This window comes from Gopherus evgoodei, chromosome 11 (assembly GCF_007399415.2).
Source record: "Gopherus evgoodei ecotype Sinaloan lineage chromosome 11, rGopEvg1_v1.p, whole genome shotgun sequence".
In the NCBI taxonomy this organism is placed as follows: domain Eukaryota; kingdom Metazoa; phylum Chordata; order Testudines; family Testudinidae; genus Gopherus; species Gopherus evgoodei.
This window is the reverse complement of record NC_044332.1, coordinates 17,759,927-17,999,368: the sequence shown is the minus strand read 5'-3', so window position 1 is coordinate 17,999,368 and position 239,442 is coordinate 17,759,927. Positions and strand designations below refer to the sequence as shown.

Genomic DNA, 239,442 nt, shown 5'->3' with positions numbered 1-239,442 from the left:
TAAGTCTGATTATCAAGAATTATTTTAACATTTCATCTGTTTAACACTCTCTCAAGTTTAGACTTCATTATTCAATGTGCATCACTTATGAAATGCCACAGCAAAAATCCTACTCTCATGTACTGCACATCTTTACAAGTGCAGCACATTATTTATCTTGGAGATTCCAAAAGGACAGTATCATGAAGCTCAAAGTTTTTTAATATATTTGTTTGTTTATTTTTGTAGTCTCCATTTTTAAAGCCTTCTTAAAAGCTTGAAAAAGATCTCCATTCTTCTTTTTCTAATTAACATATTCTGTCTTCTGATTTCCCCCTAGTACCTCTCCATTTTTAAATAGAAATTAGCTCCTGATGCAAAGGTCAGATCCAAAATTTCCCAAAGTTCAGGATGAAGGGGTGTCATTCGGATTTACAATTTTGATTCAGCCCCAGGAGGTATGTAATTTTATATAACTATAAGACTGTTCTCTATCAATGTCACCTTTAAGAATAAGGGCCCCACTATCATGTTTGCAAGGGGCACTCCCTGTCATTCTAAGATAATTGCTGTGTTACAGAGAGAGCATGCATGCTCTACTCTCTTGTGAAGGTTACTGTGACCAGGGTTCCAGGGGACCACACTGGAGTTACTCTGGGTGAACTGCAAAGAATAGGGAGACAATCTCCAAAGCTGGTGGATATTCCAATACTTAGATTTACCAGCCAGCACAAAACAGCTTCTATAATACCTTACTGGTCACCCAGAAGCCAACAACACAGTTCCCTTAAAGCAACCCAGCCTTAGGCCTCCACCCAGAGACCCAAGTTAAATATGATGAGGATTAATGAAAATCTTATTCATCGTATAAGAAAGTTCTACCAATCCCAAAGGATCGGACACATTACCTCTCAGATTAATGAATATTCCAGATCTTACCCAAATACATGCTTACAGCCAATTCTTAACTAAACTGAAATTTATTAAAAAAGGAAAAAAGAGCATTGGTTAAAAGATCAATATACATACAGACATGAGTACAGTTCTTGAGATTCAGATTCCTACTAGAGATGGTGAGCTTTGTAGTTGCAAAGAGTTATTTCAGAATTAGTTCATAGGTTATAGTCCAATGTTTATATTCAGGGTGATTCAAGGTTAGGATTGGAGATCTCAGCGTTATGATTTATGCTTCCCCTGCATGAAGCATCAAGCAGGTCTTAGATGAAAAGGATCAGGACCCCAGACATTCTTATACAGTTTCAGGTCTTCTTTGACAGCTTGGAGTCCTCAGTGAACAACAGGCAATTATAGGGACTTTGAAATAGACCTATTTCCTAAGCATCACCGGCTGTATGGATTAACATAAGTCAATTGCCCATTTTCTGCCATTCTCAAGTGATTTGCTATACATTTCAAAGAGAGATGACTACAGTGGTATTACTTTGTTTACAGTTCATTTTAATGTTAGTATTTCCTTTTGATCTCTGAATCAATAGCTATAGCGACAGACAGGAACCGTCTGTTTACATGGCTAACATCTAACATGATACAATTAGTATCACCTCCAATTCTCTACAGGTTTGCATTTCAAAGTTCTTGCCTATCTAGCATGGAGTGGTCCTAATTACCATTCACATACTTTTTCTAATATGTCTCTAATGATTGACTCTGGGTCATTTATCCTGCAGGATGCTTAACTATTTCTGGCCATGCATCACACTTTGCTCTCTCATGAAGGTTTCAGAGGATGGCCAAGCTTCCCTACCATCATGTGTGTTGCTGTAATCCCAGGATGTCTTCTTGATAGCTGCCCAGCCCCTTTGCAACTCCACAATGTGGGCAGTGGCTCAAAGCCACTGTCTTCCTTTGTCAAACTGTTTATCCATTTGTTTAAATTTAGAGCTGGTTGGGAAATAGGTTTTTTTTTTTTTAATCCATGGAAAATTTTGATGGAAAAACAAAACACAAGTTTTGTCAAAATTTTCCATGGAAAAGTTTGATTTTTTTTTTCTTTTGTGAAAAAAAATGAAATATTTTGGCTGAAAACTGAAATATTTTGTTTTGGAAATGCTGCTGTAGTTCTTCATGGGAACCCTTCCATAGGCCAGGCTTCATGGCCAGCCTATATTTCCCATGATGCACCACGACTTCCCCTCAGGGTAAGGGGAGGGGATATCATTATGGGAAGTCCTTGGCCTTGATATACCATGGGAGATGTAGTCCAGTTGGGGAGCTTGGCCCACAGGCGAATGGGAACATGACAAACTACAGCTGACATGAGCTACCATTGCAGGATAGCCAAACTGAGATACTTGGTTTTCAGGCATTTGGCTTTTGATGAAAAATCAACATTTTCCGTATAAAGCAAACACTTGTAAAAAACACCAAGTTAGTAAAAAACCCAATTTTCTGTCAAAAAAACAGTTTTGACAAAACATTTTCAAACAGACTTAAATATTTCACGTTACATCTATGTTTGCTGGGATGTAAATTTGTACTGCATACTTACTGTTGTTTACAGCTTGGGTGGTACAATTTTACACAGTCCACATTCCTTCCATTGCTTGTATCCTGTCTCTTCTCTTAGTTCTATTACATTTTTTAATTATTTGTTTTTGAAGTCAGTATTTTGTTCTAACTGACCTAGTCCTAATTGGACATGGTAGACATTTTACAACAAATGTAACAGTCTGATCAGTTCACCAGGGTCTCATAAATCACTTCTTTTGATTTTGAATATATATCCCTTTTTGCCAGTTTGAACTAGAGTGTGCCTGTGGGGCGGCCCCTTCCTCCACAAATTGGGTTGCAGGTGGCTGTGATTAGAAAGAGGCTCAGGGAATAGAAATTGAATCAAAGGTTCTTTTGAGTGCTTGCTCATATCAATTCCAATTAGGTGTGTGCGCACCGCATGCATGATCATTGGGAGATTTTTACCCTAGTAACACACAGTGGGTCGGCTGAGGTGCCCCCTGGAGTGGCGCCTTAATGGCACCGACCCAGTGCCCTCTCAGTTCCTTCTTACTGCCTGTGACGGTTGTTGGAACTGTGGAGCGCAGCTTAGCTGATCTCCACTCTCCCTAGAATTCGCTTTAGTACCTGTTAATAGTTTCTGATTAGTTGTTAATAGTTCTTTATAGTTACTTAGTATAGTTAGATTTAGTTTACTTAGTGGGGGGAATGGGGTCTTCTCCCCTGTTCTGGTACCCAGGCCCCAAACCCTGCTTGGTTTGCCTGAAGCCGATGGCAACGGGAGACCCCCACAACTTTTGCCTAAGGTCTCTGGGGGAATCCTACCAACCAGACAAGTGCCGCATTTGCAGAGCCTTCAAGCCAAGGACCAGAAAGGAGTGGGAGATTTGAATCGCACTACGGCCAGTACCGATCAGACTCCCGGCACTGCTCCCAGTACCGGTCAGAGCGGCACTCGACCCGGAGCCAATCCCAGTGCCAGTCTCGCCAGAGGTGACCAATGAGATCCAGATCAGGCTTCCAGTACCGATACGACCGCAGGCCCCGCTCGATGTTTCTGTACCGTTCTGCCTCAGGCCCTCAGGCCCTGGCACCGTACAGCACCAGGGTACTTGGCGCTGACATGTACAGCACTGCCTTGGCCGTCTCGCTTGCAAGGTGGCTACCATGCCCAGGATTAGGGCGAGGGCGGTGCAGGCCAGTGGCTGGAAGAAGGCAAGGACCCAGGCCAGGAAGCCCCACAGTGGTCCTTTTGGACCCCCTGGGCTTACCATCAGGCCCAGGGAGTTCCTTCAGGGGCATCCTGTTCCACCCCATCAGAGCCCCTAGTACCGATGGCCAATGTATCTCTCCCTCCTGCCCCCGGGGGGGTTCTGAGACGATGGCTCCAGCACCAATACAGGCTCATGCTCCTAGCGTGGTGGACCTTAAGCAACAAGATCTTCCACAAGAGGACCTCATGCAAGATCCCTTAGTCCCGGGGGTATCTTCCTTGTCCTTCCCTGCTGAGGCAGTGGCGGGGACTATGGTTTTGCGCCCTCCTCCTATGGTCCTCTGCGCCCACCAGGAACTGCTCCACAGGTAGAGGAGGTGGTGGAGGTAGAGGATCCTGTGGTGGACATTCTGTCCGCGGAGGCACTGTCCAGAGTGGCCCTCCTCGTCCTGTGAATATAGAGGCCAATGCCAAGACAATCTGGCAATCGCCAGCCTCTATTCCCCCTATGGCCAAGGGGGTAGAAAGGAAGTACTTTGTCCCTTCAAAGGAATATGAGTACCTCTGTACACACCCCCAACTGTGCTCCCTTGTCATGGCTTCGGTCAACGAGAAGGAGCGGCATGGTCAGCAGGCCCCGGCACCTAAATCAAAGGATGCTAGATGCCTAGACTTGTTTGGGCACAAGGTGTACTTGGCCGGAGGCTTGCAGCTCAGGGTAGCGAACCAGCAGGCACTCCTGAGCTGATCTGACTATAATTCGTGGCACTATATGGAAAAATTCAAAGAGTTGGTTCCACAGGAGTCCAGAGAGGAATTTAGGGCTCTAGTAGAGGAAGGCAAGAAGGTGGCCAGAACCTCTCTACAAGCCTCTCTGGATGCGGTGGACTTGGCAGCTAGGACCTTAGCCTCAGGCATAGCCATGTACTGCATTTTGCTGCTGCAGGCCCCTGGCTTACCACCAGAGTTACAGCAGACCCTCCAGGACCTGCCCTTTCATGGCCAGGGCCTATTCTCCGAAAAGACAGACTCAAAGTTGCAGAGTCTGAAGGACTCAAGAATTGCCATGCACTCTCTGGGAATGCATGCCCCAGTAACACAGAGAAGGCCCTTCAGACTGCAGCCTCAGAGATCCTACCCTCCCCCTTGGCCAAGACAGGACTTCTTTAGAAGATGCGGCCAAAATGGTAAAAGAAACAAACTGGACACCAAGCCAGCCAAGGTCAGGGCCCTCCCAAGCCATCGCTAGGGCTTAAGCGGAACTTTTGAACGTGCACCCGAGGACAGAGCACCAGTCTCCATTCAGGATCCTTCCCCATCTTTCCAAAATCATCTCTCCCATCTCCTCCATGCGGGGTCCTACATAACATCAGACCATTGGGTCCTACGCACGGTGGAAAGGGGATGCTTCCTCCGATTTGCTCACCCTCCTTCCCCATCCCTCTTCAGGGACCCCTCTCACGAGCACCTCCTACAGGAGGTCCCAATCACTCCTAGCTTTGGGAGTGATAGAGGAGGTTCCAGGAAAGTCAAGGGGCAGGTGTTTTTACTCCCGCTACTTCCTAATCCCCAAGGCCAAGGGCGGGCTTCGGCCCATCCTGGACCTATGCGGACTCAACAAATTCATGGTAAAGTTGAAGTTCCGCATGGTCTCACTAGGGACCATTATTCCTTCCCTAGATCCTGGAGACTGGTATGCCGCCCTCGACATAAGGAACCCTCTAAATTTTCTGGAACAGAATCTAAAACAGATGTAGCTGGACATTAGAATACCTACTGCAGGGTTAGCTAATTTTACTAAATACTGCAGGTGCCACCAACCATCAGCTCACCAGTCCGACATCAGTTCCTTCCCCACCCCCCCAAGTTACAAAATACTGGAACAATACATACAACGGTCAGTCCATATTTCTGATTGTAACTATCTGCCTTTCTCCAAAAGTCTGTATCCTGGAATTAGTGCAGAAATTACATCTTGCAGCAAGCACCAAGAAATGGGTATGGATGCATCTATGTGAAAATCTATCATACCTCCAGTGTATTCAGGATGAGTGATTAAGTGGTAAAATACAGTTCTGATGGAGGAAATAACTCTGTGTCACCTCCAGAATCGCAAAAAATTACATTAAAATGTGGTGTCCCATGGATGCATTGATGCTATTGTGACAGTAAAGCAACATCTTTTTTAAATTATGGCCCCAATCTTGCAATTCATTGTGTGCAGGTGGACTGTTGTTTTTGCATGGAGACCCACTGAACAGGGCCAGCTCCAGGGTTTTTGCCGCCCCAAGCAGGAAAAAAAGAAAAAGAAAAAGCCATGATCGCGATCTGCAGCTCTACCGCTGCTGCTTCAGTCTTCGGCGGCAATCCGGCAGCTGGTCCTTTGCTCCAAGAGGGAGTGAGGGACCCGCCGCCGAATTGCCGCCAAAGACCCGGACATGCTACCCCTCACCATTGGCCGCCCCAAGCAGCTGCTTGCTGGGCTGGTGCCTGCAGCTAGCCCTGGCACTGAAGTCAGTGGGGCTGTCCAAGGACTCAGCAGTCTGTTCACATGGAATGCATTGCAGGATTAGAGTCTGCATTTGTAACTAGTACACTCAGAATTAATGGCCATGCACAAGACCTTTCCTGTGTCCAGATTAAAGAAAAAGAGGGTGTGTGTAGAGGGGGCAGAAGGGAAATCCCAGAAACAAAAGTGATAAAGCAAAGGACTTGTATTCTTGCAGTCCTTCATCCTCAGATCAGTAATATGTTCATTACATTAATTTAAAGATTTTGCTTTCTGCATTGGTTTTATTTGTTCTTTGCATTCTCTTGAAAAATGAGTAACAAATATAAAAATAGAGAAGAGGAAAAATTTTAGATGGGACATGAAAGGCTGAAAAATGGTGAAAGGAGGGCTTCTAGTAATCTTACAGCAACATGCATTGGACCTAATACAAAGCTCATTGGAATCAATGGAAAGATGATTTCAATGGGCTTTGCATCAGACTCAATGATTTTGCAAACCCATACATCCAGACACCATGGTCTTTGCTGGGGTGAAGATAAGCTGGTTTGCAATAGCTTATTAAGCCGGTACCTTATTTGAAACTGCCATCTTGTGCCCCAGAATCCAAGATTTAATTTAAAAAGTTGTCTCTAAGCTTTTATGAATGCATAGAGTTAACATTGTGAATGTTATAGGCCCTTGTTTTTAGATGGGCTGAGCATCTAGGACTCCACTGAAAGTCAATGGGTGCTCCAAGTGGTTAGCACCTCTGAAAATCAGGCTGTCGGGGCTCCAATGTCAGTACCCAAAAGCATTATTAGTGGACATGTTTGAAAATTTGGTCAACAGTGACTTGCCAAGGGCAACAGAGCGAGTCAGTGTTAGAGTGTCAGGGAGCATCAGTGATAGAGCTCAGGCATCATGACTCATGCCTGTGTTCAGACCACTAGCTAATGGCAGTGACCCCTGACTTCTCTCCTGCCTCCAGCCAGACTTGCACCTGTGTAACTAAATGCAGTTTGGGCCCTAATTACGTAGGTCCAGATTCCACCCCCCTTGCTCACGAGTAAAAATTCTGTGAGTAGCCCCATTGAAATCAATGGGACTATTCTGCAAGTAAGGAACTACTCAGCATGAACAAGGTGTGGCATGGGGCTTATGTATGCACTGTGCTAATGATTTTGAAAATGTTTTTTTTTTTAGTAAGTAAAAGTCCTGTCTCATGAATTCTCTCTAAGCGATCTCTTTAAATATAAATTACTCTGTACCACATTTAGTACTATCAGATTATTTTGTTAAATTATTTACCCCTTTTTATCATCAGTCAGAGAACTTTTATAGAAGTGGGAACAGGATCTTACTCCTGGTTATTTTTAACAGATGCCAGCGTAAAGTCTTATCCCTGTGATGAGGCTCGTGAAGCCTTGCAAAGCTGTTGCGCTGTGGATTTTAATAGAATCACAGAAATTGGAAATGAGGAAAAAAGTTCTGTGAAGCCTCTAGCTCCACCTCATCTTGGTCCCTGCAGTGTATTTTTGCACTTTACTACTGAAGTCAGTGAAAGTTGAGGGCACTCAGCACCTCTTGATAGGTCCTAATCATATTGCTGGATCCAGTCCTTCGTCTGTGAACTTTAAACAAGGGGAAAGCTGACGTTTAGGAAGGTTTAATTTAGCCTCATGCATTTTTTGCTTTGAAGTAAGACATGAACTGGCAAACAGTCAACATGTCTTATTATTTGTATTAGGAGCCCCAGTCCACGATCAGGGCCCCACTTAGTTAGGCACTACATGCAGATGAAGAATAAGGATGACTGTTCTTAGCCTGGAGAGCTCATAATTAGAGATGGTTAGAATTCCTCCAATGGAACATTTTTCTGTTGAACATGCCAATTTGTCTAAATCAAGAAGTTCCGTGGAGATGTTTTGATTTTGATGAAAATCTAATGGAAAGCAGGCAGGGTAATGGTGGAAGCCTGCCCGCCTAGCAGGTTTGTGCTGGAAACCTATCTGATTTCCTGCCAGCTCACCTGCCTAACTCCTTAGCAGCCCACCTGGTGGGGTGAGGGAGAGGCAGGAGCCTGTAAACCATGGGAAGGTCAAGCTGCCAGCCTCACAGTTCCTTGGCACCCCAGGCTTCCAGGGTCCTGAGGGAGCCAGCCAGGTGCACTGCCTCAGTGTTGGGTACCTCAAGTCTTCCAGCGTTCACAGCTCTGGGGCAGTGTCACAACGTTCACTCACTGTTGGGGCATCTCCCTTTGGCCACTCTAGGAATTAGCTCTTTCCAGGTCTGCTACCCCATTCTTCCACTCATTCGCACTCCCTGCTGTCTCTCTCTCTCTCTCTTTCTCTCTCTCTCTCTCTGACTCAAGGTGTTCTCTCTTTGTGACGTAGCCCTCTGGCCAGGTCACTGTACAGTCCTCCCCTTCCAGAGTACCAGAGTCCCACTGGATCAGGTGTTTCAGGCAGTCTTCTCTTCTCCCCAGTGTGTGCCACTTCCCCAGTGGCTGATATGGGAAGCTGGGCCCATCCACTTCTCCGGGTTCATAAGGGTTCCTTGTGTCCATCAGTGGTCTGATTGCTCCCAGACTCTGTTGCTGTTTCCCTAGACTTCTTCCTGCTTCTCTGCTCTTATCTCCTGACTTCCCTCCTCTCTGGGTTTATCAGCCCAAATTCCATCCTCCCAGGGAGTGCCTGCAGACTACCTAACTGTAGCCCCTTTCTGCTGCCACCTTCCTGGCTTTATACCAGTCCCACCTATTCCTTATCAGCTGGGTTCCATCTTCAGTCAGCCTTTCCATCCCAGTCTCTTCCTCAGTAGCAGCCTATCAGGTTAATTGATCTCAATTAACCTGCTCTGCCTCGTGTGGGATGGATGCCTTATCACAGGCAACTAGCAGGCTGACTGCCTCCAAATCTATGGCTTGGGGGTAGCCAGCCAGTGTGACTGTCCGGAAGTCCCGGGGACCCCATAGGCTTCCATGGTCTGCAGCTTTAGGGAAGCTCAGGGGCTGCCCCAAAGTCAGAGCTCCATCCTCTTTTATGGAGAATTTTGAAATTTTTGTTTTTTGTTGCAAATCGGAATGAAACTAAATTTTGAAACATCAATCTTCCATGAAACTGAATTTTCTCTGTGCAACTCTAATCACAATCTTCGTGACAGATAGGACACAACAAAGAGACAAAACAGACAAATAATGTGGGGAAGGCTTTGATAACAAAAGGAAGTGAGTTGAGAGGACATGAGCACTTCTTTCTCTCTTGGTGCCCATCTGTTTTCTCTATCCCATTCTGAAATAGCTATCTGAATGTATTGTACAATCCAGTTCCTCTTGTCAAACCAGGCAGGGACTGGATGATTAAGTACATAATTATTCAATCAGCATACAGGGCTGTCATTAAGGTGACATATGGGATCTTTCATAACTTAAATAACAGTATAATTTTTGTTCCCCTTCTAGGCTCGGTATGGCTGAAATTAAAAATTATGATGTAGTGAAAAATCCCTTTCTCTCTGTATCTCATTCTGCTGTTGTATATTTCAACTTCTCCATTTGGTGCTAATCAGAACTGATATTTTTTTTCCTATGGAAGACTAAGATTCACTGGAATGTATCTCTGGATTAAATTAACAATTTTATGTTGAAAATGCCCATTTTGTAGTTGATACAGTAGAGTGACTTCAACCACTCTTCTAACTTTTTCAAGTTTTACAGGTATATATAGTGTGTCCAGAGGATGGCAGAGGAGGGATTAACTTCTTGCCCTAGCTAGAGGAAGAATTACAGCTGCCTGCCTTGAGTGCAGGGATTTGTAGGGCAGAGCCATCTTGGAGAACTATGCCCCACCATGCAATGGATCTGACACAACTGCTATTGAAGTCACTGGAAAGACTCCCATTAATTTCAGTGGGAGCTGGATCAGGCCCTAAAGGCAGGCAGAGTCAGAGAAGAAAGATCTCTGGGGAGAGGTCTGTGGAGGATGGAGGGCTAGACTGGAGTGAATGTGATTTTTCCCTCTTCTCTGGTACATGGCTGAAATGACCCACATATTACTGATTGTTTGGACTTGGCTGAAGCAAGCCAGTTCATATAACTTTGAATTTTGGCCAATGGCAAGTCCTATTATATTTCTGCTTGGCTGTTCAAGGAAAAGGACATCCTTTACATTCATTTTTCAGTTTTATGCTAAAGCACACCACAGAGGTGTGTACATTCTACATAGGCACGTTGTCCATAGAACATGTTCTATTAGTTTTTGGACCTGCTGCTTCTGAAATTAAACAGCAGTAAAGCCCAGCCACTGTAGTGAGGTTATTCCCAAGGTTTGGGGTAAAAACACAAGAGATTGTAGTTTTATACAGGCGATAAAACTTAACTTCTGCAGCTTACAAGCCATAGAAAAATGTTTTATCACAGATTGGGGTAGTCAATTACTTTTTGTCAAGGTACAAATTTCTTAGTCAAGGTATAGTCAAGGTCCGGACCCCAGAGAAAATGGTAATAAAAAAAAATAAATAAATGAAAAGATTTTGGGATCCATACCAAAGCATCCGGCCCTCCGGATTTTGCCTGCAGTCCATCTACTGACTACCCCTGCCATAGAACATAGTTATATACCCTCACAGCCAGCCTTCATTATAAATGTTTCTAGAAGGCAAGGTAATGGATGGTATGTATGAGGGATTATAAAACACTGATGGGATTAAATTGGTTGTTTACTGATACTGGAAGACAGAGCGCACTAGCTTATATAATGGCCCAGAGGCTTAGCGCTCTATAATACTGAAGAGTATTTGTAATAAAGCTGACAGTAGAACTCTAGAAATGTATCCACCTCTCTCCAAACAGTTTTTCTGAGAGCTCCTAAAAGGCTCAGGAACCTAAGTAGCTCTAGTGATCTGAGGTTGTCCAAACGCATAACTTGTCCAGAGACAGGAGGCAGAGCTCAGGTGATTCATCCATGGTTGTGGTCCAAAAGGCAAAGCAATCCGCTGACTCAACAGTGGAAATGTTTTAAAGCCTAAACAGCAGTTTAATATAGTGGTCCTGAATCTCTGTTCATTCAGGAGCTGAGATGGTCCAGGAACCAGACATTTCAATGGCGGAAGGTGGAGCTGGAGTCCAAGAGGTTATCAGGAAGCTTCTTCCATCAAGATCAGGAATACAAATGTAGACAGCATTTTTGGAATGTGAACGATGATTTGTCTCGTCCTGTTTTTATGCTGCAAAGGAGAATGGCAAGAGGTTAAGTGAATCAGCATTCTAACATTGGTGTTGCCACATTCTATTGGAATTCCACTGAAATCAAAATGGAATGTAATGAAATAATTGGCATGGCACCTATAGAACTGCTTCTTGCCTGATAAATGTGACCACACTATATGACTGAGTCAGGTGAAAGTAATCAAGAGAATTCAAGTCCTTCCAGAGCTGTTACAAAGAGGAGGGGAACTACGGTTAAGAAGAACCACCTCACTCTGGAAATACGGTATTTAAACCACCTTACCCAGAACTGCCTTCAATGTTGCGGAAACATAATTTGAAAGAGAAAAAGGGAACTATGTAATTTAAGACACTCCAATGGAGAGACGAGACACTCTCCGGAATAAAGTGACAAACCATCCCAACATTTAGGGTAATCTGGCTACAATAAATATTGTTACTTGGCTTATCCAGATTATATATAATGATCTGGATGCTTAGATGATGTCCCTATGATCTGTCACTCTGTAGCTCACTGAAAAATCTAATCTGGATCTTGGAGGAACACCCTGAAAGCTGTGCTGTATTCCCTAATAGAGGAATACAGTTCTTGGGGTATTGTTATGGATGTGCACCTCTCAAAAACCGTTGACTTTTCCGAAGGGAGGAGTATCGTTCACGAGACTATTGTTAAGATATTGACTGTGAGCTCATGTTTGTCATCTTCAAACAGACATAAACTCTCTATGGGCACGGTCATATCATTACATAGTCTAATTTAGGAATTAATTGAACCTCAAATACCTCTATAAAAGATAATGTTCCATATCCCATTATTATAGTATAGAACTGTGGCTCTCAACCTATTTACCATTGTGGGTCACGTCCAATACTACCTGTATGGCCCTGAGGATGTCACATGGGTCTCAACTCTGTGCTGATCGGGCTGCAAGTGGCCCGCGGGCCAGAAGTTGAGAACCACTGGTATAGAAAGATGGCCACATCATTTTTGATACTAAAATGAATGTAAATATGTGAGGGTGATTTTGCTGTGACACAAATCAATACTTCAGTTACTGGAGTTGTATTAACTGATCCAGCAGTTTAGATTGTTCCCTATACACGTGCATCACACTGAAAGCTGTGAACTGGATCTTGGAGAACAACATTTCCCAAAAGAGGAGTACTGTACTTAGCATATTCTTCTGGTTGCATTCCCCTGCAGGAACCATGGACCTTCCCAGAAATAGTAGTATCATCCATGAAACTAGTAGTTTCATTTATGGGAGAGCAATGATTTAATCTACATCTCACTTCCCATGAATATGGTCACTTCTTTACACAGTCTAAATGAGATCAATTGAACGGCATATATACGTACAATCGCAATACTTCATATGTCTCTATCACATAAAATGCATCTTAGCATTTTAAATTCCAACTGACCATTCTTTGGAGATGTTCTTCTGATAAGGCACTCTTCATGGAGAAGAATATTGGATCAGGAAATGGAGTGCTTTTGAAAACCCCGGGTCCAGTAATGCACCTAACTTATTGTATGATTTTTATACGTTATTTCAGTGTGTGATTGAGTTGCAAGGACTGTTGCCTTCCAGGACTATACTGGCTGATCTGGCTGGCTTAATGATGTCCTTGTAACCTTTCCATGTGCATCAATTATAGAGCTGCAGGCTAAATAATACAGGATGACACTCCCTGACAGAGATGTACGGTTCTTGTGGTACTATTATGGATCTGCTCCCCTGCTACAACTATAGACTTTCCCTGAAACAAGAGTATTATCCAGTAGATTAATGTTAGGTTATTGACTCTGATCACGTTTTTCTAATGTTCAAACAAACCCAAACTCTCTGTGGACATGGTCATTTTGTTACATAGTCCCAATTAAGAAATAATTAGACTTCAAATACCTGTGCAAACACAAATTTCTACATCTCAGAACTGCACTACAAAAATGCAGTCTTATATTTCAGAATGATGTGAAAATGAATTTTAAAATGTGTGGGAGATCTGGCTGTGACACATCACTGCTTGTGTCACCAGTGCTAAGCTGACTGATCTGTCAGGTGGCCCCCTCACCTTTCATCTCTTCAAATGAGAGTTACCCCACTCAGTACGCAGTATATAATGAGTCTCCTCTGTCTGCCTAACAAACTATTCAGAGAATGAACAGAAAGAGCCTTCTGTGCTTATCACTAACTGTATGTACTATTATATCCACTAGTCATTGAAATTCATAGGAATTGTAAAACCAGCAAAATGACATACCAGCTAGAAAAAAATCTATCAAGAAGAGAAGAGAAACATTCATCCAAACTTCTGAACTGTTGAAATTACTTTGTCACCTGTGATCCATCACATCTGTGATATTATGTTCCCATGTGTTAAATCCACTTCACTTATGCTTCTCCCACACATCATCCAAACTCAGCTAACAGGAAATTAACAGAGAGGCTCTCAAGACATCCCCTGTTCCTGTGGTTCACTGAGTTTGGGATGTTTTGCTGCTGCTAGACAGCAGCGAATAGCAAAAGCCAATGATATCAGCAGAACTGTTGCATCATCAGGATGGTGATAAACACCATAGCAAACCTCACAAACAATACAGTTACGGTTGCCTTTCCATTTGGCTGATATTTTACTTGTGCATCCAAACAGAATCACCCCTTGTGTTAGCTCAGCTTTGAAATACTCCACTTGTGCAAAGCTGCCCTACATCTGCTTTACCCACCCAAAAAAAGGTAAGGGAGATCCTTGGGTAGCACCAAGCTCATGTGGCTGGCCCCCTTCCTCCCTGCTGTCAGGGCAGAGGCTGTGGCTGAGGATTTTTTATTTTTATTTTTGCACATTTTTCTGCAGAGCACCCTATTTTCTGACCAGTTCTAATAAAAATGCATGGCTTGTGTCTAAGTGATAAATACCCTTCACCTCTTCCTCTCTTATGTTCTAACCTAAAACCTATTGCAGTCAATGGAAATCTTTCTGACTTCAGTTACTTTAGGATTAGGCCTTTCACCTCTATTCAAACACCAGTCAAGTCAAAGGGATGGCTCACAGCTAACTTCCCAAAGTGTAACCTGCTCCTCTGATTTCCCAGGTCTGCAATATTGTATTGCTGCTAGGCGGTCTCAATTGGCTGAAGCCAATGGCATCAGCGAGTCTGTGACATCAGCAACAGCAGCAGTGTGCTCACTACCTAGCTGACATTTAATTGGTGTATGAAGACCTTCTATCTGAAGAATCCCTGCCCATCAGGGAGGAGTGCCTTTCCGGGCCCCAGAGGTCTGAGGGAAGAGACCCCACCAGAGGGGAGAGACTGAACCTGGTGGCTGGTCTGTTGCCACCACGCCTGGGTGGGCTACCAGAGACTGAGAAGCTCTCCTACCCCTTCCCCCATCAGGGAGGCTTGGAGGAATCCTGCTCCAACAGGGTGTAGACAGTAAACCCAAGGGTGTGGGGAAAATCCTGAAGGAATAGAAGAATATCCCAGCACATCACTAAATGGAAGTGCGGGACCCACAGAGGTGGAGAGGAAGCTCTGTCACACATGGATGAGCTATTGTACTTCTATTTTAATACTTCTAGTTTGTTCTGACTGAAAAATATCCTGCTTCATATTCAGATCTTGGCGTGTCTAGTTTTGAGGGATTCAAGCCAAAGGAATATCAATTGATACATTTATTTAAAGAAGTTTTTTCTCCCTCTGTCTTTTTACATTTTAACTCACATAGATGCAAGACATAAACTGTCAAATAGCAGGCTTGATTCCCCAGCTACAGTTAGAAGGATTTGCTTACTAGAAGGACAGCACATTTTCTGCAGCCAGCCTGTGTTTACTTGCTAAGTATAGCCATGATAGACAAAGTGACAAAAGTGTTCCAGATAGCCCAGCTGAGCAGCCTGTTCCTGCTTCTGTTGTACATCTTGTTAGCAAATGACAATCTGGCGAATAATTGGAGTATTTGGAGTCAGTAATATGGTATTTCTGCTCTTCAAGGCATAAATACTTCACTGCCTGGCTGTATTTTTTGTTTTACACAATGAGCAACGTGCAGTAATTTAAAATATTGCTAAGGAATTTTAAAAGCCAATTTATAAAATCCTCTGGATGTGAATGCTCCATTACTCGACCATGCCTAATAGAATGCTTTATTCATTACACACGAGTAGGCAGTGAGTTTATTCTGAAATTACAGCCTACCGTGATTTATTTAAAATATCACTTTCTTGTTATCAGAGATGTTGTAGTGATGCTATTTCACCTGGATAGTAGTTTCAGTGCAATTAAAAAAAGCCTCTGACCTGTTTTCTGTTAGTATCAGAGATGATTTCTCTCCCTGCTGAATATTGGTGAGCTCTGCTCTTTTTCTCAGCCTGCTTAATTCACCCACTCTCCCCCACCAAGATTTCACTGAGTCAAGAAACTTTATATGACTCCTAATTAGTCCACATATTCTGAGCCATAACTTCAGAGTATATGACACTCATGAACGGGTTAATTTGTATAAGGCTACCATTTCCACTGGCAGCTAGCAATAATGTCATGCCCTTGGTGTGTGGTTAGAGCTTCTGTTTTTCTGGGTTTATTTAATTCCATTTTCTGGAGCTTATTTTTAGCAATTTTTGAGGTTTATGTAGATGTCCAAAATCTTGAGTTTGGGGGGGCTTTCTCTTTGTATATTCAGTAATGAGTAATGTATACCATATACAATAAAAAATCTAGGAGTAGGCATCATGGTGCTGGTGTATTTTGCAAAGATGTGTTTAAGTTTAAATTATTCATGCTAATACTTCATAGAATACTATAAATGTTCCATAATATATTTTATGAAAGTAATTAAATTTCAGTAATGTGAAATCTCAGTACTGCCCTATATCTGCTGTTAAATCTTTGCGGAGAACAGGGAAAGGCTACAGTTTTTGGATACAAATTATGGTTTGTGTGGGTTAGGTAAATGTCAACTAGTGAGGTTCTACTGTAGTTTGACATCCTTCCAGGAATTACTGCAGAAGGATCTCACAAAACTGGGTGACTGGGCAACAAAATGGCAGATGCAATTCTATGCTGACAAATGCAAAGTAATGCACATTGGAAAACATAATCCCAACTATACATATAAAATGATGGGGTCTAAACTGGTTGTTACCACTCAAGAGATCTTGGAATCAATGAGGATAGTTCTCTGAAAACATCCACTCAATGTGCAGCGGCAGTCAAAAAAGTGAACAGAATGTTGGAAATCATTAAGAAAGGGATAGATAATAAGACAGAAAATATCATATTGTCTCTATATAAATCCATCGTATGCCCACATCTTGAATACTGGTGCAGATGTGATGACTCCATCTCGAAAAAGATATATTGGAATTGGAAAAGATTCAGAAAAGGGTTAGGGGTATGGAATGGCTTCCTTATGAGGAGAGATTAATAAGACTGGGACTTTTCAGGTTGGAAAAGAGATGACTAATTGGGGGATGTGGTTGAGGTTTATAAAATCATGATTGGTGTGGAGAAAGTAAATAAGGAAGTGTTATTTACTCCTTCTCATAACACAAGAACTATGGGTCACCAAATGAAATTAATAGGCAGCAGGTTTAAAACAAACAAAAGGAAGTATTTTTTTACACAACACATAGTCAACCTGTGGAACTCTTTGCCAGAGGATGTTGTGAAGGCCAAGACTACAACAGGGTTCAAAAAAAAACTAGATAAATTCATGGAGGATAGTCCATCAATGCCTATTAGCCAGGGTGGGCAGGGATGGTGTCCCTAGCCTCTGTTTGCCAGAAGCTGGGAATGGGCAACAGGGGATGATGGATCACTTGATGATTACCTGTTCCGTTCATTCCCTCTGGGGCACCTATAATTTGTGAGTATTGGAAGACAGGATACTGGGATAGATGGACCTTTGGTTTGATTCAGTATGGTTGTTCTTATATAGTCTAGAATCTTCCAGGTCAAGTCAGGTAATACATTTACAACATTTTCTTCATCAGATGTTGAAAAAGAATGTGATTGTGTTGAATGATTGAATCTTTTCTTTACCATTGAATTTATAGAATAGATCTACCATTTCCTGACTGGGTAAGGTTGGCACCCATAGCCAAGATTCTTATCAATAGTTTTGAATCTATATGCTTTGATTTCAACCATAGAATGAAGCCATGTCTAGAGCTATCTCTCACTATGGAGACTTTGTCTGATCCTCAATCTAGATAAGACAAGCAATGGTGATAGGTTGGAGGAAACAACTGGAAGAAAAGGTGAGGATTATATATATCACCCTTATTGAAGATGGGTGTCTGCCTTTTGTAAATTGAGTTTGATTTCTGAGGTCCAAGAATGTTCTTAGCTAGTGCTAGAGAATCAGATATTTGTAGCATCCAGGGCTGCTTCTGTTCATTTGCAACTACTTGGGAGGCTGCCGATACTTCTGTTGGATGCAGATGTTGCTACCATGATCCATGACTTTGTTAGCCCAAGATTAGACTATTTCAATGGGTTCTAGATGGAGCTACACCTTAAAACTGTTCAGAGACTGAAGTTGGTACAGAATGCAGCTGCCATCTTTTTAATTGGGGCATCTCACCTCAAGCTCATTATAGAGGCTTGCCAACTATCTACTCACATGAAACCGAACACCCCTGCCCTCCTCTGTGGCCCTGTCTCTTCTCTCAATTCCCCCTCCTTCTGTCACTCACTCTCCCCACCCTTGCTCATTTTCACCAGGCTGGTTCGGGGGTTGGGATGCGGGAGGGGGTGAGGGCTCCAGCTGGGGGTGTGGGCTCTGTGGTGGGGCTGGGGATGAGGGGTTGGGGGTGCAGGAGGGGGATCCTGGCTGGGACCGAGGGGTTTGGAGGGCAGAAGGGGGATCAAGGCTGGGGCAGGGGGTTGGGGTATGGGAGGAGGTCGGGTGCAGGTGCTGGGCAGCGTTTACCTCAGGCAGCTCCCGGAAGCAGCGACATGTTCCCACTCTGCCTCCTACCTGTTCACCGACACTGCCCCTGCAGCTCCCATTGGCTGCGGTTCCTAGCCAATGGGAGCTACAGAGCTGGCACTTTGAGTGGGGACAGTGTGTGGAGCCCCTTGGATGCCCCTATGCCTAAGAGCTGGAGGGGGGAACATGATGCTGCTTGTGGGAGCTGCACAGAGCTACGGCAGGCAAAGAGCCTGCCTTAGCCTTGCTGGGCCATTGACTGGACTTTTAACGGCTCAGTCAGAGATGCTGACCAGAGCTACTAGGGTCCCTTTTTGACTGGGTGTTCCCATCAAAAACAGCTTTTTGAAGTGTAGGTTTTGAGCTATACAGTGATAAGTGGCTTAGGACCTGCCTGCTTGAGAATCTAATTAGTTTAAAATCTTACTCTGCCTGAGACATTGGAGTGGGTGGGAAAGAAATTAGAATATGATAAAGAACAGAAGCAAACTTCAGAGGAGGGGGAAACAGAAGAAGAGGGAAGGAAGTGGGCAAGGAAGAGGCAGAGGCAAGGGCAGGCCCCTACATTTAATCGGATCATTCAGATGCTTCCCGGAAAGCATACTGTGGCAAGGCACCTTCTTAGTCTTCCCAGCCTCCACTGCTTTTAGCCCTGGTGAGACAGGCTTGGGTAATGCGGTCCCCCTTGGGACACAGGGGAAGGCTGTTCCCACTATCTCCACCAGTCCTTTTTAGAGTATTTTTCTCCCTTGTGGGAGAGAATACTGCTTCTCCTCCTGGTGAGGCTCGCTGTCTTGCTGCTCCTAACCTCCTGGCAGTAAGGCTCCTTCTCTCTCTCCTCTCCCCTCCTCCTTCCTTCCAGGGGAGGGTTTATAAAGGTCTCAGGCAGCCCTTAGTTGAAATCAGCTGATCCTAACTAACCTCAGGTAGCTCCCTCTCAGCTGATTCTAACTGATACCTTGGTAACCCCTTCTCAGCTGAACCTGATTGACCTGTAGTTACCCCCCAGTTGATAGGGAGGAGGGCCTTTTAACCCTCTGAGACTGATTTCTACCCCTCCCTTGCAGCTGTCGGTCCTGAGTTTATCACAATACCATATCTCTGAGAATTTTTCTTGGGTATTTCTGATATGGGATATAAATCTTTCTATGGTGGCCAAGCTTATGATGTCTATTCTCCATTCTCTAATTGTTGGTTGCTTTTGGATTTCCATATTTATAGCACTAGTTTTTCAGCAATTATTAGTGCTCTGCTGAGCCAGTTTTTCATATTTATCCAGGTTCCAATTAGCATCCATTGGGTTTAAAATTACATATTTATCTTACCAATTTTTTCCTATAAAATAAAATTGTAACTCTGTAATCAAGTTCTGCCCAAAACATATGCATGTAGGAGCATTTTTAAAGTAGTGCCTACCAAATCACAGCGCCAACATTTGTCTGACTTAATGCACCTGTTTTGAAAAATCAGCAGGGGAGTCTAATGCATCCTCCATATGATTTTTTGGATGGATTAACCTTAACTGGTGGTCCAAGAAGCAGTTCAGAACACTGGCCAAAATTTGTTTCCTTTGGTTAGCAGAGAATAATTGGCTCAGTTCCTCCTCCATTTCTTTATTAAGAAATCCATGTTTAATTCAAATTTGCTGGCCCTGGGTGCATATAATGTTGCTGTAGGTCTTGATAATCTAGGTAATATTTGAATAAATGAAATATGGATTGGGTTGGATGTATCAGGCCTAAACTCATGAGAGATGGCATGTCTAAATTGGATATAGTGCCATTCTTTCTTAGTTTCCAGAATGAACCTTTCTTTTAATACTGTAAAAAGGAAGAAGATACCATTTTCAGTAAATTGGCTGATGGTCAAAATCTCTTTCTTAATCCAGTCCAGCCAAAGGATGGTGTTGCCTTCTGTACAGCATATGAGTTACTGCGGATAGAGGCCTTGGTATGTAGAAGGGGGTGATTTTTAAATTTACTAGACATAGTACGCCAAGTATTTCTGGCTGCCACACTAATTGGTAATTGCTCTTCAGGGAATTGGTAGTAATCCGGATGCAGCACATTGGGAAGGAGTAAAGGAGCAACTCACTCTGCTTCCATCTGGAGCCAATCCAGGGCTCTATAGCATAAGGAAATGAGCCACTGTGCAGCTTGGCTAAGAATTATTGCTTGATGTTAAAGTTTACAGTTGGTAAATCTGAAACCACCTGCTTTGACAGGAAGCTGTAATCTGTGTGAGGAGATTCTGGGCTTGTTATTGAAAATGCCTATCTTTATCCTCCTGGCTTTTTTGGAGGATGGGATGTAGGGCCGTCCAGAGGATTCAGGGGGCCTGGGGTGCAAAGTGGGGGAGCTGCGGCGCTTGTACTCACCTGACGGCGGTCCGGGTCTTCAGTGGCATTTCGGCAGCAGGGGTCCCTTTAGTCGCTCCACGTCTTTGGGCCCCCTGCCACCAAAGACCTGGACCACTGCCGGGCCAGGGCTCGCGGGACCCTTGCGGGGCCTGGGGCAAATTGCCCCACTTTCCCCCCCCCGGGAGGCCCTGATGGGATGTATAAGAATTGACAGTTGTATAGGGTGAGGTATTTCCAGCGTTCACTATTGCTTGGCGGGTATATTTTCATGATATATGATGGAAATTAGATTTTAGACTTTTTTTTTAATGTATCTGCATTGACATAAACACATTGGAGGACCAGATAATAGGACTAATGTGAGCTGAGAATCTGGCATAAGGATTCTGGGAGTGCTTGATGGTAAGGAACTGCTTGGCCAAGTGGATTTTGGGGGAAATATTTTGGTAAAATGAATGTCAAGGAAGACCCAATTTATACAGAAAAATATTATAGATTTTACTGTAGACCTAGATAAGGGAGAAATCCCAAGAGTGGGACATTACCTCTGATGCTTTCAGATTTCCTGTCATCCCACCTGTTTTTTTTTTTTCTTTTCCATCCATTGTGTATCATCGTATGCTTAGATTGTGAGCTTTTTAGAGCAGGGACCTTCTGCTTAGCATGATGTGGCACTTTTTGGGCATTCCATGTGCTAAAGCAAGTAAATAATAACACTACTGCTACTACTCAACAATTTGTGTGGTAATGATTTGTAAAATTGCTTATCTCTTCTAAATAAACAGTTATAAGAAAATAATCCCTCAGACAGGGAAAGACTATTAAGGAAGGTGAGAACAAAGGTGAGAAAATCCATATGTTCCTGGAATTGCATGCAACACACAGACTCAGGCTAGGAGGAGGGAACTACCAGAAATAAAGAAAGAAGACCAAAAAGAAAAGCAAAAACATCTTTATTATTACCAAAGGAGCAAGTCATGCACCAAAATAAAATATGCCTATTTTGAGATGTTAAAGACTTTTGGATGAAATATGTGCTGAGAGCTTGAAAGCAAAACTTCTCTCTGATATAAACTTAGTTTGAAGGTTTTCTGACTCCTGGAGTCATAGAACAAGTACAAGGAAACAGGTTAATTTTGTGCTACCCCTTGGAAGCTATATGTATCTTAGCAAATGTTCATCATTTCGGTGCTTTATTCTGGGAATGCTGGATAGCAGTAGGAGAGGTGAGAGGCACTTAAAAGGAACTGTATGGAACCTACAGTTTATGGTCGAAATACTCAGCTGCTGTCTTCAGTGAAGCTATGCTAATTTACAGCCGTTGAAATCTGGCTCTGTGTCTTCTTAATATATTAAATGTATCCTATAGATTTATTGCACAATATATTATCCTTTTCTTCCTTTTATACATACTGTTTTTATATCCTTTGTTGCCCCCTCTCCCGCCACAAACAAACAATCTGTAAAGGGAATGAAATTATGATTTATAGAAGGGTGGAGATAGACATACCTCTTACTTTCAGTGTAGTCAAACACTGTGGGATTTGGATAAATGGCGCCATCTGCTATTGTGTATGACACAGTTTACTGCATCATGAGTATTATTTAATTGTCAATCCATTCAAGAAATAGGTTTATGTGACTTTTTTTTCATGAACTGTTTGCTCTCAATTTGGCTTTTCTGAAAAATGCAACGCAATCCAGCTATCTGGTTGGAAGGAGGGAAATGGCACTTGTGACTTTTTGGGAATCACCCAGACCAGTAAGATTCTGTCTTGTAACGCTGGCGTCTTAATTCTATGATGCTATAGCTCAGAGCTCTGACACCAGTAGTCAGCCTACAAACACAGAGGTCTCAATCCCAACTTCCACCAGCCTAGTTACTCTTTTTAGGGTGACCTCAACAACCTCCTCTGATCCCAAGTTCCCCCAAAACCATCTCCCCAAGTTCTTAACTACCAGACACTTGGACTGTCCCCCTCTGGTTTGTCACCCTTTAAAAAAGGGAAAGGATTTGAAGTGAAAGCTATCCAGAAAATGAGGACCAGCATCATAGGGTATGTCTACACAACAATTAAACAGTCCTGCAGCCCAAGTCAGTTAGCATGGGCCAGCTGCATGTTTTTAATTGCAGTGTAGACCTATCCTGTGATGCTGGCCCTCAGTTTCTGGATAGCCTTCACGTCAAACCTTCTTCCTTTTTAAACAATGCTTACAAGTCTCTCCCCCGCCCCTTAAACTATGGTAATTCATGGTTACACTAGTGCAGGGGTAGGCAACCTATGGCATGCGTGCTGAAGGCGGCACATGAGCTGATTTTTCAGTGGCACTCACACTGCCCGTGTCCTGGCCACTAGTCTGGGGGGCTCTGCATTTTAATTTAATTTTAAATTAAGCTTCTTAAACATTAAAAAACCTTATTTACTTTACATACAACAATAGTTTAGTTATATATTATAGACTTGTAGAAAGAGACCTTCTAAAAATGTTAAAATGTATTACTGGCACACGAAACCTTAAATTAGAGTGAATAAATGAAGACTCGGCACACCGCTTCTGAAAGGTTGCCGACCCCTGCACTAGGGCAAACTCCCTTCTTCCTTAGTTTTCCGCTGGGCTTTTCTTTTCAGTTCTAATGTCTTTCTATTAATTTAATGGTCCACCATTGTCTTTCCCTAGGTTGTACAATGCTAGTTGCTTGCAGTTAGTTTCATGTAAAATGGGAGATGACTTTAAAACTACCTACCCAATGTGACTGTTTGCCCTTTCAGCAGCAGTGTGCGGTCCTCTTTTACTCTCCATTTAATTTTTAGAACAGAAAGTGAGAGATGAATTGAATGTTACCAGTGGGCCACAACTGCTGCTGGGGACAGCTGGGCACCGAGGGAACAGAACAGGGGAAGAGAGCTGTGAAGAATCCAGGAAATCTAAGAAAAAGTTGAACCCACAAAGTATACTGGCAGGTCCAATAGCAGTATGCTAAATGAAACATACTATATAGTATGATATACAGTCATCCCAGGTAACGTTGTTTCGTTGCTGATCAATTAGAGAACTTGCTCATTTAAAGTTGCTCAATGCCCCCCCTGTAATGTTGTTTGGCAGCCGCCTGCTTTGTCCACTGCTTGCAGGAAGAGCAGCCCATTGCAGCTAGCTGGTGGGGGCTTGGAACCAGGGTGGACTGACAGCCCCCCTGTCAGCTCCCCATTCCCCTAAGTTCCCTGTGCGGCAGCCGCCCAGCAGGCTATCAACTTCCGGCAGTTCAGCTGTCCCTCCCCCCACTGCCATGTGCTCCTCCTGCCCTTTGCCTTGGAGCTGCTCCTGGGAGCCTTCTGCTTGCTGTGCAGGGGTGGGGTTAATGTCAGGGTGTCCCCCCTGCTCCTGCCCCCCTTCTCCATACAAGGAGGAGGGGGAGACACACGACAGGGCTCAGGACTGAGGGAGCTTGCTGGCCGCATCTTCTGTCTCAACTTCCTGATCTACTTAAAAAGGCAATGTACTTAGAGTGGTGTCAGTGTACTTAAATGGGAAATGTGCATCTTTCTCTCTCCCCCACACACAAGGGTCTATGTCTCTGTCTGCCATGCTGTCTCCCCTCCCTCCATTCGTGCTGCCTTTTAGAGTATGAGGCTACATTAACAACGTGTTAACCCTTTAGGGCTCAGCCAAATGCTAGTTCATCATTTAGCAGAAAGGCATTCCCTGGGAAATATCCCACCCTCTTCCACCCTCTAACTTCACCACCTCAACCAAGCTTCACAATCATCATTGCTGTGTACAATATTAAATTGTTTGTTTAAAACTTTGTGTGTGTGTGTGTGTGTGTGTGTGTGTGTGTGTGTGTGTGTATATATATAAATAAATTTTTTTGTCTGGTGAAAAAAATTTCCCTGGGACCTAACCCCCTCATTTACATCAATTCTTATAGGGAAATTGGATTCGCTTAACATTGTTTTGCTTAAAGTCGCATTTTTCAGAACTTCACTGAACATAACTACAACGTTCAGTGAAGAATTACTGTGAAACAGTTAAGAAGTTAAGTACTAGAACAAATTACCTAGGGAGGTTGTGGAATCTCTGTCACTGAAGGTTTTAAAGAACAGGTTATATAAACACCTATCCGAGATGATCTAGATAATACTTAGTCCTGTCTCAGTGAAGAGAATTGGACTAGATGACCTATCAAGGTCCCTTCCTGTCCTCTAGGATTTCTATGACATCAGACCTGCCAAGAACACTGTTATGTAGACTACAGATACTAAGGCAGCATCTGAATATTTCCTTTATAAACTTGGCCTCTTTGGTGTAGAAATGATTCTCGGGCAGGCTGGGGAGGTGTCAGAGAAGAAGGCACAAAGGACAGAGCACAATTTACTCCAGAAATCCAGGCCAGCAGAATACTTGTTGGGGAGCTATTACCCACCAGTGCAAGTTAGAGCAGCCTCAGAGCTGTTCTATCTTGCACTAAAACCAGCTCAGAATCTAGCAGTCTCCAAGGTTGGAAGACAGAAAAGTGGTGGGAAAAACTCCCAGCATTCTCAGTTGCACCACGTGTTCCTCTGGTGCATCCTGGGGCCTTGCTCAATAATTATAAAAGATCTCCACTCTACATGGTCAAATACCTTCTACATAATGAATAAACGCCTAGCGTCAGGGATCTCACATATGCCAAAAAATGAATGTTACAAATATGATATTGTCAGTAATATATCATCTCAATAGAAACTTGATCTGATCTAAATACATTAATTCAGTTCCCAAAAACTTACTTCAGATTGACCAGTAGTGCCATGTCTGCTTCCAGAAAGTTGAATGCACTTATATTTAAACCTCTGAAAAACTGGAAGTACAGTGAAGGTACTCACTAGTCCTTCCCTGCAACATTAACTCTGCTCCCTGGAGCTGGCAAGAGAGCTGGGTACCTCACAAGAAGTGCAAGAAGTTTGCTTTAGGACACCTCATTGTCACCAGCTCTGCCCTCTTTCTGGCCCCTCCATATTCCCTGTAGGGCTGGAGGGGAAGGAAGGTGATAATCCATGTGCTGTAAGGAACACATTCTACCATTTGGAGGCAGCAAGGGGGAATGGAGGGAAGCCCTAAACTCCACATTCCACTTGGGCAGTAATGAAAGAGGGAACAGGCTTTGCTCAGCCCTCTGCAGCACAGAGGGATTTCAGAGGTGTGAAGTGGCTGGCTTGTTCATTTTAATGAGATGTTCTCAGATGAGTCAGAACATCCCTGGAGATGAATACATTCTGACACAACAGCTCTGAGAGGGTGAACTTACTCATTCATCTCAATGGGCATTCTCTTCCTCCCTTTCCCTAAATCCATCCCAGCTTCTGTTGTGGAATACCAATTTTAAGACAATCTTGCTATGCACATGGGTTTTAGAGCAACTTGAATACAGACGCTCCCCGGGTTACGCAAACCCAACTTTTTTTTTTTTTTGGCATAATTGTCGGGTATGCATTCCTGACTTACACAAAATTCGACTTATGCAAGGTGTTCCGGAACAGAATGCTTGCGTACGTCGGGAAGCGTCTGTACTAAAATCAGCTTCTTATTCAGGGGGCCATATCTGAGGAACTCATTGTCCAAGTTACTCCAAATTGGCAGCATGAAGTGTACCCCACTACTGTTGTGGCATATACTACCAAAGATATTCTCACTATGTATGCAGATGTTAGAGCGATTTTAAAGTTTTTAAAAATCATAATGTGGGGGTGGCTGTATATCAGGAACCCCTTCACCAATTGTCCCAAAATTTGTATTACAAACACTATTCCATCCCCTGTCATGACATGCCAATTTTCAAGACAATCTCTTTTGTGGATATGGATTTTAGATAATTTTTTAAGTTAAAAGAAGCTTATAACGGGGGTGGAGGAGTTGTACATCAGTAAGCCCTTGACCAAACAACCTCAGATGTTCACTGAAGACTCTACCCTAGACCCTTTTGTGGCATACCAGTTTTCAAGATATATGCATGTAGTTGTCTGAGCACTTTGATTATTCACATCAGCTCCTTATTGGAGGACTGTACCTGTGGAAGCCCTTGAGCAAATTATCCCAATTTTCACCTCTAACTCTACCCAGGACCCTAATGTGACACAGCAATATTATGGTGAGGTGGTAGTGCCACCACAGTTAAGCTTGAATCAGGATTTCCATTTTAATAGGTGAAGAAGGTGTACAGAACGTCTGTCTTTTCAGCTGTTATATCATTTTTGTTTTTTGTAGTTCACTTTTTCATTTTTTTATAACAGCTTGTGTGGGAGAGGGGGACAATATCATCTGAGGTTTGCTATGACTGTTCTAAAAAGGGCTGTATGACTAAAAGTTTCTAATAATAATAACAATAATACTTAGCTTGTATATAGATCTGAACGCGGTTTATAGAGGATGAGGAAGTAAAATTGATTTGGATTGGTGATGTGAAAAGTCATGACAGAAAGACACTATGTAAAAATAGCTAAACTTGTATAAATTTTAATTTTGTAAATGATTTATTTTCTTTCTGTCTGGGAAATAAATCCGTCAGGATTTCATCATTTTAAGCTCCATTGAATGATGGGCAGAGCTGAGGTTTTTTTTGCGGGGGAGGGGTGTTGGTATGCTGCAAGATGTTAATGGCTGCCATCAAGAGGGTCTTTGCTTTATAGATCATATCAGACCTGGTTAAAACTGATGGTTGTGCTAAACACTCTTTTTCAGACTAAATGGAAACAGCAATTAAGGCCATGTCTACATCTAAAATTTTGCAGCGCTGGTTGTTACAGCTGTATTAGTACAGCTGTATAGGGCCAGCGCTGCAGAGTGGCCACACTTACAGCAACCTGCGCTGCAAGTGGTGTTAGATGTGGCCACACTGCACCGCTGTTGGGCGGCTTCAAGGGGGGTTCCGGGAACGCGAGAGCAAACCGGGAAAGGAGACCAGCTTCGCCGCGGTTTGCTCTCGCGTTCCCTGAACCCCCCTGCAAACCGCAGGGAAGGAGACCTGCTTGCTCGGGGTTCCGGGAACGAGAGAGCAAACCGGGAAAGGAGACCAGCTTCGCCGCGGTTTGCTCTCGCGTTCCCCGAACCCCCCTGCAAACCGCAGGGAAGGAGACCTGCTTGCTCGGGGTTCCGGGAACGCGAGAGCAAACCGGGAAAGGAGACCAGCTTCGCCGCGGTTTGCTCTCGCGTTCCCCGAACCACCCTGCAAACCGCAGGGAAGGAGACCTGCTTGCTCGGGGTTCCGGGAACGCGAGAACAAACCGGGAAAGGAGACCAGCTTCGCTGCGGTTTGCTCTCGCGTTCCCCGAACCCCCCTACAAACCGCAGGGAAGGAGACCTGCTTGCTCGGGGTTCCGGGAACGCGAGAGCAAACCGGGAAAGGAGACCAGCTTCGCCGCGGTTTGCTCTCGCGTTCCCCGAACCACCCAGCAAACCGCAGGGAAGGAGACCTGCTTGCTCGGGGTTCCGGGAACGTGAGAGCAAGCCAGGGAAGGAGACCAGCTTGATTACCAGAGGCTTCCTCCTTCCACGGAGGTCAAGAAAAGCGCTGGTAAGTGTCTACATTGGATTACCAGTGCTGGATCACCAGCGCTGGATCCTCTACACCCGAGACAAAACGGGAGTACGGCCAGCGCTGCAAACAGGGAGTTGCAGCGCTGGTGATGCTCTGCAGATGTGTACTCCTTCAAAGTTGCAGCGCTGTAACTCCCTCACCAGCGCTGCAACTTTCTGATGTAGACAAGCCCTAAGTCCCTTTTGCATAGTTGTGGCTGGAAACAATAGAAGCCACTGATCAGAAGCTAAACTGTGTGGTTTGAGGGATTCCATCATTGTACATGCAGGGGCTAGCAGATTGTGTGTGTGTGTGTGTGTGTGATATCATTTATTTAGCTGTGACACTCTGAGCAAGTTTCCCAGACCTGAAGAAAAGCCTGTAAGCTCAAAAGCTCATCCTCTCTCACCAACAGAAGTTGGTCTAATAAAAGGTATTACCTCACTCACCTTGTCTCTGAGCGTGGAAGAGGCAGAAAGCCAAAAGAGCAAGCAGTGAGTGAGAGAAGCAGTTATTGAGTGTGGCCTTGAGAGAAAGCAGTGCGACAGAGCTCTTTGGGGGCATGGAACTTGCATGAGGCTTGGGAACACTGAACAAAGCAGCCTGCTGTTGGTTGTTTCTGCTGTGTTCAGGGAAACAGGACTTTGTGTATATTCTTTGTAAATAAACAGGATTGCACCAAAAAGTATACCTGACTTGTATTATTAATGTCTCCTCTTAAGAGAAACAAGGCCATAAGTTTTGGCCAACTGGTTGAGCCAAAGGGGCAACAGCAATCACTTGATTTTTGGGTGTCTGATGACTCGTTCAGACCCCTTTTTCCACAAAACTACAATACTTTGTGGGGTGAACTTGGATTGGTGTGAACTCTTGGTTTATGTAGATTGGATGAATGATTGTAAAAAGTTGAAATTGGTTTTCAGTGTTTATTTTTCATGATAAACATAAGTTACTGTTTTGACTGGTGACAATATCCTGGAACTACTTTATTCCACCTTATGCCATTTCTTAAAATAGGGCTATCATGGATGCATTTCCTGATGCTCAAAGGAAACAGAATCATTCATAAATACCACGCAGGCAATCCAGAAATTTCAGCCCACATACAAGAAACCATTTCTCAATAAACCATTCTGTCCTAATAATTACCTTAAAATATAAAGCATAGAGCAAACTCTCTGCTATTTGCCACAGCGTCTAAGGACCACCACAAAACAAAACAAAAAAGAAAACATTTCTTCAAAAACTGAAAACTTACTTGCACATTTAGAAAAAGAACTTGTAAGAATTATAACCATACCAATAATAGTTGTTATATAATGTTTTCACAAAATACCTCTCAAAGTGCTTTACAAAGGAAGGCAAGTGTCATTAGCCCCTTTATACATATGGGGAAACTGAGGCAGAGAGGTAAAGTTGCTTGCTCAAGGTCACATAGCAGGTCAGTGGCAGAACCAGGAACAGAGCGTAGATCTCCTGATCTCAGTCCAGTGCATTATCCACTGAACAAAAGTGCCTCCCTTAAATTTTTGAAGCTATTATATTTTGGAGAAAAACCACTGTCCTATACTGATTTCACCACTATAATAAACTATTTTAGTTAGCTGAATTTAAAAAAAATATTCCCAATTAATCAGTCATGACAAGCTTCATTTTTTCCTCCTAATGCAACTAAAATTTTCATTAGTCAGTATCAGGATTAATCTGTATCTTCTCTGTTGATCTCAACTTTGGGAATATGATCTGTCTTTTTAAAAACAAACCAAACAACCAACCTCTACCCATTTCTGCTTGATCAGGTGGAGGTTGTGAAATATAAAGGGATTTATAAAAAATTCTTAAAGCATGCTTTTAAAAAAAAATAGATCATGTTAAGCTCCCCTCCAAAGATATTTTGTCCCCCCTTTCTGAGTGTCATGTTATGTCCATTAATTTCAGTGTACTGTATAATGATGAACACTTGACTATTGATCAAATAATGTTCCATCTTCAGTGATTTAATTTAACTAATCATTGGCCGCATATATATACAGACTATTTGCTATACTTTGGGTCTAGTCCTGCAGTCCTTTCTCAGACATAATCCCAATTGACGTTCATGAATATTTTGCCTGGATAAGGACTGCAGTACTGGGGCCTTTATCTATATTCCAGGACACTGGATGCTTTTCATCCCAAACCAGTTGCTGCATAAGGGGCTTTCTTGTCTTCAATCAGTATATAATTTTCAAAAAAAGATTGATATATTTCTGCCATGTTCATCCACTGCCAGCTGAAGATATTTTATGCTCTTCTTCTTCTTCCATCCTTCCAGTGTCTGAGTATTTTTAAGGGAAATATTAAACATTCTGGTTCTCTCCCTGACTAGCTATGTAGTCCTATGCAAATTACTTAACTGTCCTGTGCCTCGGTTTCCCCTTCTATAAAATGGAGATGATGATGCTTGCTCACTTTTGGAAAGTGCTTTCAGATCGTTGGAGAAAAAGTGCAATTATATATATTATTATTCTTCATTAAATTATCCAACTTTTTTAAAGTACATTGCACAAAGCACTGCAGTCATTGCTCAGACTGTACTTCCATAGAAGTATCTTTCTTTGGCTCTGAACTTTCAAGTTGTACTGCATGTACCTTTGCAATGGCCCAGAAATCCATTGAAGTCAATTAGCTGGGTACATGGGTGCAGTAAACAATTTGATTTGAGGCCTTTCCTGGTATATTTTTTGTGACTGAGGACTAGAGCTGGTCTGAGATGCCAATTCACAGAAGTGATATATTTTGCTATCTCTAGTCAACAGGGCCGGCTTTAGGAGGTTCGGGCAGGGCTGGCGCTATCATTTAGGCAGCCTAGGCAATTGCCTAGGGCGCCAGGATTATTCGGGGGGTGGCATTTTGCCGGGGGGCAGCAGGTGGCTCCGGTTGAGTTGCCGCCCGCTGGTCCGCGGCTCTGGTGGAGCTGCCACAGTCATGCCTGTGGACTGTTGGCTGCTCGCGCGGCTCCAGTAGACCTCCCGCAGGCATGCCTGCAGCAGCTCCACCAGAGCCACGGACCAAAGGACCCTCCGCAGGAACGGCTGCAGCAGCTCCACCGGAGCCGCGGGATCAGCGCAGGGGGCAGTGAAATGGCCGTGCACCTAGGGCGCGAGAAACCCTAGCGCCGGTCCTCGGTGTGGGGCCCAGTTCGAACAGTTTCGATGGGGCCCCATCAGCGCCGCCAGGTGAGAAATTAAAAAGGCGACTCCAGCCAGGGAAGGGATTCTCACTGGGCGCGTGGCCCTCTTCGGTGCGAGGCCCAATTCGGGGGAATTGGTGGAATAGGCCTAAAACTGGCCCTGCTAGTCAACACCCACAGCTCTGCATCAGGACTTGGGGAGCCGAGAGAGACGGGAAGCCCTAGGCTCCCTGGTCCCAGGGTAAGCCCCATAGCGGTCATACCCTGAAACTGCAGATCCTGGGAACCCTGCAGTAGCTCAGTGAAACAGACAAGAATGTCAATTTCATATTTTGTTTTTGGAAACGCAGTGATCCATTGTTTCAGCAAATGTTGACTTCTCCAAGAATATTTAGCAAATTTGGTTTCATTGCAACGAAGAAAGAACCCAGGTCATGCAAATCTGAAATTCTGAAACATGAGTTGGCTTGGCTCCTGGATTCCCAGGGCAGAAGGGACCATCGTGATCCTCCAGCCTGACCACCTGCATAGCATAAGCCATACAACTTCTCCCTAACAATTCCTAAGTGGTAAGAATGAACATTTCTGGTTACACCGCAGGATAAGAAGATGGCCCACTGCATTTCTTTTAATAAGCAGAAGTTGGAGTCCAATTTGATGCTTAGTCCAGCGTTCAGCCTTTCGCAAAGCAACCAGTAAATCCGTGCTGTGAGCCACTGGCAAGAGACAGGCAGGCAGAGCTCTGCGGAGCCGAGGCAGAGGTGCCGTTCCGGTGTGTGTGTGGGGGGGAGCTACCCCTCTGCCCGCTCGTGCAGCAGGGACCGGGGCAGGGGCTCGGCGCTCTGTGCGGCCGGGCTGCTGCTGCATTTGCACGGAAGAAGCACGCGCCCCGCCCGTCTTGTCAGCCAGCGCCAGGAGCCACTGTCTCTCGCGCGCGCTCTTCCCCACCTCTGCGCCCGAGACCCTCTCGCCTCTTCCCGCTGCGTGCGCGCGCAGCGACAGTTGCAAGCCTGTGGGGAGGGGAGCGGGGCTGGGGCGCGCGCGCCTCAGAACAGTCAGAGGCGAACGAGCGATGGAGGAGGAGGTGCGGGCGCGCGCCGGGGATGGGGAAGAGCGGGGAGGAGGAGGCGCCGTGCGCGCGCTAGCGATAGATGACTGGGTGGGTAGGTAGGCAGAGGGGGACGAAGCGGCGCGCGCGCCCAGTCAGCAGCGAGAGCCCTTAGCAGCCGAGCGGCGAGGCGGGAGCCAGACGAGCTGGTGCCGCGGCGCTGGGACCTGTGGGGAGGAGAAGGGAAGGGCTGGGGTGCCGCGCCGCGCCGCGCCCCCTGCGGACAGCGCCAGAGACACTCCCCGCGGGGCAGCATGAGGGCGGCGGTGCGGCTGTGATCCGCGCCGCAGAGGGGCAGCCCAGTCCCCGGCTCCTTGGCTGCGGCCGCCCCCAGTCCCCGTCAGAGCGGTGCCCCGGGAGCGATGAGCCATGAAGCCTCCTGGCAGCAGCGCCCTGCGGCAGCCCCTTGCCGGCCGCAGCCTCCGCGAAGCCGCCTCCTGCCTGAGGCTCCGGCCGCCGTGCCGCCTCCAGCTGCTGCTGGGGCTGCTGCTCCTCTCCGGCCCCGCCTGGCTCCAGTCCTGGGGGGCTGCTGCAGCCACCGGTGGGTAGAAAGCTGCCCTTGGCGCCGGCAGCCGGCACAGGGGACACAGGGTGTGTGTGTGAGATCTGTCCATCTGTGTGTGTGAGAGACAGGTGTGTGGGTGTGCAAGAGAGATCTGTCCATCTATCCATTTCACCCACCCCAGTAATCTTCTATGCCAGCCTGTTTTCTGCATTTAATAGTAATTGTCATATCTCCCCATATGATATTGTCATATCTCCAGATATGGGGTGTATATCTATATTTGTGCATTTTAAAAATACCAAGCAGTAATGGGTTAAAATCCTCTTTAAATCCTGTATTCAATGGGGGGGGGGAGGACATGTATAAAATGCTTTGATGAAGCTGAAACAAAAAATGTTTGGGAGGGTATTTTGTGATGTTTGTGGGAAGAACATATCTGAAAATACAATATGTTTTTGAAGGTCTGGTTTCCTTTCAGCTGCATTTAAATGAAATGCAGAATGCTGGATACAATTGTTTCCAATATGCCATTATTATTATTACTGTTATTCTATTGCTTGCCAGATTGATTGATACCAGATACCTTGAAAATGAACAGAAAGGAAATGGGGGCTTGAGCAGGAAAACCCTGGAATGCTGCCTGCTAGAAGTGCTCTTGGCATTCTCAAAGTTACAAGAATAGGGAAAATTGCCCTTATGTAAAGGGAATTGATTAACATTCAGTGCACATAAACTCGGGACTCAAGTTGTCTTAGGAAAGTGGGGAGTGTTCCCACCAGTTTCACAGATGTATGCATGGTTCACTACAGCACAGTGTGCCCGTCTGCAGCCAGCACAGAGAAGTATAAGGGAGGACTGCATGTCTATTAAGAGATTTCCCCCTCCCTTCCCCCCAAGATGAAAGGCTTTAAAATACTCAACATCCGAGATTGCATGTGGAAAATATACATGAATTTAAATAATACATGATAGCAGAAAAACGTTTGAAGTGTAAAAATAAATCAAACATACTGCATTAATGAGCAGCCTATTATTTCTCTTTAAGCGAATAATACACTGGAATACAGCAAAACATATCTCTAGCTTCATTTTATGGAAAGAGACACATTCTGCACTTTAGTTTATGGCAGGCTATTTTTCTTCCTCAGCTCTGCATTGGAATGAAACTGCAGGAGGAATAGCAGGAGCATTGTCAGATAAAGAGAATACATTTCTACAGAGTAACAGCAGTAGCAGTAAGAATAACAACCAGAGCAATGAAATCCAGAAAGAAATCACACTGCCTTCAAGACTGGTCTATTATATCAACAGAGACTCTGAAAGCCCTTACCGTATCCTGGACACTAGGGCAAGACACCAGCAGAAACACAACAAGGTAGAGACAAAAGAGATGATGTACAGTAGCTTAAAAGTAATAGTATCTGTTGTGGAACTGTATTACTTTAGAATATTTATTTAGCAGGACACCAAGACTTGGAGGTCATTGCACCACTTTTAGAAGTGAAAGAAAAAAAACCTCACAATTAATCTAGAATACTTTTCCACTAAGAAATAAATAATTATGGAAATTTAAAGATAGGCCTGATTTGAAATTCTAGATTCATATCCCTAATCCTGGTATTTCAGGGAAGTTGTGGAATTGGATCACAATTCAGCAATTTTTTGGTCTATAATCCCAATATAGATCACATTGGTTTGACGTAATCTGAATTGTAATACTGTACCCAGCAAAATACTCTTTAAAATTGTGCTAGACTACTCAAGTATTTGTGGCCTTTGCCTTGTTTTTAAACATGAGACCATTTAACTCAAAGTGTTGCTAAATGAACTAAATTCTGGTTTCCTGCTAATGCATGCACGTTAACAATAATTATAAAAGTTGCCAGTTTTCAAAATCTTTAGTCAGAAACTGAACACTTCTATAATTACAAACTGAAAAAAATTGTTACTTTAATATTAATCTTATGCTGATACAGATTTATAAACCTGAGCTGGTCAGTAGAAGTGTGCCTGAACTGGTGTGTGATTTAGGAATATGGTATTGGTTTTGTGTAATGATCTGGTCTAGAAGTAAATATACCTCAAAATATCTCTTTCAAGCCATTTTATATTACTTGAAAAATGCTTTTCCATTGAAAAAGGATGAAGGAATTTTACTCCTGCCCATGGATTCTGCATTAAAAAGATAACATTTTGGGAAGTGAAGAGGATTTGTGCCCAATGGTCTGTAATGGGATATTAGATGGGGTAGGATCTGAGAATTCTTTCCTGGGTGCTGGCTGGTGAGTCTTGCCCACATACTCGGGGTTTAACTGATCGCCATGCTTGTGGTCGGGAAGGAATTTTCCTCCAGGGCAGATTGGCAGAGGCCCTGGAGGTTTTTTGCGTTCCTCTGCAGCATGGGGCACGGTCACTTGCTGGAGGATTCTCTGCACCTTGAGGTCTTTAACCACAATTTGAGGCCTTCAGTAACTCAGACATAGGTTAGGAGTTTGTTCCAGGAGTGGGTGGATGACATTTTGTGGCCTGCATTGTGCAAAAGGTCAGACTAGATGACCGTAATGGTCCCTTCTGACCTTAAGTCTATGAATTTATGAAAGAAGAGATCAATGTCTCTGTTCTTATCATGAAAAGTTGGATCTGTGTCTAGAATACTGCTATGAGACTCTGATGCATTGGTGTTCCTATTGAATTAGATTAGATTTCTACGAAGATCAAACAAATTCCCTATGCTTGATGTTATTTAAATAAATGATTGTGAATTTATTAATATTTTGACTTGCATTGTATAACATTTTATAGCTTATGGTAATTTTGAGCTAATTATAAATAATATCATTTGGGCCTTCTCATTTAAAATTATTCTGAGTCTCTAATTATGGTTTAATAAGGAGGGAGGTGCTTACTAGGTAATTCAGCACAGAATACAAGATCCTGGCAGGTGCTGATGGTTACTCATGCCATTTCTAGCAATATTCTAGAGTACTATAGAAAAGTGAGTCCATTGCTGGAATTCTGTTTAGTTAGCCTCATTTTCCTACTAGGCTACTTGCAGAAATGACATCACAGTATCTCACAGGACTGAAATGTCATTTTCCAAAGTGTGGACTCATGGGGTTGTGGTGTGTGTGTGGGAGGTTAGGGAGGGTGGAGGTAGAGGGAGAGGAAGTTTGAAGTATTTTACAAAATGATAAATGGTAGGGAATAATATGGCATGTTTCCCAAAAGGAGTGGTAGCACTAGCACATAGAAAAAATATTTCATCTACACATTTCTTTGATGCTGGATTCTGAACAATTTCCAGAGGTATCTACATTTATCCATTTGTCCAGCTCCTCTTTAAGAAAATTATTATATAAACAAAATTTGGTAAAGCTCTTTGTATTATAATCGTTGCCTATCTTTGACTTCATGTATTGCTTTTCTAGATTTCTATGGAAATAGATTTCCTTTATGTAGTTGCTCATTAGAAATTCTTTATTCTCTTTCCTTAGTATCTTCCAAATTTACTTGCTCTTTTCTCTTCTGACTTCTTACAGAAAGGGAAAACCCAAGGTGGAAATTCAGGGTGGTGGAGTATGCGGAATAAAGTGTTTGCAGGCTTCCAGAAAGATTTGAGGATGTAGGTCTGGGAATAATGTAGTTGATCTGAGATTTGTGGGGAAATTTTGCAGGTCTTGGAGTACCCACACATCCAGTCACTTTACCAGTCTCTCCTTGTGTTGCTTTTCCATATATATTATTTCTTAAGGAATTTTGATGCCATTCCTTACCTCCCTGTGCCCTAGTCTCCACCTCAGGTTTGTATAGAACAGTGATTCTCAAACTGTGGGTCGGGACCCCAAAGTGGGTTGTGACCCCATTTTAATGAGGTTGCCAGGGCTGGCATTAGACTTGCTGGGGCAGAAGCTGAAGTCCAAGCCTCACTATCCTGGGTCGAAGCCAAAGCCCGAGGGCTTCAGCCCTGGGCAGCTGGGCTCAGGCTTTGGCTTCAGCTCTGAGTGGTGGGGCTCAAGTTACAGGCACCTCACCTAGCGCTAAAGCCCTTGGGCTTTGCCCAACCACCTCGGGTGGTGGGGCTTGGGTGGGCTCAGGCTTCAGTCCCCTCTCCTGGGGTCATGTAAGTTTTGTTGTCAGAAGATGCTTGCGATGCAATGAAGTTTGAGAATCCCCGGTGTAGAAACAGTTGATGGAGCAGAACTCTACAGGAGTTAATGCTGATCTTGGTAGCATTAATTTCAATGGGTATGCTCAGGGCGGAGTACTGTGTAGAGTGGCTCTCGTTTCCACTCAGCTGTGCCCCTTTGACATGACTAGCTCCACTATGCAATATTCTTACAGGGGAGTTTCTGTAAGCTTGAAGGTCAAGCAGAACGTATCTTGTTGGCTCTCTTCCTTGATGAGTTTTTGCCCTTTTGGAGCTGAACTTCCACTACTTTGATCCCTTTCACATAGCAATGGGATTGACTGTGCTTTTACTGGATTCTCCCTTGTGCATTGCATTAGGTTTAAATTGCTCAACTGTACTTCCAAAGTGCTGACAGTTCCAGTCGAGCTTATATTTTGTAGCTTGTCCCATACCTATCCTCTTCTTTTCATTTACTCCGCCCACTCCACCAACAATTCCTCCCTCAACATTTTGTTTGTTTCCTCCTCCTGTGTGTTTGTATCATGGAGGACAGCACAAAAATTCACTAAAAATGCATAATCTCCCAATCACAGTTTGCCAAAGTGCTGCCCTTACCACATGAAATGAGTGGGTTTTTAAAATCCTTTTCCAGATATTATAATGACAAATAAGCAAGTTATATGCACCTTTGGATTTCCCACTGCATTCTGTTTTTCATATGTCTGTTTTATTTTGGAAGGCCTTCTGGTCAGGAATTGCCTTTCATTAATTATTGTAAAGAGGTGATCACATTGTAAGTGATAAATTAGTAATTTTTAAAATCAGAAACAAGAGGTCTATTTTTAGGATTGAAAATTTAGGTGTAAATAGCGAGGGGGCAAACATGGCAGCCTTTTTAAAATGTGCTAATTAGTTAAGGAAAGAAATGTTTGATATTTTTATGCATTTTAATGAGATGAATGACCCCAAATCTTGTTTTGTGAGCATTGTTTTATTGCATCTTTTATATGTAATTGATACTGAAGTGCCTAGAATGGAATGGCCTAATTCTGTAAGCCCTCTGCGTAGCTGCCATTGACGTTAATGGGAATGAGAGCTCCCCATATGGTTGGCTGTGGGATTGGGCCTGAATACCTTCTAAATGCTGAATCACTATGCAAAGCTTATGGATACATTAGCGTGTAAAATGAGAGGTGTATGTCGGAGGAGAAATAGAGCAATGCAGAAGGGTTTTTAAAATAGCATTTTTTTTCTTTTAAAAATCTCTTCCTGATGGTAAAGTGTTTACAAGATGACTATTTTGGAAGATATATATGAATTAAAGAGATATTGTCAAGATAAAAATAATGGGTTGTGTTCTCTTCCCAGTTATACTGGTATAACCCAGTTGCAATAATTAGGATCACGCTGGTGTAACTAAGAGGAGAATTTGATCCTATATATATTTTTTTAAGTCCTTACTTTAAAGTCCTACACTTGTGACAGTACTGATTATTTAAAAACTCTTTCTGCTGTTTTAACTTATTTGTCTAGTCAATTTTCATTTTCTGGTTCTTTTCTGTAGTGCTTGGGTTGCGAATGCTGGGGGGGATATCTAACAAACAAGAAAGCTATATAACTGAAATTTGAAGTATTTCATTAAAACATTTCCTATAGATATTAAATTGTGGGGACTTAAATCATCTTTGGGGTCTAAATCATTTGTCAACATCCGTTTATATGAAAAACTGTATTTCATAAATACAAATGTCTTATGAACAACAAAATATACTACAGTATACTAAACATTGATGATGAATAATTACATAAAACATAGTGAGAGACTGAGTGGATCATGAAGATTAGTAATGGGATATAGTACAGAGCTTTTAATCTATATTTCATCAGTACAAATAAGGCCTAGGACATCAGTGACTGGCAGAAGGTAATGACACCTGTGCAGTTGGTTTATGTGTAATGCGCTGGTGGTTTCTTTTAATTCTTGTATTTTTGTGTGGTGGATGCATGACCACTGTTATCATGTCATCTGTTATCATTGTAACTTAGTCCATGACCCAAGAGTTTACACTCTATTTTAAATGTTTTTACAGTAAATGCATAATCAAGACCTGATCCTGCCTGGGGCCCTTACTTGCTACTGTAATACAAGTACTGGTAATTAAACAGACAAACAGAAGAAACAACCTGATACATCAGGTCATGACTGAGGCACAGCCACAGTGCAGCGTGGGGAATCATGCACTCCTACTGGGTATGCTGTACATATTCTGTGGCTAGAGGACTTTAGTCTCCACTGCTGCAAGCCTGGTTGTGTACAGAAGTGCTATAACCATTTAAAAATATTTTTAAAAATTGAAAACTTACCACACTTATTTTTTTTAAAAGTAGTCTTTAGCAGAGCTGATTGTCTCGTTAGGTAAACAAACTATTTGTGTATCTTTTAAATGTATTTGCAATCTACTGTATATGCTTGCACAAGCATCTTACGCTACTTAGGCCAGTGGTCCCCAACCTTTTCCGGGTGGCGGGCGCCGGACGACAAGCTACCGAGGACCATGGCCGGCGGACAAGCATCTGCCAAAATGCTGCTGAGAAGTGGTAACGTCAAGAGGCGTCGCCACTGAAAAGCTGCTGAAAATCAGTGGCATTTCGGCGGAGATGCCTCTTTGTGACGCCACTTTTCGGCAGCTATTTTGGTGGTGACACCTCTTGATGACGCTGCTTTTCGGCGGCATTTTGGTGGATATTTGTCCGCCAGCCAGTACGCGGGCGCACATAGATGCCCTAGCGGGCGACATGGCAAACGCGAGCAGTAGGTTGGGGACCCCTTACTTAGGCTTTGTACCCCCCAGTGATTTTTCTGTTTATCATCTCTTCATTGAAAGGCCACCATAATTAGGTCTAAATAGTGTAAATTATCAGTAAGGCCTCCCAATCTTTTTTGTCTTCTCATCTTCCACATTTTTCTCTGATCCTAGACAGAAATCCACTGTCATTATCTTTTTGGTGAGATGAAAGCTTGAATTTCTAAGTTAGAGACAGTGCAGCGCTGAATGTTGAATGTATTTCTCCTTCAGCATCAAGCAGAATATTTTGAAACATTTTGGTACCTGAATGCTTTTTTGGCTCCATGGCTGAGAAGCTCATCAGGCTAGCAACCTATTTTATTTCTGAAAAATTACCAAATATATAATAGAACATGTTCTTGGTTGGGATAATAGCACACCTGTACTGCATTATAATGTATTTAGATTCACCTTCACCTTTTGGTATTATCCCAGAAAGATGCATGCAAGTGTAATATTTTATAGACATTAAAATATTCCTATTTTGTTTGTAAGAAAATCAAATTTTCCTGGAGAGAGAGTATTTAGAATAGGAGTTTGAGTCAGTACTTTGGCTTCTATTCCTCCCATGCTACTGACTGACCTTGGGAAGCTACATCCTTCAATTTCTTTATATATAAGTTGAGCATAATTCCTTCATTACAGGGGTATTATGAAGTTTATTAATGTGGAGTACTTTGAGATCATAGGGTGAAAGGCAGCATATAAGTTGTTATTTTTGCCCATATCCTCCTCCCTCCCCCCGCTATTATTTATTAATTTATTTGTTGCATCATTAAGTTAGGGCAATACAGAGAACCCATCACTCATTATAGTGAGAAGTCACTCATATGAGTAGTTCAGTTGAAGTCAGTAGGACTACTTCTGTATAAGGAGGCGTTTACCATCTGGGTCTTAAATTTATAAATCATTGGGCAGGGATTCTATGTTTGTATAGAATGTGACATCCTGGGGGCCCTGACTCTAATTAAGTCTTTGGGCACCTTGTCAATACAGATGAACAGTAATTTCCCAGGCATCACTATTTAAAAATTACAGTTAGTAAAAAGATAAACTTTTATGTGAAAAGTAAGCAGGAGCAGATGAAACCCTAAGGAAGCAAGTCTTCATGCAAATAAAATGAGTTCCAGTTGAAATAATCCTTTGGAAGACTGTGTTCCTCAGAAGAGACTGTGTAGTATCTTATGATGAGATGATACTATGTCTCTGTTTTCTACTTATGTAGTCAGGCCTGCTGCTCTTCACTCCTGATATGTCAATTAAATCTTTCCCTAATTTATCTGCCGTTGGATTGAAAATGGTCTCATACATTATAAACACTATTCAAAGCAGTGGCTTTCAAGAATACGAGGTATATGTTTTTAAAAAAATATTTCCCAAACAAACCAATATCTTCAAATATTAGAGTTAAGGTTGCCCTTCTCAAACACAGCACCTATCCTGAGTTTTAAAACAGAGTTTTATAACTTGTTTCATGTGTACGTTACTGCACTAATGAAGGCACTTCAGAATTTTTTTTTAATATAAGTGCTCTAATTAATTTCATGATCTATCATGTAAAGTTTGTTTGTACATATGTAAGTTTGTAATTTTTACATGTATGGCACTTGGCCTGGTTTACATTACAAACTTGTGTTCTTATAACTATGTTGTTCAGGGTTGTGGAAAATCCGCACCCCTGAGCGATGCAGCTATACTGACCGAACTCCTGGTGTACACTGTGCTATATTGATGAGAGAGCTTCTCCTGTCGACACAGCTACCATCCCTCAGGAAGGTGGAGTACTTAATGCTGACGGGAAGAGCTCCCTTGTTGACATAGGTAGCACCTTCGCTAAGCGCTACAGCAGCGCAGCTGTACTGTTGCAGCACTAAGTGTAGAAAAGCCCTTGGAGACTTGGCTGGCATATGGTAAGGCTGATTATGAGAAATACTGAGAACCATCTGCAAAGTACTGAGCACTCTCAGCGCTTTGCATGATTGGGACCTTAATGATCCTGTGACGTTATACCCCATATTCTTCATAGAAATATAGTTATGATATGTATATGGCATTACCAAGATATATTTTATGCAAGATGGCTCATGTAAGGTATCGTTGGAAAGGTTATGATTTACTGAATGTGATTATCCAGTTTGTATGCATGTATCATTTCTGTGTCTAAAGTTAGGAATATTGACTGTGTAACAACAACTGTGTGTGTATTTGCAAGACACCCACCAGACAATCGGTCATCACAGCTTTGATGGGCTGTTAGGAAGAAACAGTAAGACTGAAGATACTAATCTCTCTCCTTCCTGAGAGGCATCCTGGGATGTAGATGTGACACTACCAGGTCTTATCACCTGATACAAAATACCACCTTGAACACTGCTTGTACTTTTCCTCTGTAGATGGTTGCGGATCAGACAAAGGTTTCCTGCCTTAGGAAAATAATTTTTAAGTCTGAGGGGAGAAAGGGGAGGTTTAATCTATACCAAGGGTCGACAACTTTTGGCACACGGCCCATCAGGGTAATTCGCTAGCGGGCTGCGAGACAATTTGTTATTTTGACCATCAGCAGGTATGACACCCGCACCTCCGAGTGGCCATGGTTTGCTGTTCCCAGTCAATGGGAGCCACAAGAAGCGGCGGCCAGCACATCCCAGCAGCCCATGCCGCTGCCTGCAGCTCCCATTGGCTGAGAACAGCGAACCACAGCCACTGGGAGGTGTGAGGGGCCGTGCCTGCAGACGGTCAACGTAAACAAAATGTCTCGCAGCCCGCCAGCAGTTTACCCTGATGGACTTTGTGCTGAAGGTTGCTGGCCCCTGATCTAGACTCTCCTACATTGCCTACCCAAGAAGAAGGACTGCTGAAAGTACCTGAGGGGGAAAAAAGGAACTAACCTGAAGGGAAAGGTAGGGGTGAGTCCAGACTGAGACAAGGGTCCCGACTGTAAGAGGAAATAACTGGAACTCTGAGCTACAGAAACTCTGCTTCCTGCCTAATTCAACATTTAGCATGAGAAATTACATTTTGTAACCTGTTTCTTTAGTGAATCAAGTTTAGTTTTGAGTGTTTTGTTTTATTTGCTTAGTAATCTGCTTTGTTCTATTTTCTATCCTTTATAGTCACTTGAAATCTGCCTTTTATAGTTAATAAATTTGTTTTGTTTATTATTAAACCCAGTTTATGCAATTTCTAAGGGAGATGAGGAGGAGAAGTTGTGCATATCTCTCCTCACATTGAAGGAGGGGGAAAAATTTTTATGAATTTGTGCCGTGCAGATCTTTCTGTACATCATAAGACAGATTATTTTGAGTTTATTCCCCAAAAGGGGTGTGCATGTGAGTGCTGGGTGAATCCTCTCACACAGAGCTGACTTCAGTCTGTGTCTGCAGTTGGGTGTGGGCCCCTGACCTCACTGTGTGTGCTGCAAAGGGCTGGAGAGCCTAATTCAGCAAAACGGGGTGTCAAGGTTCCTTCCCCACTCTGAACTTTAGGGTACAAATGTGGGACCTGCATGGACACTTCTAAGCTTAATTACTAGCTTAGATCTGGTACACTCCCACCATCCAGAAGTCAGTGTCTGGAGCACTTCCTGTCCCCCCAAAACTCTCCCCTCCCTGGGTGGCCTTGAGGGACTTCACCAATTCCCTGGTGAACACAGATCCAGTCCCCTTGGATCTTAAAACAAGGAAAAATCAATCAGGTTCTTAAAAAGAAAGCTTTTAATTAAAGAAGAAAGATAAAAATCATCTCTGTAAAATCAGGATGGAAAATACTTTACAGGGTAATCAAATTCGTATAGCCCAGAGGAACCCCCTCTAGCCTTAAGTTCAAAGTTACAGCAAACAGAGGTAAAATCCTCTCAGCAAAAAAGGACATTTACAAGTTGAGAAAACAGAAATAAAACTAATCCCCCTTGCCTGGCTGTTACTTACAATTTTGAAACATGAGAGACTGGTTTAGAAAGATTTGGAGAGCCTGGATTGACGTCTGGTCCCTCTTAGTCCCAAGAGCGAACAACCCCCAAAACAAAGAGCACAAACAAAGACTTCCCTCCACCAAGATTTGAAAGTATCTTGTCCTCCTATTGGTCCTCTGGTCAGGAGTCAGCCAGGTTTACTGAGCTTCTTAACCCTTTACAGGTAAAAGAGACATTAACCCTTAACTATCTGTTTATGACACAGGGAGAGAGAATTCAGGCTGGTGGAGCAAGAGGAGGAGCACAGTGAAACCACAGTACATCAGGCGGCATCCCAAAGGGGGTCTAACCCGTCACAGATCTCCTATTTACTTTGTATCTAAACACAATTTGTAACATTATTTTATGTGTATGTTGACTTCAGTGGGACTTAAGCATGTGTTTAAAGTTAAGCGGGTGTGTAAGTACTTTGCTGAATTGGGACCTAGGTGCAACTTGTGAATTCTTACAAGTTCTTTGTGCTGAACTTGCAACCATGATGATACTCAGAAAATAAGGCTTTTGTGGCTTCTTTTTGGTGTCACAAGTGCCCAAGAAATCTTCCAAAGGAAAATAAAAGAAATTCTGCAAGGGCTGAAGGGAGTGGAAGTGTATGTAGGTGACATTTTAGTTTAGTCTAAGTTAGAGGAAAATCATACTGTAAGGTTGGAATAAGTTCTGAAGGCAGTTGAGGTTACTTACTGGATTAAAATTAAATAGAGGAAAATGTACTAAACAGAAAATTGAGCTACAGTTCTTGGACCATGTGATTTATTTTATCTGGATCTGCCCTCCGATCCCCCTTTATCAAAGTATAGTTGAAATGCTACCACCTAAAAGAATTCAGAACCTATGCAGTTTCTTGGAATGTTAAAGCTATTGAGCAAATTCATATCTAGCTTACTCTCAAAAGGCCAAGCTTCTTATGAACTGCTCTGCGAATCTGGTTTAAAGCACAGGAACGTGCTTTTAAGGATCTAAAAAATTTATTGACCATATCCCTATACATTTTGTGCTGTTTCTAAATCTAGAGCCATTGTGGAAGATGTTGGCAGCTATGATCTGGATGTGCTGATAGTTCATTTACGTGCAAATGATTAGAAACCTCTAGCATATTGTTCTAGATGACTTTTAGACTCTTGGACCAATATACAAAAATAGGGAGAGAACATTTGATCATAGGCTCACAAAATATTTGCAGGGACTTGATATTTTTAAGCCTCAGACAACCGCAGTCCACTGTCTCCAGTAACAAATAGTAAAAATACAGATAGGGGGCCTCTTACATGCTAGAGATTGCTCGTGCCTTTACATCTATTGTAAAATATGCTCCAGGGAAGTTTGTGATGGTGGCTAAACCTTATCAGGGAGTCTTGTTGGTTACCCAGATTCTGCAGAAGCTTGCGATTATATAGAATCACTTATTGGTACCATTTTGAGTGTCCTGATAGCTTCCCAATAAAAATTAGAACTGATTAAAATAGACAGTTGTGCTAATTCATAACTACCCACTGTATCCAGGATTGTAAGATATAGTTCACACTGTTTTTTGTTTGTTTGTTTTTAATATCGGTCCCACATCTAGCCTTCCATGCAATGACAGAAGAATTCACCAAAGTTGACAGCTTATGGCAATTTTGTTATCCTGTAGTTCTTGAAAGATGATTCATGGTGAAGAATACATGAGACATCAGTGTTTCACAAAATGCCAGGAGCAAGCCAAAATATCAGTTGTGGTGTCCCAGCATAGGACAGATCTTAACTGTCCTAGACTTAGAGTAGCCAGAAAAACACAATCCAAAGAGCCTCTAATACTCAGTGTTAATTGGTAGTCCTTGGAAAAGAATTAGCACTAAACTTATGTGAAGAAAAGGGACATACCTATTGGATAGCCGTTGACTTTTTTCTGGGTTCATAAACATTCTTCTTATTATTAGACCCATAAGTCAGTAGCTCACAGAGAAATTTAAAGGCTCTCATTCTTGAATTCCAGAAGAAATAGTTGCTGATGGGAACAGTTTGCCATGAATTCCAAGCTGGTGGGATAAAGTATGACTTTGGAATACAGTATTTCTCAGCACTTAGCAACTACAAGAGAATTCCTTGGGAATTTTGAAAGTCTCCTTCCTATTTGCTCAGTGATGCGTGCAGTGGTCTCAGTGCATCTTTCCAGGTGACCATGCCTGCTCCACGCACCAGGCAATCCCTGACTTTGAGCAGTGCCAAGCTGTTGGACCTCATCAACATTTGGGGAAAGGAGGCTGTCCAGTCCCAGCTGCGCTCCAGCCATAGGAATTGATACCTGAATTGGCGGTCAATGCAGGGTCAAAGTGAAGGAGCTGCAGAATGCCTACCACAAGGCATGGGAGGAAAACTGCCACTCTGGTGCTGCACCCATGAGCTGCTGGCTCTACAAAGAGCTGGATGTGCTACTCGGTAGCGACCCCACCTCCACTGCAAAGGTCATTGTGGACACTTCGGTGGCTCATGTGCCAGTCGGGAGTGTACCGAGCCAGGTGGAAGAAATCTTGCACGAGGATGTGGAGGGGGACCCAGAGGCAGAGGACAACTTCGAGGTCAGAGATGCATGCAGCCAGGACTGTTCTCTAACCCGGAGGAGGCTTGCCAGTAGGAGCTTGGCGAAGCACAAACAGGAGAGGAGGCCCCTCGTAAGTGGCTTTGATTTTGGGAATCACTGAAGCAAGTTGTTGGGGGCAGGAGGGTTACAGAAAGCAGGCTTGTGTCTGTAAGAATCAGATACCACCACATGCCTAGTCTGAGTGGCGGAACAGGGTGTTGATTGACTCCCTCACTTCATGTGAATCTGCCTCAGAGATCTCCACAAAATTCTCATGGAGATACTAGGCAATCCGCTGTCACAAGTTCTTTGGCAGAGCTGCTTTGTTTCTTGCCCCATTAAGGGTAACTTTCCTGCGCCACTCTGCCATCACTGGGGGGTGGGGTGGAGGACCATTGCTGCACACAGGCGAGCCGCATAAGGGCCAGAGCTTGGAAGAGACCCTCCCTTGATTCACTGCTCACCCTTAGCAGCGAGATATCTTCCATAATGAACGCAGCATGTGGAAAATATGGGGACAGAAATGATTAAAAGGCCCCCTCTCAGAGCTGGCTCTCCCCGAAGGGCCACATGCCCAGTGTACAGTATGGTCCTGGAACACTGATTTCCCCTGCCCCTGAGGTTACTCACCATTTTGGGGATCTTGTGGCTCATGTGTGCTTGCCTGGGATCAGCCAGTTAGCAACAGGTATGTGAATAGTGGCTGTGTTCTAAATCACTGAATCAGTGGCCTGTGTGTTTCAACTGACACTGCTTATGTAAAATGTTGCATTTTGGCTTCACAGGTACAATCTTGGGAGCTCACTCTCCCTCTTTGTTATCACCAGTTGAACGGCTGCGCAGAATTAGAAAGCGGCCACAAAGAACTAAAGAGGACTTTCTGCGTGATGTCATGATGCACTCACCGGCCGAAAAACAAGAATTGAAGGAGTGGTGGAACAGCGAAAAGAGGGACCGAAAGGAGACTGCATCACGCTGGAACAAAGCCATAGAGCAGCTCTTACAGGTTATGGAGCACCAGGCGGAATCCCTCCAGGCTCTACTAGCACTGCAAACCGAGCAGCTCTGTGCCTGCTGTCGCAAAACGCTTTCCCATGCACCTTCCAAACACTGCCAAGACACTCTTACCAACCTCCTGGCTTCAGTCTGTATCCACTGCATTTCACTCCTGCCCTGTCCAGTCCCGCTCTGCGGACTCCCAGGACTCACTGCACTCAACACCCGTCCCTCCGCAGTTTAGGTATGCGGAAGTACAGTACCCACTGCACTGTACTCCAGAGGACAAGGTTGCATATGATACCTGGACATACACAAATCTTTAGCTGCCTTGGGACCCTCCCTTCCTCCATCCCCCACACTGCTGAGGTGGGTTTTTTTTTGTCTCTCTCCTCCAGTTGTTGTTTGTTTTGGTTTTAAAACAATCTTTATTCCATTAATTGAAAGCAAACAGAGCCCTGCAAAGCAACAGGCAATTTTCTTAAACCTTCACAGTACATCATCTGCACCAATCACAATCACCTCCTAGCACTACAAGCGCTGCACTCCTGATTATAGCACCAAATATTAGTAGCTTTCAGCTTCAAATTGCTACCTCACTGCATCCCTGATCCTTATTGCCCCACGCTGCGCCCTTCTAATAGCCCTGGTCTCTGGCTGTTCAAATTCAGCCTCCAGGCGCTGAGCCTCAGTGGTCCAGCCCTGAGTGAAGCTTTCACCCTTCCCTTCACAAATTATTATGGACTGTATAGCACGTGGCTATAAGCACAGGAATATTGTCATTGGCCAGGGCAAGCCTCCCATATAGGCAGTGCCAGCGGGCCTTTAAACGGCCAAAAGCACACTCAGCAGTCATTCTGCAATTGCTCAGCCTGTTGTTGAACTGCTCGTTGCTGCTGTGAAGCTTCATAAGCCACGGCATTAAGGGGTAGGCAAGGTCTCCCAGGATCACAGTCGGCATTTTGACTTTCCCTACAGTGATCTTCTGGTCTGGGAAGAAAGTCCCTGCTTGCAGCTTCCTGAATAGGCCAGTGTTCTGAAAGGTGCATGCATCATGCACCTTTCTGGACCAGCCTGCGTTAATGTCTGTGAAATGTGAAAAGTCACCACATGCTTTTCCAACGGCAGGGTAGCTGTCATTCTCGTTTCCTTGTGCCACAGGGTTGGGGCAAGCTCATGACACAGTCTCATGAATGTGGCTTTCCTCACCTGAAAGTTCTGCAGCCACTGCTCATCATCCTCGACGTGCATAGGTGATGTGATCCCAGGGCCGGCGCTACCATTTAGGCAGCCTAGGCAATCGCCTAGGGTGCCAGAATAATTGGTGGGCGCCGTTTTGCCGGAGGGGGCGGCAGGCGGCTCAGGTGGAGCTGCCGTAGTGGTGCCTGCGGAGGGTCCGGTGCTCCGCGGCTCCAGTGGAGCTGCCGCAGTCCTGCCTGCGGATGGACGGCTTCTCACGTGGCTCCGGTGGACCGCCCGTAGGCATGACTGCAGCAGCTTCACCGGAGCTGCGGACCAAAGGACCCTCAGCAGGCACCACTGCGGCAGCTCCACCGGAGCCGCGGGACCAGCACGCGGGGCAGCGAAATTGCCGTCCGCGTAGGGCGCTCAAACCCCTAGCACCGGTCCTGTGTGATCCCACCATTCAGTACTTGTTTCCTGAGTCCAAAAGTGGCTTTCCACTGTCGTCAGCACCTCTGTGAATGCCACAAGCAATCTTGTGTCATAAGTACTACCCGTGGTGAGATCAATGTGAAACTCCTCTTGCCTTTGTAGTCAAAGGAATAACTCTACTGCTCCTCGTGAAGTGTTAGTGAGAGTGAGCAGAATATTGGTCAAGAGTGCAGAATCCATTCCTGCAGCCCGAAGAGGCAGAGTGTGCAGTACACAAACAGTTGAAAGATGGCACCAAATGCAGACGGGGATTGCTGGGATGCAAAGCAATGCATCATGGGGCATTGGGAGAGGACTTAGATTGCCCCGTGACCCCCTCTGCCTTCCCTCAACTCTTAGCGGCAGAAGAGGAAGAGATGCTCTGTGGGATAGCTGCCCAGAGTGCACCGCTCCGAATACCGCTGCAAGTGCCGCAAGTGTGAATATGCTATTGTGCAGGCAGCTAACAGTGTGAACACACAACAGCAGTTTCCCTTCTGTGCTCTCTGACTGGCATTGTAACTCTGCCAGCGTAGACATACCCTGAATGCAGCCTAAAGTTTACCCAAGCTTAAACCAGGAGACACAATCTTGATAAAACGGTCCTGAGGAAAACTATGGGACATTAGCTGTTGTCATGGGATGCATCTTAACTTCAGTTTCTACGTGGTTGAGATTGATCAACGTATTCAGTACAGAAGAACACAGGGGCATCTTCATTTGGGTGCAACCTTTGTAGCAGTGGTATTCACTCTACAGTCTATTTGTTCATTGACGTGGGTGGTGGATTGCACTTAAAAACCCCAGACGGGCACCTTTTGTTTTTTTTAAATATATATAAATATATATTACATTATATTTTATTGAAGACTAAAATAAGACAAAGTTCAGGAGAAATGACCAGTTGAAAAGGCTCTGTTTTTTGTAGCCTCTGGCTAATAGATATTTGATTTTTCTTCCTAACCCCCTCTTTTTTCTGGAAAGGAGAAGAAACATTTTTCCTGCCCCTTAGTGCAATATATATCTCATTGCTCTGGCTGAAGCAGAGGTGATGGTGTGTTTCTGTTCATCATTTCCTCCTCCCAGTTTTTATTCTTGGGTCCTCCTCTCCAGTGAATAGTTTAGTGCCTGCTTCTGCTGCTTGCAGCCTTCCTGTGCTACAGCAGAGTAAAACGGGCCTGATTCCTTTCACTGTCACTACTGCCCACACATAGGGTTTTGCATGTTTTCAGTGAAAACTGGCAAGACTCAGCAGCAGAAGAGGCATTGGAGCTGTGTGTAGAACAAGGAAGAAAGCAACTGTCCTTAATTCACACTTGTAAGGTTTTTTTCCAAACATAAGAGCTAGAAATTTAATATTTTTTAAATGAAAAGCTTAGATTCTACAAACACTGACATTTGTGTGAGAATTTCCTACATGCCTCACAAGTGGACTATTTTTAAGCTTTGTATGTTTCTCTGTTATCGCTGCAGTCTTTACTTTCTTATTGAGACTCTGAACCACTTCTGTGATCTACCTTAAAAAACTAAGGGGTGTTTTTTACTATAGTATATCAGGTACCCTTTCCTTCTCTGTGAATTGGGGTTTTGAAAATGCTCCTGAATCAAGTTATACTACACCTCCTACCTCGATATAACGCTGTCCTCGGGAGCCAAAATATCTTACCACATTATAGGTGAAACCGCGTTATATTGAACTTGCTTTGATCTGCTGGAGTGCGCAGCCCTGTCCCCCTGGAGCACTGCTTTTCCGCGTTATATCTGTATTCGTGTTATATCGGGTCGTATTATATCGGGGTAGAGGTGTACATGGAAATAATGACTCTTGTCTAGTTGTCTGCATTTTTTTTAAAGTACTGCGGAGCAATATAAAGAGTAAGCAGGACATGTGCCTGTGTAAGATAATAGTGTCTGCTTTCTTTGCTCTGTGGAACTAACATTCATCAACATGACAATATGGTCTGCTAATAAGTGATTTTCCAACTCGTGACTAAAGCAGATAATTAGGGTTGTTCCTTCATTGACGGCCTGTATGTTGTAAGCATGCATGCTTGAGCCGGCTGTGACAGCAATATTGTGTACACTGTTTAGTTATGAAATGCATTAATTGTTAAGAATGGGGAAAAATTATATGTCAACTCAATACTTATAGGACCCTTGTGAATATTAACTCCATCTGGAGATACCAATTAGTATATAGTACATTTAGAATACCAGTTGATGAACATACATACAAAGTCAGAGACAAGGAAGTGGTGCAACAAACGGCCTAGATTTCCTGGAGCACATGGAGTTGATAAAAATGTACACCAGCACTATAAAGGAAACTAAGAAAACTTTACTCCTTCTATAGTGGCCAGCAAGTCCTGGTTGGCAAAGTTGGTCCAAAAAAAGATATTATCTTACCCACCTTGTCTCTCATATCCTGAGATCAACATGGCTACAAGAACAAGAAAACAGCTATTCATATAAGTTAATACACCTCTACCCAGATATAACGTGACCCGATATAAAATGAATTCGGATATAACGCGGTAAAGCAGCGCTCCAGGGTGTGTGTATGTGGGAGGGGAATGCGCGCTCTGGCGGATCAAAGCAAGTTCAATATAGCGCGTTTTCACCTATAACACTGTAAGATTTTTTGGCTCCCGAGGACAGCATTATATCGAGGTAGATGTGTACTTAGCGTTTTATGCTTTTATTAGCATATGGTTTTAGTGCTAATTTATAAAATAAACCTGCTCTGTGTTTTTTGGTTTTTCTCTACTTTCTATGGACATGTGTATCAAGGAAGGATCTCTTCAGATGTTACAGTATAAATCTTTTGAGTGTTGTGTGAATCAATGGAGAAATGCATTGGTGCCTTGACCTGATTTCTTGGTAGAGAGATGCTGATTCATTTGCACTCAGTTGAGAAGTGTATTATGCTTGTGCTGGTGGCTTAATCCCACTCATTTGAGATGATTCCCCTGCTAGGGCCTACAAATTCCAGTTCGACCATAGATAATTTAATTAGAAGGTTTCAGTAGATTTCACTAGTCCACTAACATTGCTCTGAGGTCTTTTACCACTTACACTGTTTCTCAATAAACAGTGTGTGTGTGTTAATTATAACTTATTTTAACTGCCGTTTAATAGTCCAGATATTTTCAGATTATAATCAAGATACTTTTAAAGTAATGGAGGATTTGTTTCTGAAATACCATTTAGCTTCTATATTGTCAAATTAGAAAACATACTTATTGTAGTTGTTTTGGATAAATAACACTTCTAAGGACAAGGTTTAATTCCCATATGTCCTTCATAAAAGCACGTTTTGGCAAGATGTTCAACAAATTAGTTTATTTTGTTGAAGTTTAATTAATTAAGTTTTATTTTGTAGTATATTATGCATTGTTTATTATTATAAAGCACATTGTAGAAATAATTAGCCAAAATTGATTTGAACATTTGGAGAGCACTGCTAAATTGTTTAAAATCTACAACTTTTGAACTCTTGTTTCTTATTGAGGTGATATTTGTTTGAACCAAATTTTTCAGTTTTTCCTGTGACAAACTGGGCACCATGTTTGATATCACCTAGTTTAGTGACTCTTGTGAAGGGCTTATTAGTACCACTACACCTTTGATATTTTAATGGCAGTTTCATACCCTGTTAATGAGTAGAAGAGCAAAAGATCCTGTGCAGAGTTGTGAATTGGGAATATATAACATATTCTACTGTCTGAAGACCAGATACTCCCTCCTTCATCTCCGTGCAAAGCCTGAGTAAGTAAGCTGTGAGCAGAGATTTACAGCACATCTGGAAGTGGCTTTGCAGCTTGCGTAGATAGATACTTACTAGCTCTGCTTGAGTTAGCTCACTAAGTAATCTTGTCTATGCAACAGAGTTTTGTTGGCAAAAGGCAGCTTTTGCTGACAAAACAGTGGATGGGTACACACCACAAAGCTACTCTTGCTGGCAAAACTCTCCTGTTTTGCTGACAAAATGAAGTCACGGTGACGAGAGGCATAAAGCTTTTTGCGGCAAAGTGAAGGCAACAAGCTCCAGTATAGACGCTGCTGTTTATGTCATGTCACTATAACTGGCCTCCCTCAGGGGTCCCCAACATGGTGCCTGCGGGTGCCATGGTGCCTGCGAGGGCATCTAAATGTGCCCACATCCTGGCTGGAATTCGGCGGCATTTCGGCGGATGCTTGACCGCCGCCATGGTCCTTCGTCTGGCGCCTTCAACACACAATTTTAGGTAGTCCTTTAGATATCTTGGATCCACGCCATGGAGTGTTTTAAAGTTAAAGACCAAGACATTGACCTTGATTCAAAATCCTATGGGAAGGCAGTGTAGAGAGCAGAAGACAGGTTTAATGTGCTCACAGTAGCCTGTGTTGCAGAGAAGTACTGCAATTTTCTGTGCTAGTTGGAGTTTCCTAAGTACTGAAAGCTTCAAGCCCAGCTATTTCCATCATATTGTTGCAGTCTGACCAGGAGGAGACACAGGTGTGAATAACTGAGGCCAGGTCATCGTCCACCAACCGGAGATGATAGAATGTGATACTTGTGGATGCTGCTATGTGAGAGCTTAGTTTCATCAAGGAATCCAAGAGTTCTCCTAAACTATGGACTTCATTGATCAATTGTGCATGCTTACCTTCAACCAAGGCTGCAAATGATTGAAAATACCTTCCACTGCCCCCCAGCATCAGCTCTTGCTTGGCTTCAGTTTCAAGCAGCTGTTCTTCATGGCATCATGGGGTTCCATTTATTATATCTCACTGAGATGCCAGGTGGAGTCTGCAAGCCTGGCATCTGTGAAAAAGGCTGAGTTCTTTCAGATACGTACTTCACCACTGTCATGAAGACTCTGCAAGCCAAATTTTGACTACTGTTTGACCCGTTTGCTGTAATCACAGATTTTTATGCAGTCTGCCGTCAGGGTGTGTTCAGAGTCCTGTCTATTGACTATAGCATCGAAAATAAGTTTTTACTCCTGTTAGCCTGGTAAAGCCAACACAGCTGAGGGCAAGAGAGTTAGATTCTGTTTCTTCTTGTTCAACATCAGAGCTGTTTGCTAAGGTCTAATCAGTTTACATCTGTGCAGATCCACTAAAGGCAACATAAACAAACAAGAGAAATACAATCTAGATGGAGCTACTATAAGGTGGGTGCATAACTGGTTGGAAGGCTGTTCCCAGAGAGTAGTTAAGTGGTTCACAGTCAAGCTGGAAGGGCATGTCAAGTGGGGTCCTACAGGAATCAGTTCTGGATCCAGTTCTGTTCAATATATTCATCAGTGGTTTAGATAATGACATAGAGCATACACTTATAAAGTTTGCAGATGATACCAAGCTGGGAAGGGTTGCAAGTGCTTTGGAGGATAGGGTTAAAATTCAAAAAGATCTGGACAAACTGAAGAAATCATTTGAAGTAAATGGGATGAAATTCAATAAGGACAAATGTGAAGTACTCCACTTAGGAAGGAACAATCACTTGCACACATACAAAATGGGAAATAACTAACTAGGGACTCATAGTGGATCACAGGCTAACTATGAGTCAACAATGTAACACTATGACATCATTCTGGAGTGTATTAGCAGGAGTGTTGTAAGCAAGACACGAAAACTAATTCTTCCACTCTACTCCATGCTGATTAGGCCTCAACTGGAGTATTTTTCAGTTCTGGATGCCACATTTCAGGAATGATGTCAACAAATTGGAGAAATTCCAGAGAAGAGCAACAAAAATGATTAAAGATCTAGAAAACATGACCTATGAGGAAAGATTGAAAAAATTGGGTTTGTTTGGTCTGGAGAAGAGAAGACTGAGAGGGGACATAACATTTTAAAGTACATAAAAGGTTGTTAGAAGGAGGAGGGAAAAAAGTTGTTCTCCTTAACGTCAGAGGATAGGACAAGAAGCAATGGGCTTAAATTGCAGCAAGTGAACACTAGAAGAGAACATTAGCATATTTTAGAGATGAATTATTTCCTTGGTTACACTAACTTCCACTGGCTTTAGTTAAAATCAATGAGAGTTAAACTGAAGTCAGAGCAGCTATTCACAGTGCATAAAGTTGAACATGTTCATAAGTCTTTGAAGCATCTAGGGCCTTAGTTACTAAAGTCGGCAGAAATGAAACTGAATACATTCAGGGAGTAAATCTTTGGAGCAAATTTTAGTCAGTTTTCTTTGTAGAGTCACGCTATAAGATATTTCTCCAATATAGGCAGGAAAATATTCTCCAATTCAAAGTGAGCAGTCAAATTGTCAGCATGTAAGAACTATTTCCCATACCAACTAAAAAATCCAGTTTTGTCCATGTAGTATTGCGAGGACTCGCTGGCTTTTTAAAAATTAAAATTACAACAATTCTATGAAATTTATACAGCTGAATTACAGTTAAATAATCCTAAAATACTATGATGGAGAGAGAGCACGGTAAAATAAGTAAATGAACGTATACTGCTGAGGTGTGGCAGAACCCAGCAAAAGTCCACTCACAAAATGTCCTTAACTCATACTGTTTTTTTTCAGAACACTGGAAAAACTCATAGCCCTTTTTTTCAACGAGTGAACTGAATTTCAGTGAAACCATAATATTGTTTTTATATAATAATTATGGCTAAAAATCTGTGATTTTTACGAGACCTCTGTGACTTTTTGTAAATTCCAATAATTCAGCCCGGGGCGGTGGGGGCTCGGGTTTCAGATTCAGCCCCGGACAGCAGAGGCTCGGGCTTAGGCTTCAATAAATCCGAGATTTATAATAATTTATTTACTTAGTTTAGTGTGTGAATTTAGGGCATGTAGAGGGAGGAGAGAGAAACTTGGAGATTCTGCTGCATACAAGAGACTGCAACATTATTCCCAGAACCACTCCTGGTGCAGTGAATCTCTATCATGATGATTAACAGTATTCTGTCCTACCAGAGCAAGGAGGGAGGTCTCTTCTCTTCATATAATTTTATTTTGGTAGCAGCAAAAATGGAAAAGAGAATCTGACCCTTCCCTCTTGAGCTAGCTCCACTGCATTTGATTGGTAGCACTATGTGGCAGGAAAGCTTAATGTAATTTTGCAGCTAGAGAGTAGCCTTTGTCGTCATAACAAGCAAACAGTTTCCTTTTATATCTTTTAAACTATATATAACTAGATGGGAACAACAAGAATATAGGTTTCACATACTCACATACGTACGCATGAAGTCACATATATCCCATATGTGTATCAAGTGTGTGCATGTATACAAACTGCACAGGCAATATGTGTAATTTTTCTTATGCATAGAAAGCTAAACATCGAAAGGGTGTGCATATAAACAAAGTGTTATATACATTCCAGGAATATCATTTCTTATTTTGACGTATACTGTCTATGACTTGTTTGTATAAGAGGAAACGAATTTCAAATCACACTTTAGCACTATAAATCACTGGAACGTCAGCGTCCCACAATATCGGGATTAATGCATTTCTTTAAAAGAGAATGTTATTAATAATGTGTAACATTCTTCAGAAATATTTCGCCTCCCATGAATGAAGCACATTGCGTAAAGTCGTAATGGCTGAAACACAAAGTAATAAAACACTTTTTATGCTAACTTGTTATAAATAATATAAATCAGTTGCCAGGGTGAAATACTATTTTAGTCTTCACTAATTAGGGTGACCTACTCGCTGACTCATTGCTGACACACGGGAATGATAAGATTAGACTAACACATAAAAGTAATGTTTATTTCATCCCATGGTTGTTCATTATGGTGGCTCCATCGTTATGACTGAGCTAGAATTTTTGCTTTTGACAGGAACATAAAACCTCTCTGATGCTGAAGCTGTGAATAGCTGTATATAGAGCGGACCTGCCTCGGCCGGGGCAGAGGAGGCGCTTCCCCAGCCCCACTCCAGAGCCCGCACACTCAGCCAGAGCCCTCATCCCCCAACATCTCAGCTCTCTGCCCCAGCCCTGAGCCCTCTCCCACACTCCAAACCCCTTGGCCCTGGCCCCACCCTCATCACATGAATTTTGTTATGTGCACCAATATGAAGGTGACATGTCACACATCATCTCCGTTTGGTGCACATAACAAAATTAATTCCGCACATGGACGTAAAAAATTAGAACACTGGACAAGTATCTCTGATAATCTTTTATTAAATAAAATTTTGGACAGTCTGTTGTGACCCTGTTTTTCCAGCTAATGTATGAATATGCTGCAGATATTGTTAGTCCCACTTAGAACAATATTGAGAATTGACTTGATAATTCAGGTTAGAGAATTGAGGCCATTCTGTTTTTGGCAGCTAGATCTAATTTAAAGTTAAAGCTGAAATTTAAAACTCCAGATATGGGACTAGCTATTGAATGAATGTGTTGAGAATTGTTGATCTAGTAACCGCTAGCATGGATACATCCACAGATGCGAAGCCTTGGATCTTAAAGGGAATTATTTTGAACGAGTCCTGCATACTGTATAATGTGAGCTTTTCCATGATTTTGTATTTACATGCTTGCATCACAATGGCCTTAATTATAATTATTCATACTTTTTTAGAATAAGTGAGTGCTATGAGGTGATTACAATTAAAACACTGTATATACTTTAGTAGGTACTTGTTATGCCTTCACTATACCGATCCAAATAATGGCATACAAAAATATGCAGATATTCCTATGGGAATTCTAAATAAGATATTTTGTACTGTACAATTTACTATAATAAAAAATACAAACCTTGATGACTGATTTGACTTGTTTTAAACATATAGGAAAAGTAAAGGTTCTTCTTTTTTCATGTCTACAGGCTGTGCATCTGGCCCAGGCAAGTTTCCAGATTGAGGCCTTCGGGTCCAAATTCATCCTTGACCTCACATTGAATAAGTAAGTGTACCATTGTGGGTTTCTTTGTTTCCTGCTCTTTGTGGCTGTCTCTTTGGAAACAAATGAAGTGATTTTTCTGAAGAGGAAGGCAGTAGGGTAGGGCAGGTGGAATCCTGTGAGCTTTGGGAAACTACTACACCACCCAAATGCATTGATATACTAAAACAGGGGTCGGCAACCTTTCAGAAGTGCTGTGCCAAGTCTTAATTTATTCACTCTCATTTAAGGTTTTGCGTGCCAGTAATACATTTTAATGTTTTTAGAAGGTCTCTTTCTATAAGTCTATAATATATAACTAAACTATTGTTGTATGTAAAGTAAATAAGGTTTTTAAAATGTTTAAGAAGCTTCATTTAAAATTAAATTAAAATGCAGAGCCCCCCGGACCAATGGCCAGGACCTGGGCAGTGTGAGTGCCACTGAAAATCAGCTCACGTGTCGCCTTCGGCACCCATGCCATAGGTTGCCTACCCCTGTACTAAAACATTCATGAAAGTTGGAAAGTTTGCCTAAGCTAGGTATTATAAATATATCTTTCTCTAAGAAAGAAAGAATATGTTCCTGTTCATCAGTGCTGGAATATATTTGCATGTAAAGAGAAAAAATATAAATATAAATTTAGTTTGGTTCCTCAGGAACATAGACGCTGACTTCCTCTGTTCCCCGGGGGTGCTTGACCCCCACTCCGCCCCTTCCACAAAGTCCAAACCCCGCCTCTTCCTGTCACTGCTCTTCCCCAGGCCCTTCCCCCACTCCACCCCTTGTACCCAAGCCCCCATCTTTACCCTTCCCCTTCCTGCCCTCATTGTGCCCCAGGCCCTGCCCCCACTCCACTCCTTCCCCCAAGCTCGCACCATCACCCTGCCTCTTCTCACCTCTGCTCTGCCCCTGCCCTGCCTCTTCCCACTCCCTTCCCCCACCTCTTCCTGCTACTGGCTTCTCGCCCTTTTCCCCTCCCCCAGCACCTCCTGCATGCTGCTGAACAGCTGATCCATGGCAGATGGGAGGGCTGGGAGAGAGGAGGAGGAGCTAATTGGTGGATCCACTGATGGTTGGGAGGTAGGGGGAAGGGGAGATGCTGATCCACGGGGCTGCCGGTGGATGCTGAGCACCCACTATTTTTTTCCATGGGTACTCCAGGGCTGTAGCACCCACAGAGTTGGCACCTATGCTCAGGAGCCAAAACATAATATTTGCTGAGGGCCCCAAAACATCTTCGATATGAATTATGAAAAGTGTCTCAGTACATATACATTATGGTTGTTATCCTTTTCGTTCTTAAGTGCTTTATATACAGTACAAGATTCAGTCCACCACTCAAAAAAAGTCATCTGTTTTGCAGAAGATGGCAATCAGGAAGAAAACTGGCAAGCCATGTGCTCCATAACAGTAGTGGAAGAAATTTCCTGTATCTTTGGTTCCCACTTTGATCTTCCTGTCCTAGATGCATGTTGTCAGGCTACATTTTCTTTAGGAATTACCATTAAAATGGCAGTTCCTGATTATTACACAGATGCCTGATTCACATCACTGTACTTTATTCTGTTCATCCACAACACTAGCTAAAGCTTAGGATTGGCTTAGATTGTGAACAGGAACATTTCCTTCTGGTCTGTTTGGAATCCTGGATAAACCAGATATAAATAGCAGTAATTGATAAACGTTGCAGTTTTCAATTAAGGAATGTAAATTCTGAGCCTTAACCAGGTTAATAGTGTTCCATATATCTTCATAAAGGGCCAATTTGAGACAAATGTACTTAAAGTAAGGGATGATACAGGACTTAAAATATAAGTAGCACTAACTAATATTAAATTATGTGGTTTATCAGGATATTTGTAAGTTACTGAATTAAGTTGTTTAAAGATTATTCTTAATCTTAATGAAGGTGCCTTTCATCTTGGTACATAAGTGGCTGAAAAATTATGACATATATAAAAAGAACCAGATTTATTTCCTGCACCGCTACACTGTGTGAGGAGAGAAATGAGCAGGAGGAAGTTGTAACTGACTCCATGATTCTCAAGCTGCTTTGTCCCTATCTGTGCAATAAGGCTGCTTGAAGGTCCCTAAGGGTATGTCTACACTGCAGCTGGGAGTGTGCCTACCAGCCAGGTTGCATGCTAGCTCTGCTGGAGCTTGTGTGATTAACAAATAACGTTGTGGATGTTGTGGCCTGGGCTAGCTGCCTGAGTACAAGCCTGCTGACCCCCAGGCTCCCCAGTTGGTGGCTGGACCATGCTGTCCCCTATGCTGCAGTGTTTTACAATTATATTTTTAGTGTGCTAGAAGGAGCAGAGTCAGTGTGTGTCTGTTTACACTGGCTGGGAGGCATGCTCCCATCTACAGTGTAGAAGTACTGTAAGGGTAAGAGTATTGCTGTGGAGGAGAAAGTGAAGCAGAGCTCCCCTGTACATTCTCTACTCAGTCATGTTCCTTCTCTTAATATCTATACTGAGGTTGGGGGGATAGTGGGCTTTACTCCAACTGTGAATTCCTCTTTTCTGAGGGAATTCTCTGTTGGCCAGCTGTGGCTGGATTTTATGTGTTTTTTTTTTTTGCAAGGCTCAGGTATTCAAAAGGGGACGGAATTGGAATGTAATTCTGGCCCAAATGCTGCTATTTCTCTGCATTCCCCTACAACTCGGGGCAATTCTCACAATAATATTCATACTTTCTCAAGGTGTTTTGATGTATACATTAGCTAATATTTACTAATTTTTGTATCATTAATAACAAATTGTCAAATTGTTTTCATATGAACATTTGAAAAATATGTAGACTTTCCAAAGGGCCTAAATATTTTTAGTACACATTAATTGAAAAGTAACTAAATATAATTATGAATGTATAATAAATATAGTAAATGATCTGTCTAATTAAAGTTTAATGAAGTATCAATTATTGACAGTTTCTTTAAACTGCTACCAATTTTAATACAATTTTCATTTGTCTCACCATAGAGAACATGCAATCAAATGGTATGAATGACTACTACTGTTTCTGTCTCTTCACTGTGCTTTGCTATTTCTTTGGGCCCCAAATTTGTATCAGAAAAGTATTGTATTGTGGCAAAAGATCGTAGAGATATTTTTTGAATTTAGATTCGGAACAGGAATTTTAAATCTGCTTACTGCACTTTAAATATGATTTAAAAATTCCACACAGGTGCCACGTATAGTAGGACAATGAATGACCTGTTGTCAGCAGTAGTTGTCTTCAGCTTGCCTTTCACATGCTGAATGCATTAGCTGCTCTTTTAGTTAACGGAAGATTGTTTTAAATACTGTTACAGAAAGACAGATACAGTGTTCTACCTCATCTCCATTTAAGGGAGGATATGTGGTTCAATGTAGAGAGGTGCTAGAGTAATTGTAGAAAGATCTGGTTCTATCCTAGCTTTGCCACTGACTGATTGTATATTTGCATTAAACTGAAACGCTTATATAGTTCTTCATCCAGACGTAGGTCTCAAGTTGTTCTTGTATCCAGAAGGGACAGCAGATTAGACGCATTTTAGCTCCAATCTCCACGTGTCCAGGTCTCTCTGTGCCTTAGTTTTCCTGTCGTAAAATGGGGATAATAATAGTCACCACCATTGTGAAGGTGTCTTTTTTTTTTTTTTGAAATATCTAGGTGAAATGTACTGTATAAATGCATATTATTTTTATTTATTTATTTAGACTTTCTGTGATAGTGTTGTAAACAGTCTTGTCTCATCTGTATTAGCAACCAAGCCTTTTAAACCCTGCTGGATTGAGGGCTATGGCAGTAGCAGGTCACTTTCCTAGCGTACAAGGGATCATATTGTTTGAGTTATATGTGAAAATGGCAATATAGGAGCCTATTGACAATTGGTGTTTTATTTCATTGGTAGGTAAGACTAGAGATGTAAAGCAACTTTCATTAGAGACACAGTTTTTGTCTCATTCTGTTTGCTACTTGCACTACCTCTAACATACCTCCCCGAATGTGTCAATATGTTCACATAAACTTGCCACTGTGAGACTCCTGTAGTGCCAGTGTTTGCCACTGTGTGTACTGATACAGAAGGTGATATCTGAGCAAAAAGAATAGTGATATATAAAAAAAACTATTAAATCTGTGATGTGCCAAATTCTGTAAGCTCTGCATAAAAAATGCATACTCAGCTTGTGCTGTCCTTGAGCATTTCAGCACATTTTAAAACAAAAATGAATCAGCTAAAATTAGTATTTTTCAATATTAAAGTATTGCTCTCTTCTTGATGTCCAGTTGAGGTCTTACTTTGATCACTTTGTCAGCAATATTGACAGTTTCTTGAGGGGTAAAGATGCAAGTGTATCAAATATTGGGTTTACAGAGCAACAAATTGTGGCTTTTTAAAATTTGCTAGGTTACTATATTTCCATATCTATTTCTTATTGCTACTCAGGTCTTCTGCATGAGATGTTTTGTTTTCAAAGGTGAACTGGAAGGCTTTTTATCTGCTCACAGCTGAATTAAGAGTTAAGTGTTTTCCCCGCAACTAAAGCATTACATGGAATTACATTTTGTTAACATACTTTTCAACCTTTACACCTTCACCTTTAAAATGTGAAACAATGGCTGAAAAGCATATGAGGATGTCAGGAGGTGGGGCTGTGAGGGGCAGGCAAGGAGAGGAAAGAGAGCCTGGAGACATCTAAAGCCTTATGGGAGTTGATTAAGTACTGCAGTGTTTCAGCCACAGGAAGAGGTCCCAGTGCATTATGGAATATAGAGAGTCTGGGCGGGGGAGTAGGAGCTTATACAGGAGGATAGTTGGAGGAAGGACAGTGAACTACAACTCACATGAGGCACCACACTGGCTCAGGTGACTAGAGAGATTCATGTTGACCTAAAATAAAACGTTTTGATTTAGGGCTGTCAAAACAAAAAGTTTTGGTAGTTTGACTTTTTGTCCTGAATTAGGACAAAAGCTAATGTCAAAATATCAGTATTCTCTGCAGGCCAGAAATTCCAGTTTTAGATTAGCTCAATGTACCATTTTGCCATTGTATCCAGAATACAAGTAAATGCTCTGGGACTAGATCATCAGCTGGTGTAAATCAACAATATTAGTAGCAAGCTCCCTTTCTTTTGACTGGGCACTAGAAACTAGTAATATATTGGTGTCCCAACTGCACTGGAGCAATATTGATTTATATTAGCTAAGGCTTTGTACCCTAATAGAAAGTAACTAGCAGCTGAGATAAAATAAACTAGGTAACCACAAAATTTAGACTAACTAGCAACCAAAACCAAATAAACTGGTAACTGGAGTATCATGGGTATATAAATAACGCTATCTGTATTGCCACATTAGCAATTATATCTAAGCATTTAACTATACACAGACACTACTGCATGCTGCACAAGTTTGTTTTAAATTGACGGGGGCAGGCTAAGGAGGAGGTAATTGCTTTTTTGTTATGATTTACAGTGAATTCATTTTTGTATTGTTAAGTGAGAATAAAGAAAGCAAATTCTCAGTTGGGAGGAAAGAGTCTTTGTTAAAATAGGTGTCTATCAGCATTGGGTAATATGGTAGAATTTAATCTCAATTTAATTATAATTTAATAAATAATTTAGAACACGTGTAGAAAGAACACTGAATGTTGTTTGAATAAATCTTAACTAGGGTGAAGCATAATATAGGAAAAGTATTGGCCAAGAAATTGCTGCTTCTCTAAAGTGCGTAGAACTCTATCACAAACCAAATGAGAATAGTGGTAAAGATGTGTTAATATTAATGCAAGGACTAGTAAACCATATGGACTAATCTCTCTTCAAGCTGACAGCCTGGATATTGATGGATGAGAGTGTGGCAGACCTAAGATCCAAGAGTTGTTGCCACAATCACAGCAAGTAATAGATACTATTTTATTATCAAGAAAGGTTTCAGAGTGGTAGCCGTGTTAGTCTTTATTAGCAAAAAGAACGAGGAGTACTTTTGGCACTTTAGAGACTAACAAATTTATTTGAGCATAATGCATGTATTTTCCACTGCATGCATCCGATGAAGTGGGTTTTAGCTCACGAAAGCTTATGCTCAAATAAATTTGTTAGTCTCTAAGGTGCCATAAGTAGTCCTCGTTCTTTTTATTATCAAGAAAAAAATTGATTCCAGGATATGGAAAAATTCTTACAGTAAGGCAGAGAGAAATACTTTAATCCCACCAAGGAAAGGAATTCCAGAAATATTAGATTTTCTTCAGATAGGTATATTCTTGGGGATAAACCATAAAGGTGCAATTAATAGCAATAAGCCTTGTGATGGAGTCTGTTAGATCTTGTCTTTCTTCACTGGGGATATCGTTAGAACTAAGCCTGAGCACCCGAAGTATCATTAGAAGTGTACTAGGGTCTGTCAGATGACTTTATCTCATCTTCCTATCAGAAAGTTCCTGAAGGTTGTAAAGATATTCCGTGTACAGAAACTCATTCTAGTTTATAAGCCTTCAGTGTACCACTGTTTGAACATGCCTGCTTTCCCTTTTATTAAAATTATCCTGTTTCATAGTAGCAAAATCGTCCAAAAGCTTATCAAAATAGGGAGCTCAATCATTGGGTCTATAGATTGAACTGTGCTTTATAAGTGATGTAAATTCCACACGAACAAGTCATAGTCTGAACATCCCTGGAATTCACATTTAAAGTAAACTCAGCTTTCCATGAGTCCAAGAAGAGAGAGCCATTTTTCCATCCCACTCTAGTGCATGAGGAGACTGATGATGGATGATGGATGATGGAAGGGCTATTAAATCGGTTTGAAGGAAACCAAGCACATCAGACAATTGATGATCTTTTCCATCCAAGGTGTAGAGACAATTAAAGTTTCAGACTTGACCAGAGCATAATTGCTTCTGTGAATTGCACAAGAACAGTGGCAAGCCCCTTTCTAAAGGAATTAAAAATCAGTTCACTGTGGTGGGGCAGCTCCTGTTGATGTATATGCTTTCCACAGCATCATCTAGTCTTTACATCTTTACAAGGCACATAAGTTGGACCTGACTTCATTTTCATATGCAGCATTTAAGAGGAGGGTCCTACATGTTTGTGGAAGGTTGACAAGAAAATAAAGAAAAAGAGATAGTGTTCCTTATTATTATACTGCTTGTTTATTTATTCGTGTCCATGTTACAAGGATTGGTGAAAGATTTAGGCTAAAATTGTGCTAAAATGGTGACAATTTCCCCCCCACAAAATTTCACTTGAAAATGGTGGTGACTTTATTTTGCTTAACCTATGCCCCTCAAAATTTGCTTTTTTTGTGAAATTAGACAAAATGACTAGTTTAAAATGTAAAACATGAAAATTTCACTTTTTCTTAAAATGGATCCATAATTTCCCCCTTGGAAATGGTTGTTTCTTGGAATAGGTCTGTCATAAACAGATAGCTAAGGGTTAATGTCTCTTTCACCTGTAAAAGGGTTAACGAACAGTGACCTGAAACACTTGACCAGAGGACCAATCAGGAGACAAAATACTTTCAAAACTGGGTGGAGGGAAGTTTGGGTGTAGGTTCTTTGTTCTTTATCTTGGTTTGGTAGCCCTCTCGGCTCTGAGAGTGATCTCTCTATCTCCAGGCTTTCTAATTTTCTGTTTCCAAGTTGTAAGTACAAGGATAGTAAGAGAATAGGTTTATATATTTTTTTGTATTTACGTGCGTGTAGTTGCTGGAATGTTTTAAATTGTATTCTTTTTGGATAAGGCAGTTTATTCATTTTTTCTTTTAAGCAATTGACCCTGTATATTGTCACCTTGATACAGAGACCATTTTTATGTCTTTTTCTTTCTTTTTATATAAAGCTTTCTTTTTAAGACCTGTTTGAGTTTTTTCGCAGGTTAATGCTAAGAAATGAAGGGAGGGGGAAAATCTCTTTGTGTTAGATTTACTAAGCCTGACTTTGCATACTCTCTGTGTGAGAGGAGAGAGAGATTTGATCTCTCGGTACTTGTGTTTCAAGGACTTGAAGCAGGAAATATCCTAGAGTACCCAGGGCGGGGAAATCTGGGAGGAGGTAAAGAGGGGGAAGGGAAGTGGGTTATTCCCCTTTGTGGTGAGACTCAAGGCATCTGAGTCTTGGGGTCCCCCAGGGAAGGTTTTGGGGAGACCAGAGTGAGCCAGACACTGGAATTTTCTGGCTGGTGGCAGCGATATCAGATTCAAGCTGGTAATTAAGTTTGGAGGTTTCATGCTAGCTTCTTAGGTTCTGAACTCTAAGGTTCAGATCTGAGTAGGAAAGTTAGGACAAGGTCCATTTCTGAATGATACATTTGCAAAGTGGGTTCAATTTTATGCTCATAATGAAATATAAAAACTTATTTCAAGAAGTCTTCCTTGTCTTGGAGAATATTTTGTCCATGTGTACTTCACATGGGAAGGCAACATTTGCTGGTGCTTCAAGGAGTGTCCTTGTGGGTGCTCCACTTGAGGTGTCTTGGCACCCTGCGCTGGTAATTGGAGATTTATAGTAGCAGTGCCCCGATTGGCCGTGCACGTGTGGCAGCTGTTTCGCGCCACTCCGGGCGGCTACTTAGCGTGCACAGCCAACAGTGCCTCGTTCCTTCTCTACTGTCTTTGGCTTGAGTCAGAGCAACAGCAGCGTCCCTGTCTGTTTCGTAAATTGCTTATATTCACACTTTTTTTTATTGATCCCTTTTGTTTCCGTCCTTATTTACCCACTAATCCCCCCTTCCCAAAACCCCCCACTTAATTTTGTTAGCTTCCCCCGCTACTGGTGGCTATCTGCAACGATGACTGAACTACGTCCGTTTTATATAGACCTGAACTGCCACAGGCATGCTTGGTTCCCCTGGCTTTAAACGTTGCCTCACCTGCAGGCTATCAGTTCCTGTATTGGCTGGTCACACTCAGTGCATCCACTGTCTCAAGGAAACCCATGTACCACAGAAGTGTCCACACTGCAAGAAATTATCTGCCAGGACACTGAAAGCCAGGGACCTCCAACTAAAACGATGGAGAAATCCCTCAGCCAGCCTCTGACGCAGAGTCCAGAACTCCTCCTGGCTAACAGTTTACAGCAACAGCCTCAGACAAGGGGTCCACCCAAACCGTGTCTAAGGACCCTACACCTAAGAAGGTGACCACACATCGGTCACAGTTATCACCTCAGAGATCCCCATAAAAAGAAGCGGTCTCCTGGGAAAAAATGTGCCCCAGTACCGATGGCACCGAGAACCTCGGCCCAAGAGGCACTGGGAATATCTGGTACGGAGACGTCCTGAGGAGCCAAGACACCGACATGGCCAGGCTCTCACTCAGGTACACGAACTAAAGCTAAGCTCCCTAGCTTGGCACCAACAGTGCCGAAGAATGCCTCAGCACCAGCTAGTGTAATGACGCCACCTGCTGCATATACACAGCCTAACAAGACCTTGGCACCGTCAGAGCATGCTACGCTGTCATCCACGGCACTGAGCTTCCCAGTACTGCAACCCTTCACCAGACAGGAGGACCTGACAATCTCCTCCATGCCGGGAACCCCTCTGTTCAGCACCGACAGCACCCCAGTCAGGCAAGGACCGAGCCGAATAGGCACTCCTGTGGGATCAGCACCCCCACTATCCAGTGATGAGGACAGATAGGGTGACTTGAGTCTTTACACTCCTCATCATCCCTCTCCGAAACCTGAACCCTTTCACCAACAACTACCTATGCAAGGGGAAAGCTGGGAAGCACAACCATGGATGGCATTGCCCATTGTTATGCCACCCAGTTGGTCATACTGAGACCTATGGGCGATCTATAGAGCCCAGAATCTTAAACCCCCCAACCTACCAGCGTCATGGGCTACCCGGTCCCCTTCACCTACAAACCCACCACCACCAGAGGCTCAGGAGAAAGAGGGAGAGGAGCAGGAAGAGGCTCCTGAAAGTGATACACTGCCTGACACCCACCCATTGTGGTAAACAAAGTCACTGATATGATGAGGACCAGATGGTCCTCTTAGGTCTGAACATTTGCTGCTGTGAGGAGGTTATTGTCTTGGTCCTAATGGACATTACTTCCCAGATGGTTCCAAAGCTGTGCTGGGGGTGTTTTCTACCGGCATGAATATGCAAAGGTAGCACTCTAGAAAAATTTCAGTTAGTGATTAAATAGCCTTTCTTTCTGTAGCATTTGCAATATTCCTTCAAAATGTTCTTAAAATTTGTGACATCAAAACAACATATTCCGGTAGAACAGTTTTTGACTTGCTTTCACCTGTTTGTTCAACATATTTGCTAAGCAGTGTTATGAGAAGTATAAAATAGATTGATGACAGTTATTTGGGGGCACTGGTCATATCATCACAGACAAGTGACAGAAATTGCTTTAGAAAATGTCTTTCTTACCCTGGCAACATATTATTAGAATACCTTAAGAAGAGATTCTCTTCACAAACTTAGAGGTGTTGGTATGATCTCAGTAGATTTTGAGTTTGCTTTCAGATAAGAATGTGCAACTGGGTTATCCAGAGCATTGAGGTACACATGAGCAGATGCCAATACTTCTGTCATATTGGAAACATTTTCTACCACTTTTTTGATGCATTGTTTATTTGCCAAATTCTTGACCAGAGGGTACGTGGGTTATCACCTCAGAAAAGACTACTGTTTTCTTTGGGAGACTTGAGCCCTCTTTTTTTTTCCCCCCCTAAGCGCCTGTTTCCCCCCCTTCCCTTCCCTCATCTGTTCCCCTCCCACCTTCCACTGCTCTTAGTAGTCCTTTCTGTAAGCTTAGATGGAGAGAGTCTAAGAGCTGTCTCCCAGGGCCCTACCAGCTGCTTGCATTATCACCCTTGCCTTGCTGAGATTGATTGCTTGATCATCACATTCATATATCTTTTCTCGGCACAGTAAATGGAAAAAATGGTGCAAAGTGTGCCTTTCACATTTTTCACTGAGATTTTATTTTTTGTAGCAAATTCTGAAACCGGTGATGAATGTGAAAACAATATACCGTTAGCTCTGTGGTCTGAATCAGTGTGTAATGCATCAGCTCAGGTGGCACGTTCTTTGAGTCATGCTGTGGAAAATTTAAAGGGTTACTGTTGACCTTGCATACGCTTAAAACATTAACGATTCAGTTTTCCCTCTAATTTTAATAAGTTCCTTTGTTGAGCATATCAGTAAGTTATTTCAGATGCTGTGTCTGTATATGTGACTGCTAAGCAGCAAGAACTTTTTCATATTTTGAAAGACTAGAAGACCTTTCTGCAAGGTGAACTTTCTCAGATTTCACTTTGGCAGAGCTTCTTTGCCTTAGTCAGTTTTATGAGGAGTTTGAACTGAACAAAATGTACTGTAAAGAGGATAGCTAGTAAACAAGTGCCCTCATGTTATATGATACAAGGTAAAGAAGTCTGAGTTAGATACATTATTATTAATATTATTATTTTTTGAATTATTATTAATATTTGAAATAAAATATTAGAAATGTGGTGTGGCTTAAAGTGTGACTGAAATTCAGATCCACTCAGAAATATGGTGCTCTGTAGCTGATTATCTTTTTTTAAATTGATTTGCACGTTTTTACCCATAATTCATTTTTGTGGCTGGCATTGTACTTGGTCTCCGCTAGAAGGTTGGGTTTCAGAGGTTTGAGTTTGGTGAAGATGGAAAAAATACCCTAATGTTTTAGAAACTATAACCATGCTTCTTGGAACAAGGCTACAGCAAAAACAGCTTGAAATTTGGATGGACACAATTCTCATTGGTTTGAAGAAAATTAATTTCAATTTAACAAAGTTATAATCATTAGAAAATTGGATACTGAACATCTGCAGTACAAACCTTCTATATGTGCATAAATTCACAACACATTTTTACAGATACAGGCCTTGATCCTGCAAAGACTTTATGCCTTGTGTCTTGTCCCAGTGACGTCATTGTGCCCAAGTCTTTGCAGGATTGGAGCTATAGTCAGCTGTACATCTGTAGGTACAAAGACTTATAAGATTTGCTAGTTTTTCACAAGTGTGAAAGGGAGTGGATGTTTTTCTAAAAAATGTGCTCTAGTTCAACCACAGCTATTGGACATGAAGCAGGAGTTAATTCAGAATGTCCTGTGTTATACAGGAGATCAGACAAGTGATCACAGTGGTTTCTTCTGGCCTTAAAAATCTATGAAACTATGAAATGCATTCCTGTGCTGAGGGTTTGCACGAGACCTGTGCATTAAGTTCTGCTTAAGTTTGCATAGTCTTTTTATGCTAGACTTCCTCACAGGGTGAATTTAACTCAAGGTGAATAGTAGTAGAGAAAACAGCTTTCAAATTCTGCTGACAAAGCCAGCAAACAGTAATCCAATTACCTCCAGATTTTATAATTTATTCCTTTTTCTACCTCCCCCTCTGAAAAAACATGGGAAATCTGAATGGAAAAATAAATAGAAACCTACTAAAGTCTAATAAATAGAAACCTACTAAAAACAGCAAAGAATCCTGTGGCACCTTATGCATCTGAAGAAGTGGGTATTCACCCACGAAAGCTCATGCTCCAAAACGTCAGTTAGTCTATAAGATGCCACAGGATTCTTTGCTGTTTTTACAGATCCAGACTAACACGGCTACCCCTCTGATACTAGAAACCTACTAGTAATTCTGCAAGATTAAGCATTCAAAAGTCAGGAAGTGTCAAAATTTGTCTTTTTTCAAATATACACGTAATGTATTACCCCTTTGTTGTTAATGTATCCTGTAAAATATATAGGACATGCAAACTGGCTATATTAATACTGTTGTAGCAAGATTAATTTTGTAACGTTTTACTTTTGAGTTTTTAATATAACTAATGCTGGGGCTTGGGTTTTTTTACACATTTAATAAGTACATGTTCAGAGTGTGGTGTGTGCACTTGCCTATGTATGTATGGCACTTCAGGGAGTCTCAGCTTTAGATAATAGAATTCCATATCTCATGTAGCTCATGAGTCCAGTTCTACAAGCCCTCTGCAAAACTTTCATTTACTTCAGTGGAAGTTCCACATGCAAAGGGCTAAATGCTCCCTATATTTACCCAGACTAATTAGACTGGACAATTATTTTCCTTTGCCTTTGGTAGGGTTTATAACTGTGATGTGGCGGTGTAAAGAAGCTTGCTTCTCAGTTACTGAATTGAGCCAATAATTAACCAAAAAAAAAAAAAGAAGAAAGGAAAACAACAGTCTTATTTAAGAGATTGTATGAATTTGTAATAGAATTTGAGTATTAATCTACCTTCCCTTAATGATTCATTTCCATAATTGCTTTGGTATCTTTGTTTTAGTTTTAACAGTAATGTTTGATGTTGTTATAGATACTTTATAACCCTAATGCTAAGTATGGGAGCAAACTTAATTTATGCCCTGATTATGCAAATATTTATGCATGTATTTAACTTTTATGCTCTGTGAATAGCCCTCAAAGACTTTAATAAGAACCAATTTTCTTTGAAAATGGTGCAGCCAATGAGTACTTTTTAAGGAGATTTACCCATATGAAGAATTTGAGAAAGAATCCAAAGATGAGCAAGATTCTAATAAAAAAAAAATTCCAATAGGAGTTATTTTGTATGACTTCTAATGTAAACATTGTATGACCAATTTTTGTTCAGCTGTACATAAAAACTGACAGTTTTCAGGCCAAATTAATTTTCCTGATCAAAATTAGAGGAGTTAAAAATAGGGCTTATAATAGAACTTTTAACTAAACTTTGGAGCTGTGACCATGGTGCCAACTATAGGTATGTCTGAGTGTATATATAAAATACCATATTTACAGATAACCTGTTGGTAAACTGAGGATTGTTATGATATAATTTTGTAGGCTGTTGAAAATCTATTGCCTAGGCTGCCTGTATCTTTCAAGGCCTAATTTACTTGGGCTGGGAGGACTTATTTTTCAGACTGGAGAAAATTGTGTGTCAGAGAACTTGTGCCCCACCCACACAAATCTTACCTTCCTCACAATTTATAGGAGTGGCTCTGAATTCATCTTTCTAAATCTGACACATTTTGGATTTAGAGTCAGAGCATCAGAAAGAGACTGGACACCTCGGAGATACTACAAAAATGATACCAGAGTCAGCCTCATAAGTAGGCTTTGGTGTTGCTAGGGCATCTGAGGAAAATGTGAATATGTTTCCAGTACAGCAAGGGTCCTAAGACATTCTCGTAAGTAAAATTTCTCTAAATATTCCATCTGGGGTTACTAATGGAGGGAATTTGATGGTATTGATTTCCTCCAGAGTTGTTAAGATGACTTCTTATCATATTGGCAAGGAAAGTGGGCATTATTTTTCGGGAATAGGAAATCAGCCGAGGGCCACTACCAAAGTAAATTATGGGAACGGTCTCAGAATCTGGTGTGGTCATTGACAACAGGGTCAAGTCCATTTTTTTTTCTCTCACAAACATAAATACTCTATTAACCTTAATGAAATAAAGATAATAGAAAAAGAAAATTAAGAGTAGACACAGCATCCATTTCTATTGTTGATTTGACTCTTCTTCCACTAGTGAAGAGATGTAACTGTGTTTAAATCTGGAAGAATGAGTCTAATCTGCAAAACCAGGGAAGACTATAGGGAGTGTGACTTAGTGGTTAGAGCACTGGACTGGGAATCAAGATTCTATTCCTGACATTGCCACTGGACTTCTGAGTGGTCTTGGGCAAATCACTTCACCTGTCTGTGTCTCAGTTTCCGCATCTATAAAATGGGGAAAGTTTTATACTTACCTCTTTTGTAAAGTGCTCTCAAATCTACTACTGAAAACTGCTATAGAAGAGCTTAGTATTATTCAACATATCTAATAAATAGGGCTGTCAAGTGATTAAAAAAATTAATCGCGATTAATCACGTGATTTAAAAAAAAGAATACCATTTATTTAAATATTTTTGGGTGTGTTCTACATTTTCAAATAGATTGATTTCAATTACAACACAGAATACAAAGTGTACAGTGCTAAGTTTATATTTATTTTTATTACCAATATTTTCACTGTAAAAAACAAAATAAATAGTATTTTTCAATTCCCTCATTGCAAGGATTGTAGTGCAAGCTCTTTATCATGAAAGTTGAATTTACAAATGTAGAATTATGTTAAAAACACCTGCATTCAAAAATAAAACAATGTAAAACTTTAGCACCTACAAGTTCACGGAGTCTTACTTGTTCAACCAATCGCTCAGATAGACAAGTTTGTTTATATTTGCAGGAGATAATGCTGCCCGCTTCTTGTTTATGGTGTCATCTAAAAGTGAGAACAGGCGTTCACATGGCACTATTGTAGCCAGCGTCACAAGATATTTATATGGCAGATGCTCTAAAGATTCATATGTCCCTTTATGCTTCGGTGACCATTCCAGAGGACATGCATCCATGCTGATGACAAGTTCTACTCAACAACGATCCAGTGCAGTGAGGACCAACACATGTTCATTTTCATCATCTGAGTCAGATGACACCAGCAGAAGGTTGCTTTTCTTTTTTGGTGGTTTGAGTTCTGCAGTTACCCCATTGGAGTATTGCTCTTTTAAGACATCTGAAAACATGCTTTGCATCTTGTCCCTCTCAGATTTTGGAAGGCACTTCAGATTCATAAACCTTGGGTTGAGTGCCATAGTTATCTTTAGAAATCTCACAGTGGTACCTTCTTTGCATTTTGTCAGTGTTCTTAAAACAAACGTGTGCTGGGTCATTATCCGAGACTGATATAACATGAAATATATGGCAGAATGTGGGTAAAACAGAGCTGGAGGCATATAATTCTTCCCCAAAGAGTTCAGTCACAAATTTAATTAATGCATTATTTTTTAACGAGCGTCATCAGTAGGGAAGCAGGTCCTCTGGAATGGTGGCTGAAGCATGAAAGGGCATATGAATGTTTAGCATGTCTGGAACATAAATACCTTGCAATAGTGGCTACAAAAGTGCCATGTGAATGCCTGTTCTCACTTTCGGAGGACCTGGAACAAGACTTTACATTACCGGAAGTAGAGGCCAGACTTACAAAGACCAAAAACACAGCCCCAGGAAAAGATGGCATTCGCTACAACTTCCTGAAAAAATGAGACCCTGGTTGCCTAGTACTAATTGTCATTTTCAACTAATGCAAACAGTTCCCCTGTACTCTCAGCTCCTGGAAGAAGTCAGTGATGGTGCTTGTCTACAAGAAAGGCGAGCGAGATGACCCCAACAACTGGAGACTCATCTCTCTTTGTTCCACCCTGTGCAAACTGTATGCCAGCTGCCTCATGGCTAGGATCACAGATTGGTCAGTAAACGGAGGAGTTGTCAGCTCCATCCAGAAAGGCTTCATGTCATGCGAAGGCTGCTACAAACACAACTTAGTCCTTCAGACTGCCATCCACACAGCCAGGCGGGCACGGAGGCAACGTGCCATAGCATGGCTTGACCTGGCTAATGCTTTTGGATCGATGCCCCACCAGCACATTTTTGCTATGCTGCAAGAGTTTGGGATACCTGAAAACTTTCTCCAACTGGTCTGGGAACCATGTGAAGGCTGCACCACCACCTTCTGCTCCATGGAAAGAGAGACGCCTGGAATTCCTATCCATAGCGGCGTGAAGCAAGGCTGCCCTCTGAGCCCCATCATTTTCAACTTAGCCATGGAGCTGCTCATTCGAGTGATCTCCAGCAGTCTAGGCCGTTTCAATCTATACGACAACAGAATAAATATCCTGGCCTACGCAGACGATCTGATCCTGATTGCAGACAACCCCGAGAGTCTCCAACAACTGCTTGACATCACCAGACAGGCTGCTAACTGGATGGGACTCTGCTGCAATGCCAGGAAGTGTGCATCCCTTTATATCGATGGCAGTAGAAGGGACTCAGTCCAGGAGATGCCGTTTCAGATCCAGGGTGAACCCATTATCTTCCTTGAGATCTCGGGGGCAGTCAGGGGATGGGGAATGGGGGCATTGGATAGGGTGTGGAAGGCCCAGGAGACCTGTCAGGGGGTGGGGGTGTGGCTAGGGTTCAGGGCAGTCGGGGACAGGGGGCTTGGATAGTTGGTGGGGTCCTGAGGGGTGACTTGGGGGCAGGAGGGTCTCTGGAGGGGGTGCTTAGGGGACAAGGAGCAGGGGGGGTTGGATGAGTCGGGAGTTCTGGGGATCCTGTCGGGACAGGGAGTGATTGGATAGGCGTGGGAGTCCTGGGGGTCTGTCTGGGGGTGAGGGTGTGGCTAAGGATTGGGACAGTCAAGGGACAGGTCAGGGGGTAAAGTCCCAGGGAGGGAGTTATGGGGTGGGGTGTGTCTCGGGAGGGGCAGTGAGGAGACAAGGAGCACAGAGGCTTAGATGGGGGTGGGGTCCTGGGGAGCAGTTAGGGGCAGGGTTCCAGGAGGTGGTAGTCAGGGGACAAGAAGCAGCGGGGTTGGGAGTTCTGAGGGGGGCAAGAAGTGGGAGGGAGTGGATCAGGGCAGGGCTCCCTGGGTGCACACCCTAATGAAATGTGCTGCGCACGCCCATGCTTGGCTGATGTGGCAACTCATGGTGTCGGACGCCATCAGATGGTCGAGGGACATCTACATAGAACACATCACCGGACATTGGCAATACCAGAAAGGATGAGCTGGAGTGCCGATGAGAAGTGCAGTCAGGAAAGTAACTGAAATACTTTTCTCATGGATTGTTTTTCTAAATGGACAACCTACCCTAAATTCTCAATTACTGAGGGACAATCGAGGGCCGCCTGGGGTGGGGGCAAGTGGGGCAATTTGCCCTGGGCCCCGCAGGGGCCCTGCGAGCCCTGGCCTGGTGATGGTCTGGGTCTTCAGCGGCATTTCGGTGGCAGGGGGCGCTTCAGTCACTCCGGGTCTTCAGTGGCATTTCGGTGTCTGGGGGCTTTTCAGTGCTGCCGAAGACGTAGAGCAGCTGAAGGGCCCCCACCGCTGAAATGCTGCCGAAGACCCGGGCTGCCGCCGAGTGAGTACAAGCACCGCAGCTCCCCCGCTTTGCCCCAGGCCCCATGAATCCTTTGGGCGGCCCTGGGACAATCTCCATTCATTGATATATTTTGCTTTCCACAACCAAATTGCTGTACAACTTTTCATGAGTGATGTATCTGAGTATTTGGATTCTGATATCTAAACTGTATTGTTAAATCTGTTCACCTAAATTTGGGTTATTGCTGATTATGTACTCTATGTATCATATTACTTTTCAAAACAAACTTTGTATTTGTGTATAATCTAAGCACTATACCCAGATGTACAGACTCTTTTCTCAATGTGTATCATATAATTTTTTTAACATTAGCTTTAATAGAATTTTTATATCTGTCATGTAAATACCTTGCAATGCCAGCTATAAAAGTGCCATGTAAACTCCTGTTCTCACTTTCAGGTGACACTGTAAATAATAAGTGAGGAGCATTATGAACCTACATGTAAATGAACTTGTTTGTCTTTGCAACTGGCTGAACAAGAAGTAGGACTGAGTGGACTTATGGGCTCTAAAGTTTTATGTTGCTTTGGTTTTTTAGTGAAGTGATGTAACAAAAAAAATCTACATTTGAAAATTGCATTTTCATGATAGAGATTGTACTACAGTACTTTGTATGAGGTGAATTGAAAAATACTATTTCTTTATCATTTTGAGAGTGCAAATATTAGTAATAAAAATAATGATATAAAGTGAGCAGTGTACCCTATGTATTCTGTGTTGTAATTGAAATCAATATATTTGAAAGTGTAGAAATAACATCCAAAAATATTTCACTTGGTATTCTATTGCTTAACAGTGCGATTAAGACACAATTAACTGAAAAAAATTAATTGTGATTAATCACAAGCAGGAGCCATTCAGCAGTGGAGTGGCCCTCCATGTCCTCACAGCCTTGGCAGGGGGATCTCTGCTCTGCCCTGCCAGGACCACAGCCTTCCCCTCACCTTGTGCCTGCAGTGATCCAGTGTCACTGGCCTGGTGATCGTGCAGGGAGCTCTTTTCAGCTCTGCTGTCACAGACCCCTCAGGTAGTCCCTTCATAAGGGGGATGCAGAAGGCTCTCTGTGCTGCCACAGGGCCAGTGGCACCTGAATCCTGCGAGTGCTAGATGCTGGAGGGAGGCTCCTTCACACAGTTGTTACTGATGTATATATTTTTTCGTTGATTTCAATGTGTCAGCTGAAATCAGTGCTTACTGACATCTGTCAATTTAAATCAAATCCTGCCAAGCCTAATTGTAGACCTGGCTAAAGATAAGGTGATTCCCACACAGAATTTTTTTCCATCTGCTAAAGATCCAGCTGACAGAATGGTAGAGGAATAATAAAGATGCAATTTTGAGGCAGCTATAGTAGCTCTTAAAACATCAGTTTTGTCACTTACTTTTCCACAGTAGTTCTGTTATAGTGCAATGACATGGAGGCACTTCTTGTCGCAAAAAATGAAAGCTCAAGATTCATTATTATAAAATATCTCTAACAGTTTAATTTTTTCAGATGCTTTTGATTAGCTCCTTTGATTAACTGAGATATTCTTCAGGATCCATGGCCTCCCAGTCCTGCCACAAGTAGAGAAATCCATGGTGGAAGCTATGGCAAGCTGACATCCACATTAAAGAGATGCTGAGAACTGTTCAAGCATTCTGAAGAGCCATTCAGGCTTCCACTTTAAATGTGACTGCTGACATAAATGAGAAGTTTGCTGCTGCTTCCTCAAAAAATAGAATTCAAGAATAAATAAAAGAAGAATTTCTTAATGTCCCTACTCCCCGAACTGTTTCAGAGGAGAAACTGGTTTGTAACAGAGATCACACAGGAGATAGAAAAGAATCTGGCAATGCGTCCTCAGTCATGAGAGTCAAACATGATTCCCTGACTCCTTCTCAGTACCTCCTCTCAAACAGAGGAGGATTATCAAGATTTATTCAAGAGTGGCTAGAACATTATCCACAAAAATACTATAAAGGATTTTATCAGATTGTGAGATTCTCCATAGAATTGATGTACATATTATCCCCTTCCATTTTTGTTCAGGCACTAAGGAAGAAGTTATTTCTCATCTTTATTCTGGTAATCTGTAATTGCAGGGGGGAGGGAGGGAGGGAGAGGGAGAGCTTTTTTTGTGGTTTGGAAGAAATTGGAAAGAATCAGAGCAGTTCTAGATCTTATGTGATTTTTAAATGGATGTACCATTTACGCAGGCTTCTATAGGGAAGCATCATTCATATGAACAGTAATAATACTAGGGGACTTCACAGATCTAGTAAAAGTTATCTGGAGGTTTCAGTTAATCCCCGTCTCCAGTAATTTCTTACATTTGCTTTTTTTAAACCCACAGTTTTAATACAAAATACCACCATTTGGTCTATAAACAACTTGCATAGAATATATGAAAATAATAGTCATGCTGATTATTGTTTGAGATCACAAGGAATTTGTCTGCAGTACTATTCTTGGATGACATTCTTGTCAGAGCAACTTCAAAGGCAGCAACCAAAATTGAGATTACTATAAATACACAGTGGAAGCATAGTTCAGTAATAAATTTCAAGAACTATCTAATTTCAGCAAAGTGTATACCTGAGTATAATTGGGATAGAGACTAGGCTACAGAGAGTCTTTCTGCTTGAGAACTTTTTGTTTTTAAGCTATAGAAGTTAATCAGATCAGGACTGAGTAACTCAGGGCTGTTCTAAATTACACCCAGTTTAAATAGCCCCCAAAGGGCCATTCCACTGCTGTAAGTACCAGAGTACATCATCACTTTGGCCATGTCCCATGACCTGGCAGGCCCCACCACATCACTTATGCTAGAGCTGGGAGGGTGGGTTAGGACTGGCTACTCATATCCGCACCCAGGAATTTAGCCATACTTAGGAGAACCCCCATGTAGCCATTTAAGTCAGTTATAAGGGTGGTTAGTGCTGCCAGAGTGGCACAAAATGTTTATATTGGGATCAGGATCTGGTTCTGGCTCCCTCCACTTAAAGCTCTAGTATCAAAATTTTATAGCACGATCTCATTACTTACTTCACTTTTTAGTATGATATATTGGTTAAGCTACTGTTGTCAAACAAAATGTATTTTGTGATGAATTATCCTTGGTTCTAACTAGGGATGTAAATACTGTTAAAGTTAACTGTTTAAATTATTAAAAATGTCGTTTAAATGGCTAACTGTTTAAGTGGCTGAGGCCCATCTGGCTGGCGTAGCTGGGGCTGGGCCCTCTCCAGCCGAGCACCACGGCTAAGCCCACTCCGGCCAGCATGGGGGTTAACAGTTAAGGCGATTAACCGGTAAGACTATGCTTACCAGTTAACCTTTTACATCCCTGGTTCTAACTTTTTTTTGTTTGCTTATTTGGTAATTCACAAAATTTAAGCAGTTCACAACTGGCTGCCCTGTCATTAGTGTTGAGTTTGAAACATGAATAAAATACACAAGCAATCAGTTGATTTATTAGTACCTAAGATAAACGTAATTTAAATAATATGAAACGCAAATAAGTCACAGATATTGCCTATCTTCTTACTGGCTCCATCTTTAGTTTCTTGAAATTAATTTTGCTTATTGTTTATAAGGCAAAGTCTTGTGATTTAATAAAATATGGTAGAAAGAAGATGTAGTGAGGCAAGATAGCACAAGTCAGAACAAGATTCAAAAATCATACTGGACAAGACCAAGGAGTATGGAAAAGTTCAGGGCAATTAAACTCTTCCTCACTCTCATTACTTCATTCATCCAGTTTGAATTTGGATTGCAGTTTGGTGTGAGTACAAGACATCACATTAATGTTCTCTCTTTCTGTTCTGGAATCAGTCTACATACATCTCCTGAATTGTTGCCAAATGTGGTTGTGACCAGAGTGAGTCTTACAATTAAGGTGGCAAAAAGTTCTAACTCCCTGATTTCACGTATTCATAATTTTGCAAAATATTTACCTTTTCAGTTAAAATTTTTCCTACTTGATTTTGAAGCATAATTTATTCTTGAAACTTTGAGCAAAATCCTTTCAACCATATTGGAATTATGAAAGAATTTAAAAAAAAATGTTTTTCTGAATTAAAAAAGAATCCTGACAATTTTCATTCTGATAGGATAAATAAAAATGATTAACTTTGAAATGTCACATTTAATGGGTTAGTTCATGGTGTGTACTTTGCTTTGTTCTTTTTAAATTAGTTGTCAAACAGTTCATCTGTGCCAGTACCACTTTTAACAAAGTAGATTTGATGGGAGAGGCTGCAAAGTTATGCCTCAGCACCTTGGGACAGCTTTCATCCTGATCAGTGTATTGGTATAATCAACCCATGTTAAAGTTTGGTGCTTTAACATGTTGATTTGGTGGTGCTTAGCACCTTGAGTAAAGCATTGCCGGATGGCAGGGTTGGTTCCCCATAGGAGATACTGCACAATTCCAAACGCTCAGTCAGTTTTGCCCTTGGATTCAGGGAGCAACTGCAAGAGGTGTCCAGTTTCCTGTTGGGCCCACATGTTCTGGAGGAGGACAAGAGGGGGACAAGAACAGGACTGGGAGAAGAAGTGGTGGGGAGAGTAGATTGGGATAAAGTTAGGAGCTGGCTGTAGGAGGGGACTGGTGTAGCAAGAAGACTGGGACCCCAGAGTGGAAACAGAGCTGGCGGGAGGCTAAGACTGAGATCTGATGAAGAGCTATGAGGGAATGGGGTGAGGAGACTGGGACCAGGAGTCTGAGGAGGGGAAGTCTCAGACTAGGAAGAGCGTGGGGTGGATGGAGAGATTGAGATGGGATGAGAAGGCTGATTGGGAGGTCTGGGGCTCACTGGTCAGGGAGACTTGGATGAAGAGTTTATGGAGGAAAAGTAGGACTGGGAGCTAGCGTAGTGGGGAAGACTGGAACTCAGATGGGGCAGTAAGACTGACTGTGATGAAGAGTCCAGAGAAATTGAGATTGGGACTATCTACATGAATAGACTGGAAGTAGGAGTTGGTTGGGGGCTGGGGGAGGACAGGACTGAGGCAGGGACAGGCTGGAGGGAATATGAGTAAAAGGGTTCAGGCTTGAGGGGAATGGGCAAAAGGGTCTGTAACCATTTAGATTATACTCCTCATAGAGACAGTAATGAACCAAAGAATCTTCAGTCTCAACATTTGTGTTATCAGCAAATATCTGCGAAATCACTGGCAGACCATGTGTCTCTTCCCCTCTGGTGACTGCTCCACATAGAGGATGCGAAACTACTACTGTTGTTAGTTACTCCATTAGTTCAAGTGACAGAAATCTGTGTGGTGGCTTTGAAGGTTACAGCCATGATGATGGCCTATATGGGTGTCAGTGCCACATGATATACTTTGTTTTTTCAGTTTGTTATTCTAATACCCAAAGAAATTGTGCGTACCAGAATCATGGTTGTCTGTGGAGTGTTAACATGGCTCCCTTAAGGCTGCATGAGCAGCCTCAATTCTGACATTTTCTAACTTTTGAGTCTTTGACTTTGCAACCTTAACATTCTTTTTATGTGGTTTTTTTCTGTGTAATTACTAATTACATTGTGCGGTCTTAATATATGCATATGGATTCAATATGACTCTGTAGGTGTGTGGCCTGATCCTTTGTTTCCTTATGCAGTGTTTTCACTCTATATCATTCTGTTTTACTATTTGAGTTATGTAGTGAGAAAAAGGGATCAGAGAAATTATTAAACCAACTTTGTTAGTGGTGCTCAGGTCAGTTTTATCTGAAGCAGCAGCCGCGTAGCAGGTAAAGTTAGGATGCCAGCAGGAATCGGTGGCATTTATAAGCTCAACAGTTAGACCAAGCGAACCCTTGCCACAAAGTCCAATTACATCTACAAATATGAGATATAAAATTAATCTGGAATAAGTACTCCAAAATGATATGGAAAAGTTTTCTTTTGAAGATTAAAGATTCTTCTTGGGATTTTCAAAAATGGCTAATGGAGTCAGATACTCAACTTCCATTGAAAGTCAGTGAGAATTCGATGCCTAATACCCTCAGACATTTTTGAAAATCCCATCCAATATAGTCATTGCTATACACAGAGCAGATGAAGTTAGTGTATCCTGTAGAGCTAATGTTATAATTATTTTTTAAAGAAATTTCAATGTGCTAAGTTAAGAGACTGCCCTTCTCAATAACAGAAATTCATAGATTTTATATTGGGATCAGCTTCAACTATTGTTAAGTAGTAAATGTGTAACACAATTATAATATTGCAGTGTACTTTTTAATTGATAAACCGCTGCATACAGAAGCTTTAAGTCTCAGGTGCAAGAGTCAGAGTTGTTTTATGTATTTATATTGGATTTCAGGCTAGTCACATTAATTGTGTAAATATGTGCAATTAATGTTTATGAAATGCCAATATTACTTCTGTAACACATACGCTTATCCAGAATTGAAATTGTGCAGGTATGTTTACGTTTGACTTAGAGTTGGGTAAGCTAGGGAAAGTACTCTTGGCAATCCAACTACTTTGGATGAAAAAGCTTTTCATTATACTGTGTGTAATCCTCAGTGTGATTAATGTTTAACACTTTTGAATTAGACTGAATTTGCTCTCTGTCCAGGAAGCTAAATAAATGAATGTTCCACAATGCCTTTCCTAAAAATGGGTTACACTGGCACCAGTGGACCAGTTCTCAAACTTCCAGTGACAGGAGCAAATATTGACTAGTCTGATCTTTGTTTAACTAGATTATTTTTGTAGTGTCCCATATCTTTGTGATGATCCTGACTCAGTAAATTAATATACAGGCAATACTAAGGAAACTGATGCTAGAACAAGTGATGCAACCAGAGCCTATTTTGCCACTACTGAAATTCACACAGCCTGGTGTTAATGAATCCTTGGTAACCTTGATTCTTCCACCCTTTATATAGATTCAGAAGTCTGCAACACATAAATGTTAGAGGATGAGTTTTTGTGGATCAGGTACTGTATAGAAAATAGTGGATAAGGTCACCCCTTTTTACTTTGGAAACTGCTGAGGATCTCACAACTATGAAGGTACTTGGAATGAGATTCCCCTGAAAGTAGAGCAGCAGTGCCTGTTCACCCTCCTCTGGAGTAATTGATGAGGGAGCGTAGACAGCACTTGCATACTACCCTGGCTATTGCTAAGACAATTGATATAAAATATATTCTACTTAGAGAACCAATGACTATTCCTCTCAGTCTCCTTTTGAAAATCTGGTCATGAAGGTAACAATGGCTGGAGCCAACACTATCTGTGACTCAGATGCTGCAATGACCTTGGATTTTGGATCTACCAATCTGCTGGTTGTCAGCTTCCTTTGGGATCTATCTTCTGTGGGCAGGTAACAGTTTGAGCTGTGGAAGATGGATAATTGCACATGAAGAAATGTAATGAACTCAAAAGTTAAGCAGTGGGGAAGTGGAAATGACTGGAGAATGCACTGTAGATGACTCTAATTGTAGTATCATGAGACTTGATTCTGAAAGATATACATGGGTGTGATAATCAATCCTAAATGTGGAGGTTCAGCAGAAATTCAGTGATGTGCTTTTGGATAAAGAGAACCTATTTTGGAAAGAGATGGATTTTTGCATTCACTCCAGAAAGATGCCTTTGTCTCCTTGTGGAGCTTTTTACTAGTTGAAAAGCCAGAACATGTCCACAGCCTGAGGGTACTTTCAGTGGCAGGATGATAGTGCATTAACTGGGCGGCCACCTTTCACTGACTCCTTGGAGTGACTCATCTGAACACAAATGATGCTGCTGCTCTTAAATTTGTAGAATGTTAGCGACTAAAATCATTACAACCTACAAATCATTGCATGCAAATGTTATGTTCCTCAGAGTTTACTAGGATCAGACTATTTCATGTAACCCTGGAGAAAGCCAAAAGAAACCTAACAACTCCAATATTTGTTAAGTCATCGGTATAACATCTACTGAGATGGAGGCTCTGCTCAGATCTAGACTCATGAGATACCTCTTACAATTCTCACCTAAATGCCAAATGTCCATATCAGACGAGCAGATCTTGGACATAACGCATGGTTGCTACCTGAAGCCAAACCCAGCACCTTCATCTAGTCTCTTACTTCCACCAGTCTGTAAAAAACATCAGATGATTCTTCAAAACATAGCTTGTTTTCTTAGCATAGGGGCCTAGAACTACTTTCCAAAAAAATAAATTCTCAAGGCTTTGCTCCATAATTTTCAATGTGCAGAAGAAAATAGGAAGAGCCTAAGCCATTCTTGACTTACAGCCATTCAAACCTTCATCAGAAAATCAAAGCACAAGATAAATACTCCTGAACTCCACACAAGCTGTAGCGTCCTTAGGAGACTTGGCAGACACTATCCTGCACTTGTTGATAATGCAGTGCCATAGTCAGCTTCTGAACTTGGTTCATGGAGATTATCACATGCTTATTAGCCCTCAGTCAGTGACTTAATGGGCGCTAGTCAGCCTTCAGGAACTTGGATTCATTGTAAATGTAAAGAATTGTTTAAATCTGGTCCAAAAAATTGCACATTAAAATGTTAAAATATATACTGTACATCCCAGGCTGGAGTTTCTCCAACAGAGTGTTATAGCTGGGTTGTGGTCAGAGACAAAGTCCACAGTCATGAAACAGGGGTTGAGAGTCAGGCTGGGTCAGGATACAAGGGGGTTAGAAGCAGGAGACAAACTGGAGACCAGATGCCAGAAATCAAGCCAGATTAGGATGCCAGGAAGTCAAGCCAGGGGAGCAGGAGCAGGGTGGATCCCAGTGGCTTGGTCAGCTTCTTGTTCCTGCTGCTGGCTTATGTAAGGTCAGTGGGCCAATCAGCTGCTCTAGGATTCCGCTAATAGGACCTCAGGGATGGATCTTCAAAATGAGGCCGGACTTCATGGGTCCTTGGATAAGCAGTAGTCAGCAGGCCACCAAGTGGAGGGTTGGAACATAGCTGCTTCTGTGGGCCTGGATTCAAGGCCCCATGACTCATGACAGCACCCGTCTCCTAGGGTCACCCTCTGGGCCTAGGTTTCTCAGGGTGCTCATATGGATGAGGATGGGAGCATGACTATTCTCAGCTGGCTTGCAGGTGCATTCCTCTGCGCCATAACCTTCCCAGTTGATCAGGTAGCACAATTTACCCTGCTTGACCTTGGAATCAAGAACTTCATGGACAGTGTATTCTTCCTGACCTTGTGGAGGTAGTGATTGAGCTCTCTGGAACAATGTGTTCTCAGTTTGGGTTTTAGGAGTGAGACATGGAATATGGGGTGGACTGTAAGGGATTAAGGGAGCTAGAGTTTGAAGGTGATCGGGTTGATTTGTTGCCGAATCTGGTGAGGGCCAAGGAACTGGTGATCTAGTTTCCAAGAGGGTCTGTCTGTACAGAGGTATTCTGTAGAAAGCCATACCTTTTGTCCTACAGACTAGGCAGGGCCTTGTTGCCTATCATTGTCTGCATGCTTTTTGTAGTCCTCCTTTGCCTTCTCAAGGTGTCCTTTCACCTCTTCTTGGATGTGTTGTATAGGTCGAAGGCTGACGGATTAGGGAAGGAGATGGATGAAATTAAAGGCAGTACCTATAGTCGACAAAGAAGGGGCTGTGGCCAGTGGATGCGTGGTCTGCATTATTATATGGGAACTTGGCATGTGATAATACTGTAGACCAGTCATCCTGGTGATGGTTAGTGTAGCCTTATAGGTATTGCTCTGGCATCTGGTTGATTGGTTTGAGCACTGACCTGCTAAATCCAGGGTTGTGAGTTCAGTCTTTCAGGGGGCCATTTAGGGATCTGGGGCAAAAATCTGTCTGGGGATTAATCCTGCTTTGAGCAGGGGGTTGGACTAGATGACCTCCTGAGGTCCCTTCCAACCCTGATATTCTATGATTCATTCCATTTGGCCATTCAACTGAGGGTGGAAGGCAGAGGACAGGTGCATGTAGACAATTAATAGGCACAAAGCCTTGTGCCAGAAGCAGGTAGTGAACTAGAGACCCCAATCAGAGTTGACTAGGGCCCTACCAAATTCATGGTTCACTTTGGTAAATTTCACAGTCATAGGATTTTAAAAAATTTACATTTCATGTTTTCATATATTTAAATCTGAAATTTCACTGTGTTATAACTGTGGGGGTCCTGACACGAAGGGAGATTGTGGGGGTAAGTGTATCGCAAGGCAATTTGAGGCTGTCACGGTATTGCCATCCTTACTTCTGCGCTTCTGCTGGTAGTGAGGCTGCCTTCAGAGTTGGGCTCCCAGCCAGCAGCCGTGGAACTTCCTGCAGCTGGAGGAGGTTCCCAGAGGTGGGTCTAACCTGGCCCCAGGAGTGGCCTGTGTAGGGGACAAGAAAGTCCTGTCCCTCCCTGACCTCAGTGGCCCTAGCAGCTAGAGCCCAGGGCACAGTAGGAGCCCCCAGCTGAGGTGCCCCAGCCCATTCCATCCCCAGCTCCAGGCTCAGCACTTGGGGGCTAAAGGAGCTTTGGGCTGGCTGTGCAGGGAGGCATTACCACAGCACCCCCCTGACCACAGCTCCTTGGGCAGTTGCTCACTCATGAGGCCAGCCATGCCTCCACAAAAGTGAAGACCCCCCCCCAATACCATGCCACCCGCGCTTCTGCTCTGCTGCTGCTGGTGGCACTGCCTTTAGAGCTGTGTTCCTAGACAGAAACCACTGCTCTCCAGCTGCGCAACTCTGTGCTGCCTTCAGAAGTAAGGGTATCAATACTGCGACCCTCCTACAATAGCCAGATTTCATGAGGGAGACCAGATTTCATTGTTCATGATGTGTTTTTTCACGGCTGTGAATTTGGTAGGGCCCTAGAGATGAAATGATCCAGGAGGCAATGAAGATAGACTGCTGTGTTTATCCAGAGCTGGGTAGTTTTCCCAGTGGAGGGGAATCCCATGCAAGGGAATGAAGTGAGCGACTTTCGAAAAGCAATCCACTACTATCAGGATGGTCATGAAATCACAGGATTTTGATAGTTTCATGAGAAAGTCAAAGGAAATGGCCTTCCATGATCGTGAAAGTGTTTCTTCGGGGTTTCTGGAATGGGATCTTGGTGTGAGCACACACCTGGCAGGAAGCGACAACAGTCTCTATTGTGGGGCACATATGAGGCCACTAGAAGTACTGGGACATTAATCTTTGGATTTTTTTATTTCCCAAAGTGTCCTGCCAGGCCCAGTTGAAGACTGCCATTCTTGCAAGTCGGGGGGGTGGGGACGGACGATGACATCGATGTGGTCTCTTATGAATGTGATTTCTCCCTCCCAAGTGTTATGTGGTTCTAAGTCTGTAATGGCCATCTTGCTGGGTGGAGTTCCAGAGACAAAGGCAGAGCATGAGCAAATCTTGGTGGTGGGTCATGTTGAGGAAATTATGCAACTTGAGAATGTGGGCTGGTTCTGGACTCGGGCCTTGTGGGTCAGACCCATACCTTCAGGGAAAGGTGTTAGCCATACCATTTCTAGTTCCAGGGTGGTAGGTCAAGTTAAAGTTGAACTAGGAGAAGAATAGGACCCACTGGAACTGTCACTGGTTTAGGACATTGACCCTGCAGATACTCCAGATTTTTGTGATCAGTAAATACTTGGACTGAATGATAGGCCCCTTTCAAGAAGTGTCACCAGTTTTCAAAAGCAGTCTTAATTGTCAAGAGCTCTTTGTCCAAGAGCTCATAGCTTCGCTCAGAAGTAGTAAACTTTCTGGAGTAGTAGGTGATGGGATGCAGCATTTGCTTGTGTCCATGCCTCTGGGAGAGGACTGCCGCAACTGCTATGCTAGAGACATCATCTTCCACGATGAAAACTGTTGTTGTGTGTGGGTGGGCCGTTACTGAATCAAGGCACATGGTGAAGGCAAGCATTATCTGTTCCAATGCGTACTGTGCCTTGGGCGACCAGTAGAACTGGGCATTCTTCCAGAGTAGGATAGTGAGGGGCTAGGCTTGTTTTGAAAAATTTGAGATAAACCTTCAGTAAACGTTTGCAAAGCCTAGAAAATGTTGTAGGCCACGCGCATTGCAGGGGGCTGCCTAGTCGTGGACAGCCTGGAGTTTGCGCAGATCCAGCTTGATTACTTCCGGGGACAGGATGAAACCCAGGAACTCAGGGTATGTCTACACTACAGGATTATACCGATTTTACGTAAACCGGTTTTGTAAAACAGATTGTATAAAGTCAAGTGCACGCGGCCACACAAAGCACAATAATTCGGTGGTGTGTGTCCATGTACCGAGGCTAGTGTCGATTTCTGGAGCCTTGCACTGTGGGTAGCTATCCCGTAGCTATCCCATAGTTCCCGCAGTCTCCCCTGCCCATTGGAATTCTGGGTTGAGATCCCAGTGCATAATGGTGCAAAAACAGTGTCGCGGGTGATTCTGGGTAAATGTTAAGTATCAGAGGGGTAGCTGTGTTAGTCTGGATCTGTAGAAGTAGCAAGGAATCCTGTGGCACCTTATAGACTAACAGACGTTTTGGAGCAACGCTAGAGATAATGAGGTTCTCTGCATATATATACCTGCCCCTGGAAATTTCCACTACATGCATCTGATGAAGTGGGTATTCACCCACGAAAGCTCATGCTCCAAAACATCTGTTAGTCTATAAGGTGCCACAGGATTCCTTGCTGGGTAAATGTTGTCACTCATTCCTTCCTCCGTGAAAGCAATGGCAGACAATCATTTTGTGCCCTTTTTCCCTGGATTGCCCTGGCAGATGCTATAGCATGGCAACCATGGAGCCCGTTTTGCCTTTTGTCTTTGTCACTGTCACCGTATGTGTACTGGATGCTGTCGACAGACACGGTACTGCAGTGCTACAGAGCAGCATTCATTTGCCTTTGCAAGGTAGCAGAGATGGTTACCATCCCTATTGCACCGTCTGCCATGCCATTGTAAATTGACAATGAGATGACGGTTATCAGTCGTTCTGTACAGTCTGCTGCTGTCATGAGTGCACCTGGCTGACCTTCACTGAGGTCGGCCGGGGGCGCAAAGACAAAAATGGGGGGGTCATTCCCTCCTTTATGTTGTATCTAAAAATAGAGTCAGTCCTGCCTAGAATATGGGGCAAGTGTACTAGAGAACCAGTGTACCAGAGAGCACAGCCCCCGTTGCTATGATGAGGATGGTTACCAGCCGTTCTGTACCATCTGCTGGGAATGACCGGGAGTCATTCCTATTTTTACCCAGGCACCCCCGGCCAACCTCACCTGAGGCCAGCCAGGAGCACTCACGGGATGATGACAAGGCTGGCTACCAGTCCTACTGCACTATACCGTCTGCCACCGGGGAAAGGAGGGGAGAGGATGCTATTGTTCAGTGCCACAGCACGGTGTCTATCAGCAGCATGCAGTAGACATACGGTGACATTGAAAAAAGTCAAGAAACTATTTTTTTCCCTTTTCTTTCATGGGGGGGGGGAAGGGGGAGTAAATTGACGAGATATACCCTGAACCACCCCGGACAATGTGTTTGACCCTATAGGCATTGGGAGCTCAGCCAAGAATGCAAATGATTTTTGGAGAGTGCGGGGACTGTGGGATAGCTGGAGTCCTCAGTCCCCCCTCTCTTCCTCCATGAGCATCCATTTGATTCTTCGGCTTTCTGTTACGCTTGTCACACAGCACTGTGCTGTGGACTCTGTATCATAGCCTGGAGATTTTTTTCAAATGCTTTGGCATTTTGTCTTTTGTAACGGAGCTCTGATAGAACAGATTTGTCTCCCCATACAGCGATCAGATCCAGTGTCTCCCGTACGGTCCATGCTGAAGCTCATTTTGGATTTGGGACTGCATGGCCACCCATGCTGATCAGAGCTCCATGCTGGGCAAACAGGAAATGCAATTCAAAAGTTCGCAGGGCTTTTCCTGTCTACCTGGCCTGCGCATCCGAGTTCAGATTGCTTTCCAGAGCAGTCACAGTGGTGCACTGTGGGATACCGCCCGGAGGCCGATACCGTTGATTTGCGGCCACATTAACCCTAATCCGATATGGTAATACCGATTTCAGTGCTACTCCTTTCGTCGGGGAGGAGTACAGAAACCGGTTTAAAGAGCCCTTTATATCGCTATAAAGGGCCTTGTTGTGTGGACGGGTGCAGCGTTAAATTGGTTTAACGCTGCTAAAATCGGTATAAACGCGTAGCGTAGACCAGGCCTCAGTCAAGGTCTGATTGAATGCACACTTTTTTGAGTTTAGCATAGAGACCATGTTGTCATTGTCTCTCCAGGACTGTGTGGACGTGTGTGGTGTGTTGGTCCAGATAGTCTGAGAAGCTCAATGTATCATCCAAGTATTCCAATACAAATTGGTCCAGTAGGTCTAGAGCACATTGTTAATAAAGTGCTGAAATGTTGCTGGCGCATTAGTCAACTGAATAGCTTGACTAAATATTCAAAGTGTCTGTATTAGGTGTAAAAGGCAGTCTTCCATTCTTCGCCCTCTTGGATATGGATGAAACTAAGCTCCCCGGAGATCCAGGTTAGTGACTGTATGAGTGGCCTACATGCTGTCTAACAACTCAGGGATTGCAGGTAGTGGGTAACTGTTTCAACAGAAGCGGAGGCTGCTGTACTTGTTTTGTACGAAAAGGACTGAGGCACTGGCTGGTGAGGTTGACCTGTGGATGAGCGCCTGGGGGCAGGTGCGACCTTGCACTCTATATGATTTTATGAAAATATGCTAATGTAACTGGAATATGCTTCATGCAAAAGGTCTGTTGTAAGGTATCATTACAAAGCTTATAATCTATTTGTATAAATGTACCGCTCTTGTATCTGAAACTAAAAATATGAAATGTAACTCTGAGAGCCTATTGTAATTATGTAAAGTGTGGGCCATTAATGGTGGTTTGGAATCTTGATGACTCCCATTAACCAGGACAATTGACTGCAGATTGCTCTCTTTTACCTGTAAGTCTTCCTGTATACGTGTGTGCTGGCAAGTGAGTAATGAAGTCTTACAGTGACATGATCACGTCACTTGAACTGGAATCCATCTTTAACCTGGTGTCTTTCCAGTAAGAAGGAAGGGGTGGGAACCCAGAGAGGGACAAAGGATTGCTGCCTTATGCCAAAGATATATAAGTGGGTGGAACAGAACAAAGTGAGAGCCATCATGAGAAATCCCCTAGCTACCACCTGAGCTGGAACAAGGGCTGTACCAGGGGAAAGGATTGTGCCCAGACTAGGAAGGCATCCAGTCTGTGAAAGAAATTTATTGAAAAGATCTTTCAGGGTGAGCTATTATCTGTACTCAATTGTATTACTGTATTAGGCCTAGATTTGCATGTTTTATTTTATTTTGCTTGGTAACTCACTTTGTTCTGTCTGTTACTACTTGGAACCACTTAAATCCTACTTTCTGTATTTAATAAAATCACTTTTTACTTATTAATTAACTCAGAGTACATGTTAATACCTGGGTAGGGGGGGCAGGGGCAAACAGCTGTGCATATCTCTCTACTGGTATTATAGAGGGCAAACAATTTGAGTTTACTCTGTATAAACTTTATACAGGGTAAAACGGATTTATTTGGGTTTAGACCCTATTGGGAGTTGGGCATCTGAGTGTTAAAGATAAGAATGCTTCTGTAAGCTGCTTTCAGTGAAGCCTGCAGCTTTGGGGCAAGTAATTCAGACCCTGGGTCTGTGTTGGAGCAGTCGGGAGTGTCTGGCTCAGCAAGACAGGGTGCTGAGGTCCCGAGCTGGCAGGGAAAGCAGGGGCAGAAGTAGTCTTGGCACATCAGGTGGCAGCTCCCAGGTGGTTTCTGTGATCTAACCCGTCACACCAGGTTCTCTTGGAGGTATTCTCGCAACACTGCCAGTTTAGGCTCTGACTTTGCATATTTCTACCTAAACCCCATCTTCACCTCTGGTTGGAGTTCTATGGGGCAATCATAGTCTCAGTGTGAGGTGAGGCTTTCTGCATTCTTCTTTTCAAAGATGTCAGCATAGTTGTGGAAGTTGAGGGGGCAAGTGACTAAGCCTACTTGATCCCTCTTGAGCCTGGGTGCTGCACTCACAGAACCCTGACCATGATGTCAGTAGAATTCTGTTGGGAAAGTGACCTTTTGTTCTTGACACCATGTCAAGGCTGATTCCCCACTCTGGCACTGCGAGTGCAGAAGGTGGGGACCTGGAAGGATTCTAAAAATTATACTGGCCACTGCAGGCTTGTATTAAACTCCCAAGGTTACAGCTTCTCTCTGACCTAGGATGGGTAGATGCTGCCACCATCCGAGTTTAAAAAACAAACAACCCCCTTTGGACCCAGGAAGGCACACTTGGGAATTCCTCCCTGTGGGGTACCCTCAAGCCCTTTCACTCCTCCTCCAGGGAAGAGCTGAGAAAGAAAACAAAGGAGTAATCAGCTGTTGCCACCAGCTAATTAAACAACATATGCACATAACTCTTATGACACACAAACCCAGTCCTGTTCTTAAAAAAAGTAAATTTTATTAAAAACAAAAAAATATATACATTTGGAACTTAGGCTATTGCTAGATTTTAAAAGAGCAAATATAATAATTAAGCCTCAAGACTGGTTTTCTTGAGGTCCAGCTTAATGATTACAAGCAAAACAAAAGCATTTGGGGGTTAGCACAGAGGAGTCCACAAGCCATAAAGAAATAAGAGAGAAACCTGATCGTGTCTTCCTAGACATTCCCTGATCTATTTACATGTCTGAGGTTTCAGATAAGTAATTCCTAGGTATGATTTGATGATTTTTCATACCTGGTTTATAGCTTCTTACAGCATTGCTGCTCTGTGCCTCCTCTCTCCAGAGAACAGACAGACAGACAGACAGACAAAGGGAAAGGTTTTCCCCAATTTTAAAAAGTTCTAGCCCTCCCATTGGTTTGTTTGGTCAGGTGCCCACTCCCTTCCTTTTACCTATGGGCTTTTTTAACCCTTTACAGATAAAGCACATAGAGAACAGCTACTAATAGGGATTTTGTAGCTAACTGTCTGGCTGGGTATCCATAAAAGGGAGCTACTCCCCTTCATTTATCACAACAACAAATGAGGGGATCGTGAAGGGTTAGCCAGGAGATGCCAAGGATCAGGGGAAAATGGAGGGAATCGATCATGCCAAATTGAGTTATTTCTCTGTGTCCCTGAATACTGGTCTCTAGGGGAAAAGACTTCACTGCAACTGGACCTGAGGACAGTGGGGAGCCATCAATAGTTTAAATCACGTCTAGCGTGGCCTTGTGTCACAGGGGAATCTGTAGGGCCTGAGCTGTAGTGGCACTCATAAATTTTTCTGCTGCTCCTGAACTGATGAGGGCCTGTTGGAGGGAGATCTGCTGGGGGTCCTTTGGGATCAGCAAATGGGAGGCCCCTAGGTGGGGCTCAGTGTGTGTCTTAGTGAGGACTAGGGTACAGGGAAATTCTCTTCCTTCAAGGATCAAGTCGGTTCTCCCCACTGTATCTGGACCAGCTTGTTTCCCCAAGCTCCTTGGTGTGCTTACTCAGCAGGCTGAGATGACATGGCCAGGTTTGCCACAGTAGAAGCACAGGTAGAGTGCCATTCTTTTTCTTCAGGAGTGAGCCGCTGATGAGTCAGATTGTCTTGTATAGGTTCAGTAGGTGATGCAGAAGGTGAGGTTGCAGTACACAAGTAGAGGGACTGCAGGGAAACCTCTTTTCTCCACTCTTCGTGCTTGCAGCTGCTTGTCTATGCAGATGGCATGGTCCACAAGAGTATCTAGGCCTGTAGGCATCTCTACAAAGGCCAGTTCATCTTTGATTTCTTCCTGCAAGCCCCACTACTGCACTGCTTTCGTTCCACTCTGTATCCTCTGTGAAGCTGCAGAATTGTGCCACATAGGAGGCCATTGTGCCTGGTTCCTGATGGAGTCACTTTAGGGTGGGTCACCAAAGACGGTTGATATCAACTGAAGAAAGCACTGGGCTGGGCTATGGCAGCACTGGGCTGGGCTATCGCCTTCCAGCAGACTCAGTCTCCTGTCAGTAGGCTGATTACTAAGGTCACCTTGAACTGGTCAGAGGTATAAATCAGGAACAGAATGTGGCATTGGTTCATGAAGCCTGACAACCACCAGCAGTTCCCATTGAACCTTTCAGGCAAGGGTTTCTCAGGCTCCTGCTCAGGGCATGGCACTGCAGGTGGTACTTGCAGCACAGCATTCTCAGCAATAAGCTGCTTCACTTACTCCTGCTGCTGCTGGTTTGCCCCATCAGCTGTGCAGCTTGGGCCTGCAGTGATTGATTTTCTGCCTGGAGGTGGAGGGCCCATTCGAGTGATCCATTGCTTCTGGTGACTGTGGCAGTGCAGCTGGGACCATCCTTCTTGCACAGGGCTTGGTCTTTTAGAGTTATTGTCCAAATAACCTGTTATGGCAGAGTCATGGGCAGCCAGACCTAGTGGCCAGACCAGGGTCCACAATCATCATGAGACGAGAGTCAGTTGAGTCAGGTTACTGGCAGATCAGAAGCAGGAGACAGACTTGAGATCAGAACCACAAGTTAGTAAACACAGTCAGGCCAGGTCAGGATACCAGAGGGCCAGAGGCAGGAGACAAACTGGAGATCAGAGCTACAAGTCAGATGCCAGGGATCAAGCCAGGTCAGGATGCCAGGAAGTCAAGCTGCCAAAGCAGGAGCAAGAAGTACAAGGCACACAGTTCAGAGCAGGGTGGATCCTAGTTGTTCAGACAGTTTCCTGTTTCTGCTGCTGGTGTAAGTAGGACCAATGGGCCAATCTGCTGCTCTGGGACTCTGCCAATAAGACCTCCGGAGCAGAGCCTCAAACTGGGTCTGGCCCTCTGAATCCTGGGTAAGCAGTAGTCAGGCCAAGTGGTGGGTTGGAGCATGGCGGCTCCTGTGAACCTTGCGGACTTGGGTTCAAGGCCTGTGGATCATGACACAGACAAGACAATCAGCAAGATTCACACTTGAATCAACCAAAGCTTCAGGAGCACTTCCCCTTAGACTGGCTTTCCAAATGGTAAGTCTCATAGTCGTGTGCACAGGATTACTTCCTGAGATCAGTTTACATATGAGGAAACTGATGAGGTTTATGCTCCAGGTCTAGAATCACTCTCCAGATGTAATGAATGGGAGGGTTTGGGTTCCCAACAGTGTGATAGTCCATTAAATGGTAGTTCTAGAAATCCAGTCTGACTATAAAGTCAGAATTCACTATTCCAAATAAAGTATCAGAGGGATAGCCGTGTTAGTCTGGATCTGTAAAAAGCAGCAGAGTCCTGTGGCACCTTATCTGTTAGTCTTAAAGGTGCCACAGGACTCTCTGTTGCTTATGCCAAATAAAAAATCACCAAAATGGATATGATCAGGAACACCTTATAGCTGAGGGAACCTGGTCCAGCTCAGACAGGAAACACATACATTTCTTAGCATTGAGGACAGCCTTTCTGGCCTTTCAGAGTACAGTAGAACTTCAGAGTTAACGACCACCTCAGGAATGGTGGTTGTTCATAACTCTGAAATGTTCGTAGCTCTGAACAAAATGTTATGGTTGTTCTTTGAAATGTTTACAACTGAACATTGACTTAATATAGTTTTGAAACTTTACTATGCAGAAGAAAAATGCTGCCCCCCCCTTTTTTTAGTAGTTTGTTTAACTGTATACTGTATTTGGTTGATTTTTTTGTTTCTTTTTGTCTCTGCTGCTGCCTAATTGCATACTTCCAGTTCCAAATGAGGTGTATGGTTGACTGGTCAGTTCGTAACTCTGTTGTTTGTAACTCTGAGGTTCTACTGTAGAACATAAAGCATTTACATTCTATTCATGGCACTAAAGGAGGATGAATCTTTCAGGATTAGGAATCATGTCTTGATCTTTCTTGGATGGGGCCTGAATCATGTGATTCAGGCATATACTGCTGTTCCTCTTGAGCCCTAGAATTCAATAGATCCATGCTTTTCTTTGTAACAAAATCTGCTTCATAGTCATCAGCACTATGAAGAACAGTACTCTTTGTATTACATGATGAAAAGAGAATACTCCCTGGCTTAATACTCAAGGTCCTTTCATACTTGCCAAGAATGTGTCTTCCCTTCATGTTGCCCAGATCCAAAACATCTGCAATGTACACGTTATTTGGTATAGAAAATCTGCAAAGTTGCAGTTTGGGCCTCATTTATTATGTTTTTGAGACACTACAAACTGAATGTACAAGCCTTTGCATATGTATATTGTGCAAAGAGAGTGCTCTGGCCAGTAGGCCTAGATGATGAACAGATTCTGCATTCCAGTGAGCTGTGCTTAGGAGAGGCAGGTGGAGTAAGGGGTACCTTTTGGTCTTCCTCTATATTTGGATCAAGTACCTGCCTCACCCTGACGTAACTGAGAGTAGTAATTAAACTTCCTATCTAAATTCTGTCCTCATTTGGCAGCAGTGACAGAGCCCATAGATCAATGTTCAAGGCAGAATGTGGAATGAGACTGGTCAGTGCCATAACAGCAAGCATTTGAAAGAAAGCAAAAACTTATTACAGATGCCCTAATTTAAAAGACTGCCAGTTTGGAGAACAAATGACACTACAGTGTGATACATCCAAGAAGGGACTGAGGGTAGCTATGTTGCAGAAGCTGCTGATTGCATACGCTAGTAGAGTTTTGGTAGAAACTGAACAAGGGTACATCCAAGAAGAAAAAGAATTTTTGGCTGCGGTGTTGGGGTAGAGTGATCCTTCCAATATGGTCATCCTGTAAAATAGTACAATCAGACCCAAACCGCTAGAGACAGTTATGTTTATCCTCTCCATAGTGATTTGAAAAGGTTGCAGTGCATATTGATGAGCCTCCAGCACTACTAAGTACAGCTCAGATACTATCTAGGCTGTTTGTTAGTGTTGGCTGGCACAGTGAGGCGGGAACATGTGCCAGGCATTGGGGAGGTGCTAGCACTGGGAGACAGTGCACGATGATTAGGATGCTGTCCATCAATATGATGCACTGTCTCGCATAATTTGCATAACTGAGCATGGGAGAAGTTCTATAAACATATGTTTAAGTGCTTTACTTTATCAGGGCCAAAGTGCCCAAAGTCTTGTTGGATTGAGCTCTAACTCATTGTGGTTGGGGCATTGAAGCGGTCCCAGATATGTAGAGACCGGACCCATTTATGGTTCCCTGCTTATCTGCTGGGCAGTGGCAGCAGGGCAGTCTGGGAACACCAGGACGAATGCCGCTCCCACTCCCCCAAACACTACGTGAAGCAGAAGCCCCTCTTTCCATGAGCGGAGCCAGCCCTCTGGCACCCAAGTGCTGAGTCTTCAGCTATCGGAGTACCCAGCATGTTTCCATTATACCCACGATCCCCTCTAGTATTAGGGCTGTGTTTTATTTTTTTTTCCTCATCTCTTTGACAGAATGGGGACTTTTGCAGAGGGAGGAGGAGTTTTCAGGCAAGGAAGTTTGGGAAGGATAAAGGGTGAGGTTGAGTTGAATTGAGTCCTGACAGGATATTAGAGGCGTTGAAAAGAAATGTTAAGAGTTACTAAAATAGTTTGAGTTTGTAGATGAAGGTTGAATAAAGAACTAATATAATAGATAGGAAGAGGGGTGATTAATGTTAATAGATAATCTGTAATATGTTTTTTCTCACTATAGACTTTAAGCTCTTCGGACAGGCACTGTGTCTGTGTATTACTTTGATATGAATAATATATGTAAAACTTTTATTTGAAAACAATAATTAAACTAACCATACGTTGGTCAGTTAGACTCAGTGGAAACAAAACTCATAGAGTCAATTAATATTCATTTTAATTATTGTATACATTAAAAACAAATGAAATCATACTAATGTAAGACTAACATAATAGAAATTCAGCCAGTGAGTCAAATTCCCCTTAGTCTAAAGTCTTTCTTGCCTCAAAATGCAGCAGCAAGCCATTTTCTGGAGACAGCTTTCTTGATTCTTTTAATTTACTAGGTTAGAAAGAAAAAGATTCAAGAATTTCAGCTAAAATGATAAAATTACAGTGATTACATCTACATTTTCTGTCTTTAAGAAATACCATACACAATCTTTTTTTTTTTTTTTACAGTGATTTGTTATCCTCTGATTATGTGGAGATTCACTATGAAGACGGAAAACCACAATTTTCTAAGGTACTATATGTATTAAATAACAGAGACTTATTCTCCCCTCCCCCCATACAATGATAATGCAGTAAAACACAAACTTCCTGTGTTGTTTACAATATTTATCAAATACCAAAAGGCATTTACCACATATATCAAGGAATTGTGATCTTGTCTATCTGATGAAGATTCTTTAGCAGATGACAGGAGAAAAATTGTAAAAAGTGTGGGCAATTAGCTGCAAATGAAAATGCCAAAGATGAAAGCTACAATTCATAAAGTATAATTTTTTCAGTTGCTCCCACATTATAGGTCACAATCACTAAAATCTTCATTAAACATTTACTTTGCATAAACATAACACTTCACATAAAGTGCAAGGCTAAGGTGTGATAGGAAGTCAGTAAACACACTTGCAATGGCTTTTCTTTGCAAGAGATTTTATAAAACCATGAATCAGAAAAATACATACTGGGTGAAATTCACCCCTCTTCAGAATGTCAGCAGAAAGCCTATGCACCACTTAAGTCCTCAAATTAGAGCTAAAGTAGATTTAAGCAGTGCATAGGCTTTGGACAGAGATAAATTTCACCCCGGAGAGAGAGAGGATTGCATGACCTAGTCTTTTGAGGAGACAGGGGAACAAAAAGAGGTATGTTTTTGTTTGATTTAGATAGCACAAGGGATGATTACTATATTACAGGATATAAAATAAATGTTAAGGCAAGAATGTCTTTAAGTTAGCTGAGCTCTTAGACTTCTAAAATTGTCATAAATGCCAGAGTATAGTAGAAGTTGCAAGTCACTTTTCAGGAAACTTGCCTCTGTTCAAAGGGCCAGAAGGACAGCAGAACATGTAAATCTTACTTTTACGCCCTCACAACCAGGGTGAATTTCACCCTTTATATGGTTGCTATTTGTCCAGTTGCTGTATGTCCATTTGCTTAATCTGACCTCCTCATTGAGGATCTTAATTAGAGTTCAAATATAGTAGCTTTTATGCTAACGTATCAGTTTATACTCTGCTCCTTGGAAAAAATAATTTCATGCAGCATATCAAGGGAATGGCTTAGTTTTGTTAAGACATTACTCAAGAGAGCAGGCAAAAATGCTAAAGGAAGCAAGAAAACAATCCCTTCTGGCTTTTACACAGACTCAAGCAACTGTCAGCTGCAGCACCAGCAATGAGCACTGCGGTTGCTGAATCATGAGTCTAACTGGAGGTTTATATTAGAACTTTAGACTCAGCAAATGGGCCATCTTTGCATGCTGCAGTAATTAGATCCAAACTTTCTGAAGGATATTTTCTGAGTTGATTGACTTAGAAACACCAATAGGGCTCTTGAGGTCACATGGTCCACAAGAGGCATAATTAACAAAAATAAAGAAAATATATTTCTTAGGGATTTTTTAATCTGCTCAGTCTTATTTAGATATATTTGACGAATGGCAAACTGTTTATTTCTTGTTGAATATAGAGAAGTGATATCTTGATGAAAACATCTCTTTCTAGAACTACAGCATATAGCTTTATTATAGGGGTGAAAGTAACCAGGATCAAATTGTGATCTCCTCACTCCCATGAGTAATCCTATTAAATTTCTTGGAACTACTTGTGTGAGTAAAATAATCACAATTTAGCTCTTAGGAAGAACTGTTTAAATACGCCGAGTTCCATAAACTCCAGAATACAGGCCAGTGCATAATGCATATATGGGTAACTGTCATGTAACAATGGTTATTTACTTAAATTTGTTAGAATACATGAACTTAATTGTGCACAGTAAAGGTTGTGCAATACTTGTTCCAGATTCTGAACAGAACATTTAACAAAATAAACAAGATACAAAATGAAATTGCTGCTGATGTTTACAGTTCACTAATAAGTATTACATGCCTGGTGATTCCTTAGGGTACATGGTAAGTTAGAACAATTGGAAGAAGCAGTGTGATTGCACTGTATTTACACTTTTCTCAACCAAACTATTGCAAGCACTTTTTTTTTCAGCTTGATTTTAGCTAGGATTGTTGTTGACATATATTAAAGGTCAGTTCCTTAACTGTTGTAAATCAGCATGAATCCATTGCCTTTAGTGGAACTACATTGACATGCACTAGCTGAGGATCTGGCATTGAAAGCTTCTAAATTCTTCAGCACTTTCTCATACATGTTCACTCTCTTTAAAAATTTAAATTGAGAATCATGTTTTCAGTGTAAGTGTATAAGGCCTGAATGGTTTCTAGGTTTGCTCTTGCTGCCTGTCTTCTAATAATAAAAATCAAGTGCACTGTACTTGTTTACTGAATTGAACTATTCACATGAAATGAAATTCTGCCACCGTTATTCACAGTGAACAGTCTCTTAAGCCTTTAGCAGTCCCATCAAAAAATGACTCGTGGCTCACTGTAATTTAGGGATTAGTAATTTTGCTATTCAATAATGATAGAATTAGATTTTAAACCTATCAGACTATAGATAAGGGATATAGATTTTGTTCTAGTAATTTGTTGGTATTTTTGCAGTTGCCTAAAGTATGGAATCCATAGACTACTCTAAAGGTTTTAATTTTTCTTTTCAAAGACTTGACTACTTACGGTCAAAATTAAGTATTTATTAATACCACAGTGCTGCTCTACTTTCACAGCATACAGAAATTGAATAGAAAGAATTTGGGACAAGGAAGAAGATCATTTATATATTGTTCCTGAGACTGCGTTTTTTAACATCAAAGAATATTTTGACAATATTTCTGTCATATATTTCTATCTCTGTTGCTGGCTCCCGTATTTCCCTCTTGCTTATTATGTCATTCTGCTTCTCAGTGGGGTTTCTTTTTGTCCCCATACTTTTTGATATTATCAAATAATAAAAGGTCTTAATTTCCAGCTAAGATTACTCAATTTTATCTTGCCTTTATTCAGACCCTGCAAATTTGCGAAGAAACTTCTTACATCCTTCCCATCACTGGGCACCCAACGGGGAAAGCACAATCTGTCCACACATTTTATACGGTATTGCCATGGATGAGGCCTGGGACCAGTCTTCGAACAGTGACAGTAAAAGTGCCTCATTTCCAGAGCACCATTCTGTGCATGGAATGAGGCAGTGCTCCTATGGAACTAGTAGTATGCATTAGTGTAGTTAAAACTGTATCCTAACTGGAGCTGGTCAGGAAGTGCTAAAAAAAATTTTTCAGAAATTTTCTGATGGGGAAAAAAGTTCTGTGTATGTGAGAGGAAGTAGATGGTGGCAAAATAGGTGATTGAGACTGTGCACATGTTCATCAATGAAATTGAAGAAATAGTGCTGTTTCACCATGATTATGGCAGAGCTGAAGGAACAATTTTGTCGTGGATGAAGCTCATATAGTCCTTTCTTGTCTTGCTTCCCCTCATGTGTGAAGGTTAACTATTTACTCTGTAAGTTCTCTGAGACATGGACTTTGCGTTCATATCTGTCTATGAAGTGCCCAACATACTTGTGGATCTTTACTAATATATTTTATTTAAGGTCTCGGTTTTGTCTCAGTATTGTCTACTGATATGTACAAATATCATCATCTTAGTCAAATGATCTGCTCCTTGTTTGTTTTACAATCACATCTTTTAATGTGACAAAATCAAGTTTTTATTCGTGTTTACCTCAGTTTGCATAGTAGAAACAATAAAGTTCTGAGTTTTTGATCTGGATTTTCTTCCGTAGTCATGCATCAACAACCATATTGTTTAATTAAAGTTCCCATTATATACAGTTTCATTCTTGAAGACTTTTTAGCAAGACAACCTTAAATTTGACTTTCAGATTCCAGGCAGAGCTTATGTGGGTTAGTGTTTGTTTGTTTATTTATTTATTTATTTTTTAAAGTACTTGTAATTTCAACAGTTTTGATCTGGCTATCACTGAGAAATCATAAATATGGACCCCCATAATACCACATCTAAAGAATAATTTTTGAAAAGGAAATTGCTCTTTAAGGAAACAAAATAATTAATGGCATTGTGAGTTTAAGTAAGGAAAGACCAACCTTTGCTATGGCTGGAAGCCATATATAAATAAGTAATGTACTTTTTTCTAGACACAGTATATTTTACCCCTTATTAGTGATGAGGAGACTCAGTGATCGTTCACATAACAGACTCTTTCCTTGAAATTTCTTCACTTGGTGTGTAAGATCCATTTTTCAGTTAGAATTAAATGATAATTTAATGTATATATTTTTTTCTTTAACATTTTTAGGGTGGAGAGCACTGTTACTATCATGGAAACATTAGAGGTGTCCAGAACTCCAAAGCTGCCCTTTCAACATGTAATGGACTTAAGTGAGTGCAAATCTTCATTCCTCCAAAGAGACTATATTAACTGCTTGCTACTCTTGGATTCCTGTCCTTGGGTCTCATCTCTTGGCATGAGACAGACTGAAATTCTCCAAGCTTTCCAAGATTTTTGGCATTCTGAGGTACAGGCAGACCAGTCTTGTTTCAAGAATAGTGGCTAGTACCTCAATGACTCCTCTAAAGTATTCTCTGTGAACCCCTTCCTGACCATGCTCAGCTAAGGAGTTTCTCATTGGCATTGCAGTTTTTTAAACTGCTTATATCCTTTGTCCTGTCTATGGATTTTAGCTTTTGGTTGATGGCTTCTCTGTATGTTTTGGTTTTTTTTTTCTTTTCCCTTTAGTTCTTTGGTTTCTTCCTCAAGACAGATTCAGGACTGGAATAGTAGAAATGTTCTGTGTCAGGAGTGAAGTGCATTGGCAAGACAAAGTGAGGAAGCTTGTACAATACAGAGCCTGCCTTCTGTATACCTGGCTTTAACCACTGCTGTTCATTCATTTTTTAAGCACCAGGGATCCTAGAAATTTTTGGTGCTGTCTAGCGAAACCCTTGCAGATTATAAATACCTAGAAATAAATTAATCAAGGTGGCTGATTTGAATAAATAAGAGATCAGAAATATGAACAAAAATCAGACTTCAGCTCTTCACATTACTAGAACAGTTCTCAAACTGTGGGTTGGGACTCCAAAGTGGGTCGTAACCCTGTTTTAATGGGGTTGCTAGGGCTGGCGTTGGACTTGTTGGGCCCAGGACCGAAGCCAAAGTCAGAGCCCTAACATCCAGAGCTGAAGCCAAAGCCCAGGGGCTTCATTCCTGGGTAGTGGGGCTGAAGCCCTCAAACTTTGGTCCCCCTACCCGAGGTGGTGGGGCTTGGGCTTGGGCCCCCTGCCTGAGGCCATGGGGCTTGGGCTTTGGTCCTCCCTTCTGGGGTCATGCAGTTATTTTTTCTTGTCATAAAAGGGTTGCGGTGCAATGAAGTTTGAGAAACCCTGCTTTACTGTGATTCCACTACAGTCATACCAGGAATTATAATTTTGAAAAATCAGTCTTTTGATTATTATTTTTGATGTAAGTAAATAATGTAAGATAGTATATGGCCAGCAGCTCTTTGTTGATTATGTGTATATAATTCAGCTGCGTTTGTTGTCTTCTGCATATTAATTGGTGTTTTAGGAATGACCAAGATCAGATCTTGACTCTTTCCATTGTTGTCAAGTATTCCATTACCAAGGATCCTGTCTAGCACAAAATTGATTTTGCAGATGTGCATCACTACTACATTTTGCCAGTTACCACTGAAATTTTTTATGAAGGCTTGTACACTAGTTTTAAATAGTACAATTGGATTTATTTGACCAGAAACCATTTGTTGGATTAAAATTATTCCTTAGTACTTATATTGCTCCTAAATCTCTTCCTTTTTCTTTCTAATGTTCCAGTGGCATGTTTGAAGACAGCACCTATGTGTACTTCATAGAACCAATGGATTTGACCCACAGTGCAGTAAGTTTATACTGCTTTGTAATTTTTTTGGTTTTGTTTGTTACAGGGATGCCTAAATAAATGTCAGTATGTTTCTCACAAGTAACTTGCAAATCTGAATTATTAAAGATTTATTTTTAATTCCATGTTTTAACTTGAATTTTCTAATCTTAAATTCACTTTAGATTTGGGAATAGGCCATTCATGTTAGTGGCGTCTAAGGGCTTATTCCTATGGTGAATGATTTGTGGTCTATAAAAGTGTTTACCAATTTTCTCTACTGTCTGAGCTAGTGTAGTTGATCCTTTCATTGACTTGGTTGAAAACCTATGTTTTGGAGCTGAGGTCAGGCACTCTATACAGAGTGTCACAGCTGGGTAGTTATCACAGAAGATTGTAGTGCCTGTATGTAATGACATTGATACAAATAGATGAATAAATTGGATCAAGAATATATTTACCCAAATATCTTATTCACACTGTGAACCTGTTCTACTTAACTTGTGGCTCTCCAAGTATAGTATGTTTGTACGGTTGCTCCTGAAGGTATTGATGTAAACAGAGCTGACTATACTTCAAAGGCTAGTTTACAAATTTCAGCACAATAGACCAGGAATGTTTCTCCCGTGGGATACTTCTGCACTTGCATTTGATTTCCAAGAGACATCCTGGGGTTTTGGGTATCTAAGAGACATCAAGATGAGGATTTTCAGGCTTTGTATCTTGCCTGGCACCTTATCAGGGCATGATAAATTACACAAAGTGATGTAATTCTAACTGGTTTCTTTTAAAACCTCTCTTGGTAACAGTGAACATGACAACAGAGTCCCACAAAGGAACTGCAAGATCGTTAGTCTTTGTATGATAAGTAATACATTCAGAGAATACTGTATAGGGTAATACACTCTTTGAATATCTTTTGAATGATCTGTTGTGACTTCCAGCCCAGAGATGCTTCAAGTAATGTTAATCCTAGTTAGAATGATAGTGTGACGAGTTGGGTCACAGAAACCCCCTTGGGACGGGCACCTGATGTGCTGACACTACTGCTGAGCCCATTTTCCCTGCGAGCTTAGGACTTCAGTACCCTGTCTTGTTGAGCCAGACATGTTAGCCTGCTGCAAACACAGACTCAGGTCTGAACCACGTCCCCAAAAAGCTGCAGAATTAATTGAAAACAGTTTAAGTGTTCCTGTCTCCAGCACCCAGACACCCAGCTCCCAATGGGATCCAAACCCCAAATAAATCTGTTTTATTCTGTATAAAGCTTATACAGGGTAAACTCCTAAGTTGTCCGTCCTCTATAACACTGATAGAGAGATGTGCACAGCTGTTTGCTCCCCCAGATATTAGTCACTAACTCTGGGTTCAATAATAAGCAAAAGTGATTTTATTAAGTATAACAAGTAGAATTTAAATGGTTCCAAGTAATAACAGACAGAACAAAGTAAGCAAAATAAAACAAAAACATGCCTAATACATTAAGACAGTGGTCTCCAAACTTTTTTGATCATGCACCCCATCAGTAAAAATTTTTTGAGCACGCACCCCCAACTCCTGGCCGAACTGTCAAAGCAAAACAAACAAACTGCTCGGACTCCCGGCCAAACTGCCAAGGGAGGGGGAAGAAAAAAAAAGCCACCTGGACTCCCGGCCAAACTGCTGAAGGGAGAGAGAAAAAAAAAAAGTGGCTCTGCTTCGGCAGCGCTCCTCCTGCCATGCACCCCAAAGGATCCTCTTGCACACCCCACTTTGGAGATCACTGCATTAAGAAACTGATTACAGATAAAATCTCACCCTCAGAGATGTTTCAATAAGTTTCTTTCGTAGACTGGACTCCTTCCTAGTCTGGGTCCAATGCTTTCCCCTGGTACAGTCCTTGTTCCAGCTCGGTGGTAGCTACAGGATATCTCATGACTGCAGCCTCCTTTGCTCTGTTCCACCCTATTATATAGCTTTGGCACAAGACTGGAATCTTTTGTCTCTCTGGGTCCCCACCTCTCTGTCTGAATGGAAAAGCCCCAGGTTTAAAATGGATTCCAGTACCAGGTGTCATGGTCACATGTCCTGTGAGACCCCAAGCCTTCATTCTTCCTGGCCTGACTCACAGGAAGGCTTGCAAGTAAATAGAACCATTTACAACCAATTGTCCTAGTTGATGGGAGCCATTGAGATTCCAAACCACCATTAATGGCCCACACTCTGCATAATTACAACAGGACATCAGAGTTATATTTCATATTTCTAGTTTCAGATACAAGAATGATACATTTATACAAATAGGATGACTGCACTCCAATATAGATTATAATATTTGTAATGATACCTTACAAGAGACCTTTTGCATGAAGCATATTCCAGTTACATTATAGTCACGCTCATTAGCATATTTCATAAAATCCTATGGAGTGCAATGTCACAGATAGTCCATTGGAAAATAATTTAGGAACCATTCAGTGTGGCAGCTGGAGCAAGGCTCCTTGTTACAAAGCTACATACTGTACTTAAATGTAACCTGTATATGACACTGGCTATTGGTTGAAAACTGACCATATGTTCGCCATTGTGGGGATCTGGTAACCCCTTCTTAATTAGGAGACAGACAATTGGGAGATTATTCTCCTAGGACAATAGAATTTCACACTTCATGCTGACACTGCAGTACAGAGCTTGAGGCAGTGGAAAGAAATAATTAGGGTTATTTTTAGACTTTGTACAATCACTGTAATTTATGGAAGATTTTAAAATGATATCTCCGCTGCCACCTCTGTGTGTGCAGGTGGAAGTTTTAAAGAGCATAGAGGATAGTTTTGGGCAAGAGTATTGTTCTCAATAAAACTACTTTCTTCTATTGACCAAAATAAAATGTCTATAGGGAGATTTTCAGAGCCGTAAATGGCAGTGAGGCACCCAACTTGAAAGTCAGTGCAAGTTAGGCATCTGATCTCCTGCTTTGTGCATAATACCTGAGAGAGATGTCCACACCAGTTATTTGATTGCAAGCATTGCTCTCGTTGTTTGATTGGTTAAGTTCTTTCAGATACCTTAGGAACAGAAGGCAGTATGTTAAACTAGTTGTATTTACTGTACATGTGCAGTTTGAATTTTTGAATATTTTACTTCCATGTTTTACACAAATCTCTCAGGAATTACACAAAAATAGCATTCTGTCTTTTCAAAAGCATTATTTGACAAGATCAGGTGATGGAATAACAAGGGACAGAAGACAGAGATCCATGGGGCACATGTCAAACTGTGATACTTTGAAATATATCATTTTAAAAGGAGAAAACTTCAATATATTTATTCTTTTTTGTCCTATATATAGATTTACAGCACTGTGCCTTAATTATGTTGAAAGAGACAGAAATCTTACTGTTCTTTCTGTTGAGTTTCAATACAGTTAAGTAGCTTGTCTTTGTGATTTATAATAGGCATACCTTTATTTTTGAGCAGGTGCAGTAAGACTGTATCTAGGTACATGTATGTATGCAGAGAGTAGAATTTGAATTCTTGAGATAATACTTCAGACTCTATTAATGTCTTCTCTCTGAGGATCTCAAAGATATTTATAATCAATGAATTAATCCTTGTGACACCTTTTGTAATGTAGGTGATAAATAAATATTGTCCGTGTTTTAGATTAGGAAACTGAGGCAGAGCATCCAAGTGATTCACCACACAGCCAGTCAGTAGATGAGGCAGGATTAGAAATAAAGAGGCAAGAAGCCTGACCACCAATCCTAATGAGAAACTTGTCTCACCTTTTCTGGCCCTGGAGAAAGATACAACATTGTTAATCAGGAGCTTGTAACCTGCTCTGTGAGAGAGTTCTCCAAATAAGGCCTTCTACAATTGAAGAGTACATCATACTGAATCGTGGAGGCTTTCATGTTTGGATTAATATTCTAAGAATCTAATGTTTAGAAGTTATCCTGGTAAAGTATACTTAGCACCAATTTAATGATATTATATTTATGTCAGTGAATATTGCTATTTCCTTTCAGGGAAAAGAACAAATAAGATGTCAATCTACTGTAATAAGTGCATCTTTCTTTTCATTTGGCATTGCTAATGAATTGAAAATGTTTTTATCCATTCTTTTTTTTAGAAAAGCACAGGCAGGCCACACATCATTCAGAGGACTTTAGGAACACAAACCTCAAAGCAAATGAAGAATGTTGGTATGTTTTGGTTACATTATGTTTTCAGTAACAAAAATAATTTTAGTTGTAATGTAAATAGTTTGAGGTTCAGGTTAATGGCATCTATTTTAAACTGCTGAATTTTTTGAAGAATAAGAAAAAAGACCATTATCAAGTTGACTTCTGTATGCCAAATTTATTATCATCACATTGAATTTCAGAAATGGTAAAATTGAACTGAAATGTTTTCACCTATCAAGACCTGTGTTTAGGTTCTTCTGACAGAGAATAGCTGTTGGTTTCATCACTAATACTTTAATCAGCTGCTATTTTTTTGGATGCTAGTGATTGTCATCAACACATGAAAGAGAAAAAGCAAAACTGTATGATCAGGTCTTAGCCTCTTTATGTCCCTTTTTAGTGCATATTTAATTGTAATTATAAATCTATTCACATACTTTGTTATTGATATGGGATCCTTAAAAGTTATGAATTTTAAAGAATGCTTTGCAATTCACCTTTAAATATTTGTGAAATAGCTATTCTTAGTCCATTTCCCACTGGATAAGTGTCCACATCACAGTGATTTCTAAAATGTTTTATCGAATGTTCTTAGGATTTCACTAAACTTTTTAACTTTTGAAATTTTCCATCTTTAATTTAGATATAAAGATATATTAATTAATCTCACTGTAAAGAGTTTCCATTTTTACAAGGATTTAAACTGCATGTTCTCCTGCATAAATACTAAATTATTTAAGTTCTGTTAATTTTATTTTCTTCAGAGACCGAATCTAGTTCTGAGTGGTCCTTCCTGTCTGAGTTACAGTGGCTCAGGAAAAGGAGAAGAAAGAGGGCTGTGAGTGTAAGTATGACACTACGTTTAGACCTCTGCAGTGCTGCATAAACTTCCAAATTCTTTAATTATAAGTGAGCACTGGTTCTTAGCAAACAAAATCCTTTGGATGTTTGAAACAAAGTTTAAAATATCTCTTTCATATTTTTACAATACAGTACTGTTTTCCACCAAGTGATGCCATTATATTTGAACCTGAATCTACATCATAAAATAGATATAGTTTATATAGTGACTGCAATACCATATACAGTTTGAAATGAAATTTGATAGTGAAAGTGTAATTAAAATTTCAATGATCATTAAGGTCTGATATTAATGTGGACAGAGTACAACTGTGGATGAAGTCTGACTACTATATAGATGCCATTTCCTATGGTTACATGGCTCATGAATTGGCATGGCCAAAGCCAAAAGTAAGAAATGTGTGATCCAAAATTGGGTTTATTAGGAAAAAAAAATAGACCGTTCTCACATCTGTAGACACAATACACATTATAACTAGTTTAGATACATCAGTTTGGACTTCATTTTGTCTACATACATGTGCTCGTGGCTTATTTTAGGTTTCATTAATATTAATTTGTACCCATTTGTCTATACGAGATCAGCTTTCTCCTGGATCATACAGCACAATGTGTGGGGTTTCAAACCCTACCTATTTTAAAAAGAATCACTTTTTTCCTAGATCTAGTAAATATGGCAATGGAACAAGGGATATGTTGTTTTCTGGGTCTTTTAAACACTAAGTTCTATGGAAACAATAGCCTTTTCTGTAAACATTGGACAAAGAGGTTTGGATCTGAATTTATTCTAAATGAAATGGTCCAGATCCTCAGCTGATGTAAATTCATGTAATTCCATTGAAGTTAATGAAGTGATGCCAATTTACACTAGTTGAAGAGCTTTCTCAATTCTGGCAAACTTATTCACTTCGAGTAACATTTATGTGAGCAGTTCCATTGAAGCCAGTGAGAGATACAAACTTGGCTCTCCTACTGCTACTAGATACCTAGGCCAGCTGCAGAGTTATTTTTAAAAATTACCATCACACTCTCATTTCTCACAATATATTTTTAAATCCAACAGGCATCTCGTGGTATATTTGAAGAGATGAAATATCTGGAGCTCATGATTGTCAATGACCATAAAATGGTAAGGATATAGATTCAGTGGCAATCTTCCTTGTAATCTGATTCAGAAGGTGGTCCATATCTGTCTGTTTAAGTTTCTGTATCTGAGTACCTCACTCTCTGGCACAGATTTTTGGGTGTGGAGAGAGGGTCTATACCCCTCCTTAGTAGCAAGATACAGTAGCTATGTGCAATGGGGAAAATAAATTACATCCTTTTAAGGGGTGTAGAAATTTACTTCTCCCCACAGAGCAAGACAGGAATAGGGTGACATGCTTCTGAGGAGTATGTCTGAGGTACTGTACCCCCGGGGCTACCCTTTGCTGGGACTAAGCTGAAAGACACGATGTGGCCCATAGTAGTTAATAATATCTAGCATTTTAGACAGCACTTTAAATACTTAAAGTACTTTACAAACATTACCAAATTAATATATATTATTTATATTAGTGTTTTAATATGTATTGTGTGTGTGTGTGTATATGTGTGCGTATACTTAAGATGTATGTTAACATATATTTAACTGTTAAGTGGCAGTACTGTTAGAATTGAAAAATTATATTCCATCTTTTAAGGATTAAAGAAACAGGCTGAGACTGGTAGGACACAATTTAGAGTAAAAAGCTTTGATATTTGGGCAGTAAGATATGCATGTGAAGCTCTCTGTCTCTGTCTCTGTCTGTCTTTTTTTTCTTTTTTTCTTCTTCCTGGTAAATCCATGCTTATAAATAGGCAGGGTAGTGAAATAAACAATAAATCTTGCCATTGGATTAAGCAAGATGTATTACATTTACAAAGAACTCTGCTCTGATTTCTTTTTTTCCTTGAGGAGATATTAAAGAAACTAGAACAGCTGACATTTGCTATTTAAATGTTACTGCTTTCATTAATTGTGCCAAGTAAGATAGGGTTATCAACATGTCAGCACCCTGCCTGTTCAGCAGATTAAATCAGAAAGGTGGCGCCTGGGGAGTAGTATAGAAGTACTAGGCCTCTCAACAGATGTTGTGGGGTGCCCGGGGAAATTCCTCAAACTCAGGTTACCCATGGTTTGAATAGGCCATGCCCCCTGACTACCACATGCGGCCACAAAACCTACCCATCTACTCCCTACACCAGCATATTATGCAGTAGAATTCCTGTAGCCTCAAGACTCTGGAGTTTTCCCCTTTAACTTTGGCCCTGCTGCATGTTGTTCAGTAGGAGGGCTTGATTTGCGCCTCAGCGTTATGTAAAATGTAGATGTTTAGAAAGGAACAAGTCTGCAGATTTTTTTTACAAGAATGTATTGAAAATTTCTGTTGACCTGGTTTACAAGCACAAATTATTTATCCAGTTTATTTTTTTAGTGTTGCATGTCTACTGTATATGTGCGTGGAGTTAGATATCTTTTCAAGCACTTCGGTTTCAGAAGAAATGAGATTTAAGTGTTGGTTTTTTTTTTAAATAATTGGATAATAACTTAGTAATATATGAAAGTGATATTGAAGTGCCACCTGTTGGTAGCAAGAGCCTAACCAAAATATTTGAATACCAAAGAAATGTTCTTAGGTCTATAATGTGGACTAAGAGTACAAGTATTCTGCCACTCTCTCTCTCTCTCTCTCTCTCTCTCTCTCTCTCTCTCTCTCTCTCTCTCTCTCTCTCTCTCTCTCTCTCTCTCTCTGTGTGTGTACCTTGTCTCGTTCTTTTTGTTCAGTCTTCTGATTTAACGCAAATATTAGAATGTCAGAATTGTCTCCTATCAGATGTTACTAAATTCTTTAGATGCATTATAAACTATTGGCTTTTCTTTTTACTAGAAAAATAGATATATTGCACGTCTTCACTATCTTAAATATAAAGGGAAAACTTCACTCTCTGATACACACTGTAGAATTTTTTGTTTGTAGATTGTAGAAGTAGCTCTAAAAGAAGCATTTGTGAATGTACAATATTTACCCTTTAAATCTGAAGGGCTAGAATACGTAACCCTTACATTGGTGAACACTTAATTCATGTGAGTAATTTCCTTGATGCCAATTCATAGATTCTTCACTATATTTTTAGATTTTCAGGCCAGAAGGAACTGTTGCAATCATCTCATCTGACACTCTGAATAATAAGAACATAAGAATGGCTATACTGGGTCAGACCACTTGTCCATCTAGCCTATTATCCTGTTTCCGACAGAGGCCAGTGCTAGATGCTTCAGAGGGAATGAACAGAACAGGGTAGTTATCAAGTGATCCATCCCTTGTCATCCAGTCCAGCTTCTGGCATTCAGAGGTTTAGAGACACCCAGAGCATAGGATAGTAACCCTGACCATCTTGGCCAGTAGCCATTGGTGGACCTATCCTCCATGAGATTATCTAATTCTTTTTTTGAATCAATTTATACTTTTGGCCTTTGCTACATTTCTTGGCAACAAGTTCCACAGGTTTATTGTGTATTTGTTCTAAACCTGCTGACTATTATTTTCATTGGGTGACCCCTGGTTCGTCTGTTTATGTAAATAACACTTATTCACTTTCTCCACACCATTCATGATTTTATACACATCTATCATATCTCCCCTTAGTCATCTCTTTTCTAAGATGAACAGTCCCAATCTTTTAAAACACTTCACATAGAAACTGTTGCATACCCAATCATTTTTGTAGTCTTTCTCTGTACCTGTTGCAATTCTAATATATCTTTTTTGGGTTAGGGAAGCCAGAACTGCATGCATTATTCAAGGTGTGGGTGTACCCTGGATTTATCTATTGGCATTCTATTTTCTGTCTTATTATCTGTCCCTTTCCTTGCATTTGTTTAGCTTGTTTGACTGCTGCTGGACATTGAGCAGATATTTTCAGAGAACTATCCATGATGACTCCAAGATCTGTTTCTTGAGTGGTAACAGCTAATTTAGACCCCATCATTTTGTATGTATGGTTCAGATTATTTTTTCAAATGTGCATTATTTTGCACTTATCAACATTGATTTTCATCTACCATTTTGTTGCCCAGTCACTCAGTTTAGTGAGCTCCTTTTGTAATTCTTTGAAGTTAGTTTTAGACTTAACTATTTTGTGTAATTTTGTATCGTGCAGATTTTGTCATCTCACCATTTACCCCATTTTCCAGAGGTACAGAAGCTGATTTGAGCAATAGGTTACGTAACTCAGTAAGTAGTTCTGCAATTCCATATTTGAGTTCCTTTAGAACCCTTGGATGAATACTTACGGACTGTGATCAAGTCAAGCCTTTATCCTCTTTGATAAGCTAAATAGAATGAGTTCTTTGAATCTCTCATTCTAAGGAATGTTTTCCAATCCTTTATATCATTCTTGTTGCTCTTCTCTGAACCTTCTCCTATTTTTCAACATCCTTCATGAAGTGTGGACACCGGAACTGGACACAGAATTTCAGGATTGGTTGCAGTGCCAGATACAGAAGTAATATAACTTCTTTACTCTTAGCTGATATTCCTCTGTTTATACATCCCAGGATCTCATTAGCCCTTTTAGCCATTGCTTTGTACTAGGAGTTCATGTTCAGCTAATTATCCATCATGACCCCTAAGTCTTTTTTTTTTCCAGAGTTGCTGCTTCCCAGGATAGAATTCACTATTCTTCTTTGAGTGCATGCTCATGTCAATTCCATTTTAGGTATGTGCATGCTCATTGTTGGAGATTTGTGCCTTAGCAGTATCTGTGGGTCCGGTTGTGGCACCCTCTGGAGTGCCGCACGCATGTGGTAGTATGTCAGGCACCGCCAGCCCTATGCCCTCTCAGTTCCTTCTTACCGCCCGTGATGATTGGTTGAAGTACCTTGCCTTGCTTCGCAAGAGCACTAGCGGTTTCTTCATAGCCTTTTGCATAGACTTCGTTCTACTGATTGTTGTGTGTAGTTGATAGTAGTTAGTTGATAGCGTTACGTTAGTTAGTCCCTTTTGGGACTTTGCCCTGAGCGGCTTAAAGTTGTGTTTGGCATGCAGCAGGCTGATGCTAATCAGTGATCCACATGACATTTGTCTCAAGTTGTCTCAAGCCACAGGAAAGACAGGTGTCACATCTGCAAAAACCTTTGCCTTCAGACCTGGTGTCGATCCAAAGGAGGGGGCTTGGATACACTCATTGAAGCCACACAATGTGCATAAGTATAACCAGTTTTATTGCCAAAGTATAATAAGCTTCCCAGCCTTAACGCATTACTAAATATATGCTTTCCAGCAAGCAAGCAAGAATCAATGCTTAAGCCCCTTCTGCTATGGACAGTCCCGGAACCTCCAGCAGTGTCCTTGAGGGCTCATAGCAAGCACTGCTCCAGTGTGGGGAATTCTTGGGCACCCATAAGGCTAGGGCCCACAGGTGAGACTGTTCATCTAAAGCAATTTGCATAGCCGTTTTTAATTATCACCTCCTCCTAAGCAGGGGGGGAGGGGCGTATTCACCCACAAGCAGGCTCTGGCAGGAAACTCTGCTGTTTTCTATTCCCACACTTCACAGTCTTGGGCCTTGCTTATCTCTTCACTGGTTTATCCAGCCAAGTGGGTGCAAGCCAGCCTGGCCAGTCAAAGCCTGTTCGCTGTAACAACAGCCCAAGGTAACTTGTGGTCAGCCCCAACACCCAGAAGAAGCGAGATATTCGCTTGAGGGTCCTCCAGATGGAGGCTGCCCTTTTCCCCATGTCTGAGCCCTCCACCACAGAATCTACACAGAGTACATCAGCCACGGCCTCAGCCCGGCACTGATCCCTTTCGCTGGTGCCAAGGAAGCAGCAGAGGATGCAGAGTCCCTTAGCACCGAAGGACAGACAAAGGACCTGTATGAGGCCATGCGCCCACTTTGGGACTTCCCGGGGTGCTGCTGAGGTTGGACCTCCCAGCCCGGCTTGGGACCTGCCCCCTACTCCAGGCAGCGACAGGGGCTCCCAGCGTATCGTGGGGCCTTCAGTGCCTGAACCGGTCCCAGTGGCTAGACAGCAAAGCCGACCGGCTCTGCATGTGCCATGACGGGTGACCAAAGCAGCTCCGCCCCCAGCACCAAAGCGCAAGCCCAGCGGGGTGCAACATAGCCTGGCAGAACTCCTCCGGTCGCCAGACTGCAGGTGCAGGCCCCTGTCACCACAACCTCGGACCCCTTTTGGCCATTGCCAGGTCAGCTCTCCAACGAGATCTCCACCTAGTAGGCATGGGACTCTGGATTTGAGGCACCATTCCCTATACCGACGGTACTGGCAATCCTCTGGCTACAGGTCGCCGAGGTGGCAGTCACCCTCTCCCAGAGAGTCTCCCAGGCATCAGTAGCTGTCCTGGAGGGGTCCTTCAGGATCTCGGCACTGGTCTTGTTCACCCCAGTACCGTTCCTCAGGTAGGCAGTGCTCCTCACTGTTATCCTGCCGCTCACCTGCCAGGGTCAGCAAACAGACCCAGGCCTCAACAGCCCTACCATGATCGTCAGAGGGATAATGATCACGGTCAGACTGCGACTTCAGCCCGTCGCCAAGATGGGACAACTCCCATCAATGAGGAAGACCAAGGCAGCACCAGTCGCAATACTGGTGCAGCAGGGGCAGTGCCCCCACCACTCCCAGTGGTGGTACTGAATCCCATGGGGCGAGGAACCAGTGATGCCGGTCCAATACTCCCAGTCCTCCCTGGCTGCATCGGGCAAGTTGGCACTGCCAGCACCACAGTCAGGAGGCGGAGGTCGAGGCAGCACACTGCACCGTACCCTGGCATCGAGGAAACCCTCCTCCGTGAAAGAAGAGGATGACACCCTCCTACAGGTGGTAGAATGTTTATCATCATCCTTGGCAAGGCAGTCACCAGGCTACCCCACCCTGGCAGTCCCCCGAATGATTCTAAGGTGTACCATGCCCTCCTTAAATGAGTGGCGGAGAACTTTGGTCTGCAAATTGAGGAAATCACAGAGGGGATTGATAACTTCTTCAATGTCATCTCGGTCACCACCCCAGCACAGATTGCATTGCCTGTCCACCCGAGGGTTCTCAAGATAGGCCAATCGTTGTGCCAATCTCCCTTCTCTATTCTGCTGACTTCCAAGAAGGCGGAAAAGAAATATTATGTCCTGAAGAGGGCTTTTAATATGTGTACACTCATCCCCGGAGGCATCACTGGTCGTGTCCACAGTGAACGAGAGGGACAAGCAGAGACGGTTAGCAGGACACCGAAAAATAAAGGCAGCAAGAGGCTGGACTTGCTTAGCCAAAAGTCTTATTCAATGGCCAGCTTGCAGATCTGAGTGTCTAATCACCAGATCAGGCTCTTACAGGAGGAAGGAGAAGGATAGGGGGCCTAAGAGACAGAACCCATCATCTTCCCGTCTGGCGGCACAGCCCGACCCTCCCAAAAATCAGGGAGGCCAGAAGCAGTCATTTTGAGGGTACACCCAAGGACGGTGGCCCATCCCATCCCCATCCTTCTTCATACGCCTTTACCCTTTCCCGTTGGCCTGGTCCCAAATCACATCGGACCACTGGGTACTCAGTACCATTTCTTTGGGTTACACCCTGCAATTTATAGCCGACTATCCCTCCCACCCCACTTCCCCGTCCCTCTTCAGGGATCTTTCTCATGAGCAACTCTCCATTCAGGAGGATGAAAACCTCCTGTGTCTGGGGGCGGTGGAAGAGGTTCCTCGGAACATGGAAGGCAGAGGATTCTGCTTCTGCTACTTCCTAATTCTGAAGGTGGAAAGGGGCCTCAGACCTATTCTGGACCTGCGTTGCGCAACTCGTCTCTCAAGAAGTTTAAGTTCTTCGAGGACTGTCCCTGTGGGTGCTCCACTTTAGGTGTCTTGGGGCCCTCCGCTTGTAATCAGAGATTTGTAGTAGCAATGCCCTGGTTGGCTGTGCACATGTGGTACTGTCTCACACCACTCTGGGCAGCTACTTAGAGTGCGCAGTCAACAGTCCCTCAGTTTCTTTTCTACCGCTTTTGGCTTGAGACAGAGCGACTGGGGATGGGGAGCCCACCTGGACAACACCATCCAGGGACGCTGGTCCCCAGTGGAAACCAACCTACATATAAACATTCTAGAGCTCTGAGCAGTCAGAAAAGTGCGTGAACACTTCCTTCTGCTTATTCACAACAATACCATCAATGTCCTCATGGACAACACAGCCTGTATGTTTTATATAAACCGACAGGGTGGAGCTCAATCATACCCTTTCTGCATCGAGGCACTACACCTATGGCAATGGTGCATATCCAACAAGATAGACATTTCTGCAGCTTTCCTGCGAGGACTTCAGAATACCACGGCAGACCAGCTGAGAGACGCTTCTCACAAACCCATGAGTGGGAGATGGACTACCCGACCCTCATGACCATATTCAGCCGGTGCAGGTTCCCTACTATAAATATATTTGCAATGTCTCACAATACAAAATGCCTTCAGTATTGTTCCAGAGCAGGGCTTGGTTACCGTTCCCTGGGTGATGTCCTACTTACAAAATAGGAAGCACCATTAATGTACATGTTTCCCCCAATTCCTTTATTGAGCTGGGTCCTACACAAAATCAGACAGGACAAGGCCCGGGTCATACTTATTGCACTCACATAGCCCAGGCACATGTGGTTCCCATACCTGAGACAGATGGCAGTGAAACACCCTCAAACCCTTCTGCTACTTCCTCACCTCTTGACGCAAGATGGTGGCCATGTCAGTCACCCCAACCTAGCGGGTCTCTGCCTCGAGGCCTGGTTACTCAATGGCTAATGGGCCTGGATCAGGATTACTGAGGAAGTTAAAGACATTCTCTTGAATAGTCGCAAACGGAGCACATGCAAAACATGCTCATAAGTGGGTATATTTCTGCTCCTGGTGTGAGGCTCACCATATGTCTCCTCATTTTGCCCCTCTATCCAGAGTCCTGGACTACATACTAGGCCTTAAAAAGCCAAGCCTCTCCAATAGCTCCATAAAGGTACACTTAGCAGCGATCACCTTACTACATGATAAGGTAGATGGAAACATGATCTTCGCTCATCCAACAACTAAACAATTTTTAAAGGGCTTGACCAGCATCTACCCTCCCCTAAAACACTCTACTCTGATATGGGACCTTAACCTCATGCTGCGCACCTGCATGGAGAAACCATTCAAACCCCTTGCGACTTCCTCATTGCTACATCTATCAATGAAGGTCTCCTTCCTTATCGCGATCACTTCAGCACGAAGAGTAAGGGAGCTAGGGGTCCACCTGCTGGATACCACATTTCATAAAGACACAGAGATCCTAAGAGCCCATCCTAAATTTATACCTAAAGCAGCCTCCTCATTTCATTTAAAGCAACCCATTTACTTACCCGTGTTTTTTCCAAAACTGCACACTGATGCCAGGGAAGCATCCCTTCACCCTCTTGACATCCGTATACCTCTGGCCTTCTACCTAGAAAGAACAAAGACATCTAGAAAATCGTCACATCTCTTTCTATCAGTCACAGAGCAATCAAAGGGTGAGGCCATCTCTAAATAAAGACTATCTGAGTGGATTTCTGGCTAAATCCACCTATGCTATCATCAGAGCAACATCCCAGCTCCAGTTGGGGTTCGTACACACTCCACCAGAGCGCTATCCATGTCAGTAGTGTTTCTCAATAATGTACCCATCATAGACATTTGCAGGGCAGCTACCTGGGCCTTGGCTCACACATTTATCAAACACTGTGCCTTGGAACAACATTCTTCTGCCGATACTCAGTTCGGACTCTTGATGCTATCCACCATTAACAATGATACTCTGAAGCCCTGTCTTCCATTGAGGGGTTGCCATGGTTTAATTCCCCACTCTGAACCTTAGCGTCCAAAAGATGAGGTACCAGCATGAATTCCTCTAAGCTCAATTACCAGCTTAGAACCTGTAGCGCTGCCACCAACCAGGAATTCCAGTGCCTGGTACACTCTGGTCCCCCCAAAACCTTGCCCGGGGACCCCCAAGACCCAGACCCTCTGGATCTTAACACAAGGAAAGTAAACCCTTTCCCTCACCGTTGCCTCTCCCAGGTTTCCCCTCCTTGGGTTACCCTGGAAGATCACTGTGTGATTCAAACTCCTTGAATCACAAAACAGAGAGGACAATTCACCTTCCTCCCTCCTTCTCTTTCCCCCTCCCAGACTCTTCCTGAGAGAAAGTAATCCTGGCACAGAGAGCAATCAACCTTTCTCTCCCCCTTCCCTCCTTTCTCCCCACCAATTCCCTGGTGAATCCAGACCCCGTCCCCTGAGGTCTCACCAGAATAAAAAAAAATCAGATTCTTAGACAAGAAAAACTTTTAATTAAAGAAAGAAAAACAGTAAAAATTATCTTTGTAAATTTAAAATGTAATAAGTACAGGGTCTTTCAGCTATAGACACTGGGAACACCCTCCCAGCCTCAGTATACAAGTACAAATTAAAATCTTTTCAGCCAAATACCAATTTGAACTCCTTTCAGCCAAATACACATTTGAACTTCTTCCAACCAAATACACATTTGCAAAATAAGAAAACAACCATAAGTCTAACTCGCTTTATCTACCTAGTACTCACTAGAATGAACTTATAAGAGCCTGTATTGGAGAGAATGGAGAGAAACCTGGTTGCACGTCTGATCCCTCTGAGCCCCCAGAGTGAACAACAACCAAAACTAACAGCACAGCACAAAAACTTCCCTCCCTCAAGATTTGAAAGTATCCTGTCCTCTGATTGGTCCTCTGGTCAGGTGACAGCCAGGCTTACTGAACTTGTTAACCCTTTACAGTCAAAGAGATATAAAGTATTTCTGTGCTATTAACTTTTCTTATCTGTTTATGACATGCCCCCCAAATTGCTGACAGTGTGGAAGTACACTGGCAGTGATTTCTCCCTAGAACTTTAAAATAAACAGATCAATAAACACATGCATCCTTACATATGCCACTAATTAGGTAAAACTACAAGATTTTTCACATTGTAAGGACAATTTTTAACCAGTTGATTTTAGGGAACTTTCACAGGAGAGTGCATCACCTTCTTGATCTGTTGCCATGGCTGACCTTTCCCGGTTGTGGAGAGGGTCACCTCTCCCACGGCACCGTCACTTTTCCCTTTATCGTAGACACCGTCAGGCCACTCAGCATCATCTCCTCCCTGGGCTGTAAACTGACAAACCTGCAAGTCTCTGGAATAAAAGGGACTGAGACAATTAACGTAGTACACTCGGGGCTTTCGGGAGGAATTGGGCAATGCTATGAGGTAGTTAACAGCTCCCAGGCGCTCTTGGACCGTGAATGGCTCTTCCCATGATGCTTCCATTTTATGGGCCTGTTGTGCCTTTAAGACCATAACTTGGTCTCCTACCTTGAAGGAACGCTCCCTGGTATGTCTATCATACCAGGCCTTTTGCTCTTCCTGAGCATCCTTTAGGTTCTCTTTAGCAAGGGCTAAAGAGTGTCGGAGGGTGCTTTGTAGGTTGTTTACAAAGTCCAGAATATTAGTCCCTGGAGAAGGCGTAAACCTCTCCCATTGCTGCTTCACCAACTGTAATGGCCTCTTAACCTCGTGGCCATACACAGGCTCAAACGGTGAGAACCCTAAACTGGGATGTGGTACAGCCCTGTAAGCAAAGAGCAACTGCTGCCACACTAGGTCCCAGTCATTGGAGTGTTCATTCACGAATTTACGGATCATGGCCCCCAAAGTTCCATTAAACCTTTCCACCAGGCCATTGGTTTGATGGTGGTATGGGGTGGCAACTAAGTGACTCACCCCATGAGTCTCCCACAGTTCTTTCATGGTCCCGGCCAGGAAATTAGTCCCTGAATCCGTAAGGATGTCAGAGGGCCAACCTACCCTGGCAAAAATGTCTATTAGGGCCTGGCACACAGTTTTAGCCCTAGTGTTGCCTAGAGCTACTGCTTCTGGCCATCGGGTAGCAAAGTCCATGAAAGTCAGTATGTACTGCTTTCCTCTGGGGGTCTTTTTTGGGAAAGGACCCAGAATATCCACAGCTACTCGCTGAAATGGGACCTCTATTATGGGGAGTGGTTGGAGAGGAGCCTTGACCTGGTCTTGGGGCTTTCCCACTCTTTGGCACACCTCACAAGACCGGACATACTTGGCAACATCCTTGCCCATCCCCTCCCAGTGGAAGGACTTCCCCAACCTGTCTTTGGTTCTGTTCACCCCAGCATGGCCACTGGGATGATCATGGGCCAAGCTTAAGAGCTTCCCCCGGTACTTAGTTGGAACCACCAACTGTTTTTGTGGATGCCAGTCTTCCTGGTGTCCACCAGAAAGAGTCTCCTTATATAAAAGCCCTTGTTCTATAACAAACCGGGATCGGTTAGAAGAACTGAGAGGCGGTGGGTGCTCTGTGCCGCTGCCCAAGCTTTCCGAAGGCTGTCATCTGCTTCCTGCTCAGTCTGGAACTGTTTCCTGGAGGCTAGAGATACCAGTTCCTCCTTAGACTGTGGACTTGGGCTTAGTCCCTCGGGAAGCAATGTAGGTGCTGGGGTTGTTTTCGTGGCTGGTGAACCGCTCTCCGCTGGTGCACCAGGTGGTATTTCAGGCTCTGGCTGAGCCTCCTGGGTATGGTTGTCTGCTGCTTCTGCCAGTTCAGGCTCGCTGGCGCCCTCTGGCATTGGGGTTGAAGATGTGTTTGCAAGCGCTGTCGTCAGTGCTGGCAATGGTTCTGGTGCTGGTTGAGTTTCCAGGTTTGGGTCTGGGACTGGAAGTACTGTGGCTGTTGCAGTCATTGACACGGAATCCGGGTCCACTACCTCTGTCTGGGTCTTTGGTAACACAGACGGGGCCCCTGTGGACGGCTCAGGAACAGGGATGGGTCTGGAAGCTTGCCTGGCTTGGCTGCGTGTAACCATTCCCACCCTCTTGGCCCACTTTACCTGGTTGGCCAAGTCTTCCCCCAGTAGCATGGGGCTGGAATAATTGTCATAGACTGCAAAAGTCCACATTCCTGACTAGCCTTTGTACTGGACAGGCAGTTTAGCTGTAGGCAAGTCTACAGCTTGTGACATGAAGGAATAAATTGTTACTTGGACCTTTGGGTTGATGAATTTGGGGTCCACCAAGGACTGGTGGATAGCTGACACTTGTGCCCCCGTGTCTCTCCACGCGATAACCTTCTTTCCGCCCACTCTCAAAATTTCTCTTCGCTCCGAGGGTATTTGAGAGGCATCTGGGCCTGGGGATCTTTGGTGTGATGGTGGTGTAACGAACTGCACTCGGTTGGGGTTCTTGGGGCAGTTGGCCTTTATATGTCCCAGTTCATTACACTTGAAGCATCGCCCAGCTGACTGGTCACTGGGCCAAGGTGGGTTACTGGAGATTGGTGAGGTGAGAGAATAGGGCGTCGGCGGCTTTCCTTGGGTTGCAGGTGGGGTTCTGGGTTGCCTTCTGTGATAGGGTTTATTGTCGGTGTGCCCCCTGGGGTAGTTGCTCCCCTTGACAGTAGCTTTTTTCTTTTCTGCCACTTCCATCCATTTGGCTCCAATCTCCCCCGCCTCAGTTACCATTTTGGTCTTCCCATCTAGGATGTACCTTTCTATTTCTTCAGGAACACCATCTAAGAACTGCTCCATTTGTATCAGGAGGTGCAGCTCGTCCAGATTGTTAACCTTTGTTCCTGATATCCAGGCCTCATAATTCTTTGCAATGTGGTAGGCGTGTCGGGGGAATGACACATCTGGTTTCCATTTTAGGGCTCTGAACCGCCGACGGGCAGGTGTTATCCCCATTCTGTATCTGGCCTTGGTTTGAAAAAGCTTATAATCGTTCATTTTCTCCTTAGGCATTTCAGCCGCCACCTTTGCTAAGGGTCCACTGAGCAGTGGCCTCAATTCTACCATGTACTGGTCTTCAGAGATGCTGTACCGAAGGCAGGCAGGCTCTTTCAAAATTTTCTAAGAAGGCCTCAGAGTCATCACCTGCCTAGTAGTTGGGAAATTTCTTGTGCTGCGGAACAATTATTGGCGAAGGGTTGTTAGGATTGGCTGGGTTCTGTTGCTTAGCCTTTTCTAATTCCAGGGCCTTCTGGTAGGTCTCCCTCTGGAGTTCCAGCTGTCTTTGGTGGTCTGCATCTTTGGCTGCTTGCTCTCTTTTGTAGGCTGCCTCTCTTTCTCTTTCTCTTAGCTCCATCTCTTTTTGTTTTATTTCTAGTTCTTGTATTTTTTTTTCCATTTCTCGTTGGTGGGCTGCCTGTTTGATGTGTTCTTCTGTACCAGTTTTGCCTTGGAAGTCATGGTTCCTGTTTTCTTGTGTTGGGGTGCCCTCTGCTGGTTTACTGTCTGAATTACTGTTCCTCTGCTGCCTGCTCCGTTTTTTCTAACTCCTTCTACCTAGCTATTCCCGACAGAGTTAGAAAGAAAAAAAACATTCATTTGCAAATATGTTTTGCTGATGTATGGTGACTCACAACTGGAGTCTCTTTGTTTAACAAAGATCCATGTTAAACCCTAATGCCTTTGCCTTCAGAGTACTCAGAAGGGAGAGACCAAAAAACTTGCAGACCTTTGCTTTTTAAAAACAATCTCCTCTTTCTTCCTGCTTTACCCACAGCTAGCAGGAAAAGAGAGAGAAAAAATCCTACTGGCTTTTGCTTCTAAACCCAAACCTCTCAGTCTGCCTGCAGATAGCTAGCAGGGAGAGAAATAAAAACCTCACTGGCTTTTAGATTCTATCTTATCTATCTATCTGTCTATCCTACATGGTGCACACCATGTCATGGTCTAATTCCCCACTCTGAACCTTAGCATCCAAAAGATGGGGTACCAGCATGAATTCCTCTAAGCTCAATTACCAGCTTAGAACCTGTAGCGCTGCCACCAACCAGGAATTCCAGTGCCTGGTACACTCTGGTCCCCCCAAAACCTTGCCCGGGGACCCCCAAGACCCAGACCCTCTGGATCTTAACACAAGGAAAGTAAACCCTTTCCCTCACCGTTGCCTCTCCCAGGCTTCCCCTCCCTGGGTTACCCTGGAAGATCACTGTATGATTCAAACTCCTTGAATCACAAAACAGAGAGGACAATTCACCTTCCTCCTTCTCTTTCCCCCTCCCAGACTCTTCCTGAGAGAGAGTAATCCTGGCACAGAGAGAAATCAACCTTTCTCTCCCCCTTCCCTCCTTTCTCCCCACCAATTCCCTGGTGAATCCAGACCCCGTCCCCTGAGGTCTCACCAGAATAAAAAAAAAAATCAGGTTCTTAGACAAGAAAAACTTTTAATTAAAGAAAGAAAAACAGTAAAAATTATCTTTGTAAATTTAAAATGTAATAAGTACAGGGTCTTTCAGCCATAGACACTGGGAACACCCTCCCAGCCTCAGTATACAAGTACAAATTAAAATCTTTTCAGCCAAATACCAATTTGAATTCCTTTCAGCCAAATACACATTTGAACTTCTTCCAACCAAATACACATTTGCAAAATAAGAAAACAACCATAAGTCTAACTCGCATTATCTACCTAGTACTCACTAGTCTGAACTTATAAGAGCCTGTATTGGAGAAATTGGAGAGAAACCTGGTTGCACATCTGATCCCTCTGAGCCCCCAGAGTGAACAACAACCAAAACTAACAGCACAGCACAAAAACGTCCCTCCCTCAAGATTTGAAAGTATCCTGTCCTCTGATTGATCCTCTGGTCAGGTGACAGCCAGGCTTACTGAACTTGTTAACCCTTTACAGTCAAAGAGATATAAAGTACTTCTGTGCTATTAACTTTTCTTATCTGTTTATGACAGGGGTACTACTCTATAGTCACTTAAAGTGGAGCACCCATAGGGACAGTCCTTGAAGAAGAAGAGAAGGTTACTCCCCTTGTGCAGTAATTGAGGTTCTTCGAGATGGTTGTCCCTGTGGGTGCTCCACTACCTTCCTCCTCCCCTCTACTTCGAAATTTCACACTGACTCTCTGGGGTAGAGAAGGAACTGAGGGACGGTTGGCTGCACACGCTAAGTAGCTGCCTGCCACAGCCAACCAGGTCACTGCTACTGCAAATCTCTGATTACAAGTGCAGGGCACCAGGACACCTAAAGTGGAGTACCCACAGGGACAACCATCTTGAAGAACCTCAGTTACTGCACAAGGGGAGTAACCTTCTCTTTCTCATGGTCTCCCTGGCCTCCATCATTCCCTTCCTGGATCTGGGAGACTGGTATGCCTCCCTTGATTTAAAGGATGCATACTTCCATATTTCCATTTTCCTGGGGCACTAGCAGGTCCGCCACTTCATGTTCAGCCAGCGCCATTTCCAGTTCATGGCAAAGCCCTTTGGTCTCTCTGAGTGTGTTCACAAAGTGTATAGCACCAGTGGCTGCTTACCTGCAAGGTCAGGGAGTCCAAATCTACCCGTGCCTCGATGATTGGTTGATAAGGGGCTGGTCCTCAGATCAGATGTGGAGGCATCTCGATCTGGTCTGTTGCACCTGTTGAGACCTGGGACTAATAATAAATGAGACAATGTTAACCCTGACTCCAGTGCAGTGCATAGAATTTATTGGGGTGCTACTTGACTCTCCTTGGGCCAGAACCTTCCTTCCTGAGACTTGATTCCAAGCCATGGTGGACCTCATCTCATCTTTGCATGCCCAAATGCTCACCACCGCCCACTCGTGCCTGAGACTGTAAGGTCACATGGCGGCATGCACTTATGTGATCTGGCATGTGTGACTCTGCCTCAGACCCCTACAGGTGTGGCTGGTGTCAGTCTGTGTCCCCAACTAGCACAGCATGGACCGGGTGCTCAGGCTTCCAGACAGAGTACTGTCATCTCTCGCCTGGGGGTCAGATCCCACATCGATGTTGGAAGGAGTCCCCTTCATGTCCCCAGTCTCATCGGTGACTCTTGTATCTGATGCTTCAGACCTGGGATGGGGAGCCTACCTGGGCAGTCTCAGTACGCAAGGTTGTTGGTCCAGTCATGATCGATCCTTGCACATCAACGTCGGGGAACTCAGGGAGGTTCACCTAGCCTGCCAGGCCTTTCTGGCTTACATACAAGGCATAGTGGTTCAGATCCTGATGGACAACATGGCCACAGTCTTCTATATCAATAGGCATCGTAGGGGCAGGTCATCTGCCCTCTGCCAAGAAGCCCTCCGACTCTGGGACTTCTGTCTGCAGCACAAGGTCCATCTCATAGCCGTTCACCTGCCGGGGCCAAGAATGCTTGGGCAGACTGCCTCAGAAGGACAATCTTGTGTCGCCATGAGTGGTCCCTTCAGCCGGAGGTGGTCGCTTTTGTCTTCCATAAGGGGCCAACTCCCTGCGTTGACCTATTCATGTCCAGGCAGAACAGAAATTGCCAAGTTTTCTGCTTGTTACAGGGCATGGACAGAGGATCCCTGTCAGAGGCCTTCCTGATCCAGTGGTCGAGGGCTCTGATGTACGCCTTCCATTGGGTGCCATTGCATCCCAGGATCCTCATGAAGACAGGGCGAAGGTCATCCTCATAGTGCTGGGACGGTTGTGCCAACAGTGGTTCAGTAGTGTCGCCTCTCAGTGGCGACCCCGTTCCAGCTTCCCCTCGGGGTGGACTTGTCCCAAAACCATGGCATTCTTCTGCACTCGAACCTGGCGGTGCTGCATCTGACGGGTTGGCTGCTGCATGGCTAACTGTGCAGGTACACCAGTGTTCGGCTGAGGTTCAGCGAGTCTTGTTGGGAAGTAGAAAGCCCTCCATCAGAATGACCTACATGATCAAGTGGAAGCAGTTCATCTGCTGGATAGCGGATAAAGATGTCAACCCCAAGCGAACTTCGTTGCGGCTCATTCTAGACTACCGCCTGTATCTGAAGCTCCAGGGCATGTCCCTCTCATCAATCAAGATCCATTTTGCAGCCATCTCAGCCTGCCACCTGCTGTTCGAGGGCAGGTCAGTTTTCGCTTAGGATACCACAGCCAGATTCTTTAAGGGCCTGGAGAGCTTCTACTCACATGTCAGGGATCCTTTGCCTCCATGGGACTTGAATCTGGTGCTGTTGTGGCTCATGGGTCCCCCTTCGAGCCTCTGGTTTCTTGCTCCCTCCTTCTCCTTTCTTGGAAGGTTGTGTTCCTTGTAGTGGTGACGTTGGCCTTCTGGGTATCTGAGATTTGTGCCCTCATCTCAGAACCAGTGTTCACTCTAATGTGCGGAATGAATTTTGTTATGTGCACCAATATGGAGGTGAGGTGCGACACATCACCTCCATATTGGTGTACATAATAAAATTAATGCAGCAGGAGGGGTTGAGCAGTTTGGCATGTGGGGAGGGGCTCAGGGCTGGGGCAGAGAGCTGAGGTTCAGGAGGGGGTGAGGGCTCTGGCTGGGGGTGTGGGCTCTGAGGTGGAGCTGGGGATTAGGGGTTTTGGGTGCAGGAGGGGGCTTGAGCAGTGGGTTGGAATATTGCGGGAGTGAGGACTCAGGCTGGAGATGAGGGGTTTGGGTGCAGGCTGCCCTGGGTCTACGGCGGGGAGAGAGGACTTCCCACAGCTTTCTCTCCCTGGAGCTTTCTCTCCCAGCAGCAGCAGCACCTGGTCTGAGGGGTGGGGAGAGAGGTGGCTCTCCCCACCTTGGCAGCTCCTGGGCTGGGGCCACAGAATAGGCACTTCTTCCCCATCCGTGGCAGGTCTGGGGCTGGGCTGGGTTGGGTTGGGTTGGGGACCCTCTCCCACTGTCCGCAGCAGGTCCGGTGGGAGCCTGGGCTGGATTGGGGCCAGGGGAGGGTCACCTCTCCCCTGTCCATGGCAGGTCTGAGGGGGCTGGACTGGGGTCGTGGGAGGGGCGCCTCTCCCCCGGCTGCAGCAAGTCTGCCTGCAGTACAGGCCACCAGTGATGGTCCGCCGCTTTGGTCTCCCTGAGGAAACCTGAAGCGGCGGACTGTCCCTCACCGGTGGCTGGAGGAGCAGCAGCAGCTATTGGCTCCTTTGTGTCATTTGCAAACTTTACCAGAAGTTCTTTGTTTTCTTCCAGGTCGCTGATAAAAAATTTAAATAGCAGAGGGCCGAGAACTTATCCCATTAGAAACACATGTGCTTGATGATGATTCCCTATTTACTATTATGTTTTGAGACCTATCAGCCAGTTTTTAATATATTTAATGTGTGCTGTGTTAATTTAGTATTTTTCAGTTTCTTAATCAAAATGTCTTGTAGTACCAAGTCAGATTTCCTGCAGTATAGTAAATACAGTAACTCCTCACCTAACATTGTAGTTATGTTCCTGAAAAATGCGACTTTAAGCGAAACCATGTTAAGCTAATCCAATTTCCCCATAAGAATTAATGTAGATGGGGGGGCTAGGTTCCAGGGAAATCTATTTTCACCACACACACACACACACACACACACACACACACACACACACACACACACACACACACACACACACACACACACACACAGTTCTAAACAAACAATTTAATACTGTACACAGCAATGATGATTGCGAAGCTTGGTCGAGGTGGTGAAGTCAGAGGGTGGGATATTTCCCAGGGAATGCCTTGCTGCTAAATGACGAACTAGCAGTTGGCTGAGCCCTGAAGGGTTAACACATTGTTAATGTAGCCTCACACTCTACAAGGCAGCATGAATGGAGGGAGGAGAGACAGCATGGCAGACAGAGACACACACCCTGAGGGTGTGGGGGAGAGAGAGAGATGCACATTGCCCCTTTGAGTTTGCTGACAGCACTCTAAGTATGTTGCCTTTAAAAAGATCAGGAAGTTGAGACAGCAGCTGCGTCCAGCAAGCTTTCTCCATCCTGAGCCCTATCCTGTCCCCACTCTGCTATATATGGAGAAGGGGAAAGCAGGGAGCAGGAGTAGGGGGGAGGGAGGCACCCTGACATTAGCCTCCATCTGTCCCCCCTCCCCAGCACAGCAAGCAGAAGGCTCCTGGGAGCAGCTACAAGACAGAGGGCAGGAGCAGCACATAGCAGTGGGGGGAGGGACAGCTGACCTGCCAGCAATTGGTAGTCTGCTGGGCGGTGGCTGCTGCACAGGGAATTTAGGGGTGCGGGGAGCTCATGGGGAGGCTGCCAGTCAACCCTGGTTCCAAGCCCCCACCAGCTAGCTGCAACAGGCTGCTCTTCCTGCAAGCAGTGGGCAAAGCAGGCAGCTGCCAAATGACATTATAAGGGAGCATTGCATAACTTTAACCGAGCATGTTCCCTAATTGATCAACTACAAAACAACGTTACCCGGGACAACTTTTAAGTGAGGAGTTACTGTATATTTCATCAAAACTATTACTTTTATTAGTCAAAGTTGAAATCTCACTTAAAAAGACAATGAAGTTAGTTTTGGTAAGATCTGTTTTCGTTAAATCCATTTTGATTGGCATTATTTATATTACCCTCTTTTAAGTCTTTATTTATCGAGCTCCATATTAGCTATTCCATTATTTTGTCCAGGGTCAAAGTCAGTCTGACAGGCTTGTAATGACCTGGGTTGTGTCATTTACCCTTTTAAAATATTGGCACAACATTAGCTTTCTTCCAGTCCGCTGGAACTTCCACAGTGTTCCAAGACTTATTAAAAATCAACAGTAATGGTTCAGAGAGCTCTGCTGTAAGCTCTTTTAAAACTCTTGGATGCAAGTTATCTGGACTTGCTAATTTTAAGAATGTTTAAGGTTAGTAGCTGCTTTTTAGCAACCTCCTGAATCACTCCTGAAATGGAAGGTATTCATCATCAAAGGATAAAAATAAATTATCTGTATTTTGAAAAAAGCCAAATGAACAGAAGTATGTATCAAACACTTCTGCCTTTTCATTATTGTTAACCATTCTGCCGTGTCTAGCTAGTAGTTGACCCATTGTTAGGGTACCATTGCGAGGGTTCCTTTTGTTCTAGAAATACATTAAAAAATAACAGCTTATTGTCCTTAACTCTGCTGGCCATAGATTTCTTCTTGTGTCCTTTTGGTTCTCTTTCCAATTTTCTACAGCTCTAGCTTCTAATTTATATTAATTATTTTTTCCATTTCTATGTTTTTTTAATTTTCGACTGCTGCTTTCACTTAATTGCTAAGCAAGATGTTTGTTTGTTTGTTTGTTTGGCCACGTCCAGACTAGGTATTAAAATCGATTTTAGATACGCAACTTCAGCTACGGGAATAACGTAGCTGAAGTCGAATTTCTAAAATCGAGGTACTCACCAGTCTGGACGGCGCGGCATCGATGTCCGCGGCTCTCCGTGTCGATTCCGGAACTCCGTTCGGATTGATGGAGTTCCGGAATCGATGTAAGCGCGCTCGGGGATCGATACATCGCGTCCAGACTAGACGCAATATATCGATCCCCGAGTTATCGATTTTAACCCGCCGATGCCGCGGGTTAGTCTGGACGAGGGCTTTGAAATACCAGTATAGCCCTCTTCCTCAATTGTGGAATTTCTGGTTTTTTTGAGCATCTAGTAAAATATTCTTAAACATTTCCTAATTATTGTTCAGATTTTTCTTTTAAAATTATTTCTCCTGGGCTGATTCAGCTTGTAATTGTTTTCAATTTAGAGAAATTGGCCTTTTAAAAGCACCAAGTATCCATATGACTGGTTTGAAGTATATTCTGTTTGCACATAATAGATGTAATTAAGCCTTGAGCACTTGGACCTATGCAGCTACTAGTTTTTTAGATCTGTGCGATTAAGTCCTCTTTTTCTGTCAAGATAAGGTCTAATATATAATTCCTTTTTGTTAGAAGTGACACTTTTTGAATTAGGAAATTGTCATCTGTAATATTTAAAAATTCCAAGGATGTTTTACTACTGGCAGCATGAGAAGTCCAAAACATGTCACTCAGATTGAATCCCCCATATTAACACATTTTATTCCTTACACATTATAAGATAGATTCTTAAGGGAGTCAGTCATACAGTTCTCTAGTGTGATTTGGTGAACTGTAGCAGACACCAGCTAGTACCCCATCTTGTGCTTTATTTGTTAGAACATTGATCCATAAGCATTCAAAATCATTTGCTTCTGAGTCATTGGTGACTCAGAAATGGGTAATGCTGTTTTTGACATTAAAATGTCAAATTAGGCTACTTGTAAGTGTTCACCAACGCGAGTAAGGGTTGTACTACCCAGAATTTATAAGCATGTACTTACGAGCTTTGCTTACCAGTAGAGGGCAGATTTCTCCTGCAGTAAGATTTTACTTTGAAAAAATCCTCTTCTTACACAGTGTTTCTGACACTGAAATGTATCAAGTATTGATAATTGTTTTAATGCTTTTCATATTTTCTTAAAACTTTCACTCATAACAATGAAGACCCAAGTAAATGCATTATTTCCATTCCTTACTTTTAGACAGTTATATTCATCTTAATTTCTGTTTCTGGAACTTCTCTGGTATTTTATACTGTCAGTGTAGCTCTCTGTATTCAAATATTTTAATGAAGAATGAAGCACAAGAATACTGTTTTCACTTTCCACTTCCAGAAAATTCTTTCAACTTGTTAAGGATAAAATATATGCTAATATCAAAGGGTTCCCTAAGGAAAAACCTCAAAATCTACTTTAATGGTGTTAGTGTATACCATTTAAGCCCCACGTTGGTGCTGCATGAGGTGATTTGTTAAAAATGCAATTGAATAGGTAAGGTCTCCTGCCAACCCTACGTGGTGTGGGAAGTGGGGATCCCAGCACTGGCCGTGCGTAGGCCACTGAGGAAGGTGTTGTTCACGCAGGCCACAGGAAGGGGCCATGGGATCAGTGAATACACAAATCAAATGGCTTATCACCTTGTGCAAGTGGACTGGATGGGCTGTAGCTGCTATTTGAATCAAGGCTGATAGGGTGAAATCCACCATCTCTATGCATTTCATCTGTATTTAACTGAATGACTTGTATGAGACAAAAATAGCATCAGTCTGAATGAAAAAAAAAAGTATACAGTTCACCAGTATAATGTGGTGTAGCAGCCTTGAGAGATTATTTCTGTAATGTTTAGTTTGACGGGTAAAGTAACTGGCTGTTTAGATAAAACTATTAAATAGTTGTAATTTTAAAATTTCCATCTGTAAAGGGCTTCAGGCATGTCTATTAGCATCCAGGGAGACTGTTTTACTCGCACTGATTCAGGATGGTATTTAAGCATGAGCCTGGCTTTAAGCATGTGAGTACTAACTCAGTTGCTTAGAGTTTGGCACATGAACCCTCTTGTCTCACAGTCTCACATCAAGTCTACTATGCTTTAGAATGAGGGTAGATAAGATAATTTGGGGAACCTCATAATACGATTCTTTAGTAGCAAGACCTGTTGCTAGTAAGCAGGATTAGCTGAAATCGGTGAGAAGTTTTTCATGGAAAAGTTTTAGCTAGTTTGTTTTGTGCAGATTTTGAGTTCATTGTCTATGACATTTTGAAGACACACATTTTCCATTTTTGCAGATCATATTGTGAAATACAACTGTAACTTTACAATTTTGTTGAGTCTCAATCATCTTTGGCAAGTTTGACTTGTTGGCAGAGGGGATTGATAGACAATATACAGAAAGTCGCATGCACGTTTATTATAAAACACAAAAAACTTCAGAAACAGTTAAGTCTGCTACACATGCAACATATATCCACAAAAAGAAAGAAAATGAAAAGTTAAGCCATCTAACAATACATAGTCTCTGTTTCTTTACCTTCAAACACTCACTCACCATTATCTTAACACAGATAAAGCACTGCAAACTTAACTCTGCCTCCCTTTTACCCTTCTATGCATACCCAACCCTAGTAGTTTTAGATGTTTGGTGCTGTGGTAGGTTATATTGTGAAAGGATAGGTTGGTAAAGAGTTGTATGTAGAATGACAATTAGAGGGTGGCATCTTCTTGGTGTCAGAGTTCAGGTTGTGGTGCACTGTCAGTGGTGAATGGTATTTAAATGGTCAGGTTTAAACATGACAATTAGGGTCCAATTCTGAGCTCTTGTTTATAAATTTGAGCTCTAGAAAAACTCACATTAGCCCCAATTATGTCTTTTTAAAAATTTGACTGTTTAAACTCTTAAGAAGTTTTAAGAGGCTGTTTTGTGGCTGAACAGTTTTTACTAAAATATTTTGTATCTGTACATGTTAAATGTTATTGAGCCTGGCACACAGGCTTTCATTTAATTCCACAGAACCATAGACTTTAGGAGGCATGCTGTGATCTAGAAAGACCATTTTTTGTGATTTCTCCCTTAGCATGTGTTAAGATTATTCATTTTCCACATTTCTTGAAACAAATCTAACTCCAGTAATTATTCAAGTTCTAATTTCTTTTTATTTTTTTTCTTTTAGTTCAAAAAACATCGTTCTATCCATGCGTACACAAACAACTTTGCAAAATCTGTGGTAAACCTTGTAGATGCAGTAAGTATCATTATGATTCCTGAAAACTATATCACTGAGTTGATTATTTAAGTCATTATATGGAAAGTTGGCTTTACAGACATTAGGATGAAAATAAATGAAATCAGCACTTGTTAAATGGTTGAAAAATAATTTTACAGTTTCACTGCAGAGGATTGACGTGAGCTGCTATGTAGAAAGGTTCCTATTTGTAAGAAACCACAGATTTTTTGTTGGTATTTTCTCAAAGATTGCAGCTGCCACCAATTTGCCTTCTGGGGGAACTCAGAACTGTGAAGGAGCTTTCCCGAATCACTGTTGAATAGTTAGATTTAATCAAGCTTTGAGATACACAGATAGATAATCTATCTATCTCTAATATATAAAAGCCTGCAGTGCTCCTAACTGCCACAAGTAGGCAATGCTGTGAGCACAGCTCATGGAAAATACAAATATCTGATGGGGGTATAACAGAAGCGTGTGAATAAGCATTTTCATTTCAGTAATATAAAAAGCCTCTTGTGAAGGAACATCTTTATAAGTGAGAGGGATGGCGAACGTTTAACAGAATTCACAGCGTGCCTAGTACATATACGTGTGATAAGAAATGAACTGGTTTTGTATGAAACATATTCTATAAACTGACAACAAAACTGAAGATAAAACAGCTGCCAGGGGCAGCCCTAGGACTGCTGCTGGGGGCCGCCGAGCAGCAGCTGCTCCATCTGCCCCCAGGACTGTTGCTCAGGTGGTCCCTCGGGCCAACTGCACCCTGGACTAGCCGCATTGGCCACTGTTTGGGTGGTCCCAGGGACCACCCACACAGTGGCCACAGCGGCTGGTCTGGGGGCCACTCCAGCAACAGCTGACTGCAGGGTCACTTCAGCAGCTGCTGGTGTTTCTGTCCCTGGGGCCAGCTGAGCAGCTGGCCCTGGGATCAGCCACACTGGGGGAACCAGGCTTGCCTAAGTTTAGACCACGCTGAACCTGTGCTACATTAACTGCACACAGCAGGCACTGTAAAAAGCTGGACACTTACAGATGACTGCAGAGCTGAATTCTGCAATATGAAAGGGTCTGTGGAACTACTACTACATTAAAGTTTTTTATCCCAGCACTGCACACAGTAGTACCATACTGATGCTGCTGTATTATAGAGCTTCCATTGACTCCAGGATTTCTCCCAAATATTCTTTTGAATTTGATTAATACTCAATACGGGGACTTCAACACACAACCAGTAGAAGATGCTGTTTAGGAGTCATATTCTGACATGAAATATTTGCAACTTTTTAAAATTTGGAGATAGAAAATAAATATGTACTTCACATCACTGTGTCAGTAGGCTTGAGATGCTTGTGATGGGGTGCAGTCTGGGAGCTGTGAGAGCCCACTGTGACTCTCTAAGACACACAGCTGGATTGGTCCTGCTCACAATGCTTTGAGGACACAACCAGCCTCACCCAGGCCCTGTTATCACCCAACAGGGCAGCAGGTGGCGCCACTCACACAAACCTGAGTGCAACCAGAAGACACCAGCCGATTTCCCAGCTCCCCAGGCACGTATCCTCCAGCTCCCCAACCTCCACCCTGGAGTATAAATCCAACATTGTATCATCTTACACTGCATAGAGATTTGTACAAAGTAAGCTCATAAAGTTCACCCCTCCCTCAATGTGGAGAGGAAACACAACGGCCCCTGCCCCTTGAGCTAAGATTTCCAAGCACTTCACTCCAATCTTACTGGTTTAGATAAAGCATAAAACAAGTTTATTAACTACAAAAGATCGATTTTAAGTGATTGAGTGATAGCAAAAAGACCAGAGCAGATTACCTAGCAAATAAACAAAAATGCTAACGAAGCTTAATATACTAGAAGGATAGGATTTGAATTAACAATCTCTCACCCTGACTGATGACACAAGCAGGCTTGCACATTCACAAGGCACAAGCTGCACTTGCTTTGCAGCTTGGGATCCCCACCCCCGTTCCAAATCCTTTTGTTTTGGAGCTTCGCTTAGGTGTTCGGTTGTGGGGGAGTGAAGAATAACCAATGATTTCATTCCCTGCCTTATATAGATTTTTCAAATGGTGGGAACCTTTTGTTTCACACTTGGTTCCCAGACCAGTCTGTGGAAAAATACAGGAGTCTAGAATCATGTGGTCTGGTTGTCATCCCTTGCAGACTCATAGCAGCCATTACTTACAGGCTCTCTGGCTCTCAGGAAGTCTAAATTATTCCACAGCCCATTGTCCTTGTTGATCAGCCATTAGCACTGTCTGGCTTCTTCATTGTTGTACCTGAAAGGCTGGTTGTGAGTGTTTTCCAGAGTAAGCCCATTTGAAATACATATTCATAGTCAATATTTATGACTTCAGATACAAAAATTATACATGAGTGCAAATAGGATAATCATATTCTGCAAATCGGAACTTTTCCAATGACACCTTACTTGACTTATCTTGTACAATAATTATTGCATCATAATTATGTCATAATCATACAACTATGAAGAATATGGAGTGCAATGTAACAATGCTAATGCAGAAAATGTGCAACAAAACTATCGCAATTTCATCTTCATTGTAAATTTGTTATGTATGCCAGAACTGTGAGACGGTGAATTTGTTACACATCAGCACTAGATAATGTAGCAGAGCTAGTGCATTCTAGTATCATTGACTATGCAGTATGTCTCGTTGCTGTGCTATCTAACACCTCTAAGCTTTCTTAGGGTACATCTGAACAACAGCTGAGAGGTGTAATTCCTAGTTCAGGCAGACTTACATACACTAGCTCAGGGATCGGCAACCTTTGGCACACAGCCCGCCAGAGTAAGCCCTGTGATGGTTGGGGCTCTTTTGTTTACCTGCCACGTCCGCAGGTTCAGTTGATCACAGTTCCCACTGGCCACGGTTCGCCACTCCAGGCCAATGGGGGCTGCAGGAAGCGACAGTTAGCACATCTCTCGGCCCGTGCTGCTTCCCACAGCCCGCATTGGCCTGGAGCGAGTGAACTCTCATTAATTCTACTAATTTATAACCCTTTTCTTCTTGAATCAAGTGTGTCACACTTATTTCTATTTGCCATAACTCTTCATTAATATTTTTTGGCAACACCCAGCCCATTGCTGTTTTTCTTTGCTTCCCTCTGTTGTGTAACAACCTTCTGCCTTTCCGCTCTCTCCTCAGATTGGCTTGATCCCAATTAAACTCCATATATTTCTTGTATCCTCGAATTTGTTGATTCCCTATATAAGTATCTTTGAACCATTCAGAAGACCGTTGCCCGTGATTTAACAGATTAACCATTCTCTCTGTGTATCTTACCCAAAGCTGACATTTTCCCTTGTAAGTCTCAATATCAAATGAGTTTAAAACTCCAGCTCTGGCACCACTACTACCTAAGACATATTCTCCTATACCTCTCTTATTTCGTATAGTCCCTGTAGACGTGTGGACTCAGCCATGCGGCACCTCCTGCTGGTGACTTCAGGGAATTAGCTCAAACTCCAGCCCGGAGCGCCCTCTGCAGGCCGGTGATCCACCTGTTCGCTGCTGGCCCCTGTGTCCCTCCCTGGACCCTGGTGCCGCTTTAACTGGGTCTCCCCCTTCCCAGGGGAACCCTCGCCCCACTATCCCCTCTTTGCCTCAGTCGTGGATACTGCCAGTCTCCATTTAGCCCATGTGCCCTGGGGCAGACTGCAGTGTATCAGTCGATCATCACAGGCAACAAGGGGTTTGGACTGGCTGCCTTTACCCACCCTCCGGCTGCCCCTCTGCAAGCCCAGTACCTAGGAGGCCTAGAATCAGCTCTGCAGACTGGGGAGTTGCTGGCCTAGGGCTTCCCAGCTCCTAAGGCCTTTCCCCAGCCCTGCCTTCCTCTAGGTCCCCCTGGATGAGTTCCCAAGCAGCCAGGCCTATCTCCCTCCCCAGTCAGAGAGAGACTGCCTGCCCTTGGCTTCCCTGGCCTTCTTATTAGGCCCTGTGACTCAGTTTAGGGCGTGGCCCCAGCTGCAGCCACTTCCCCAATCAGCCCAGTCTAAAGGCTGCTTTCTCCAGTCCCAGCCCCTTCCCAGAGCTGTTTTTAACCCCTCAGGGCAGGATCAGAGGTCCACCCTGCTACAGTCCCATTTCCCCATTGTTGTTGCCATGCTTGTAATAGTGGCAAGGCATATGGCATATGCTCCAGATGTTGGGCAGTTATATTTACTTGTGCTCCTTCCAACCAGATTGTTTGATCCACAGTAGTTGGGGCTTCGATTACTTCTCCCATCCTATATGGGTGCTCATCTGCCATGATTCTTGGTGCAATCTTGTTTACTGATATCTGATTAATAAACATAAAAAACCTGACCATATCCCCCAAAGTATATTCCCCCATTAATTTTCCTAAAGCAACTCAGTCTTATCATTATGGAAGGATTTGCCATTACACTGTATTCCCATAATTTAAAAGCCACTGACTCATTCCATCCCATATGAGTATTAGCCAATTCTTGTTCATTAGTCACATCTAGGGTGACTACATCAAATCCCAAAACCCAAAAGGTACAGTTCAGAGTACTCCTATTCATATAGTTCTCGTCATAACTAAATCTGAACATTAGGTGACCATTCTCCCTTAATATGTACAAATATCTCCATTGCTGTTCCTAATCTTTTGGCTTTAGATAGTCCCATGTCACATTTTTGCCATCTTTCCACCATATTTCAAATTTTACCTCAAAAGGTTTTCTTTACAGCTGGTTTTCTTTGGTCCTGTTTTTCCCATTCTGTCCCACGAGTAGTCAAATCTATTATTCCCTTTGATCCATACCTACATCCGAGAGGTGCTCCCATATGTATATCCATGTACCCCTAAATTTCCCCAAATATTCAAAAAACATAAAAACCAAAAACATATTTCTACCTTTTTTGAATTATGAGGATCCTCAATATTGAAGCCATGGCCATTATTCCAAAGGAATAATATCCGATGCTTCCAGCCATACTATTCTAAATACTTACACTAACCTCTTCTATCTTTGCTCGAGCTCCGGTATTATTTTTTTCTTCCTAAAATATAGTGCACAACACAGTTCTTCTACTAAGAACAAAATGCAAAGCAATGCAAGCATAAGCAATAAACCAATTACAAAAATTGCAGCACTGTATCCACACTCCAAATCCAAGGTCTGTACAGGATAATCTCCAGTGCGATTGGGCATTCCTTTCCCTTTGTAAGATAAAAGAAAGGAACATTGTTTATTCTTTAAGCCATAACTTTATTTGTGATGTGTGGACCCACTTTCCCTTTTTCCCCTTATTAATCTGCACAACAGTAGGTGAAATTTTATTCATGATAGAAAATGGTCCAACCCATTTAGACTCCAGGACATGATTTTTCGATGTTAATTTGAAATACATTACTCTAGCTCTGATTTTCCATAATTTACTGTCCTGAACCACACTAGAATCCACAGTCTCTTGCTTTTTCAGTAGCGTCAGTCAGTTTAAATTCCATTTTCTTAAGTTCTATCGGTAACTCCCTTACCCATTGGGTAACTGATAACTCTTCTTCTTCTTCTGGATATGGTAAAGGGCTCCACAATCTCATAGGCCTTCCAAAGAGAATTTGGTAAGGCTGGTAGCCAATACCCAATCAATCACTACTTTGGATTGCCATCAAAACCACTGGCAATTTATCGTCCCAATCTTTGCTAGTTTCTTAAACTACTTTGTGTAGAGCTTGTTTAATAGTTTGATTAATCCTTTCTGCTGTTCCTGACGATTGAGGATGATAGAGGCTCTGTGGTTTATTCCTAAAGCTTTTAATAAACTTTTAATTACTCCTCCTACAAAATGTGGCCCATTATCTTTATCAGTTACTTTTGGAGTTCCGTATCTACTAAACACTAGTTCCCACAACTTTTTGGCAGTGGTCTCTGCAGTATAATTTCTAGTGGGAATTGCCTCCATCCATCCAGAAAAGGAATCTACTATCACTAATAAATACTGATTCCCCCTAATAGGTCTTAGGCAATTTATCAATATAATCAACTTGTATTCTACTCCATGGCCCCACAATTCTTTGGCGCAACAAGGGTCCCAATTTCAGTGGTCTATTCCCATCTGCTGCACAACTTTTGCAGTTTTTAACAAAGTTTTCTACACCCTTTCGCACCTTAGGCCATATTCCAATTTGTTTTACCTTAAAGAGAGTATTCTCTATTCCTTGGTGGGCCATAGAGTGACACAGGTTAATAATCTCTTCTCTTTGAAAGGCAGCAAAGAGTGCCACAGGACTCTTTGCTGCTTTTACAGATCCAGACTAACACGGTTACCCCTCTGATACTCTTCTCTTTGAAGTTTGTGAGGTGCCCACTTTACCTCTTCTGGTTTTTTATTCACCACATAGCCATCTTGTATATTCCAGTTTCCCCATCTTTCCTCAGGTTTAACCTCCTTTTTTATGGCTTGGGATCTAGTAACTACCATACCTCCCAAAGGTTCCTTTGCTGCTAATTTAGCTAAAGCATCCGCTTTATCATTCCAATATTTTTCATTCCCTTCTTGCTTTTGATGACCTTTAATATGTCTTGCTCTTAATTTTCCTGGGTGTTTTTTCAACCAATCATAGATTTCCAGTTCTCCTTTTGGACCAAATTTTTCCCCTCAGTTGTTTCCCAGTGATTCTTTTTCCAAATCCCAATCCAGTATGACAGTCCTTGTACCACAAAGTCTGAATCCATATAGACATAAAGACAGTCTGCAACATTATTTTTCCGTTTAAGCAGATCACTAGTAGCTCTCTGCTCCCTGAGCTGAAGTCATATTCTCAGAACCAGAAGTTGTTTCCCCATCAATTTGTACAGCAGCATATCCCGTATATTGCTTAGAGCTCTCATGGTATGAATTACCATGTGTAAACCAAACCTCTTTTTCTCTAAGGCTTAACACTTCCAGCTACTGGGGGTGCTTCAACTAACTTTGGATCTGTTTCTGGAAGTGGGCATTCATGCTCCTCTCCTTCCATCAGGAGGGCATATGGTAACATCCTTGCCTGTTTGTTATTCTCGTAAGTATCATCTCTGCTAGTTGACATCAAGCCATCCTGGGCCATCCTGGAATTCGATACTCCTTTCCCCTGCAGTTTTCCTGAGAAAATATACTTCAGGAGAGAGTGAGGTGTTTGTGTTATAATAGTGGCTGTGTCAGTAGTCAAAGCAAAAGCTTCAATGGCCCACACAGCAGCTAAACATTCTCTTTCACAGATCCTAAACTGCTGCTCTGTATGGGGTTAATCTTCTAGACTTGTATAAATATAGTGTCAATTTCATTCATTAATACTGCTGCTGGACTCTGTTGGGTTGCTGCCAACTTAATCACAAATGGCTTGTTTATCTCTGGGAATTTCAATGCTGGAGCTTGCATCAAGGCTTGTTTTAGATGATAGAAGCTTTTTCTTGTTGAGGCCCCCACTCCCATTCGAATTTCTTTTTTAGTAAACGCCACAGGGGTCCAGTTATAATGGCAAAATTCCAGATGTGTTTGCTTAAATAGTTAAACCCTCCTAACATCACCCTCAATGCATGAGAATCCTCTGGCCTTGGTAAATTCATTAATAATTTCACCTTTTGCTGGTTTACCTGAGTTCCTTGTTCCCCTAGGATCACCCCCAAATAATTCACTCTCTTCTGCACTAGTTGGGCTTTCTCTTTATTAGCCTTGAAACCCGTTTCCTGGATGAGTCTCAACACTTTTTTAATCTGCTCAGTCACCTCCTCTTCAGTGTCCACCCTACACTAATATGTCTTCTACATATGAGGTGACATTCTCCCGATCCTCTTTGGATAATTGATTCAGCGTTCACACCACTTGTTGGTGCGCAATAGCCAGAGCGCAATGTAGGCCCTGGGGAATTCTTTTAAATAAATGCTCTTGTACCTTAAAAGTAAACGCAAAGCGGGCCCAAGAATTGGGATGCAATGGGATGGCAAAAAACAATTGGCCAAATCTATGAGAGAGAACCATTTAGGGGCCTCCTGTATTCTTTCCATCATTTGAGATAGATCTGTGCTATTGGTGCCGTACTGGGAGTAGCTTTATTAATATGTCTAAAATCCACTATTATCTCCAGTCTCCTGAGACTTTTAATATGGGCCAAATTGGGCAATTTGTATGAGGAATTCCTCTTTTTAATCACTCTCTGTTGTTCTAATGATTCAGTTATTTGCTCAATTCCTGCCTCTGCTTGCACAGGATATTTATATTGTCTCTGTGGTGGCACTTTGTCCCCCACGATTTTAATACATGCTTTGATTTTAACACATTCTGCTTTATTCTTAATTCATACATTGGGAAACTCCTTTACCCACACATCCTGTTGATCCAGTGTAATCTGCTCCACTGCTTCTGCAGCACATATTCTTGCAGTGTACCCTGCTGTCAGGATGCTTTCTGTCCAGCTGGGCACATGCCACAGAACTCCATAGTTAAATCCCAAACTACCCAATTCCTCTTCAAAAAAGGAGTCACTAGTATTACTGGCTCGGTCTCCTGATCTATCTGAAGCATTTGTTCTTTACAACAAAAATTCCCCACTCTCTCTCTGGGTATAGCAATTTCTACTGAATGATACATTTTTCCTGTCACTCCTTCCCCAATAAAGGAGGCTGCTGTAATGATCTCTGACACGTATCGAGTCAAATCACAACTTCTATTTACAATATTTACATCAGCCCCACTATCCAATAGGGCATCTTTGGGTCCATTATCTCCCACAATGACAGTTGTGCTAGGCCTCCCGTTTGAATCCCATCTTAATCTAGTTACCTCTAGTTACCTGAGGACACTTGGGGAGCAACTTGTGATCGGGGCTTCCCTATAGAGCAGGTTTCTCTGAACCCTCAGCTTGCATAGCTGCAACCTTTTTCTGCTCCTTTATCTCGGTCTCTTCCTCTCTCACAGTATCTTGATCTATAAGCACTCTCATTTGAATATGTTATTGCTTCAACAAAAAGGTACTTTGGGTTTCAATTCTTCTATCTGGCTTCCCCCGTCATCATATGTTGGCATACTATCCAGTGCTCGAGTGAATCCATAACAGTAAACCCCTCATCCTGACCTGCTTGGTTCACCAAATTAGTAGACATCTCTAATACTTTTCTGTCCAGTCCTTCAAACACATAATTCCAAAATTCCCTCTGATTCAAATCAGCTGCCATCAATGAATCAGCTGTGACAAGTCTGACAACCTCCACCCTGGGATTAGTCACCAGTTGTATTTCTCCAGTCAATAATCCCAGCGTTATTCTCTTTAACAGGTAATCCCTGGATGAATCTCCAGGCTTCACGTAATCTGCGCTGGTTAACACCTTCATGGGTCTTTGACGTATTTCTTTTCCTAACAGCATAATAAATCATGGTATCAGTTGGTGTACTTCTGGCTGCCTGTCCAAGCATTTTCATTCAATCTACTTCCTGTCTAATCTCTCCAGTGGTAGCTGCCCTGATTAACCTATAAGATTCACTCATATTTAAATTCTCTGTTTCTCCCAATTCTGCCCACTGTACTAGCCATGTAGCTAAATTTTTCATATTCACTGAGCCTAATGATTTTACCATCAACTATTAGTCTAATGAACTTGCACAAATTATTTATGTCTCCTCTGACTGTATCTCCCCTGCTGCATCCTTAATGGTTGATCTCCATTCTATCACTGCTTCAGACATTTCTGGCTTAGGCTCTCCTGAACAGTTTCTTATTTCTTCCCTCAACTTTGTATAAGGCGCTTCTCGAGGTTGGTCAGATTCCCTTTTCTCTTGACCCCCTCGCAGATCCTCTCCATACCAAATATCATTAGAATCCAAATCCAAATCTCTCTCTTTTTGACACACAGCCACAACTTGCAGCTCTTGTATTTGCACTTGCATTTTCAATGCTGTTATAGTTTTCTGGCATCAACTGAGAGAAACGCTTGCGATCTCCTCTTCCTTTTCCTTAGTCAAATCTCGAATTAACTGTTTCATTCCTATCACTTGATGGCCTAATTTATCTTTGTCTGCTTTAATCTTTTCCCAAGCCATCATTCTGTTCTCCAGTTCCTTATTTTGTTTCCCCATTTGTTCTAATTGAGTTTGCATTATCTGTTCCTGCCTCACTTCCCGTTCCAAATTTTCTGGCAAGTTTTAAAATTCTCTTGTAATGTTTGTAACTCTGCACAGACTTCTTCCTTACATGCAATTGCCTTTTTAACAGCTTGCCACAACAGCCCGATACCATGGCTATTTGCTTTTTACTGACATTAGGTGTGTATAGTTGTACATATTTCTCAAACATGTTTTCTAAGATATCAATTATTACATGCGTTTCCACTGCACCTTCCATCCAAGGGCACGTCCCAAATACAATAATCTCCTTCTCTAACAAAAGAAGTTTTAACTTTAGTCCATTGGGTTTCCTCTTCCACCCCTTTACTTCTTTTCTTAAACAGTGTTTTAAACATTATTACAATAACACCACGTGGTATCTCCCCACATGTTTTTTTTCTCACAAATTTCTCACAAATTTCACAAACAAGGAGCCACCTTTTATTAGTCTTAAATAAGGACTCTCCCAACTGTGTAAAACCCATCTCAAAATCCGACACTCCTTAATATTTCTCCCCCCTCCGCATTCTCCACCGCATGTTAGATCCGCAATGGAAGTCTCCCTACACGATGGAGAGCAGGCAGATACTGGACACAGTATTGGTATATAATACTCTAAATGCTCTTTATTTGATTGCAAAACAAACTTACTCACTACACATTCACACCCCAAACATACTACACTAGAGTCCAAAGATCAGAATGGTCCTGATGACCAGTCAAGATTCCTTCCGATCATAAGATGTGGGGAGCCAACAAAAACCACTTCTACATCCACACGGGACTTCTGATCATAAGATGTGGGGAGCTAGCGAAAACCACTTCTACATCCACACGGGACTCTGGATCAATAAACGACTCCAATCTGCAGAAATTATAGGCAACCATTTATAGTCCATTCCGTCACGTCATCAGTTCTTTGCCTTTGCTTACTAGGTCTTCTACCCATACAATTACAAAGAGGCGATTCTTGGCGGGCCGCCATGATCCAAGGCATGCCATTTGCTCCAATTCTCACACAATTTTATATCAGTCTAGCTGGTGTTGTTTCCTTTTTTGCTGATTTTCCGTATTTTTCTCAGAACTTAATAAGAGCAGGTTTTTGCACTATTTGCTTTTGCACAAATAGTTCTTATAGTCCCTGACCTTAAGTTCTTGCTTCGGTTGCCAACATGCAATGCACGTATTCATGTCAAGCATGCGTGATTCATACTATACCCCAATGACCTAAACACATTATATGGATATATTAATCACAACGTATGTGTGTGTATATCGTATATACTCGATCATAAGCCAGTTCATTTATAAACCGACCCCTCCCCCCAGCACGTGTCATTCATTTCAGGCCTCAATGACATATAACGTATTACATGGATATATGAATCACAATGTAGATTGATCAATATATATATCCCAACACATTCAGCTATAATTTATTTACAGTGAAGAAATGTGATGCATTATATTTGTGGCATATATGTTAGGATTGTTTTGTGCACATTATATTTCCTTTTTTTTTATTTTTCCCACCAGTTAATTCAGTTCTTTGAGGTTGATAAATAAAGCTACGAATACAATTGTTAGCAAGACTGAGTCACACTTTTCTTTCCTTGAAACTCCACTGAAATCGGTGGTATTGTGTGGTACAGTTCAGTCCAGTATAGCATGGAGGAAATACCACCTAATCCCTTTCTTGATTTGTTTAATATATTGTACATACAATGTCATGAAGTACATTGCATAGTTTTTAAGTGAATATAAATATAATGCATAAAAATATTGAAGTGCCTTGGAATGTTTTTCAGTAATAATGTGAAACAGCCTATAGTTTCAGAGAGAGTCCTATCAGAGCAATCATTTGAAAATATGGACTATTTCTGCATTATTATATTACACATCCCCAAACAAGAGGTACAGAAAGATTAAATATACAGTAGTGACTAGATAGGAAAACAAAGGACAGAGGCAGATACAGTTCAACCCAAGTCAATCTCAGAATTCCTTCCAGGTTAACACTGCAGTTAGCTCTGTGCCTGTGTGAGAGTTACTTGTGAAGGATGTTGGCGCCAACTGAACTACACCTTTTTTGGCCTGATTCCAGCCCACCCTCAGGATAGCCATTTGTGCCAGCTTGTGTAGGATGGTTCAAAGATTCTTTTTTCAGCATGCAGGCCTGCATAGACATCCTTGCGTAACCACTTGCTCTGTGACTCCTCTGCTAAACTCTAATACTAGTCTTAAGTGATATGGAGGAAGGATGTTTTGCTTGCCCTGTGCATCATAGATGAATGTCATCCTCTGATGTCAAGGACTAAGCGCCTACTGGCATTGTTAGATTCCCCAAACGCAGGGATAATTAGGACCAGCGTTACTCCATGCTCTTCCACACTGGGCAGTAGAATTAAGCTGATGTAGGGAAAGCTCATTCTGCATCATACTAAAGGTTGCTGAAGCCCTTGCACTAGCATTAATTCCCCCTAGCTTTCATAGGAATTCTAGCTAAATCAGCTAGAATGCCTCTGGGAACTCCTGCTGATGAAGAACCCTTCCAAAACATCCCTGCCACCTCAGTATGGGCTCTGATTGAGCAAGCAGGGTCTGACTAGCTTAAGCTGTCTGTAAAATATATTGTACTATAATAAATTTTCAGTAGGATGAGTTCTAAAAAGACACAAACACGATATTTTCTTAAAATTTTCTGGTCTTTTTTTCCACTTGTTATTTTTACTGTGCTTGATAGAACTCATTTGATCTCTCATCTCTTTCTGTTTTTATTAATTCTCTTGGTTTTCTCCCTTTTTGCTTGTAGTTAATTTCAGAATAATGATTTTTCAGTCTGGGAAGTCAGTGAATGTATCTTAAGAAATATTTTGACCAAATTCTGCAGTAAACAATGCTATTGTGTCCTTATTCTGGCTGCCAGTGGCCATGCACACTCTCATCTTTACAAATTAGCACTGATCAATGCAGGAATAATTTGCACAGTGGGTTTAGCAAGAGTGTACACTGACTGCTGGGTGCATAAACATTCAGACTCTGTCCATTTTTCCTTTCATGAAGGGCCTGTGGCGTGGTGTCTCCATTTATTTTGAAAGGAACCTGAAATGTAGCAGAAAGTTCTTCTTCGAGTGATTGCTCACATCCATTCCAGTTAGGTGTGCGCGCCGCGCGTGCACGTTCGTCGGAAACTTTTTACCCTAGCAACTCCAGTGGGCCGGCAGGTCGCCCCCTGGAGTGGCGCCGCCATGGCGCCCAATATATATCCCTGCCGGCCCGCCCGCTCCTCAGTTCCTTCTTACCGCCGTGTCGGTCGTTGGAACTGTGGAGCGCGGCATAGCTGTCCTCCACGTCCCTAGCTCTCCTAGTTTCTATCGCTTGTTTATCGCTTATCTCTAGTTCTATATAGTTGTTAATTAGTATTGTTAAGTAGATAGTTTAGTAAATAGCTGTTAAGTAGTTTCTTGCCGGGGGCTTAGCCCTTCCCGGCACCGGGCGCCAGGCTCATGCCTGTTTCGCCAGGCTTCAAGCAGTGTGCGGCCTGCAAGAAGCCCATGCCTACCAGCGATCCCCACGAAGCGTGCCTGAAGTGCCTCGGGGAATCGCACAGATCTGACAAGTGCCGCATCTGTAAGGCTTTTAAGCCGAGGACAAAAAAGGAGAGGGATCAGAGGCTCCGAACTCTCCTAATGGAGGCGGCACTTGACCCGTCGACTTCGCAGACCGTGGTTTCGGCACCGGCACCGGATCGCTCCGGCACCGAGAAGACTCCTCGGCACCGACCTTCTCCGGCACCGGAATCAGAGCCTAGGCCGTCGAAGTCTAATACTCCGGCCAGGCAGACCCGGCTTGAATGCCCGGCCTCGACATCGGCCGCGGCGCCGCCGGCACCGTCAGCACCGTTGACTCCGGGCCCGGCGGGTCTGTTGAGTCCGGTGCCGCCGAGCTCCCCCATGAGATCTGGGGTTGAGATAATGGTCCCATCCACACCGGAGACCTTCGCCTCGGCTCGGGACCTTATTGCCCTGACGGAGCCTACTCGGCTACCACCCCCGGTTCCTCCGGTGCGGGTCACGTCCAGAGGCAAGCCCATGATGTCGGCACCGCCCACGGACAGTCGTTCGCCATCCAGGCCCCGACGTCTTGGGCGCTCCAGATCCCGACGCCGCTCGCAGTCCCGGCACCGCTCCCCTCAGCGGTACCGGTCGCACTCGCGGCACCGGTCGGCATCGAGACGGTCGCGGTCAGGCTCCAGTCGACACCGGCACCGCGACTCCAGGAGCAGGTCCCGACGCTACTCGCCGCACCGGTCGACCTCCCGGCACCGAGCTGGTGGCAGGTCCCGGTCCCGATCTCGCTCGACCTCCCGGCACCGAGCTGGTGGCAGGTCCCGGTCCCGGTCGATCTCCCGGCACCGAGCTGGTAGTAGGTCCCGGCACCGAAGCGGCGCCCGGCACCGTGACAGATCCCGGTCCCGAAGCAGCGCCCGGCACCGTGACAGATCCCGGTCCCGAAGCAGCGCCCGGCACCGTGACAGATCCCGGTCCCGATCCCGGCACCGTTATGACTCCCGGCACCGGTCCCCGGCACCGAGACGATCCTCCGTGCCGGCCCGCGCAGACCCGTACCATCCAGGGTCGGCCCCGCCGTGGCCCTCCAGGCAGCCGTCCGTGTCCTCCCAGACGGACAGCGGCTATGCGCTGGGCACCGACCGGCAGGCGGCGCTGTTTGCTGATCCGCCGCTGCAGGACCAAGGCCCCCCACAGTGGGGATTCTGGACACCCTGGGCGTACCATCAGGCCCAGGGCCCCCAGCAGCTCCCTGCTAGGCCGGCGACTGCGGAGCGTAGGGCCCCTGAAGCCTCTTTGTCTCGCCCCCCTCCCTCCCCGGAAGGGGACGAAGGGTCCAAACAGCAGGACTCCGCTGCGGCTCCGGAGACAGAGGCGAGGGCTGAGGAAGACCCTCAGTTGGACACTATTGTGCCTGGGGTCTCATCATCCTCCTCCAACAGTCCCCCCCCGCTGGATCTCAGGGCGCACCAGGACCTCCTCAGGCGATTGGCTCAAAACCTGAGTCTGCAGGCAGAGGAGGTCTCGGAGATAGAGGACCCAATTGTCACCATCCTCTCTTCCGATGCTCCCACCAGGGTCGCCCTGCCGTTTATACGGACCATTCAGGCCAATGCCAATACTATCTGGCAGTCCCCGGCCTCCATCCCTCCGACAGCGAAAGGAGTCGAGAGGAAGTACATGGCCCCTTCTAAGGGGTACGAATATTTACATGTTCACCCGACTCCCGGTTCACTGGTAGTGCAATCGGTGAACGATAGGGAGCGTCACGGCCAGGAGGCTCCGGCCCCCAAATCCAGAGAAGCCAGGCGGATGGACCTCCTTGGCCGTAAGGTGTATTCGGCTGGGGCGCTGCAGCTCAGGGTCTCTAACCAACAGGCCCTGCTGAGCAGATACGCCTTTAACTCCTGGGTGGCAGTGGACAAATTTAAGGAGCTGCTGCCACAGGATGCTCGCCAAGAGTTCACGGCCATCTTGGACGAAGGCAAGAAGGTCGCGCGCACGGCCTTGCAAGCCTCCTTGGACGCTGCGGACTCGGCTGCCCGTACCCTCGCGTCAGGAGTTACGATGCGTCGCATCTCCTGGCTGCAGGTTTCCGGCCTTCCGCCAGAGCTCCAGCACACGATACAGGACCTTCCTTTCGAAGGCCAGGGCCTGTTTTCCGATAAGACAGACCCCAGACTTAAGAGTTTAAAGGACAACCGGGTCATTGCGCGGTCCCTCGGGATGCACACCCCCGTGACACAGCGTAGACCCTTTAGGCCGCAACAACAGCAGCACCGTCGGCCGTTTTCCCAGTTCCGCCAGCGGCAGGACCCTTACAGGCGCCGCGGCAGGAACGGGAGGCGCAGGCAGTCGGGGAACCAAGGGGGGCAGAACCAAGGCTCCTCAAAACCCCCGCCTGGTCCTAAGCCTTCATTTTGAAGGTGCGCTCGAGGGCGCAGTAACAGTTTCCCCTACGGATCCTTCCCCTCCGTTTTCCAACCGCCTTTCGTTTTTCCTCCCGGCGTGGTCCCAAATAACATCGGACCGCTGGGTCTTGAGCGTGGTGCAGACGGGGTACCGCCTGCAGTTTGTTTCGTTCCCTCCTTCCCGCCCTCCTTCCTCGTCCCTCTTCAGGGACCCCTCTCACGAGCAATTCCTTCGGCAGGAGGTGCAGACGCTCCTCAGCAAAGGAGCTATAGAGGCGGTTCCCGAAAACGAGAAAGGCAAGGGGTTTTATTCCCGCTATTTTCTGATCCCCAAGGCCAAGGGGGGCCTCAGGCCTATCCTCGACCTGCGAGAACTCAACAAATACCTCGTGAAGTTGAAGTTCCGCATGGTATCCCTGGGGACCATTATTCCATCCCTGGATCCGGGAGACTGGTACGCCGCCCTCGACATGCAGGACGCGTATTTCCACGTTGCCATTTGGCCACGCCACAGACGCTTCCTCCGCTTCGTTGTGGGGGCTCGTCATTATCAATTTGCGGTCCTCCCGTTTGGCCTGTCCACGGCCCCGAGGGTGTTTACAAAATGCATGGCAGTTGTCGTGGCGCATCTTCGGCGCAACCGTGTCCACGTGTTCCCTTATCTGGACGATTGGTTGATTCGGGGCACGTCGGAACAGCAGGTGTACAGCCATGTCCGCGTGATCACCGGCATGTTTGCGAGTCTGGGCCTCTTGATAAACACAGACAAGTCCACCCTGAGGCCCACTCAGAAGGTGGAATTTATCGGGGCCGTCCTGGACGCCACTGTGGGCAGGGCCTCGCTGCCTCGGCAGCGGTTCCAGACCATGGCGGCGATCGTTCAACGCTTGCGGTCAGCCCCGTTGACGTCAGTGAGGACATGTCTAACCCTGTTAGGCCACATGGCGGCGTGCACTTTTGTGACCGACTACGCTCGGCTCCGCATGAGGCCTCTCCAGCTGTGGCTTATCAGTCATTACAGACCAAGGCAACCGCTAGACATGTTAATCACAGTCCCCCAGAAGGTCTTAGATTCCCTCGGCTGGTGGGTGGACCAGTCCGTATTGTGTGCGGGTCTTCCCTTTCACCCGTCTCAGCCCTCGGTATCCCTGACAACGGATGCCTCAGATCTAGGCTGGGGGGCCCACCTAGGGACCCTGCGGACGCAGGGCCTATGGTCCCAGGAGGAGGTGGGGCTACATATCAACATGAGGGAGTTGAGAGCGGTCCGCCTTGCTTGCCAAACGTTTTGTCATCAGCTTCAGGGTCGTTGTGTAGCCGTGTTCACGGACAACACGACGACCATGTATTATATCAACAAGCAGGGCGGCACCAGGTCCTCCTCCCTGTGCCTCGAGGCGATACGACTCTGGGACTTTTGCGTAGCCCACTCCATTCACCTCAGGGCTTCCTTCCTTCCCGGAGTACGGAACACGCTGGCGGATCGATTGAGCAGATCCTTCCTGTCACACGAGTGGTCCCTTCGACCGGACGTCGCTCTCTCCATTTTCCGGAGGTGGGGTTATCCCCGGGTGGACCTCTTTGCGTCCAAGGGGAACAGGAAGTGCCAAGCGTTCTGCTCCTTTCAGGGCAGGGAGCCGGGGTCGATAGCGGATGCCTTCCTCATCCAGTGGTCGACCCACCTGTACTATGCGTTTCCTCCGTTCCCTCTGGTTCACAAGGTCCTCCTGAAGGTGCGCAGAGACAGGGCTCGTGTGATCATGGTGGCCCCGGCATGGCCCAGACAGCACTGGTACACCATGCTGCTAGACTTGGCCGTAGCCGACCCAGTTCCCCTGCCCCTTCATCCGGACCTGATTACCCAGGACCACGGGTCCCTCTGTCACCCAGACCTGCAGTCGCTGCACCTAGCGGCGTGGCTCCTGCGTGGCTAACTGGTTCCGAGCTGCGCTGCTCCACGCCTGTGAGAGAGGTGCTCTTGAGCAGCAGGAAACCATCCACAAGAGCCACATATTCGGCAAAATGGAAACGCTTCTCCTGTTGGTGCGTAGAGAGAAATCTCCGCCCTATGGAAGTTTCGGTATCCGAAATCTTAGATTATGTTTGGTCCCTCAAAGAACATGGTCTGGCCTTATCGTCGTTGCGAGTCCATCTGGCAGCTATCTCCACCTTTCACCCGGGTGCGGACGGTCGCTCCGTTTTTTCTCACCCGACGGTGTCGAGATTCCTTAAGGGGCTGGAACGGTTATTCCCTAACGTCCGTCCCCCTGCTCCAACCTGGGATCTTAACCTGGTGTTGTCCCGGCTCATGGGGCCCCCCTTTGAGCCGTTAGCTACTTGCTCCCTGCTTTACCTCTCTTGGAAGGCTGCCTTTCTAGTAGCTATCACCTCAGCTAGACGGGTGTCGGAACTCCGAGCCCTTGTGGTGGACCCCCCATACACGGTCTTCCACAAAGACAAGGTGCAGCTTAGACCACACCCTGCCTTTCTACCCAAGGTGGTCTCAACCTTCCACGTCAACCAAGAGATTTTCCTCCCGGTTTTTTTCCCAAAACCTCACTCCTCAGGCAGGGAGCAGCAGCTCCACTCGCTGGATGTCCGTAGAGCTCTCGCGTTCTACATAGAGAGGACCAAACCCTTCCGCAAATCCCCCCAGCTTTTCGTGGCAGTAGCGGACCGTATGAAAGGGCTTCCTATCTCCTCCCAGAGGTTATCCTCGTGGGTTACGTCCTGTATCAGGACCTGTTATGACTTGGCCCATGTCCCTACGGGCCGTGTGACTGCGCATTCTACCAGGGCGCAGGCGTCGTCGCTGGCTTTCCTGGCCCGTGTGCCCATCCAGGAAATCTGTCGGGCAGCGACCTGGTCATCGGTCCACACCTTTGCTTCCCACTACGCCCTGGTACAGCAGTCGAGAGAGGATGCGGCCTTCGGAACTGCAGTGCTCCATGCCGCGACTTCTCACTCCGACCCCACCGCCTAGGTATGGCTTGGGAGTCACCTAACTGGAATGGATGTGAGCAATCACTCGAAGAAGAAAAGACGGTTACTCACCTTTGTAACTGTTGTTCTTCGAGATGTGTTGCTCACATCCATTCCACACCCGCCCTCCTTCCCCACTGTCGGAGTAGCCGGCAAGAAGGAACTGAGGAGCGGGCGGGCCGGCAGGGATATATATTGGGCGCCATGGCGGCGCCACTCCAGGGGGCGACCTGCCGGCCCACTGGAGTTGCTAGGGTAAAAAGTTTCCGACGAACGTGCACGCGCGGCGCGCACACCTAACTGGAATGGATGTGAGCAACACATCTCGAAGAACAACAGTTACAAAGGTGAGTAACCGTCTTTTCCCTCCTTGCATTCCGTCTGTGGATCCTGGGGGGATGGCTGTGTTTCTTGCTGAAGGGTTAGTGGTTACTGGCACTTTGAGAGTATCAGGTCTTTATATGCCCCCTGTTCACCTACTCACAATATCTGTCTGCTTCAGGAAATAAAGCCATCAAACATCAACTAAGATTTTATTCATCTGACCTTATTGCATTTCCATAATCTCATGATATTGCTTTTGGCAATCTGTAAATCACCCTCTCACAAACAATGGATTACACATACTCTCAACTTGACTCCTTTAGAAAGAACACATTATCACAAGACTTTTCTTCATATGCAATTCCTTCTTTCAAATCTTTTCTGGATAAAATTAAACTTGTCTGGTTGATCTCTCCTATCCCTATGCTCACTGCCTGTTTTCTAACCTGTGTGTTGCCTGCTGACTCCTTTTAGGCATAAACTGGCTGATGTTCTAATAAAAGGGCTAATGTGATTGTTGATTTTTTCAGTGGATGCACCCATCATATCTCAGTTGGCAGGATAGTTATACATTATATTGGACATTCTAGTCATAATTTGAGGGGAAAAAAGTGTATTTGTAAAAAAAATATGGTGACTCTTGGAGATGCTCTTTAGTAACTGTTTGGATGCCATATGAATTAAAAATCAATTGCTTAAAACATTGCTGATTCTATCTGGGTAGTGATAGCTCAGTGGTTTGAGCACTGGCCTGCTTAAACCCAGGGTTGTGAGTTCAATCCTTGAGGGGGCCACTTAGGGATCTGGGACAAAAATCTGTTTGGGGATTGGTCTTGGTTTGAGCAGGGGATTAGACTAGATGATCTCCTGAGGTCCCTTCCAACCCTGATATTCTATGATTCTCTTCATGTGTCACCTTGGCCATGCTTTCTAATTGCAGACAGACAAATATGAATGAGGTATATAAGATCCTTTGCAAACCTGCAAGTCTTGAATATATAATAGAAAATATAGTACATTAAACTGTGAATTATATAAAACATTTATTCTATCACTGAAATAAAACTTTATGAAGAAAGATTACTTATATCTTAAAGTTGTGTAAATAAATGTTTAGGACTGATTCTCATTTACACTTATACCCATTTACCCTGCTCTGATAGAACAAGGTGGCCCTTAAAGTTGGTGTAAAGAGTATTTATACCTCTCTCGCAGTGTAAAGAGGAATTAAAGTGGGAGTGAAGTGGTCTTAATGTAAATGAGAATGAAACTATATATGTGAATTAAAAAGTTTTTGTAGAACTGTTTTGGAGAAAACAGCGCTACTTTCCTTCAGGTTGATTGAGTAGTGGTGTGACCTCTTCCTTGGCAGTTGAAATCAATCAGTATATCTTCTATGGGGAAATGTAGATATTCCTGTATAGTGATCAGTTACTAAAATGATCAGACATGAGAAACAGTAAAGGGGAAAATTAGGAAGTCAAAATTGGAATTTGGAACATGGATTTTGTCGTCTCGAATAGTAAATTGAATAAAATCAGATTATCAGATTATTGACTTTTAGGCATATCAGCTAACTATTTCCCCATGTTTCCCTCTTTCTTTATCCTCCTTGTCCTTCTGCTGACTCTGACTGGCTAACTGTGCATGTCTGACCCAGTGTTCTACTCCTGTGTCTGTCCTGTCTCTGTCCCCAGATATACAAGGAACAGCTGAACACCAGAGTGGTTTTGGTTGCTGTGGAAACCTGGACAGACAGGGATCGTATTAATATTCGCCCTGACCCTTTGCAGATGCTTCATGACTTCTCCAGATATCGACAGCACTACATCAAACAACATACTGATGCTGTACACCTGCTCTCGTATGTACTCTTAGATGATGGTTTAATCCTTTAGTTTTTATGCATGTAGAATGTATGCTTGTCTGCCAACCTACCTCTCTCGCTTCTTCTCTGCCTGCACATCAACCTTTGGCTGAATTTTATTCTAGTAATAGTCCTGTCCACAGTGTGCAACAGGGTATATTAGAGGCATGCCAGTGTGTATTATTGACTTGTAAATAGAGCCCAGACATTTACCATAGTGTGCTCTAGCCATATCTTTGATGAGATCTGATTAGATCTTTGATTAGAGTAGATGTTTGATTTGATAATTTGCTATCTTAAAAAAAACCTACTTGTATATGCAGTTTATTTATCAGGGAACAGAGCCCACTAGTCTCCTGAATGTTTTTCTGTTGATGACCATGTGATAGTTTTTATATTGTACATTAGATTATCTTACATAGAGGTTCCCATGGTGGGGCCAGCAGACCTCAGATGTTCTTGAGGGTCCAGGATGGTGCTGCTATACTCCTGTGGCTGAACTCAGTACAGCTACAGGATTGAGTAAACATGTCTATTAGCATGCCCTTGAGGGGGTTTGGGATGTCAATCAGCTCTGCAGTATACCATCCTCCTTCCAGTGATTAGCAGGAGAGGGCAGAACCAAGGGTGCCCTCTACAGGAATGTTCCAGTGGCCATATTTTACTCACCCCTATGTCTGCACTGAAATCAGTCATGGGAACTCATGGAGTTGCACATGCTTCAACCAGAATTGAATTTGGCCTGAGAAGCTATGCATTTTGGGGCAAATCCTACCTACATATCTGTGGGCACAGAGAGGCCTCTGGCAAGAAAATTACAATGTTTATGCTGCACATAGCTGGGGGGAAAGAGTAGGATTTAGTGGAAGCCTCATAAGGTTGCACATCCATTATGCAGTTGAGAACCCAGCTCTGCAGGGGCTCTCTGGTACAGCAATCTGTAGGGGACAGGGTAGGGAATCTGTCCATATGCAGGTCCTCAATTTTATCCTCATTTGCTGAAGGCGAATGCTAGGGGTGCAGAAGCTATTCCAGCCAGTAGCTTCCAGTGGGTTTTTCTGCCACTCTACAGTCTGGGCAGGGATGGTGTGAATTCCTCCTCCTTACTCACTGATCTCCCTAGCATCCAGCCAAGATAATTGGTCTGGTTAGTGGTGTGTAGATTTACCCCTTTATTTTTAGTTTTACATTGACTGTGGAACCATTACATTTGTTGCAAGTATGGACATAGATATACCAAAGGCAGAGCTGGCTTTAGGATGTGTGGGGCCCGATTCAAAAGAGCCGCTGCTGAAATGCTGCCAAAGACAGCAGCAGCGATTCGGCAGCAGCTCAGTCAGTTGCCACTGTTTCCGGCGGCACTTCGGCGGAGGGTGTGGGGCCCTTTTAGGCGTGGGGCCCAATTCCTGGGAATTGGTGGAATCGCCCTAAAGCCGGCCCTGACCAAAGGCTTTTAAGAATTTTCCCTATGCACAGCTCTTGCATACTTCATTTTTGTGCCAAGGAGGCATAGTTTCCGTAGTCTAGTAGGGCCTAGTTCTGCAACAATTGTACATCCTATCTTCTTTGACTTAAATGGGAGTTAGGGTTGCCAACTTGGTAATATTTAAAAAATGGACAGTCCAGCAGGAGTGCTGGAACCTCTCCTGACCCACCTCTTCCCATGAGGCTCTGCCCCTGTCTGTCCCTTCCCCTCGAGGCCCTGCCCCATCCACTCCTTCTCCTCGAGGCCCCGCCCCATCCTCTCCTCTTTCTCCCTCCCCCCGCCACTCGCTGCGTTTCCCCTTCCTGCCAGGTCAGGAGGGACTAACCTGCGGCCCTGTCTGACTGGACACTCATGTCCCCTTTTCGACCAGACTTTTTGGTCAAAAACCAGGCACCTGGCCACCCTTAATGGAAGTGTTGTGTGTGCAAGGACTACAGGATTGTGGCTTTTTTATTCATGTGAAAAAAATCTTGCTGGTAGTGGAATAAGGTTCTATACCATGATTTCCATTGGTTTTTTTGTGTTGATTTACTGTATTTACTGCAACAAGGTGGACACTAATCTGTTTTTCATCTATGACATAATTATTCATAACAATCTCCTATTTATGAAGCATTTTTGTGTGCATTTTTTATAATTAGAGTCTGTGCAGCTCAGTTTCAAGAGTTTTATCTTAAGGGTAGAATTACTTTTGTAATATTTATCGTTGTAGTTCAATGTCCCACCTTTGCTTCAATGATTTTTCTCTTCCTTATAAAAATCATTTGAGAGTTGCCAATTTTGGTTGGATGTATTCCTGGAAGTTTAATCCCATGACATAATTTTTAATTAAAGACAAATCTTTAATTCCTGGAAACTCCAGGACAATCCTAGAGGGTTGGCAGCCCTGCTTACAAGAGTTACAGCAATACGAAAAACAACTTAATAGAACATTAAGCCAGAGCTATTTGAGTTTCACAGTTTCCATAACTGTGCCTCCTTCTATTTATGAATTACAACAGAATATTCATGGAAAGATTTCATAAGATTTGTAATTGTACAAAATGTTATTTACATGGACTTATAAAAGAAATTGCATCCTTTCTAAATATTATACTGTCACTTGCTGAATTAATGTATTGCATCTTTTAATTCTGTCTGGTCATGAAATTGTAAAGTATGTACACGAAAGAGGGTTGGGTTAGGGGTCCTGTGAAACTCTCATCTGAATTTACTGACACGTGCAATTGAACGTCCAAATTACATTCATCTGTGTTTATATAATATCCCTTAAAAGACAATTAAATGTGAAATACAATAGAAAAACTGATTGTAGCAGTGTAATTGGAACTGAAGGATGAGGTTCCATAGAAGATAAATTAATGGCTGCAGTCTGCTGCACAGAAGATACCATGTTTTTTCAGATTCATTTTCCTTTTGACGTCTATCGAAGAACCAACTAGGCCTGGCCTTAGCTTGTGACTTTTGATAAGATCCCAACTCATGGCAGTGTGGCAGTAGGCTGCTTGATTTGTTTTTTTGTTTGTTTACTCTTGAAGTCATTGAGCAAGGTAACAGGAAAATGAATCGTGCCCACGTCTCTAATATAGTATTGTAGAGTATTACCATTATGCTTCAAGTCATGGCATCATGTACTGTACTGTATATAAAATCATTCAAAATAAAGCTTATTTACAAATAAATCTGTTATGAGTAGTTACTATTATTAGATAGCCAGCAAAATTGGAAAATGAAGTATATTAAAAGGGTCATCTCTCCAAGTACTAATCAGATCTAAAGATGCTTAATGTTACAAAATTTGACATTCCTGTTTGGATTAGCAAGATCTAGAACATCTAGCATCGACTGTTGTAACTGTAATTTACTTTGACTAAGGTTCACAAGATTCCACAGTCTGGCGGCTGCAAGATCTTCTCCAAAATGTAGAAATGTGCTCCAAAATCTAGCCTTCTAATCTTAGGGTTGTGGTAATGCTAGGGGTGGGGAAGAGAAGGAAAGGTCCAGCAATGGATATTATGGCTTTATTTGGTGGTGGTGGTGAGGGGAGGCTCTCTTGTCCCTCATCTAAATTGATTATTGTGTGAGTGAGGTTTTCCAGCCATTGGGTCCCTTTCAGTTGCCGCTGTTTGTAGAGCTGTCAGTTGGGTAGTCGTCTTCAGGTTGCACAGCCCATTCTGTTGCATCCTAGCTTCCCTTTCATTCATTTGGAGAAGAAATCTGTTGAGACATCAGCAAAGGACTGTGCATAAGGTTGTTCCTCCAAATGACATAAGGTCCTGGCCTTCAGAGTTCCTCCTATGTGGCTGGAATGTCCTTGTTTTGGGGTTTTTTTTAACAAGAACCCAGGGCAAGAAATTTCCCTGTAGAAGAAGAAGAATTTTTGAAGCTCAGGGCCCTATGGAGGTGTGGTCCATTATTATCGACAATAGTGTAAGATTCTTTATAAAACCATATAGTTTATTTCTTTGGGGTATTAGCCAGTCTACAAAAAAGAATCTATTTAGAGAATGTCATTACATGGTACAGTAGCATTTGTTATGTAGCAAAAAACTGATTACATGAGGTGGATTAAAAATGGCAGAATACATCTACAGGAAAAGTACTGAATTCTATACAAATTTTAAATAGGTTGAAATAAAATGAGTCAAGGTAAAATATAATGAATTAGTATCATGATTTTAGTTTAAGTACATCACAATGGAGATGTGTTAAACTGATTACATATATTTTACTGCAGAAATTCTTTCTTGACAACTTACAATAAACTGGAACATTTTCACTGTTTTTGTTTTCTCATGAAAATGGCATCATTTTTTTCTTTTAAGAACATCTGATATATTTGCACATTCTTATTTTTGTTTGCAGGTTGAGGGTGGGGCTAAATCTACAAAATAAGTGTCTCCTTGTTGCAAGCTTCATCTAGTTCGCTCTTTTGATGTTTTCCATTTTAAAATTGAATCAGTTACCATTGAGAATTTGTCTCTAAATGAATAGATATTAAATGAATACTAATGCAAACAACATATATTGTTATGTGGGAATTTGATTTTTTAGATGACTAAATGGGTGTCCTATTCAAGTTTACTGCATTAAATTTCCCATTCAACATCCTTTGTATATTTTATTTAATTTTATTTAATATATTTATTTATTTATTTATTTATGTTCTTAAGGAATGTGACATTCCACTACAAGAGGAGCAGCTTGAGTTACTTCGGAGGGGTTTGTTCTGTGACCAGAGGAGTTGGAGTGAATGAGGTAACTCTTTCTCTTAAAATGTTTTAAATGTACAATTTCCTATTTATGAATTCACCAATCCTTATTTTTGGCACTTTGTTTTAGCCTCTGACAATACTACCAAAAACGCAACAAGGCTGTTGAAAATCCATTGTAATGACAGGGATCTAGCTATGCTACCCAAAACCTTTGCCCTCTGCATAAATTCTTCTCTTAGTTAGTCAGTGGGACCCCATTGACGATAATGGGGTTCCACCAGTATAACTGGGAGAAGAATTTGGCCTGATGTGTATATCATGTTAATTAGTTTGCTTTGAAAAATTTGTATTTTCATTGTGAAAGGTACTGATTGGACCAGATTGACTGCTTGTTAAAGGCAGGTACCAGCTTCTCTGGCCTTTGTTTCTTTGGTGTATGCATGCAGTCACACATGGGTTTGATACTGTATATGGTACTGAATTAGTAGTAAAACAGAATGAAGTGTTGCAATATAATTTGCAATAGCTAACTGTGTACTATTTTTACTGTTATCCTCCCTCTAAAAACAGTATGCCCTCCCATTGGCTATGGCACAGGAATTATCACAAAGTTTGGCTCAGAACCTGGGAATACAGTGGGAGCCAGCAAGCAGGAAACCGAGTATGTACTGTCATTATGTATTGACTTTCGTCTGTTCTCCTCTTTTGCTGATCATGCAAGCTTTTTGTAAAGTGTGTGGTTACATACAAATGTACATCAACACAACTATAAACAACATACAGCAATTGATTTTGTTATATACTGGAGAATTACAATAAGAACCAAAACTTGAGTTTGGCCAAATCAAGGCCAAATAAATCACAACCCAGCTTTGCACTCATTTTACAATCATTACTCTCAGTGACTTCAGTGAGTCAAGGGATCAGATTCATAATTGATGTGTACAGTGGTGTAACTTAGAACTTGTTATGCTAACTTAAACCTCTGCTCCTCTTGCACTCAGACTCCCTTACCTATATCTTAAGATGTAATTAAGTCACATGGAATCTATGTGCAAAGGAGTCTAACTTAAAATCCAAGAAGCTGCAAGAAAATATAAATTAATGTTGGATGATGGTAATTTAACTCGCATCTTTTTTTCCATCTCTGCTCCACAGCACGTGAATTACCCCAACTTAAAAGCGATAGCACATGAGTAGAGGGGGTGTAAGTACTTCTAGGGGAATCTGATCCAAAGCCCATTGACTTCCATTTTCCATTTGGCGTTTTTCCGTTGACTTCAGTGGGCTTTGGATTTGGCTCTGAGTATCTAACTTTCATCACCTTGTGTATCACCTCTGAATTTGACCCAAGGAGTCCAGGATGAGGCCCCAATTTTGAGTATCTCAGACATGCTTGTCCAAGTTTCTCTGATCCAAGACGAAATATTTGTCAAAGCAGTATTCCTTTCACTATTATGTGGTCACAATTAATTAGCAGTTACCATACTATGTATCTGAGATACAGCATTATTTCCTTTTACTTAGCACAGTTATTTCCTATTCTGCATCCAGTATTGTTGTGTGATATATGATATATGTTGTGTGATATATTGATATATGTTGTGTAGTGGAAATGTCATCAAATCCTTTTAAAAGCAGTAGAATCTAGTCAGGAGCAACTTTCCTCTCATTGTTGGGGTGGGTTAGTACTCTTTCCTTAAAAAAAAAATAATCAAGAAATTGTATCTTTGTTTTAGGTATATCTTTCAAAGAGTAGCAAGTAAACTGAGTCTCAACATCGTTTTTGAAAGTGGTGGTAGAAATGCAAGCATTAGTAGCATTACCCAGCAGATAGATGCAATAGCCTAACAATGGAAAACTGACCAAGGTATAAATAGCATGGCTAGAAAAGAAGCAAATCCTACCAAATGACGTGGTTATTCTGTGTACAGAAATACTGAATGTTTGCAGAGGTATCCAGAATATAGTATTTCTTTTTAACAGATTCTTGTCCGTGCTATATAATTCTTGTCTTACAGATTGTAAGATTGTATTTTTTACTTTAAAAATACAGGAGTAATGTTAATCAATTAACAAATAAGTTATTGTTGACTTAGATGATGTAGCTAGTATAAACCCCTTTCGTTCAACCACTTTCTGCTCTATATGCAATGAACATAAATTGATTGATAGATTGGGATGTTGTTAATAATTCAAAGCAGATGGAACAAAAATAATATGAACAAGGACATTCCAGTTTTAAGGCTAGATTCTGTTGTGATAAACAGCCATCTGACCACCATATATATTAATTAAAACCTTCTTTGTATAAAAAGTTTTTTATTTTTGCTGCCAGTATATTTATAACAAATTTCCTTTTTTCTTTTGTATGTTTGGTTTTGTCTGAGAAGAATGTGACTGCATAGAATCCTGGGGTGGCTGCATCATGGAGGAAACAGGGTATGCTGTAATAATCAGTAACTGAGGGCTTTGGAGATGAGATCAGAGTGCACATTGTGGCATAAGTATTTATTTGTTGAGCATTATAAATTTGTTTCAGCACTAGATGAAAAACTAGTACATTAGCAGTGTGGACAAACATTTGTGCTGAACAACTCAAACATACAAAAATTAAGGAAGATAACATTGACTCATAACATGGGATGTTTTGATTCTAGCTTATATTTTTAGAGTGGATTTCATAGGAGAGCTCATAGGTCTTTCAGCCCAGACTTCCCTTGCTCAGTTTCCCTATAAGAGAAGCGACACCAAATCTCTAGCTATGCAAGAACAGGCAGATATTACAGCACTAACGCCTGCTGTGTAGAATGACAAAATTGAAGGGAACAAAGACTGAATGTTGCAAAACCAGATTTCATAGCTGAGCTACTTCAACCCAAACTTTCTGAAGAGAAAAAATCTGAGAATTTGTACTGACTGTTTTGGTATGTCCAGTTTGTATTAGTTTTCCAGACAGTAGTTAAAATTACCTTCATATATCTCTTTCATACCAAAAGGATGCCAACATTTTTGTAAATATTTTAAACTGTATATAGGAACCACTGCACTGACTACTGAAGTGCAGTCTCTATTGGGATGGAACAAAATAGGTATTTAATAGAACACTACACAATAATACTACACAATAGTTTAGGATAAGTAGTAAGAAAATAACTTTTCCAATTGAAGCTGCAGTGGGAATTTAGGTGAGCAGAATGTATAATCCAAACTGGAGTTTTGCCGGGATGCCATTGCTAATACCTGTACTATAATAGGGTGGTCTGTTCCTTTAAGGGCCATAGGCCTGGATCCAGTCATCTCTGTTCACTAATCAGATGCAGCTGAAAATGGAACAGGAGTTTCCGATAAATTGCTGCAGGAAACTGGGGGTTGATTGAGAAAGGGGCTAACTATAGAGAAGCTGCAGTCTCCTGCAGTAGTTGCTAGGGAAGGGATACTCTAGATGTAGATGGGAAGTCCTGTGAGTTGTGGCTGGGTAGAAAGCCCCAGATGGAAGATTAGTTTGTTGTTTGTCTAAATGAAGCCAGGATGTAGGGCTAAAGACTGATTTGGGCGTGACTCATAATTCCCCCAGACTGGCGAAGAAAGTTACCAGCGTACACTTACATCTGTGAAAAATGGCATGCAGTGGTAAATATCTGCAATGGAATATAATGCCTGAAGTTTGTGGGTTGGCTTGGGACATTTTATTGGCACTTTTTCAACCCAAGTCATGGTAGTTTTTCTAAAAAAGAATAATTCCTTTGTGTCTTACCAAACTATTTTAAATAGAGTGAGCCTTAAACTGTGCACTCTGCTTGAGCCTCTCTTTTAGCTAGAGGCTCATGTTATCCATGCAGCAAACAGTAGAATTCCAGCACTTGAAGTAACAGGCATCTTAGATAAATTTAACTAGACACTCTTCTTTAATTTTTAGCTTATCACTTCATATTCACTTTACAAATTAGGATTTCTTACTCAAAACATTATTTTTGCACACTTTTGTTCTGGGGATGTTCTAAAATATTGTTATTGACTCTTGAAATTATACTGTTATTTTTTTCATTTTGAGTCAGCACTGGCACCAGATCACACCTTTATAGATATAGATATATAGTGACAACAGACCAAATACCTATGGTTTTGCTATCAAGGTGGATGGGTTTTTTTTTCTTTTCAATTTCTAGCTAAATGATTGGTGAGTGTTAGTAAAATCTGAGAGGGAAGCATATCTGGGTATGAGCAGGGTTTCCTCCTTGGTGGAACAGGCCTGCCTAATTCTTTTTTTCTAAAATGGAGCTTAGGAGCTGCCATGTTTTGTTAAATTGTCCTTTTCTAATCAACTGCTTGTGAAACTGAGGCCTGATGTCTCATCTTTGATCCTGGTAGACTCTTCTGTCACAGCCTAAGCATGCCTTGTAGGTGCTAGGTCCTGCAGCTACCATACCACAGAGTGAGCATAATTTCTTCAGCTGTAACTACTTAGCCATTGGTCACTTCGATGTGAGCACTGTCTGGCTCATCTATCCTTCCTCCCAAATTTGAAGTTGTGTAACACCTATTTAGTGAAGCATAAAATTATCCAGTAGGATTCCACCCGGATCCTTGAGTTGAGTGTTGGACAAAAGGAACACCAGATTTTTGGAGTGGAGATACCTTTTTGTGTTAAAAATTAATCTGGGGTCACTGGTCTTCAACAGAGAAGGCTATCTTAAACAATTAGCAAGAAATGAGAGAGATCTGGGATGCAATCAGTCCATCTAGGAGCTGAAGTGAAAAATCAGCCAGCCTCCAAATACACCTCTACCTCAATATAATGCTGTCCTCGGAAGCCAAAAAATCGTACCACGTTATAGGTGAAACTGCGTTATATCAAACTTGCTTTGATCCGCCAGAGTATGGATTCATATAGTAAAGAGTGAAATGTAATTAAAAAAAAATACAAAACAGAGTTAAAATGCTTGATTTTTTTTGTTTTGTTTTTGAAAACATAAAGGACTCCCACTGAACTGCTATTATTGCTCAGACTGTTGTATACGTCTCTTGTAGCAAAATACATTTAGAGCAGCTCAAAGGGGGGTTATAATTTTCATCTCTAGTAACTGGGTTCAGTGAGGTATTTACTCAATTGATTCTTTGTCATTTTAGGGTTTACCACTCCAGAAAATTTTCAAGATGCAGCATTGCAGAATACAAAGAATTTTTACTCAGAGGGGGAGGTGCCTGTCTTTTCAACAGGCCAACAAAGGTAATTTCACTTAGAGGGTGAAGCCACTGTCAGGACATCTGTTGACTATCAGACACAACAATGAAGATTAAATGGTTTCACTGAACCTTCTTTTCCCTCAAAGTCTTTATTCAAATTCCATTGGACTATTACAGATTTTTCTGTGTTTTAGTTGTAGCATTATGGATCTTCTTCCTCATCAGCCGTCATTTCAGTTAATAAGGATTATTCTTCTTTGAGTGCTTGCTCCTGTCGATTCCATTCTAGATGTGCGTGCATGCACAGTTGGAGATTTTTGCCTTCGTGGTATCTGTATGTAGGTTGTAGCGCCTCTTTGAGTGCCGCGTTCATGTGGTGGTATATTAGGTGCTGCCAACCCTATGCCCTCTCAGTTCCTTCTTACTGCCCATGATGGTTGGTCAGAGCGCCTTGTCTTACATCGCAAGAGCATTAGCAGTTTTTACAGTCCGTTGTTCTGTCTCTTTTGTTGTTAGTTGGTAGGTACTTAGCTAGACCTTTACGTTAAGTGTTAGAGTAGTAGTTTAGGAGTTAGAGTCCTGGCTGAGACTTTGCCTCAGAGCGGGGCATGCCCTATTCCCCAGCCTTTAAGCCATGTTCATAATGCAGCTGACTGATGCCTATTAGTGACCCCTCCATGAATGCTGTTTAAAGTGTTTGGGGGAGTCCCACAGAAAGGATAAGTGCAGGATCTCAAAATGTTTGCCCTCAAATTCAGAAGGAGCAGGATATCTTTTTGAGAGCCCTCCTCATGGAGGTTGCGTTTCATCTTACCTGGGAGCCCACTCGATCTGACTGCACGTTCGGTGTTGGCGCACAGTGCACCACCAGCAATGGAATCCACCTGGCATTGTTGTCCCTCCCCAGTGATTAAGAAACAGTTGAAGTCGACGGACTTGCCAGGTACTGCAGAAGAAGGAAGTGTCGGGCAAAGGACCTGTGTCAGGCCATGTGCCTGCCCCGGAGCTGCTTGGCGGTACGCTGTGGTTGGACCCTTAGTCCAGCCAGGGACCTGACCCCTGGCAGCAGCATGGGGTCCCAGCCCCTAATAGGATCTGTGCCCAAAGGCGAATCACCACTGGCATGGCTGCTGCAGTGGAGGCGGGGCAGTGGCCTGCTCAGGTGGCAGTACTGGAACCCATGGGGTGTGCCTGTTATGCTGATCGCATATTCCCACCATTCTTCCCAGGCCCCAGTGGACAAGTTGCTGCCTGCACCTGAGTCGGAGCATGGTGCCGAATTCGACTCGGAGCGACACAGTGAGCCCCGATGCCCAAGGAGCAGTCCCCGAATGAGCAAGGGGAAACCACTGCTCCCCCTTCTGTGCAGTCATCTTCGTCGTCTCCCAGCAAAGTGGTAGTGGGCCCCTCTGACAACTTCAAGGAGCACCAGGTCCTGCTCAGAAGAATGGCTGCCAACATGAACTTGGAGGTCGGGGAGCTAGCGGAGGAGTCCGACTACATCTTTAATGTAATACCCTCCTCCACCCCAGCCCGGATCGTGTTGCCTGTCCACCCGGGGGTCCTTAATATTGCCAAGTCTCTGTGGCAGACCCCCTCTTCCATTCTGCCTACCTTCAAGAAGGCAGAAGAGAAGTACTATATCCCCACAAAGGGATTAGAGTACCTGTACACCCACTCTCCATCAGGATCCCTGGTCATGTCCACTGTCAACAAAAGGACCAGGCAGGGCCAGGTGAGTGGCACACCGAAAAATAAAGATACCAAGAGTCTGGACTTGTTTGGCAGGAATATTTATTCGACAGCTAGCCTGCAATTTCGGGTGTCTAACCATCAGGCCCTGCTAGGCATGTACAACTTCAACCTATGGGACTCCATCAGCAAGTTCAAGGAGGACCTCTCGCAGGACCAAGCCCAGGAATTTGCTGCTTTGGTGGAAGAGGACAAAGAGGTGAGAAGAGGTGCCCTCCAGATGACCTGGGATGCTACAGACTTGGTGGCCAGGGTAGTCGCTTCTGCATTGGTCATGAGGTGCAGTTCTTGGTTACAGTCTTCTGGACTGTCTCAGGAGATGCACGCTACCCTTGAGGACCTCCCGTTTTAGGGAGCAGGGCTCTTTTCTGAGCCTATACACCACTCTGCAGGCTAGAAAGCTGTTCCATCCCCCTTCACCTCCATCAAGGTCCTGGGATGTCAGTCCAACTCCTACAGGAAGAGGTACAGAGACAAACAATTTAAACAGGATCACCCTTCATCTTCCCATTCCTCTGTCCAGCCTGGTTCTTCCAGAGGCCGAGGAAGCTAGAAATGGGCATTTTAAGGATAGAATTTCTTCTTGGATCACTGCCTGCGTATGCTGCTGTTACGATCAGGCAAAGGTGCCACCTCCAGCGATCATAACCTCCCATTCAACCAGGGTGCAAGATTCCTTGGCAGTTTTCCTAACCCACATGCTTCCCCAGGACATCTGTAGGGCGACCACCTGGTTGTCCGTCCACATATTCATGTCCCATTACTCACTTATCCAGCAGGCCTGCGACAATGCTGGCTGCGGTAGAGCAGTACTGCAAGTCGCTAGGCTGTGAACTCCGAGCCCATCTACGAGGATACTGCTTGTGAGTCACCTAGAATGGAATTGACATGAGTAAGCACTCGAAGAAGAAAAAAACGTTACCTACCTTTTCGTAACTGTTCTTTGAGATGTGTTGCTCATGTCTCTTCCACTACCCGCCCTTCTACCCCTCTGTCAGAGTTGCCAGCAAGAAAGAACTGAGAGGGCATAGGGTTGGCAGTGCCTAATATACCAATGCATGAGCATGGCGCTCAAGCGGTATCATCCTATGGATACCGCTAAGGCAAAAATATCCGACAACTGTACACATGGGCGCATACACACCTAGAATGGAATGGACGTGAGCAACACAGTTCGAAGAACAGCAGTTACAAAAAGATAGATAACCATTTTTTAGGGAAAGTTAAAACTTGTCTTCAGTGAATTCTTCATGCTCAGATAATAATTTAGGCCCTCATAAGTAGATAGTTGTGCCCATTTGGAGCCTCATTCAACATCAGTGCCCTATCCTTTTAAGCCAAAAATAGTGTAAAACAAACCCAGGTGTAGACACAAGAGTAGGTAGTGCTCCATCTCCAGTCACTCCTCTGTGCCTGGAGCTATTGGAAAGGGTGCCCATTATTGCGTTATGAACTGGACAGAAATCAATAACTTGTGTCACATAGGCCATTAACAACTTTTGGTCGCTACCAACCTGGATTGGGTTTGAATTGGCAACACAGAGATATAAAGCTCTATAGTCTTCTTCAAATGCTGGTCCTCCTGTTTATTCCACATGTGGGTATATGCATGCGCTCCATATGCCTGAGACTGGAGATTTGTAGCCAGTAGTGTCCATTGGTCCGCACCCATGCACTTGCTCTCCTCATGCTCCAAACCGAGGGCATAAAGGGCAGTGTGGACTGACACATCTCCAGTTCCTTCTTACCACCACATGGCCTGAGTTGTAATTCTCTCTGTCAGCTACGATCTTCCTCTACTTTCAACATCCGTAAACATATTTTGTAAATAGTTTTTAGTATGTTTAGACTTTAGTAATGTTTTTTTAAAGCTAGTATAGTTAATCTTTCTTTGCTGGGAGAACTAAACTATGTTAAGAGTCTCAAGATTTAAGAACGGTATCTGCTGCCCCCATTCTTTGTCCATCAAAGATGAACACCATTGCTGCCTTTACTATTAGGGAGAGGCTCACATTGCCACCAAATGCAGCATCTGCCACTTCTTCTGTCTTCAAAGCCATGAGGGATGAGAGCTTCATCTGTGGAAGCACCTCAGGGAGAATGCCATGGAAAGCCAGTCAGATCCAGACTAGGGAGAACCCACTGTACAGCAGCCTCAGACTACAAGCATTGCTTCCTGACCACAAGTTCCAGAGTAGAGACCAAAACTGTTGAGCCCAAAACCTCTCTCTTCAGAAGGGGACATGACCATAAGCATAAAGGCAAATCCCCATCCAGATCTATCTCTAAGAAGTATCTCTTCCTGCCTCAGTCCAAGATGGGTGAATCCTCACCTTAAAGAATTATGTCTACCTAAATCTTCCATCCAAGAAGGAGGAGTGCAAAGGAAGAAGTATCTGACTGTACTGGCCTTGGTTCCATAAACAGATGGTTAAGGGTTAATGTCTCTTTTGCCTGTAAAGGGTTAAGAAGCTCAGTGAACCTGGCGGACACCTGACCAGAGGACCAATGGGGGACAAGATACTTTCAAATCTTGGTGGAGGGAAGTCTTTGTTTGTGCTGTTTGTTTTGTTCATTCTCTCTTGGGGCTAAGAGGGGCCAGACGTGCAACCAGGTCTTTCTCCAATCTTTCTGAAACAGTCTCTCATGTTCAAAATAGTAAGTACTAGCTAGAAAAGGCAGATTATTTTTATTATTTTTTTTGTTTTCTTACCTTGCAAACGTGTATTTTGCTGGCTGGATATTTTACCTCTGTTTGTTGTAACTTGTATCTTAGGCTAGGGGGAGGGAGTCCCTCTAGTCGATACAAGCTGAAGACCCTGTAAACATTTTTCCATCCTAATTTTACAGAGATAATTTTTACTTTTTCTTTCTTTAATTAAAAGCTTTCTTTTTTAAGAACCTGATTGATTTTCCCCCTGGTTTAAGACGCAAGGGGATTGGGTCTGAACTCGCCAGGGGATTGGTGGGGGGAAAGGAGGTGGGGGGGGTTAATTTCTCTCTGTTTTAATATCTAAGGAGTTTGGATCAGTGTAACTCTCAGGGTAACCCAAGGAGGGGAAAGTCTGGGAGGGGGATGGTTTATTTCCCCTTGTTTTAAGACCCAAGGGGTTTGGGTCTTGGGTCCCCCAGGGAAGGTTTTCGGGGACAGGGAGTGTACCAGACACTGGAATTTCTGGTTAGTGGCAGTGCTATCAGATCTAAGCTAGGAATTAAGCTTAGAAGGATACGTGCAGGTCCCCACTTTCTGGACGCTAAAGTTCAAAGTGGAAATGATACCTTGACAGTCTGCATAAATCTTCCATCCAAGAAGGAGGAGCGCAAAGGAAGAAGTATCTGACTGTACTGGCTTTGGTTCCATAGGCCGAAAGATCAGCACCTCCCAGCACCGTCTGGGAGCTTCACAATGGACCCCTATTACATAGTTCCAGCACATGCCTAGTGGGATCCTCTGAATACCAGACCATTATACAACCCGGATCTGTCAGTCCTCCCACCTCAGGGACTCCTTAAAGTCCAGGAAGAATTGAAACTTTTACCTCTCCAGAGGATATTTTTGTTCTGCCGTGTCCAGAGTCTCCTTCTCTATGAGGGCCAGTCCTCCTTAGAGACATTTCAGCACCAGAAGAAACCACCTTGAGAGAGAGGATTCTCCCCTACTACATCCACAAGTTGGATCATTCCTCCACCAGTACCACTGGCACTGCTGTTAGAACAGGAGCCTACCTTTTCATCATATGAATCTGATCGTCCAGGTGAGTCCCTCTCCTCCCCTCAGCCTCCGAGGGACACATGACCAGAAAGATCCCATAGGAGGTATTGGAACTGCCCTCCTCCTCCTCATTACAAATACCCAGGGGACCACTGGTATCCTATCCCTTGGAGGCCCCCTAGTTGGTCAAACCTTCCTATTGGTCTTACTGAGCCTCATGGGATCCATACAATAGATGTCCTGGATCTGTGTAACAATCACACCAACGCTCTTCTCCCAGCTGCTACCAACCAGCTCCATCAGAGTTTGTTGAGGAAGAAATCGGTCCTACCAGGTGTGTCATCCTCCTCACCCAATAAGGCAATTACCTTATTATTCCCTTCTCTGCCTGATGTACTTCCTGTGGTCCAGGAACTGTTACAGAGGGTGGTAGCTGAGCTCCAGATACCTCTTGAGGAGGCCCAGGACACACAACATGGAAACATCATTCTATTGTTGGCATGTATCCCTCTCCCAGACAGGTTGAGGGCCCATTCTACAAGAGAGCATGAACGACTTCAATGGTATCTCTTTGAGAAGTACCAATACTGGATGTTGGTAAGGTGTCTACTTGGAGCCCTATCCACACCTTTAATGAAACATTATGCCGTAGTCTAGACTAGTTAAGCAGATGCAGGTTTGTATACAGCAGCATTACAGACATATATACCACCTGCATTCTTGCACCTTCCTCCTCTCTGAATACTGCTTACCAGTCTCCCACATGTGGAATACACATAGGGACCAGCACTCGAAGAAATGGAGGTTCTTGGAGAGGTGTGGTCCCTCTCTGTATTCTACTACCTGACCCCCTTCCTTCTGTGTTGGAGCCCATCTTATTCCAGGTAAGAGAACGCATTGCTCCACACTGCCCTTTATGCCCTTGGTTTGGAGCGCGAGGAGAGCAACTTCACATATGTAGACCAACAAACACTACTTTCTACAAATCTCCAGTCTTGGGTGCATGGAGCACACGTGTACCAGTGTGTGGAATACAGACAGGGACCACACATTTCAAAGTTCCAGTTACAGGTAAGTAACCTCCATTTGTATTATCAATCTTCTTAGCCATCCAGTCGCCTTTGCCCTTTTCCAACTCAACAAAATTAAAAAAAAATTTCTGATAGACAACAGTAGTTTACCACCCTGTTAAACCGAAAGTAGGGTAAAAACAATCTATATTTCCCTTGTAAAACTAACTGAGCCTACTTTGGCATTTTACCAAGTTGTCAGCCTTGGCGATTTTAATCCCAATGAGATTAAATGCTATCTAGCTCATTGTGTATACTTTACTATATCTTCTCCCTGACCTCCATTAATTGAAAATATTTGTTTTTATTGTTGCATAGACATTGGCGTTTCCCACATTACAAAAAACAAAAACAAAACCCCCAAAACCTTTATATTTTACGTCTTTAGTAGCCTTTGCATATAGATGACTGTAAAATTGAATGAATGTGGAAACCTCCAAAAAAGCACAATGTCATAATGATTGTGATCATAGTAAGATTATGGTTGAGTAATGGACGAACATGAGTAAATCTTCAGTTGACTGAAGATGGAGACCAAAATCCTTCTTACTCTAGTGAAAATGTTCCCCGGAGAATGACTGAAGCACATTTGTGGAGATAATTGTATAATGGAAAATTGATTTTCAGGTTCAGAGCAAAAGCAGGAGAACTTGCTGCCAGTACAGCAATATGGATGACTTGTAAGAGAAAAAGTGATGTTTTAATTTTCATATCTTTACAGAGAAGAATAATTATTCTAAATCATGCTTACATTTTATTAGTGAAGGACTGTATATAAGGCAGTTCAGTGTTCATTGAGCCTGTAATGCCCGAAACTATAGCCCTTTTCAGTTAGCTAAATAGTTTCTGTAAAAGAGAAAAATGTGTTTTAATCTTTCATCAGAGCAATATTTTAAAATTGTCCATCTGTTTTTCCCAAAAAAAGTATCTGAAGAAGAGTTCAATGAAATGTCATGTTGTGTTTGGTACATTTAGCAAAACAACAGGCAAACAGGTACCTGGATGTACCTCGGACATTCAGTAGCATTTTAGTGATTGATATATCCCTGTTAACGTCAAATCTCTTTTGTTATTGTCATGTTTTTATAATATAACTATTACAAAATGTCAAAAGTAGGATAAGCTTTTGAAAAATAATTACTTTATAAAATGGCAGAGCTGTAAAAAATCATCATAGCTTCTGCTTAAAAAAATTACTATGTTTTGAGAGCTAGCGGGGCAATTTATGTCTTGTACAGGTTTAATGAAGTGACGTTACTGCACTCAAAGGATGGAGATATATTCTAGAGGTCAACAAAAAATCACTGAGAAATGAAAAATTGGACAAGAGGAATTTTAAAGTGACCTTGAATGACTAAGTTGATTTATATGACTCCTGAATCACTGACATTTGTAGAACTCAACAGTAAGGGAACCTGCAGATGTGTTGTTGTCTTGCATCTAGCAGTGGGTGTTTCAATAGATGTAACAGTGAGGGGGAGGTTAAGAGATGGAAATGGGGAAAAATTAGGAACTGACAAATGATCCAATTAAATACAATAGTTTACAAATAAGTTGCACAAAATGTAAAGCAAAACTGTTAATGACCAGTGTGATGACTCAGTGGGTAGTCGAATGAACTGCCCCTCAGGAGATTGGAATCTAAAACCATCTTCAGGATACTAGTATCCTCAGCTAGGGGAGGCTGAATGGTGTTTTAATTTGGTGTGGTGGGCACATTATTAAAACCCAGGCTCAGATATCTACTGTTGCTTACGACTGAAACAGAAAACAAAATATAACTTCCATAATTACTGAAGAGCTGATTTCTCTATTGTTTTTTAACCATGGGACTTTTTCTGTTTGCAGAATGAAGAGTAAATAGCCAGTGTAGATTACTATTTCTTTGGATCCTGGGAATAGCTATTTAGTAATATTGTTTTGGCTCATCATATGTTAACTGGTGAATAACACACACAGAACATCCTTTGCTTGTGCGGTGTTTCTTGCTTGCTATTTTCCTATTCATAAGTAAAATCAATAAACCGTAATAGACCTCATCTTTCACTAGGGTTGCCAACTTTCTAATTGCACAAAACCAAACACCCTTACCCTGCCACCCTTCCCTGCACCAGCCCCAAGGTCCTGTCCCCTGCTTTGCCCCTTTTCTGAGGTTCTGCCCCTGCTCACTTCAAACCCCACCCTCTGATGCGTGCTCATTTTCACTGGACTGGGGCAGAGGGTTGGGGTGCGGGAGGGAATGAGGGTGTCAGCTGTGGGTGTGTGAGGGAGCTCCGGGCTGAGGCCAGGGGGTTGTGATGTGGGAGGAGATTTGGGCTCTGGGGTGGGGGTGCGGGCTGTGAGGTCGGGCCAGAAATGAGTGGTTCAGAGTGAGGGAGGGGGATCCAGCCTGGGGCAGCAGGTTGGAGTGCGGGGATGGGGGTGAGGTCTGGGGCTATGGGTTCTGGGGTGGGGTTGTGAATGAGGGGTTTGAGATGCAGGAGGGGGCTCCAGGCTGGGGCCGAAGGGTTCGCATTACAGGAGAGGGTTCCAAGCTGCGGCAGGTGGTTGAGGTGCAAGAAGGGTTTGGGGTGCGGGGTCCAGGATGGAATTTGGTGCAAGAGGGCGCTCGGGGTTGGGGCAGGGGATTGGGGTGTGGGAGGGGTTTTGGGGTGCAGGCTTCAGACAACTCTCACCTCAGGCGGCTCCCTGCAAGCGGCAACATATTCCTCAGCTCTTAGGCAGAGGCGTGGCCAGGCGGCTCTGCATGCTGCTTCAGTCTGCAGGCACCACCCCCGCAGCTCCCATTGGCTGAAAACTGTGGCCAATGGGAGCTGCGGAGCCAGCACTCGGGGTGCGGGCAGCCTGCTGAATCCCTATGGTTGCCCCTGCGCATAGGATCCAGAGGGACATGTCGCCACTTCCTGGGAGCCTGCCAGCCCCACGGCAACTGGACTTTTAACGGCCTGACCGGAGCTGCCAGGGTCCTTTTTCGACTGGGCAGTCCAATTGAAAACCGGACACCTGGCAACCCTATGTTCCACACTTCTCTTCACTGGCAAATATAATATCTAGGTGTGTCACAACCCTGATCAAACTTTCCCTCCTGGACACTCACCAGGCTGCTGTGTTGGGTCATATCACTGGATATCTGTGCTTTTAAGATTTCCTGAGACTGAGAAGAGTCCGGACACTACCTATGGGTCTGAATTTCTAGGTGCACTCTTAGGATACAGATCTTCCATCTAGCACCACCTTCTGGCTAAACTGAGACCTTGCAGTCCAACTGCCTATGCCCTGAGATTGATTTTGGTTATCCCAGACTCCCCATTTGCAGATGCTCACCCTTTCCAAGACTACCAGTCTTGTGGGCACTCTGCTTACAGTTTACCTCTTCAGGAACATATGATAATTGAAGCAGACAGATGCAGACCTTGTAAACGAGATTTCTAAAAACAATTAGTCTTTACTTAAACAGCATAAGAGGCAAGACTCTAGGCAAAATAAGAAACACCTGCATGTGAAACTTCGCCTCAGTTTCCTCACCACATCCAGGATCCCCTATCAAAACATGGGTTCTCCTTTGAAACATAGTCTTGGGCTGGTCCCACAGTCAAAAAGATCCCCTTTCCTATGAAAGAATGACCTTTTCTTCTTCTTTCTGACCCCAAATGTTTTTAGTTTCTGTGAGGCCCTATGGTTCTGTCTTATTAAATTCTAGTACTAGAACCTAATTTCTTTGTTTACCATTCTGGAGAAATTCCACTGCTCCAAACCATAGCACTCTGCAGAAAAAAACAGTTTTTTCCGACTTATCTAGGATACAGTTACTCCTCTGTTATATCTGGGCAAGCTCTACTGAAGGGCTGATAACAATTGTCCTAGTTATGAAACAGACATGCAGGTACCATTCCTTTCTTTTTAACACACGGGGGATGAGGCCAAGGACACAGTACAGATCATCATAAGGCTTAAACACACAGTGACTTCATAATATCATAAGTAAGGCTACGATTTGGTCGCTGAGGTTGTGGAAGTAACAGAATCCATGACTTCCGCAGATCTCCGTAGAGTGCCCAGATAGCAAGTATGAAAAATAGGGACTGTGGGGGGGGGAGGGGGGAATAGGCACCTATATAAGAAAAAGTCCCAAGTGTCATGACTGTCCCTATAAAATTGGGACATCTGGTCACCCTAGACCTCCGTGACATCAGCCTGCAGCAGCTGGGAGCTGCAGGGTACCCGCACCTACCAGAGTGGCAGGAGCCTCGGAGCTCCCTAGTCTCCATGGGCATGGGGCTCCCCCTCAGCTCCCCATCCTCGCAGGTGGTGGGGGATACCCAGCAGCTCCTCAGCAGCTGTTGCCAGCAGGGAACACCCCCCCCCGCCTCGGAGCTCGCCAGACCCCGCCGCTGGCAGGGGACCCTTGAAGCTTCCCAGCCACCACTGGCAGGGGACCCCTGGCAGCTCCCCAGCCACCACCAACAGCAGTGGGGAACCCCCAGAGCTCCCCAGCCGCCACAGGCAGGGGGATCCCCCAGAGCTCCCCAGTCCTCGTGGGCAGTGGGAGACCCCTGGCAGTTCCTGAGCCGGGGAGGAAGGGGGAATCCCCCAGAGCTCCCCAGTGCCTGGGCAGCGGGGAACTCTCAGCTCCACAGCCACCATAGGCTGGGGTCCCTTCTAGCTCCCAGCCACAGCAGGGCGGGGTGCTGTACTCTTTCCCTCCCCATTTTCTCATGGTTATTTTTAATATAAGTTAGGGAAAGGTCACGGTTTCCATGAATTTTTGTTTATTGCCCATGACCTGTCCCTGACTTTTACTAAAAATAACCATGACAAAATCATAGCCTTACTCATAAGTTATACATAGACAGATTCCACAAATTGTCACTCCCATAAGGCATAACTACAATAATAGGATTGGAAGGAGGTAATACTGCTCCACTATAGCACTGTGCTGTCTGCATAATTTCCTTTTACTGATTTTATTTCTTTGGGCCAGATTGTTCACAGCTGCTCCCCAACTAATGCAGGAAAGGATACAAGTAGCCCACACACCTTGCACTCCTGGACAATTGGCTGGCTAGCTGCACAAGGGGCTGCATTGCTCCTGCACTCCCTGAGGAGTAGCTCTGGGTGTTCTCTCTCTGGAGTTGTGTCTTAGAAGCACTGTGATGAAGGTTTGTCCCTTAAAGGCATAGCTGAGTCAGTTGCTGCCTTCCATCATTTTTCACAATGGTTTTATTCTTTGTGTGTCTCTCAGTTGTTTGAAACTCCCGAATGTGGAAATGGATATGTAGAAGCAGGAGAAGAATGTGATTGTGGTTTCCGAATGGTAAGTTTAAAATGTTCTTATGCGCTGTTCCTGCAGCCCCTTCTCACATTAATGTATTGAGCAAAATTTATATGGATGTTAAAATGGGAAAAGAAAGAATTGTGTGTTGAATTTACACTTCCTATCTTGTGGGGCAACTTTGATCAGAGAATTGTATTAGTCAACTTTCTGTATATGAGGTAGAATGTTATCCCTAATGAGAAAATATTTGTTTCTGCTACACTGTTATGCTCATTCTTACAAATACAGAAGAAACCTGTTGCCTTTTTTATTTTCCCACTGCACCCCACCCCACACTTGGCTCAGAAAAGTGCCTCTTAAAGATGGTGTGGAACTGGCTGAACCTTGTGAGCAGTGGAGACCATGATGATGGGGCCTGAGTAAAACAGCATTACACCGTGTATAAGTGCATAAAGAGAGAGGAGCGAGAAGCTGGGGCAGGGCAGAGTGGCATGCAGCTCCAGACAGAAGAGAGAACTCCTCCTCCTTGCCTCTAATTTCCCCTTGTTTTGGGTGTGGGCACGGATATAGAGGGATTTTGGCTGTGGCCCTGAGATGGAGAAATGATGAAAGAGAGGGAAAGGAAGGGAGTTATATAAAGATCAAGCTGACCTAGAATAAAGGGGTTGGTAGGGTTCCCACTTGAGCTTGCTAATTATACTTCAAGGGTCGCTGTTCATTCCTGCTTGTAGTGAACTGTCTCTTGGTGCTTCAGGAACAGAACATGTCTCCAAAGCTTTTTCGTCTGGGGCTGTACACATGCACCCTCTATCTGTATTGAATGTTCAGTGCCTAAGACTATGTTAGGTAGTGCAGCCTCAGTTCTTTCTCTTCCACTCCAAAGTGCATTCAGGGAACCTTTAGGTTTATCCGAGTCTGCACCTGGAGACCTTTATTTAGGTGCCTTTAGTTCTTTTGTAAATAATGGTATATATAGTTAGTTCTCTTAGGGGTTTTCCCAAGTGAGTGCAAACTGCCTCAGCGGCTTACATTTGGCGTGGAGTCCGTGCTGGAACCTCATCCTCAGACAGGATTGAGAAGATATGCATTGTCTCTCTTGATAGTCCCAAATCCAATATTTGGTTGGTGCTATAGAATTCTTTATACTGGCCTCCCTGCTAGTTTGATGTTTAAATAGCATAAAGGATTCTTTCATCTGGTTTATTTTCTAGTCAGTACAGGATTAAATCCTTTTCCTGATCATGGTATACAGGATGGTGTGTTTGGATGGTTGAGAAGATTCATAGATCACTTAATGTATTTTCTTTAGGAATGCTATGAAAACTGCTGTAAGAAGTGCTCTCTCTCTAATGGAGCTCACTGTAGTGATGGACCCTGCTGTAACACATCCTGTCTTGTGAGTCTTCTTATAGCATTTTTTTCTATTTACTCTTAGTCTTCCCTAGAAATAATGTCTAACTTGATATAGGTCAAATACTGGGTGACAATGTGGGGAAATAGGCCACATATACTGAGTCAAAATGTTTTTAAGGAACATATGATTACTGACCTTCAGACAATGTGGCAGTAGATAGAATTATGTGTATGTTGCTATTGTTGATGCACACAATGTTATACCATACATCTGGGTTTGATTAATTCTACCACCACAACATATATGACCAATCTTGGGAGTTAAAGATTTTTATCTAAATTTTCAAAATATTGTGCTGGTTTGGGTCACAAAACTTTCATTGACTTTGATATGGTTCATATATCTGAAACCTTGATCAACACTTTGAAAACGTTATTGAGATTAATGTTAAAACTAGATTACATTTATTTATCTATTTACTTACATGGTTGAAAATAAATATGTTACGAGTAGAGTGACTTTTAAGCTGCTTGGTGTTTTGGGTGCAAGGGTGTAAAGTTGTAATGTGCACATCTCCTTTTCTTCAACATGAAATAGCAAGTAATTGAATGTATGCTTTTGGTAGCATTACTTGTCATCCATCTGAAATCTCTGGAAGACACACAGTGTGATAAATACTAATAGTTGCTACAATAGGTAGTGCAGGCTTTCTTCTCTGATGTAGTTTGCCAATAGCAGGTATTGAAGGGCATACTGAGCAGCCTCTCACTTGATTTTTCATTTTTAAATGTTGTGATTTGTGGTCCAAAATTCTGGATTGCAAGTACTTTAGAAGAAAATAATTTAGATGCTGGTCTCATTGTGATAATATTGGGCCACACTCTGGTATCCTGTTGTTTCATGCACAGGACTTCAAATGAAGTCAGTGATAGTCTTGTGCATAGCTTATGGCAGGATATGGTGAATTATTGGTATATCTGGGAAATGTTATTAGAGACAGAGCAAACATGAGAATTCCTAAAGGATGTGGCTCAAACTGTTCCATGAGAACTAGAAGAGTTAGGTCTCTGAACATCACAGAAATATAACCTGCCTTTTGACTTGGGGGAGTTGATGTCATTTCTCAGATAACTATCTAAATCTAATAAAAGACGCAGGATGAGACTGGGTTGAGATTTAATATCTTTGTTGGTAAACATTAACAATATTTTTTTTACTGTTTCATGCTGCTGGACTTTGTTTTAGCCCCATAAAATTAAACATACATCTACTCTATATAATGTAGAAGTAGATGTGCTGTTGATAAACCAATGGATGGGTGGGTTGGTTGTTTTGTTTAAAGTCTCAATATTTTCTTGACAGAAATAAATCTTTATAGTTTTTCCCTTATACATAGTGTGTTAATGGTATGAAAAATATTTCTAGCAGAGATGTATCACTGAAGAATACTTTTCAGATTACTGATGTATACCAATTTCAGTTGAACCAGAAGCTAACAGTGGGTTTTTGTTGTTCCTAGATAATTCAGCATTTACTGAAGTGTGTATGTGTGAACAGACGCATATGTATGTACATAAGTATTACAAAATGTAGGTTTCTGAGTTAATCATACACTATTTCTGTGCTGAAGGCTTCCTCTGGATATGTTTTGTTCTCTCTATTATTCTGTGGGCAAGACTCAAAGGATGTTGATGCTGAGACTCCTTTGAAAATTGAGAAGTATGGCTTTGAAACACAAGGAATATTTCTAAACAAGAGTCTGGAATGTGCCATTATATAATCTCAGTCCTAATGAATGGTTGTTATTTTCTAGTTTTTCCCACGAGGCTATGACTGTCGATATGCAGTGAATGAGTGTGATATTACAGAGTACTGTACTGGCGACTCTGGTCAGGTATGTATACCTAAGCTCTCTGCATACTCTATTCAATTTTGTAATCTTTTTATCCCAATTAAATATATCGAGTAACAAGCTGATACTACATTTGCTCAAAATGACCAGTTCCCTCATTAGTTGTAAATATTAAAAATGTATTTTGTTTGAAGTGTATTTGAAGGTTTTTGTTCAAGTGATTAGCAAATGGTGTTCTCAATTATTTAATAAGTATAAACTCTGTTACAAAAGGAGAAAGGAAAACTCATAAAACAGTGCGAAGACTGAATGACACAAATCCCAGCAAAATATCTAAAACTGATAAACAGGTTATTGGCAATAAGCACTTATTACAGATGAACAGTGTAGGTATGCACGTCTTAGCAGAAAGCAAAGCAATTGTTTAAGGAAAGCAAAAGGAAAGAAAGCAATTATAGCAGAAAATAAGGAAAGGAAAATAACACCTGTTTAAGTGCTGTGCTGAATGATTTGTTTCAGAACATAACTTATCAAAACAAGTAATGGCCAAGAGACTTAAATCTGCCTTTACTCAAACCCCATTGGCATTCCCTGGAGTTTAGTGAGGGTACAACTTAGCAAAAGTATTAAAGAAAAGGTATGCATGTAAAGCTATATTTCATTCTACCCACAATGGAACCTTGACATTTCATATATTGACTCATCTCCTTAATTTCCATTAGATATATGCAATAAGAGTAGAATTTAACATGGTGCTTCAAGGTTTATCAGGCAATTAAAGCCATTAGCAGTGCATACCAGTATAATCAATATGCTATTTATGATTTTGGTCTGGGCTACTTAAGCTGTACATGATTCAAAGGGAATCCTAGACACTTTGGCTATAGCAGTCTTGGCTGAAAACAAAAGAAAAGATGGAACTTTTATTTTTTACTGATTAAATGTATTTATCTTAAGAGCAAGCATTACAATTTCTGTTTAACAAAGAGCCAGAATTTCTCTGTAGTGGAGAATGAAAGCTGTCCTATCCTATATCACTTCTAGAGATGTAGATAGAACAATGTGCTCAATTTCTTCTCCCTTTCTCCCCACACACACTTCCAGTGAACACCAAGAAAATAACAGAATAATGCCCTAGGCATCTAGCATTTACACTGGCTCCCAGGACACTTTGGGTAAGATTATATCTGGTCCTGCAGAATGCACAAGTGGAAAGACTTTGTAGGCCAGTCAGATCCTTGCAGTTCCCTGAATACAAAGACTGCACAAGATTAATGCTGTCAGCAGTGGCATCTCCAGAGTTTGTGGGGAGGGAGTTGGGCAATGCCCACATCCCCATCTATCCCTCAGAGCTAATGAGTGCAGAGTGGAGCTGAAATTCCAGCTGCCTCTTACCAGGTGGAAGAGGTTAGTTTCAAAGAAAGGGCAGGGGAGAGAGTTTTGATCAGAGACTGTTTTGGTTCATGAGAAAACTCCCTCCCCCTCTATATAGACTCTGTGTCCTCCCTATCTCCACCACATTGTTTCTTTCTCCCATCTCATCCTGCATCGTTTCCTTGCTGGTGCTTCACTTGTTTAACAAAAATAGCAGTATGAAAGTAACTAATATCATCCTTTCTGACAACTAGCCTTTTTAGTTGCACTTACACTCTGCTTCTTCTACCAGTAGTATTAGAGTAAGCAATAGCAGAAACCAGCTTGAGAGTAGATGGTTGGTATTTACATACTAAGGTCATGAGTGTTACAGAAAAACCTTAAAACCACCGTCCTGTACTCACTTAAAAGGACATAGCCGGAATATCATTATTTTCTTCGGCACTCCAAATGTGTGCACCAAACAGAGAAGGATCCAAATCCAATTTTAAATAATTTTAGATCCAGTTCTACTACACACGCTCACTTTGAATAGTATCTTACTCTGCAAGTAGGTCCATTGTTTCTAGTGGACGTACTTGCACAGTAACTCGTCTTCATCTTCCTTGATCTATTGGCTGCCATTAATGCCAGCCACACTCTTCTTGAAATCTGGTCATCTGTTGGCTTTCATGACTCTCCTCACATGGTTCTCCCACTGAGTGTTGGATCACTCCTTTAGTGTCTAATTCAGTGGATCCTCCTTCTCCCTCTCTCACCCTCTTTCTGTGGGGGGACCCTCTGGTTTGCATCCTTGGCAGGCACCAGTGAAGAAAGCAGGTGCTTGGGGCGGCCAATGGAGAGGGGCGGCACAACCAGGTCTTCAGCGGCAGTTTGGCAGCGGGTCCCTCAATCCCACTCAGAGAAACTGACTTGCCTCTGAATTGCCACTGAAGAATGAAGTGACACGGTTGAGCTGCCGCCAATCATGGGTTTTTTTTTTCTCTCTCTCTCTCTTTTTTTTTTCTCTTCGCCGCTTGGGGCGGCAAAAAAACTGGAACCGACCCTGATCCTTGGCCCCCTCCTCTTCTCTCTATCCACTCTATCTCTGGGCAAACTTATCTGTAAACATGGCTTTGACTACTATCTTTATGGTGATGACTCAGAATTCTACCTCTCTACTCTGGACCTCTTGCCCTACAATTAGACTAAAATCTTGCCCTGGCTTTCTCGTTGTGGGTGTCCAGTCATCAGCTGAAACTAACATGGCCAAAACAGAGCTTTTAACTTTTCACTGAAGCCCTTTCCTGCCCTTCCCTTTCTCTGTCATTGTGGACTTTCACCTTGTCTCTTGGTTTCATTTTTCATTTGGGCCTCTTTCTCATCTGGCCCTGTTGCCTGCGGCTTCAAGTTAATTCAACATGCTATTCCTAAGATCATCTTCCTGACTTGTCACTTGTACTATGTTACCACTCTTTTAAAATCCCACTATTGGCTCCCCCTTCCATCACATCTAATGTCAATTTCTTATCCTAACTTTCCACTGTTTAGCCCTGCCCTATCTATCCATCCTACTATCTTACTGCAAGGTCAATTCCTGCCTTCTCTTTCTCAGTGATTCCAGCCCTCTTATCTGCTTTTCCCACAGGCACCTTTGCGCTTTTTTCCATGCTACTGCCTTGCATGGAAAAAGCTCCCAGGCAAAATTCTTAATCAGCACATCATCCTTCTTCAAGCCCCTTCTCAAAGCTCTCCATCTGGCAATTGTGATTATTGCTAATATATGGCTAAGATTTGTGCACGCATTGCTGGTCTGCGCATGAAAATTAATCCAGAATAAGACAGGAAGTGAATTTAAAGTGGATTAACACTTCCAAAGCTTTAGAAGTGGATTAAGCTTATTTGGAAAAAGGCATTCTTATTTCAGAATAAGAGTGTCCACATATCGAGTTAGTCAGGAATAGTTACCTCAGAGTAATTTCTCATGTAGATAAGCCATAAATCTGGATTAAAACATCCAGTTATTTTTTGTTACTCCATTCTCCTCCCAGCCTGCTTGTTTGTCTCATCCATCTGTTATGCCTATCTCTCAGACTAAACTCTACAGGGTGGAGACTGTTAATTTGTATATTTTTGTATGATGACTTACTCAATGGGGCCCTGTCACGGTTGAGTCCAGGGGTGGCCAACCTGAGCCTGAGAAGGAGCTAGAATTTACCAATGTACATTGCCAAAGAGCCACAGTAATACGTCAGCAGCCCCCCATTAGCTCCCGCTCCCCTGCTCCCAGTGCCTCCCGCTCACTGGCCACCCCACAGTCAGCACCTTCCCCTCCCTCCCTACACCTTCCGATCAGCTGTTTCATGGTGTGCAGGAGGCTCTAGAGGGGAGGCGGGAGGAGTGAGGGCACGGCAGGCTCAGGAGTGGATGGGAAGGGGTAGAGTGGGAGCAGGGCCTGTGGCAGAGCCAGGAGTTTGAGCAGTAAGCACCCTCCGGCACATTGGAGAGTTGGCACCTGTAGCTCCAGCTCTGGAGTTGGTGCCTATAAAAGGAGCCACATATTAACTTCTGAAGAGCCGCATGTGGCTCTGGAGCCACAGGTTGGCCACCCCTGATGTAGGCACTACCACAATACAAATGTTAAACAATAATACTAACAAAGTAAGATACTATTTAATATGAGTCAGTGTGGCAGAGTTGTGACCTAAGTTTGTGGGCATCTGGTTTGAATGAAAAAAAATAACCAAGTAACGTGAGAAAAAGGAGAGGCCTGGAAAATTAATCTAACAGCATAAACAGATTGATGGCCAAAAATAAAGCTCAAGCAAGAAGAACCCTGTCACAGTCCAACTAAGAAAGCGTGTGCATTTAGTAGCAGAAATGTTTAAAAAGCCTGCACATTTTAGAAAAGTTCAGTAAAAAAGGCAAATATGAACAATTAAACCAATATGAGAAATAGAAGGAAAATAACATTTTTAAAAATCGACTCCCAAATTTTCCACCACAGACACTGAATAAATAGATAAATTGTTAAAAGAGGTTAGTCAAAATGTAGCCTCTGAGAAAAGTTAAGTATGGACAAAACCGAAGCTTTGTTTTTTAAGAAAGTTATGAGCCATTTAGTTTGTGATGTTTGGAAGACATTGCTGAGTGTGTCTACAAATATTTAAATAGATAATGTCATCTTCTTTATGCTCCAGTATGTCACCTATTTTAAAATTGTTCTCCTTCAAGTGATTGTCCTTATGCCCGTCCCAGTGATAGTATGTTTACACCTGATGTGAGGAAGATCAGAGCACATGTTGGTGGAATGCACATATAGACAGTTACTCAACAGAGAAAGGAAAGTTAATTACTGTATACAGTAACTGGAGTTCTTTGAGATGTTTGTCCGTATGCATGATCCACAACCTGCCCTTCCAGCTTCTCTACATCAGAGTCCTCTTATATAGGATTCTGCAGTCAGAAGGAAGCAAATGGCAGTGAGCGTGCTTTGCCCTTGTATGCTCTTGCAGAAAAGCATGAGGACTGCAGAGCGCATGTGCACTCTATGCATACTGCTGGCCCCAAAAACTTGGATCTACTTCATGAGGTGCATGCATTAGTGAAATGTGCATATGGATAACACATCTTGAAAAAATCCAGTTACTATACACAGTAATTAACTTTCCTTTTAAACTAGTGAAAAATGTTCTCTGCATCAGAAAAAAATGTTGTGCTATTTTTAACAAATCCACCATTCAGTTATCAAAAACATTAAAGAAGAAAAGCTATTTTTCCCTAGTTTTTAATTGATTATACAAAATTACTTTAACGAGTACTTTTTGTGGACACTTGTTGCTCTGTAGCAAATATATCTAACAAATACTTGCATACAGAGAAATGAACTGCATGACACTTTAGTGCATAGCCATTTCTGTTGATGTCTCCAACAATGTCATAAAATCAGTATACATACAGGAAAAATAAAATAGGCAGTTAGATTAGGGTTAGTGGTCTTGTGACAATGCACAATCACTGCCAATTGGCAGATCCCAGGAGCTGGTCCCAGTAAGGGTTCAGGGCGCTGTGAAAGTAGTATGCTTACTATTTATTTATTTTTTAAGTCATTCTATCTCTGTCCCTTTGTTTCTTGTTCTACAGTTCCACCATTCACGGGACATCCCTGTGAAGCAGGTTTTCTAGTATGTATTAATGATAGGCAAGTTTTCACTGTTTTAATATCAGAACACACAGCTCTAAGAACTGGAAGTGGCTGGTTATTATATAATTCATATATATATGTAACTGTGTTACTGTTTATGAACTTACCACAGAAATATACGTAGCTATCTAAAGTTGCATTAGTATTTGGTTCATGTAAAAGTTAACGAACCATCAATTAATCTAAAATTATTTTAAAATAATTTCTTACCTACATTGTGCAGCATTTCCATTTTTTCTTGTGTTTATCACTATTGCTGAGCATAACCATGGGAAATTGTTCTTTGTGTGATCTGTATATTGATGACATCACTCGTCAGCCAGGATCTTGTACAGCTAAATTCACACACTTCTACCACAGCAGAATTCATCCTGTGCAGGGTTCTGTACAGGTTCTAAGAGTTGGGCATGTGCCCACTTGAATCTGTGGCCACTAAGAGTCAGTTTGATCCCTATATCTGGTTAGAACAACCCTAAGGGCTGCCCTAACTTGTGCCCTGCTGCTCAAGGACTTTATAGATTTTGTGGCCGCTCAGAAATAGCTGAGGTATGGGACTGCCCTAGTCACACCCATCTCATTTGTCAGATGACCAGGAATGCCCCCCCCCCCCCCCGCCACCCATCAGTGGCTCTTGCAGGGGGGAGGAAGGTATAAGTCTGGTGTAATTAGTTCTGTATCTGTCTAGAGGGGCTCCTGTATCAGGAACAATCCATCAGGGGCCCTGCAACTGCTTTGCAGCCCCTATGCACCAACATGGTGTCTTTAAATGTGTTTTGTAAAGTGCGTGTAGATATAGATATATTTATATTATGCTATACAATTTAATCTGTTTATACACATACCTTAATAAAGGACTAGATAAAACAGAACCGTTACAGGTAATGTTAACAAGGTAATGTTTTGGCAAGGAGTGATCAAGTGACCTGCTACATATCTGTCTACCTACCCAGCTAGCACTTTTACTCTGTAAAGTTGTTTTCCTTAAGTTCTTGAATATATTTGGAATTTCTACTGTTTGTTGTGGAACAGATCACCAATGGAATTACTTTCATTCAAAGTTTATTTTATGATTCCTAAGTGTCTGTCTGGTTCTTTCTTTGTTTCATTCTATTCCCTCTTGGTTTGAATTTCACTGTCAAATAGCATTGTGATATTTCTTTAAATGGCTGTGTGATGTGACTTGTGTAACCTTTGTCTTCCTTCCTCCCTGTTTCCATCTATTATTTGTTATCTCATGTGTGTAGGTAGAGTGCATTTACTGTATCATTTTAATTTGTCTGTAAAGCACCTACCACATTTTGGATACTATATAAACATAATAAGCCTTCTCCATTCTTTTTTTCCTTTGAATTTTATACGCCACAGTCATATATCCTATTAGTATATTTTCTAATAAATATAAACCTAATTTTTGTGACTTATTGTACTGTATTTATAACCCTTGGGGCACTTTGTCATCCTTAGTGCTATCTTCTGTTGCACAGTTCCTCTGCATGTATTTTATGCCAACTATTTGTTTTTAAATAATTTATTGTTAAACATTTGTTTATTGTCCTACAATTCCAAATGTTATAATTTAATCAAGAATTTTTATCTTTTGATGTTCAGTGCCCACCAAATCTTCATAAACAAGATGGATATGCTTGTGATTCTAATCAGGTATGTAATGTTTTTAAACCTTTGCAAATCAATGAATAATGAATCCAGTGTAAATTTTCATTTCTTAACTCACTTTTCTTCCTTATTTTTTCATAAACTCTGTGTCTCAGTTTATTCATCCTAAGGGTTTGTCAAACTTCAGGCAGACCAACAGGGCACCTATTAAATCTGAACATATCATCCATCCCTCTCTCCCTGCAGTTCTTGAATGTTTTGTTCAGCCTTCTGGTGGGATATTGTATGGACATAGGGACTGATCTAGTCTCTCACTTTCTTGGTTAAAATTGAGGCATATTACTTGCTCGTAGCAGTGTAAAAGAAACTTGCACTGATGTTGTCTGTGCTCTGTTTTTAACATTGAGAATTTCAGTTTAAGTGCAGTCAGTTTGGCCCTTTTCAGATCACTTTAAAAAAATTCAGCTTTCTCCTCTGATTTTTATTTCTAGCCAGCAGGCAGTTTGCAGAAAATAGAAATACAAGATTGGTGCAGCTCAGTGGGCACCCAGATTTTCAGGTGTATATTTTCATATAACTCTGCAGTGATTTACTGGTGTTAGTTCCATTGAAGTTAATAGAAATGAAGGGCCAGTTCTTTCATTAGTTTGCATCTTATGCAGGCCTTTACACCTTGCAAAGTGGGTGTATAATGCTGCCGCTAGTGTGGGTGAGTGGAAAATCTGATTTGGCAGCATTTTCAACCCACTGTGACTAGTTTAAATGACAACATGAAATGCAGTAGAGAATCAGGCCCTCAGTGTATAAATGTGCTTTCCACCGCCACCCTCATCCCACAACACAAACACAAGCACATTAAGGCGAGAGTATATCCAAATGTATGAAATATAATAATCAAAATGAAAGAGAAGTTGTAAAGACAGCTAAAGGACAGCATTTGATTTTTAAAAAAATGAAGTAATTTGTTCGGTTTCCTTTCACTAATTTGTTGTGTTTTTATTTAGGGACGTTGCTATAATGGAGAATGCAAGACAAGAGACAATCAGTGCAAATACATTTGGGGAATTAGTAGGTTGATGTTGCCTACCTTAAATATATTTTATTCATGTGTATTTTTTTAGTTTGTATTAGTATTTTCACCTGTTGTACTTCCTCCTTCAGTTAAAAGTTTCCACTGTAGAGCAGAGAGAAAATGTCTGTTGAGATAATATGGGTGAATTGTGATGTCATTTGGTATTTGGGTGCTGTGATCTTTAGGAGCTGTGGGAGTCAGGTGGCTATAACTTGCTGTGCTTGTAGATACAGGTAAGATGAGCAGCATATACTGCAGCTAACTCAGGCTGAAACTCACCAGAAAATATAAAACTTAATTCTACAGGCATGTTAGGTTAATATCTTTGGATAAATATATTTTTGCGTTCAGAATATTTCTTAATACACCTTCATATAAATGTGTGCTTTTAAAAACTAAATCACAGATAACTATTGATTCCCTCATCTTCAGGGGAGACATGGATAATGATTTTGAGCATAAGACAGTAGAACTGAACTACCAGTATGTTGCACTCATGCCATTGTGATGTTTATATAGAATATCAGGGTTTGGAAGGGACCTCAAGAGGTCATCTAGTCTAACCCCCTGCTCAAAGCAGGATCAATCCCCAGACAGATTTTTACCCCAGTTCCCTTAATGGCCCCCTCAACGATTGAACTCACAACCCTGGGTATAGCAGGCCAATGCTTAACCCACTGAGCTATCCCTGCCCCCTGTATGCCGCATTCATCCCAATTTAAGTGATTGTGGGGTGGGAGTGGTCCATGAGAGAGAGAATGTTCCTACCCATTGTGGTGTTAGGAGATTTCCATCTGTTACTGTCTGTCACAAGCAACACAATATATAGTGCATTTAATACAGAGAGAGATGGGGACAGTGGTTTTAGTGGACTCCTGGTATCTTTCCCTTAGCTCGGTGGCAGTACAGTACATTTTTTTCTCTAACTCTAAGGTTATATTTTAATTGAAATTATTTAGATTGTCTTTTCTATGTAAGTGCCTATGCTGTAACTAATACATTGTATTTAGTTGTTACTTTTTCTGTCATTCTAAATAATGAAGACACTGTTTTTTTAATGAAAGAAAGCCTAAAGCACTTGTTAATGAGTAATTTTATGTTAACTCCATGAGTCTGGAAGGATGTTTATTGGTCCACCCCCCAACCACAGAAAAGTCACATCACAGACCAAATTCTGAGAACATCTTTTCAGGCTCTGCCTTTGTTCTCTCTCTGCTTTCCTCTCTTTCAACAATTTCCCATTTTTGTTTGCTCTGCCTCCTCATGGCCAGCTTGCTGCTCCTGCCTTTTTGGGTAGGTGAGACTCTGAAAAGGTTTGTTCTTAGCACAAGCATACTAATGTGTGGGAATCCAAAAAGACTAAAGAAAAGAAAGGTGGAAAATGTTCTAGATTGAATGTGGCTCTTCTATGCAATCCTTCTTGATTAGGAAAGTTAGGACTTCTCTGCTTACACTGAAAAAACGTGAGTTAATCTCAGTTTTATGCTGTTCTCACTTATATTGGTTTTGTATCTGTTTAACTCCATTACTTCTGATTTACACTGGTGTAAGTGAGAGGAGAATCAGGCCTCTTAATTCTTTCCCTGGATACATCGAGAGGCAAATATCTGGTGCTACAGAGAGATAATCTGGTTCTACTCTCACACTAGTATAAATCAGGAATAACAGCAGGGAAAACAGTTAAATTGCACCACTGTAAAACTGATGTACATGTGAGCAATGTTAGATCCCCAGAATATTCAAGTGAAGAAGATATACACCTAGGTAGATGTTACTTAGTCATATCACTGAGAGTGAGTCTTCGGACTGATATTCAACTCAGATATTGGAATCTGAGTATAAGGAGGGAAATATTTTCTCTTTTCAGCTGCTTGATAGAATTCTCTCTTCTTCTCTCTCCTTCTCCCTCTCATTGTGTAAACAAAATCTACTCCATAAATTAAAGCACAGGATGAAATTTCAAAGTCCTGTGTTTGTATTTTCTTGTGGCAGTTCTTTACATACTTTACATTAATTTTATGAAGAGAATACTTGCTGCTGTCAATGTAAAGTACATTCTCTTTTCCCTTTTTCATCAACAGAGGCTACAGGGTCTGACAAATTCTGTTATGAGAAGCTTAATACAGAAGGCACAAAAAAAGGAAACTGTGGAAAGGATGGAGACCAATGGATTCAGTGCAGTAAACAGTAAGTTTAGCTTTGTAGAAACTGTCTAAATATTTTGGGTGAAATTGGCCTAATATTTTTCAGATTTTTTAATGAACTTATTCAGCAGTTTGTTTTGCATGGTTTTGAATCCTCCATTTTTTTTTGCAAATTTTCAGAACTCCAAAATATTTCACAGATTGGTTTGCAGAATTCCCAGGGGGCTCAAAAATTCACATTTTTGGAATTTCTCACATCTAGATTTTCGTGCAGATGTACTGGCAATTTGGACTTGTGGAGAGAAGTTAAAGGATATAGCAGCACAGTGTCACACATTTTTATGTACATGCACACAAGGTCAGGCAGGGATGTAAGTGGCCAAAGATATGAATGCTGGTTCCACCTCCAGACGTGGTCCAGTAATCTCTGCTAGATCCTGTGATCTCAGGGTAATTCCACCCCATAGCCGGGCATGGGGAGGAAGAGGGGAAATGGCAGAGATAGCTTGGTAGTAGTCTGCTCTCACTGAGTGAGATCATGATCTTCCATCATATTGGACCTCCCCGTATATAATATGACCAAATATTTGGAAGACACTAGTAGGCCATGGACAACAGTGAGCTCTGACTGGTCCGTGGAAGACAAAGGCTCATCCTACCAAAGTGCATCCAGAGATGTCCCGTAGCTGGTGTCATTACCTGAAAAAGCACAATGTAATGTAGTCTAGGATAACAAAACTATGCATAGTTTGTCCACCTGTATGCCCCTTTTAATATTATATTCAAGTATTTTTGTGGAAATAGATTTTTGTTCAGATAAATTGGTAGAATTTTGTTTCTGTTTTTACAATTAACACCATCTGCTGATTACGACTAGCTTCCGCCATCATTATTCCCATCAAGTAGTACCTTACTTAGAGTAGTACTACCAAAGTCTGTGGTATTACTCACTGAGTAAGTTATTACTTTATGTGACCAGCAGTGGCAGAAGCTAGTCTTAAGTTATTTATTGCAGTAATATTGTTGGTTTCATGCCTTCATTGCTTTTGACACAACAGTTTGTATCTTATAAATATTGTTAGTATGACTCTATTTGGTAACTTTGTCTTTGTTTTTCTTTTGCAGTGATGTGTTCTGTGGCTTTTTGCTCTGCACTAATCTTACTCGGGTTCCACGAATTGGTCATCTTCAGGGAGAAATTACCCCAACCTCTTTTTACCACCAGGGGCGTGTAGTGGACTGCAGGTAAAAGACTATAAGTCATACACAAATGGTTTTTCTATCCGTAACCAAATTGGATGGATTAAAAGCTGGCTAACTGATAAGACTGAAAATGTAATTATTAACAGGGCATCATCAAAGGGGCATGTTTCTAGTGGGTCCTACGGGGTTTGGTTTTTGGCCATATGCTATTTAATAATTTTTATTAATGATCTGGAAGCAAAAATAAAGCCATCACTGATAAAGTTTGCCGATGAAAAAAATTGGGAGAAAGGTAAATAAAGAAGAGGACAGGTTACTGATACAGAGTGAGCTGGGTCATTTGGTAAGCTGGGCACAAGCAGTATGAGTTTTAATTTGGCTGTATGTACACATTGAGGGACAAAGAACGTAGGCCGTACTTACACATGGTGGACTATCCTGAGGATCAATGATTCTGAAAAAGATTTGGGGGTTGTGGGGGATAATCAGCTGAACACAACCTCCCGGTGTGATGCTGTGGCCTAAAGAACTAATGCAATCCTTGGATGCATAAATCAGGGAATCTCAAGTAGAAGTGGAGAGATTATTTTACCTCTCTGTTTGGTGCTGATGGAATACTGTGTCCTGGTCTGGTGTCTACAATTCAAGAAGGGTGTTGATAAATTGGAGGAGAGTCAAAGAGAAGACACAAAAATGATTAAAAGTTTGGAAAACATGTCTTTATAGTGATAGATTGAGGTCCTTGAGTCTATTTCCCTTAACAAAGAGAAGGCTACGGTGTGATCTAATCAGTCTTCAGGTACTTACAGGGGGAACAAATATTTAATAATAGGCTCTTCAATCTAGTAGAGAAAGGTGCAGCATGATCCAGCGGTTGGAAACTGAAGCTAGACAAATGCAGACTGGAAATAAGTGTAAATTTTTTACAGTGAGGGTAATTAATCACTGGACCAATTTACCAAGGATCATGGAGGGTTCTCTGTCATGGACAATTTTAAAATCAAGATTGGATGTTTTTTCTAAATGATATGCTCTAGGAATTACTTTGGGGAAGTTTTATGGCTAAGGGCTGGTCTACACTGAAAAGTTACATGAGCATAGCTACGTCTCTCAGGGGTATAAAGAATCCACAACCTTGAGAGACATAGGTAAATTGACCCTAACCTCCAGCGCAGATAGCGCTAGGTCAACAGAATAATTATATAGCAACAGGAGAGCTGGTACATACAGTAACAGGAGAACCTCTCCCATTGCTGTAGTCTCCACAATGAAGTGCTACCGCAGCGCTGCAGCTGTGCTGCTGTAGTGTCTTAAGTGTAGATATAGCCTGTGCTATCCAGGAAGTCATGCTAGGTAATCACAATGGTCCCTTCTGAACTTGGAATTTAGGAAGCTATGGAAAAGATAAAGATGAAATGTGTCAACAGTTACGTTTAAAGTTGTTAAAGGTAAAAATCACTATTTTAAATGGTATTTCTCCTTTTATTAAAAATCACTGATATTCTCCGTTTAAAGGTTGAAAAGCATGTGGATTCACAGGTTACATTCTTGAGACTGGTATAGAACCGTATTGTTCAGCATCACATTGCTCTTCCATGAAGTTTAAGAATTATAATCCAGAAGAGCGAAAGATCCATATATAAGACTTCCTGGTTTTGAGCAGTACTATCTCAGCAAGAGGAATTATTTGTTTTATATGAATGATTGCGGTAGGAGGAGATCTTTAGTTATCATTTAATTGGTCAGAGGACAGGCACGTGTTTATTGTCTTGCATGCAGATTACTGGAGGGGTGATTTTAAAAAATTAAATAAAATTTAAGAATAGTAAAATTTAAGAATAGTAAAAGTAACAAAGAATACTCTCTTGTGTATATATGTACAGCCTTTCTCCACCATATTTCCTCCCTATGCCCATTGGAGATCAGAGTTTAAGAATGAAACATTTCTCATAAAATATGCATAAATATATATCCATGAACTAGTAATATTTTCTAGAAATATCATTTGATGCTATGAAAAAAAGAAAGATGTTCTGTCAGTTATAGACATGTAAACTAAGAGCAGATTAAAATTGCGTGTCAATACCTAGATTTCTTCTCCATGTTATAGCTATTTCATTTCAGAGCTACTGTGAGAATGGCATGATTAATAGAAAAATTTAGGTGTGAATTTGTGCCTACCATATTCTTTCCCATAGTGTGCTGTGGAGTGAAGAAGTTATAGCACTTTTAACATCCCTAACTTTATTGTGTTTTAATACCTTAAAAAGGCTCTAGCCATTATATTAATAGTATTTTAAAACTTTTTCTCCTAGTGGCGCTCATGTACTTTTAGATGACAATACAGATTTAGGATATGTGGAAGATGGAGCTCCATGTGGCCCTCACATGATGTGTGTAGACAGGAAGTGCCTACCAATTCAGTCCTTGAACATAAGCAGCTGCCCTGTTGGTTCTGATGGAAAAGTGTGTTCAGATCATGGGGTAAGTCCATATCCATGGGATAGCAGATAAGCTCTGTCCATACTTCCAAAATAAACAGGGCCTAATGTACAGTGTTGTGTACTGTACCTAAAATCTTCAGTGAGACCTCCTGATTTCCTGAATACACAAGTGTTGGGTTTTGTGACATACTTTAATTCTATGACAGCGTGAGAGGCATACATAACATGAGAAAACAAGGTTTTTAAATTGTGTAACACAATTCGCTGTAGTTTTTCATGTTAATACTTAGAAAGGGATTTTCAAAAGCATTTATAGCTGGCCTGTGCTCCCACTGAAGTCAATAGTAAACTCCAGTACTATAAAAACCTCCCTAATGTTTCACCACACATTTCAAACCTCTGAATAATTTCAGTTTGCCACAGAATCTAGTATTAATGCTGCAGAAAGCTAGTGTTCTGGGCTGCTTGAAGAGACTGTGAAAGCCCTACTATACCATCTGGATGCGAGGTCTTTAGGATGGTGGTAGCAGAAATAAGTGCGACAGGGGCATAGGATCTGAATAGGATTGGAGCAGATCGGAAAGCACCAGCAAGAGGGAATAGAAATAGACATTCAGTGGTGCTCTAAAAAGGCTCCTGGAGAAAAGTAGACCACACTGAGCAAGTTCATCTTTCAAGGATGGATCATGTTTCACTTTGAATGTATGGGAAAACAAATGAGCAGTATTCAGGGTTGTGTCATGATCTGAAGCCTGGTTAACTCCTTTTGGTAAGGTGTCTATGCCTCCTTGAAATAGGATTAAGATCCATTGGTGCAAATAACTTTGCTTGTCTATGTTCAGGGATTGCACCTGTGCAGCAACACTGATAGCTTGCCTGAAAATGGCACCTTCTTACTTGTGCTTCTTGTGTGCATTCACTCATACTTGCTAATTCTGTGATTCAAATATTAAACTACTGGTCCTCACTTTCTTTAGCAGCACTAATTTCTTTATTCTCCACAGAGTCTTTTTATATGCAGTATACTTCCTCTGAACATAAACCTATATCCCTCTGTTCCAATTTATTAACCTTAATTTGATAGAACTTAATAGGATACCTCTTATCACCTCAGACTCTCCAGATAAATAATCCCAATATTGTGTCATATGTGAGCCTTCCAGTTCCATTTATTGTCTCTATTGCATTGTGCTGGTCAGGAAGCTCCAAAGGTAGCAACCAATGCTCAATACATTAAAAACTCATTTTCCTAGGGCTGTTAATATGTACTCTTAATACAGAACATCAGGCTATTTCATCCTCTTAGCCTTCCTCACAGCTACATTGTACTCTGGACTGAAAATATGAATGTTGGCCCTCTGTATATGCAGATTGTCTTATTCTGCCTAATTAAAGAAGTCATTACTGTTTAAACCGGGGTTCCCAAGCTTCTTTCTTGGACGTCCATCTATGCTGCTGCAGTAGGCACTGCAGCCCATTAACACTTCTTGAGAGAAATTATTAATTTTAATTACATACACTAAAACTGTAAATACAGTGCACATGTTTTCTTTTCATTTTAATGTAACCAGTTGTAATGATAGAAATTCCTAACAATATGCACTCAAAGAAACCAAACACTTTTAAAAAAATGACACTTTTTAAAAAAATGTTGAGCTAAATGTGGTGTTCAAACAAGGAAAACACAATGTATAAATGTACAGTGTATAAAACTGAATAAGCAACACAGCAATGTTAACAAAATTAACGTGTTGTTTGTTGATTTTAGAACAAAATAGTTTTCCAACTTTAAACACTGTGTTTTCAATTTTTTTAGTATAACATCTGGATTTCTGTGCTGTGTAAGTAAAGATCCAGCCCTACTCTCAACTAATTAGAAAAGAATCAAATACTGTAATTAAAAATATAAAATAACAGTTTATAATATAACACATTGAGGCAATGGGTACTCATCCAATCCAGTAAAGGAGAATCCAAACTTCAAGAACGTGTCATCATATCTTCTTACCACTTTCTTTTTCTTTCTTTCGTTCTTTCGTTCTTTCGTTCATTCTTTCTTTCTTTCTTTCTTTCTTTTGGCTGGCTCATTTTGTGTACATGTACATGGTCTGGGACTCTCATTATCTTCTCCGCCAGTGCACCTTCTCGTTTTTGAAAAATAAAATCGATCCATGTCAGATTAAAGTACTGCTTGCTATTTTTTACAGTTGTAAGTGACAGATTGTACATTGCTAGTTTACTTTTCAGCAAAACACACCATTGTATGCGTGCAAAAATTAAACTTGCATACAGTACTGCAGCTCATTTATTTAAAATATTTTTTTCTATGCTCTGTCCAACATGTGCAGCTCAAAACATTACATTTATATAGCTTTTACTTAGATTATACGAGTCACTTGGAGTTAAAGATGTACTAAGGCTGGGCTTGACTGGAGAATGCAGTCATGCTGATAGACCACCCAGCAATGTGTCAAAGTGGGCTGAGGCCACATTTTGGAACCCCTGGCTTAAACTATACTTAGTTTTGACACTATTTCCACCCTAGCACATCAGTTTACACTGAGGGATGTTATGCTTCATAGTCGACCTCTGAGTCTATTTGAGTAAGTTATAAAGGGTCTTAACTACTGATCAAACACTTTGTTTTTCTGGCTACTTGTGCTCCCCACCACCACCCTTTTTTTTAACAGAGAGCAGGGCCAACAAGGGATGAGAGAGACTGCTATAATTTCTACAGATATGTGCCGTGGAGGACTAGACTCTATATTAGGAAGTTGTTTTCTTATTATGGGGAAGATTCATATAGGAAGAGAATCCGTAAAGGGAGACAGACTGAAAGGAGGGTGAATTGGGTTCAGAAGGAAGGAGAAGGCGAGAAAGGCACAGAGACTGCGGGCAATATAGGAGTTAAGAAAGGGATCCAGACATTCTCTTGATGACTTTGATTTTTTTTCCACATTCCTATTGTGCTTTTGCTAATTCGAATTTTCAGTTCAACAAACCTTTCTTACAAGTAAGATTAAAGCTATCTTTATCCTTCTTGATAAGCTTCTTTAGTTAACATTAGAAGATGCAGAATGAGATAAAGGTATAAACAAAAATTACATGGCTTATTTACTTTTGATTGTCAGCATTGTACTGTCTGTCAACTTGGTTAAGCATTATCTATAGATTATGTAGTCTATAGTTTTTATACATTATGTACCAGTTGATTAGGTACCTCTAATGATGACTAACTGCCCTTCTAATCTTGATGAAAATTTCATTCTATCTTTATCTGCTTTTCCACCGCACCTTCCTGCAGTCACTTTCCTCAGCAACTTACTCCATCACTAAATTCTTTTTACCATCGTCCATTTACAGCCATCATCCACTATTGATTAGTATTTTAAATTTTATGGGTTTGGTAGGAGTTCATATTTATTACAAGTATAATGTAATTTTTAGTGGGTTTAAGCACATATTTTCACAGAGGTATCCTTCTAAGTGCAGTCTGAAAATGAAGCCCTGGCCTATTCTGCTGGAGGATAGATTGATACCCCCAGCCTGGAAGAATGAAGAAGAAGCTGTTAGTTGAAACTCAGAATTCCCCCTCTCTCTTACATTGGAACAAGCTTCCTAAGGAAATATGAGGCCCAAAGTTTGAAAGTGGTTCTGATTACAATGATCACTTTGAAAACGGATACATATAACAAGTACCTTAATTTGTGCCCCCTTTCACAGCTTCATGAAAAGAGCATATTAATAAGGGCTAGACTATGACTTCACCAAATGCATAATCCACCCAGACCCAAGATCTCTGTTGCCCATGAATAAAAACAAGGGTTCTTGGAGCTCCCGATACCGCTGCACTGATGAGAGTCCATGGGACAGTTGAGCTCTAGTGGAGTCTTTTACTCTTGCCATGCTATCTTCTGAGTGTATCTACCCGGGGAATTAAATAAAACTATGAACTTGATATACCTGTGTCTTGGGGTTTACCGCTCACCACTGTGGCATCACCTTGTGGCCGTATCTCGGGATTACCTCTTGGCCGCTCTGATGCCTCCTCCTTTGGTTGCTCACTGTGTCCCTCCATCTTTCCTCTTGACTTGATTGCTCCCTCTTTGTAACTCAGGGTGCTCCCTCTTCGTGGCTTGTCCTTCTGGCCAAGTCACTATAGTTTTTCCCTTTCAGGGTATCAAAGGATCTCTGTATGAATTCTCTCAGGCAGTCCTTCAATTCACTGCCCAGACTGTATCACTTCCCTACTGGCTGAGAGGGGAACCCAGGCCTGCCCAGTACTCCAGGTTCCAAGGACCTTTGAATCAGCAGTGAAGGTCTAAACCATCCCAAACCGTGTAGCCATTTTCCCTGAACCTTTTCCTACTTCACCTCTTTCAGGCTTCCTTCTCCTACACCTCTCTGGGTATGCCCTTTTTCTCAGGGCCTGGATCTTCAGGGCTTCTACTCTCCTGGGTTTTTCCCCTTCTCCTTTTTAAGCCCAGAGACCAACTGGAAGCTTGCACATGGCAGCCCTCTTCTGCCCTCAATGCTTGCCTTATACCAGCCACACCTGATGCTGCTCCTCAGCTCTGCTTGCTCATCAAACCTAACTCTTCCTATGTGTGACCTATCAGTTACTGAACTCCTTCTGAGCCACATTAATGTTTTCTGGGCTAGTGTGGGGTGAACATTCCGTCCTAACCTGTTATGTACTAGATAAGGTTATTCATTTCTTGAACTTTCTAAACAATCATTCTTGTTATGGTATGTGTTTTGGTAAATGTTATCCTGTGTATCTTATAACTTAGTTCTACCATATGCTAAATAACCTTAAATCAAAAGTGTTTCAAAAACAGTTATTTTCATTTTCTTTTCTAGGTGTGTAGTAATGAAGCCACTTGCATTTGTAATTTCTCCTGGGCAGGGACAGACTGCAGTATTGATGATCCTATCAGGGATACTTCCAACAAGAAGGTTGAAGGACCTAAGGGTTTGTGTGATTTCAGTTGCAATATTTAGTACTCGTTTAGATTAGTCTTCTCTATTAGTACCAGTAGAATTAACATGTGGGAAAGGAGGTTATAACCCTATCATTCAGAATCAAACCCTTGAGCATATTAAAACTATGCCTCTCTGAGAAGATGTATGAATGTTAGTTTGAAAACTGTTTGTGAATATACTTTTGACTTTTATAATTCCAGATCCCATTTCTAGAAAGATATGAACTCAGACATTTCGGTTCATCCCAATTTTCCCCCTTTATTTTGTCCTTTAATAGCCATCTTCATAATTAAAACCTACATTTACTAGACTTCTACATTTATGGCCATATGGTGAGTTTATTATTTATCCTTTAGTAGAGATTTTCCAGTTGCTGATGTTCCTTGACTGTTCCAAGCTGTTCCTGAGAGCTAGGACATAATGAAGGGGGAAGTGAAGCCTCCATTGTACAAAAAATTCCTTTTACAGTTATCTTGACTGTAAAGGGGGGGCTTCATCTCATTTTGGACCTGGAAGAGTGCTTAGAAAGCTTGGCCTCCTAAGCATCAGATTTCAGTGGGAAAGAAAATAAACAAAATATGTTAGGAACTGTTATTTTCTCATACTATTATTACTGTCTTCTACTTTTGCATGTTTAATAGATGCCTCATTGACTGTATAAGAAGTAGAAAAACCTAGAGGAACTATTAGGGAAATACTCTTCAGAAATACTTTTCACATGGAAAGGTATGCACTTGAAATTGTGGCTCCCCACCTCCTCCAAATCCCAAATCACTACATTGGCAAGAAAGACAGCAAAATTGTACAGTCCACTCAATATCTTAACTGTCTGTGGAAAACCAAAGAGAAATAGGTATTCTCTTTCTTAGGAAACCTTTTGAGGTGCATCCTTCCCCGCCACCAATCACCACAGGGCTGTCCAGTTTCTACCCCACCTAGCATAGCTCCCTGCCCTCTCTGCTCCCCTAGAGCCTTCCTGATTCTGTGAAGAGCCATCTGCAAGGACTTAGTAAGGGGAGTCTTCCTTTCTGTGCAGAAGGGTGAGATGCAGCTCCTGTTGTAGCGTTTAAGAGTACTGTAATACTTGTCTTGCAGATGCATTAGATAAGAAATAATAAAAAGAAGCCCTTGTTTAATTTATAAACAAGTCTAATAAAGACAAGTAGAGACGTTCATCTGGTCACCTAGATCAAATTCCTATACTACAAACTTTATTTTTTAGTTTCAAAATGGAAAAGCCATTCTAGAAATTAACATGCCAACTCTGAGACATTCTGGGAAAATATCTTAGTGGATAGATACCACCAATGATATTGATGAATAAGATTGTATCAGCAGATAGGGACAAATGGATTACTATAATACAATACCATGGCTATATTGAAAAAATAAACTTGATATCTTTTGTTTTCTTTTTAGTTTATTTTGATACAAGAATGGGTCTTAAGGAGAATTGACACTTTTTTTTTTTCAATTTGTGGCAATATTAGTTTATTGGAAGTTGAATCCCCAAGAGACTTATGACAGGGAATTGGATGTTGACTACTTTCTCCAGTTTATTTTGGTCTGTTAATAGAGAAATCCAATTGGGAAAAAGTGTCAGGAAGTATAAAGAAGTAGTTTTCTACAATAATATAAAACTCTAAAATATTTGAGCACTTCCTATTAAGATTTTCTTTTTATTACTAACATTACATAACTCACATGTCAGCATACAAACAACAGACATGAAGTAAAATGCTTTCTATATTTCTTTAGCACAAAATGTGAGTTCCATAACATTGCAGAAGCAGGAAACTCAATTTTCTCAAGATTCAGATAACACGGATTCAATTGTGAGAACATCACAGCTAGATTAACTCCAGTGTCACAAAATGTCATCTGGTATGATCACAGGTTTAAAAAACATGCCAGGATTATTGTACTCTGACTCACAAAATCAATGCAGGGAAAAATACATGAAATAAGAGCCTTTACAAATCTGATGATAGACACCTCAGTGGAATTCATCTCCAACCTTCCATTTTTACTTTTTTGGTTGCAAATACTACACTTCAATATATCACTGTTCTAAGAGGTTAACTTCTCTTAGAGTGGGATGTAGTGATCTCTCTTGCCCATTTCTCTTGTCCTTCAAATGTAACTTACGGTACTCCCAGAAGGCACAGAAGTCTGGAAAAACAGCTCCAAAGTATTATATTAATTTTTCTACAACGTAAGAAGGCATGGGTTCACTTAATTTGGAATTTATCCAAGGAATTAGAGGTATTGGTTCCTCCAAATTCTGACATCTGACAGTTCAGATATCTGGAGGCTGGGTGAGAGAGAGATTTCTAACCTTAATTCTGATGCTTGTTCAAGAATTAAAAAAAAAAGTTAAGTCTAAAAATCATCTACAGCTTCAATATCTTAAAATGTTAACAGCACCTTTCCACCTACTCCCTGGCTTACACCATTCATGAACAAAGAGATGGACCGCTTTCTTAGTGCTTGTCTACACGAACAATTAGACCGTGGCAAGCTGGGGTTATGAATCTGCCCCACACTACCCTGCCATCGTCTAACTGCCCGTGTGCGTACATCCTGGTGAGATACATTAACAGTTTGTTAATGAACTTTGAGCAGTCTAGAGCAGCATAGAGTCACACTCCAGCTTACCATGGTCTAATTCTTCAGGTAGACAAGCTCTTAGGAGTATATTCTTACGATGATGAAGGTACTTATATGCGTAATGTCCTTCCCATTAAAATGAGACTATTCCTTTGGAATAGATACCCTCTTAGTTAAGGGGAAAACAAAACGTAGATTAATTTGAATTCTCATACTGGTTTATATTGACAAGGACTGAGCTGAAGGAGGAGTTGCAGTAACAGTCAGTCATTCTCTTTGAAGAACTTAACAACATTGGAGAATGTTAATTTTTTCTGACTTCTGTTTTCTACCATATTCTCTAGTGCTGAAAAATGCCCTTAAGTAGCATAAGAGCAGATAATTCTTTGGGGGAAGGTTACCAACACTTTCTTCTGAGATGTGAAAATTCATATAATTAACAGTTTTTCACACCATAAATCCCTACATTTTTCTTCTTATGATTGGTATTATGTATAGCTAACATATTGCTTGCTTTTTCTTTATTCTCTTATGACAATTGATGATTGATTGCTGCTCCTGTTGCACTTCTGTTTTTCTTTTCAGACCTTTACATCATCTGTCAGTTGCTTCTTCCTCTTTACTATATTTAAGGATTTTAAAAAATCAGTGGTCATTTATTATTTTGGAATTAATTCATATTGTTGTTATGAGCTAGTCTAAACTCAGAAACCTACTGTATCCTGCAGTGGCAGACCAAGAATATAGTATTGCAGGACAGTAGCAGTTTTTGGAAGTGAAGGAAACTTGAAGCTATTTACAGTATTGGATCCTATTCTTGAAGTCAGTGGGACTGTTGCACACAGGCGTTTTCCTGTGTAGATTCATTTGCCGGATTGGACTTTGGCTTGATTTAACTGTATTATACTTGAACCAGAACTTCAAGTATATGAAATAGACTGAAGTTTAAGACTGTCTAAAACACACGTTCTTTGAAGTAAGACTGTATTACTTGTAAAATCTCTGATCGTTAAAGCTAGAATAATAGGTAATCATTAGATTCACAGAGACTCATGTCTGTGTGAGTTCAGTGAGTCAGCTACAGTCTACTACTATTGAATTTAATGTTTTAGAATATGGGAAGTATACAGGCAATTTTTCTTATCTCAGAGGAGAGTTCTTCTTTGTGTCTGAAAAATAAATCCCTGTGTAGTAAGAGAGCATTAGCAAGTAGAAAATACTGAAATCCTAAATCATTGCCTAAAAAGCACTTTATTATAAATGATTCCTCTTATAACTGCTGTTACAGGTGTCTAAAATATATAATTTTAAATCCATCCCCCTTACCCAAAAAAAAATAAAATAAAATCAATCCAGCTTAGGAAAGCTTTACTGTTTAAGTAATACAGATATTCTCATCCATTAGTAATATATCTATTCAGAAAAAAATATCCCTGAACAAAATATTTCAAAACAAAACAGTTTTTATTTGGATTAGACTTACAATTTCATTTTCAATTCAGTTTAAAAGTTGATTTTTGTTTTTCCCCCGTCTCCTCCTTTTTTTCCCATTGACTACAATAGAATGAATTACATGTAGGGGCTTTGTTTGTCTGTTTTTCCCCCTACTTCCTTTTCCACTCTATAAATTTATAAACTTCTCCAACTTCTAAAAAGTAAGAGTGGCAAAAGGAAAAATGGAACACTGTAACTTTGAAGAAATTTTGAAAAGTTGGAGTTAATTTTATTTTCCTTTTGCTACTTTGTAACTTTTCAGAACAGCTCCAATTCTGGAAAAGTTAGAGTGAATAAAAGGAAAAAAGCGGTGATGGTAGGGGAACCAACAAAATCTTTCCATGAGATACTAGCCTGAAACCCAAGACACCCAGGTTCAGTTCTCTTCTCTGCCACAGATTTCCTGTATGGTGTTGGTCAGATTATTTAATGTCTCTGTGCCTCCATCTCCGCTACGTAAAATGGAGATAACTCTTCCCTGCCTCACAGATAAATGTGTTAAAGATTGTAAGGCAATCATATACTGTGGTAGTAGTAGAGTCATACATAGTTTAGGGGACCTTAAAGAAAGAGAGACAAAACCCCATTATATTGGAATGACCAAGGCCTCCTGCAGTAAAACCCACAGGAGAGAGACAGAGGGCCCAGAAAACTCCTCAAAATTCATCCTGAATGCTTCCATCAAGGAAAGGGGTTTGTGGGTGGGCTACATAAGAGGCAGAAGATACGGCCTCCAAGCACCTTAGATCCTGGGGAGCCATAGGGAAAGGAGAATGAAACGTTATTCTGTGCCAGCCTATGTGGTGATGGCTAGTTCTTTGCCATGTAAATATTCCTCTCTGAGAAGAGTACAGGTACAGAATGGGAGCTAATGTTTGGAGCAGCATTAATCCCTGCCCAAATATCTGCCAGGCTCAGAGAAGAGCACCCCATGGAGTGGGGTGCATTGTTCCCTCCATCCCCACTTCTAGGACTCCAATACTATTAATTTGGAGTGCAGGGCTTACACAAAATTGGAAAATCCTCAGGGAGAGAAGCCAGCACCAATCCAAGAAGCTCTAGGTATGACAATATCATAAACTTTTGAGTTCTGTCATCCCTGTTGTGAGAAATACCAGCACCAAATAAATAAACCCCCCTCCACTGCCCCTACTTTCTCATTTACATTTTATGGTTCTCCTTCGAGTGCTGTCCCTGTGGGTGCTCCACTCTAGGTGACGGTGCGTCCCGGCGCTGTCGATTGGAGATTTTCGGTAGCAGTGCCTGGTTGGGGCGCACACACCCAGATGGTATCTCCCGTCTAGTTGAAATCTTCTTGAGTGCGTATGTCCCACACCCTCCTCAGTTCCTTCTCAACCGTCCTCGGCTGAAGACGGGACTTGGGGCAGTGCTACTTTCTCTTCCCTGATATCTATAGGAAACAGTAACAAAGAACATAGAAATAATTTTTAATTACTTCCCAGTTGTTTCCCTTCCTTTAGTATAGTTACATAGTTAGTTACTTTGTTAAAAAAAAACAAAAAACCCTCAGGCTTGTCTCCCATTGAGACACTCTTCTCTAACTCATAATGCCAGGACCTTCAGGTTTCAAAAAATGCATCTCCTGTCAGGACTTCACGCCATGCTCAGATGGCCACTCTCATTGTGTGAAGTGCCTCGGGGACACCCACATCCCCGCGAAGTGCCTCCATTGTGCGAGCCTCAAGTCAAGAGCTCGTCGTAACAGGGATCTGCACCTCAAGATCATCATGATGGAAAAATCCCTGCAGCCGCTGTCGGAGACAGGAAAGGTAGAACCCACTCCCATACGCTCCCCAGCCAGATCGGAACAGGTGGGGAGTGTTGCTTCACCCTCCCTGGAGCGGAGGCAAGAAGCTCAACAGTCTCACAGACGAGACTCTAACAAGGGTAGGGGGTCTCCGGCGAGATCCCTACCCCCTGTGCTGACAGCCCGAAAGACAGCTGTTTCAGCCTCTCCTAATGCCTCAGGAACCGCTCTGACAGAGCTTAGAGGCAGGGACCAGACCTCCCACACGGGGAAGGCACCTACTGACTCGGTCCCCATAGCGCCTCAAACAACTGCGGCGCGGACAACTCACTCCTCTTCGGCACCGAGGAAGGCTACAGCACCGGCACCACGTTCCTCCTCGGCACCGGAAATGGCCGTGGTGCCAGCAGCGTGTTCAGCTCTGACACCCAGAACGGCCACGTCACTTGCAGCCTGGTCAGTTTCAGCGCTAAAAGCGGCTGCAGTCCCGCCAGTGCGCTCTGCCTCAACAACGAAAATAGCTGCGGTGCCAACAGTGCGATCAGCCTCGGCACCGCGAAGAGAGTCGGCAACCAGCCACTCTTCTGCCCACGCACCAGCAGCAGACCCCCTGCAGGGCACCTCTAGGCAAAACACAGCAGGACACTCTCTCTCACTCTCACTGACTGAAGAGCTAGAGCAGAGAGCAGGCTTAGCTCAGCCTAGAGAGCAGGAGCAACAGCTTCTCACTCAAAGTGACCTTTTGGTGCCACCTGAGCCACATTCCCCACTCCTAGATACAGAGGACTCCTTTGCTGACCTGCCACTTTCTCCACCTGAACTGGCTTTCACCGACGGTGACCTTGAGCTACAGCAGCAAGCGGAGTTCTCCCCTCCTGCTTCTCCTCCACAGGCACCTTTACCACCTCAGGTCACGGCTCAAGCCCAGCAGCCTCAGTTTCCCTACGTTGCCCCCCCGTGGGCGGTGCCTGGGTCTCCTACCTCGTGCCTTGGCCTCAGTGGTACCCGTGGCAGAATCCTCTTACCAATCATCTTCCATCGGTGCCTCAATCTCCTGCTCCATCCACTTCCAGGGTGCCTGAGCCCCCTCCTGAGCCTGGGAGCTACGCACCATATCCTGACTCACCTAACCCTAACTCTCCATTAGCCTCAGATGAAGCCATCCTCCCTCCACCTCCACAGACCGTGGACGACTGCAAACAATTTCAAGATCTTTTTAGGAGGGTTGCACTCAGTCAGGATATCCCCTTGGAAGAGGTTCAGGAGACTCAGCACAAACTCCTCAAAACCCTTCAACCATCTGCGCCCTTGAAAATCGCGCTCCCTATAAACGAAGCACTCATGGAGCCTGCTGATACTCTCTGGCAAACCCCAGCTTCCCTAGTACCAACTTGTAAGAAGGTCGAACGTAAATACTACGTTCCTGCAAAGGACGCAGACTTCCTTTTTTCTCATCCACCACCGAACTCTCTTGTCATTGATGCAGTTGCACAGCGGACCAAACAGTCACAATATCGACCCACCCCGCAAGACAAGGACCTTAGACGTCTTGATGTCCTCGGCCGCAAGGTTTATACATCCTCTACACTACAATTCAGGATTGCAAACTATTCTGCTCTCCTCACCAGCTATGATTTTGATAATTACAATAAGCTTTTCGAATTTGCCTCATACATCCCAGAGGACAGAAGAGCAGACTTCAAATCAATCCTGTCTGAGGGACAACTGATCTCCAGAACGGCCCTACAGGCATCCTTAGACACGGCAGACACAGCAGCCCGTACTACTGCAACTGTTGTGGTTATGTGCAGATCCTCCTGGCTCTCTGTGTCAGGCATTCCTAAAGAGCTCCAGACCAAAGTGGAGGATCTCCCCTTTGATAAGGAAAAACTCTTCTCGAAAAAAAACTGATGAACTCCTCCACACCATGAAAGACTCAAGAGCGACACTCCGCACCCTGGGCATTCACTCATCACTTCCCAGAAGACAATGATACCAACCCTACCAAAGACCACACACACATCAGTACTGTCGCCCTCAATCCAGACCATACGACATAACTAGAAATCATACTAGACCTCCCAAACGCAGACAAAATCAAAATCAAGCCACCACCTTCTGGCCGCCAGGCAATAAACAACAGTTTTGAAGCTTTGGTAGAGGGTCTGCACAACCACTCCTTGATTCCACCACTTGTCCATTTGGCCACTGCCTCCAGTATTTCCAACATGCTTGGCAGCAGATTACACAGGACTGCGGTCCTCGAAATAGTTCAGACCAGTTACTCCATCCTGTTCATATCCTACCCTCCTACCCTTTCCCCTTCCCCGTCGCTTTTCAGGGACCCCTCTCACGAGCAGTTACTTCCCGCAGAAGTGGCACACCTTCTGCAACTAGGCGCAGTGGAACCTGTGCTGACGCGACACCAAGGGACAGGGTTCTACTCCCATTACTTTCTAACGCAGAAGAAAACTGGGGGATGGAGGCCTATACTAGACCTATGCCGATTGAACAAATTTGTGAGGACACAATGATTCAAAATGGTCACATTGGGCACAATAATACCTGCACTGGATCAAGGGGACTGGTTCACAGCCCTTGACCTACAAGATGCTTACTTCCATATATCAATACATCCAGCTCACAGACACTTCCTACGATTCACAATCGGTCAGGATCATTTCCAATACAGAGTTCTCCCTTTCGGACTCTCCATAGCACCAAGAGTTTTTTCCAAGACCCTAGCCGTGGTTGTGGCTCGCCTACGCAAACACCGGGTCACACTTTTCCCCTACCTGGACGATCGCCTCATCAGGGGCGACTCCTATGGCAAGACACTTCAACCCACGCGCTTCGCCATCTCCATTTTTCACAGCCTAGGCCTCCAAATAAACATCCAGAAATCTACCCTGATACCCACGCAACAGATCGAATTCATTGGAGCTCGTCTCGACTCAACCCAGAGCAGGGCCTCGCTCCCATACAGCAGATTCCTCGCTATCGCGCAGCTCATACGTACGCTCTCTATTCGTCCCAGGACGGAAGCAAAAATCTGCCTACAGCTCCTTGGTCACATGGCAGCTACCACCTTCATGGTCCAACATGCCAGGCTACATGTGAGATGCCTCCAAGGTTGACTCAACTCCAGTTTCAAACCCAGCAGACATCCCTTAGGAATGCTGCTAACTCCTCCACCTCATGTTATAACTTCCCTGAAATGGTGGACAAGTCCAGAAAATGTCTGCACAGGGGTTTCCTTCCAGCAACGATCCCCAACGCTCATGCTCACCACGGATGCTTCCCTGATTGGCTGGTGAGCGCATCTAGCGGAACACAGGGCGGAAGGCCGGTGGTCTGCATCAGAGACACATCTACACATAAATGTCTTAGAGCTCAGAGCAGTGAGGAGCGCATGCCTTCACTTTCTTCTCATAAAGAACAAATACCCGCAAGTCTTAACAGACAACATAGCATGTATGTATTACATAAACAGCAAGGGAGAGCACGATCACATTCCCTCTGCATGGAAGCCATTCGACTATGGAATTGGTGCATACGACATAGAATACAGATCATCGCTTCCTACCTACCAGGATGTCACAACAGTACTGCCGACACACTGAGCAGACGCTTCTCGACGGAACACGAAGGGGAACTGCACCCCGCAGTACTCCAACAGCTGTTCTCCCACTGGGGCATGCCGTCAATAGACCTCTTTGCCACGAGCCGAAACAGAAAATGCCCCCGGTTTTGCTCCAGGGCGGGACTCGGGAATGCATCCTTAGGGGATGCATTCCTCATCCCATGGGACAGCTACCTCCTGTACACCTTCTCACCTATCCCTCTACTACACAGGGTTCTTTGGAAGATCATGGACGACAAAGCCCAGGTCATCCTTATTGCCCCGGCTTGACCAAGATAGACATGGTACCCCTACCTTCTCCACGTGTCCTCCCATCACCCATGGGCTCTCCCCAACAGGCCAGACCTCCTTTATCAGGACAACGGACGAGATCTTCACCCCCAGCTCCAAAAGCTCCACCTCACAGCCTGGTTCCTTCATGGTTCCAAACCCATGAACCTGCCTGTTCCGAGCAGGTCCAATACGTCCTCCTGCACAGCCGGAGAGACTCCACTCGTAAAACCTACCTTCAGAAGTGGAGACGTTTCGCTCTTTGGTGCTCGCATAAACATTTAGCACCCCATAATGTGATCCTCCCTAACATTCTAGACTACCTCCTGAAACTAAAACAGGACGGACTCTTGCTCAGCTCCATCAACGTGCACCTGGCGGCGCTTACCACCTTCCATGAGCTATTGGATGGGTACTCACTCTTTACACACCCCACCATTAAACGCTTTCTCGCTGGCCTGCAAAATCTTTTCCCTGAAATTCATCCAACAGTGGCTACATGGAATCTTCACCTCGTTCTTCATACCTGCATGAAAGCTCCATTTGAGCCGTTGGCTACCTCCTCTCACCTCCATATGTCCATGAAGGTGGCTTTCCTAGTTGCCATAACATCAGCGAGGAGAGCTGGTGAAATGAGTGCCCTCATGGCCCACCCTCCCTACACAATCTTCTCCAAGGATAAAGTCACTTTGAGATCACATCCTAAATTTCTTCCTAAGGTGGTGTCGACCTTTCACCTCAACCAACCTATATACTTACCTACTTTCTATCCCAAACCTCACAAAACTCCGCAGGATGCAACCCTGCATACTCTCGACGTGAGGAGAGCAATTGCCTTTTATTTAGAACAGACTAAACCATTTCGCAAGTCTCCACGACTCTTAGTTTCCATTGCCGAAAGATCAAAGGGCACGGCCATCTCTAAACAACGTCTATCCAAGTGGATCTCTGACTGCATCAGATCCTGTTACCGGGCGAAGAATCTTCAACTGCCCGACAACATTAGAACTCATTCCATTAGAGCCATGTCGGCATCCATTGTCTTCTTACACAATGTTCCCATTCCTGATATCTGCAAGGTGGCTACATGGTCATCTGAACACGCGTTTGCAAAACACTAGGCTCTCATGCAAGACACCTCGGCAGACACAATAGTAGGCCATAGAGTACTATCTTCAGTACTCCCTGCCGCATCTCCAAAGTCCCACCAACCTTAATGGGTACTGCTACACATTCACCTAGAGTGGAGCACCCACAGGGACAGCACTCGAAGAAGAAGAGAAAGTTACTCACCTTGCAGTAACTGAGGTTCTTCGAGATGTGTGTCCCTGTGGGTGCTCCACTCCCCGCCCTCCTCCCCTCTACTTTGGAGTACTAGTCAGATGCTGCATGGTAGAGAAGGAACTGAGGAGGGTGTGGGGCGCACGCGCTGAGGAAGATTCCAACTAGACGGGAGATACCATCTGGGTGCGTGCGCCCCAGCTAGGCACTGCTTCCGAAAAGCTCCGATCGACAGCGCCAGGATGCACCATCACCTAGACTGGAGCACCCACAGGGACACACATCTCGAAGAACCTCAGTTACTGCAAGGTGAGTAACTTTCTCTTACCCAAAGGAATCAAAGTTAAACATTTTATACTAGATGCATTATATCTCAGTTGTGTAAGTTTGCTTTGGACTGAAATTTGGCAAGTATATTCTTGGCCTTGGAGCCAATTTTGTTAATTTTTTTTCCAGAATAGTTACATATTGACTTTTTAAAAGAGCAGAAGTTTGCTTGCTTTAGAAGAATTTTCTCTGCTTGAGTAAATTAAAAAATAGCTTGTTCTTTAGAAGAACTGATTTTGATAAACAATTAATCCAGAATCAAGAGGACTACTTGTAGAGTAAGGTCTTGCTCAGTATGAGTATGGATGTAAGAATCAGGCTTACGTGTTTTTCTGCAGGAAAAAAAAATCTGCCAAGATATCCTAATTCCTTTGAAGTAATTAGGTTTTTACTTTGCATTCCAATACGCATTTTGGTGAAGAAAAAAAAAAAGAAAAAAAAAGTGTAATTCAGTGTTATTTTGATCAGTTGGGTAAAACTATACCCATTCAAGAATTCTTTTGAATACCCTCAGACGTGTTATTTCTCTCTCCAACCTTTTTTTCAGAGTGCGGGGTGTGAGTGTGATGAGGGAGAGAGAGCATGAAATTCAAACCTAACTGTGCTAAGAATTAAACCTTTAGACCAGGGGTTGGCAAAATATGGCCTGCAGGGCAGATCCGGCCCATCTAACATTTCTGTCCAGCCCGCCATGACTAACATTTCTGTCCGGCCTCCTCTGCCCTCTTGCGATCTCTGAGTCCAGGCCACTAAAAGTCCCATGGTGCAGCAGGGTGCTCCGGCAGGCTGCCTGCCTACCGTGTCCCCACACTGCTCCCAGAAGCAGACGGCTGCTGCTGGCATGTCTCTGCGTACCCCTGGCGGAGTGGGGGAAGAGGTGGCTGTCCCCTGCCCCCAGCACCATCCTCACAGCTCCCATTGGCCGGAAACTGGCCAATGGGAACTGCAGGAGCAGTGCTTGTGGCTGCAGGCAGCACATGGAGACCTGCTGTCCCACTCTCACCTAGGGGCGTGCAGAGATGTGTGTGATGTGCAGGAGCGGCATGGGGCTGTGGCAGGCAGGCAGGCAGCCTCCTGAGCCCTGCTGTGCCACTGGCTGGGAGCCACCTATGGTAAGCGCCTCCCAGCTAGAGCATACACCTCGCACCCTCCCCCACACCCCAGTCCCCTGCTCCAGCCTGGAGCCCCCTCCTGCACCCAAACTCCCTCCCAGAGCCCACACCCCCTCACCCTCTCCTGCATTCCAATACTCTGCACCAGCCCAGAGCTCCCTCCTGCACCCAAATTCCCTCCCAGACCCCGCACTTCTTCCATTAATATAATAGAAATGTGTGGCCCGTGACAACTTACCAAAATTCGTGGAGTGGCCCCCCTGCGAAAATTATTGCCCACCCCTGATTTAGAGGGACTCTATAAACATGATTCTCCACTGCCTTGCCCTCTATATAATCCTTTACACCTATTTTAAATGGGTGCAAAACACTACGATACAGATTGGGTGATATTTACACCTCATTTGCAGTCACTTTGCACAGGTTTAAATGACTACACAGAGGGCAAGGCAGTGGAAAATCAGGCCTATTGTATCTGCTGCAGTGCTTTTTAACCTTTTTTTCATTTGTGGGCAAAAAAATTTTGAATGGAGGTGTGGACACCTTTGGACATCTTAAGATGTAAGTCCGCGGACCCCTGGGGTCTGCAGACCACAGGCTGAAAACGAGTTCATTGCAGTTATTCAGTGTTTACATTTTTTTGGGAATTCTTTTGTAAGCAATGCTATACAATGTAATAAGTTAACAATTATCTCTTTAACTGTTTAGTTTAATGACCTGGATACAGTATGTTTCTGGTGATAGATGAAAGGTTTCTTATTGAAGATCAAATTGTATCTATTTACATTTTAAGTAAATTGTAGGTTTATATTACATAAGCTGAGGATATTCTATTTTAAATAAAAATGTGATGTAATCACAGGTTATGAAACCTTACTTGGTTTCAAAATTTACAGTAAAACTTATTAAAGTAATGTTTGTAAGCATTCAGATAAAGCCAAATATAGCCTCAACTATTTCCATATATTAAAAGCTGTAGTATTTGTGTAGAGAGATTTATTGGGCGGTTTGAACTGTTTCACAATCAATGGATTACAAAGCAAAATATCCCTCTGAGGTGCTATTTATTTTTCATTTCAGACATATACTGTATGTGATCATTTCCTTAAAAATCTTCCCTTTTCCCTCCGCACAGTGAGCATGGCCACTAACAGGCTAATAGGTGCAGTGGCAGGGACCATTCTGGCTCTGGGGGTGATTTTTGGAGGCACAGGGTGGGGAATAGAGTAAGCATTTTTCTTAGTTTAAGAGTTTTATGTTTGGTGCCTAGTGTGTGAGGTACGCATCTGAGCCCTCTGTGTACTATCCCATTAGCTTTGTGTCATGTGGTGACCGTATTCGTCATGTGATTTGAACGTGTCCGTGTCATGTGATTTGCTCATGCAGTGTTGAACCCTCTCCTGTCTGGGACAATGTGGGGCATAAAACAATAAGTTTGTGAATTTTTACATCATCACAATTAATACAATTAAATGTCTAAATGTTTCATTGCTCCAAATTATAAAAAGAATGAATAAATAGTAATTTGAAGATTGTGATTATCTAACAGAACAAGATGGACCATTTATATAATTCACATATTTTTTATTTCAATGAATGGGGCATTCATTCTAACAGTGGGTCATAAAATTCAGTTAAGAAACAGAAAAAAACTCAGTTGAAATTATAGTATAAATAGACAGCTTTCCAACAAAGTTTCTGAATATTCTGTTGTTAGGATTTTCAGTTACCTCAAGGCAGTACATTATATAAAGTTTGAGCAACAAATATTGTATTGTCTTTTATGATTTTGGGAAGTTGAAATCTGAGGTATCAGCACACTAATTACCTCTAAGTTTTAACAATAGGGTATTTACACAATGTATATGGTTATGATAATCCTGGAGTAAATTTCTTTAATTCTGCATTCATGGAATACACTGCAAACCGTGGAATAAACTGCCATTATTTTGGTCTTTTGACCTTTTTCATCTGCATTCTTCCCACTAATTTAACTCCATACAGACTTCATCTAAGATTTCAATCCCATCAAAGTGTTTCCCCTACAGGAATAGTGTGTGTTATGTAATTACAGACTGTATCAGAATGAATACACACAAGAAGAGTGAATTAAGTTTGCCCTGCAACCTGAATTCTGGCATTTCTTAACTTCTGAGTGCTTGACTCTGCAATCTTAACATTTTTTTAACATAGTTTTTTGTTTAACAATTTTATAAAACAAACTGTATTATGTGGAATCATATTGATCACCAGTTAGTGTCCTTAGCAAGGTATGGTTTATTAGATCCACAATATTGATGGCTGTCACTTGAGCTAATAGAAGTAGAAGATTGTTATCTCCTATCTGGACCACCCAGTAGAGTGGGATGAGAGACACGTTTTGCCAGTGGGTTTCACTGCTATTTACTGACAGCAAAAGACTGTAGAGGTGCAGAAATCCAGGATTCAATTCCAGATTCTGAATGTGCATGAGCATTTATGATTACAAGCCATTCTACCCTTGCATCCCCCAGCCTCTCTCAGACATCTTTGCTCCTGTCATCCCTTACATCCCACCTCCTGCCCCACTTCCACTCTGTTCTAATCAAACCTGTTCTTGCTTCTCATCTCTCTGCTCAAGCCCTAGTGCCTCCTGACCTCTGCTCCAGCCCACAACCATTCACCCTGGCTCCTGCTCTTTCTCCTTTGCTCCTGTCCCCCCACCTCACCCTCTGCCCCTGTCAACACTCCTTCCAGTCTCCCTCTTCCTATCCATCCCTCCTTTCTTGGCTCCTCATATCCCCATTCCTTCCCACTATCTGGTTCATGCAGCACCCTCTGCTTTTGCAGCAGACAGCTTAGCTTCCTCCTCCTTGTTGTGTAGGTGCCAGGAAAAGGAGCATTGTAAGCACAAGAGAGATGGTTTTCCTGCTCCCAGTTCGTCTGCCTAGGCCACAGTAGACCCTGACTGCTCACATCAACAATTGCAGGGAAAGTCCTGCTGAGCCCCTGAAGCCCAGGGCTTGAACATGCAGAATTTAGCTGCCAAACTTTCAACAATTCTCTTCAGAGCATGTGCAAACTGATATTTTTCAGAGGCACATCTGACACCAGGGAAATTCCACTGCCAGATATGAAGCCACCCTCCAAGTATTGAGGTGTAGAGCTTTTCAATTAAATGATTGTAAGAATTTTTTTAACTTGAACACAACATGGTATTTTCCCGTAATCTCATTCTCAGAAATAACAGAAACTTTCCAAAAAACTTCAGCGTGAGAGAGGTGTCTGGCATTGAAAATTTTAGCATGAAAATTTATATTTGGCAAAATTATAAGCAACTGAAAACAGGATCTTATAATGAAAAATTTCAGGCAACCTTAACTAAAGGCAGCACTACCAGCTCCGCCTATAATAGAATCATAGAAAATTAGGATTGGAAGAGACCTCAGGAGCAGTAGCAACCTCCAGCTAAATCATCCCGTCAGGGCTTTGTCCTAATATCCAACCTAAACCTCCCCCACTGCAACTTGAGACCATTGCTCCTTGTTCTGTTATCTGCCACCATTGAGAACAGCCAAGTGCCATCCTCTTTGGAACCGCCCTTCTGATAGTTGAAGGCTGCTATCAGATCCCCCCCTCACTCTTCTGCAGACTAAATAAGCCCAGTTCCCTCAGCCTCTTCTCATAAATCATGTGCCCCAGCCCCCTAATCATTTTTGCTGCCCTCTGCTGGACTCTCTCCAATTTGTCCACATCCCTTCTGTAGTGGGGAGCCCAAAACTGGACACAATGTGGCAAATGTGGCCTCACCAGTGCGAAACAGAGGGGAATAATCACTTCCCTCGATCTGCTGGCAATGCTCCTACTAATGCAGCCCAATATGCTGTTAGCCTTCTTGGCAACAAGAGCACACCTGTTAACTCATATCCAGCTTCTTGTCCACTGTAATCCCCAAGTCCTTTTCTGCAAAACTGCTGCTTAGCCAGACGGTCCCCAGCCTGTAGAATTGCATGGGATTCTTCTGTCCTAAGTGCAGGACTCTGCACTTGTCCTTCTTGAACCTCATCAAATTTCTTTTAGTCCAATCCTCCAATTTGTCCAGGTCACCCTGGAGCCTATCCATATCCTCCAGCTCATCCACCCGCCCCCCCAGCTGTGTGTCATCTGTGAACTAGCTGAGGGTGCAATCCATCCCATCATCCAAATAATTAATGAAGATGTTGAACAAAACTGGGTCTGGAACAGACCACTGGGACTTGATACTGACTGCCAACTAGACATCGAGCTGTTGATCATTACCCATTGAGCCTGATGATCTAGCCAGCTTTCTATCCATTTTATAGTCCATTCATCCAATCCATACTTTATTAACTTGCTGGCAAGAATACTGTGGGAGATAGTATCAAAAGCTTTGCTTAAGTCAAGATATATCACATCCACCGCCTTTCCCATATCAACAGAGCCAGTTATCTCATCATAGAAGGCAATTAGGTAGGTCAGGCATGACTTGCCCTTGGTGAATCCATGTTGATTGTTCCTGATCACCTTCCTCTCCTCCAAGTGCGTCAAAATGGATTCCTTGAGGACCTGCTTCATAATTTTTCCAGGGACTAAGGTGATGCTGACTCGTCTGTAGTTCCCCGGATTCTCCTCCTTCCCTTTTTTAAAGATGGGCACTATATATTTGTTTTTTTCCAATCGCCCGGGACCTCCCCTGATCACCATGAGTTTTCAAAGATAATGGCCAATGGCTCTGCAGTCACATCAGCTAACTGCCTCAGCACCCTTGGATGCATTAGATCCAGACCCGTGGACTTGTGCATGTCCAGCTTTCTTTCACCACCAAGGGCTGCTCACCTTCTCCCCATACTGTGCTACCCAGTGCAGCAGTCTGGGAGCTGACCTTGTCTGTGAAGACCGAGACAAAAAACGCATCTGAGTAGTTAAGCTTTTTCCACATCATCTGTCACTAGGTTGCCTCCCCCATTCAGTAAAGGTCCCACACTTTCCCTGACAACCTTCTTGTTGCTAGATTGGCCTAATCTAGAACTGTAATTGACAATCTCAGTAATAGATCAATAGGACATTAATTTTAGTTGCTCTCTTCAATAGGATCATCCTGGTGATAGGGATATAGAGCCCTTTGAAGTCAGTGGGATTCTTTCCATTCATAAAAAGTACCTGTAGACTGCATGGTGGCAAATACATGGAGTTGGCAGATCCACAGCAATAATATATCTGAAAGAATTCATCCACCACAACTTTTATTTCTCTCCACCAGGCACAATAGAAAATGCCTCCAAAATACCATAGTTAATAAAATCTCTTACTTTACATTTGCATTTTATTCCATGTTAATCCAGTGACTATAGAAATTATATGGCTGAAATCTATTAGCTGTTGTTTCCTCCATAAATGGTACTTTTTATCATTCATTAAAGTAATGAACAAACCTCTAGTGGTCTTTAGATTAGCAGCTAAATCATGGCATATTGATAAAAATATAAATTTCCTACGTATTTATTTGTTTGATAAAATGTAATGTGTAGTTAAAAAAAAAAGACAAGGTAAACATTAAAATATAAAAATGCCCAATTTTTGTGGTATTCAAAATTATCTTACAAAATATGCTCAATCTATTGTGTCATATTCTTTAAAAATTGTTTTCCAATATACGTCTCTGATTTTTTTTTTATAAAATTTCTAAACCAGTGCTAGTCACCTGGAGAATTCTTTGGTAAAGAAATTAATCTTTGACCTTTTTTTGTTGTTGTTTTGTGTTTGTTCAGCACTTAGCATACTGGTGTCCCGATCTGTGACCGGGGCTCTGAGGCAGTATGGAATTATTATTATAATTCTTTACACAGAAGGAATCACACAATATGTCTCTCCATTGAAGACTCCAGTGAAATCCTAGACCCACAGAAGTGAATGGCAAAATTTCCATTGAGTTCCATGGGACAGGATTTCACCCTGAATGTAGCCCATAGGCATTTTCAGTTTTTGTTTGATAGATTTAGCAAAAAGAGGAATTGATCTGTATGACTAGAAATTGTCACTCCTAATCTAGTGACTAGCAATATTTATTTTCTGTGCTAAAAGAAAAGACGCCCTTCTCTAGTTATGACACTTACAATTGGGTCAGTCCCCAAATAGGTGATATGTATCAGGACTTTCTGGTATTCATCACAGTTATAGTAACTTTAAAGGGTTTTCCATATTTTCTAAACCTAATTTTCATTTAATTGTCTAATCTTATTTAAATCCATCAGCTTGGTGGTGAATTTATTCACAGTAACAGTAATGCCATTGCTTTCTTCCCTTAAGTCCAAACCTACTGTTGAATCGTTAACACGTATTTGAAACGTTTTATCAAACATATAATAAACACATGGAAATTTTATTTTTTCTGTACAAGTAGACATATTTCAAATATCCTGAAATGGCCATTTCTGAACTTCTGTTTCCAAATTACAAATATGTCATTATCAGATAAATGTATTACTGCAGTGTTTCTGTGGAAAAATGACTTCCTGAGGCCAGACCAAAAAATAATTTCTGTGGATTTTCCAAAGCTTCTGAAATGTTGTGTAAATCAGTTACTTGCTGTGTTTGCAGAACCTCTAAAATATTATGCTTGCATTGAATCCAAATCCATTTACCAAAAAAAAAAATGTGCTTTGAGTTAGGCAATCGTAAAGTTGCTAGTACTTGAGGAAAAATCTCTTAATTGGAACTAGAATGCCCATGTACCAGCATTTGTTTATCCTCGAGCATGCTCAATGTTACTGATTTGTAGCCAACTCTGACTATGAAAGGTAAGTTCAGTAAGATGCATTTTCCATTAGTAGAAAATGTACATTTGATTATTGTTACGTTTGTGCACTGCTCATATCTGTTAAGTTAGATTCTTATTAATATCCCTGAATACTTGTGTTGTCTAGACAGGAAGTATTTTTAAAAAGGGAATATATTAATTAATTTTAGACTGCTTTCATATAATTTTTGGGGCCATAGTCTGTCCCCCTCATCTGTGGTCAGTACCCATAAGTAGTTCCCTTTGAAGTAACTGAGACTATTATAAGACTAAGGCACTACTCGACATAAGTAAGAGTCGCAGAATCTGAGTCATTGTTTTTAAGGATGACAAGAACATTAATTTTTATGAGCTCTGTATGTTAATTCAGAATAATACATCATGAATGATCTGCAGCATGGTATGTATCCTGTTTAATCCCAAAATCACCATTGACATGAGCTAGTAAAACGTGCTGTGTACAGAATGATCTTTCTTTGCACTGTATGTTGCAAATAAAAGCTGGTGAGCTTGCTTTTTATTCAGTCTGACCTGATATCTAAAATAAAACCTAAGGAAACAACTGACTTATGTGATGTATTGTTCAAAAACAGATCACTGTGATGAATTTTAAAATGTAGGGTACTTTCTCACTGGTGTGTCCAGGACTGTGCAGTATTATAAGGTGTCCATGACACCGAACTAGCCCCTGAGCTCCTTTAGCTATTCCAGCTACCCCTCTCTACTTTTCTTCTCCCATTTTTTCTTGATGCTCCTCTTTTCCTCCCTGTATCTCTCTGACAGTATTCCAAACACCTTGTGATACCAAAACCAGAGCTGTGCTACTTAGAATAGCAAAATGGCCTTTGCAGTGGGGGAGCTCTTGCTTTGGATTTGTTTTTTTTCATTAGTACTATTTTTGAAAAGCTTATAATGGGCATTTAAATATTTCTGTTCAATTATAAGGTGTGTGATATGCAAAAGAATTGTTATATTAGATTTTACTTTGCCTTGGACTTAGCGACAGTAGATTTACATCAGAGAGTGCCTGATAGTGGAGAATACTGTGATCTGGAATTAATTTGGGCAAACAAACATCATAGTCAGATCTATTTTGTATTTTCTTTTTCTCATCCTCCCCATGCAAATAAAGCACTTATGTAAGAGAATTCATAATTGATCCTACAGTGCTTTCTTGCCTTTACACCAAATTACACCAAATGGATTTTATACCACCTTTTTTTTCCTTCTCTTTTTCCCTGCCCCACTTTATTGTTCAGTGGCTGCTTGAGGATGATGAAGAGATGCACTGATGTTTGGAATGCTTCAGTGGGAATGCAGCTTTTATTTCAATTATAGATCTTTATTCTTTTTGATTTAAATCATACCATTTTACTCCACCACCCTTTCTGCGGAACTCTCTGTAGTTAGTAAACTTAAGATTGACATAACCATAGGGACTATAAGGTGCTGTGTGCCTCCCTAGAAGTGCTGAACACTATCAGATCAAATTGAATAAATGGGAGTTGAGGATACTTAGCACCGTACAAGATCAGAGCTATATGAAAAGCAGAATTGATGGGCTTTTGGGTTTTTCATTTGCCATGGGAGTGAAAATAAGTAAGCATTAAGTACAACATTCATGTTTTATTACCCCTTGGATCCTTTTTAAAAAAAATTAAGACTTTATTTAATTTTACAAAGATCTGAATTTTCTGAACTGATGGTTCATGTACTATGTGTTTATTGGAATAGTTAAGCCAGAGAATGAAGTGAATGTGACAGTGTTGTTAATTTCTGAGATAGGTAAATATCTAGTATTAGAAAGGAGGCATAGCACAGTGAGAAACGTTACAATAGCTTTGTTTATTCATATTCTTAATGAAAAGCAAGTGGGGCCCTTTGAAAATGTTTAGAGACATCTTGTAGGTTATTTGTTTTCCTAAATTGCTTGATTACGTTTCCCTTGTCATGAATGAAGTGGTTGGTTTTTATGTCTTTCTTCCCGTAATCCTTTATCGCAGGTCCTAGTGCCACCAATCTTATAATAGGTTCCATCGCTGGTGCCATCCTGGTAGCAGCTATTGTCCTTGGGGGGACAGGATGGGGCTTTAAGTAAGCAATGCCGCATGTCTTCTCTTCAGTGGCTATGGCATTTCTGTTTTTTGCTTACATCACTAAGTTTTGAGTTCCTGCTACAAGACTCAAAGTGAAAAATACTGCTTCAAATAGTTACACTTGCACTGAAAAAGAAGGGAAATGTAAAAAACCACAGATGTCACCAGGGTGCAAAGTTGGAGAACAGTAGTATACGTGGATTAACCTTTATGAGATTACGGAAAACAACTCCAAAAGTGAAAAAAGAAATACTTTTCTTCTCATGAAGAAGGTCTAGCCATCTCCCTATATCAATATTATTTCATGCTTAGCAGAGAGTGAAACATAGTGGTAGGAAATCTAAAGGTACATTTTGAAAAATACATGAACACTGAAGTTGTGCACAGCAATGCTTGAAAACTGATACAAGGCTGCTCTGTGTCTAACCAAGATATGAAGTATGCTATAGAATTTGTTCTGAGTTTTTTGACAAAATGTCTTTCTGTCAAAAATGCTGATTCATTGAAACAGAAAGCTTTCATGGGAAATGGGCAGTTTCAAGAAATTTCTAATTTTGAAAACATTTTGAGGAGGATGTTTTGACACTTTCAAAATGAAAAGTTCTATTTAGAAGTTTAAAAAAGATAGAAAACAAAACATTTCAAAATTATTGAAACAAAAGTTTTAACTCAAACTGATTTTTTTTCAGATTATCAGTTCATGAACATTTTCAAAGATTTTGACTTTTTGTCCATGATTTACAAAATCTCGGAATTTTTTCTGAGACAAGAAAACTGATTCCTGCCCAGCTTTAGTATATTAACATTGTTTGACATGAAACATATATTGAGCAAAGTTCATTACAGGTGTAACTTCCATTAACCAAAATGGAGTTCTGTTTTTTTGAATTTGGATTATTATATGCTTTTCCTTATAATGTCAATTACATAAATCCTGTTCATATCAAACTAGCAAACTAGGTCTAAATTTGGAACTTGTGTAAATCAGCAAAACTCCACTGACTTCTGTGGAGTTAGGCTGATTTACCCCAACTGAGGATCTGGCCCCAGATGTTTAGCACCACCAAAGGTGGTGATAACACTCACCAATCTTGCAGTCAGAGAAGACAACTAAGATTGTGGCTGCTTTTTTGTGCATCCATGAATGGCAACAACAATTGACCCTTAATTGTGGGCTTGATTGAAGACTACTTACAACATACAAATTTAAAAAATACCTATTTAAGATCTTAAATCTTTGACAATGGGTAGTCATAAAAATTACACTTGTATTTAGAAACAATATTTAGAAAATAATTTCCTTTCTTGCATACTACCCAACACCAGATTTCAGGATTCTAAGTATCTCCTGCAAAAGCCCATTACATCAAATCATCTAAAGCTTTGTAAGAAATACAGCTGTGTACTGTTTTCAGTGTTCTCTTCTAGGAGAAATACAACCTTGTCCTCAAATCTTTGTAGGTTAGAAAAAATCTGTTTCTTTTTAAAAACCTATTAATTTGTCATGTTAATGCTACACATTTATATTCCATTGGGGCTAGTCTTGTCTTCATCTCTATGGGTGCAAAGGGCTCTTTTTAAGCATTGTGGTTGTCAGGATTGTAGAGTCCAGTTCCATGGGAGCTGTTTATGTACTGTTGGACCGGGTAAGGCTAGATGATAGCCAGGCTGGAGTCCAAAAAGGCCACTCCTACTCCAATTTCCTATTTGGCAGAGGCAAAATGGAAGCAACCTGGATGATGAATACATCCCAACTTTTGCCATTGTACACAAATGCTCAACCAGGTTATTCCAGCTGGGAACATGATGCAAGCAATAATCACTGAAGTTCTTAAATAGTTTTTTGTATTTATTGATTTTATATTTTTTAAAAACCACTTCAGATCAGCTATAATAAGAACCAGAAATCTAGGTTAAATATCATTGCTTTGCATGCTCAAATAGTACAGAGGAGGTGATATCCAATCTGTGTAAAAAAAAAAGATTATTTCCCTAATCTCTCATTCACAGTTTCCTTAGGAGTGGTATATGAAACCCATTAGAATTAAGGTGGTATGAGAACTGCTCAAAACTAAATGAAATTAAAAAGGAAGAAAAGGATAGTTAAAAATACTTGATTCCGTCCATGCTTTAGACATGAGCAAAAAAGAATCCCACTTTCCTGTTTATAATTCTTTTTTTACCAAACTGTCAGTATATTAGAGTTTAAAAACAAAATTCTGCCCTCATTGTTTCTTGTGCTGCCCATTAATGTCAATAGCTTTGGATAAGTGTGAGGGCAGAATTTGCCCCAAATTAATGTCTTCCTTGTAAGATAGACTTAATGATGACCTGTATTTGTTCATCAAATTTTCTCACAAAACCACTTCTGACATTGAGAGTTCCACACATTTAAAGATGGAAGACTGTGACTCTTTATTACTTATGACATTCAATGCATGGGTTAAAAGCAGAACAATAGTTGAGGTATGTATTTTGGAGTATACAGCTACTGGTCTGATTTACAGTCCTTTGCATGCAGACTGGCCATTGAAGTAATAGGGGCATCTGCAAGCAGAGAGACTGTGTATAATGTATAAAGGCCTAGTCTGTGAAATGTTAATTACTGTTCACAACCTTTTGTTGCATGTTGTGTTATATTGGTGTACTTTGCATCTTATGTAGCACAGGCTCTATTAGATGCAAATTTATAAAAGAAAAGAAGTCACAAAAATTACACATGTAAGAAGCTGTCTGCGTTAACATAGCATATACATTACATAGAAATATATAATTTAGAGAACTTATTTTAATTATAGTGTTGTTAATTCTGTTTAGGAACTTAAGCCAAATTCTGCACTCCTTCACTGAGCAAATGTTCAATTAAGGACTGCAGAATTTGTACCTTTATAAGCCTACACATATAAGTAATGTTAAGTCTGCCCTTCCCTCCACTTGTGGACTATTTCCTGGGAATTAACACAGTGGGAGTTTGTCATAAACAGATAGCTAAGGGTTAATGTCTCTTTCACCTGGAAAGAAGTAATCTGAACCACCTGACCAGAGGACCAATCAGGAAACAGGATTTTTTTCAACTCTGGGTGGAGGGAATTGTGTGTCTGAGTTCTTTGTCTTCTGCCTGTATGCTCTCTCGGATGAGTTGTTCTTCTATTTCCTGCTTTTTAATCTTCTGTTTCCCAGTTGTGAGTACCAAAGATCAGATAAGGATTTATATGTTCTTTTGTATTTACATGTCTATAATTGCTGAAGTGCTTTGAATTGTATTCTTTTTGAATAAGGCTGTTTATTCAATATTCTTTTAAGCAAATGACCCTGTATGTGTCACCTTAATACAGAGAGACCATTTTTATGTATTCTTCTTTTTGTTTCCTTCGGTGTGCCACCTCTTCTTCGTGTTTCCTTCTGTGGGCCACCTCTTCTTCTTCTAGTTTTCTTTTGTGGGCTGCCTCTTTGGCTGCTTGTTCTCTTTTGTAGGCTGCCAGTTTGATGCTTTCTTCCTTTTCTTTCAGCTCCACCTCTTTTTGCCTTTTTTCCAGTTGTCGTCTGTGTTCAGCTTCTTTGATTTGTGCTTCGGCCTCCATTTTTGTATTGGAAGGCATGGTTCCTGTTTTCTTGTGTTGGGGTGCCCTCCGGTGTTTGTTGTCTGAACTGCAGGTTCTCTGTTGCCTCCTGGGGTCTGCCTAGCAACAGTGCCTTTTTCCCTTTCTTCCTAGCTAATTTTTTTTCAATGTAAAGTAAACCAGAAAAACCACTTTATTTGCATGTATATAGTGCTGGTAATGACTCTCAATGGGAGTGCTATTGTCACAAAAGACCTGTTTGTCACAGCTTAATGGTTCCTTGCTTAATATACAAGCCAAAAACTGCCAGAGAGAGCAGAAAAAAAAATTCTCTCTGGTTCCCTTTTAAAACCAAACTGTCTCTGCTAAAAAGCCCCTAGCAGAGAAAAGAAAAATATAATATTCCTACTGGCTTCTGGATTCTGTCTATCCCAACGCTGCACACCATGTCATATAACCTAGTCCCAGATTTGGACCTTAGTGTCCAAAATATGGGGGTTAGCATGAAAAACCTCCAAGCTGTGTTACCAGCTTGAACCTGGTACTGCTGCCACCAACCAAAAAATTAGAGTGTTTGGGGGCACTCTGGTCCCCCCGAAACCCTTCCCTGGGGACCCCAAGACCCAAACCCTTGAGTCTCACAACAAAGGGAAATAAAACTTTTCCCTTCCCCCCTCCAGGTGCTCCTGGAGAGATACACAGAAGCAACCTCCGTGAATCTAAGCAGAGGGAGTCCACCCTCTGTAATTCCAGTCCTGGAAACAAAAGCACTTTCCTCTTCACCCAGAGGGAATGCAAAATCAGGCTAGTAAATCTAACACACACAGACCTCCCCCTGACTTCTTCCTCCCACCAATTCCCTGGTGAGCTGCAGACCCAATTCCCTGAAGTTCCCCACTAAAGAAAACCTCCAACAGGTCTTAAAAGAAAGCTTTATAGAAAAAGAAAGAAGAATACATAAAAATGGTCTCTCTGTATTAAGGTGACACATACAGGGTCATTTGCTTAAAAGAATATTGAATAAACAGCCTTATTCAAAAAGAATACAATTCAAAGCACTTCAGCAATTATAGACATGTAAATACAAAAGAACATATAAATCCTTATCTGATCTTTGGTACTCACAACTGGGAAACAGAAGATTAAAAAGCAGGAAATAGAAAAACTTCTCATCCAAGAGAGCATACAGGCAGAAGACAAAGAACTCAGACACACAATTCCCTCCACCCAGAGTTGAAAAAAATCCTGTTTCCTGATTGGTCCTCTGGTCAGGTGGTTCAGATTACTTCTTTCCAGGTGAAAGAGACATTAACCCTTAGCTATCCGTTTATGACAGAGTTACATGATTGAATGACAGTATATGCCTGTAGGTGTATTTGGCCATTAGACATATGCCACTCCCAGTGATGTAAATGGGAGCCATGTAGATATATCTGTGTGCAGCTGTTGGTGCTCAGCCCTAAAAATATATATTTTGGGATGCATTTCCAGTAAAACATTGTTTAAAATGTTGTGTTCCAGGGCATATCCTTCTAAATGCAGACCTACAAACTCCTTTACAGATTGATCTTAAATGCAGACCTACAAACTCCTTTAAAGATTGATCTTGTGTGATAGTGGCTTCTGGGTACTAGTATGGTAAACCTGGATTCAGGAAAGCATCCTTGACCAGGACAGCACTTGAGCATATGCTTAACATACTTGCTTACAGCAGTTAAGTGCTGTCCTGAATGGGATGAAGTTAAGTTCACACTTAAGTGCATTCCAGAATCAAGACTTTAAATGGTCCAATTCTGGCTTAAGTAAAACAACATCAATTGCTTTTCCTGGTATTGTCAACATATTTTTTTTGTTGTCCAGCACAAAACTAACCTGCTCCCCATCACTTAAATCACCAATAAAAATGTTCCACTTTGCATCCTGCATGTCTTTTTGTCATACAAAAATATAAAAGTATTTGTATGAGTAAGCTCTCGTATTGAAAATATCAGGAGTTTAATATTTAAAAAAGAGCAAGATAAGAATATCTATTCTGTAGCAGAACCTCAAATACAATGGCCTGGCCTAGCTCACAGCTTGAAGTGCATGTTTTTTTGGGGGAAATTGAAAGGCGTTTTCACTTGTATGTGGAAGAAGGCTAGCACAATGTAGGGCCTCTCACACTTTGCTTCCAGTTTTTGTAGGATGTCCAAGACTACTAGAATGGGTTCTAATTTTCCTTTGAAGCAAGTGATGTTTCAGTCTTTAGTAATGTGAGAAGTAGCCAATACTTTACAAACTAGGAGATGTGATTTTTGTTCCACAGGTTATCAGGTGTTCACATGCACATACGGTACTGTGGTGTCAAGTCCAAATCAAACGTAAGCTGCAATTAAGCAAATTTTGTTCATGGTTATACTCAGTTTGGTATGAATTAGCAAAACAAAGTTTTTCTTCAAAGAAATAAACAAACTAGGATTTATTTTTAGACAGTTTCTGGAAAGATATGGATAAAAATAGGACAGAAAAGATGTTGTGATCAAGTCTCAGTAAAATGTTCAGTGCACATAGATCTTACAGAACATATTGAGTGAATTTGAGTTAAATGCTGCTAGTGGGCACCCGGTTAGGAACTATATTTTGTTTCACAGCAGACCTTGGTTAATATTCTGACAAAGCTGTAATTGTTTTTTGTACTGCTGTAGTGTTTAAGGGCCCCTCTCATGGGTCAGGGCTGCACTGTTCTGCATCACTGACCTGCATCGATGGTGAAGTTCACATAGTAGCAGCAGGTCCCTGGACCGCCCTTCAAACCATTACAATGCTTCATTAAGGACTGAAGTGGAAGCGGAATGAGGGGTTAGTTAATGTGGGCAGTTTTGTGTGGGCCCTCTGAATTTCATGCTGAGGCCCAGTTTCCAGTTCTTTTTAATATAGAATTACTTGACAGTGGTGAATGTATAAGTGTGTAGTTTTGCTACAGTAACAAATTCAGTTGCTTTTTTAAATGCTGGCTTGCTAGTGTGTTACATTTTGAAAAGGGGATACTTGGTAAATAAATAACAATATTAAGTGGTAGTACTGGTAAAAGCTAAATTAAAAAAAATATGTGGGAAGTTCCTTTTGAGACTGCATAATAGTCCTCTAGTAGGGGAGGTGCTGTTGTGGGTAAAAATGTATAGGCACAGTGTTATTCCCAGTGATATCTGCTAAAAAAATAGAGCTTTCCTGCCAAGTGGAGGGTTACTAGGTGGGCCAAATATTTACCCAATCCTTAAACTTCTGCATAAAGGCAGCTTTAGGAATTCAAACTGAGCTAAATCCTGTATCCTGTAGATACTGGAAAGTCAAAAATGATCAGAAGTGCTGTTTCTGTTGTGGTGGAGGGCAACAGAGCAGAAAGCCTGTGCAGTGAGATTCTGAAACCTTGTGTATGCTTCATACAGGAACTACAGACCAGCTCTCTGGTTTGTCAGTAACATCTGTTTTTCCTTCCACTCTGCATTTCCTTGCAAAGTGTGTGCAGTGGCTCCATGAGCAGCACGAATCCACCTGCTCAAAATCAAATAACATGCTATGTCTACTCCTATTCCATCATGCCAACAGATGGCAACGAGCTAGCTAAGCAGGTGCACTACACTGTCACTGTTTTGAGGCTGATGATCCCATCCCCTAACTTTGTTGTTTTAATTTTCAGTTTCACATAGCAACAGCCTGGTTATCGTGGGTTTGCTCACTTTTTCGGGATCTGGTATGGGGAAACTTTACAGAAACATTACTGATTTGAAGGGACTGTGCAGTCATTGGAGTAACCCTTAATTTTTTTTGGCAAGACGTTGTGTTTCTGTGAACATGGAGGAAGGCACTGATTTACAAGAACATCATGAACTGCAACAGCAACACTAGTAGTTAGCTGCTACTAAAATAGGCAGTGTGTTTGTGCATTAGTTGCTTTGTTCTTCTCAAAACACTTATAAGCAATGACGAGAAAAAATAGGATACATCAAAACTATAATAAAAGACTGGGGTAGCAGTGGCTTTATTTTGTATATTTATTTTTGCAAAGAATGAACTGTGCTGTCAAAAGAGTTAAAAGCAGCTATCCAAAATGGAATGTAGGTGATTATTACTTTGCACTGTGGCTTGTTATAGTTATGCTATGAGTATTTTATTTTTTAACAGTTGGGTTTTTGTTTGTTTGTTTGTTTGTTTGATTCAGAGCTAATGGAGGCTGAACTTCTATTACTGTGAATTATTGAAACTGGAATTAAATGTTTAAAAAAAGAAGTTGTTAATTCCCTGTTCAAGTTCCATGGCTAAAATGGCATCAAAAACAACAGGCAATGCAGGAGTTAAGATGATGGCCTCAGCATCATTCTCTATAGTGTGGCCCTTACCCGAGGGCTCATTTTCTCTTCCTCGTGTGCACTAGTGAAGGCATCCACACTGTTCTTCCTCCTCCTCTGGCCAATGAGCATGTGTGGATGGAGCCTTGAAGAAGAGCCACGGCTTGTACGTGCTGGAGGAGGTAATATGGAGCCCTAAACAGCAGCCTCTTGCGGAGTGGAAGGGAAGCGGTCTTAGTGCTTCTGCCTTTTGCTGCTCAGGAAGAATGAGCAGACGGGGCCAAGAGGGAGGCCAACAGAGCAGCCGTTGCTAGCGGACAGGGAGCACATCTGTCTCCCTGAAGCAGCAGTGAAGCCAGGTGAAGTTCCTGTTAGGGTATGTCTATACAGCATTTGGATCGAGCCTCCCAGCCCTGGTCAACAGACTCAGACTAGCGGGGCTTGTGCTAGTCCTTTAAAATGCTGGCTATGCAGCTATTTTTAAAGTTGCCACTCAGATTGGATCTCGGGCTCCGAAGCCTAGGAAAGGGGATCAACTCTGACTGGGAGACTCACTCCAAAACGCTGTGTAGAGATACCCGTATTGGTGGCTGCTTTCAGTATCTCAGAACAGCTATTCCAATTGGCAGGTGAGCCAGCCAGCAGTGAAAAGACCACACACCTGTCAATCCTAGCCAGGCCTGTCTCCCACCTTCTCAGGATAGGGCCCAGAGTATCTACTGTCCTGTGGTAGGCCAAATTCTGCACTCAGATGCACAAATTTGTGTTTTCTTCAGTGGAATCCATATGCACTCATTTGGGGGAAGAATGTGACTGAGTTTGTGTTTAGTTCTGGGGAACTTAACATTTAACAAGGCATTGCTAAAACTAATGATCTTCCAACATTTCCATTTGAAACCTCTATTTTAAGTATTTTAGAACTCAGCTATGAAAATGGTTTTCACTTCGATATACATCTTTTCTGCTAGTAATTTGTTTTATAATCGGAAGCTGTGTTTCACATTTTTGAAGTTACAAAAAATAGCACAGTAGTCTTAGATGTAGTTGGATGTTAATGGCACCTTTAGTCCATTATATGAACTGGGCTTTGTGGAGATATTAAGGGCTAACATATGCTTTGAAGCCACAGCCTGCAACTGGGGCCAGTGCAAAGCCACACTGCCACATTGGATGCTCCTGAGGTTTCCTGGGACAAAGCACAGCCTCTGCAGTTCCCTTTAAGAGAATGTGGCATGTGCCTCTCCATCCTGACAGCACATAAGGCCTATTTTGCTATGTAGTATGTGGGAGGAGCATGACTCTTTTGGGAAGTCTAGTGTTCCTGTGTGCGCTAACCTGATTGTCCTTGTGTGCTCTGACTGCAAGGATTGCATTTGTGCTCAGCCCTGCACTTGGTGTAGGGGTGAGGGAAACAATTATACAGCCAGGTGAGGATCTTGATATAGCAGGGTAGAGGGCTCAGCTGACTCTTCTGACCAGTGTTTATCAGGAAGGTTTATATAACATGGTGTTTTTAAGCAATGCTTGGAGCTTAACTATAATGGAGGATTAGCAGAATAGCGTAGGAAATTAATTATGATAAATTGCTACACTTTACTTGGCCCATGAATAAATGGGGATCCTTCAGTAATGATATTGTTAGTTCCCTCACTTCTCATTATGACTTTTTTGGGTAGAAAACCAAGATTTGTTCATCCATTCGCAGTTTTTTAAATGGACTAGTATCTTCAGCTCAACATATAATGTGTTGTGAGTAGAGATGGGTTTTTTTTAGTGGTTAGAGCATGTGACTCTGCCAGGAGGCCTGAATTCTGCTCTCAGTTCTGTCACTGGCTTATTATATAACCTTGGGTGAGATAATGCTATCCAACTTAATTAAGCACTTTGAGATATTCAGATAAGTATAACGTAAGAGCAAGGTGTTATTTCTTACCAAAAAATTAATATGCAAAACTGACTTACTGAACACCAAGCATAGTGTATTTCAAAAACAGTTCTGTGTGCTCATTTTGAATGTCATATTTAGATCCCTACACCCTTCATTTTCAGGCATGACAACTTTGTCAGACTCTGATATTGTAGAGAAAACAGTTGTTACTAATGATTGACCTGAGGAAACATAACATTTTGATTTAACATATTAAGGAAATACTGAAAAGAAGAAAGGCATTAGCTGAGTTAATTTTTTACCTTTGGGAAAAATGTATTTTCATTTAATGAACTGTAGGGCATGATCAGAATAGATTTGTGGCTTTGAAATAGACCCTAGAAGACATTTGATATGATGTGGGCTTTGTTACAGTTCCACAAGAGTTTGGCAGTTGTTCCAAAGTACGTCCAAAGCTACTCAGAGACAGTACTAGCAGGACTGTGCTGCTCAGGAGTACTACTCTAGCAAGGGGTCAGTTGGAAAGACCTGGAGGGTTATTTTGGGAGGCTAGCAAAACATGTTCCCACTGTAACTTCGTACTGAATGTCACAGAGCCCACTCATCAATTTAATAGAAAAACTTCAGGCAATACATATGACTTTAAGCTATTAGTGGTTTGTTCCCTTAAAAATAATAGGAATGCAAACATTCAATGGACAGTTAAATCATCTGAATTTTTCATACCTATTAGTGACCTGATTTTTTCAGATTTGTTTTAAAGGTAAATAACTGTTGGGTAGTTTGAATTTCAGTATGCTGTGTGATAAAAAATAGTCATTTAAAGCACTCCTTTTAATACACCATAGAAAAAGAGATAAACTGGCAGAGAGAGTAAGTCCAGACAAGTTTTGATTCAGATTTAAACAGTCAATATTATTCAGACTTCCTACTATACTATTCTACATCTAACTAGAAAAAGGGTATCCATTAATATCAGATCTACTCAGAGGGTATGAATGCTACAGAGATAGCTGGGTTGATATATCTAAATAGTGCGGTCAGTTTGAGTCACAGTGAGGATGAGTACAACACTTTTCCATAAAAAGGGAAACAATGACATTTTAAAAGCCTGTAACTCTTATGCTGCATGCCTTAATAACGAATAGTCAAGCAGGCACTGGCACAAGATCAAAGGCTGCCAGGTTCTCTGAAAGACCTGTCCTGGATAACTTTTCTTTTTGCACTGATTCCTAAGTCACCTGTACAACTTAGGAAAGGCTTGCTTTCAGCTTGAACACTACATTAGTGATGGTGTTGGGAGAGCACAGTCAAAAAGGAAATTTGGGGCTTTGTGTATTTAATTTTTAATTCTTGTTCTCTGTCTTTTGCATGACAATTTGGTGGCAGTAGTGGTGCACATGCCCAAGGTTAAGACTAAATGCATGAGCCCCTTGCTTGATGCCCCACATAAAGCCAGATCATGGGGAGGTTGCACCCAACTTGTGCTGTTGCCTTGTAATGTCTTGCTGTTTATTGATATAGGGTATCAATATCGTAGGAGACTGGACATTAGTATAAAAGCTAAATTGTAATGGCATAATTAAAAGTCTCTGTCCATTCTCCTTCGACTGCAGTGTCTCAGTATCTGCTATATTTTGTACCTTATTGGAGATTCAAAGTGCTTTGTCCATAGTATGGTAAAAGCTCACAGAGATACTAAGATAGCTTGGTCCACTATAAAATTATCTGTCGATTCAGTGTAGCCACTGAAAGATGGATACAAGGGGGCGTGGTCACCTCATTTGTGGAAGATCCTATGTTTTGCAGATTAATGAGCACCTGTTATAAACAGCCAGATGCCTTTTTGCATTTTAAGAGTAATTTTGTATTTGAAATGTGACAGTTTTGAGTGGTTCCAAATGATGTACAAATGCTGTCCTGGCTTAATGTATAGACATGTCAGACAGTCTGAAAAACTTCCCGTCTAAGTAGGATTGACTGCCACTTGCAGTACTGCACAAAACAAACAAACAAAAAGTTAATTATATACACTATCTAGATTTAACACATGCAATTTTAAACTTCATAGAGACAGCAAGAATTGATGCTGTAATATACAGTGTCCAAACCCTCTCAGTCAAATCATTACAGTTACTTCACTGTAAGGTTAGTTTGTGAGATTACCTCAAAGTGAGCTTATCACTTTACTATGGTGTTAGGACTGCTTCTCTCCCATTATGCCTAACTAATGTTTTATGTTTTTCCTCCTCATTTCATCTCCTTTTGACGCACATTGGAAGAAATGTTAAAAAGAGAAGGTACGATCCAAATCAGCAAGGTCCTATCTGAAGGAACTTAACTGGAAAAGCTTCTTCTTGCACTACTGGATTCTAGGTGTTAAGTCTTTGCTGTCACTGTGCAGGAACTCAATCAATAAAGAAGAACATTAGAAACGGCAATGACTAAAGATGAGCTGCTGGGGATGGAATGAAGGAACACTGTCTTTTTTGGAGATAAGTTCAAATACTCCCTTCCTTTCATCTTTCTCTTAAAAAAAAAAGACAGTGATGGACAACTGTTTGTTTTTTTGTTTTGTTTTTTCAAAGAAAGAAAGAAAGAAAGAAAGGGGCAAACCAACGAAGTGCAATAAGAGAATTGTTTCAAAATAGTAAAATAGAAGATTTTTTTCCCTAGCCTGTTGGCACTCTAACTTGAGTTCGCATGACTTTTTTTTTCATATTAAATGACAGACTCTAGTGGCATGAGCAGCTAATTTTGGAAAGGGTAAATTGCATGGCATATATACAACAAACAAACAAGCTAGCAAGCAGACCCACACAAGATCTGCACCCAAATCTATACAGAGAAGAAAACAACAAAACACAGAATGCAGAGGTGGTGATATTAGGCTCTTCTTATGAAATCTTCTTCCACCAGTGCAGAGCATTCTTTCTCTCTGGAGCGAAAGCTCCCTATTCTGTGGATTCATTGTCCCTGTTCTTTTATCTCCTGGACTAAAATTACTTTGGATATGGGAGCTATTGTTTTGAGCAGTGATAATATATAGTTCTTCTATAGAAAGAAAAAATGTATATTTGGAAATAAGAGATTGACGTATCATTTTCACGGATCTTTATTGAAGGATTTCCTTAGAGAATAAAACCTTTCTATGTAAATCTATTTTTGGTGGTTTAATTTTGCTCCCCTTTTAATCTTTCTAGCATGTTGTATAGTGGGTGTTCTGGGCTTACTCAAAAAAGGCAGATGTAGCATGCAGATCCAGGGAGTTCTGGCACCAAACAGGTGTGATCTAAAGTTTGTATGCTTGAAACCAAAAAACAAACCATATTAAAATGTGTAAATGCATATGTATTTAATAAGTCTCTTTTGAATTACTTTTTTGGCTGTCATGCAGATTTTCTGTATATAATGTAAGAAAATTGACACCATCTCAAATTAATCACGAAAGTTCCAAGTTCATATCTTTTTAATTTCAACAACTATTTTCCTATGTTTAGCTTTTTCAAGTGAAAGGAAAACAAGCTTAAGTAAGCCTTAAAATATTCACAAAATGCTGAAAGCTTGAAACAGGCTAAGGCTTTCCCATTTAGTTGCCATTTTTCCCACCCATTCGCCTCTCTCCCTTCCTGGCAGGCTTGCAAAGATGATCCAAGTCACTCTGAGTTTCCCTCTTTAGTACCTATCACCTTTCAATGTACAATCTGGAGAGCTACTATTTCTGCTGTGGATGGTTAGTATCACTCTTAGGGTTTGTTCAGATTTCACTTCCGAGGGTTGGCACATTAATGCTATTAAATTTATGTTCACACATGGGGCACAGTCCAGTCCACTGATAAAGTGGAAGGGCTTCCATAAACTTTAACAGGCATTGGACTTTGGCCTTAGTGAACTGAGCAATTAAAAGCTTTAGAGCCTGTTCATAATTCTACTTACTCTGAGTTACACTGGTAACTCAACAGGTTTCAATGGAATTACCTCTAATTTATATTAGTATAAATGAGAGGGAGTTAATCCTATAACTCCAACTCCATTTAGGTCTTATATTTCATTTTCCTGACTTTCATTTTCCTTGTTCAAATCTTGAGTCAGTTTCTGGATTTAGATTTAAAATTAACTGATGGAAATACTAGGAAAAAATTAGTGTTGCAATTACTATAATTTTTTTTGCTTTGTTCAATAACACATTTTTGCCTCCAAACATATTTCAAACTCTGACAATATCCAATCTGAAAGAAGTCTTTCCCATGAAAACTATATTGTTTTGCAGTCAAGATGGTTATTTGTCAAATGATGTTTTAGATAGTGTGATTTTGTTAAAGCGACCACTGTTATTGCAATATGAGTAAGAGGTACTCTGTGTTGATATAGATCTACCTCATATTGTGATAACAGAGCTATTTACAGCATCATTTCAACATTATCTGACTTCAGGGCAAGAGTTTTGGTCATATTGATGTTCAATGACAATGAATACTTGTAATTTTGAGGGGAACTCAAAAGTATTCGTGTTGTAATATTGCCCACTGGTACTATGTTGCTTATTTCCACTTTGCTACTGCATATGGAAGGTATAATTACTCTCTGGCAGGTACTAAACTGCACATTTCGGTTCTACTGCGGAATCAATGTGGTAACTACAGTAGAAATGCCATTGTGGTTACAAAATCAATTAAGTGTCTAATGTAACTACCTGTATAATAAAACTTTGATGATAAGCATTTCACAAATAACATTGTAAATGTGCGATGTGATGTTTTTAATCAGACCACAGTGGTCCCCAAATATTATGTACATATGGTAAGTGTTGGTGTAACTTTTTGTTACACTAGCAGTTTCATAGGAAATATGATTTCTTGACTGAATTTACGCTCCACTGTTTAGCTGTGTGCGTGTATGTGTAAAACACACAAGCATTATGCTCTGTATGTACAGGATGTAAATGACATCACATAACTCACAAAACTGGATTCTCATCAATCTTTTCTGTGGTACTAGGGTTATGTAGTCTTAACCATTTAGTTAGATATTGTTGATTTTCTAAGCCATTCGTTTGCCACATTTAGTAGAGTACACATGCTGCTTAACGTTAATCTATCTTTACAAGTGTCAGAATTTAATATTAATAGAATAAATGTTAAGCAATGACGAGTCCCCATTTCACCCACTATATTTTTGCTCCGTTATATGATTCATCTTGACAAGAAAATGTCTGGTAACTATACAGCTCTTACTGGTATGCTGCATGATCCCACTGAATTGACCTAATCCTTTTATAAGAGAGCTCTATGAGGCAAATTAAATATACTGTAGGTGCATGTTAAAAAATAAATTACATAGAACTAGAGTTTTATAAAGTTTTCTTTACTATGCAAAGATGGGTATTGCACAAACAAAATTTAAAGACAAATGTCTGAGGAACTTTACAAAATAATACTTGAATTTATTTTTTTGTTTGAAAGACTATCAGCCATGTTTTATATTCATTGTTGCTTCCACTATTAATCTTCCTTTTTAAAATGATTTGTAAATATTTTTTAAGTGCATAATATGATGTTATGAGCCAGTTTTTGTTTGGAGTTAATGCTCATTCATATCTTGTTGGCTGCTGATGAATGGAAATTTAATAGTCATTGTTCTGCAACTCTTAGCAAAATGGTATTAAAAACATCATGAACATGGAATGTTGTAGCTTTGTTTTGATCAATTTTCTTCTTTATTATGCATGCTTAGTTTATTAAATTCCCGTGTTCAGAATGTCACCAAGCTTTCAGGAACAATCAGAAGCCTCAATAAAAATGTCTGATTATAGATTCTGACCAAGATTCATCTAACCTCAAATGCTGAAAGATTCTTTCTAATTATTAGTTTTAGGTGAGATCTTTGCTTTTAAAATGTACAGACTTTCCCCATCAGAAGAAAAAACTGGGTGAGTGGGATCAGTAGAGATGCCCAGTGAGCTAAAACCCCATGAGTCTTACGCGTGTTCCCTCTGTGGAACTCCCATTTAAATCAGTGGGAGTTACAATACTTCTGCATTCTCAGTTACTTTAAAAATAAGATGTCATCCTGACTTATTTTGCTACCAAGTCTTTAATACAGAGCCAGCTCTAAATGAGGCATTGATGTATTTGTAAAGAGGGATACAATGTTGGTCTATTGTATATGAAAATTTACAATATTTTTGCTTTGAAGGAATGAAATCTTATGTAAGTACCATAAAAGCCAACATAATAAATTAGTGAATATGAATGAATTTCTGTCCTTGTTTATACAAGTGCAACTCCAGTGTCACAGTAGTGTAAGAAGCTGAGTGTCCTTACTAATTTCTTCAGTCCTTCATGGGAGAAGAGCATGGTTTTGTTTAAATGCTTCACAAATTATATAAATCAAATTTCTCATGCAAATAGTATATGGGTAAAATTCCCAAAGCTGCAGAAAGTGACAAAGAAGCCTAAGTCCCATTTAAAGTCAATAGTTTTCCACATGTATGTAGAAGTCAGTGGAACAGAAGATCTACTCCTGGGGGAATTCTGCACCACTGCACATGTGCAGAATTCCTGTGCCACACAGAATTCCCCCCTTCTCCTGCAGAAAAACACATTCTGCTGGAAAGATGCTGCAGTTACACCTTACAAGGAGCCACTGTGGTGCCAGAACAGAGATCAGCTGCTCCTGAATCAGCCTTAGCTGCAGATAGGGAACAGACGAGGCTGTCTTCCTCACAGCACCATGCCTGTGAGGCCAGGTCAGGAGGCACAGGATATGGAGGGGACTGCTGGGGGGACACACTGGGGTGGGGGCTGAATGGGAGTGGGGGTGTAGGGACACATAGGGGGGTGTAGACACACCTGGGGATGAGGATGAGGGGGATGAGTAGGGGTACAGGGACACATGGGAAGGGGGAAGGGACACATGGGGGAAAGGGGGGTGGCTGAGTGAGGGTGCAGGGATACATGGAGATAGGAGGGAGGGGTGGCTGAGTGGGGGGTGCAAGGAAACATGGGATTGTGGGGTGCAGTGACAGATGTGCCTGACTGAATGAAAGAGGCTGGGGTCAGTCAGGGTCTGCATGGTGGAGATTCCCTAACAATCCCTCCCCTCCCAAACCCCCCCCACAAAACTTGTTCTATACGTCTCCCACCCTCACCCAACAACCTCCCAGGTTCAAACACAAGCTCCTTCCCAGCAACTGCTTCTGTCTCCCTCAGCTCCTCTGTACCCGTGACTCTCCCAAGCCTTTGCACCGCTTTTGAGGGATGCAGGGAACACATTTCTGTATTGCAGGTTAAATAAATCAGAGTTCTGTATTAATATGCCTAGTAAAGAGTCTTTTTGTCAAAAAGCACTTCCTGAATCTTGTGTTGCCTGTATTGTTACAGACAGTGCCATCCCTAGGGGGGTGCAGGCCCTGGGGCGGAAGTGACAGATTCGTCTCTTCCAGGATCAACCATGCCGGCCAATTGCACCGGCCCGTGGGGCCCCCCCAAAGCGCGGTGCTTGGAGCGGTCACCTCTGATTCACCCTAGGGATGGCTCTGGTTACAGACATAGTTGCTGACAGGTATTTTGAAATAAATTACCAAAATAATTGAAACTGGTATGATTATATTGTATTATATTGACAAAAAATATGCAGAATTTTTAATTTTTTGGCACAGAATTCCCCCAGGAGTAAGGAGCCTAAAACTCATTGATTTTTTTCAAAGGGACTCAATCTTGTGTCACTTTATGCACTTCTGAAAATGTTATCCCACATCTGTAAATCAGACTGACTGGGAACTTTTGGACTGGACCAGCCTATCATTCTTTTTGTATCCCAGTCAGATGGCCATAAATCAGTGATGATGTGAAAGGAGGATCATTGGAGCTATGCTGATGGACATCAACTGAGGATCTAGTCCACAGTTTTTAAAGCCTTCTAAGTAGGTAGTCAAAATTATCACTAAGTACAAAGGTACTTTAAAATACAATCATGGGCCAAATTCAGAATCAATTGTGGTTCCAGGGTAAAGTTTTCAAAAATGTCCCTGTTACATAAAAGCTCTTGAAGATTTTATCCAATTTTTTTCATAAACTTGGGCTTTGGATCGGGACTAGTATGACTTAATTAAGAAAGACTGATTCCTTAATAACACTTGTAGTGCTGCCATATCTGAGTTATGATTCAACTTGACTGTAAAAAACACTTACCAGCTGATGAGGGTTTTTAAACTTCCTTTTCTTGATTTTTAGATTTAACATTTCCATTTCTTTGCAAAGGCTTGTAGCACTATGTAGTAATTATTTTTTTAAAAAAACCATTAAAACCTAACAAATATTTGTAAAACTATATATACATCAATGTCAGCTTAAACATAGCTGATGCATAGAAATTAAAATGAAATAAAGAAAATATCTATCATTTACTTTTCTTTAGTATTTTACCATGAACTAGATGTTAAAATGGACAACTTGACAAATCAGTACTCTAAGAAATGACAAGTACTGATTGAATTTATGGAAGCTATATATTTACCTTTACATCTTTGGTTATTCTGTACTCTAAGATCTGCAACTGGAATTTTGAAGACAAGAAAACTCTGATTGCAGAAAACATGAACAGCAAGGTGCCAAGGCAAAGGGTAGCTTGGGTCAGAATTTATGGGAAGATATAATGGATCTCTTAAAACCTACAATATCTAATTTCTGATTAGTCACTCTCTATTTCACCAAGGGGAGCAGAATATAGCTCCGTGTTCTTAGTTTTGTAATGCATTGACTACATCCTTTTCTCTTTTGTTTTCTTCTGCCAATACCGTATGTTAACTGTTTTTGAATCTGCCCCCCTGCTAGCACTGAAATCTAACAAACTTACTAGTTGTGCTGATATATAAAGCCTCCACTTATACTGCCATTTGAACTCCTCCTCCTTCAGTATAGAAAGGTCAGCCCCACAAACTCACTAGTTCAGATTTAGCAGAAGTTGGCAGTCTCTGCTAAAACTACTCAATAACCTAATTGTATCCAGTTAGACCTATGGTATGTGGACATAATGGCAGTATTTAGATTCAAACCTGCTTTGAGACACAAGAAACAATGGCATGCTAGTGCTGTATTTCAAACTTGCACCATTATAACCACAGATACATTCATGAGATCTATCTGAGGCATTTGCTGTAAAAGTTAACTACTATTTTAAAAAGTCATGTACAAATAAGAAATAACCCACTTGGATAAGCAACCAGTAATTAATGAATTTGGAGCCACAGGACTTGAATGAATGATGTGAGTGACACATGATCATTCCTCTTACATTACATCAAAGCTGGACCTAAATCAGACCAGATCTAGATCAAAGCTAGCTCAGGTATGTCTATGGGAGGGAGCTCCAATCACACCTTCTGATTGCATAGTAGACATGCCCTTAGAACTCAAGCAGATGGGGCCTTACCTAAAACCCATAGAAGTCAATAGGCTTTAGATCAGGTACGCCCATTTTGATATTAGTTCTATTAGCAACTGTATATCACTATGGTAACCTAATAATACCACAGTATTATAATATGCAGGGGCCCCATGATTTAGTGCAAAATGTTTCTCTGGTGATGTTTCTCTAAAAAGTGACAAATACTAATTCTCTGACTTAAGTGTTTGGATACTGTAGGCTGTTTTAAACCAAATACTTTGCTCTGGGACTTGGATTCCATATTTTGACTGGTATAACATGCTGCTTTATTTGAAGGTACTAGGTGTGGTTGGCACTAGAATTTGGCTGGGAATGTGGGTAA

General features: G+C 42.3%; 1 protein-coding gene across 4 annotated transcripts; it reads left to right on the top strand.

Annotated features, from left to right (window-relative positions):
- Positions 1–32,652: 32,652 nt before the first annotated feature.
- On the top strand, positions 32,653–235,357 carry ADAM23 (ADAM metallopeptidase domain 23). Of its 4 annotated transcripts, none has more exons than XM_030579907.1 (26): positions 32,653–33,049; positions 34,162–34,388; positions 57,967–58,043; positions 98,027–98,090; positions 102,301–102,383; positions 103,839–103,902; positions 107,993–108,065; positions 108,812–108,891; positions 109,972–110,037; positions 133,243–133,314; positions 154,411–154,577; positions 159,240–159,324; positions 159,852–159,942; positions 161,675–161,723; positions 164,412–164,511; positions 176,245–176,316; positions 177,587–177,673; positions 179,445–179,525; positions 186,649–186,699; positions 187,659–187,722; positions 189,808–189,913; positions 190,996–191,115; positions 193,389–193,557; positions 198,381–198,492; positions 212,144–212,234; positions 231,956–235,357. In XM_030579907.1, the coding sequence occupies exons 1-26, from the start codon at positions 32,878–32,880 to the stop codon at positions 232,002–232,004; spliced, it is 2,472 nt and encodes an 823-aa protein (XP_030435767.1). In that variant the 5' UTR covers positions 32,653–32,877; the 3' UTR covers positions 232,005–235,357. The 4 variants fall into 4 exon arrangements, with proteins under 4 accessions (XP_030435767.1, XP_030435768.1, XP_030435769.1 ...); XM_030579906.1 differs by lacking the exon at positions 212,144–212,234 and adding an exon at positions 219,808–219,898 and having other exon boundaries at positions 32,655–33,049; XM_030579908.1 differs by lacking the exon at positions 212,144–212,234 and having other exon boundaries at positions 32,654–33,049.
- The last annotated feature ends 4,085 nt before the right edge of the window (positions 235,358–239,442 follow it).

Bases quoted from the DNA above. Each gene is read 5' to 3' on its own strand.
- ADAM23 (XM_030579907.1), top strand. From the start codon at position 32,878: ATGAAGCCTCCTGGCAGCAGCGCCCTGCGGCAGCCCCTTGCCGGCCGC. The intron at 193,558-198,380 runs GTAAGTCCATAT...TTTCTTTTCTAG, and splicing joins AAGTGTGTTCAGATCATGGG to GTGTGTAGTAATGAAGCCAC. The intron at 198,493-212,143 runs GTTTGTGTGATT...CCCTCCGCACAG, and splicing joins GAAGGTTGAAGGACCTAAGG to TGAGCATGGCCACTAACAGG.